This window comes from Corythoichthys intestinalis, chromosome 3 (genome assembly GCF_030265065.1).
Source record: "Corythoichthys intestinalis isolate RoL2023-P3 chromosome 3, ASM3026506v1, whole genome shotgun sequence".
NCBI lineage: Eukaryota > Metazoa > Chordata > Actinopteri > Syngnathiformes > Syngnathidae > Corythoichthys > Corythoichthys intestinalis.
In genome coordinates, this window is record NC_080397.1 from 53589980 (window position 1) to 53878337 (window position 288358).

Below are 288358 nucleotides of genomic sequence, written 5' to 3' on the forward strand. Positions count from 1 at the left end.
TATTGCAAACCCCCAAAAAATCGCAACAATAGTTTTTTTCCAATATCGTTCAGTCCTACGCTGAACTATTTTTAATTTGTCCGTTTTACCCTGGAAACCCCCGTTTGCAGATGTCGCGCAACCGCTTTTGTTTTAAGGTAGGTAATCGCATTTCTTATGCGAAATGTCTCATTTTTAGCTTAGAATCATGAATTGATGTCTAATATTTAGTTTTAAAAAAATACGACTTCAAAAAATTATTCACTCACATATTTTAAACTTTTAAACAAATGACGTCACAATGAAAAAATTGGTGTCTGTAAAAAAGTCGCGGATATCTACCTCATAACTATCGCTTAACTGTATTTTTTTTGTTACTGTCGCATTTTCCCCGATATTTTGGATGATAAATAATCAATCCAAACATAGAAAAATTGAAAAATAACGTTTAAAGGGGTAACTATATGAAAAAGAAAATCTCAACCACTCCTTGATGTCTGCAATTTCTGCATCGCGACCCTTGTTATATTACCATGTTTCACCCATAAAATCCCCCAAAATTCCGGCTGTGGCCATTAACAGCTGTGTCTTGACACTCGGTGATACATGCTACATGAAGTTTTTGGATCAAAAAGAGGCAAGTACGCAATAATATCTTGTTAAAATCGTGGCGTCTTTAATTATGGTCTCTCATGCTCCCACCTCTAGTTAAGGTTTTGCTGTTTAAGATTTTTTTTTTTTTTGTCAAAATGCCCACCTGTTCAAAATGTTTCCTATACTCAGGTGACTTGAAATTCCGCTCTGAGACCCCCAATTTGGCCAAATTTCAAAACTGTCCTATATGCATGTGTGATAGTTAAAATCTCAATATTCTGGGGGATGAAAAATTTTGAACAGGTGGGCATTTAAAAAAATATATATACCCATAAACCCTAACTCAGTGGTCTCCAAACTATTACACATAGGGCTGCAGTGGGTGCTGGATTTCATTCCTACAAAACAAGACAACATCTTTTCACCAATCTGGTGTCTCACAAGTGTAATCAGATGATTGCAGTCAGGTGCTGGTTGTTTTAGCACAAACTTCATTGGTTAAACTGTCTGTGGTCGATTGGTAGATCAAAAACTAGGACCCAAAGTGGCCCTTAAGGACAGGTTTGGACACCATTGCCCTAACTGGAGATGAGAGCATAAGAGAGCATAATTAAAGATGATGCAAAAACTCCACTAGCATGTATCACCGAGTGTCAAGACACAGCTGTGAATGGCCACAGCCGGATTTTTGGGAGGATTTTATGGGTGAAACATGGTAATATAACAAGGGTCGCGATGCAGAAATCGCAGACAAGGAGTGGTCGAGATTTTCTTTTTCATAGATTTACCCTTTTAAAAGTTATTTTGTCAATTTTTCTTGTTTGGATTGATTATTTATCATCTAACATCGAGGACAAGGCGACAGTACCAGAAAAAAATACAATTAAGCGATAGTTATGAGGTAGATACCCGTTACTTATTTTACTTATCAATTTTTTTCATTGTGACATAATTTGTTTTAAAGTTTAAAAATATGCGAGTGAATAATTTTTTTAAGTTGTTTTTTTTTTCACTAAATATTAGACATCAATTAATGTTCTAAGCTAAAAACGACAGACATTTTGAATAATAAATATAATTACTTACCTTCTTTTTATGGCTGGGTTGAAACAAAAGCGGTTGCGCGACGTCTGTATACGGGGGTTTCCAGGGTAAAACGGACAAATTAAAACTATTCGGGGGCTTAATGCGCCATGAATCTGTATGGCAGCATATAGACATATTATTCTATCAAACACAACCGTTCTTTTGGCTTAAAATACAGCAGTTTATTTTAAAGAGGGGTGCAAGAGCAGAAACTGCTTTTTCAGTCTCGTCTGTGTTTTCCGCCATATATATATATATATATATTACTTTTTTTGTTTTGTTTTTTAATAAATGGTTTTCAAGCACTTAAAATGTAATACTTATAAGTTTCAAACATGTTACTGTCCCTCCGAATTATTTTTTAATTAAGAATAAAGAAGAAAAATGTTTGTCTTTATTAAATGCTTCATTGAGTGAGTCCACTCAGATCCGCTCAAGTTGTTTACTTATACACAATGAGTTGTCACAGCAACTGTTTAACAAGTTAAACGATGATTGACGCATGTGGCGCTTTAAAGCTTCGGCTTCCAAGCTTCTGTGGCAAGATCAAACATTAAATGTCTTTCAATCATCGTTAACTTTAATAAGCAACTCCAGTGCACTGCCTGACCAACAAAGAGCAGTAGGAAGGAGACAGTACAGTTTCAAAGTACTTTTACAATCCACCACTGGTTAGGCAACCATGTAACACTCAAAAGTTAATGTTTTTTCTGGGCATAGTATTTACCTCATTACATGCCATTGATGGCAATAGACGTCCATTTCATTTAAACCAGGAAGACAGACTCTGAATGCTCATGTTTCAGTGCCATTACTAGCTTTAGACATTTAATCTATTTTAACTGGTAGGGATGAATTAGGCTCGAGCGTTTACGTCACAGCAACACGGGATCATGCGAGATTTGCGACAACGCAGCCATATTGGAAGCACGTCTGCGTCACGGAACATTTAAATTTAACGGCACATACAATTCAACTACGAGTGCCAAAGATGGAAAAAAGTAAGGAAAACTTGCCAGTTCGATACAGAGACAAACTTGTTCCCATGGCGAAAGACAGATATGTGAGCAAACTTAAGGATGTGAACAATGTTGACCCTTACGAGCAAGCCGAACACAAATGGAATAAAGATGTCGACAAGCTTCCACCACTACGCGAAATGGACATCATGCTGTATTTAGTGTTTGGTGTAAGTTACTACACTCATCAGCAATTCCGAAACTACAAATCGCTACAAAGCTACGAACAGTTTTGCTGCGGATCGGCGCAGGACCTGCACATTATGACCGTAGCAAACGGCAACACCATCGTTCTTGCAAAAGTAGGCAATGTGTGTTTACATTTTCATTGTCATGAACATCTGAATTTGAGCAGTGCTGAGCTATGATAGTTAAGTGACAAATCAATGCTGTGTTTTAGAAAACAGATTTGTTGCAGACAATGTAGCCTGTGTACAAATTCTTTGCCAGTATCTCACGGCAACATGTTACAGCTTTTTCATTTAGAAACGACAGGAATTATGTCTTATGAAGAAAATGCACATGTATGCATGCTAGTTGTTTAGCTGTAGCTATAGCTGACAACAGTCCGACTTAGGGCATAAAGTTACCGAAATTTGCGTAGACAAATGAAATTAACTTACCGGAGTGAAGTGAATAGAGCAAACTATGTGTGTAACTGGAGAATCAAACGTTATGCCCTTCCTTCTGATGGAGGCCACCCATGCCATTCTTCGACGTTTGGCAAGTTCAGATATGAGCTTTCCCTCGCCTTTTCTCCATGTAGGGATCCGGAAGAAACTCAGTGGGGTTCCGTCGAGCAGTATATTCTCCTTTCTATTCGATCGGTTGTTGCAATTCTTTACCGAACAATAATTTCCAATCAGTTTTAAAGAGCGACCTGAGTTGAAATGCCTCACTGTTTATGTTTCCCGGAGTTCTGACACCAAACTTCCTGCTTCCAACATGGCGATAGGGGCGGAAACCTCGCGAGTGCCACGTCATACGCTCGAGCCTAATGAACCAACGTTTATTTGCCCTCCCAGTTCCAAAGAAACCCAAATTGAGAAATAGCTTGTGATTTCAATAAATTACATCTTATCTGAAAAATTTAACAAATCACAAGCTATTTCTCAACTCAGGTTTCTTTCGATCCATTCAGCCTGACAGTTTTTAAACATTTTTTGTTTGAATTTCGTTGCAGGATGTCATAGCCATCAACTTGAGCTCTGTAAGCATACACCCACACACACAAAGGACTTGTTGTGGTGCCCAACGCAGTGTTTATGTGCGTAAAGGAAGCTACGACTCTGTTGATGAGGCCCTCCAGGAGCTGATAAGGTCACAGCTGTGCGACATTTGACCTGGTCACCGAACAAGTATGTCCATTGTTACCTCCTACTCACATCATTTCCCATCTTGAGGCTGCTTTGAACCATTTATGAAGCACATCTTTTTGAGGAAATCTGTCTGCTCATTGTGAAGTCGGACTTCATTCAATTTAAGTGTCAGGCTTTTGTTAACAAGACTGACACATTTTGATCAAATATGACAACAGCGACAAGTGTGTCACTTCTTTGGTCACCTTATTTAATCAGAGCTGTCACACTACCACAAGGGAGCTGACACACTGTGTTGGATCAGTCACATTAAAGAGAATGGACAAGATCTGTCAGGACACATATTGTTGCCACTTGCCAGACACGGTAAAGCTGTATTTGATCAAAAGTGAATGCTCATGCCAAATACTTACACCTCCATGACACAGCTTTACAGTATTTCTCTTTGTCAAGTTTCATTTTTCCTCATTCGGTGCACTGGTGACAAACTTGTTGTAAATCCAAAGTCAGGCAGAGAGATTCGTAAGTTGGGGAAGAAACTGAATCCCAGTCCAGCCTTTCCACTACACCAGGGGTGCCAAAGTCCGGTCATCGAGAGTCCCTATCCAGCTTGAAAGCTATGGAGGTAGATTTGTGTCTTTATTATTCAATCAAAAAAAAAGTTGCTTCAATCAAAATATACATTTTCAATTGAAGAAAAAGTCACTTCAATCAAAAAATATGTGTTTGAATGCAAAAAAAAAAAAGTGAAACTCAAAATGTATTTGAAAACTATTTTTCTTTGATTGATTTTATTTATTTTTTTTTTTTCAAATTTAAGTGTTTTTTTTTTTTTTTTTTGAAACAACTTTTTTGATTGAAGTAATGTAGTTTTGCGTTTGGACCACATTCTGGCTAGGACATTCATTCATTCATTCATTTTCCATGCCGCTTTTGTGTCTTTATTATTCAATCAAAAAATAAGTTGCTTCAAACACACACAAAAAACTATATATTTTCAAAAGAAAAATCACTTCAATCAAAAAAAAAAAAAAAATTTTAAAATGCAATCGTAGAAAAAAAGATTTTGAATGTGAAAAAACTCAGAAATTCACATTTGAACACTTAATTTTTCATTGAAACTGTTTTCTTTGAAGCAATCCTTTTTGTGTCTGAGCCATATTATGGGTAGGACACTTGTATTAAATCATTCAATCCCAATAAAAGTTGCTCCAATAAAAAAAAACTATTTTAATCAAAGAAAAAAATCATTTGCAAAAATATTTTTTTTGAATTTTTTTTTATTTGAAAGATATATTTTTGTTGAAGTGTCACTTTTTCTTGAAAAGCAAAAAGTTTTAAACTTTTTTTTTTTTTTTTTTTTTTAGTGGAAAAAGTTTTGAACACACTTTTTTTTTTTTTTTTTTTAAAGTGGAAAAAGTTTTGAAGGCACTTTTTCTCGATTGAATCATTTTGACACAAAGATCCAACTTAACTGCTACTTCAGACATGTTTTAGTGGCAGGTGACTACACCAGTGGCATAAAAGCATGAAGCAAGAATAATGGCCACCAGGGCTCCATCCAGCCATCGGACTCTGCTCAAGTCCAAGCCGAAAATAGGTGCCACCCCCGTAGCGGTGCCCTATTGCCACATCCCAAAGATGCTCTATTGGATTGAGATCTGGTGACTGTTGAGGCCATTTGAGTACAGTGAACTCATTGTCATGTTGAAGAAACCAGTCTGAGATGATTCCAGCTTTATGACATGGCGCATTATCCTGCTGAAAGTAGCCATCGGAAGTTGGGTACATTGTGGTCATAAAGGGATGGACATAGTCAGCAACAATACTCAGGTAGGCTGCGGCGTTCCAACAATGCTCAATTGGTACCAAGGGGCCCAAAGAGTGCCAAGAAAATATTCTCCACACCATTACACCACCACAACCAGCCTGAACCATTGATACAAGGCAGGATGGATCCATGCTTTCATGTTGTTGACGCCAAATTCTGACCCCACCATCCGAATGTCGTAGCAGAAATCGAGACTCATCAGAACAGGCAACGTTTTTCCAATCTTCTATTGTCCAATTTCGATGAGCTTGTGCAAATTGTAGGCTCAGTTTCCTGTTCTTAGCTGAAAGAAAAGTGGCACCCGGCGTGATCTTCTGCTGCTGTAGCCCATCTCCCTCAAAGTTCGACGTACTGTGCGTTCAGAGATGCTCTTCTGCCTACGTTGGTTGTAACGGGTGGTTGTTTGAGTCACTGTTGCCTTTCTATCGGCTCGAACCAGTCTGGGCATTCTCCTCTGACCACTGGCATCAACAAGGCATTTCTGCCCACAGAACTGCCGCTCACTGGATATTTTTTCTTTTTCGGACCATTCTCTGTAAACCCTGGAGATGGTTGTGCGTGAAAATCCCAGTAGATCAGCTGTTTCTGAAATACTCAGACCAGCCCTTCTGTCACCAACAACCACGCCACGTTCAAAGTCACTCAAATCACCTTTCTTCCCCATACTGATGCCCAGTTTGAACTGCAGGAGATTGTCTTAAACCATGTCTACATGCCTAAACGCACTGAGTTGCCGCCATGTGATTGGCTGATTAGAAATTAAGTGTTAACGAGCAGTTGGACAGGTGTACCTAATAAAGTGGCCGGTGAGTGTATGTATATACATGTATTTGTCTAAAAAAAATATTAAAAGTAAAAAAATATATAAGTACGCCTCTGCATAGCATTGTCCTTGTTCACATAAAAAAGTAATACATATCCACGTACAATAAATTTATTCTTTAACATTTTTGTTTGTAACACCACACACGCTTTGTCATATTTCCTCGTCTTAGCTCTTCTAATTAGCTCCTGCTGTTTGCTGTGTGCTCTTGTTTGGTTCAAAAATACTGCGCACACTCTGAAAATGAGAGCGCCACTGCCATCCACTGAGTTGATGTGCAATTTCACTTTATTCTAGTACGGCAAAAAGTATGTTCCCCGAGGTCACATGCGCCCCCCCGGCATCGCTCAGTGCCCCCCCTGGGGGGGGCCGCCTCACTATTTGAGAAGGACTGGCCTAAACCCACAGCCACCGCTCCACATTATTACCATCCGACCAGAAATTATTTTCTATAAAAAGCACGTGCGTATGACTCGTATCATGTTTAAATGTATGCACACTATTTCTCAACACAGACAGTTGCCAGAGAGGGAAAAAAACACGTTTTACCACAGCTAGACACACTAAACACACTGGAGTTAACTCTCGTAGCTGGTGGGAAACATTCATGACAGGATTTACTAACCTTTAATTTTGTATAAATGCAAAATCATATTGGAGGTATTGCCTCCTATGCAGCCACCCTCCGCAAACATGTTTTACATGTCTGTTGGCCAAACTCCTCTAAGCCGCGGCCGTTTGTAACTTTTCTGTAGCCAAAGTATTCCCATACGATTTCGTTTTCTTCTATTAGGGGGGAAAAAGTTCAGGAGTTTCACCTCCTCCAGTTATTGTGCAGTACAGCTGACTCACTGACACTGAGCAAAAAACGGTGAGGGACGGTTAAGCCTTGCAGCTGCAAGCGAGGGATTTCTCCATGCATTTTTGGGACATAAAAAATAGCTAATACCTTAGGGACGTTATGACAGAAAATTTTTGCGGTTTTGAAACCTTGACGTTTTCATACCACGGTATACAGTAAGACCCATCTGATTTTTAAACAGAGGCAAAAAACTCTGAACTAGTCGCCGTTCAATTAGATATGCAGTATTTCTCTCCATCTTTTTTTAAGTACTGTAATTTTTGGACTATAAGGCGCTTTTTCTTTTTTTTTAACCTCATTTTCTATCCTGCGGCTTATAGTCCAGTGCGGCTTATTTGTTATTTGGGTTAATAGACTTTATTTGACAGCAGCGTCATAAGACTGTCATAAGACAGTCATAATTTTGACATGACACTATCATGGGCATTACTGAATGTTATGACAGATGTCATTAAGTGTCATCTGGCAAATTATGTCACTAACTTCATTTATGTCCATCTTGGATCTTTTACATCTATTCAAAAGTGAGATAATTTGCCAGATAACACTAAATGACATCTGTTATAAGCATTCATTAATGCTCATGACAGTGTCATGTCACAATGATTGTCTAATGACAGTTTTATGGCACCTCTATCAACTTAAGTGTTACCAAATACCCTAACTAGCAATTAATGAAACAACTGGAACAGTAACCGAAGAAATAATTAGAACAGAACATGAACTTTGATTGTTATTTCCATCAGTCGTGCTGCAATGCATGCTTGAGGCGAAAGATCCCGATCGATCGGGGACCGATCACGTCATTTTCAAAGTATCAGAATCGGCAAAAAAATATCGGACATGCCTTTTTTAAAATACATATATATAATTTTTTTTTAAATTAAATTGTTTTCTAATTGTATTTAACGTTACAGACAAAATGTCTTACACTCATCCAGAGTCTTTAATTTTGGCTTAAAGTAGGGCTATTAAATGTATCGCGTTAACGGCGGTAATTAATTTTTTAAAAAATTAATCACGTTAATATATTTAACGCCATTAACGCATGCGCTGCACGACCCACTCACGCATTGTCGCGTTCAATCTATAATGGCACCGGTTTACCTATATATAAGGCAGTGTAAGGCTGTGGCTAAAAGGCAGTGTAAAATGAGTAGAGAGAATTTTGGCAGCCTTTGGAGCCTTTTTTTAAATTGGTAAATGGTGTTATACTTGTATAGCGCTTTTCCACCTTTCAAGGCGCTCAAAGCGCTTTACACTACATCGCCATCCACCTACTGGTGACGCAGCACCAGGAGCAATGTGGGGTTCAGTATCTTGCTCAAGGATACTTGGGCAAGTTCATCAGGGCAGAGAATCGAACCCACAACCTCTGGGTTGGGGGACAACTACTCTACCACTCAGCCACACCACGCCCTTTGGCTTTTGGCTAAAGCCTTACAATCCCTCTCTCAACAATTAGCAATATTGTGGGAAGCAATGTGGGGAAGCAAGGTAGTAGTTGATCTTTTTCTTAACACCCTATGTTATTTCCCAACGCAGAGAAGATATATCAATTGGTGCCACTACGCACAGTCATGGTTGCACTTCCCATCATGCATTTGGGCAGAACATTTAAATGGCTACAGTATCATTTACTAAAAGCTCAACAAATACACTAGATGGAAATATTTAGTCACAATATACAAAGTCACATTTATCCTTTAAGAATTACAAGTCTTTCCATCCATGGATCCCTCTCACAGAAAGAATGTTAGTAAAGTAAATGCCATCTTGAGGATTTATTGTCATAATAAACAAATACAGTACTTATGTACTGTATGTTGAATGTATATATTCGTCCGAGTTTTATTCATTTATTTCTTAATGCATTGCCAAAATGTATATGATCGGGAAAAATTATCGGGAATGATTGGAATTGAATCGGGAGCAAAAAAAAAAAAAAAAACAATCGGATCAGGAAATATCGGGATTGGCAGATACTCAAACGATCAGGAGCAAAAAAACATGATCGGACCAACCCTACTTGAGGCATATTGGGCAACAACAGTGTGGCAGCAGAGGTTGACTGTCTCCCCCAAGGGAGCAGTGATAGCCAAATGAAGCTTCTTGAAGCAATGAAGCTTTGCAGCCAATTAGTTCAAAGCTTCATGGTGGTTCATTTGGTCTTATGACAGTTGTATAATGGCACTGTTAAAAACAGTGTTACCAGTTAATATCTTTTGGTCTGAATATCACCTAATACAGTGAGGATAGCATTTTTATCTGTGTTCGAGTGTTATCATGCATTTTAGCCAAGGCCTTACTCCAACCAAGTACAATAAATGGCATGTCCTGATGTAATAGTCTTACCATTTATTTTGTGTATAATACCAATAATACTCAAAACAAATCAGTTTATGTACTTGCAGCCTTTATTGATTTTGGAGGGAATCATATGTCGTTTCTAGTATGGACACTAGTGTTTAGACATACTTTTTGTGAACCAATCCGAGGTTAGTTCCAACAGAATGAGGAAGGCTTTCCAGCATCACTGAACCCAAACCACAAACATGCTCCACGAAGGCATTGTGTAGACTTTCATGTGGAAGAACATAACTTCCCAAAACACTTTTAAAATGAATTACGAACAGAGACTGTAAACTAGGCCCTCAAATTAACCTTGCATACGTTCTTTTGGGTGTCATGGCCAATCCCAATACTTTAGTCTATAACGTCAAATCAAAACTAGGCTTGCTAGTGCAGTTGCTTCCTTTGAGGTCACATAAATATCCAAAATCCAGATGGAGTTGCTGGCTGGAGCTCAGACGTCACAGAAGTTTATGTTGACCACAGGTCGTACTGTTTATCACTGCTGGACAGCAGGATTCAGCAGTATCTTTGATATTCCAACAAACATGAGCCCGGGGCCTTTCACATCTGGTTAGAATATCAACCTCTTCATAGGAGCTGGAAGAAGACAGAATATTCATCGATTAGATCAACACTAGGGAACTTTTCAGTTTTGGTCGATTTTAGCGACGTCGGTGGACAAAACTGGTAGTGTTTGTGCTAAGGAAGACTGCGTTTCCCATGAGGACCAGCGCACACCCGCACAGTGTCGTAAAATCATCATATTCAAGTCGCCCACAGATGCATTAAATGACATTTCTGTTAGTAATAGTAATAAGGTAATTAATCCAGTTTTGGCTAAACAAAAGCATATGAAGGTTAGCAACCATGTGGCTTAGTGTGGCTAACCTCCCTCCACCTGAACTCGTCAGCACCTGCTCAGTGTCATAATAGGAAATATGTTTTCTCCACTAGATGGGACTCATGCTCTTACGAATAATGCTTCATTGCTGCATTTATTATTTTTTTGTCGTCGAAATACAATGTTGTTTTTAAAAAATAAACTTACTTAAACCAACACGAGGTAACTAAGTTTTGGTAGATTTTAGTGACGCCGGTGGATAAAAGCGGGAGTGTTTTGCCTTAAGGAAGACTGCGTTTCCCATGAGGACCAGCGAACACCCGCACAGTGTTGTAAAATCATCATATCCCGGTCGCCTAAAGATGGACTAAATGACATTTCTGTTTCAATCGGATGTGTGAAGGAAGAATAATAATAAGGTAAAGAATCCAGTTGTGGCAAAACAATAGCATTTGAAGGTTAGCAACTGTGTGGCTTAGTTTGGCTAACCCCCCCCCACCCACCGCTGATGAGTTCGGTTGATGGGTGACGGAGGGTGGGGTCACGCCAGCAATGCTTGTTCTTGAGTATCCTGGTAGCCTTGTTTTTTTCCCCCTCCTCGGACAAAACTTTTTCTCTCATTTGTTGCTCTGCCATCTTTGCCGAATTTGAACGAACGTGTTCGCATCGAACCACCGTCTTTATAATGAATGGGGAAAGAGGGAAGTGACGTATGCCGTAAAGCAGTCAGCAAATTTAGTTTTTTTTTGTGTGGCAGGGTTCCTACCAACCACCTCAAAGTTAATTAGTCCCGGTGAAAGAAATACAGAGCCCTCAAGATATAAAGTAGGTGTCGTTTAACTAGTTTTTAGTCGACATATCATCACAGATGTTCTAAAAATATTTGATAAAGGTTGAAAAATTACCTGGTGTTGCTGTAAATGCAGTGAAATCAAGTCTGATTTCTGTGTGAAAACTGTACACAAACCTAAAACTTGTCATGTACGTTGTACACAACCATAAGGTCCATCTCTGTCTTTCGGTAAATTCTCTTCCTGAAATGTGTGTGAGCTTGGATCATACAGAACAGTCAACCCAGATACTTTCCAAACCACAGAGCAGAGGAGGAGACAGGAAAAGCTTTGAACCTCCTACGATCACTAAAGTAAAACATACCCTCCCACAATCCACTTAAGCAACAGAAATGTGTGTGTTCGCTTCCACTGTACACTATAATGAATCCTGCAGCCAACACCCTTCAGAATTGCTACTTTCAATGAAGCAATTTATATGCCTGGTATAAATAGCTATTGCAAGAAAGTTAGAGGCTATATGTGACCTGGCTGCGGGTAGGATGTAGTGAAATATACTAGAACCGAAACGAATACTCGAGCCACTCGAGTAACTCGAGTTTAAAAACTGATCCGAGTAATTTGATTCACCTCGAGTAATCGTTTATTTTGACAGCTATAAGCATCACGTTTTGCTCGGACGACTTTTAATGCGGGACAACACGCTGATGTCACGTGCGTAGAGGAAGAAGCAAAAAAAAAAAAAAAAAACTTACTGCAGCCGACAGCCGCTACAAAGGACGCCGACGTTGCTAAATACTAGCCCGCACGATGCTACGTTGGTAGCAGGTAGTGTCTGATGTGTCTCATAGAGATAACATGTATGTTGAACTAGATGCGAAATGACAGAGTTAGCGCCATCTTAAAGCAGTAGAGCGCTTAGCGCTAATAAAGAGCGCTAAGGCCTAATAAATAAGATTAACGTTACTGTCACTAGCTCACGTAACGTTAGCCCTGCGGATGGCGATTTCTATTAATTATGACCACTGTCGATGTGTGGCTAACGTGTCTTACATACAGGCTTTAACATAACTTAGCTTTGTGGAGTGATGAGGGTGTAAAATAAAAACTTAATAATGCTAACTATCAATTTTAGCTCAGTAGTCATTGCTGGATAAAACACCAAGTAGCACTGGTCCGTAATGTGCTCCAGTACAGCCTGTATCATACATTTATTTTGAACACTGCAAAAACTCAAAATCCTATCAGGACTTACAGTTTAGACTAACTTAAAACTTAACTAGAACTTAAAAATGGCTTGGCACAAATAGAAATTCAATTGAAACACGTGGGAAAAAAAATCCTAACTTTTAAGTGATGTGTGTTATCAAGCGTAACGGCATTTTTAGATAAGAATATATATATTTTTTTAATAAGATCTAAAAGTTTTTTGAGTGAAAGGAGCGAATTAGTCTTTTTTTTATTCTAGTTACATCTGAGATGCAATTGTTGACGGTTTTCAACAATATACATCGAAAATAAAGACATTGATTGACTGAAAATGGTTCAAGATTTGATGAAATGTCTTGTTTTCTCATGTATATTTATAATTGCTCTTCACCTAAAAATATATTTGTTTTATCCGATTACTCGATTAATCGATAGAATTTTCAGTCGATTACTCGATTACTAAAATATTCGATAGCTGCAGCCCTAAAATATACAGGCATCAAACTCTTGCTGCACTCAATAAAAGTGCTGAATTATTGTTTTCAAATCATGGTGGTTGGGTGATAGCATAGACTTCACTATCAGTTGACGGGGCTGGGGGCTGATCCACAGGGGGCCTATTTTCAAAAACTTAAAATTCAAATATATTCAAAACCAAAGCCGCTAGTGACCTAAAACCAAAACCGGCACCTCCCTTAAGCATATATGAGGCTCCATGAGCATTGACATAAAAAATATTTAAAGTTGCTCCCTCATAAAATCCCGATTATTTTTTTAAATGAGTATAACAAAACTTAAAATGGCAATTAAATTCTCAAATTTTACGCTAGATGCACAAAAATCACCAAATGCAGGGATAATCACCTATATTTTCAGGATCAATAGCAATATTTAACATATCTTATACGTTTTTGGCCAAAATAGCAACTTTTTTTTTTTTTTATTTAGTTTTCAACAGCTAATAAATCACTCAATTTTCACATCAGAAACGTAATACTTGAAGAAGGAATGCAGAATCATTTAATTTTACTTATCAAAATTGGCATTTTTCTACATACAATCACAACTTATTTAGGTTGAATCCCGATGTTACGATTGCCTCAGCACGGAGGCACGTATGGCCGGCAATCTGGCACCTGTCGTTTTTACAATGAAATGTTACACAAATAAAACAAGGTAAAAAGGAAAAAACATATTTTGTATGGATGCAGAAATGTCTAAATTACTACTTTTTCGCCCAAAAACGGGCAGTTGGTCGAAAATTACCTGATTATTTGAATGTAAACCTATAATGTTTATGGATACAATATGGCGGCCATCACAGAACAAAGAGCTTTTCAAGTTGAAAATTCTTGTAAAAAAATGTGTACATCCCAGTATTTATATAGATATGAACATAAAACAGTTTAGATTCTTGGTAAAAAAAAAAAAACAAAAAAAAAAAACTGGCAGTTATCATTCATTTTACGTAAGTATTTCAAGCTAAAATTACGCTATTGTGTAAATCCAACATGGCGGCCATCACAAAACAGAGCTTTTTAAGTTGAAAATTCTTTTAAATAAATGCATACATTCCTGAATTTCTAATGATATGAACATAGAACAGTCTTGATTCTTGGTTAAAAGCAAAAAAACAGGCAGTTATCATTCATTTTACGTAAATAGTTCAAGCTAAAGTTACGCTAATTTTTACGTTTCAAAGTGCATATACAGTGGGGAGAACAAGTATTTGATACACTGCCGATTTTGCTGGTTTTCCCACTTGCAAGCTATGTGGAGGTCTGTAATTTGTATCAAGTTCTCTTCAACTGTGAGGGACGGAATCTAATACAAAAATCCAGAAAATCCCATTGTATAATTTTTAAATAATAAATTTGTATTTAACTGCATGAAATAAGTATTTGATACATTACCAACTAGTAAATATTTCGGCTCTTAGTTCTTTTTTAAGAACCCCTCCTGTTCTCCACTCATTACCGGAAGTAACTGCACCTGTTTGAACTTGTTACCTGTATAAAAGACACCCGTTCACATGCTCAAACAAACAAACTCCAACCTCTCCACAATGGCCAAGACCAAAGAGCTGTGTAAGGACATCAGGGATAAAATAATAGACCTGCACAAGGCTGGGATGGGCTACAGGAAAATAAGCAAGCAGCTTGGTAAGAAGGTAACAACTGTTGGAGCGATTATTAGAAAATGTAACAAGTTCAAGTTGACGGTCAAGCTGCCTCGTTCTGGGGCTCCATGCAAGATCTCACTTCGTGGGGCATCACTGATCATGAGGAAGGTGAGGCATCAGCCCAGAACTACACGGCAGGACCTGGTCAATGACGTGAAGAGAGCTGGAACCACACATTACGCCGTCATGGATTAAAATCCTACAGCTCACGCAAGGTCCCGCTGCTGAAGCCAGTGCATGTCCAGACACATCTGAAGTTTGCAGCTGACAATCTGGATGATCCAGAGGAGCAATGGGAGAAGGTCATGTGGTCAGATGAGACCAAAATTGAACTTTTTGGTCTAAACTCGACTCGTCGTGTTTGGAGGAAAAAGAAGGATGAGTACAACCCCAAGAACACCATCCCAACTGTGAAACATGGAGGAGGAAACATTTTTTGGGGCTGCTTCTCTGCCAAGGGTATAGGACGACTGCACCGTATTGAGGGGTGGATGGATGGGGCTATGTATCGCCAGATCTTGGCTGACAACCTCCTTCCTTCAGTGAGAGCCCTGAAGATGGGTCGTGGCAGGGTCTTCCAGCATGACAACGACCCAAAGCACACAGCCAAGGCAACTAAAGAGTGGCTCCGTAAGAAGCATCTTAAGGTCCTGGAGTGGCCTACCCAGTCACCAGATCTGAACCCGATAGGAAATCTATGGAGGGAGCTGAAAGTCCGTGTTGCCCGGCAGCAGCCCCAAAACTTGAAGGCTCTGGAGAAGATCTGCATGGAGGAGTGGGCCAAAATCCCTGCTGCAGTGTGTGCAAACCTTGTCAAGGACTACAGGAAACGTTTGGTGTCTGTAATAGCAAACAAAGGTTTCTGTACCAAATTTTAAGTTCGATTTTTGTGATGTATCAAATACTTATTTCATGCAATTAAATGCAAATTTATTATTTAAAAATCATACACCGTGAATTTCTGTTTTTTTGCATTAGATTCCGTCCCTCACAGTTGAAGAGAACTTGCTTTGCAAGAGGGAAAACCAACAAAATCGGCAGTGTATCAAATGCTTGTTCTCCCCACTGTATAATAATGACCTTAAATCCTCGATCAAATGGCCTGCTTGTATGCAGTAAAACTTTCATCCTTTTTCCACCTTAATCCGGCATTTGAACATAGCGTGTGTTTTAGTTTATCACAGTGAAAGCCAAATGCTCTGACTGGGTCGGCCCCCAACGGGAAGGCGTGGCGCGATGTTTCTGGGAGCTGTCTTGTCAACTGATGGTGAAGTCTAAGGTTATAGGTAGATGCATCATATACAAATTGGGCTTTTCATTACCTGTTTCCAGGCCTTCCAATTTTCTCTTGTGCCCCACTGTTTCCTTCTCTCGTAGAACCTCAACTGAGCAGTTGGGTCGGGGAAGTTGAGGTCCCGGGGTGGGACCAGGCCGATTGCTGAAGTACTTCATCTTCAGAGCCTGGTATGTATAAACATGAAAGTCACTGTAACAAAAACATTAAAGGGATCCACGGATAGAAAGACTCGTAGTTCTTAAAAGATAAATGTTATTATGAGTTAAAATGATTTGATATTCAAAACCCTCTTGATGTTTTCGTTTTTATACAATTTATTAAATTAATAGGTCGCCATTGTTGATGACGTCGCAGAGCGGTGATGTCACATGAGCCCCTTTCACACACGTATCCCGGTAAATTCCCGTGTAAGGTGACACGGGTTTTACTAGCAGATATTCCGGGAATGACACCTTGTACTCTTGAATTTGTGCGTTCGTTAGCTTGTTTGTTTGCCGCCCATGTTTTGAAATCCCCTACGTTGTGCTGGTATTTGAGTGTATTTGTTATATTGTCTTATCAGCTCTCTGCCTACCGCTTAGGTTAGTATTATTGATCCCTGTCGACCTACTGTCATGGACCCATTGTGTTATTCAGCCTTTTCTGCAATCATGTGTATTTTTGTTTGTATTTAATAAACCCTTGGATGCTTCCCTCTGCTGTTTTCTGATTTGAGGTACAACCTTGTTTCCGCAGTTGCGGACTCTAACATCTGCAACAAAATAAACCACACATTTCCAAAAATGGTCGATGGACTCTCTTCCTCGGCTCTACACTCCAGTAGCAATTTAAATTGGTTTTTTTTTTCAGTTTAATTTAGCTATTTCTAGCTTGCTATGTTGATAATTGCGATGTTTGCTTACCGCTTTTCGTCTTACTGCGAAGAAAGAGGAAATGACGATCGGGCCGCCATGATATTTACGTCATCGGCCATCATGCCATGACCCGTGAATTTAACGCCTGCTATCACACACACCGCTTCCCGGGATAGTCCCGGACATTATATTAAGATGCGACTCGGTAAATGTCCGCATCATCTCGGTGTCAGTCGACCCGGGAAATTGCTTTCACATATAAGCGCTGTGTTCAGATGTATGTGAAAGGGGCTATGGTTAAAATGCCGGGCTTCCAGGGTATGACTCTAGCGACATAAACACGTCATCTGTTCAACCCTTTTAATTTGAACAAGACAGGAAAATTGATGAGCACGACAGCACTGTTGATATTTTACAAAATGAGCAGCAAAAGTAAAATGAACAGGAAAGACGGGATGAGACGAGACGAAAGTAGGACAAAATGTTCTGCTAAACTGGCGAACCGTCCTACAAGAGGTGAAATTGACACCCAAAGTACTACCCTGTGCATTCAGCTTGTTTTGTTTAGATGCATATAGACACAACATACTAAATATGTCTTAAGAAAATACTAAAAAATGTCCCGATCACGTCATTTTCAAAGTATCGGAATTGGCAAAAAAATATCGGACATGCCTTTTTTTAATATATATATATATATATATATATATTAATCAAATCGTTTTCTAATTGTATTTAACGTTACAGGCAAAATGTCTTACACTCATACAGAGTATTTAGTTTTGGCCTAAAGTAGGGCTATCAAATTTGTCGCGTTAACGGCGCTCATAAATTTTTTTTAAATTAGTCACGTTAAAATATTTAACGCAATTAACGCATGCGCTGCACGACCCACTCACACATTGTCGCGTTCAAGCTATAAAGGCGCCGTTTTACCTATATATAGAGCTAAAAGGCAGTGTAAAATGAGTAGAGTGAATTTTGGCAGTCTTTGGAGCCTTTTATTAAATGGCCAAAGCCTTACCACCCCTCTCTCAACAATTAAAAATATCGTGGGATGCAATGTGGGAAAGAAAGGTAGTAGTTGATCTTTTTCTTAACACCCTATTTTATTTCCCAAAGCAGAGAAGATATATCAATTGGTGCCACTACGCACAGTCATGGTTGCACTTCCCGTCATGCATTTGGGCAGAATAGTTAAATGGCTAAGTCTAATTTACTGAAAGCTCAACAAATACACTAGATGGCAATATTTAGTCACAATATACAAAGTCACATTTATCCTTTACGAATGACAAGTCTTTCTATCCGTGGATCCCTCTCACAGAAAGAATGTTAATAATGTAAATGCCATCTTGAGGATTTATTGTCATAATAAACAAATACAGTACTTATGTACTGTATGTTGAATGTATATATTCGTCCGAGTTTTATTCATTTTTTTCTTAATGCATTGCCAAAATGTATATGATCGGGAAAAATTATCGGGAATGATTGGAATTGAATCGGGAGCAAAAAAAAGCAATCAGATCGGGAAATATCGGGATCGGTAGATACTCAAACTAAAACGATCGGGATCGGATCGGGAGCAAAAAAGTATGATCGGAACAACCCTAGAAAATACTTAAATGTAGTAATATGAATTAAACCCGACGTGACTAATGTGATCAACAAATCAACAATCTGCTTTAAAGCTACCACAAACAAACACAATGCTTAAAAGTATGAGTGGGGAAACACACAAAAAGGATGTTGAGGCAATGAAAAGGTAATACAAGACTCAATTAAAACACAAATAGTAAGTAACTACTCGTTGCTTTTAACCAATTTGCGCATGTGTTGGACATCTCACCGCGCAGTAGGAATTGCAGAACACCGGTAGTGTCGTCTAGTGACAGTGACAACCTACGTCATCACCCTGAGCGTCCATTGCTAGCATAAAATATGGCGCCCTCCGTAGGTTAAAACGTACTAGATATTATAGATTTTTAAGTCAATCGGATATATTTTATGTGTTTCTAATAAAATATTTTATTAAAAGAGAACATTATTATAATATTATTAGTAGAGCCTACAAGTCTTTAAGTCCGAGGTTCCCTTTAATGACCACATTTGCTTTGAAAACTAAAGATGTATTCTTTTCTTTTTCCCGGTATAGACACAGAGAATAATTTTCTTAAGTCACCTGTGTGGCTGTGGTCCTGGTTGAAGGATTAAATGTGAAGAGGCCATGTAGCAACTCTAGTAGGTCATCTGAAGCTGCACTAAATATGTGTTCAAGAGGTGTACCAGGAAATATTTTGAATGGCACGTAGTCAGGTAGACTACTGACTCCCTGTTGAGTGAAACAATGTTAAAAAAAAAAAAAAAATATATATATATATATATATATATACATATACATATATTTATATATTAGGGCTGTCAAAATTATCGCGTTAACGCGCAGTAATTAATTTTTTAAATTAATCACGTTCCGCAACCCTCGTGAGGAATAAGCGGCATGGAAAATGAATGAATGAATGAATGAAATTAATCACGTTAAAATATTTAACGCAATTAACGCACATGTCCCACTCAGACAGTATTCTGCCTTTTGGTAAGTTTTACAGCAAGTGCTGCCTAACAGCGAACTCTTGTGGTCGCTTTGCGACATAGTTTATCGTTTTCTTTCCAGTTCAATATGGCTGCACAACGTCTCGGGCTGACGCCTACTTTGTAATGTTGTGCTTATATGATCCTTGGACAAGATTTGTCTGTAAGTATGGTTGTTGTAAAGAATGTACATATTCTGTTAGTAAGCGAAATGTTATATTTTTTGCATGAGACGCTTTTTGTTTATGTTTAGTGAACCTGTATAGCGTGCTAAGCTAACGTTGTTGCTAATGCAATGCTTGTGTACTTTTTTGTAGTTTTACGACAGTCTAAAGAGGACAATGGTTTGAGGCCATTTTATTAATAAATCAGATGAAAAAGGAAGAAGTCTGATTATTAAGGCGTCGTTCACTAGCTGTCTAGCTTTGGAAAAAGTAGACGCTTCGGAGTGAGGACAGCATAGACAGATTTAAATGACAGTAGAGTGAAATGCCCACTACAGTCCTTATGTACCGTATGTTGAATGTATATAACCATCTTGTCTTATCTTTTCATTCCAACAATTTATTTTACAGAATATATATATAATTTACAGAAAAATATGGCATATTTTATAGATGGCTTTAATTGCGATTAATTGCGATTAATTACGATTAATTAATTTTTAAGCTGTAATTAACGCGATTAAAAATTTTAATCGTTTGACAGCCCTAATATATATATATACATATACATATATATATATATATATATATACATATATATATATATATACATATATATACATATATATATACATATACATATACATATATATATATATATACATATATATACATATATATATATACATACACATATATATATATACATATATATATATATACATACACATATATATATATACACATATATATATATATATATACACATATATATATATATATATATATATATATACATACACATATATATATACATATATACATACACATATATATATACACATATATATATATATATATATATATATATATATATATATATATATATATATATATCCTGATATTTTAGAAGAAAAATCAGCAAAAGAAATGCATACAGGCCATGTGTCCTCAGTTGGGGTCCCAAGCGCTTCAAAAATCTTGGTAAGCTGGTCAAGATCAGAGTCTCCACCAAGAAAAGGTATCTATAAAATAAGAATATATAAAAAGCATTGTTAGCTCAGATATGTTGTTTATGTTTTACATGTTTATCAGTAACGTGTGCGGTACCCGAAGGAGCAACTCTGCCAGAATACATCCGACCGCCCACATGTCAACACCAACTCCGTACATTCGGGCACCAAACAGAAGCTCAGGAGAGCGGTACCACCTAGGACAAATATAAGTAGTTTACTAACAATTCGACAACTCTTAAAAACAGAGCATCTACAGCCATTGTATTAGGTAGACCTTGAAAATACAATGCAATCCATCTATTTACATATTTCTTTGTTTTGCTTTTATTCTGCCATAATTGCTAAATCTATTCAGGTAGTTGTTGTTGTTGTTTATTGTCATCATCCCCGGGTTACGAAAAATAGCCGTTCCTATGCTGGCGACGTAAACCGAATTTCTGAGTAAATCGGAATTAAGCCTTTAAGTACCCCAAAATAACTATCCAAAAGTATTGTATTTTGTATTTTGTTTAATGATTTTGTTTAATGCTGCCCTCTGGTGGCAGAGTTGGGTCTGGCTGGATTGTCGCCTTATGACTGAGGAGCAGACTCTCGTCTGACATGGATAAAGGACAGCTGCACTCTGGTTTGCCCATATAAGGATGTAAGTTGTTTCAGCTAATATATGTTTTTGTATGCATTTGTAATTAAGTTTACAGCTACAGTTCGTGGAGTTACGTATGAGCGATTTGCTATGGGAATTGTAAATATGTTAGCATTTGTAGCTTTTAAGGTAGTGGGCATTTTGCTTGGCAAATTACGCTAATCTACTAAATTTACATATTGATCAGACTAGATGTCCGTTTGAACACCAATTGTTTGGTGTCAAGTGTTTTATTGTTAAAATGTGTGTCGTTTTGAATGTAAGTGTACATATGAGTGTTACAGCTTTGCAAATTGTCAAAAGTGAATGAACTAAAAAGCTTCAAAAAGCACAATTGCCTTGTTTGATGTCTATAAAGCTGAACAACTTCATGTTTGGTGAGGACAGATCACGTCATTTTAATAAAGTAAAGTAAAAATAAGATAGTGTGAGGTACAATAAGGTACTGTTTGTGCGACAAAAAAAAAAAAAAAAAAAAAAAACGACTGGAGACAAAATGGTGGACGAGACTCCGGCGTCGTAAAGTCAAAATCGAGTTAGTCAAGTACGTCGTAACCTGGGGACTGCCTGTATACAGTACAGTGATCCCTTGTTTTTCGCGGTTAAGTGGGACCACCCTCCACCTCGCACAAAATTCAAAAATCCGCGAAGTAAAGGCAGAACTTATTTACATTTAAAAGATTTTTTTTTTTTTTTTGGTATGTTAAATGTATTTATTCAAATTTAACAGCATCGGAAAGAGACATTTAAGACATGTCCCTTCCCGCCCCCACAAATTAATTAAAAAAACCTTATATGTATGTATTTGTGCTGCAGCTATCTATTACTTTAGCAGTCGATTAATCGTTGAACTAGTAAGTTCGAATAATCGAGTAATCGGAAATGCACATAAAAAATTAAAATACCTGGGCTGAGTGAGTCTAAAACGGTGTAAAGAAAATGTCCCGAGTGTTTCTTCAAACTATGCAGAACTGCACTTTAATTTAAAAATAAATTTAAAGATCTGAGCTTAGCTCTAATGATATATATATAAAAAATAAATAAATGAGGATCTAAGTACAACAAAAGAACAATTGGCTAACTTATATAGCAAAAGTCCGCTAGCTTAAATGCTATAAAATGCCAACTTTTTTTTTTTTTTTTTTTTACAAGGCTCTTAACAAATGGTTCAAACACATATTCCCATATATGATATAAACTAAATTGATAGATTAAAAAAAAAAAAAAACATTAGCTCAAACAAAAACTTAGCTTAACAGGAAGCAGCTGGATTCAGCCATGTGAAATGAGCGATGTCGTATTCACTGTAGCCACTACAGGGCCGTGTATCCACCTCAAAGTAAACCATTAGAGCGTCACTTTAATCAAATGAATACTCGTAGCAGCAAAATTTAATTTTAACCTTTTTTCTAATCGAATTACGCGGCTTAATCGATTAATCGTTGCAGCACTAGTATGTATATTTTAAATATTAAATGTTTTTAAACACTGCAAATGTAATAATTATGATATAAATTAAATATATATAAAAGAAAATCATTTGTACATGTGTAAATGCATATATCTTACCATTTTAAATGAAATGCTGTATTTTTTTCTTAATCTGATAAAAATCCGCAAGACTGAGGACGTGAAATTTGAAGCACGAAGTAGCGAAGGATCACTGTATAGCAAAAGTTGGGGTGCTGCCAGGCATTTGGTGCACCACGGGGGGAAAAAAATCAACTGTTAACTGAATATACTTCTATTCAGCCCCACCCACCCCCTAAATTATGGATCTTTATAATAGTCACCACTAGAGATCCGATCAGAGGTCCGATCACGTCATTTTCAAAGTATCGGAATCGTCAAAAAAAATATCTGCCATGCCTTTTTTTAATATATACAGGTATATATATTTTTTTAATTAAATCGTTTTCTAATTGTATTTAACGTTACAAACATGTTACACTCATCCAGAGTCTTTAATTTAGGCTTAAGGTAGGGTTATCAAATTTATCCCGATAATGGCGGTAATTAATTTTTTTATAAATGTATCACGTTAAAATATTTAACGCAATTAACGCATGCGCTGCACGACCCATTCACGCATTGTCGTGTTCAATCTGTAATGGCGCCGTTTTACCCATATAGAGAGATAAAAGGCAGTGTAAAATGAGTAGAGTGAATTTTGGCAGCCTTTGGAGCCTTTTTTTAATTGGTTAAAGCCTTACAATCCCTCTCCCTACGATTAGAAATATCATGGGAAGCAATGTGGGGAAGCAAGGTAGCAATTGATCTTTTCCTAAACACCTTATGTTTTGTCCCCAAAGCAGAGAAGATATATCAATTGGTAGCACTACGCAAAGTCATGGTTTCACTTCCCATCATGCATTTGGGCATGGCTACAGTATCATTTACTGAAAACTCAACAAATACACTAGATGGCAATATTTAGTCACAATATACAAAGTCACATATCCTTTAAGAATTACAAGTCTTTCTATCCGTGGATCCCTCTCACAGAAAGAATGTCAATAATGTAAATGACAGCTTGAGGATTTATTGTTATAATAAACAAATACAGTACTTATGTACTGTATGATGAATGTATATAATTGTCTGAGTTATGTTGATTTTTCTCTTAGTGCATTGCCAAAATGTATATGATCGGGAAAAATTATCGGGAATTATTGGAATTGAATCGGGAGCAAAAAAAAAAGCAATCGGATCGGGAAATATCGGGATCGGCAGATACTCAAACTAAAACGATCGGGATCGGATCGGGAGCAAAAAAACATGATCGGAACAACCCTAGTCATCACATTTCTCTCCTTGCCCCAAGTGGTTTGCATGGAACAGCACAGACCTGGTAACAACTTGATGAGTGTAGACCCTGTTAGGACTGCCGAAGGCTTTGGCCAAACCAAAATCGGCCAACTTTAACACTCCGTTTCCATCAAGCAGCAGATTATTGGGCTTCAAATCCTGGAAATTGAATGCAACAAATGTCAAGTACAGTCTGTAGTAGTTTGGAATCATGACTATGTTCATGTTCCTTCCTGAGATACTTTGGCCTTTTCTTGACTAACTGTTAGTGAATGTGATTGTGATGACAACCTGTCTGCATTACATTTGATGATATCTGTGGTTTGCTGCAACATTAGAAACTTCTATTGTACATAAAGTATGTACATGCATGGTGTATTTGTTTTACCCTGTGTAGGACCCAGTGTTGATGCATGTACTCTAAACCCTGTAGAGTCATGAGTATGTAGGCTTTGATATGAGCTGGAGTCAGGACAAGGCTGGTGTCCTTGATGATCACCTTTAAAAAAATAAAATAGCAGGAGTCAATTCCTCCAGATCGTTGGGATGATTTACAATCTGTAATTGAAGATCATGTTTAAGAAGCTGCACAGCTAAATTTCGATACCAGATCTCACTCTTAAGTTACCTATAGGCAATTAATAAAAACCTTATCGTTTAAATGCCAAATAATAAGCTTTTAGCACTGATCTTGAGCACAGCATCATATTTCATACAAGCTACAGTACTAATGGCACCAATTGGCTGATGGAGCCATGAGTGGGAAAGTTATTGATTTTTTTGTGTGTGTGTAATCTTGTTCATGATTTATAAGTGGTGAGTATTCTAAGGGCAGTGTAAGCTAAATGTCTATCTCCAATAGATAATTACAAATAACTTGTAAGATGCTTTTATCGCTGTATTCATTCATTCTCATCAGGCTGTAAATAAAAAAAATATTTTTCATGTATTTTGACATGTTAAAAAACATCTGTAAGCTGAATTTAAAGAGGTGAATAGTGAATCTTTGCATCTGATAAATTATTTAAAACCAACAATATCACAATGCCAGATGATTGGGAATGATGATAAACACAATAGCTGCTAATTATAGACATCAATTTAAATTTGATTGATAGGCTATAGCATGTGGATGTGATGTATTGATCACATTTTTATTGAAGGATGACTAAAATGTTTACCTCCATATCAGTTTCCATGAAGTCAAAAACCAGACTGATGTTTGATTTGTGTCCAAATGCATCCAGCAGCTGAAACGCAAAATTTATCAGAGTAGAATACAATATACCTCAATAAGTCGATTCTTAAAATGTTCAAATTAGGGCTGCAGCTATCGATTATTTTGGTAATCGATGAATCTATTAGTTAGTTCGTTCGAATAATCGAGCAATCGGATTAGGAACATTTCATAAGTTCCCGGGTGTTTCTTCAAACTATGCAGAATTGCATTTGCATTAAAAAAAAAATTAAATACCTGAGCTTAGCCTCAAATTATATAAAAAATAAATAAATGAGGATCTAAGACTCTACAGTGCCTTGCAAAAGTATTCGGCCCCCTTGAATCTTGCAACCTTTCGCCACATTTCAGGCTTCAAACATAAAGATATGAAATTTATTTTTTTTGTCAAGAATCAACAACAAGTGGGACACAATCGTGAAGTGGAACAACATTGATTGGATAATTTAAACTTTTTTAAAAATAAAAAACTGAAAAGTGGGGCGTGCAATATTATTCGGCCCCTCTACTTTCACTGCAGCAAACTTTTGTTTTAAGTTTAAAGTTTAAAGCCGGATTTGGATACAAAAAGATTTCCCATGCTTTAAACATCTCAAGGAGCACTGTTCAAGCCATCATATTGAAATGGAAGGAGAATCAGACCACTGCAAATCTACCAAGACATGGCCGTCCTTCCAAACTTTCTTCTCAAACAAGGAGAAAACTGATCAGAGATGCAGCCAAGAGGCCCATGATCACTCTGGATGAACTGCAGAGATATACAGCTGAGGTGGGAGAGTCTCTCCATAGGACAACAATCAGTCGTACACTGCACAAATCTGGCCTTTATGGAAGAGTGGCAAGAAGAAAGCCATTTCTCAAAGATATCCATAAAAAGTCTCGTTTAAAGTTTGCCACAAGCCACCTGGGAGATACACCAAACATGTGGAAGAAGGTGCTCTGGTCAGATGAAACCAAAATCGAACTTTTTGGCCACAATGCAAAACGATATGTTTGGCGTAAAAGCAACACAGCTCATCACCCTGAACACACCATCCCCACTGTCAAACATGGTAGTGGCAGCATCATGGTTTGGGCCTGCTTTTCTTCAGCAGGGACAGGGAAGATGGTGAAAATTGACGGGAAGATGGATGCTGCCAAATACAGGAACATTCTGGAAGAAAACCTGTTGGTATCTGCACAAGACCTGAGACTTCCAACAGGACAATGATCCAAAACATAAAGCCAAATCTACAATGGAATGGTTCAAAAATAAACGTATCCAGGTGTTAGAATGGCCAAGTCAAAGTCCAGACCTGAATCCAATCGAGAATCTGTGGAAAGAGCTGAAGACTGCTGTTCACAAACACTCTCCATCCAACGTCACTGAGCTCCAGCTGTTTTGCAAGGAAGAATGGGCAAGAATGTCAGTCTCTCGATGTGCAAAACTGATAGAAACATACCCCAAGCGACTTGCAGCTGTAATTGGAGCAAAAGGTGGCGCTACAAAGTATTAACGCAAGGGGGCCGAATAATATTACACGCCCCACTTTTCAGTTTTTTATCAGTTAAAAAAGTTTAAATTATCCAATAAATTTTGTTCCACTTCACGATTGTGTCCCACTTGTTGTTGATTCTTGACAAAAAATTAAAATTTTATATCTTTATGTTTGAAGCCTGAAATGTGGCGAAAGGTTGCAAGGTTCAAGGGGGCCGAATACTTTTGCAAGGCACTGTAAGTACAACAAAAGAACAACTGGCTAACTTGCATAGCAAAAGGCTGCTAGCTTAAATGCTATAAAATGCTAACTTTTTTTTGTTTTACAATGCTTTTAACAAATTGATCAAACACATACTCCCACGAAAATCGGCTAACTATACTTAACTAAATAACAAATGCATAGAAAAACATTAGCTCAAACAAAAACATACTTTTGTTGGTCTTAACAAGGAGCAACTGGATTCAGTCATGTTAGATGAGTTATGGCATGTTAACTGTTGCCACTAGAGGGCAATATATCCACCCAAATCAATAAAACTAAATGCAAACACCATCAAAACAAACCATTAGAACGCTACTGTAATTGAACGAATACTCAAAGCAGCCAATTTTGATTCGAACTTTTTTCTAATCGAATTACTCAACTTAATTAATAGTTGCAGCACTAGTTCGTATATAAGAGTATTTTTAAAAAAATAAGAAATACAAATGTATCCACCCCTATAATATTTGGATGATGAAGTTCCTGCAGTAGTTTAATCTCTCGTAAGGCAGTCCTGTTGATACCTAGAAAGAAAACAAAGCATAGATGACTTTACACATAGATCTTACACATACTGGACAGTCTTCTGGATGAGTCCAAATTACCATCTTTAGCTTCAGTTCTGTGGCCAACTTTAATCTATCAGCAGGTGAAAAAAATTAAAACGCATGCACCAAAAAAGTCAAAAGTTGTTGACAGTTTGGGAACTCAAGTGCTCACCTTTTTAATGGCGACTATGGTGTCTGTTGTTTTGTCTCTTGCTTTGTACACTGTGGCAAACTAGATATGGGAAATGGACATATGAATTAGTTTAACTACATTGAGGTCACATTATCAGACTAATCACAGTATGATTCCTTTAAAGGAAATGCAAAGAAATGCACAAAATATTACTGGTGCACGATAATTATCGGTCCGATAATAAGAATTATGACGTCATCCCAATAAATCCAATGATATTATTAATAGGGCCGATAATATGTACTGTGCTGGCTGGGAAATCAGTTGACCATTTGTGGGTCATTGCTGCCACCTGCCAGTTAGAATAATTCGCTGCATCTATAATTTGGCCCACATACTCATTCACTTTACACTGTGCTGTGTCTAGCGGTAGCATTGACAATCGTGAATGCTTTCTGTTACTTACGTTTCCGCCTCGGAAATATATGTCTGTAAGTATTTATGTTTACTATACCATATGGATGTGCAATATATGTTTACTTCGGTGGTGAAGGGTCATATGTACAGAACCTCATAAGTTGTTGTGTTATAGAAGCCAGCCAATGCTTAAGGCTAGTAGCTGAAGCTAGTGTGCTATGCTATACATACATATAATAGTTGTCGTGTGATTTTAGTCCTGTCAGCATGCTTGGTAGGATTTTATACTATGCAGAGAAGAAACCTCATACTTTATTGAATACAGGTTCACTCACTGCCGTTTATATTGATTATTATAAGGCAAGCAATTAATACTTTTTGTGCTACCATATTCTTGTTGTGAGAAATAAGTGATAAACCTTACTATATAATGTTTGCATTTTACAGTGTTAGTTATAAGTTAGTAAGTTTTTGAGGGGCCTTTTGGTTATTGGTAGGCTTGCTGTCCTAACCTGTCTCCCAGGTTATGAAAGTTGTTTCATGGACCAAGATCACAACAGTCTCCTCTCCTGTAGCACCAAATATTTTTATTTGATGACAAAGCAAAATACCTGTTGGGTTTATGTTTTAGTACAATGCTCATTGTTCAGGAAACACATCTTCAATTATATTGACTAATTGATTGTGATTGACTCAAATTATATTCATTTGAAAAAATAAATATTGGCACTTTATTTGAAGTCAAAACTGTTCTTGTCTTTGTTTTGTTCATTATAATAATGTTCATGTCATTACGAAAATTCTGGTGAGGTCAAAGGCAAATCTATGTTGAATCCACCATTATTATGTTTTTTTAAACCTCCAGGTGTTCAAAAACTCGGGTGAATATACATTTGAAAAAATTACACATTTATCATCGGTTATCGATATCGGTATCGGCTTTGAGGAGCAGGAAGTTATCGATATCGGTATCTGTTTAAAAAAAAATGGATATCGTGCACGCCTACAAAATATATACAAAATCAGTGGATTGTGCACAGCACATTTGAGGTTCAGTGTGGGATATGAAGTATTATAAATAGAGGTCGACCGATATATTGGCCAGCCAATATACCGGGCCAATATATGGATTTTTTCCCCCAACATCGGCCATTTCACAAAAAAATAAGCCGATTAAAAGAAAAAAAAAAAAAAGGATTTTGATCAGGCATCTGTGTGGGTAACTGTGGCTACTGCTGACTCACGGTAGGACCCCGGAAGGACCCTGCAGCAGCTAAAAAGCAGGCAGCTTCAGGCTTTCCTGTTTTGTAAATATTGTAAAAAAAAAAAAAAAAAAAAAAATATATATATATATATATATATATCTCGCGCGAAATTATATGCTGCTGAATATATTGATTTTAAGGTGTTTACTGAGTGGTACTTAAACTCTAAATGTAACACATAGTGTTAGCATTCTCTTAAACTCATTCTCACTTGTTAACATTTCTTCATTGTGAGGTCCTGTTGGGTTTAATTATTTGAAAAAATTGTACAACTCTTACTGAGTGTGTATAATCATAAAAATAAGTGCTGCATTCATTGGTTTCGTAACACTAGCACTCTTTTATACATTTATGTATAAGCGGTATCAAATATCAATCAAAAAAAACATTGAAACAAATTGAAAATGAATACAATTAAAAACTCTGGTTATGGCCCTCAATATCATTCTAAACGTTTTTAACTGTTGCGCCCCCCAGTGCCAGTGACGGCGCTGGACGTCCAATCCGTTTTGACTGGGAGGGTTAGCAGCCTCTCTCTCAAAGTGGATTGGACGTCCAGCGAAGTCAATGGCAGGCAATGTGTACTTTATAAACACGATTTCAAACGGAAAAGAAGGTGAAGACCTTGTGGTTGAAAATAAATTAATATGATCGATCAATCTATCGCAGCGTGCACCGCAGAAGCTTTTGTTGACATTAACAACCGGGTTGCTAGCATGCTACCTCTGACAGTAGACAGACATCTGGAGACCAGAAAAGAAGCTCAAACACACTTGAAAAGGGGAAACGAAACTCTACAAACATAGATACACAACGCTCACCTGGCCTTCTCCGAGGAAGTCCAACTTTTCGTACCTCTTCGCTCTGGACTTGACATCAAACGCCATCGCGGTTTACAGTTCCATCAATGTCAACTTCCGCTTTGTTAAAGGACCATAAGTAGTGTTTCCGGGTAGGGAAAAAAAAAGGTTTATTTGGTGCAGCACTGCCATCTACTGGTGAACCATGTCAACACGTGCAAGGCATCAGAAAGATTATTTCGCCAAGAAAAACAACCAAACACTTTCTTTTCCTGTTGTTTTTGTGGACAGATGTTTTATTCTTTCACAAATGTATGGGATATAGAATCAAGTCAGCTTTTTAAATACAGTTTAATCAACAAATAGTTCCCAAAGGGCTTAACAGACACCCAACTGACATTTAAATATTTAAAATTATAATTAGGGCTGTCAAACGATTACAATTTTTAATCGAGTTAACTACAGCTTAAAAATTAATTAATCGGTAATTAATCGCAATTCAAACCATCTATAAAATATGCCATATTTTTCTGTAAATTATTGTTGGAATGGAAAGATAAGACACAAGACGAATACATACATTGAACATACGGTACATAAGTACTGTATTTGTTTATTATAACAATAAATCAACAAGATGGCATTAACATTATTAACATTCTCTTAAAGCGATCCATGGATAGAAAGACTTGTAGTTCTTAAAAGATAAATGTTAGTACAAGTTATAGAAATTTCATATTAAAACCCGTCTTAATGTTTTCGTTTTATTAAAATTTGTAAAATTTTCAATCAAAAAATAAACTAGTAGCTCGCCATTGTTGATGTCAATAATTACACTATGCTCACTCATGGTACTAACCCATAAAATCAGTTAGACCCAAACGCCAGCAGAGGGCGCCAAACACTAAAAAAACAAGTAACAAGCTGACATTACAGTGTACTGTCATTTTAGTCTGTTTGAGCGGGCCATGTGCATTAATTGTGTCAAATATTTTAACGTGATTAATTTTAAAAATTAATTACCGCCCGTTAACGCGATAATTTTGACAGCCCTAATCATAATACTAGATTCATAAATATGATTATGTTAAATAAAAATTAACTGCAAAAGAGCATTAAAAAAAAAAAAGAAACCTTGAACCACAGGTGCAATAAAAATTATAATTATTAATATTATAAATAAGTAATCATTATTGATGACATTTCCTAGTTTAAAACCTAAAAATAAAGAAAGAAACAAGACAGAAAAGAGAAGGAATCATAATGGGAGAAATCCTCCATTCAGAAATATCTAGATCAGACATGTCCAAAGTCCAGCCCGAGGACCAAATGCGGCCCGTGGTCAGATTTCATCCGGCCCCCAGCCTCTGTCATAAAATCAATAACGTCTGGCCCACACACAGACTTAGTAAATTGGTCAACAGTACTGCTACAAGCATATGAAGTAGCTTACACACTAAACGCTGCTCCTCATTTACCCATTAAAAGGGAGCACCACTCTAAGCAACATTACCACATGTGACCCTTTACTCCCAATTTTCTAAAATGGCGACAATCAACAACAACAACAAAAATTGACTGCAACGGCTGGCGCTTCAAGGATAGGTGGAAACTGGACTATTTCGTCACTAAAATACGCAACGACTCTGTCTGCCTCATTAGCAAAGAGACAGTCGCTGTTTTTAAAGAGTTCAATATGAGGCGATATTACCAAACAAGACACGCTGACATGTACGACAAGATTACAGGGTAGATACGTAGCGAGAAATTGAAGCAACTTGAAGCTAGTTTAATTTCACAGCAGCAGTATTTCGCAAGAGCCCGAGAGTCGAAAGAGAACGCCACAAAGGCTAGTTGCAAAATTGTTGAAATTATTAATTAAAAAAAAAATAAAATAAAATAAAAAAGTAGTGCTGCAACGATTAATCTATTAACTCGAGTATTCGATTAGAAAAAAATATTCGAACTAAATTTTGTTGCTTCAAGTATTCGGTTAATTGAAGTGGCACTGTAATGGTTGATTTTAAAAAGTGTTTTTACTGATTTTACTGATGAGGGTGGATACATTGCCCTCTGGTCTGCCTCTTTTCACATGGCTGAATCCCACTGCTCCCTGGTAAGACCAACATAAGCTACGTTTTTGTTTGAGTGAATGTTTTGTTAATGCATTCTTAATTTAGTTTGTAGGTATATTTAGCCGTTTTTTTGTGGGAATATGTGTCTGAACCACTTGTTAAGAGCATTGTCATTGTCCCTTTTTCTTCTTCTTCGGTTCCTTCCTTCGGGCAAATCATATCACATTTTGTAATTGTCAAATATTGTCAATGATACCGATGATGATGACAATAAATATTTCATTCATTAATTTCATTCTTTGTAAAAGAAAAACTTTAGCATTTTATAGCATTTAAGCTAGCACACTTTTTCTATCCAAGTTAGCCAATTGTTCTTTTGTTGTACACAGATCCTCATTTAAAAAAATATATATATCGTTTGAGGCTCAGCTCAGGTGTTTTAATTTTTCATGTTCCTTATCCGATTACTCTATTATTCGAACAAACTAGTCCATCGATTAATCGACTACTAAAATATTCGATAGCTGCAGCCCTATAATAAAGCAAATGTGACACACAGAACGGCTTGCTAAAATTTGCTTAAATATATTGTTGTACGTAAAGGACGTCAGCCAAGGTCGGCCCCCCACATTTTTACCACACCAAATCTGGCCCCCTCTGCAAAAAGTTTGGACACCCCTGATCTAGATGAATAATTGTACACAAACAACACCTTTTACATATTTCAGAGGTTTGTTATTTTGACTGTATTGGTAGAAGCTTACTCTTGTTTGTTGTCACTATGAATCTTTTGTTGGACAGGTCCACAATCAATATATTACTGCTAAAGTATGATACTACAGTAATTATGTAACATATATATAGTGAGGAAAATAACTATTTGAACACTGCGATTTTGCAAGATCTCCCCCACTTAGAAATGATGGGCGGGTTTCAAATTTTCATGGTAGGTGCTTGGCCACTGTGAGACAATCTAAAGAAAAAAATCCAGACATTACAGTGTATGATTTTTTTGAACTAATGTGCAGGGAGGCCGTGGCACAGTTGGTAGCTCGAGTTGTCCTGGGACCGAAGTGTCAGCTGTTTGATTCCCGGCTACAAGTTTCCCCAGACTGCAACAGGGATTTTGCACCACTGCTCCACACAGATCTTCTGTAGATCAGTCGTGTTTCTGGGCTGTCACTGAGAAACATGGAGTTTGAGCTTCCTCCAAAGACTTTCTAATGGGTTTAGGTCTGGTGAATGGATAGGCCCCTCCAGAACCTTGATATGCTTTTTACGAAGCCACTCCTTGGTTATACTGGCTATCTGCTTCGGGCCATTGTCATGTTGGAAGACCCAGTCACGGCCCATTTTCAATGCCTTAACTGCCTTAAATGCCTTAAGGTTATTCCCCAAAATCTCACAATACCCTGGTCATCCTCTCCTTAATACAGTGCAGTCGTTAGTCCGATATGCAGAAAAACACGCCTAAAGTATGATGCTACCACTCCCATGCTTCACAGTAGGGATGGTGTTCTTCTCTCATCATTTTTCTTCCTCTAAACACGATGAGTGGAATTAAGACTAAAAAGTTTCATTTTGACCTCATATGACCACATGACTTTGTCCGATGACTCCTCTGGATCATCCAAATGGTCGTTGGCAAACTTAAAATGGGCCTGGATATGTGCTGGTTTTTAGCAGGGGAAGCTTCCGTGTGATGCATGATTTTAAAACCATGACGTCTTAGTGTATTACCAACCGTACCCTTAGAAATGGTGGTCCCAGCTCCTTTCAGGTTATTGACCAGCTCCTTCTGTGTAGTTCTTGGCTGATTCCTCACCATTCTTAGGACCATTGCGACCCTATGAGTTAGATCTTGCATGGAGCCCCAGCCTGAGGGAGACTGACAGTCATGTTTAGCTTCTTCCATTTTCTAATAATTGCTCAAACTGTGGATGTTATATCACCAAGCTGCTTGGCAATTCCCCCGTAACCCTGTTCAGTCTTGTAGAAGTCTACAATTCTGTCTCTGGTGTCTTTGGACAGCTCTTTGGTCATGACCATGTTAAGAATTGGAGTCATCCTAATGGCGTACCCCAAGCAATACGTCACTTCCGCTCATTAATATTCATGACATTAGCTACTGTTGCTAAGTAGGGACAAGTAACCGTTTGTCCCTAATAGGAAATGAATGGAAATCGTATACGAAGGAGATGTTTACAGAGCTAAACCTACCAATTTTCTCTGAAAATGATGTGCCTGGTGCCAAATTGACTGGCAAAGATGTGGAAGAACATAAAAATGTTCAGTTAAAGAGATGGCTTTGGTGTCGAAGGCTGAAAAAGACGAAGAAAAAAAAAACGAGCCGACCTGAGCATAGCTTTAGCTTTTTTATTGACGCGACTGACAATGACATTCTCCTGTTTCAACAAGCTATCCTTTACCATCAGCCCTGTCTTTCTTAAATATCCCCTGGTTGTCCTACGTCTCTTACCGTTCTTGGGGGTAATATAGTTAGCTTTGTGTAGCGATCGCAAATGCTACTCAGTGACAGCCAACGAACACTTTTAATTTTTTCATTGATAACACATCTTAATTTTATAATTTATTTACACTTCCCCCTTACTAAAGTTGTTTTTTATATATATAACAGAAACGGTAACAGTGGCAATCAGATACCATTGTAATTCTTTTCAGGTCATTTATTGTCAGACAGAAGCAGTACAGCACAACGTTACGCAAAAAAAAAATAAGTTAAAAATATAAAAATGGCTTACCTCTTTGTCCTCTGAAAGACCATGCCAACCCAACATAATGTTTACTGCATATGAAACGTGAATGGATTCGCCGAGCTGGTGTTAAAGTCCGCGCAAGTTGATTCGGTCTTCACATTTTTTTCTCCCGAGTTTTTGGTTTCCGGAAACGTATGAAGAAAACATCCTTCATGTGTCGTAATGTCGAGAGTCGTTTCTACAAGTTCCAAAACAGCAATGCGTGATCGGCATGTTCGTTTTTGAAAGATTAACGGAGAAAAGTAACACAAATTACGTTGTGTCTATGCAAGGGCGGGTCTATAATGTCCCACTTCGGCTTTATTTCCGCTTTACGATGCGACGTCACGGTCTAAAAATAGCCTGCGTGCGGTACGCCATTGTATGGGGTGGACTGGTGTTTATATGCAGCTAACCGCCTCAAACAGGTCAAAAAGTCAGACTCAAAAAGTCCGCCAGCACTCCACTTATCCGTTGGACTTTTTAAAGGCGACTAATCGGTCTTTGGGGCTCACAATTCTAGCTAATAGACAGGTGGTCAAATACTTATTTGCAGCAGTATAATACAAATACATTGTTAAAAAAATCATACAGTTAAAAAATTTTTTTTTTAAATTTTTATTATTATTATTATTATTTTATTTATTTGTGTGGTTGTTGGATGTCAGTCTCACTTTTCATCTCATTTTGTCTTTTCTTTTTTGAACTGGAAATCCATGCACTAGTATTGTGAAAAGTTGGAAAATAAAGAGATTTTGATTGATAATAATGGGAATCATATTGAAAATGTTTTTCTTAACTTGATAATTGAATGAAATTGTTTTATTTTAAATATGGTGTAGGTCCGCCTTTTGCGCAATTATGATTTCCATTATTATCAATGCATAATTTGATGCTCCTTGCAAAATTCAGGTGAAATAGATTGAATAGGTCTACATTGCCGTCGAATAAATAAAAGAGTATAATTCCTATGTGTCCAAAAAAAAAAAAAAATCATACACTGTGATTTCTGAATTTTTTTGTCTTTACATTGCCTCTCACATTGGACAAGCACCTACCATGAAAATTCAAAAACCGCCCATCATTTCTAAGTGGGAGAACTTTGAAATCGCAGGGTGTTCAAATACTTATGTTCCTCACTGTATATATTTTATAAATTATTATAATTATTTTTTTCTAAATCAGCAGTTCGGTTCTATACAATATCTCTCCATTTGAACAACCCTATACATTTCACATCTCTTCTGCTTTATTACAGTGCCTTGCAAAAGTATTCGGCCTCCTTGAATCTTGCAACCTTTCGCCACATTTCAGGCTTCAAACATAAAGATATGAAATTTAATTTTTTTGTCAAGAATCAACAACAAGTGGGACACAATCGTGAAGTGGAAGAACATTTATTGGATAATTTAAACTTTTTTAACAAATAAAAAACTGAAAAGTGGGGCGTGCAATATTATTCGGCCCCTTTACTTTCAGTGCAGCAAACTCACTCCAGAAGTTCAGTGAGGATCTCTGAATGATCCAATGTTGTCCTAAATGACCGATGATGATAAATAGAATCCACCTGTGTGTAATCAAGTCTCCGTATAAATGCACCTGCTCTGTGATAGTCTCAGGGTTCTGTTTAAAGTGCAGATAGCATTATGAAAACCAAGGAACACACCAGGCAGGTCAGAGATACTGTTGTGGAGAAGTTTAAAGCCGGATTTGGATACAAAAAGATTTCCCAAGCTTTAAACATCTCAAGGAGCACTGTGCAAGCCATCATATTGAAATGGAAGGAGCATCAGACCACTGCAAATCTACCAAGACCCGGCCGTCCTTCCAAACTTTCTTCTCAAACAAGGAGAAAACTGATCAGAGATGCAGCCAAGAGGCCCATGATCACTCTGGATGAACTGCAGAGATCTACAGCTGAGGTGGGAGAGTCTGTTGATTACACACTTGACAACAATCAGTCGTACACTGCACAAATCTGGCCTTTATGGAAGAGTGGCAAGAAGAAAGCCATTTCTCAAAGATATCCATAAAAAGTCTCGTTTAAAGTTTGCCACAAGCCACCTGGGAGACACACCAAACATGTGGAAGAAGGTGCTCTGGTCAGATGAAACCAAAATTGAACTTTTTGGCCACAATGCAAAATGATATGTTTGGCGTAAAAGCAACACAGCTCATCACCCTGAATACACCATCCCCACTGTCAAACATGGTGGTGGCAGCATCATGGTTTGGGCCTGCTTTTCTTCAGCAGGGACAGGGAAGATGGTTAAAATTGACGGGAAGATGGATGCAGCCAAATACAGGAACATTCTGGAAGAAAACCTGTTGGTATCTGCACAAGACCTGAGACTGGGACGGAGATTTATCTTCCAACAGGACAATGATCCAAAACATAAAGCCAAATCTACAATGGAATGGTTCAAAAATAAACGTATCCAGGTGTGAGAATGGCCAAGTCAAAGTCCAGACCTGAATCCAATCGAGAATCTGTGGAAAGAGCTGAAGACTGCTGTTTACAAACACTCTCCATCCAACCTCACTGAGCTCGAGCTGTTTTGCAAGGAAGAATGGGCAAGAATGTCAGTCTCTCGATGTGCAAAACTGATAGAAACATACCCCAAGCGACTTGCAGCTGTAATTGGAGCAAAAGGTGGCGCTACAAAGTATTAACGCAAGGGGGCCGAATAATATTGCACGCCCCACTTTTCAGTTTTTTATTTGTTAAAAAAGTTTAAATTATCCAATAAATTTTGTTCCACTTCACGTTGTGTCCCACTTGTTGTTGATTCTTGACAAAAAATTAAAATTTTATATCTTTATGTTTGAAGCCTGAAATGTGGCGAAAGGTTGCAAGGTTCAAGGGGGCCGAATACTTTTGCAAGGCACTGTATATTCCAAAATATCTCAGCAGCTCTCTGTATGATGCAGTGCAGTTATTCAACTGCAAAGTGAAACCACAATAAAGGTATCTCCGAGAATGTCAATCAAAACTGAACTGAAACGGAAAATTATCTTAGCGGTAGAGTTGAGTGTTTGCAAATATACCGTAGAACGTGAACTATATCACCGACGTGTCTCATTTAAAATGCTACAATTTCCCTCACATTTTGTCACACACACAAAAAAATCTTAAATATATTTTCTTTTAACAGATTGACATCGCTCTCGTGGGAGTATCTTCTGTCAGTGAGGGAGCTTTTGTGATCCATGCACCGCTGAACACATCTCTGCATCCCATCTCCATACACAGTAGATGCCCTCACATCCCACAGGATTAGGCAAGGCTCCTCTCTTATGACCCTCCTGTAACACACACACACATAACGCGCGTACACGCACAGCTTTCATTTTCATGTTACATTTGACAAGAGAAGTGTGAAGGATAAACGGGCCTAATACACCCCTCACTCCCCTCAGATGCATGCACATTCTGTGCGTGTGCTGACAGCTCACAGACGTGACTGACAGCACCGTATGTGCTCATACAACCATTTCTTCCTCAGATTTCTGCAGCAGCCTTTCCTAGTGTCTTATTGTCAACCTCTAGAGACATTTTGGCAAGCCTTATTGTGGATCATAACTGTCCAGTGGTGGACATAACTCAAAAATACTTAGACCACTGACTCTTAAAACAAATGTGACATGTTGATACCCTTGTCTAATTCAGCTATGATTTGAGTGTGTTCTTATGCTCATTCCTCTCATGTCTTTCTCAGTGACTGCTGCGTGTGAGAGGAGAGGCGGCTGAGTTATAGAGGCATAAGTGCTTCTGTTGGCGTTTATATAGTTTGTCACAGTAAATCTCAAGATAGCATAAGTAACGTTATGCACACTAACTCACTCTGGTTATGTGTCACATTAGCAGATGGTGATGCTGTTGAGTTGCTGTGTGTGTACAAGCATACCGAGCAGGGTGGTGAAACCACAAGGCTGTTTATCAAACTCATAGGAAGTGGGTGTTGTTGAACAAGTACTTGCCATCGAACCACCACATCCTGTTTCACGGAGGCTGAGAATGTTCACATGAGGTACTGCTGTCAATATATGTAAAATGCGGCCACAACATAAAACGACATGCACACATAAAAGAGTCGATCTGCATATCCTAATAGCTGTATCTAAAGAAGAGTGTCCGTGCCTTTATTGATGTTTTACATTGGAATAAAATCTTATGACATTCTTGTAAATAATTTAATAACGTTTTAATTATGATGATCTCTTATAGCACATTGTCTGGTAATCACTGATTTAAGAAGTGTAGGCAATTCTCAAAATTCAAATTCAGATCGTTAAATTCTATTTTAGTTTTGCAGTAACAAACCGTACTTGAGCTGTGTCTTTATCGTTTTGGGCATGTTATAAACTTAAAGGGTATTAAAACACTAAGGGGCTGTGAGATATCAATAGACCCTACCCACCGACGTCACAAAACCACGTGCTCGCTGTGTGGTTCCGCCCACTTGTCCGTCATTTTGTCTCTGTATTAGCATTGTTTTCAATTGATCGAGGAATTTAAAATGCATTTCATGGAAGACCCGGTGTTTTCTGATGCCGTAAACTCACTGGATGTGTTGCATAAAAGGCGTTATGTGGAAAAGCTTCGTTCTATACAGTCGCCAGATCCATATTTGATGCCCAAATCGATGTTTTTCGACCCACTGTCTTCGCCCTGTCTGCCTGACATCTGCTACGCTGATATTTACAATTATCTTGTCCACACAAAATCAGCCTATTCCCACGAAAATTTGAAAAACTTCAAGAGCTTGGAGGCTTATAAATACTTCGTTGCTGGTTGGGTGAAACAGGTCCTCGTTCGGCAGGAATCTATCTTGTGCTTGGAAAGGTGAGTTACGAAATTTTCAATTCAAAATCTTTTGTTATTGCTAACATCCACTGTCAAGTCTAATGTATTTCATGTCGTTTGTCAATGGAGTTAAGGCTTTTAATGTTTATATGGTTTAGCGATAGCACTCTCACTACATACATACGTGTATGTTGTCGGCGATTAGCCTAGCATTGATCTTAATTGTGGTTATTTGTCAGCCCCGTAGACGAGGCCAGTTTCTTTCACTTGGTACCAGCTAAATATTATTCAAAAAATAACGATGGTGGAAGAAAGGGAAGTCACAAACATCTTGAATTTGAAACTATGTCGTACTACGTCGTATGTTGTCGGCGATTAGCCTCGCAATGATCTTAATTGTGGTTATTTGTCAGCTCCGTAGACGAGGCCAGTTTCTTTCACTTGGTACCAGCTAAATATTATTCAAAAAATAACGATGGTGGAAGAAAGGGAAGTCACAAACATCTTGAATTTGAAACTATGTCGTACTACGTCGTATGTTGTCGGCGATTAGCCTCGCAATGATCTTAATTGTGGTTATTTGTCAGCCCAAAACCCTCTAAGTATATCTTAAATGCATCTTACCGGATATAAAATGACTACTACATAGTCTGTGGTGATTTTTTGGTGCCCAGTTTTCACGTCGAATTGCAGCCGTCCATTTAGCTCTCCTCTTTGGATCCCTCAGAATACGGTAAAACTTCAAGTCTCTCCTTCCATCTTCTCTGTTAGTGCAACCAACAGCCACACACGCCTTCACCATTTTGATTATTAATGTTAAGGAGCAGAAAAACACGCCGTAAATAGGAGAAATGTACGTAGCCGTAACAGGTTAACACTATGTTTTGACGGACAAGTGGGCGGTACCATTCAGGAGAGCGGAGCTGTGACGTCACGTGGGTAGGGTCTATAGAACCGTTATGTGGCAAGATAACAAATATGAATAAAGTTAACAAAAAAATAAATCGCATTCATGAGCAATTATCGAAAATAGATCGAAAATTACGAACATTTCCTAAAGTATTCCGGAAACAGCCGAATGGGGCGGAGACGTCATAACAAGGAAACGAAAGGTCGAGGCAGGTGCAATCGTTGTTTATCGACGAGAGAGTTGCGTTCGTGTTTTATCAAAAAATCGCTAAAATGGTTCAAACCTGTCATGCTATGTGGTCTACAAATAGCCATTTGTCGCAATGTAGTACCCATGAGTTCCCGAACGCGAGAAAAAGAGTTGGACTACGCAGACAATGAGTAAAGTTCGTCCGTGCTAAGAGGGCTACTTTTGCAGACCCAGCCTCCGGCACGGTTTTGTGTGGTGCGTATTTTACACCTGAAAGCTGTTCGAACTATGCACAAATGAAATCAGGTTTTGCTAAGAAATTGCTGATGAAAGCAGCCACCATATACGCGCAGCCACCTAAATGTCCCGCGATATCAAGAAAGAGGACGACTGGCTCTGATGAGACCACCCCAGGCTAACCAAAGGAGCGGAGCAGCCAAGCTCGAAATGGCCAGAGTGAGTACTCTTTTATAATAAAAACATATCACGCATTGGATATAGGACTGGACATATGTATAAATTATCACTCGTAAAATATATAGAACAAATCCTCGAATCCCATTCATATTTGTGTCTGTTGGCAGAGCGAAAACCTATGATAGTTATTCTATATATTACATTATTTTGCGGTCACGGTGTATCAGCTTCACAAAAAGAAATTCAAAACAAACCATTCGGTGTTTCCCACACGATGTTGCCGGTGTTTCATCAGTGTGATTGCTCTTCTCAATTAGCCTGCATTGGCTTTTGTTTGGGCTCAAATTGATTACCCAAAACACCAAAGAAAGGTTCATAACTCTCCTCGTCACCATGAGAAGAATGTTCGTTACGTCGGATTCGTCGCTGCAACTGGAAATAAAATTGTCCACTATCATCGCCGCCATTCAGTTCTAAGCACTGAGCCGGTTGTTTCCTTGTAGTGACGTCACGCACACAATATGCTAGATTTCCGGGATCTCGTGGGCGGGTCCTTTTAGCTTGACAATCGATCCAAATTTCTATCATTTTCTTGGTGTTGCGATGTGTGTAATTACACGATGTGGCATGATATGAATCCAAAAGGCATGCGTTTATGGATAAATGATGGAATATTAGCATTTCCCCAGGGGTTGTCATACCCTTTAACATGGGACAAACTACAATATTATAAAAAGGGTCAATTGGGGATGTACAACCATAAGCGGATTTTAAGGGGGGGACCGGGGGGGGCAGGCACCCCCCCTGGTGGCCGAAAAAGTGTGATTGCATGTAACTGACTTTCCTACATGTATATAAGTTGTAACAAAACCAATAAAACTGCAACAAAAGTGAATGAAATGAACAACAACAACAACAAAATTATAATGTGTCAAAATTAGTTTTTTGAACAGATCATGTGATTAGCAACTTAGACGGTCATTTGCTTTGCATATAATTAAAAAAAAAAAAAAAAATTAGGGAAGGGCAATTTTATTTTTCAAATGATTTTTTTCTTTACTGAATTTTTTTTTTTTTTGATTGAAGCAACTTTTTGGGGAGATTAAATGATTTAGACACACATGTCGTACTCATAATATGGCCCAAACACAAAAAGAATGGCATCAATCAAAAAAAACTTTTTTGATGAAAAATTAAGTGTTCAAATGCAAATTTTTCAATCTCAAATATTTTTTCGCATTCAAAAACTTTTTACATGATTGAAAAAAATTTTTTTTGATTGAAGTGATTTTTCTTTTTGAAATTATATATATTTTTTAAGCAACTATTTTTTGATTGAATAATAAAGACAAATATGTCCTAGCCAAAATGTGGCCCAAACACAAATCAACATTACTTCAATCAAAAAAAAAAAAAAAAAAAAAAATCTAAGAAAAATAGCTTTCACGTGCATTTTTTTTTTGGTTTTACATTTATTTTTGCATTCATTTTTTTTTTGATTGAAGCAACTTTTTGTTGTTGTTGTTGAAAATATATATTTTGATTAAAGCAACTTTTTTTGATTGAACAATAAAGACACAAATCTACCTCCATATGGCCGAATGATGGGAAACAAAAAACGCTCGTTGTCAACTATATTATAAATATTCTTGCAAGTAAATTTTATTGCTGACACTGCGTTTCGGGGTCATCAACGTGTTGTGCCCCCCTTGCCACAAAAGTCAAACTCCGCCTATGTTTACAACCCCTAGCAAAAAGTATGAAATCACCAGTCTCGGTCGAGCATTCACTCAGACATTTTATCAGGTAGAACAAACTCAGATAAAAGCTTGAAAAAATAATGAATTATTTCAAAAGTGCAGTTTTAACAGTTTTAGCTCTGTGGGACGAGGACTGGGGAAATTTTGATGTTTTCTTCAGTCAGTCATCTTTGTAAATCTCACTGGAACGGCACCAAACAAAAGTTCCATCATCATCACCTTATCAAGAGTCAAGAATCTGAATTGGACAAGTTGTCAAGAGTCAAGAATCTGCATTGGAAAAAAACTGTTAAAGCATTCCTTGGAGAGAGACACGTCCAGTCAATGTCATGGCCTGCAAATAGCCCAGATCTCAACCCTATTGAAATCCTGAGGTGGAAATTGATAAAAATGGTTCACAGCAAAGCTCCGACTGGCAAGGATGATCTGGCAAATGCAATCAAAGAGAATTGGCACCAAATTGATGAAGAATACTCATTAAGTCCATGCCTCAGAGACTGCAAGTTGTCATAAAAGCCAGAGGTGGTGCTACTAAATACTAGAAATGTGTTTTGATTGTTACTTCTTTGTTTGTTTCTCATGATTCCATATTTTTTTCCTCCGAATGGAGTGATTCCATATATATTTCCCTGCATTTGCTCGATAAAAGTAACATTTACTGACCACCACAATGTTTTTTATTAATTTCTTTTAGTGTTTCTGAATGCTAAAGACTTGCACTTTTGAACTAATTCATTATTTTTTTCAAGCTTTTTATCTGAGTTTGTTCTACATGATAAAATGTCTGAGTGAGTGCTCGTCCGAGACTGGTGATTGTATACTTTTCGCTAAGGGTTGTAGTAGACTAATACAACACTACCAGTGTTGTTACAGATTACTTGAAAATGTAATAATTTACTGATTACTGATTCTGCCTCAAAAAAGTAATCTCATAACTTTACTGATTAGTTATCAAAGTAACTAAGTTACTTTAAAAGTAATTTATCAGTTACTTTTTACCAATTTTTCTCCCTTTGCTGCCTTAACATAAGAATGACGACAGAAAAAAATGTCATCGCATGTAACTGACTTTCTGATAATTGAACTTAAAGGGGAAGATCAGAATTTTTCACATAAGGCTTAATCTTCTAGTTAGCGGGAATTTAATAAGTCGATGGAGTTGATTTCAACCACCTTTGACTCGCGCTAGCTTAGCCACTCTGGTGGCCTGAAACTAACAAATAACTGACAAACTGCATGGAATTTGTTGAAATCAAAGTATTAGAACTGTTAGACTAATAAACCCCCGCTAACTGCTAATCGCTAATGTAAAAAATTCTGAACTTCGGGTTAGGGTTTAGGGGTAAACAGCATATCAGTGCCAATGTAAAACAAATTGACTGCACAATAATCAACAACACACAAATAAACAGTGCAATGAACAAAAAGTTGGGGGCAGGCGCGAATACGCGCGCACAACCCGGAAGTACGCCGTACACACGCGGTCATTTTGGCCTAAAATGTAGCTGCAACTATGCACTTTACACTCAATCGGACTTACAACACAAATGCACAATACAAATATGCTAAACGAGCACTTCACCTCACGGCATAAATGTGCAACACGAATATGACGTAAACAATGGCAAAGCTTACCAAACGTCCGCACATGTAGCACCTCCAACCTATGGCAGCAACCTTCCAGAATGAGGGAAAAATACGTTCATTCATGGACGCACACAGATCGACATTCCCTCGCACATCTCAACAGGTGGCTGCACACAGCTCAAATGTGCACCCGCGTTCCTCACACCTTTATCAGTCCCAAAACACTCAGTGCATGTGACTCGATACCAAAATAGAAGGTAACTATGAGCGGTTACCATGGAAACTAACGTGTAGTGGGAACCTTTCCAGCATTTTCCATTCAAAATGCTCTTCGTACATGACTACAATATTCTTCATTCTACATACATTACGAGGCAATTACAAAATAGTAACACCCAGACACTAAAGAAACTAACTTTTTACTGGTTTGGAAAAATTTACATTTTAGATTGCTCGTTACTGAAAGAAAGTAATTAGATTACAATAATGCGTTACTTAGTAACGTGGTAGTGACAACCCTACAAGCTATAACTACAAAACTACAAAACTGGGTTAGGGAGGATACCTAATAATTGAAAGTGAGCATTGATCAAGTACAGTACATGGTACGGTCATAGACTTCATAATATATTGCCGGGACATGGGGCGCAGGACCGATAAATAGGGGGCCTATCTCCATCAAAACTGACCGAGTGAAAACACAGACAAAGAGCTTTTTACATTGAAAATGCTTGTGAATAAATGCTTAACTCCCTGAATTCTTTATAGATATGGACATAAAGCAGTCTCGATTCTTGGTTAAAAGCAAAAAAATCGGGCAGTTAGCATTTATTTTACGTAAATATGTCGAAAGTGCTGCTAGTCTTTATGCCATTGTGGTGCCGCCTTATCACCACAAAGTTTTTTACATTGAAAATTCTTGTGAATAAATGCTTAAATCGCTGAATTCTTTACAGATATAGACGCAAAACAGTCTCAATTCTTGGTTAAAAGCAAAAAAACTGGGCAGTTAGCATTAATTTTACGTAAATATGTAGAATGTTCTGCTAGTCTTTAAGTCACTGACTGTGGCGTCTCCTTATCACCACAAAGAGCTTTTTACGTTGAAAATTCTTGTGAACAAATGCTTAAATCCCTGAATTCTTTACAGATATGGACGCAAAACAGTCTCAATTCTTGATTAAAAGCAAAAAAACGGGCATTTAGAATTTATTTTACGTAAATATTTCGAATGTTGTGCTAGTCTTTAAGCCACTGACTGTGGCGTCTCCTTATCACCACAAAGAGCTTTTTACGTTGAAAATTCTTGTGAACAAATGCTTAAATCCCTGAATTCTTTACAGATATGGACGCAAAACAGTCTCAATTCTTGATTAAAAGCAAAAAAACGGGCATTTAGAATTTATTTTACGTAAATATTTCGAATGTGCTGCTAGTCTTTAAGCCATTGTGGTGCCACCTTATCACCACAAAGAGCTTTTTACGATGAAAATTCTTGTGAATAAATGCTTAAATCCCTGAATTCTTTAGATATGGATGTAAAACATTCTGGATTCTTAGTTAAAGCAAAAAAAAACGAGCAGTTAGCATTTATTTTACGTGAATATTGCGAATTATGACACCAATGCCGTAGCGGTTAATTTCTCCCACTGTTTTTTTCACATTGTTTCAAAATGCATGAATGGTACGACAAATATAATAATTACCTTGAATCCTCGAACAAATCACTCCAGAGACAATTCTTCCTGTTTGTATGTGGTACAGCTTACTTACTTTTTCAACTTAAATCCGGAGTTGGATCGCTGCATGTGTTTGAGAATAACTGCGACCGACTGAAGCGGACTGTGGTACGGCCCCTACTTGAAGGCGTGGCGCAGTGTCTGGGGAATGTGTCCCGTCAATATCATTATGAAGTCTATGGTATGGTACAATACTCCAATCATGCATGGGTGACTGGTGTGTAGAAGTCTCTTCATGTGGTGAATATGCCACATTGAAAGGGAATGATCGGGGTTGCTTTAATTGGCATCGAATGGAATCAGCATGCTCATGCCTACAGCAACGCGAACCGACCTCTTTCGAATGTGCCAGTTTTCGTATCTGCCAAATTTCAAACAGCTGGTTTGAAAAGCTGTCTCAGTTTGTTAAATTTATACACATCCTACAATTTATTATTGTTATAAATGAAAATCTATTAATATAAGGTTATTTCCCGATCATGTTTTTTGCTCCCGATCCGATCCCGATCGTTTTAGTTTAAGTATCTGCCGATCCCGATATTTCCCGATCCGATTGCTTTTTTTTTTGCTTCCAATTCAATTCCAATCATTCCCGATAATTTTTCTCGATCACATACATTTTGGAAATGCATTAAGAAAAAAATGAATAAAACTCGAATATATACTGTACATTCAACATACAGTATATAAGTACTGTATTTGTTTATTATCACAATAATTCCTCAAGATGACATTTACATTATTAACATTCTTTCTGTGAGAGGGATCCACGGATAGAAAGACTTGTGACTTTGTATATTGTGACTAAATATTGCCATCTAGTGCATTTGTTGAGCTTTCAGTAAATGATACTGTAACCATGCCCAAATGCATGATGGGAAGTGGAACCATGACTGTGCGTAGTGCTACCAATTGATATATCTTCTCTGCGTTGGGAAATAACATAAGGTGTTAAGAAAAAGATCAGTTGCTACCTTGCTTCCCCACCTTGCTTCCCATGATATTTCTAATCATAGGGTGAGGGATTGTAAGGCTTTAGCCAATTAAAAAAAGGCTCCAAAGGCTGCCAAAATTCACTCTAGTCATTTTACGCTGCCTTTTATCTCTCTATATAGGTAAAACGGCGCCATTACAGATTGAGCGCGTCAATGCGTGAGTGGGTCGTGCAGCGCATGCATTAATTGCGTTAAATATTTTAACGTGATACAGTTTTTTTAAAAATTAATTACCGCCGTTATCGGGATAAATTTGATAACACTACCTTAAGCCTAAACTAAAGACTCTGGATGAGTGTAACATATTATGTCTGTAACGTTGAATACAATTAGAAAACAATTTAATGAAAAAAAAATATGTATTTTCTTAAAAAAGGCATGGCCGATATTTTTTTGCCGATTCCGATACTTTGAAAATGACATGATCGGACTCGATCCCGATCGATCGGGACATCTCTAATTAATACTCTTTTTGTCTTCTCAGTTAAAACTCTCCGACTCTGTTGTTGGCTCTGCTTAGTTCTGGTGGAGCCAAAGTGAAATCTCACAATCCTCCAAGTGCAGAGACATATTACGTGTAGTAAATAAACCTCACTCTTGAACTACCACACAGTATTTCCTCAATTAGTGGTCAGGGGTGTATGTTTATTGCCTGAACATCATGCACACCAGCTGTCTATGTGAAGAGGATATAGTGTAAATTTCTGGAAGGCTGTATAATTTGGTCAAGTGTGCGACAAAATGTACACTGACTTGTTGAGACACATATCTATCAGACTGGAGAACCACAATAAAAGCCACTAGAAGAGAATGACCACCACATGATATCACACTGCACATACTGAATGCTATTTACGTATACAATTACTATACTACTACTATACTATAGTATACACACTATGGTACATACATACGTACTAGATACCTGGTGTTCAAGTCTTTGAGCATTGTATTGATTATTTGTTAATTAAATTAGTACAATCTGAGTGAAGACAAGCGGTAGAGAAAATTAATGGATTGGTGGATAATTACCAGTAATTTCTTTGTTGAGTTTGTGAGTATCAACCCATACACTTGTGCAGGACTTCACAATGAGCCCATTTGATTGCTCGACTCCTTGCAAGACAAAAAAAATTATGATAATGTTCTCATGAGTGCTGGGGGATGGGATATCAACTCTTCAGATTGACAGAGACAGCATGGAGCCACAGTTAGAAGTATTTAAGGCAGTGTTTTCTGTCGTCTTGGTTACCACCTGCATTGCTTTTATGGCTCTGGTCTGTAGCTCCTGTCAGACATGGTTACCACTCTCATTACTGGGATTTTTCTACCATCAAGCCAGTCACAAAACAAAGCTTAAGAAACATTATAAAATGCAGGATTTACCCATTCTTTTGTTATCCGAAGTATCAGGATTAAAAGAGATGTATGGAAAATTCCAGCTTTACAAAAATATTGCAGTACGTGTTTTTGCCAATGACATTATTGTTGCTTTATTTTGATTCTGCAGATTTACGAATGTATTTGCCAAATATCACGAGATCCAAACTCCCACATGGTACATTAAAACTGTTCAAACCATAAGAACACTCAGATTCCTATTCTCTGTGTCTAAGCAGCTGTAAAGCACAGGTTAAAAAAATCTCTCTCTCTCTCTCTCTCTCTCTCTCTCTCTCTCTCTCTGTAAATACTGTACATAAGTACTGTATTTGTTTATTATAACAATAAATCCACAAGAAGGCATTAACATTATTAAAGTTCTTTCTGTTAAAGGGATCCACGGATAGAAAGACTTGTAGTTCTTAAAAGATAAATGTTAGTACAAGTTTTATTGTTAAATTTTAAATCAAAACCCCTCTTAATGTTTTCGTTTTAATAAAATTTGTAAAATTTTCAATCAAAAAATTAACTTGTAGCTCGACGTCTCATGGGCTCCCTGCCTTTCTTCCACAGTGTCTTTAACAACGTAAGGTAGTGATTGAAATACACCACAAGGTGTCAATGGCGAGTTTTAAATTACTTAGAAATCAAGCCAATGAGAGTGTTTTGTCCCTCGACTGACGCCGTAGTTCCCATCCGTTGTACTTCACGGTCATTTCAGTGCTGGCTTTACAACAAATATTTTAACGTGATTGATTAAAAAAATTAATTACCACCGGTTAACGCGATATATTTGACAGCACTAATATATCCCGAAAGCCACACTCTATCACGTTTGCTTGTAGCGTTAGCCGTTAGCGTTAGCCTACTGGGTTTCTGTTTGTTTGACTTCCTGATAACCACCTGACTCCATACGTAAGCACACTGACTCCTTTCTTAAAGGGGAATGAACGTAGCCAAACAACACAGAGTCAAAGCGGGATGAAAAGACTGTATTTTCTTGTTTTATTAAATTACTTACTTACTTATTACTTACTTACTTAATTACTGATGTTCTCCCCACTGTATATATATATACATATATATATATATATATATATATATATATATATATATATATATATATATATATATATATATATATATATATATATATATATATATATATATATATTGTAAGTGTATCACATACTTGTTCTCCCCACTGTATATACTGTATATATATATATATATATGGGTTTTCCCATTGGCAGTAATTAAGTAAGTAAGTAATAAGTAAGTAAGTAATTTAATAAGACAAGAAAATACAGTATTTTCATCCCGCTTTGACTCTGTGTTGTTTGGCTACGTTCATTCCCCTTTAAGAAAAAAGTCAGTGTGCTTACGTATGGAGTCACGTGGTTATCAGGAAGTCAAACAAACAGAAACCCAGTTGGCTAACGCTAACGGCTAACGCTACAAGCAAACGTGATAGAGTGTGGCTTTCGGGAGGTTCGCCAAATTTTCACCTACATTAAGTAGACTCTTGGCAGCATCCAGAGGGCCTTTCACCCGCTGTCCTCCCTGGTTCTCACGATTTCCGGAGAGGGTGCTTTCAGTGCTTTCTACTGGTAGCCAGGCCACAGGCTAATGCTAGCGGTTAACTCTAGCGGCTAACGCTACAAATGAACGTGATGGAGTCGGATAGCGGCTCTAACCTTGTCGAAACGGCTGAACTTAATGAGTGGATTGGGCACGGACTGCATCTAGCAATTAGTATGTCACGTTATTTTGCATCTCTGTCTGTGTGTGATTTCTCTGATAGCTTTTGTAATGGTAAAGCATTCAGCATAAAGTACAATCCAACAGTGAAACTTATATGACCGTTAAATGGCCACAGCTATTTTTCTGTAATTACTTGCTTAATTCTGTGTCATTACTGCCATCATAAAATCTTAAATGTTTCATTGGCAGAAGATCAATATACAGTGGGGCAAATAAAGTATTTAGTCAACCACTAATTGTGCCAGTTCTCCCACTTGAAAATATTAGAGAGGCCTGTAATTGTCAACATGGGTAAACCTCAACCATGAGAGACAGAATGTGGGGGAAAAAAAACAGAAAATCACATGGCTTGATTTTTAAAGAATTTATTTGCTAATCATGGTGGAAAATAAGTATTTGGTCAATACCAAAAGTTCATCTCAACACTTTGTTAAGTACCCTTTGTTGGCAATAACGGACGCCAAATGTTTTCTGTAACTCTTCACAAGCTTTTCACACACTGTTGCTGGTATTTTGGCCCATTCCTTCATGCAACTCTCCTCTAGAGCAGTGATGTTTTGGGGCTGTCGTTGGGCAACACGGACTTTCAACTCCCTCCTCACCCCGTGGCGTCAAAATGATAACAAGAACGGTGAGCAAAAATCCCAGAACCACACGGGGGGACCTAGTGAATGACCTACAGAAAGCCGGGACCACAGTAACAAAGGCTACTATCAGTAACACAATGCGCCGCCAGGCACTCAAATCTTACACTGCCAGACGTTTCCCCCTGCTGAAGAAAGTATACGTCCAGGCCCTTTTGCGTTCCGCTAGAGAGCATTTGGATGATCCAGAAGAGGACTGGGAGAATGTGTTATGGTCAGATGAAACCGAAATAGAACTTTTTGGTAGAAACACAGGTTCTCCTGTTTGGAGGAGAAGGAATACTGAATTGCACCATTCCCACTGTGAAGCATGGGGGTCGAAACATTATGCTTTGAGGCTGTTTTTCTGCAAAGGGACCCGGACGACTGATCTGTGTAAAGGAAAGAATGAATGGGGCCATGTATCGAAAGATTTTGAGTGAAAATCTCCTTTCATCAGCAAGGGCATTAAGGGTGAGACGTGGCTGGGTTTTTCAGCATGACAATGATCCCAAATACACAGCCAGGGCAACAAAGGAGTGGCTTCGTATGAAGCATTTCAAGGTCCTGGAGTGGCCTAGCCAGTCTCCAGATCTCCACCCCATAGAAAATCTGTGGAGGGAGGTGAAAGTCCGTGTTGCCCAACGACAACCCCAAAACATCCCTGCTCTGGAGGAGATCTGCATGGAGGAAGGGGCCAAAATACCAGCAACAGTGTGTGAAAAGCTTGTGAAGAGTTTTTTTTCCCACATTCTGTCTCTCATGGTTGAGGTTTACCCATGTTGACAATTACAGGCCTCTCTAATATTTTCAAGCGGAAGAACTTGCACAATTAGCGGTTGACTAAATACTTATTTGCCCCACTGTACATACAATGTGTCTGATGTGGTAAAGAGTAACAGTGCATTCTTGTCAATTGTCTTTCGAAGGTCAATTACGTACTGTATGTGGAATGTGGTTTTATAGCAGTTCATGTCAGTGTATCAGGAGTAAGCGAGTGTGCTACCAAGGAGTCATTTACTTCATTAACCCAGCTAGATAGCTAAGGCCTTGCTAATCAACCTTGTCACACGTCCCATTAATTCATCACTCTATCAGCATGTCCCTCGCTCCCTCTGACTCGCATACACATAAACACAAATTGCATTGTTACTCACAAGACGACAACACAAGCGCACGGCATTATCGCACCAGACACGATTTTTTTTTTTCATGCGTCCATCGCCATGCCTCTGTCTGGGCTGACCCCATTAGCTAGGTCGGTCCCATGGGTTTCCCAGCTGTGATGAACCCTCTCCTGCCCTTTCAGATTAGTGGACTCCCTGAGAAAAGCCCTTCATTGATGGGATCCTTTTTCCCACTCACAATGTCATCTCAAGGTTAGCATAATGACTCTCACTGCTCTCTTTCCAGAAACACTCATGCAATTCACTTTTCAGATGAACATCCAGGTGGTGTATTTATTTTCATTAAGAGCTCTCCTGACTGTATTACTCATAAAACCAGCAGTTATGCACACCCACATCACTTTGATTTATCTCTTGAATCTTCTGCCAACGTGTTAATTAATCGTTAAAATGTTTTCCCACCTCCCTCACATCGTCTCCTCTCTTAATACCTCTAAAATCAACAAGAAATCTATTGCCACATTACACTGTGTGATTGGTCCTTAGCGAATAAGAGGGATTTTCACTTATGCATTGCAAATCGGGCGACTGGAATTATTTACTCGGAGTCCCACTTGAGGCAATGAAGATGTTCTGGCAGAATGGCAGGGAGGCAAATGAAGGATCTGGGACAGTGTTTCGCATGAAGTCAGATAAATGAAGAGCGTAAGACACGTTTATCTTTATATGTTCAACTTACAGAGCAAGTGATTTCTTGTAGCTGTGAATAGAGATGAAATGATTATCTTGATCATTCAGGCACAAATGTTGGCCTGTCTCTTTCTACCCCATCATAATTCAATATTTACAGTTTTAAGCTGGAAAACGTCTCCCTCTTGGCTGCCTGTATCTGGTTTCCATGGCAACACATTTGAGAAGGAAGAGTGCCATCTGTATGTGTCCGCGTATCTGTGTGTAGTGTTTTCTGATACACTGCAATTGATTGGTTGTTGGGGAGCAGCTGTTGACCTCTCTTGTCTCGAGGGTCTCTTTGTATTCTTGCACATATCCCAAATCAATACACACACATACACGGGAACACTGGCACACACGTACACACCGACAGACGGGTGACAAATTAATAATTAATGGTTGGAGCAACATTACAAATGCAGATGTGTCTTGGCCAGAGGGATGACGAATGCTTTGGTGAGTCTGATAAATGTAGTGAATTACAACACTCAGCCTAAGTCCAAGCCCAAATACACTCTTCTAGTATTAAGACGATATATTGTATTAAGACAGTTATTCCTACCTTCGTAAGACATTGATTATATGGGGCTACAGTGCCTTGCAAAAGTATTCGGCCCCCTTGAATCTTGCAACCTTTCGCCACATTTCAGGCTTCAAACATAAAGATATGAAATTTAATTTTTTTGTCAAGAATCAACAACAAGTGGGACACAATCGTGAAGTGGAACAACATTTATTGGATAATTTAAACTTTTTTAACACATAAAAAACTGAAAATTGGGGCGTGCAATATTATTCGGCCCCTTTACTTTCAGTGCAGCAAACTCACTCCAGAAGTTCAGTGAGGATGTCTGAATGATCCAATGTTGTCCTAAATGACCGATGATGATAAATAGAATCCACCTGTGTGTCATCAAGTCTCCGTATAAATGCACCTGCTCTGTGATAGTCTCAGGGTTCTGTTTAAAGTGCAGAGAGCATTATGAAAACCAAGGAACACACCAGGCAGGTCTGAGATACTGTTGTGGAGAAGTTTAAAGCCGGATTTGGATACAAAAAGATTTCCCAAGCTTTAAACATCTCAAGGAGCACTGTGCAAGCCATCATATTGAAATGGAAGGAGCATCAGACCACTGCAAATCTACCAAGACCCGGCCGTCCTTCCAAACTTTCTTCTCAAACAAGGAGAAAACTGATCAGAGATGCAGCCAAGAGGCCCATGATCACTCTGGATGAACTGCAGAGATCTACAGCTGAGGTGGGAGAGTCTGTCCATAGGACAACAATCAGTCGTACACGGCACAAATTGTTGTGAACGGCAAGCCGTTGAGGCGGATCCAAATCACAGACCAAGAAACAGAAATAGTGAACGTTTGTATTTAATAAGTACAACAAAAGGAGCACGCCAAAAATGCGGGTTTAACAAACTGAGAGAGCACGCCAATAAACGCGAGTGTAATAATAAAGTACAACAAAGGGAGCACGCGAAAAATGCGGATATAACAAACTGAGAGAGCACGCCAATAAACGCGAGTATAATAATACAGTACAACAAAGGGAGCACGCGAAAAATGCATGAATATAACAGTACAAGAATCTAACTACCAAGCCCAAAAGAGCACTAGTGTAAAGATGACCAAACCAAAATACGACCGTAGAACGTCGGGAAACTCGAAGGCTGACGATGAACACACAGGCGGTAAGCAAGGCAAGTAGTAAGCAAACAAGCAATAGTCCGACACTCGCAGACTGTGGCCGGAGTCCTTAAATAATGAGCGCTCCAAATGCGCCACAGGTGTGTTGCAACGGCCCCGCCCATCCAGCTGAATCAGATGCTGGAATGAAAAAAGAACTGAGAAGGCATACAGATATGACACAAATCTGGCCTTTATGGAAGAGTGGCAAGAAGAAAGCCATTTCTCAAAGATATCCATAAAAAGTCTCGTTTAAAGTTTGCCACAAGCCACCTGGGAGACACACCAAACATTTTGAAGAAGGTGCTCTGGTCAGATGAAACCAAAATTGAACTCTTTGGCCACAATGCAAAACGATATGTTTGGCGTAAAAGCAACACAGCTCATCACCCTGAACACACCATCCCCACTGTCAAACATGGTGGTGGCAGCATCATGGTTTGGGCCTGCTTTTCTTCAGCAGGGACAGGGAAGATGGTTAAAATTGACGGGAAGATGGATGCAGCCAAATACAGGAACATTCTGGAAGAAAACCTGTTGGTATCTGCACAAGACCTGAGACTGGGACGGAGATTTATCTTCCAACAGGACAATGATCCAAAACATAAAGCCAAATCTACAATGGAATGGTTCAAAAATAAACGTATCCAGGTGTTAGAATGGCCAAGTCAAAGTCCAGACCTGAATCCAATCGAGAATCTGTGGAAAGAGCTGAAGATTGCTGTTCACAAACACTCTCCATCCAACCTCACTGAGCTCGAGCTGTTTTGCAAGGAAGAATGGGCAAGAATGTCAGTCTCTCGATGTGCAAAACTGATAGAAACATACCCCAAGCGACTTGCAGCTGTAATTGAAGCAAAAGGTGGCGCTACAAAGTATTAACGCAAGGGGGCCAAATAATATTGCACGCCCCACTTTTCAGTTTTTTATCTGTTAAAAAAGTTTAAATTATCCAATAAATTTTGTTCCACTTCACGATTGTGTCCCACTTGTTGTTGATTCTTGACAAAAAATTAAAATTTTATATCTTTATGTTTGAAGCCTGAAATGTGGCGAAAGGTTGCAAGGTTCAAGGGGGCCGAATACTTTTGCAAGGCACTGTATATAGTAAAATATATAGTAAAATTCCTTTTTCTTTCAAACTGTTTGACCGAATGGCACAATTTGAATATCGAAATGACCGGAATTTTCGACCCAGAAAAATTTCCCGTTCCTCGTAAATGTCATTTTTTTGGAAAATCCTACAATTTTTGTCCATATCACATAATTTCGACATAAAAAATTCCGGGACAGTGAGGGGTATAAAAGTTGTACACAGAATTTTGAAAAATATACAGTTCCCCCAAAATTGGCCAAAAACCGTCCTATTGATTTCTAATGGGATGCCAATGACAGCCATGTAAGTCCAAATTTCCCATTAATTTCCAATGCCATTTACTTTGCATTGACGCCTATGTAAACAGATGCTATTGACGGCAATATATGTTGATGCCAATCTACTTAGATTCCATTGACGCATATGTAAGTTGATGCCATTGACGTCCATGTACGTCCAAATCTCCCATTCATTTTCAATGGCAAAAAACCTGTGCATTCATTCAAGCATTCATTAATGCCCATTATAGTGTCATGAAATAATTATGACAGTGCTATGACGGCGCTGTCAAAGAAAGTGTGACCTATTAACCCAAATGAATCAAGAAATAAGCCACACTGGCTGCAAGCTGCAAGATTCCAAATGAGGGGAAAAAGTAGCGGCTTCTAGTCCGAAAATTACAGTAGTCCTACAATTTTTCACCAAATCGCATAAGTTACACATAAAAAATTTCAGGAAGTTAGGGGGCATAAAAGTTTTATCCAGAATTATCCAAAAATTTTCAGTTCCCTCAAAATTCAGCAAAAACTTGCCCATTCATTTTAAATGGGAATGCCATTGATGGCCATGTACGTAGTTCCATTCATTTCTAACGGCAATCATTTCTTTTTCGATGGCAGGGGAACATAGGTGATTGTGACTTTTGACCGCTTACCATTTCAGAACATTGGCATTCAACTGGTGCCCAAGTAAATCAATGCCATTGACAGCAATGCACATCCATGACATTGACGGCCATGTACGTCCAAATTTCCCATTTATTTTCAATGGCAGAAAAACATGTATGGTTTTGATTTTTGACCATACACTTACCATTGCAGCCTATTGACATTCAACTGGCACACAAGTAAGTTGATGCCAGTGACAGCCATTTACGTCCATGCCATTGACAGCAATGTACGTCCAAATTTCCCATTAATTTTCAATAGCAGAAAAACATGTGGTTTTCATTTTTGACCATACACTTACCATTACAGCCCATTCACATTCAAGTAAGTTGATGCCAGTGACAGCTATGCACATCCATGCCATTGACAGCAATGTATGTCCAAATTTTCCATTCATTTTCAAATGCAGAAAAACATATGGTTTTGATTTTTGCCAATACACTTACCAGGACAGCCCATTGACATTCAACTTGAGCACAAGTAAGTTGGTGCCAGTGACAGCCATGCACATCCTTGCCATTGACAGCAATATACGTCCAAATTTCCCATTCATTTTCAATAGCAGAAAAACGTGTGGTTTTCATTTTTGACCATACACTTACCATTACAGCCCATTCACATTCAAGTAAGTTGATGCCAGTGACAGCTATGCACGTCCATGCCATTGACAGCGATGTTCGTCCAAATTTCCCATTCATTTTCAATGGCAGAAAAATGTGTGGTTTTCATTTTTGCCCACACACATACAAGTACAGCCCACTGACATTCAACTGGCACCCAAGTAAGTCGATGCTATTGACAACCATGCATATTCACGCCATTGACGGGCATGTACGTCAAAATATCAAGAGGAAGTGTCCCCAAAATGTCCCCAAAACAACACAAAATGATGATCTAATAGATCTGTATCTACCATAGCAAAGCCCCATTGTAATTTCTCCAGAAATTTCAGTTTCTAGTTTGAAGTGGTATTTTTCTAACTGTTAAATTTGTGGACATTAGGTACAAATAAACAAATGCCAGAGCTGCTATGGAACCATTTCCCATATTTTCCTTAACAATAATGAAAACCACAATTCCTTGCATTCATACCTATGGTATTGTACTGACAAAACTGCTTTGAGGCATTCTGTTAGTTGCATAATACACAATTTTCAGTACTATATATATAAAAAGAGGCACATAAAAATTAGACTGTGTTATCTTGTAGCGTCCACAAATGGTTGTATTAATAATTGATAACGGGAGAAACATTACAATTGCAGATGTCTCTTCATCCGAGGGATCTCAGAATTGTTGATGAGTATGATAACGGCTGCGAATGATGTGCTGCACCATGGCCATCACGGATATGCCGAATGGAAGGTAGCGAGATCTGACAAATTGCAAGCACCAAAATGGAGATACACCCATATAATAATTTGACCTTTTGACCTCAACTTGCTCGCACACAGGCACGCACACATAATAATGCAGATTCTGAACTTTCAATTTGTGCCTTTATATGCTGCTGAGCACACAATCACAAGCACCACCGTAACTGATGAAATACCCCTTAGACATTATTCTACTAATACACACATCCGCGCAAACACTAAAGGTCAGCTGATATCATTTGCATTATTTGTTCATGTTTAAGGGACGTTTTTCGTACAAGGAAGGTCAAGTTTTGCATTAGAGTACAAACTCGATGTAACTCTTGACAATGATGAAGTGACGGAACCATCGATTATTGCTTGATGTGTTTCCACAGACTGTAGCGGGACATAATAAGGTAAAAACACTAGAATTAGAAGGCCAATAGTATAGTCTCACTAAACACACATGTTCAATTACCTCATGCTTGTCATCATCATCTATACTCATCTTAGCAGTGGTTAATGAGCCAAACATGTCTTGTGGAGACAAAGACAATAAAACATGTTAATTGGTTCACCAGAGGGTTTGCATAGCGTTTCTCATAAAAAATACACAATAAAACAGCATATGATGAGATTTATATGTTTAGTTAGGACCCAAAGCAACTATAGAGAAGAGTGCACATTTAAATGGAAGTCCCCCTTTTTGTGAAAGATAAAACACCTGTCGTATAACTCACATCTGAAGGTATGAATCTCCTCAAGCCAATGAAATTTTATTATTATTTTGAACGTGATATACTATTCATATTGTAAATTCCTTTTTACGTCATCCATCCATTACTACACTGCTGATCCTATTTTCAAATGTATTACTGTATAAATCTAAAATCCACTGCTGAAATCCTGAATCTGATGTGGTGAGTTATACATTGAATCGTTTCCCCCCCCAAGCCGTCGTATCAAAATATAGCTTTAGAATTGTAATTGACATCATTGGATTTTTAGTGTTTGCTAGTCATTCTAAGCTCCACGTTCGTCAATATTTTTCTAATAATTTTATAAATTGTGATTTGTGTTTTGCACATGCATCAGTTGTTTTAAATAAAATAAGAAATGGAATCATGTTATCCAAAGTTTTATTGCGATCAATATTTGCAATAAAAAAATAATGACATACTATTTGTGTTGAAATGTACATGTGCGATGAGCTCATAATACAGTACCAGAACTATAACCTAACTACGTAATTTTTGCACTATAAGGCGCACCTGACTATAAGCCGCCACCCACCAAATGTGACACAAAAACAGCATTTGTTCATAGATAAGCCACACTGGACTATAACCCGCAGCTGTCCTCACTGTATTATGGGATATTTACACTAGGGCTGTTAAACAATTTAAATTTTTAATCGAGTTAATTACAGCTTAAAAATTAATTAATCGTAATTAATCGCAATTAATCGCAATTCAAACCATCTATAAAATATGCCATATTTTTCTGTAAATTATTGTTGGAATGGAAAGATAAGACACAAGATGGATATATACATTCAACATACGATACATAGGACTGTATTTTTTTTTTATTATAACAATAAATCAACAAGATGGCATTAACATTATTAACATTCTGTTAAAGTGATCCATGGATAGAAAGACTTGTAGTTCTTAAAAGAAAAATGTTAGTACAAGTTATAGAAATTTTATATTAAAACCCCTCTTCATGTTTTCGTTTTAATAAAATTTGTAAAATTTTCAATCAAAAAATAAACTAGTAGCCCGCCATTGTTGATGTCAATAATTACTTACACAATGCTCATGGGTGCTGAAGCCTATAAAATCAGTCACACCCAAGCGCCAGCAGAGGGCGGCAAAACTCCATAAAACACAACAAGTGAGCGTTTCACTGTACTGTCATTTAAATCTGTCTGAGCGGGGCATCTGCGTTAATTGCGTCAAATATTTTAATGCGATTAATTAAAAAAATTAATTAACGCCCGTTAACGCGATAATTTTGACAGCCCTAATTTACACCAAAAGATATTAGCCGGTAACACTTCATTAGACAGCGGCATCATATGACGGTCAGAAGACCAAATGAACCACCATGAAGCTTTTAACCAATTGGCTGCAAAGCTTCATTGCTTCATGAAGCTTCATTTGGCCATCACTGCTTCCTTGGGGGTGACAGTCAACCTTTTATGCCACCTGCTGTCAACTTTGTTGTTGTCCATCATGCCTCCTAGCATGCATTGCAGCGTAACAGATTTAAATAACAATCAAAATTCAGGTTCTTTGCTAATTATTTATTCAGTTGCTGTTCCTGTTTGTTGAAATAATTTCTAGTTGCAGTATTTGGTAACACGTTATTCGACAGTGGCGCCATAACACTGTCATTAGACAATTAGACATAATTATGACATGACACTGTCATGAGCATTAACGAATGCTTATAACAGTTATCATTCAGTTTTATTCGGCAAATGATCTCACTTTTGAATGAATGTAAAAGATCCGAGCTGGACATAAATGGAGTTGGTAACATAATTTGCTGGATGACACTTAATGACATTTGTCATAAGCATTCAGTAATGCCCATGATAGTGTCATGTCATAATTATGATGGTCTTATGACGACGCTGTCAAATAAAGAGTTAGCAAATACCATACCAAGCAATTAATGAAACAACTGGAACAGTAAATGAATAAATAATTAGCAAAGAACATGATTTTTGATTGTTACTTACATCTGTAGTGCTGCAATGCATGCTGAATATTGATTGTTACTTACATCTGTTGTGCTGCAATGCATGCTAGGAGGCATGGGTTGCCTATTAACACAAATAAATCAACAAATAAGCCGCACTGGACTATAAGCCGCAGGAATCAAAATGAACGAAAAAGTAGCGGCTTATAGTCCAGAAATTACGGTAGATGAAAATTACCTTATAGCATTTCCTTGTAACAACAAAATCCGCGTCAGCCCTTCTGCATTAGACAACTGTAACATTATTTGTAATTTCGCCTCATTTTGGTCACTCAAGTGGCCGGCATATCAGTCTTAACCTTATGTTAACACAGGCTTCTCAGATTGTTTGAATTTTGTCCACGAACAATCAATAAAGTGATAAGTACAAACATGCAATCTTGTACAGTGCTGGCCAAAAGTATTGGCACCCCTGCAATTCTGTCAGATCATGCTCAATTTTTCCCAGAAAATGATTGCAATTACAAATGCGTTGGTAGTAATATCTTTATTTATTTTGCTTGCAATGAAAAAAAAAACAAAAGACAAAGGAATTAAAAAAAAAAAAAAAATCATTATCATTTTACACAAAACTCCAAAAATGGGCCAGAAAAAAGTATTGGCACCCTTTGAAAAATCATGTGATGCCTCTCTAATTTATGTAATTAACAACACCGGTTATTTACCTGTGTTGCATTACATGTTGCGGCAAAAACTAAATCACACTTGCAGCCAATTAAAATGGATTAAAGTTGAGTCAATCTCTGTCCTGTTTCCTTGTGTGTACCACATTGAGCATGGAGAAAAGAAAAAAGACCAAAGAACTATCTGAGGACTTGAGAAGCAAAATTGTGAGGAAGCATGGGCAATATCAAGGCTACAATTCCATCTCCAAAGACTGATTGTTCTTGTATCTACCGTGCGCAGTGTCACCAATAAGTGTAAAGCCCATGGCACTGAGGCTAACCTCCCTAAATGTGGACGAAAAAGAAAAATTGATGAGAGATTTCAACGAAATATTGTGCGGATGATGAAATACAGAACCTTGACTAACATCCATACAAGTTCAAGCCGTCCTGCAGTCCGAGGGTTCAACGGTGTCAACCCCTACTGTCCGTTGGCATCTGAATGAAAAGGGACTCTATGGTAGGATACCCAGGAAGACCCCACTTCTGACTCAGAGACACAAAAAAGCCAGGCTGGAGTTGGCCAAAACCTGAGAAAGCCAAAAACGTTTCGGAAGAATGTAAGAGCTTTTTGGGGAAAAGGCATCAACATAGAGTTTACAGGGAAAAAAACGAGGCCTTCAAAGAAAAGAACACGGTCCCCACATTCAAACATGGCGGAGGTTCCCTGATGTTTTGGGGTTGCTTCGCTGCCTCTGGCACTAGACTGCTTGACTGTGTGAATGGCGTTTTGAAGTCTGAAGACTACCAACAAATTTTGCAGCATAATGTAGGGCCTAGTGTGAGAAAGTTGAGTCTCCCTCAGAGGTCATGGGTCTTCCAGCTGGACAATGACCCAAAACACACTTCTTGGTGTGAGAGAAAGCAGTGGAGACTTCTAAAGTGGTCAGCAATGAGTCCAGACATAAATCCCATAGAACACTTGCGGAGAGATCTGAAAATGGCAGTTTGGAGAAGGCACCCTTCGAATCTCAGAGACCTGGAGCAGTTGGCCAAAGAAGAATGGTCTAAAATTCCGGCAGAGTATTGTAAGAAACTCATTGATGGAAACCGGAAACAGTTGTTCGTAGTTATTTTGTCTAAACCAAGTATTAGGCTGAGGGTGCCAATACTTTTGTCCGACCCATTTTTGGAGTTTTTGTAAAATGATAATGATTTTTTTAAATTATGTTTTGTTTTTTCATTGCAAGTAAAATAAATGATATGATAGTAAAGATATTACTAACAAAGCATTTGTAATTGCAATCGTTTTCTGAAATGACAAATGAGCATTACCTGACAGAATTGCAGGGGTGCCAATACTTTTGGCCAGTACTGTATGTGGATCCTTCAGCGTTAAAGCACATCCTTAACTTATTGTCTGCTCGATTTAAGGGTTATGGTGAGGTAGATCCCCACTGGCGCCTTGTAGCTGGACGCTGTTCAAAACATTCCACTTTCAAGCATATACCAGTACTATTATATAGGCGCTTCCAGGAGTTCACACAACCAAGCACAGCACAGAAGGTCCCCGAGTCTCATCTACGTTGTGCTGAATCCATTTTTGGAGATTCCGTGGGTTCCTCTGGTTTGATTTGGCAGTTTAAAGCCCCAAAACATCCCTGCTCTAGAGGAGATCTGCATGGAGGAATGGGCCAAAATACCAGCAACAGTGTGTGAAAAGCTTGTGAAGAGTTACAGAAAACGTTTGGCCTCCGTTATTGCCAACAAAGAATACATAACAAAGTATTGAGATGAACTTTTGGTTTTGATCAATTACTTATTTTCCACCATGATTTGCAAATAAATTCTTTAAAAACCAAACAATGTGATTTCCTGTTTTTTCCCCCACATTCTGTCTCTCATGGTTGAGGTTTAACCATGTTGACAATTACAGGCCTCTCTAATATTTTCAAGTGGGAGAACTTGCACAATTAGCGGTTGACTAAATACTTACAGTGTCTTGCAAAAGTATTCGGCCCCCTTCAACCTTGCAACCTTTCGCCACATTTCAGGCTTCAAACATAAAGATATAAAATTTTAATTTTTTGTCAAGAATCAACAACAAGTGGGACACAATCGTGAAGTGGAAATACATTTATTGGATAATTTAAACTTTTTTAACAAATAAAAAACTGAAAAGTGGGGCGTGCAATATTATTCGGCCCCCTTGCGTTAATACTTTGTAGCGCCACCTTTTGCTCCAATTACAGCTGCAAGTCGCTTGGGGTATGTTTCTATCAGTTTTGCACAACGAGAGACTGACATTCTTGCCCATTCTTCCTTGCAAAACAGCTCGAGCTCAGTGAGGTTGGATGGAGAGTGTTTGTGAACAGCAGTCTTCAGCTCTTTCCACAGATTCTCGATTGGATTCAGGTCTGGACTTTGACTTGGCCATTCTAACACCTGGATACGTTTATTTTTGAACCATTCCATTGTAGATTTGGCTTTATGTTTTGGATCATTGTCCTGTTGGAAGATAAATCTCCGTCCCAGTCTCAGGTCTTGTGCAGATACCAACAGGTTTTCTTCCAGAATGTTCCTGTATTTGGCTGCATCCATCTTCCCGTCAATTTTAACCATCTTCCCTGTCCCTGCTGAAGAAAAGCAGGCCCAAACCATGATGCTGCCACCACCATGTTTGACAGTGGGGATGGTGTGTTCAGGGTGATGAGCTGTGTTGCTTTTACGCCAAACATATCGTTTTGCATTGTGGCCAAAAAGTTCAATTTTGGTTTCATCTGACCAGAGCACCTTCTTCCACATGTTTGGTGTGTCTCCCAGGTGGCTTGTGGCAAACTTTAAACGAGACTTTTTATGGATATCTTTGAGAAATGGCTTTCTTCTTGCCACTCTTCCATAAAGGCCAGATTTGTGCAGTGTACGACTGATTGTTGTCCTATGGACAGACTCTCCCACCTCAGCTGTAGATCTCTGCAGTTCATCCAGAGTGATCATGGGCCTCTTGGCTGCATCTCTGATCAGTTTTCTCCTTGTTTGAGAAGAAAGTTTGGAAGGACGGCCGGGTCTTGGTAGATTTGCAGTGGTCTGATGCTCCTTCCATTTCAATATGATGGCTTGCACAGTGCTCCTTGAGATGTTTAAAGCTTGGGAAATCTTTTTGTATCCAAATCCGGGTTTAAACTTCTCCACAACAGTATCTCGGACCTGCCTGGTGTGTACCTTGGTTTTCATAATGCTCTCTGCACTTTAAACAGAACCCTGAGATTATCACAGAGCAGGTGCATTTATACAGAGACTTGATTACACACAGGTGGATTCTATTTATCATCATCGGTCATTTAGGACAACATTGGATCATTCAGGGATCCTCACTGAACTTCTGGAGTGAGTTTGCTGCACTGAAAGTAAAGGGGCCGAATAAAATTGCACGCCCCACTTTTCAGTTTTTTATTTGTTAAAAAAGTTTAAATTATCCAATAAATGTTGTTTCACTTCACGATTGTGTCCCACTTGTTGATTCTTGACAAAAAAAAAAAAAAATTCATATCTTTATGTTTGAAGTCTGAAATGTGGCGAAAGGTTGCAAGATTCAAGGGGGCCGAATACTTTTGCAAGGCACTGTATTTGCCCCACTGTATGTATCATGCTGCTGATGTATCTCCTTCATTCGGTCTTATTTGTGGTTTGTAAGTGTGGTCTGCTTTTATGACTGTATATTCAATAGGGGGCACATTTTGGCATGTGAATTCATCCTTTTTATTAGGTGGTGGTCACTAGTACGTAAAAAAAAAAGTCCCTCAGCTATAGGAGGTGGTTTAGTGAGATTCAGAAGGCGCGCTGGTCGACTTTCCGCCAGGTGGAGGCGATGTCGCGCCTTATGTCGTCCACAATTCTTCTCCTTTGCTCAACCACAACTCCGCTCAGTCGGCTGGCTAAGATCATTACCAGACACCAGGCTTCAGGCTCTGACATTCACCGATCGGGAAAGCAGAGCGAAAGAGCGCAGAGAGTCCCAGCCTTGATCCCGTGCAAGCGGCAGAGGGAAAGCCACCTTGAAAACATACAGACTCCTCCGTGCTAGCTGTTCTGCTTGAAAACGAGTGTTTTTCGCTGAAATTTACCCATTTGGAGCCGGCTTCTTGAAGCTCGAAGACGGATGCGGGCATGTTTTGACTGCGATTGTAGTTTTCGCACCTCTCCTTATCGCGTGGCCACTGGAACGGATTTGTGAGGGATCTTAACTTGCGAAGCTCCGCCATTGGCCGGCGGTCCTACGAGGCGCCCCGGGGACGCTCGCTGTCCGGCCGCCAGGCAAGCCGCAAAGGGCCCCGGAGAGAGCTTCTTTCAGCTCGGAGTTGGACATAAACGTCTCTAATTGGATTCCTCCTCCCTTGGCGGTTTTTTTTCTTCTCATCACAACGACTGCATAACCCAATTCGCTATTTTTTCCCTCTCCAAAGCAACGTTGACGCCATTTTCCTCGGGGTTTTGTGTCAAAAAGCATCCAAGTATTATTTTAGCAGCGTGTGACAGCTCCCCGGGAGGCTGTCAGCTCATCCGTCGCTTGTTTAAAAATGTGTCTAAATGGATTGTAAATGATCTTGATAAATAATTTACACGTCAGAGCGGAGTGTTTGACAACATTAGACATGGGTAAGTGGACTCCTCTTGCACCTGAAAACACGTCTATGTAAAACATTATTACCTGCAATGTGTGGTGATAAAGATGCTGCTTTGATTGTATGTTTACAGTTATAATATATTGCAAATAGGATTTTTTTTTTTTTTTTTACCTGACTTTTGTAGTTTTGGGAATTGTGTTTGTTTCAGGTACGTAGCATTGCACTTGGATGGGCGCATTTTCGTGTTATCTGTACCTTGAGGAATGGAAATTAACTTATGAAGTACTCAGTGGTGATGATGGATTTAAGCTACAAGAAATGCAGTGGAACCTCTAAAGTCAATTAACACTGACGTTAAGTTTTGATAATATCAATATGTTTGAGGGAAAAACTATGACTAAAGTTAGGGTGACTAAACGTCTTCTTTTGCCCGGACAAGTCCTACTTTCACGTAGTGTCCTCGTGGTCCGGGCGGGTTTTATAAATTCATAAAAAATTCCGGTTTTTATGATTTTTCACGGGACCAATTTGAAGAGAATCCCTCCGGCCGCTGGATGGCAGCAGTTGACATGGCTCCAGAGGTTGCGCCAGACATTTTCGTTGTCTGTCATTTTGACTGACAGGGTCATAAAAATCCGGTCATAATCTATTTTTACCTGTCACTTAAATTTTTAAAATGATAATGATGACATATTCAATAGTATTTAGTTTTGATTCATTTTTAATTAATATTGTAACGCTTGCTTGGCGGCGAAAAATTAGACACTGAAGTCATGGTATTTTTCTCCCTCTTTTTAATCTACTTACCGCCAACAACACCAAAACAACAACTCTGCCCCCAAAGAAAAAGAGGCAACTATATAGACCGCAATCACCAACATCACACAATGATCTTAATTGTGGTTGTCAGCCCAAAATCTTCTAAATATATATTAAATGCATCTTAACAGATATAAAATGACTACTACATAGTCTGTGGTGATCGTTTGGTGCCCAGATTTCTTGTCGAATTACAGCAGTCCATCTCGCTCTCCTCTTCGGGTCTCTCAGAATACGGTACAACTTCAAGTCTCTCCGTCTATCTTCTTTATTACTGCAACCAACCGCCACACACGCCTTCACCATTTTGATTATTAATGTTAACGAGCAGAAAAACACGCCGTAATAGGAGGCATGTACGTAGCGGTAATGTGTAAACATGACGAGCTGACACACAATATGGCGGCTCCAGTTAGGGGGGCGGGGTTGTGACGTAATGGGGTCAATCTTGTCCACCAATTGGATGACGCGCTGGCACACCGGGTGCACCAATAAGAACCTCGCGTTGATGTGTCAATCACGGTGCCGCCGCCAGACCCCGGTGACGCTACAATATTCTGACAGAATAGCCAACGACGTCATGCATTAAGAGAGACAATAGCAAATTAATATGCTCACTCGCCACCCTGTGGTCTGGGGTGTGAATTGCAACCTGTCAAAATGACGGACGGACTTCAGTTTTTTCCGTCACCGTTTTAAAAAACCGGTCAACGACGGAAAATATTCGGTTAACGCGACCCCTGCATGGCTCCTACAAGAATGGAGGGAAGTAGTAGTTCGTCTTTTGTTGGCAGTTTACCCCTATCATGAGGCATTACCGCCATCTACTAGGTTGACGATTTGGCCACAATGCCTGTTTTTTTTTTCAATGATAAATACGTATATAATGGCAACTGTTGACTTCTGTCGGAGCTTTGACTGTAAAATCCCGTTTGGTGTCGCATCGGTGCGCTGCCGATGATTGTAAACTTTCATAGCAAAGTTTGATTTTTGCCTCAGCTAGCTATCAGTAAGCTAAACCGCGCTAGGCATTATGGGAGACGTAGTTTTGAACTGCTACGTTTGGAAACATGCTCATTGAATAGTTTGTCAGTTTATTTCGGTTTTTGTTTGTGTGCAATCTAGAACATTGAATGAGAACATCAATTGAATGGGAGTAACAATTTTTTAAGTCATTATTTATTTTTTTTCAAACTGCATTTTTCCATTCAGAGTGAGGGGGCACACTTTAAATATATTGAAGTGATATAGGCATCTTTGAGTGAACTTCGAGTAAAATTCAAGTATCTTGAGGCCGGGCTGAGTGTCCTTTTTTTTTAGAAATCAAAATATGGTCACCCTAACTAAAGTTGCACAAACTTGCCAGGACTGCCATAAATGCTTAATGTGCATACGACAGGATAAAAAAAAGTCTTAAATAGCATTATTATGTGAATTAGAATCATATTTCAAGACGATTAGACTATATACAACAGCTTTGCAAAGCGTAGATGAGGAGAAATTAGTTTTTTAATCTGCCGTTTAGCCACACCTACCATGATCTAGCGTCCTCAACAGGAGGATGATGTCAGCAGGGTCATGGTTTCATCTAATTTAGAATTCAGTCCATTGAGGGCAAAGGTGGAGTTTCACTTTTGGGGCAGGGGGGGCACAACATGTTGATGACCCCGAAACGCAGTGTCAGGAATTAAATTTACAAGAATATTTATGATAATAAGTTGACAATGAGCGTTTTTGTTTCCCATCATTCTTGAGGGGAATTCTGAATCAGGCTGCTTAGGCAATACTTTTCGCCAAGATCGTCAACCATTGAATATGGTACGCTTGCCGGTGTTGTGCCAGTGTAGTTACTCCAGGCAAAAATTGTATCCCCTGGGAGGAGCCATTTGGAGGTAGATTTGTGTCTTTATTATTAAATTTAAAAAAAAGTTGCTTCAATCAAAATATATATTTTCAATCAAAAAAAGTCGCTTTGATTAAAAAAAAAAAAAAAAAAAATGTTTATATGCAAAAATAAATTTGAAACTCAAAAAAATGCATGCCAATGCTATTTAAAAAAAAAAACAAAAAAACATTTTTTATTGGAGTCAAGTTTTTTTTTTTATTTGAAGCAACTTTTTTCATTGAAGTAATGTTGATTTGTGTTTGGGCCGCATTTTGGCTAGGACATTTTTGTCTTTATTATTCAATCAAAAAGTAAGTTGCTTAAAAATATATATTTTCAAAATGAAAAATCACTATAATAATAAAAAAAAAAAAAAAATCAATCATAGAAAACGTTTTGAATGCGAAAAAATATTTGAGATTTGTATTTTAACACTTCATTTTTCATTGAAAAAGTTTTCTTTGATTGAAGCAATCGTTTTTGTGTTTGGGCCATTTATGGGTAGGACATTTGTGTCTAAATCATTCAATCCCCCCAAAAGTTGCTTCAATCAAAAAAAAAAAAAAAAAAAAAAAATTCAATCGAAAAAAAACATTTGAAAAATAAAATTGCCCTCCCCTATTTTTTTGTGTGTGAAAATTATATGCAAAGAAAATGCCCGTCTCAGGTGCTAGTCACATGATCTGTTCGAAAAATAATTTTGACCCATTATAAAAATATGTTTTTTTGTTCATTTTATCTATTTTTGTAAGTTTTATTGCTGTACAACTTTTATATATATATAGGAAAGTCAATTTCATGCAATGACACTTTTCGGCCTCCGGGGGGGACTGACCCCCTTAAAATCCGCTTATGATTGAGGGGGAATTATTCAGAATGAGCAAAATACGACGGGGAGAGCAGCAAAATGTCATTGTTTCAAACTCTCTACTCCAATATTTTTACAGGATATTCTTTTTATCCATATATTTTTTTCCCCAATTGCTAAATAAATGGTTCGGTCATGACAAATAACAGTCTTGTGCTAAGTAGAATATGAAATATTAAAAATGCATTTATTCAGTACGACATGGCAAAATTACTCTATAGTGGTCAAAACTGTCGACTTCACCTTGACTGTCGCACCTCCCGAACGATATTTTATGCCACCGTAGTTAGTCCGGCTTTTGCCATTTCCCTGCCCCAGCTTCGGAGAATGTAAACAAACCTAGAGGCGTGACAGCTAGCGGACATGCTAACCCGAACCGAGTGACGTCTCAAAGTCTTATTTTCGCTTTTGAAAGCAAAAATCACACAAAACTAGCCCAGATCATGTCACACGGTGGCAGGGTTGTCGATTGTCTATTGCCGATCGGCAACTTGCTCGGCGGCGAGCAAGTTTAAGCTTGCCGTTCCCCTGCTGCGGGCAGAGGGCTCGTTTGCGGGGAATCAGCTGGACAATGACCGCCAGAAAAAACGGCCCATGTCGGAGGACCGCGTAGCTACATGGTCAACACGAATATGGCGTAAAATAATGCTTTACTACACGGCGAAGACGTAAACAGTGGGAGAGTCATACGAAAGTGCATTTGTTGTGCAGCTAACATGGCAGGATGTGTCTGAGGGGAACTTTTCTACATGTCGGTCCATGGTCAAATATAAGTAAGTAGTCCTTTATATAAAGCAAGTTTGTAGTGTTTACTTTGTAATCGCTGTGTTTGCTGCCATTTTTAACACAAAGTTGCAATTTCTGATGGGGTCAGTTCGTATGTTACGATATACGACTGGATGGGCCATGTTTTAAAACCTCGTAGATAACTACATCAACAAAGCACGGAAATCAAGCAAATCAGTCTCATTAAGACGTATTAAGAATAACATGAGAAGAACATCCCTTGGAATGACTGCACGCGAGGTACGTAAAAAGACTCACCATTGAAATTGATATATTTACGTTATCATCAGATCTGTTGTCACTTGTTATCAAATTTATGATGGTCGTTTGTGGGTAATAACGTTAAAAACAAAGAAACCTCAGTTCATCTGTGATGCAAATCCACTTAGTATAACACCATTACCACCCAACAAGGAGATTAATTGTTTTAAGTGTTTATATACTTGTATGAGAGTAAGCGTTATACATTTTCTAGATAGTAAAACATCATTCTGTTTTGTTTGTTTGTTTTTTAATGAACGCATGCCAAAAAATTTGCCTAACCATTGGGCATGTGCCGTTTATGATATTCTGACGGTATGATAAGCCAAAATATCATGGTTCACGGTATCACAGTATTGCAATTACAGCTCTAAAATGTGTAACTTTGAGATATTTGGATTTAAAAAAACAAACAAAAAAACTTTTTTCCAGTGAAGAGGATTTTTAATTTTAGCAAATTAGAACATAAGAATAACGTTAAGTTAAATTTAAAAAAATATATATATTCTAATTAAATTTAAATGAATGATTTGTATCTGATTTACCTGTGTTTCTGTCTGTTTTGCTTTTATTCTTTTATTCTTAGTTAAAAAAAAAAAAATGTACATGGTAATGTGCACTTTGAGATTTGTTTTTCAAATTAAATGCAGTCCTTTAGGTGAGCATAAATCCACAGCCACAGCGCAACATTATTACCATCACAACAAAAATAATTGAATTATTTTCCATAAAAAGCACGTCTGTATGACTCATATCATGTTTACATTATACACCCACTCTCTTTCTCAACACAGTTGCCAGAGAGAAAAAAACACCACACGTTTTACCACCGCTAGACACACTAAACACACTGGAGTTAACTGTTGTAGCTGGTGGGAAACATTCATCTCGGTGTTTACTAACCTTTAATTTTGTATAAATGCGAAATCATATTAGAGGTATTGCCTCCTCAGCAGCCACCCTCCGCAAACATGTTTTACATGTCGGTTGGCCCTCACTCCTCTAAGCCATGGCCGTCTGTAACTTTTCTCTAGCTGAAGTATTGCAATAATAGCGATTTCGTTTTTTTGGATGGGGGAAAAGTTCAGGAGTTTCACCTCCTGCAGCCATCGAGTAGCACAGCTGACTCACTGACACTGAGCAACAACCAGTGGGGGAGGGTTGAACGCGAGGGATTTCTCCATGCATTTTTGGGACATTAATAATAGGGACGGTATGACGGAAAATTTTTGCAGTTTTTAAACCTTGATGTTTCTCATACCATGGTATGCCTTGAAACTGGTAATCGGCACATGTCTATTAACAAGCCACATGCTCAATGACTGCATGTTTACTAAGTGCTACACTGCCAAGGTGTTCACTATTGATTGTATGCTAGCTCAGCCATTAATGTTCACCTGCTTCTTCCAAAGTGTTACCACTTGAGTAGCTGTTGAACTACACTTAGCTCTCTCTTAACAGTGGGCGCCCATTCCTATCACTCGAAGTACTTTGCTCATTGCACACTAATGTAACCCTAATTGTTGGATGTCAATGCACTGTATATGAAGTAGGGCTGCAGCCATCTAATATTTTAGTAGTCGATTAATCAATGAACTAGTTATTTCTAATAATTGAGTGATTGGATAAGGAACATAAACAATTAAAATACCCGAGATGAGCCTCAAACGGTATAAAGAAATAAATGAGGCCCTAAGCACAACAAAAACAACATTTGGCCAACTTACATAGCAAAGGTCCGCTAGCTTAAATGTTATAAAATGCTAACTTTTTTTTCAATGCTCTTAACAAATGGTTCAAACACATATCCCCACAAAAGAGGGCTAACTAAACCAATGAGCTAAATCACGAATGCATTAAAAAAAGATGATCTCAAACAAAAACGTAGCTTATGTGGGTCTTAACAGGAAGCAGCTGGATTCAGCCATGTGAAATGAATTATATCATATTAACTGTTGCCACTAGAGGGCAGTGTATCCACCCAAATCAGTAAAACTAAATGTAAACACTTTCAAAACAAACCATTAAAACCCCACTTTACTTAAACGAATACTTGATACAGCAAAATTTAATCGAATTACTGGAGTTAATCGAGTAATCGTTGCAGCACTAAAATGAAGTGCATTTTGTTTTCATTTGTCACATGTCCCGATTACCGGTTTCAAGGTATACTGTGCTATGTAAATGTCACGGTTTCAAAACCGCAAAAATTTTCTGTCATACCGTCCCCTAAGGTATTAGCTGTTTTTAAATCCCTCGCTTGCAGCTGCATAGGCTCTAGCCCCCCCTACCCCCCAAAACCGGTATTTGCTCAGTGTCAGTGTGTCAAAACCACAAAAATTTTCCGTCATACCTTCTCTAAGGTATTTATTTTTTATGTCCCAAAAATGCATGGAGAAATCCTTGCTTGCACCTGCAAGGCTCAACACGCCCCCACCGGTTGTTGCTCAGTGTCAGTGAGTCAGCTGTGCTACACAATGGCTTGAGGAGTTGAAACTCCTAAACTTTTTGCCCCCATCAAAGAAAACGAAATCGCTGGTATGGGAATACTTCGGCTACAGAAAAGTTACCGATGGCCGCAGCATAAAGGAGGAGGGCCAACCGACATGTAGAACATGTTTGCGGAGGGTGGCTGCCGAGGAGGCAATACCTCCAATATGATTTTGCATTTACACAAAATTAAAGGTGATTAAACACTGTCATGAACATCACCAGCTACGAGAGTTATCTCCAGCGTGTTCAGTGTGTCTAGCGGTGGTAAAACATGCTGTTTTTTTCTCTCTGGCAACTGTCTGTGTTGAGAAAGAGGGTGTGTGTATAATGTAAACATAATACGAGTCATACACACATGCTTTTCATGGAAATTAATTAAATTGTTTTTGTTATATGGGTCTTTGAAAAAAGACCCAGATAGCGTTATTCAGTTTTTAAAAAACTGGATTTCTTTGGCGCGCCGCACAGCCCGAATCGTTTGACCGATCGAAGTTCGAATATCGAAACAACCGGAATTTTCACGCGACGCAGGGAATTTTTCGAACGACCCTGAAAAATGTTCCGTTTGCCTGTAAACGCTGATTTCTCAGGGAAAAAAAGAAAATTGTATCTAGTCCTACAATTTTTCACCAAATCACATAATTTGGACATCAAAAATTCCAGGACGATGAGGGGCATAAAATTTGTATACACAATTTGGAAAAAATTTACGGTTCCCCGGAAATTTGCCCAAAACTTTGCCATTCATTTTTAAAGGGATGCAACGTTCAAATTTCCCCATTCACTTTCAATGGAATTTCCAATGAAATTTACTTTGCATTGATGCCATTGACGGCCATGTATGTCGGATCTATTGATGCCGATGTACTCGGATTCCATTGAAGCAGATGTAAGACGATGCCATTGACAGCCATGGACGTCCAATTTTCTCATTCATTTGCAATGGCATTAACTTTGCATTGAGGCCAATTTAGACAGATCCCATTGACGGCCATGTATTTCATTTCTATTGATGCCAATGTACTTGGATTCCATTGACGCACATGGATGTCGATGCCATTGACGGCCATGGACGTCCAAATTTTTTCCCATTCATTTTCAATGGCAAAAAATCCAATGTCCCCAAATCAAAAGGAAATGACCAGATATCAATAGGACATGTCCCCCAAATGTCTCCGATTCCATTGACGCTAATAGAGGGTCATGCCATTGACGGGCATGGACGTCCAAATTTCCCATTTATTTCTAATTGCATTTAATTTAATGCCATTGACGGGCATGTTTGTCCATTCTATTGATAGACCTGGGCGGGGCTTAGATCTGTATCTCCACACAGCAAAGACCCAGAGTAATTTCTCCAGAAATTGCAGTTTCTAGTTCTGATGGTAATAATGTAACACATTTTAGAGCTGTAATTGCAATATCGTGATCAGTTTTGTTAATCTTACTTTAAAAAAGTAATTAATTATAGTTACAAATTACTTCTCCCAAAAAGTAATTGCGTTAGTAACTCAGTTACCTGAATGTAAGAGTAATTAGTTACTTGGCAAAGTAACTGGTGATAATTTTCATTTTTTTTTTTTTCCTCAAAAAAACAAAAAAAAACAAAAAACCTTAGGTCACACTATGTGAAGTGTAAAAGGTTTTTGGGACAATTGGCCCTAGCCGAATTCTTTACCCTAATTTACCCTTTACCCTGAATCAACCGTTAAAAGTTGTTAAAATTGCTCCCATTATTGCATTAATTCCCTTCCGTCTACTTTTGAAATGTGGAAGTTTTAAAACTGTTTCACCATTTAAAGATGGATTCAAGTCAAGATTTTGCCGATTTACGAGTATTTTACATAAAAAGTTACTTAGGTTCGCTAGGAAAGTTCTCAACAACAGAGCCTTCCTAAGAAGTCTACTGCTTTAAGTTGGCGGCTGTTTACTAACGCATCTAGTTCCTATACTGTACATGTTGCTAACGCCCCCTGTGTCTGTCATTTCGCATCTAGTTCTATATATATATATGTGATATCTACCATGTCGACCATATCTACCATATCATGTGGGCGTAGTTTGTAGGCTATCGGCTACAGTAAGGTATTATCAGAGCCACCTAGCATCGCGTTAGCTCGGCGTCACAACTTTTTTGCCTCCTCCCCACTCTGCTCTGCTCTGTCGTCTCGGTGAGTCCGTCTCCCTCAGACTTTTATCGTGTCATCAACCAATATAGCAACGCATTGTAACGCACGCCATTCCATCCTCAGTAACGTTAACGGCGTTGCCAAGATGAGAAAAGTGATTAATTAGATTACTCACTACTGAAAAATAATAATGCCGTTAGTAATGCCGTTATATTCTAACGCCATTATTAAGAACACTGATCGTGATACCGTGAGACTGTGATATTTTGGCTTAAGGTTATCATACCTTCAGAATCTCATACCGGCACATGACTAGTCACTCATTAGGATTGTGGAATGGTCTCATGTGGCCTCCCTGTTATGTTACACAATGTATGCCAGCATTATTTTGACATACAGTGCCTTGCAAAAGTATTCGGCCCCCTTGAACTTTGCAACCTTTCGCCACATTTCAGGCTTCAAACATAAAGATATGAAATTTTAATTTTTTGTCAAGAATCAACAACAAGTGGGACACAATCGTGAAGTGGAACAAAATTGATTGGATAATTTAAACTTTTTTAACAAATAAAAAACTGAAAAGTGGGGCGTGCAATATTATTCGGCCCCCTTGCATTAATACTTTGTAGCGCCACCTTTTGCTCCAGTTACAGCTGCAAATCGCTTGGGGTAGGTTTCTATCAGTTTTGCACATCGAGAGACTGACATTCTTGCCCATTCTTCCTTGCAAAACAGCTGGAGCTCAGTGAGGTTGGATGGAGAGTGTTTGTGAACAGCAGTCTTCAGCTCTTTCCACAGATTCTCGATTGGATTCAGGTCTGGACTTTGACTTGGCCATTCTAACACCTGGATACGTTTATTTTTGAACCATTCCATTGTAGATTTGGCTTTATGTTTTGGATCATTGTCCTGTTGGAAGATAAATCTCCGTCCCAGTCTCAGGTCTTGTGCAGATACCAGCAGGTTTTCTTCCAGAATGTTCCTGTATTTGGCAGCATCCATCTTCCCGTCAATTTTAACCATCTTCCCTGTCCCTGCTGAAGAAAAGCAGGCCCAAACCATGATGCTGCCACCACCATGTTTGACAGTGGGGATGGTGTGTTCAGGGTGATGAGCTGTGTTGCTTTTACGCCAAACATATTGTTTAGCATTGTGGCCAAAAAGTTCAATTTTGGTTTCATCTGACCAGAGCACCTTCTTCCACATGTTTGGTGTGTCTCCCAGGTGGCTTGTGGCAAACTTTAAACGAGACTTTTTATGGATATCTTTGAGAAATGGCTTTCTTCTTGCCACTCTTCCATAAAGGCCAGATTTGTGCAGTGTACGACTGATTGTTGTCCTATGGACAGACTCTCCCACCTCAGCTGTAGATCTCTGCAGTTCATCCAGAGTGATCATGGGCCTCTTGGCTGCATCTCTGATCAGTTTTCTCCTTGTTTGAGAAGAAAGTTTGGAAGGACGGCCGGGTCTTGGTAGATTTGCAGTGGTCTGATGCTCCTTCCATTTCAATATGATGGCTTGCACAGTGCTCCTTGAGATGTTTAAAGTTTGGGAAATCTTTTTGTATCCAAATCCGGCTTTAAACTTCTCCACAACAGTATCTCGGACCTTCCTGGTGTGTTCCTTGGTTTTCATAATGCTCTCTGCACTTTAAACAGAACCCTGAGACTATCACAGAGCAGGTGCATTTATACGGAGACTTGATTACACACAGGTGGATTCTATTTATCATCATCGGTCATTTAGGACAACATTGGATCATTCAGAGATCCTCACTGAACTTCTGGAGTGAGTTTGCTGCACTGAAAGTAAAGGGGCCGAATAATATTGCACGCCCCACTTTTCAGTTTTTTATTTGTTAAAAAAGTTTAAATTATCCAATAAATGTTGTTCCACTTCACGATTGTGTCCCACTTGTTGTTGATTCTTGACAAAAAAAATTAAATTTCATATCTTTATGTTTGAAGCCTGAAATGTGGCGAAAGGTTGCTAGATTCAAGGGGGCCGAATACTTTTGCAAGGCACTGTATGTGTGCAGGTGAGGCCTGAAAGGAAAAGGCAAGTAAGCAGTGGCTGTCAGCAGCCCCCACAAACATCAGCCCTGAAAGATAAATAGACACGCATGAATTATCTGGTGAAAGTGTGGAAAATTGGTGAGGTCTGTCGAAGATGTGTTGAGAACGGTCTAGGAAAATAAGGATGACAAGCATATGAAGAAAGGCGTTTGTAAAGAGGTGGAACTAATGAAATTCAGGTAAAACTATGGCTGAAGCTTACAGTGCTAAAGAATGTTGAAGAACAAATCCCTTATTAGGTAATGGGATGCCCGTGCAATCTTTGAATTAAAGCATGAGGAATCAATAAGGTGCATCCCTAGCTGGGCTGGATACCTCGGGTGGAAAGTGGATCACAGGGAAAAAGGGGAGGGAATATGAACAGCATCCAAGGGCGAATTTAAGTGTTGGCAGGCGCTCTTAGCGGAATATCGGCGCTGGATCACCTTTTGGCAGAGGGCGGGAGGGAGGAGGGAGAAGGGGTGAGGTAGCGCTGAAATGAGGCAAACGAACAAGGTTGGTGGGAGTGAGGTGAGGAGGAGGAAGAGGGAGACTGTTGGGGAGAAGCAGAGGTGTTTTGCTGACAGCCATTTTGTGGCTCCTGCCGCTATTAAATGTTAACATCGATCTGCTTGTGTGGGGTAGGGTGAGAATGGTGCTACCTGGAATACTATGTCAATGCACTTTACAGCATTAACTCATTATATCTCACAAATTCATGATTCTCAATGAAATTGATATTTGACAATGTGCTGATCAAAATAATGCTGGCAAATGCTTCAAGGTGCAATTAACAATAGGCAATTCCCAGAAATCAATTTGTAGATGTATTACAGTACGTTCTCTTTATTCTAAACCCCAGACAGCCAACATTAGGGACTTTTTTTTTTAATCTGTTCATTTTCCCCAACATTTAATCATAGTGATGAACACAGCAAGTGCACATTGAAGCAGTGGGAAATTTTTAAGCACCCAGGGGTGCAATTAGCTGTCTTGATCAAGGGCAAATCAGCTGTGAGTGCCTGGTTGGTAAGGAGGTAGAGAAATGGGGTGCTGATAACTGCCTAATATCTGATCGATAACTGAAAATGGCAAATTTTTAGTCATAGGCTGCATTCTTAACCACTCTCGCAGAAAATGTTCCTTCTAAGCTGCGCAAGTGTTGCCATTGCACAGTTTGCACATACTCTGCGCACAAGAAAAATCTATGCATTGACATAGACTAGACTAGACTAGACTAGCCCTTTATTGTCATTATACAGCTGTACAATGAAATTGTGGAGCATCTCCCTTTTGCATGTAAAATCTTGAAAGTGGCTTGCAAGAATAAAAGTATAAAATCTAAATAAATATAAAGTATGTATGAGGTAGTCCTATGTTCAAGCAGTGCAAATAATTGAAGTGAAGTAGCAGCAGTTGACAGTGAAGGCATTGAATATTGCACATTAATGTTACACGTAAATAAGTATTGCACGTAGTATGTGTGTGAATAAAAGTTAAGTAGGTTTATTATAACAAAAAATCCACAAGATGGCATTGACATTATTAACATTTATGTGTATTTTGATTTGATTGTGAATGCCAGATCTCTTTGCATTGAGCGCTTTTCTTTTTTGTGAACATTATTTTTTTGAGAGATAGGAATATTATTTTTTTTGTGCTTTCACTAAATGATACTGTAGCGACTTAAATGTTCGGCTCAAATGCATGATGGGAAATTGGGCAACCATTACTGTCTGTGGTGGCTGCAAATGGTATACAGTAGAGCTGGGAATCTTTGGGCACCTAACGATTCGATTACGATTACGATTCAGAGGCTCCGATTCGATTATAAAACGATTATTGATGCACCCCCCCTCCTTTTTTTTTTTTTTTAAGTTTTGTACATTAGTTCCAAAATTGTTCAAAAATACTCTCAGGCTAAACCAAACTACTATTTCAGTATCAAGTTAACATATAGCAGTAAACAAATATACACAAATAATATTAAATAAAAAAACTCCAGTCCCCATTCTGTATCAGCAGCTTTAAACTACATTCAATTAATTTAATGTTGTGAATCAACCGTTAAAGTTGTTAAAATTGCTCCCGTTATTCCATAATTTCCCTTTTGTCTACTTTTGACATGTGAAAGTTTTAAAACTATTTTAAAGATAGATTCAAGTCAATATTTTACCGATTTAGGAGTATTTTAGATAAAAAGTTAATTAGGTTTGCTTGGAAGGTTCGCTACAACAGCCTTGCAGGGAAGTTTACTGCTTTAAGATGGCGGCCGTTTACTAACGCCCGCATCTAGCTTTTTGAAGATGTGCTGCTACCGCTACCGAGTCTAAATTGCATCTAGTCCTATATAAATGATATCTACCGTACCATTATGTAGCTGTACTTGTAGCAGCTTTTCGGCAGGAGTCAGGTATGTTGTTGTGTTTTTTTATCTCGTGGCATGAGTTGAGCTAGAGCCGTGAGTTGAGCGTTGGCATTACCCGAGGGGCCGGTTAATGAGAAGCATGATGTTTAGCTACTCCCGCTCCGGTCCGTCCCGAAGACCACGCGGCGTGCTGAGTGTGTTGTACTTCCGCTTTACTTGGCATATTTCAATAATCAGAATTTGGATGTTTGTGAATCGTTCTCGAATCTTCCACGGCCGAATCGCAAATAATCTAAGAATCGAAAATTTTGCACACCTCTAGTATACAGTATGATTTGCGTTGTGTTCAGTTAGGCCTGTTAAGAAAAAGATCGTCTCCTGCTCCGCCCAAATGCATGATGGGAAGTTGGGCAACCATGACTGTTAGTAGTGGCTGCTTAAGCCAATTAAAGGCGCGGCCTTTTTGGTCTCAATGTGTTGAAACGGCGTAATTGTAAACTGTTTGATGCAACGCAAGAACGGGTCATTCCATCCATGCGTAAATTGCCTCCAATATTTTAACGTGATTAATTACAAAAATTTATTACCGCCCGTTAACGCGGTAAATTTGACAGCCCTAGTTTAAATATGTTAAATTGAAATCTGGTAAATAAATCAACGAGAAACAGTTGATTTGTATTTCACGCATTGATTCAGATTTTCAAATTATTTAACAGTCTGCTTGTGCGAATTTATCGTCATTTATCGTTATCGAGGTAAATCTGCTCAATTTACCGTGGTAAGTACTTTAGGCCATATTACCCAGCCCTATACCACGGTATACCATGAAACTGGTAACCAGCACATGCTAAAGCTCTTTTCTGGAGAAACATATTTCCAATCTGAGATACATGCCATCCTTCAATTTTGTGGAGTAAAAGCTAGTGCCATCCATTTTGATTAGTCCTGCAACGATTGGACCTTTCTAGAAACATCGATGAAATGAAAATAGCAGACTTGCACTGTTCGCCATTCCTCTGAAATGTCGAGGCTTTGCTCATCAAGTGGGAAAAAAACCTCACCTTTACCTTATCCAACTATACAGGTGTGTATGTGTACGTGACAGAGAAGGAGGGTGAGAGAGAAAGCTATTTGTGGTTCCACCTCAAGCGCTGGGCTGCTGGGTATGCTGCCTTAAAAGGTTGTGTTTCTTCTGCCATTTCCCTCGCTCCACATCTCTCTCCCGCCCTGTTTTCTCCTGCGCACACACACGTTTTGCCTGTGCATCCGAACCGTTCACCCAGCTTTGCCCATCTGCATTTCATCATCGCCGTTTTATCATAATGCACTCCAGAGCGAGAAAGAGGCAAAATGATGTATCCCATTCACAGCCTTTTACATCCAGCTCACTGAGTGACCTTATGCTATTTGAGAGAGAAGCCGGTGTAGTGCTGGCAGTTTGGAGAACATAATAAAGCTATTTACGCAGCAAGTCTGGCCTCTCACAATCCCTCTGCTGTCTGAGGCGAAGTGCGTATGCATATGTGGATGAGGGTGTTTGTGTGTATGAGAGAGAGGAGACAGCATGGCTTGGACTAGGTAAGGGAGGCCCATGGAAGGGTCAGTCTTACATAAACTCTATGCTTGCTTGCCAGTAACGGAGAACTAACACAGTTTAGAGTCGCTGCACGGAGGAGGAGGGACAGACATGACCCAGCTAAGTAGTTTATGCAGTTATGACCCAGAATGAAGATTCTCATCATTCACCTCAACATTTTGTTGTCATGCTGCAGTAGTAGTAATGGCTCGATTCCTCTTTGATGCCTGTGGATGGATGTCTCTTTGTGGGATGTTGTGGTTGGCAGCTGTCTCTTTTTCCTGTCATTGTGCTCAGTCACATGACAGTTAGGGTGGCTTTCACACATGCCATGAGGGCGAGTCACCAGCGTGACATTAGGGACAGGGGGGCTTCGGAAGAACAAACAGGATCACGTTGTTTTTTTTTTATCCACTATTTCTTGACTTTTGAAGACTTAAAGACCCCATATTATGGTTTTCACCCAATTTACCCTAAATATATGTAATTGTCGACAAAGCGGAACCATTTAGCAACCAAAATAACATGAAGAAAATGATGCAGTAATTTTGTTGTTTGGCCCTTTTTCTAAAAACTGAGGTTAAAACTAGCGGTTTCTTACTCCTGTAGATTTTCTATGTCAGAAAGACTGAGCTTGCACCAACCCTTTGGCCCGAGTCACTTTCTTCTAAATGGTTGAAATTTCTTCTTCGGTCTGTCTTTCTTCTTCTGGGGTCAATGTTAGTCGGCAAACCTACGAAATAGTGAGTTACCGCTAGGGCTGCAGCTATCGAATATTTTAGGAATCGAGTAATCGACTGAAAATTCTATCGATTAATCGAGTAATCGGATAAAACAAATATATTTTTAGGTGAAGAGCAATTATAAATATACATGAGAAAACAAAACATTTAATCTAATCTTGAACCCTTTTCAGTCAATCAATCCCTTTATTTTCGACTTATATTGTTGAAAACAACCGATAATTGTATCTCAGATGTAACTAGAATTAAAAAAAAGACTAATTCACTGCTTTCCCTCAAAAAACCTTTAGATCTTATTAAAAGGAAAAAAAAAAATATATATATATATATATATATATATATGTATATATATATATACTGGTATATATACCTAAAAATGCCGTTACGCTTGACAACACACATCACTTAAAGGTTGGGATTTTTTCCCATGTGTTTCAATTGAATTTCTATTTGTGTCAAGCCATTTTTAAGTTTTAGTTAAATTTTAAGTTAGTCTAAACTGTAAGTCCTGATAGGATTTTGAGTTTCTGCAGTGTTCAAAATAAATGTATGATACAGGCTGTATTGGAGCACATTAGGGACCAGTGCTACTTGGTGTTTTATCCAGCAATGACTACTGAGCTAAAATTGATAGTTAGCATTGTTGAGTTTTTGTTTTATACCCTCATCACTCCACAACGCTATGTTATGTTAAAGCCTGTATATAAGACATGTTAGCCACGCATCGAAAGTGGTCATAATTAATAGAAACGTAGCCCTCCGCAGGACTAACGTTATGTGAGCTAGTGACAGTAACGTTAATCTTATTTATTAGCGCTTAGCGCTCTTTATTAGCGCTTAGCGCTCTACTGCTTTAAGATGGCGGCTGTTTACTAACGCTGCCCAGACACGGCCGAGTCTGTCATTTCGCATCTAGTTCAACATACATGTGATCGCTATAAGACTCATCAGACGCTACCTGCTACCAACGTAGCATCGTGCGGGCTAGTATTTAGCAACGTCGGCGTCGTTTGTGGCGGCTGTCGGCTGCAGTAAGTTTTTTTTTTTCCCTTCCTCCTCTCCATATGTGACAGCGCGTTGTCCCGCATTAAAAGTAGTCCGAGCAAAACGTGATGCTTAGAGCTGTCAAAATAAACGATTACTAGAGGGGAATAAAATTACTCGGATGAGTTTTTAAACTCGAGTTACTCGAGTTGCTCGAGTATTCGTTTCAGCGCTAGTTACTGCTTTCTCCAACTTGTCTAATTAATGAGCATTGAATGAGCACTGCAATGGCCAAGGACACGGTATGCCGAGCCAGTGTTGACTAGGGATGGGAATCGAAATCCGATTCCAATTCCGAACCAGTTCCTAGTGTTTCAAGGCCTCTACATCACAATGAAAAAGCCTTAACGATCCTTTTAACGATTCCTAAAGATGCGTAATGCGTCGTGACGTGACGTGTCTTGTTGTCCAGACGCATCAAACTAGCATGGCGCCAAGAACCACTCGCTCCAAAGTTTGGCTACACTTCACCAGGAAACAGGGTGAAAATGAAAGGTTACGATGGTTTAGCACGAGCATTGCAACCGTAAACATAACAATGACAGCACGTAGGTTCAAACACTCGAAAGTGTCTCTTCACTTGACGAGGAAAAATGACAACAAAGCGACTTGCAGTCATTGCAAGGTGGAGATCATCGGGAGGGAATACGACTGCACTGTCCTCACAGAGACGCTAAGGTTCAGTCCTGGCTATACAGCTAGCTAAACTCCAAAATGATGATGCAGAAGACATTGGTATAATTAGCTAACTTTATTCAACCATCACTTGAAGAGTGAAACTAAAAATAGAAATGAAACAAATCAATTTCGTCCCCAATAGCAAACAGGTTTGCATCAACGTACAGTAAATCAGCGATGATTAGCTGCTAATACAGTAATAACAAACGGTTAGCATGCGTTCGCTAGCATTAGCACATCGTTCAAACCACTACACAACTGGAAGCACATCGTTCAAACCACTACACAACTGGATTTAAGTGTCCGATCGCGAGTGGAAACACACAACAACAACACAAAAGATGATACATACAGGTGTTGCCTCTGTAGATATTTTACAAACATTAACAAAGAACGTAGGCTCGTAACAGTGTTTCCCTCTCTCACTAACTCACTCACTTGCTTGGATGCGGCACTTCTTTGCCTGTAAGCGTGCTCTTCTTCACGTGAGGAAGCGCAAGGGCGCCCCCACTTGAGCGTGAAAGCACAATAAAAACTAAAAGGCATGCATTTCAATATAATGGTAAATAATACACTTTAACCCAGAGGTCCCCAAACTACGGCCCGGGGGCCGAATACGGGCCGCCTCCACATTTGGTCCGGCCGCCTTTTCTGTGAAGAACTCAGAGAGGGTTACTTCGTTATTATCTATTTAATCAATAGTGTTTTTATTATTATTATTATTATCTTATATTATATTATTGTTTTCATTTTATTTACTTTTGTTCCGTGAAGAATCCAGAAAGGGTTATTTGATTGTGGCTTTCTGAAAAACAATAAATTTTTACATTTAGGCACTCCTGCAATCGTCACACTTTTTCTGTTACAAACTGACCCCGGCCCCTCATCAGAGAAGGGAAAAGTTATGTGGCCCTCATAGGAAAAAGTTTGGGGACCCCTGCTTTAACACATATTGCCAACGGCAGAACAACGACCTATATGCCAATATATACCAATATTTTTTATTTCTATTAGAAAAATGTTTCAGTAAAATGTTACACATTCTTGTGTATTTGCCACCCTTTGCCACAGTTAACATTGAGGCTTTGGGCCTCTTTTGACCTCGTTGTGAGTTTGTAAGGTTGTGAATTCTGATTAATCAAACTCGATGCCAATCAAAACGTTTGTTCTTCTTTTCCCCCAAATTAGAATCGATAAGAGAATCGATAAAGAATCGAATCGTTAAGCAATATCGATAACGGAATCGGAAAAATCCTATCAATTCCCATCCCTAGTGTTGACGCTAAACCGTGCGGTGAGCTAAAGCTGTCAAGTGTCCGCTTTAGACATGTGCCGATTCAGACCCGGCTGCAGAAAGAAATTACGGGGGGGCATTACATTTTTTGGGGGGCCACACAACAGTGGCATTATTACCCGTAAATTACTACATCTGAGCACTGAAATATTTTTCCGCCACTGAAGTCACAAGTGGTAGTTCATCATAAAATCTATAAGACAAACAAAAAACAATGGGGCAGTTCTGTGTGCATTTATTTAACTAAAGTACTTCAGCGTAAACATAAAATATACACTGATAAACATGAGCACCCAAAGGTCGGCTACTCGGCCCGCCCCCCTTATCTGTGATTGGCTAGAAATTGCCTTCATTCGCTGCTCAGATTGGTTGAATTGAATGACGACAGATCGAGATAGAATGAATAGAGGAATGGAGTTCGTCCTCTCAGTGTGTGTGTGTGTGTGTGTTTTTGTGGAAGATTAAAAAAAAAAAAAATACACAGTACAGTCTAATCGAGCTAGGGCAGGCACAGCAGTCTCTCAGGGCGGTCCCGGCCCCCTAATGCCCGCCCATGCCGCCGGGTCTGTGCCGATTATTGGTTTCAAGGCATACAGTGGTATACCTTGAAACATGAATTTTGATTGTTACTTACATCAGTAGCGCTGCAATGCATGTTAGGAGGCATGTTGGATGACTACAGTGTTAACAGCAGGTGGCAGCAGAGGTTGACTCTCCCTCAAGTGAGCAGTGATGAAGCTTCTTGAAGCAATAAAGCTTTGCAGCTAATTGGTTCAAAGCTTCATGGTGGTTTATTTGAACTTATGACAGTCTTATGATGCCGCTGTCAAATGTAGTGTTAACAGTTAATATCTTTTGGTGTAAATTTCCTATAATAGTCAGGACAGCTGTGGCTTATAGTCCAGTGCATCTTATCTATGAACAAATGCCATTTTTGTGTCAAATTTGGTGGATTGCCGCTAAGCCTGAACGATATATCGTTTAAACATCGCCATCGCGATGTGCGAATGCGGGATAGTCCCATCGCAAGGAAATGCGATCGATTTTTTTATTTCTTTTTTCAAATCCACAAAGCTTTGTTCTGCTTTATTCACTCGCACAGCCTCCCTCGCCCCCTTTCCCAGCTCTCAGTCACTGCGGCACTTGCTTATTAAAGTTAACGATGGCTTTGATCTGGCCAAAGAAGCCGACTTCACACAGGCAGCAAGTTGTCTATCATCGTTTAACTTGTTAAACAGTTTCTGTAAGGAAGCGCGGGCTGGAATGAATGTGTGTGTCTGTGGGGGGCGGGGGGGATTTGGAGACGTTCGAGACATATAAAATAAACGCCAGAAGTGACCATGAGGAGTTTGTAATTTCTTCATGTCACTCCAATACCCCTTTCCCACTGGCCGAAAAAACCCGTGTCAACCCGCTAACAATCGGCTTTTGGTGGCAGTGGGAAAGGTGCAGCGACCCGTCTCGACCCGTGTCAATCAACCCGCCAAGCGACCCGCGTTAAAATCACCTCGGCTCTGATCGTCATGCAGTGTGAAAGCAAAACCCCGGGTCAACAGTCAACACGCTAATCTACGTGGTGACGTAGGCTAGTACGTGATGTGTCATAACAAAAAACAAAAACCATGTGCTCTAGCCCGGATCCACATACGGCGAACAGTCGGTGTAGCAGCGTTAGCAATAGCCATAACAGATGAAACAAGGCTCTTCTCCTCCTTCTGTGACGTACACAACTCCTTTCAATTTCAAACCAAAATTCACGTCGCCTACGTTGCCTCAGCACAAGCAGAGTGTAGATCCTTTGCTGCATTTCGACCATTTTGAGGGCAGTAAAAAGCCTGAAAACAGAGAACACAAACGGAAAGGAGGCTTCCATGTTGCTTCGCATTGTTTACTTCCTTGAACTGAATGAATTCTGTCGCACTTGTCGAAGCGCATCTTGGCGTGGTGACGTCACGAACCTTACGCACGGCTGAGGAGGGGTGGGGGGTTAGACGGGTGGGAAAAAAAAAAAAGACACGGCTTTTTTTGTCAATGGGAAAGGTGCCAAATGCCAATTGCTAGTGGGTTGCATTGGCTTGGAAAAAACGCGCGTTGACCCACTAGTTTCAGGGGGTAAGGGGCACAAGAGTCACAGCCATGTTAGGTAAACAGAAGCATTTAATAAAGCCAAGCATTTTTCTATTACTAGTACTTTATCCTTGTTTAAAAATGATTCGGTGGAAGGGTTATGCTTAAAAGTGATCATAATTATTACATTTGAAGTGCTTAAAAAGCATTTATTGGAAAAAAAAAGTATATATATATATATATATATATATATATATATATATATATATTAATATATATATTAGGGCTGTCAAAATTATCTCGTTAACGTGCGGTAATTAATTTTTAAAAAATTAATCACGTTAAAATATTTGACGCAATTAACGCACATGTCCCGCTCAGAAAGTATTCTGCCTTTTGGTAAGTTTTACAGCAAGGCTTTTTGTGCTGTCCAACAGCGAACTCTTCTGGTCGCTTTGCGACATGGTTTAATGTTTTCAGTCCAGTTCAATATGGCTGCACGACTTCTCGGGCTGATAATGTGCTTATATGATCCTTGGACAAGATTTGTCCGTAAGTATGGTTGTTGTAAAGAATGTACATATTATGTTAGTAAGCAAAATGTTATATTTTTTGTATGAGACGCTTTTTGTTTATGTTTAGTGAACCTGTATAGTGTGCTAAGCTAACGTTGTTGCTAATGCAATGCTTGTGTACTTTTTTTTTGGTAGTTTTACGACTGTCTAAAGAGGACAATGGTTTGAGGCCATTTTATTATTAAATCAGATGAAAAAGGAAGAAGTATAATTATTAAGGCGTCGTTCACTAGCTGTCTAGCTTTGGAAAAAGTCGACGCTTCGGAGTGAGGACAGCATAGACAGATTTAAATGACAGTAGAGTGAAATGCCCACTACAGTCCTTATGTACCGTAAGTTGAATGTATATATCCATCTTGTGTCTTATCTTTCCATTCCAACAATTTATTTTACAGAATATATGTATAATTTACAGAAAAATATGTCATATTTAATAGATGGTTTGAATTGCGATTAATTGTGATTAATTACGATTAATTAATTTTTAAGCTGTAATTAACTTGGATTAAAAATTTTAATCGTTTGACATATATATATATATATATATATATATATATATATAAGGGCTGTTAAACGATTAAAATTTTTAATCCGAGTTAATCACAGTTTAGAAATTAATCGTAATTAATCGCAATTCAAACCATCTATAAAATATGCCATATTTTTCTGTAAATTATTGTTGGAATGGAAAGATAAGACACAAGACGGATATATACATTCAACATACTGTAAGTACTGTATTTGTTCATTATAACAATAAATCAACAAGATGGCATTAAGATTAACATTCTGTTAAAGCGATCAATGGATAGAAAGACTTGTAGTTCTTAAAAGATAAATGTTAGTACAAGTTATAGACATTTTATATTAAAACCCCTCTTAATGTTTTCGTTTTAATAAAATTTGTAAAATTTTCAATCAAAAAATAAACTAGTAACTCGCTAGTAGACATCATTGTTGATGTCAACCCATAAAATCAATCGCACCAAAGCGCCAGCAGAGGGAGACAAAAAACACAAGTAACAAGTGGACATGACACTGCTGTCATTTTAATCTGTTTGAGCGGTGCATGTGCGTTAATTGCGTCAAATATTTTAACGTGATTCATTAAGAAAATTAATTAACACCCTTTAACGTGATAATTTTGACAGCCCTAATTTATGTATATTTCGTAGCAATAGTTTTTTCTAATATTGTTCAGGCCTAGTTGCCGCTTATAATCAAGTGCGCCTTATAGTCCAAAAATGACTGTAACTTACAAACTGCACGGAATTTGTTGAAATCAACTCCACTATCTAATTAAACTCCCGCTAACTCGATGACTAAGCCTAATGTAAAAATTCTGAGCTTCCGCTTTTATGTCTTTCTTTGCTAGTAAAAACAAGAAGCGTACCTTGTTTGCCATATTTGAAGCGAGCTTTAGTAGTTAGTAGATTAGCACCTAAAATTCCTCTGACAGTTCCTGTGCAACATGGAAAGCAGAATTTTTTTTATTGTAGACCCACTTATTTATGACAAACTCCTCCAGCTCTCCGGCCAGTTGAGCTTATAGCGATTTTACACTGAGGTTGATAGGATGACATCATCAACAAGTAGAGTAGACCAAATTTATCCAAAACAATCCTTGCAATGTGTCAATGTGGCACAATAGTGCTTTCAGTGCCTTCAAAGAGCTCACTCCAAAAGAAGATTGCAAGCATTATATCTTCTACTGTGTACCGATTTTCCACTTCTTGTTGTTGTCATGACCAAGTATCCCAATCACAGAACCCTCATGTTTTAAACTTTGCATTGAAGTTAGTGTATTGGACTGATAACCCTGGTCATGGTAGCGCTATGCATCCAGCCAAGCTCCTCTCTCATGTGGAGGTGGTGTTGACATCTGAGATTACAGATGGCCAAAAAAAGCAGCACAAATCCAACTGCTATGACAAACAAAATATGTGTGGCTGTGACACTGCATCGCACTCTATACCAACAACATCGAGCTACTCGGAAGACAGGAAATCAATCATAAAATGTATTATTCCTCTAAAGTAAATGGATGTCAGTAGTGTTGAAGTTCAGAAGGTTAAACATGCAAAACCGCCGCAAGGGTTCTTTACAGCTTCTTAATACCACACTGGGGTGTTCTCAACCTTTACGAATAATGTTTTATACATCAGAAATCACAATGGCTCAACAGGCTTTTTTCTTGATGCAGTACAAAATATCCACTTAATACTCTGCCGGTGGATTACACACCGTTTTTGTGTGGTCTTGTTGGAGCACTGCTATGGATTATGATTATTCAATCACACTGTAAGCATGTGGTATGAGGCCTGTAGGGTATTACGATGGAGATCAGCTGTTAGTACAGAAGCTTGGACTGGTACAGGGAGAACAGACCAGGAAGGAGCTGGTGATATTTGTGCAGAAGACGGAAGTCTTTGTTTACACCTTTTTCCTCAATTAATTTATCAAGGAATAATCTAGTCCTCTTACCCGATTCCCTATACTACAACCCCCTAGCAAAAAGTCTGGAATCACCAGTCTCAGACGAGCACTCACTCAGAATTTTATCATGTAGAACAAACTCAGATAAAAAGTTTGAAAAAATAATAAATTAGTTCAAAAGTGCAACTCTTTAGCATTCAGAAACAAAACAAAAAAAAAAAAACATTGTGGTGGTCAATAAATGTTACTTTTATAGAGCAAGTGCAGGGAAATACATATGGAATCGCTCCATTCTGAGGGAAAAAATATGGAATCATGAGAAACAAACAAAGAAATAACAATCCAATGCAGATTCTTGACTCTTGACACCTTGTCCAATGCAGATTCTTGACTCTTGACAAGGTGATGATGCTGGAACTTTTGTTTGGTGCCATTCCAGTGAGATTTACAAAGATGAAGAAAGCCTGAAGAAAACATCAAAATTCGCTCAGTCCTTGATGATATGGGGCTGCATGTCAGGCAAAGGCATTGGGGAGATGGCTGTGGTTAAATCTTCAATAAATGCACAAGTTTACATTGAAATTTTAGACCGCTTTCTTATCCCTTCAATTGAAAATATGTTTGGGGATAATGAAATCATTTTCCAAGATGACTATGCGTCATGCCAAAGAGCTAAAACTGTTAAAGCATTCCTTGGGGGAAAATCCAGTCAATGTCATGGTCTGCAAATAGCCCAGATCTCAACCCTATTGAAAACCTGTGGTGGAAATTGGAAAAAAATGGTCCACAGCAAGGCTCCGAGCTGCAAGGATGATCTGGCAACTGCAATCAAAGAGAGTTGGCACCACATTAATGAAGAATACTCATCAAGTCCATGCCTCGGAGACTGCAAGCTGTCATAAAAGCCAGAGATGGTGCTACTAAATACTAGAGATGTATTTTGATTGTTATTTCTTTGTTTGTTTCTCATGATTCCATATTTTTTTCCCTCAGAATGGAGCGATTCCATATATATTTCCCTGCACTTGCTCTATAAAAGTAACCTTTACTGACTACTTGAGCTGAAACGAGTACTTGAGCAACTCGAGTAACTTGAGTTTAAAAACTGATCCGAGTAATTTTATTCACCTCGAGTAATCATTTATTTTGACAGCTCTAAGCATCACGTTTTGCTCGGACTACTTTTAATGCGGGACAACGCGCTGTCACGTGTGGAGAGGAGGAAGGGGAAAAAAAAACTTACTGCAGCCGCCAGCCGCCACAAACGACGCTGACGTTGCTAAATACTAGCCCGCACGATGCTACGTTGGTGACAGTTAGCGTCTGATTCGTCTCATAGAGATCACATGTATGTTGAAATAGATGCGAAATGACAGACTCGGCCGCGTCTGGGCAGCGTTAGTAAACAGCCGCCATCTTAAAGCAGTAGAGCGCTAAGCGCTAATAAAGAGCGCTAAGCGCTAATAAATAAGATTAACGTTACTGTCGCTACTAGCTCATGTAACGTTAGCCCTGCGGAGGGCTAGGTTTCAATTAATTATGACCACTGTCGATGCGTGGCTAACGTGTCTTACATACAGGCTTTAACATAACATAGCATTGTGGAGTGATGAGGGTGTAAAATAAAAACTTAATCATGCTAACTATCAATTTTAGCTCAGTAGTCATTGCTGGATAAAACACCTAGTAGCACTGGTCCCTAATGTGCTCCAATACAGCCTGTATCATACATTTATTTTGAAAAAAATCCTATCAGGACTTACAGTTTAGACTAACTTAAAACTTAACTAGAACTTAAAAATGGCTTGACACAAAGAGAAATTCAATTGAAACACGAGGGAAAAATCCTAACTTTTAAGTGACGTGTGTTATCAAGCGTAACGGCATTTTTAGGTAAGACTATATATATATATTAGGGCTGTCAAAATTATCGCGTTAACGGGCGTTAATTAATTTTTTAAATTAATCACGTTAAAATATTTGACGCAATTAACGCATATTGCCTCAAACATTACAATGAGGCCGTTTATGGACATTAAGAGTGAGGAGAATGCCACCGGCCGCTTGGGGGCAGCGCCGTTCCATACTCATGTTATGTCTTCTAAACGTGTGAGAATTAGTAGTTGTGAGACGTTTATGCTGTATTCACTATGCAATGCAAATTGCTAATTGTGCTCCACACATATTTCGGTAAGTTTTCTTTCTTTTAGTGGCAATTATGTGTCTCTTGTTTTATTTTGGGTAAGATATGTACAGATACAGTGGGGAGCACAAGTATTTGAGACACTGCCAATGGGTTTTGGCAGTGTATCAAACATTACAATGAGGCTGTTTATGGACATTAAGAGTGAAGAGAATGCCACCGGCCGCTTGGGGGCAGCGCCGTTCCATACTCATGTTATGTCTTCTAAACGTGGGAGAATTAGTAGTTGTGAGACGTTTATGCTGTATTCACTATGCAATGCAAATTGCTAATTGTGCTCCACACATATTTCGGTAAGTTTTCTTTCTTTTAGTGGCAATTATGTGTCTCTTGTTTTATTTTGGGTAAGATATGTACAGATACAGTGGGGAGCACAAGTATTTGAGACACTGCCAATGGGTTTTGGCAGTGTATCAAATACTTGTTCTCCCCCCTGTATATGTTATACAGTAAAGGCGAGTGGACACAGGCGCGCCGTTTATTGGCATAAGCTTCTCCTTCACAACAAACATAAGTATCGTTTAGTGAAACCACAACAAAAATAATATTCCCATCTCTCAAAAAAAAAAAAAAAGTTTTCAAAAAGAAAAGCACTTTAGTCTATAGTAATGAGGCCCTATTCTGACACACAGTTAAACAACAATGCTAAATAAACTGGCATTCCATATCAATTTAGCTATGCAAAATACATGTAAAACTTTTCACTCTATTTTTATTATTGTTATTTTTATCCTTATTATTATTATATTAACTCTACTTTTGATTGAAAATTTAACAAATTTTATTAAAACGAAAACATGAAGAAGGGTTTTAATATAAAATTACTATAACTTGTTACTATAACATTTATCGTTTAAGAACTACAAGTCTTTCTATCCGTGGATCACTTTAACAGAAAGAATGTTAATAATGCCATTTGTGGATTTATTGTTAAAATAAACAAATACAGTACTGATGTACAGTATGTTGTATGTATACATCCATCATGTGTCTTATCTTTCCATTCCAACAAAAATTTACATAAAAATATGGCATATTTTAGAGATGGTTTGAATTGCGATTGATTACGATTAATTAATTTTTAAGCTGTAATTAACTCAATTAAAATTTTTAATCGTTTGACAGCCCTAATATTTATATATATATATTTTTAATAAGATCTAAAGGTTTTTTGAGTGAAAGCAGTGAATTAGTCTTTTTTTTTTTTTTTTTAATTCTAGTTACATCTGAGATGCAATTGTTGGCTGTTTTCAACAATATACATCGAAAATAAAGACATTGATTGACTGAAAATGGTTCAAGATTTGATGAAATGTCTTGTTTTCTCATGTATATTTATAATTGCTCTTCACCTAAAAATATATTTGTTTTATCCGATTACTCGATTAATTGATAGAATTTTCAGTCGATTACTCGATTACTAAAATGTTCGATAGCTGCAGCCCTACTGACTACCACAATGATTTTTATTCCTTTTTTTTAGTGTTTCTGAATGCTAAAGAGTTGCACTTTTGAACTAATTCATTATTTTTTCAAGCTTTTTAACCGAGTTTGTTCTACATGATAAAATATCTGCGTGAGTGCTCGTCCGAGACTGGTGATTCCATACTTTTTGCTAGGGGTTGTATGTATCTCACAGAAGCAGTTTTAGCATGTCTGTAACTTTGTAGGATTGGTCCGTATAAAGGGTATGTATTGGTTCACAAAGAGAGTTTAATAAATGAATGGTTGGATGAGTTTGGTATGGAAGAACATGACCTCAATGTAATTGGACATTACAGGTAGTCCCCAAGTTACGACATACTCGACTTACACGATTTTGATTTTACGACGCTTAAATCTCGTGCACCATTCTGTCTCCAGTCGTTTTTTTTTTTTTTTTTTTTTCAATTAAGCCTCATAAACAGTACCTTATTGTACCTTATTTTTTAAATTTACTTTATTAATATGACTAGGGCTGCAGCTATAGATTATTTCAGTAGTCGATTAATCGATGAACTCGTTAGTTTGAATAATCGAGTAATCGAATAAGGCACAAAAAGAATTAAAATACCTGAGCTCAGCCTCAAACTGTATTAAAAAAAATAGATGAATGAGGATCTCTGTACAACAAAACAACAATTGGCTAACTCACAAAGCAAAAATTGCTAGCTTAATTGCTATAAAATGCTAACATTTTTTTTGTACTATGCTCTTAACAAATGGTTCAGACACATATTCCTACAAAAAACTTCTAAACATAGCTACTAAATTAAGAATAAATTAAGAAAAAAAATATCTCAAACAAAAACTTTAACACAAAAATTTAACACAAAAACGGCATTTGTTAAGAGATAAGCTGCACCGGAATATAACCGCAGCTGTCCTCACTGTATTATGGGATATTTACATCAAAAGATATTAACTGGTAACACTTTATTTGACAGTGGCATCACAATACTGTCGTAAAACCAAATGAACCACAATGAAACTTTCAACCAATTGGCTGCAAAGATTCTTTGCTTCAAGAAGCTTCATTCACTGTTCACTTGGGGGAGACGGTCAACCTCTGCTGCCATCTGCTGTCAACACTGTTGTGGTCCAACATGCCTCCTAGCATGCATTGCAGTGCTACCGATGTAAATAACAATCAACATTCATGTTCTGTGCTAATTATTTCTTCAGTTACTGTTCTAGTTGTTTCATTAATTGCTAGTTATGGTATAAAGTAACACTGTATTTGACAGTGGCACCATAAGATTGTCATAAGACCATCATACTTATGAAATGACATGGCAATGAGTATTAACAAATGCTTATGACAGATGTCATTTTGTGCCATCCGGCAAATTATGTCACTTTTGAATGGATGTAAAAGATCCGAGCTGGACAGAAATGGAGTTAGTGACATAATTTACCGGATGACACTTAATGTCATCTGTCATAAGCATCCATTAATGCCCCTGATAGTGTCATGTAATATTTATGACGGTCGTATCAAGGGCGTAGGTTTGGTCTCAATATTGGTAGGATCGATAACCCTAACCCGAACAAAAATAAATAAAAATGGAGCCTTCCTTCAAGTAAAACACTACTTTTTTTGTTCACAAGCACAGCCGCTAAACTCAACAAAAAAATGAAAGCTCCTTTGGGCTGCTTTAAAATAAAAATGAAAACTGGGGAGAAGAGGGTAAACCTTAGTTCACTACATTTCTTACAATTTATTATCATTAAAAGTAGAAAACATACAGGAAGATATTTGTCTCAAAGCATCTTCCACCTAGAGTTCTAGAAATTTGTATAGATTAATGCTATGCTAACTCTGATGCAGGTCGGACTTTCAGTAACAAAATTAGTGGGGTGTTCCCCACCTCCACAACATTGACGTCTTTTTACATTACTTACAGTGGCTGCTGCTGGCAGAAAAAACTTCTGATTGATTTATTTCAAGCAATAACAACAAAAAACAAAAAACAACAAGTATGGAAAAAATAAAATACAATAAAATAAAAATTAAACAGTCATGATGAATGTAACAAAAATTATAACAATACATACACGTGTAGCTCGAAAAGGAGTGGGAAGAAGCCGAGCTTTTTGAGTCCCACCCCCATTTCACTCCAAAAATTCCATAGGAATGCAGTCACTTCCCTACAACAGCTGTACTAATCATAATGATTACATTGATAATAATAATAATAATAGTTGCAGTAATCATAATAACACCAATATATATATACGCATAATATATATATGTGTATATATATATATATATATATATATATATATATATATATAAACACACACATACACACATATACATACACTTACACATCATTAATAATACATAAGTAACTATTACATATGTACAAAATATTATACATAAAACATGTAATATTTCTACATACACCCAAGACTATTAAAGACCTCTTTCTGTATATCGTGACCAGACCTGATGTTTATCCAGCAATTTGAATTTCTGAATACTTTGACATTGCTTATAATGTAATCCCAAACTGTTCCAGAGTTTTACCCCACATACAGACACGCAGAATCATTTAAGAGTAGTACGAAATTTTGGCTGTGAAAAGTTGGCAAATCTTCTCAAATTATGAGATTGCTGCTGCACTGTAAAAAGACATTGTAAATTGAGGGGTAATAACTTATGAAATGCTTTAAATAAAAATATTGATGTTATTGAATATTGAAAAATATTGAACTTCTAATATCCATTGTCTTCGAAGGGGGCGGAGGAGCGGCATGTTGTATTTCTGTTGGGGCTGTGAATGCGTGGGGGTGTGTGGGGGCCGGGGTGGTCAACTCATCAGCCAATCAAACATGTGTTTGAGGGGAAAACATTCAACAAACACAACACAACGCAAGTGAAAAGGGGTCAATGTAAGTCTGAACATAATGAAAGTACTGTACCGTAATTCACTTAATAACGATAGGGTGATTCTATCCTTACAACATATGGGAAGACAATCTAAATGACCGATATACCTGAAGTCATATAATGCAAATAAGGTTGCTTAAAAGTTGGTGGGGACAATTTCAGCATCCTGAAAAGGTTAGTGTTATGTCCCTACCATCCCTATGCAAACCTACATCCTTGGGTTTTATGACAGTCGCTGTCAAAGTGTTACCTATTAACCCAAATAAATCAACAAATAAGGTGCACTGGATTATAAACCGCAGGATTCAAAATGTGGGGAAAAAGTGCTCATTGTTCTGGAAACACATCTTCAATTATATTGACTAATTGATTGTGATTGACTATATTTATTTGAACAGATAAATATTGGCACTTTATTTGAAGTCAAGACTGTTCTTGTCTTTGTTTTGTTCATTCTGATATTGTTCATATCATTATGAAAAATCTGGTTAGATCAAAGGCAAATCTACCGTATTTTTCGGACTATAAGTCGCACCCGAGTATAAGTCGCACCATTCATAAAATGCCCAACGAAGAGGAAAAAAACATATATAAGTTGCACTGGAGTATAAGTCGCATTTTGGGGGGAAAATTACTTGATAAAATCCAACAGATAGAACAGAAATGTCATCTTGAAAGTCAATTTAAAATAAAAATACAATAGAGAACAACATGCTGAATAAGTGTACAGTATAATAATGTTAGATGATGCATGAACAACGAAATGTGAACGTGGCTATGACATAACTATTCACTCATTCACTCCCAGCCATTTTCACCGGTGCAACCGCCTTCGCTCCCGGCCGTTTTACTGGATTTTGACTGATTTTGCAAGGCCCACAGAAAATTATGTTTTATTGCTATATAAACATCGAACCCGCCAAAAGAGAGATTCGACTTTCTTCTTTCAGCAGGAAAAAAAGTTTGTTCATATCTTTTTCCATTCTTTAGAAATCAGCATTAGAAAATAGCTTAGTTTGAGCAATTTTCCCATTTCTGATGAAAAAAACAGAGAAATTGAGCTTTTTGTGAAAGCATACATTTCAAACATAACTTTGACTTTAACACAGCTCTTTTTTGCTTTAGTTACATCCCAAACATCTGAATAATGTTTTCCTTTTACGAAATAACATAAACAACAAGACAGATAGAGCTTTTTATAGCAAAGTAACTATTTATTTACACATAACTAACCGAGAGATGACGCTGTAGTGGCCGCGACAGCCGGGGTAAACTTTTCCCTCATCGCTGCCTGTCTCTGCTCGGCGAGCAGCATGGACTCAACGGCATCGTCCGTGCACCGGTGGTCCCAGTCGTTCTGCTCGGTCGTCCAGCACCTGGCATCCCGGGTGTCCTCCCGGTTGTTCTGCTCAGTCGTCCGCTGCCTGGCATTCTGGACGTCCATTCGGTCGTCTTCCGCCGGCGCCCCGGCTGTGTGAATCGGGTTGCGGGTCGTACGAAATGCGCTACTGCCCTCCAGTGGCCAGTTTTATTGCTTTAAAATGGATTTTCAGCGCTGTGATTTGGAGCTAAGGTGAATCAGAACCCAGAGATGTCTCTTGTGAAAAAAAAAGAAGTAAAAAACGTATAAATACGTCTTTGGGACACTGAAACAATTAAAAATAGAACGTATTTACAGAGGGGAGAACAAGTATTTGATACACTGCGGATTTTGCTGGTTTTCCCACTTGCAAGCCATGTAGAGGTCTATAATTTGTATCATAAGTTCTCTTCAACTGTGAGGGATGGAATCTAATACAAAAATCCAGAAAATCACATTGTATAATTTTTAGATAATAAATTTGTTTTTAACTGCATGAAATAAGTATTTGATACATTACCAACTAGTAACTTAGTTCTTTTTTAAGAACCCCTCCTGTTCTCCACTCATTACCGGAAGTAACTGCACCTGTTTGAACTTGTTACCTGTATAAAAGACACCTGTTCACATGCTCAAACTCCAACCTCTCCACAATGGCCAAGACCAAAGAGCTGTGTAAGGACATCAGGGATAAAATAATAGACCTGCACAAGGCTGGGATGGGCTACAGGAAAATAAGCAAGCAGCTTGGTGAGAAGGTAACAACTGTTGGAGCGATTATTAGAAAATGGAAGAAGTTCAAGTTGACGGTCAATCTGCCTTGTTCTGGGGCTCCATGCAAGATCTCACCTCGTGGGGCATCACTGATCATGAGGAAGGTGAGGGATCAGCCCAGAACTACACGGCAGGACCTGGTCAATGACCTGAAGAGAGCTGGAACCACCGTCTCGAAGAAAACCATCGGAAACACATTACGCCGTCATGGATTAAAATCCTACAGCGCACGCAAGGTCCCGCTGCTGAAGCCAGTGCATGTCCAGACACGTCTGAAATTTGCCACTGACCATCTGGATGATCCAGAGGAGCAATGGGAGAAGGTCATGTGGTCGGATGAGACCAAAATGGAACTTTTTGGTCTAAACTCGGCTCGTCGTGTTTGGAGGAAAAAGAAGTATGAGTACAACCCCAAGAACACCATCCCAACCGAGAAACATGGAGGAGGAAACATCATTTTTTGGGGCTGCTTTTCTGCCAAGGGTACAGGACGACAGCACCGTATTGAGGGGTGGATGGATGGGGCTATGTATTGCCAGATCTTGGCTGACAAACTCCTTCCTTCAATGAGAGCCCTGAAGATGGGTCGTGGCTGGGTTTTCCAGCATGACAACGACCCAAAGCACACAGCCAAGGCAACTAAAGAGTGGCTCCGTAAGAAGCATCTTAAGGTCCTGGATTGGCCTAGACAGTCACCAGATCTGAACCCGATAGAAAATCTATGGAGGGAGCTGAAAGTCCGTGTTGCCCGGCAGCAGCCCCAAAACCTGAAGGCTCTGAAGAAGATCTGCACGGAGGAGTGGGCCAAAATCCCTGCTGCAGTGTGTGCAAACCTTGTCAAGGACTACAGGAAACGTTTGGTATCTGTAATAGCAAACAAAGGTTTCTGTACCAAATATTAAGTTCGATTTTTGTGAAGTATCAAATACTTTTTTCAAGCAATTAAATGCAAATTCATCATTTAAAAATCATACAACGTAATTTTCTGTTTTTTTGTATTAGATTCCGTCCCTCACAGTTGAATAGAACTTATGATACAAATTACAGACCTCTACATGCTTTGCAAGTGGGAAAACCAGCAAAATCGGCAGTGTATCAAATACTTGTTCTCCCCACTGTATACGTTTTTGAGAGCAAATGAGTTAAGAGTTATTCAGATAACTATAGCTTCAAGAACATGCTAACAAGTTTACCAAGCCATCAGTGTCACTCCAAAACAGCAGAATAACATGTGAAATGAGATATTAATATGTTAATAATTTCACACATAAGTCGCTCCAGAGTATAAGTCGCACCCCCAGCCAAACTACTTTTTTTTTTTTTAAACCTCAGGTGTTCAAAAACTTTGGTGAATATACATTTTAATAATTGTATATTTATTATCGGTTATCGATATCGGCTTTGAGGAGCAGGAAGTTATCGGTATCGATCTCAAAAAATGGATATCGTGCACCCCAAGTTGTTTTAGAAGTGTAAGGTGTAGATATGCCACTTCATGCATGTGTAAAAAAAAAAAAAGTTCAGACTGTTATTTCCAGACCAGCTCGTAAAGCACATCTGGGGAATGAATTGAGATTCCTTCCCTTCGACTTTCTGTGTTGCCTTCCCATTCCCCCTGTGTAATTCCCTCCCTCCTTGCCTGCTCTGGTGAAAGGAAGAAAAAAAAACCCAGAAGTCAGCTTCTTTCATTTTTCCTCCTTTGTGTCCTCAGGGTAACTTCAGCCTGGTTTTGGAGCAGAGAAGAGGAATGTCTTATTTTGCACTGATCACTAGTGTCTGCATAGCTTTGCTTCACATATGCGGGAAGGCTCAAATGAGGGCGGGCGCAGGGGAGGGAAGATTAGCAAGAAGTGATGAAAGATGAGAGCAGGGGAGAGGATGTCAAGTGAGGCAAAAAGTTTGTTTTTCCTTTAGAGAAAATGTAAATTAGAGCATCTCAGTATGTCTGTACAAATCTTTGGTGAGTTTATGTTTTTCGAAACACAACGGGCTGCTAAACCTAATATGTGTCTAAGATGGGACATCAGCCTTAGGGAGTTGTCATTCTTTTCCTGATTCTATCTTTCACCTGCTCTCTCCTCAGATTGTCCCTGGCTTCCCAACGTGTCAGTGGGCCAACCAAGCCAACCTCAATAGCTGATTAAAAACAAGCCAGCAGCCCGACAGACTTCCATCCTCTTTATTCCGATTGGCTGGCTGCCACAGCTTCCCCCATCCTGACTGGCTCTGGCGGGAGAGTGGATGGAGCCAAGGGATCTGGTTGGCTCGTCCCGACCCAAAGAGGCGGAGTTACAGGGAGTCGGGGCGGCACGAAATGAAGGAGCAGGAGGTATCGGCTCGGCGCGTAGCGGTGATGTGATCCCTGGTGCTGTCGCTGAAGGGGAGGGGCTTGAAGAACAAGGGGAGGGGCTTCTGGAAGAGCAGGAGTTTTCCATCAAGGAAGCAAGTTTCCAGGAAGGAAGTCTAAAGCTGAAGATCCAGACCACCAAGCGTACCAAGAAGCCCCCCAAGAGCCTTGAGAACTATATTTGCCCACCGGAGATCAGGATGACCATCAGACCTCCGGCTGGAGAAGGCAAAGGAGGGCGCCAGGGGCGAACTGGAGGCGGGCCTGTATCAGGGCGTGGCCAAAAGGATGAAGATAAAGGACCGCCCAGAAAAAGGGTAAGTCTACCGCCGCCGTGATTAGCTTAATGCATTTAAGAGTTGAACGCCGCTCACGTTTTTTGGCTTCCGTGAGCGTATTTGTACTTGAATGAACAATTCTTCGCCTCGCACGCTCCAAGCTCCCAGGTTCCTCTCCCTGCTTAGTTGCGCAGGGTCAAGGTTTGCTGTGTAATTGAAACCAGTCAGGGCTAGCTGAGATCACAGTGACACACACAAACACGGGCACATGCACGCTCACATACACAGGAGCTGAGAATAGGGCTGACATAAGCAAGTGACAGCTGGTGTCTACTCTCTCCATTTGTGGTCATATGCAGACCCCTCATGTCTCCACTACTCTCCCCTCTTTACCCCTACTCCATCACACCCGTTACACATGCACTGGTGTTTAGTGCGTGTGACACTGTGTACGTACAGGTCCTTGGGGGAATCTAGTGTTTGCAGAGTGTGTTGACCTACACTGAGGAGCGTGCGTGTGTGTGTGTCCAAACCTCAGTGGCTCTGAGCTCGACAGGCTCAGCAGGAGCGAAGGTGTCATGTAGTCAACACGATGCTGGACACGGCTCTCTTGTGCTTCCGTTTAGTGGACCCTCAAGTTAAGTTTACTGACATTGTGATTGAGGAGTTTCACGACTCCGCATTTTTACAAGCAGCTCACACTTGCACCGGCAGAAACATTATGAAGATAAACGTCTTGGGACAGGGTTGGTCTAGGCTTCCTGAATCCCAATTTATCTTGCCTATACATCCAACTTTGTGGCAACAATTTCTTTTGTGACTTTTTTGCAGCACACACATTTAGTTTGGGTTAATGAGTTTGGAGGTGAAGAAAATGAAATCTCCAACACAGACCGCATCAAACACATTTGGGGTACATAGTAGGGCTGTCAAACGATTCAAATTTTTAATCGAGATAATCACAGCTTAAAAATTAATTGTAATTAATCGCAATTCAAACCATTTATAAAATATGCCATATTTTTCTGGAAATTATTGTTGGAATGGAAAGATAAGACACAAGCACTCACTGGCCACTTTATTAGGTACACCATGCTAGTAACCGGTTGGACGCCCATGCGAATAACGAGTTGGACCCCTTTTTGCCTTCAGAACTGCCTCAATTCTTCGTGGCATAGATTTAACAAGGTGCTGGAAGCATTCCTCAGAGACTTTGGTCCATATTGACATGATGGCATCACACAGTTGGTGCAAATTTGTCGGCTGCACATCCATGATGTGAATCTCCCGTTCCACCACATCCCAAAGATGCCCTATTGGATTGAGATCTGGTGACTGTGGAGGCCATTTGAGTACAGTGAACTCATTGTCATGTTCAAGAAAACAGTCTGAGATGATTACAGCTTTAAGACATGGCACATTATCCTGCTGAAAGTAGCCATCAGAAGTTGGGTACATTGTGGTCATAAAGGGATGGACATGGTCAGCAACAATACTCAGGTAGGCTGTGGCGTTCCAACGATGCTCAATTGGTACCAAGGGGCCCAAAGAGTGCCGAGAAAATATTCCCCACACTATTACACCACCACCACCAGCCTGAACCGTTGATACAAGGCAGGATGGATCCATGCTTTCATGTTGTTGACGCCAAATTCTGACCCACCCTCCGAATGTCGCAGCAGAAATTGAGACTCAACATACCAGGCAACATTTTTCCAATCTTCTATTGTCCAATTTCGATAAGCTTGTGCAAATTGTATCCGCAGTTTCGTGTTATTAGCTGAAAGGAGTGGCACCCGGCGTGGTCTTCTGCTGCTGTAGCCCATCTGCCTCAAAGTTCGACGTACTGTGCGTTCAGAGATGCTCTTCTGCCTACATTGGTTGTAACGGGTGGTTATTTGAGTCACTGTTGCCTTTCTATCAGCTCGAACCAGTCTTGCCATTCTCCTCTGACCTCTGGCATCAACAAGGCATTTCCACCCACAGAACTGCCGCTCACTGGATATTTTTTCCTTTTCGGACCATTCTTTGTAAACCCTAGAGATAGTTGTGCGTGGAAAATCCCAGTAGATCAGCAGTTTCTGAAATACTCAGACCAGTCCTTCTGGCACCAAAAACCATGCCACGTTCAAAGTCACTCAAATCACCTTTCTTCCCCATACTGATGCTCGGTTTGAACTGCAGGAGATTGTCTTAAACCATGTCTACATGTCTAAATGCACTGAGTTGCCGCAATGTGATTGGCTGATTAGAAATTAAGTGTTAACGAGCAGTTGGACATGTGTACCTAATAAAGTGGCCGGTGAGTGTATATACAGTGGGGCAAATAAGTATTTAGTCAACCACTAATTGTGCAAGTTCTCCCACTTGTAAATATTAGAGAGGCCTGTAATTGTCAACATGGTTAAACCTCAACCATGAGAGACAGAATGTGGAAAAAAACCCAGAAAATCACATTGTTTGATTTTTAAAGAATTTATTTGCAAATCATCGTGCAAAATAAGTTTTTGGTCAATACCTAAAGTTCATCTCAATACTTTGTTATGTACCCTTTGTTGGCAATAATGGAGGACAAACGTTTTCTGTAACTCTTCACATGCTTTTCACACACTGTTGCTGGTAATTTGGCCCATTCGCCCATGCACATCTCCTCTAAAGCAGTGATGTTTTGGGGCTGTCGTTGGGCAACACGGAAAAAGCTCAATCTTGGTCTCACACAAAAATACACACGGTCCCAGGCTTCAACTGGGACCATGTGCTTTGGTCAGATGAGATCGAGATTGAGCTTTTTGGCAACAAACACTCTAAGTGGGTCTGGCGTGCCACGAAAAAGGCGCATGCTGAAAAGCACCTCATACCCACTGTGAAGTATGGGGGTGGGTCAGGGATGCTGTGGGGCTGTTTCGCTTCCAAAGGCCCTGGGAGCCTTGTTAGGGTGCATGGCATCATGAATGCTTTGAAATACCAGGACATTTTAAATCAAAATCTGTTGCCCTCTGCCCGAAAGCTGAAAATGGGTCGTCACTGGGTCTTTCAGCAAGACAATGACCCTAAACATATGGCCAAATCTACACAGAAATGGTTCACCAGACACAAAATCAAGCTCCTCCCATGGCCATCTCAGTCCCCAGACCTTGTTTTTTTGGCAAAAGGGGGTTGTACAAAGTATTAACACCAGGGGTGCTAATAATTGTCACACACGTTATTTGATGTCAAATAATTATTTCTTTATGTGGGATTTTTCCCCACTGAATGAATGCACTTGTATTGAAGGTTGGATTTTTCTCTTTTTTTCCATTAAGGTCCCATATTATTTGAATAAAAAAAAATTATTAGACACTAAAAAACACATCTTTTTCAGGGGCACTGTATATCCCTTCGTTGTTAGTTGGATCATTGCGTTGTTTTTTTTCGTTTATCTGCCTCTCACTGTGGTTTTCCCTCATTTTTTTTTTTTTTGATCCCGACCGCCATCACGAACCCTTTTTGTGTCTAGACACTGTTTGAGGCTACTCAAGTCAGACCCGGAATACATTTTAATGTTTGTTTCAATTTCTGTGTAAATAAATAAACTGTTGGACATGAACCCTGCATCCAGACGTCTGGGTAGCCAAGGCTGATCTGGCACTGCTGGCTCCCATTTGGTATGATTGACAGAGGTTGTCATAGGGACAGGGTGGTGGTGATGGAGGGGGCTTCAAGATGGTCCCCATTGAGGGTTGGAATTGAGAAAGAGGAGGGGCTTATAGGATGTGATGGTGTTGATTCAGATCAGTTTCAAGACTTCATCCCTCGCACTCTGCCCCCTCATCCCACACCCTCTATGACCCCTCCTCCTGCTCCTTGTGCATGCTTTCTCTCCATCCACTCATCACCTGCCAGCCCAAGGGTGTATTACAGGCAGGCTCAGTGGAGAGGAACGGGTTAAGGAGAGATCCCGGGCTGCTCGGTGCCCCCTACCCCCCACGCGCATACACTCACTTCCATCTTGCGTGTGGATGTGTGTGTGTTGAGGTTAAATACTCTCTTTGTGGTGTGTGTGGCTCCGTGTCAGGCGAGATGGGGGGTGTCGAGAAGGGGGAGCAGATGGACAGCCTCTCTGCTTTCTATTGTATCGTCTGCACGTCGATTCTCCCGCTTTCTATCTCTTTATCTGCCCCTTCTTTCTCCACTTCATCTCCCTTCGTTTCCCCACTTCTCTCTCTGTCCTCTTCCCGCTCTCACTCAGTCTTGTCTTGTAGCAGATGGCAGCATGGGGCAGCAACAACAGAGCAGAAGCCAAAGTGTGAGCAAGGGATGGAGAGAGAAGAAGGGGTCTTTGGAAAGAGGAGGAGGGGGTCAGGCATATGGAGAGCCTGGTTAAGGGGCCCCTCTCATAGGGAGTGTGCATGTGCGCGTGGTAGCACGGTGAAAAGAAGAGGGGGAGAGGCTGGATACAATAGATGCACATTAATATAGAGATTTGACTCTAATAGACAGGGAAAGGGAGAGGCAAGAGGATATGCATGTTGAGTGGCGGAAAAAAACCATATGAGCTGTCAGAAATGCAGACAAGTCATTTTTCCACCTCTTCATATTTTGGCTATGTGCATACAGTATGTATTAGAAATAAAACATTTAAAACACTAAATCTTTTCAAGCTCTTGGTGTTTTTTATTTATTATTATTATTATTTTTTATAACAACAACTTGTTTTCAGTGCTGTATTTACTGCCACGCTAAAGCAACAGGTGGACCCTAACCTTTTGAGAAAGGATGCTCCTGTGACTTCTTTTTAACCACAATTTAATATGAAGTTAACAAAGTATATCTAGGCTGTTTCACATTAAAAATAATATTTTGAATATACTAGGGCTGTCAAACATTTTAACGTGATTAATTTAAAAAATTAATTACCGCCCGTTAACGCGATAATTTTGACAGCCCTACTAATAGCCTGACTTTTAATTATTCAATTGTTTTCAGAAAGGCTCACATGAAAGCTAAGACCCTCCCAAATGATGTTGAATGTACAAAAAATATATTTGTTTCACTGAAAAAAGATTTATCATTTAATGAAGACATAAAGGTCAAATTTTGGCAAGACAAAAGTTTTGTCGCCTAGAGAAAGTAGTGTGAAAATTGAACAAAAAATGTACTTCAAATACAAAAATAGGTTACATAACATAAGCGAATTAAGTAGTGGTGCTGTGACATGCAAATTTAATATTTTGTATGACTTCCATGGGCTTGAAGGACTACATCCATGCGGTTCGGCAAGGATTTATACAATTTATTGATGAAGTCATCTGGAACATCAAAGAAAGCAGTCTTGCATGCCTCCCAGAGTTCATCAACATTCTTGGGTTTCGACTGTGTGTTGGATTTTATCAAGTAAATTTCCCCTAAAAATGCGACTTATACTCCGGTGCGACTTATATATGTTTTTTTCCTCTTCGTTAGGCATTTTATGGCTGGTGCGACTTATACTCAGGTGCGACTTGTAGTCGAAAAAATACTGTAATATAAGAATCGGAAAATTTACACGCCCCTACTACCCTCTCTTCCAATCTGCTGAGTAGTATGTTGTGACCAATCGAATGCGACACTGAAATCTAATAGTAGCAGAACAGATGATTTTCCTGCATCAGTATTGTGATGAATATCATTTAGGACTTTAATAAGTACGGTCTGGGTGCTTTGGTGTAGCCACGTGATAAACATGATTTCTGGTTGAAATTCAAAATAAAAGATAACCAATCATTCCAGCAAAGTACTTTCTCCATTTTCTAGTGCAATAAATTCATGGGATGCTTGAAATACAGTGCCATCCATAATTATTTGCACCCCTGAAAAAGATGTTTTTTAGCTTCTAATATTTTTTTTAAATTCAAATAATATGGGACCTTAATGGAAAAAAAGAGAAAAATCCAACCTTCAATACAAGTGCATTCATTCAGTGGAGAAAAAAATCCCACATAAAGAAAAAAATTATTTGACATCAAATAATGTGTGTCACAATTATTAGCACCCCTGGTGTTAATATTAGAGATGTCCGATCACGTCATTTTCAAAGTATCGGAATCGGCAAAAAAATATTGGACATGCCTTTTTTTAATATATATATATTTTAATTAAATCGTTTTCTAATTGTATTTAACGTTACAGACATAATGTGTTACACTCTTCCAGAGTCTTTAGTTTAAGCTTAAGGTAGGGTTATCAAATTTATTGCGTTAATGGCGAGAATTAATAGTTTTCACATTTATCACGTTACAATATTTAACGCAATTAACGCATGCGCAGCACGACCCACTCACGCATTGTCGCGTTCAATCTATAATGGCGCCGTTTTACCCATACAGTATATAGAGCTAAAAGGCAGCGTAAAATGAGTAGAGTGAATTTTGGCAGCCTTTGGAGCCTTTTTTTAAATGGCTAAAGCCTTACAACCCCTCTCCCAACGATTAGAATAATAGTGGGAAGCAATGTGGGGAATAAAAGTGGTAGTTGATCTTTTTCGTAACACCCTATGTTATTTCCCAACGCAGAGAAGATATATCAATTGGTACCACAACACACAGTCATGGTTGCACTTCCCATCATGCATTTGGGCAGAAGTTAAATGGCTACAGTATCATTTACGGAAAGCTCAACAAATACACTAGATGGCAATATTTAGTCACAATATACAAAGTCACATTTATCCTTTAAAAATTACAAGTCATTCTATCCGTGGATCCCTCTCACAGAAAGAATGTTAATAATGTAAATGCCATCTTGAGGATTTATTGTCAGAATAAACAAATACAGTACTTATGTACTGTATTTTGAATGTATATATTAGTCCGAGTTTTATTCATTTTTTTCTTAATGCATTGCCAAAATGTATATGATCGGGAAAAATTATCGGGAATGATTGGAATTGAATCGGGAGCAAAAAAAAAAAAAGCAATCGGATCGGGAAATATCGTGATCGGCAGATACTCAAACTAAAACGATCGGGATCGGATCGGGAGCAAAAAAAAACATGATCGGAACAACCCTAGTTAATATTTTGTACAACCCCCTTTTGCCAACAACAAAACGGTCTGGGGGCTGAGATGGCCATGGGAGGAGCTTGATTTTGTGTCTGGTGAACCATTTCTGTATAGATTTGGCCATACGTTTGGGGTCATTGTCTTGCTGAAAAACCCAGTGATGACCCATCTTCAGCTTTCAGGCAGAGGGCAACAGATTTATTTTAAAATGTCCTGGTATTTCAAAGAATTCATGATGCCATGCACCCTAACAGGGTTCCCAGGGCCTTTGGAAGCGAAACAGCCCCACAGCATCACTGACCCACCCCCATACTTCACAGTGGGTATGACGTGCTTTTCAGCATGCGCATCTTTCGTGGTACGCCAGACCCACTTTGAGTGTTTGTTGCCAAAAAGCTCAATCTTGGTCTCACACAAACACACAAAAATACACACGGTCCCAGTGTGCTTTGGTCAGATGAGACCATGATTGAGCTTTTTGGCAACAAACACTCTGAGTGGGTCCGGCTGTAAGTTCATTAGTATTTGTAAACAGATTTCAATTTAACAGCAGTCTGTTTCTCGACAAATGGTAGCTATAGGAAGTATATGAAAACCAATCCGGACTTCCCGAAAGATACAAGTGAGGGAGGAAGTGCATGATATTTCATGGTAGACATTTATAACGATGTGCAGACGCCTCGTGTCAGGGGACAAACCCACACACACGCATAAATGGGATATGATGCTCTTCCCTTCTCTGTCTCCAGCTGACATCACACACATGCTGGACGTCCTCTCACACACGGCTCTTTGTCTGGGCATGCTGTGTGTGTTTTCAAGATGAATGCGTGCGTTCTAACGGATTGGGTCCTGGGTCAACCACTGCATCAGTCTTCCAGACACACATGCCCGCGCACACATCCGTCGCTCTAGTGCTTACGCAGAGACAAATGCACACTCGCGCACTCATCATGTTGAGGCCAGATTGCAGTTAGAGTGAGTGTTTTCCTGGTTATCTGTCCAGTTCTCGGGACACACCAAATGTGGCTCTTAATCCATTTCACTATCTGGGGATAGAGATAAGCCAGAGCCTTTTTTTTCCAAGAGTGGAGCCCAGTGAGTGTGTTGTTGTTATTGTTGTTGATATACATTCATGTCTGTGTGCACGTGTGTACCCATAGTGTACGTGATGATAGACACACACTTATCTTGTCTTGACAGCCCCATGTGCTAGGTGGTCCTCCTGGCAGTGTATGTGTATGTGTGTATTGCGGCTAGGTGGTCTCTATACTGTTTAGGATTATTATGTGCTAGTCAAGTGCATTCACAAGGAAATGAATGCTGCGCACAGTGGCTGCAACTAGTTTATGTGTGCATGTGTGTGCGCGTGGATGCACAAAATGGTTAGCCTTTTGATGTCAGCTCTTTATCCCTGGCTGAGATGGCGGTTGGTGACCTGAGGGACTTGATGAGCTCATAAAATAGCCTAGTGTGTGTCACTTTTGTGCTTTGCCGTGAATCGGTTGGCTTGCAGAGGGCAACTTCTGTGTGATTTATATACAGTCCCTGACAAAAGTCTTGTCGCTTATCCATTTTGTAGAAAGAATTGCTAAAAACTTGACTTTTAATTAGGGTTGTTCCGATCATGTTTTTTTGCTCCCGATCCGATCCCGATCGTTTTAGTTTGAGTATCGGCCGATCCCGATATTTCCCCATCCGATTGCTATTTTTTTTTTTGCTCCTGATTCAATTCCAATCATTCCCGATAATTTTTCCCGATCATATACATTTTGGCAATGCATTAAGAAAAAAATGAATAAAACTCGAACAAATATATACATTCAACATACAGTACATAAGTACTGTATTTGTTTATTGTGACAATAAATCCTCAAGATAGCATTTACATTATTAACATTCTTTCTGTGAGAGGGATCCACGGATAGAAAGACTTGTAATTCTTCAAGAATAAATGTGACTGTATATTGTGACTAAATATTGCCATCTAGTGTATTGTTGAGCTTTCAGTAAATGATACTGTAGCCGTTTAACTTCTGCCCAAATGCATGATGGGAAGTGCAACCATGACTGTGCGTCGTGGTACCAATTGATATATCTTCTCTGCGTTGGGAAATAACATAGGGTGTTAAGAAAAAGATCAACTATTACCTTTCTTCCCCACATTGCTTCCCACGATTAATCTAATCGTTGGGAGAGGGATTGTAAGGGTTTAGCAATTTAAAAAAAGGCTCCAAAGGCTGCCAAAATTCACACTACTCATTTTACGCTGCCTTTTAGCTCTATATACTGTATGGGTAAAACGCAGCCATTATAGATTGAACGCGACAATGCGTGAGTGGGTCGTGCAGCCCATGTGTTAATTGCGTTAAATATTGCAACGTAATGAATGTAAAAAATATTAATTCTCGCCGTTAACGCGATAAATGTGATAACCCTACCTTAATTTTAAACTAAAGACTCTGGAAGAGTGTAACACATTATGTCTGTAACGTTAAATACAATTAGAAAACGTTTTAATTTAAAAAAAAAAAAAAAAAATTAAAAAAGGCATTTCCGATCATTTTTGCCGATTCTAATACTTTGAAAATGACGTGATTGGGCCCGATCGATCGGGACATCTCTACTTTTAATTATTCAATTGGTTTCAGAAACGGCTCATATGAAAGCTAACAACAACAAAAGTTTTGTCGCCTACAAAAAGTACTGTGAAAATTGAACAAAAAATGTACTTCAAATACGAAAATATGTTACATAACATTACATAAGTGAATTAAGTAGTGGTGCTGTGAGATCCAAATTTGATATTTTGTATGACTAACATTGGCTTCAGCAAGGATTCATACAATTTATTGATGAAGTCATCAGGAACATCAAAGAAAGCTGTCTTGCATGCCTTCCAGAGTTCATCAACATTCTTGGGTTTCGTCTTCCATGCTTCCTCTTTCATCCTGTTCATGACTGGTGACTGGGCTGGCCAGTCCTGGGGGATCTTGATCGTCTTTGTCTTGAGGAACTTTGAGGTAGAGATTGAAGTATGCGATGGAGCACCATCCTGCTGCAGAATTTGTCCCTTTTTATGGTTAGGAATGTAAGAGGCATATAAGATTTGTTGATATTTCAAACAATTTATCTCTCAGGGTGCAGACAATTAAAAAAAATGTGTGCATTTGTCAAGGCCCACAGCCTGTCAAAAGGATGGACGCTGGAAAAGTGGCAAAAGGTGGATTTTTCAGATGAATCTTCCATTGAATTACACCGCAGTCGCCGCAAATATTGCAGGAGACCTACTGGAGCCCGCATTGATCCAAGATTCACTCAGAAAACAATGAAGTTTGGTGGTTACATCATTACCACAATCATGGTCTGGGGTTACATCCAGTATGGGGGTGTGCGAGAGATCTGCAGGGCGGAAGGCAACATAAATAGTCTGAAATATCAACAAATCTTAGCTGCCTCTTACATTCCTAACCATAAAAAGGGACAAATTCTGCAGCAGGATGGTGCTCCATCGCATACTTCAATCTTTACCTCAGAGTTCCTCAAGGCAAAGAAGATCAGATCCTCCAGGACTGGCCAGCCCAGTCACCAAACATGAACAGGATGAAAGAGGAAGCATGGAAGACGAAACCCAAGAATGTTGATGAACTCTGGGAGGCATGCAAGACTGCTTTCTTGGATGTTCCTGATGACTTCATCAATAAATGAAGTGAATCCTTGCCGAAGCCCATGGAAGTTATACTAGGGCTGTCAAAATTATCGCGTTAACGGGCCGTATTTAATTTTTTAAATTAATCACGTTAAAATTTTTGACACATTTAACGCACATGCCCCGCTCAAACAGATTAAAATGACAGCACAGTGTCATGTCCACTTGTTACTTGTGTTTTTTGGTGTTTTGTCGCCCTTTGCTGACGCTTGGGTGCGACTGATTTTTTGGGTTTCAGCACCATGAGCATTGTGTAATTATTGACATCAACAATGGCGAGCTACCAGTTTATTTTTTTGGTTAAAAATTTTAAATTTTATTAAAACAAAAACTTTAAGAAGTGTTTTAATATAAAATTTCTATAACTTTATCTTTCTATAACATTTATCTTTTAAGAACTACAAGTCTTTCTATCCATGGATCGCTTTAACAGAATGTTAATATTAATGCCATCTTGTTGATTTATTGTTATCATAAATATAGTACTTATGTACAGTATGTTGAATGTATATATCCGTCTTGTGTCTTATCTTTCCATTCCAACAATAATTTGCAGAAAAATATGGCATATTTTAAAGATGGTCTGAATTGCGATTAATTACGATTAATTAATTTTTAAGCTGTGATTAACCCGATTAAAAAATTTAATCGTTTGACAGTTATACAAAATATTAAATTTGGATGTCACAGCACCACTACTTAATTCGCTTATGTTATGTAACATATTTTTGTGTTTGAAGTACATTTTTTGTTCAATTTTCACATTACTTTCTGTAGGCGTCAAAACTTTTGTCTTGCCAAAATTTGACCTTTATGTCTTCATTAAATGATAAATCATTTTTTCAGTGAAACAAATATATATTTTTGTACATTCAACATCATTTGGGAACCATTTCTGAAACCAATTGAATAATTAAATGTCAGATTGTTAGCAATTGTTTCTACAAAATGGACAAGACTTTTGTAAGGGACTGTATGTTGATGCTGATGAAATGATGACTTCTAACAAGGCATGAACAAACGCTAATATTTTTAGTGAGTCGTCTCATCAAGGGGAAACTGGACAGCCATTTTATTGTGTTGTCAGTTCGGACTCTTTGAAAAAGCAAGAGCTGGGAATGTTTTAAGGGGCGTTTCCCTATGGTCGAAGGGGGATGGGATGTATGTATCGTGGGTGTGTACGTGTGTGTATGTGTGCGTTAGCTGGGGAGGGGTAAGTGATTTAGAAGCGCTGAAACACCAGCTGTCCATCTGTGCCTGACCCCATACACACCCTGTACACACTTGAAACACACACCGACATCCAAACTGACACACAAACGCGCGTAATCGCGCACACACATCTCATGTCTAACCTCTGATCTGTCTTTGGCCGACTCTAAAACCTGAAGAACAGTCCAGACAAAACACATTCTGTTCACCAGTCTCTCCCACTGAATGCACTTACACAGCTCCTGCTCAGTCCTCATGAAGCTAAGCAAGATTGCACACTAATCAGCTCTGTTGTGGTGTTGCCGCTTCTGCTGCGGGTCTGCGTGAATGACTTTGCAAGGTCACTCCGCACACACATGCACATCGGGAGACACAATGGAATGCTGAGGAAGAGATGAACTGTGACCCTAAAGGACTTTCAAAAGTCGAGGTGGTTGCTGGATTCCACATTTGTGAGTCGGGCTATGCGTGTGTGTGTGTGTCCACCGATTGTTTGTTTGTGCGAGTGGGTCAGGGTTGAGACAACTGGAGTCTGCCCTTTGCTTTCTTTCCCTCAGGGCTGGATTTTCTTTTTGCATACGCGTGTGTTTGTGTGTGTGCTGACCATTTGGTTCGGACTGTAGCTAATTTCTCAATCAGACACACACACAAACCGTTTTCTCTATGTATCCTAGAGGTCAAGCCCCATTCATTCACCATTGTGCCCAGTCCCGGCAGGTCGTTGTTGGTCTTCAGGCAGATGTAGGCGGACCATAATAGGGAGTCTGGCTCAAGAAACATGCTAATGATTATCCCTGGTAGATGCACAATCAAAAAGGCTAACAACTTAGAGGGAACCACGGACAGAAAGACTTGTAGTTCTTAAAAGATAAATGTGAGTATGAGTTATAATTAGGGTTGTTCCAATCATGTTTTTTTTGCTCCCGATCCGATCGTTTTAGTTTGAGTATCTGTCGATCCCGATATTTCCCGATCCGATTGCTTTTTTTTTTCTCCCGATTCAATTCCAATCATTCCCAATAATTTTTCCCGATCATATACATTTTGGCAATGCATTAAGAACAAAAATGAATAAAACTCGGACGCATATATACATTCGACATACAGTACATAAGTACTGTATTTGTTTATTATAACAATAAATCCTCAAGATGGATTTACATTATTAACATTCTTTCTGTGAGAGAGATCCACGGAGAGAAAGACTTGTGACTTTGTATATTGTGACTAAATATTGCCATCTAGTGTATTTGTTGAGCTTTCAGTAAATGATACTGTAGCCATTTAACTGTTCTGCCCAAATGCATGATGGGAAGTGGAACCATGCCTGTGCGTAGAGGTACCAATTGATATATCTTCTCTGCGTTGGGAAATAACATAGGGTGCTAAGAAAGAGATAAATTACTACCTTTCTTCGCCACATTGCTTCCCACGATATTTCTAATCCTAGGGAGAGAGATTGTAAGGCTTTAGCCAATTAAAAAAAGGCTTCAAAGGCTTCCAAAATACACTCTACTCATTTTACGCTGCCTTTATGCTCTATATATAGGTAAAACGGCGCAATTACAGATTGAACGCGACAATGTGTGAGTGGGTCGTGCAGCGCATGCGTTAATTGCGTTAAATATTTTAACGTGATAAATTAAAAAAAAAAAATTTAATTACCGCCGTTAACGGGATAAATTTGATAACCCTACCTTAAGCCTAAACTAAAGACTCTGGATGAGTGTAACATATTATGTCTGTAATGTTAAATACAATTAGAAAACGATTTCATAAAAAAAAAAAAAAAAAAAAAAAATATATATATATATATATATATATATATATATTAAAAAAAGGCATGTCCGATATTTTTTTGCCGATTCCGATACTTTTAAAATGACGCGATCGGACTCGATCGATTGGGATGCCGGTCGATCGGGACATCTCTAGTTATAATAATTTGATATTCACACCCCTCTTAACGTTTGAAAATTTTTTGACAAGTAGGTCGCCGTGGTTGTTGACGATGCAATGCACTCTGGGTGATGATGTCACTGGGCAGCGCTGCCGTACTTCCACAGTGTCACTCGTTAGCTACGTAAACATGTCGTCAGTTCTGCCCTTCTAATTTGAACCCGAGCGGAAAAGGGATGAGCAGGACAGCTCTGTCGATATTTTACAAAACGAGCAGCAAAAGCAATTACGAGGGGTATTCAAAAAGTAATGCACCCAACTTTATTATGTACAACCAAATTATAATAGCAACATGTATTATACATCAAAAGAAAGGTAGAAGTGTGAGGATTACATTTTTACGTCTCCACATAGTCTCCACCTCTCTCAAGAGCTACAGTCCACCTCTGAACGAGGGCATGTATACCAGTGTTGTAGAACTCAGCCGGTTGATCTCTAAGCCAATTCTTGATAGCAGTTTTGACTTCATCGTCATTGCCATATCGGTTCCCCCGGAGTCTTTCTTTCATTGGACCAAAGAGGTGGTAGTCTGACGGTGCCAAATCAGGAGAATATGGCGGATGTGGTATCACAGTCCATCCAAATGAAGTGATGACCTCCATGGTCCTGATGCTTGTCATGCTGGAGGAGCACATTTGCCATGTCCAAGTTGGGCCGAACATGTCGAATTCTTGCTTTGAGCTTCCTAAGAGTCTCAATGTATACCTCAGAGTTAATGGTTTCCCCCTTCGGCAAAAAATCCACAATGATTAGACCTTGAGAATCCCAAAAAACGGTGGCCATAATTTTGACAGCTGACTTTTGGGCCTTGAACTTTTTGGTCCTTGGTGAATTTGGGTGACGCCATTCCACTGATCTCCTTTTAGATTCAGGTTCAAAATGGTATACCCATGTTTCATCTCCAGTAATGATTCTTTCCAGAAAGGTGGGGTCTCCCTGGTGGTGTTCCAGAAGCTGAGTGCAGCAGCGAACTCTTTCAGTCTTCTGGTCCTCCGTCAGCTGTCTGGGTACCCAACGGGCACACACTTTTGAATACCCAAGGGACGCCACAATTGAATGGGCACTGCCTATGCTTACATCAAGCTTGGAATCCAGCTCTTCAACAGTAACGCACCTGTCAGTTCTTATCAACTCATCAGCACAAGTTTTGTTGTCAGGATTGACAGAGGTGGATGGGCGACCACTACTGAGCTTATCGGCTATGAGCTTTACCCACCTCTTCAAGGTCTTCAGTACTGTTTTTAAATCGCTGTACCCTTCTTTTTACAGTACTATAGTCTATGGTATCATCCTTGTAGACATTTTCCAGCAGGTTGTGAATCCTCAGAGGGGTTTCTCCCTCTGCAACAAGGAATTCGATTACAGCTCTTTTTTTCTGACGAGCTTCAAGAGGGGCAGCCATTTTCGAAGCTAGTTTAAGCTTTAAAAATTTGAAAATAAGAAAAACACATATTACAATCGCAAAAAGGTGTGTCCTATCATGTTTGTGTCAAATATAAACAAGATTGGTCTAATCCTGTACGTGCAATGCACTTGAGTGCATTATTTTTTGGAATGCCCCTCGTAAATGAAGGTCACCAGCGGGTTTTGAACCAGCGTTTCCCGTGCGCGTAGACACCAGGACTATACTTCCGTGAGATGTTTGAGTCATGACTTTTCTTATAAAGCAATCGCAACCCCCATGATGGGATCCACTCATGACTAAGTGGAGTTAGACGCACTGAAGTAGTAAAACTGGGTGTCAGGATTAGTGATCAGATAGCATAGAATAGGATGCCAGCATACTCAGACTCACAACGGATTCACGCAAATACTGGGTTCTACACCTCACATGGCTGATTTGTGTCCACTTATCTTTCTGACTCTCCCCCCTCTTCTTTTCTCCTTGGTCATCAGGCCCCCAACATATTGTCAACTTGAAATAGAACTGGCTAACGATAACACCAACATATTCATAATTAGTGTAGGCATTCAATGTGCATTTCTTGTTTTTATTTGTACTTCTTCTCTCTCCTTCTTTTCTCCTGTCCCCCCATAACGCTTTCCTGTTAGCTGTTTTCTATTGATAAACCAGGCATGTTGAATGATCACAATCTTCAGACCAATCAGACACTCAGATTTCCATTCTCCGTGTCAGGCAGCTGAACAGGACAGGTTTAAATAAAGAAAGAAATGATGCAACTAGCAATAAAGGGATATACAAACTGTCAAATGGCAGCAAGTCAATATCTCGGCAAGCCACCTAGGATCGGTTTAGACACTGTTGATGAGCTGGAATTGGATGCAGGTACGACATTGTTAACTCATCCCACATTTCTTTACCAAAACAATCTGACCAGTAGCAGAATGTGACAAAATCTTGCCAGTCGTCATACTAGCTTCGCACAGCTATTCTCCCAGTCCAGTCCAACCGCGTCCTCACACCCAGCGTGCATCACGCCCGTAAAACTTGGGGCCCTCCGTAGGTCAAAACATGTACTAAATATTATAGATTTTTAAATCAATGGCAATAAAATATGTGTTTCCAATAACATATTTTAGTAAAAGAGAACAATTGTGGCTTATTAGAGCCTACATGTCTTTAACTCCGAGGTTCTCTTTAAGTGGAGGCAAGCAATAAGTAGTACAATATTTGGGAGGAATAGTGTTTAATAGTGTAATGTCAGGTATGTTGCTTAGTCAAAGCTTCATGTTATTTTAATGGGAGCCATGTGTGTGTGGATGTGTCCATATAGTGACCGAGTCTATTTAGTGGCTTGGAGAGATGGCCCATCAAGGATTTGGTTGTGGGATAGGGTTGATGAGGAGTCAGGTGCAGTATTGACTTTCACTATGTCTCACTTGAAACGTAAGTGTGTTTGTCAGTGAAATTTGATGGGCCCATCAGCTGCCTGAGACATGCCCAGCAGAAGGTGTGTGTGTGTTTGTGGACTGTGAGGATTTTAAATGCTAAACCATGTGTGGACAGTGGCAATGTGTTGTCCAAAGTAATCTTGGTAACATTATACGATCCATCTGTGGTGAATATATTACAGGGTGCTAAATCAAAAGCCCCCTGCCTAATGTTTTAGATGCCAAATAGGCTTCCTTGTCCTACAGTGGGCTGCTTGTAATTCTAATTATGTAATCATGTAAATTAAATGTAATTATTTCAACTCTAGACAGACAGACAGCTACAGTAGATAGATAGAAAATTGAAAATTTCGGCCTCAAATTTTTGAAAAAACGATCTGTTCGCTTATCTTCTAGCATCTTTCCCACATGCATGCTACAATTGTATCTTTTAGTAGATGTACTGATGAACTGTATTTACTGTAAATAGTTTTCTGACGTGTCCGTGAGCCTTCGTGGTATGGATAGTAGCGCTGCAACGATTAATCGATTAACTTGCTTACCGTATGTTGGTCTTCACAGGGAGCAGCTGGATTCAGCAATGTTAAATGAGTTATGTCATATTCACTGTTGCCACAGTGAGTGACGTCTCAAAGTCTTATTTCCGCTTTTCGAAGCAGAAAAATCACATAAAACTAGCCCGGATCATCTCACACGGCAGCAGGTTTGTCGATTGTATCGCCGATTGGCAACCCACCCGGCTGCGAGCAAGTTACAGGTCTTTCAGGGAGCATGAAAGAGCAGAATTAAAGACGCCATGACTTTAACGAGATATTATCGCCTACTTACCTTGTTTCGATCCAAAAACTCCATGTAGCATGTATCACTGAGTGTCAAGACACAGCTGTGAAGGGCCACAGCTGGATTTTGGGGGATTTTATGGGTGAAACATGGTAATATAACAAGGGTTGCGATGCAGAAATCGCAGACATCAAGGAGTGGTTGAGATTTTCTTTTTCATATTTTCATCCCTTTAAATGTTTTTTAAAAACATTTTCTTTGTTTGGATCGATTATTTATCATCTAACATATCAGAGAAAATGCGACAGTAACAAAAAAAGTACAATTAAGAGATAATTATGAGGTAGATATTCGTGAGTTTTTTTACAAACACAATTTTTTTTTCATTGAGACGTAATTTGTTTAAAAGTTTAAAATATGTGAGTGAAAAGCTTTTTTAAATTTTTCTTTTTTTTTTAACAAAATATTAGACATCTGCTGATGATTCTAAGCTAAAAATGACCGACATTTTGAATAATATATAACCTTCGTTTTATGGCTGGGTTGAAACAAAAACGGTTGCGCGACGTCTGTAAACGGGGGTTTCCAGGGTAAAACGGACAAATTAAAAATAGTTTGGGGGCTTAATGCACCATGAATCTGCTATGGCAGCATATAGACATATTTTTCCATCAAATACAACAGTTGTTTAGGCTTAAAATACAGAAATTTCTTTTAAAGAGGAGTGCAAGAGCAGAAACTGCTTTTTCAGTCTCGTCTGTGTTTTCCGCCATATATTAAGAAATGTTCTAAATAGGGCTGGCAAAATTATTGCGTTAACGGGCGCTAATTAATTTTTTAAATTAATCACGTTAAAATACATTTTACGCAATTAACGCACATGCCCCGCTCAAACAGATTAACCCTTGAGAGTCGAAGGACGCGCCGGCGCGTCCTCAGCGCACGTCGTCTTTGAAGCGCCCTCACGTTTTAATTACGTCACCCTTATGCCTTTGGTTGGTCTCGTATTAAAGTGCGGAAGTTGCGGTTTACTCTCGTTATTATTTGAAGTCAATCGACCAACTAGAACGTGAGATATTGTCATTTAAGTTTTATAGTTTTATTGTCCTCTCAAAAAAACATTAAAACGCTGCATGGATCATTTGTTTATGTCTATATTTCCATCATTTCTTGTCCTTTTTCAAAACGGAAGCTCCATGAAAAAAACACAAATCAAACGAACCCTTTCGAAGTCACAGTGGAAGCACAAAATGCGTTTTTTTTTTTTTTTTTTTTATAAATACAACTGCCGCGCGAGGTTCTACCGAACGAGAGGGGAGGAGTGTTCTGAAGCAGAGGTGGCGCGCGACGGCCGTTTGGTTCGAGCAGCGACTTTGTGTGACTTTGACAATGAACGGAAAACTAAATTTAGCGCAAGAAATTGTGCTTTTTGATCAACTTGAGGAAGAGGATGGTCCAAATTCGTCATCATCTTCTTTTTCGGAAGAGTCCTCGAGTGAAGATAGTGACGGATTTGAACAGGTGGGTGACGCCATCGACGAGCAGAGGTAAGCCAACTCACTCTTTTTTTTTTTTATGATGAAAAAGTTTCTTTTGAAAGTTTCTTTTTATATTGCAAGACAAAGTTAATTTTGATGCAATATAAGTGTGTGTTTGTGAATATAATAATAAAATGTGCATATCAGATCAAAGTCGTACGTGCACTGTGGGTATCCCAGGCAGGAATTTATAATTTGTGGTGTTCTACTTTCTATATGAAGATTAGGGATGTAGCACATATTCAGCTATGGTATTCTTTCTATTGTCATACATATAGATTTCCATTATTATTTATTGCTGTATATATTTTTATTTTATACTTTATTATTTTCATAAATACTGACTTTTTTCATGTACATTTATAGTGACAATGAAAGTAAAGTGAAATGAAAATGGAAGGGTGGAAAGAGGACCAACACCCCATGGAAGTGTGAGCTGTGTGATGTAGCCCTGTGTCTAGTTCCAGGACGAAACTGCTTTTCAGAGTGGCAAGCCTGACAAAAATTTAACTTGTTTATTGTAAATATTTTTGAAAATACTTTTTTTCCAATGTTATATATATATTTTTTTCCCCACAATCAGCATTCTCAATTTGTGTATATAAATGTGTGTTCAAGAAGCTTGATTGTGTGTACATAGTTTTCATCAGGTGATGGGCCGCAATACCTAAACTCATAAAGAGATGGCCTCTAAACACTTTTTGTGTTAGATGGTATATATTTTTTCACTGTTCTTCACTGTTTGGTCTGCTGTATATAACCTGTTTTGACTAGAGCATGTATAAAGGCAAAAAACGCCTATGGCTATACCTGTTGTTTATGTTGAATTGTCAAATATAAGACTATTTATTCTAAATTTTTTTGGTTGAATGTTCATCCTAACATGTTGAATAAATATTACAAAGTTTCAAAACGGTTCGTTACGCATGTTTGGTTGTCAATTGGACATCAATATTAAAAATTTTGACAAAACGATTTTGGAATTTTTGGTCTTTTTGGGCCCAAAATGATGATTTATAATTGGTTAGTGAAGGAAACAACAGTTTGGACATGAAGTTCAAGGTGTCACAAAAAAAGGGACCAAACCAGATCATCGTAAACAATTCTTTCTTTGAAATATAAAGGCAACTTCAAAGGCATGCAAAATCAGACAAAATAGGCCCAGACCTTAAAGGGTTAAAATGACAGCAGTGTAATGTCCGCTTGTTATGTGTTTTTTGGTGTTTGGCGCCTTCTGCTGGCGCTTGGGTCCAAATGATTTTATGGGTTTCAGCACAATGAGTGGGCATGGTGTAATTATTGACATCAATAATGGCGAGCTACTAGTTTATTTTTTGATTGAATTTTTTTACAAATTTTTAATAAAACGAAAACATTAAGAGGGGTTTTAATTAGGGCTGTCAAAATGATCGCGTTAATGGGCGGTAATTGATTTTTAAAAATTAATCACGTTAAAATATTTGACTCAATTAACGCACAAATGCCCCGCTCAAACAGATTAAAATGACAGCACAGTGAAATGTGTACTTGTTGTGTTTTTCGGAGTTTTGTCGCCCTCTGCTGGCGCTTGGGTGCGACTGATTTTATAGGATTCAGCACCCATGAGCATTGTGTAAGTAATTATTGACATCAACAATGGCGGGCGGCTAGTTTTTTTTTTGATTGAAAATTTTACAAATTTTATTAAAACGACACATCAAGAGGGGTTTTAATATAAAATTTCTATAACTTGAACTGACATTTATCTTATAAGAACTACAAGTCTTTCAATCCATGGATCGCTTTAACAGAATGTTAATAATGGTAATGCCATCTTGTTGATTTATTGTTATAATAAATAAATAAAGTACTTTTGTACCGTATGTTGAATGTATATATCCATCTTGTGTCTTGTCTTTCCATTCCAACATTAATTTACAGAAAATTATGGCATATTTTATAGATGGTTTGAATTGCGATTAATTGCGATTAATTACGATTAATTAATTTTTAAGCTGTAATTAACTCGATTAAAAATTTTAATCGTTTGACACTCCTAGTTTTAATATAAAATGTCTATAACTTGTACTAACATTTATCTTTTAAATAGTCTTTCTATCCATGGATCGCTTTAATGTATGTTAATAATGTTAATGCCATCTTGTTGATTTATTGTCTTAATAAACAAATACAGTACAGTACTTATGTACCATATGTTGAATGTATATATCCGTCTTGTGTCTTATCTTTCCATTCCAACAATAATTTACAGAAAAATATGGCATATTTTATAGATGGTTTGAATTGCGATTAATTACGATTAATTAATTTTAAAGCTGTAATTTACTCGATTAAAAATTTTAATCGTTTGGCAGCCCTATATCATACGTGTTCTAATAAACTATGGTAATAAGTAGACATTTGGCACTTGATTAGTGTGTCGTGAGGGCACAATCAGCGAACAGGCTTACAGCTAGGGGTGTGACAAAATATCGATAAGGTGATATATCGTGATACATTGAATCCCAAAAGGTGATCAATATGCTCATGCCAAGAATCGAGATATCGTTTTAAAAAGGTGTCAATGTTTTAAAATAATAATGTACCGACAAGTTGCTAACAAAATCTTCCACCATAATAGTGTCTCAGTTAACTCTATGGCTGCCATTGACGGCGCTCGACGCTAGTGCTGCAACGATTAATCGATTAACTCGAGTAATTCGATTAGAAAAAAAGATTCAAATTAAATTTTGCTGGTTTGAGTATCCGTTTAATTAAAGTGCCATTCTAATTGTTTGTTTTAAAAGTATTTGCATTTTGTTTTACTGATTTGGGCAGATAACACTGCCCTCTATGGGAAATAGTGAATATGACATAACTCATTTCAAATGGCTGAATCCAGCTGCACCCTGTTAAGACTGACATAAGCTTTTTTTTTTTTTTTTTTTAATGCATTCGTTATTTAGCTAATAGGTATATTTAGCCGTTTTTTTCTGGGAATATGTGCTTGTACTAACATTTATCTTTTAAGAACTACAAGTCTTTCTATCCATGGATCGCTTTAAGAGAATGTTAATAATGGTAATACCTTCTTGTTGATTTATTGTCTTAATAAACAAATACAGTTATTATGTACCATATGTTGAATGTATGTATCCGTCTTGTGTCTTATCTTTCCATTCCAACAATAATTTACAGAAAAATATGGCATATTTTATAGATGGTTTGAATTGCGATTAATTACGATTAATTAATTTTTAAGCTGTAATTAACTTGATTAAAAATTTTAATCGTTTGACAGCCCTAGTTCTAAAATTTTTAGAATATTTGTTCACACAGTGGTCAATTTAACAGCTGGGCCATTCCAATATGACCCTATTAGACCCATATAGATGTTTTTTTTTCATTTCTCAACTTTTCCGTTCTTTTTTTTTTTGCCACTGTTTCATCTTTTGTGGAATGTGTTGCAGTTATCAAATTCAAAATTAGTGAACATTAGCCATCAACTACCAAAATAACATTTATCTTGTGATAGCTTGCTAGCAAGAAACTGATAAGGCTAGAGTTTTGTGAAACTCCCGTCAGTAGATTCTGTGTAATCCTGCTAAACAAAAACACAACCCACAGCAAAACCACAAGGTATCTGACTGTGTTTGAACAAACAGAATCGACATTTGTCTGAGTCAATCCCCCAGTTTCCTGCTGCTTTACTACAAGACTTTGTAAAGTAATCCCTCTGTAGTCCAGTGTTTATTTATGCCAGTTGTCTCCAAAGGATGAATTTGGACATGAATAAATGACTGTAATTGTGTCTGTCTCTCTGTCCCTCTGTCTGCGTGTTTGTCCCCCGAGGGGCTGCTCAGACTAAACAAACAGCTGTTTCTATGAGGCAGAGAAGAGCCACTGGAGTCTTCTGTTTAGTGGTCCATTTCAGCACACACACACATTTTCACAAATCCCAAGTGCTCCTCATATTTTACCTGCTTTGCTCTATTGGATATTTTTGGCCCCTTATGTTACTGGCCCTCTCCATCTATTTCTCTGTTTCTCTGGGCTTGCCGCAATACTCTCAGACTGAGAGGAATGTCACTCCATGTGACCTCTCACCTACAACAAGGAGGGGAGCCGTTTTAACGGAGGAAACCATGGGGGCAGCTGTAGTCATGTGCCCAGCAGCCATGGAGGGAAACCCACACGTTGCACACAGGGCAAAGCTGTTGGAAAAGTGCACACCATTAAAATTCTTGTATAAATTCACGCATTTTGCTTGAGATGGAAGTAAAAATGTGCAAAATGATGCTCTGATCTCATGATGCTGTGATTTGTGTGTATGTGAGGAGAAGCAAGTGGAGTGCAGACCCACACAAAGCCGTTTATTGTATGCGTGAGGGGGCCTGAGGGGAGACGGGAAGCGTGATTGGTTAAGACTATTGTGTCTCACTTTGCCCATTCTCCCTGTCACAGAGGATGTCATTACATTGGCTCTCTAACCCGCCGCCATTCCTACTGACAAGCTGGGGATCATCTAAGGACTTTTTAGAGCGGAATTATCCTTGACATAATCAATTATAGCTCTTCTTTATTCAGCACAGCACATCTTGAGCCCTGACAGAGTTACTCAGACCATGTCAGCTTCACATTTAAATGGCTATTTTTAAAAGAAAAGAAAAAAAATCAAGTGTTTTAGTTCCCAAAAAGGGAACTTTTCAGGCAGGAGGATAGTTATTTTTCTGTCCCATTTCAGTTTTTGACCCTAAAAAAATGATTTTAGTAGAGATCGACTGATATGGGTTTTTCAGGACCAATACAGATTATTAGTAGTTAGAGGGGCTGATAACTGATTTTTGGAGCAGATATTCATTTGTAGTGAAAATGTAAAAAAGTGATGTAAAAAAATTAATAATGCGAACCCTGAACTTCATTTAAATGCCTAAAGCATGTTTATTATGGAACCCCAAAAGGGTAAAAATTGAATAAACATTTTGAAATAAATACCCTATGATAAATGACAGGCAAATAGTGTAACATGGCCCTTAAATTGTAAAAGAAATAATACTATGAAAAAGATTTTACAAGATAAAAGTTGTTTTTCACAAAGTATATATATTTATTTTATAATGCCTTTTTCCACAATAGCCTTTTTTTAATGTCGTTTTTCTGTTTAATGAGATTTTCCAAGATAAAATGCGTTTTTCAGAGTCATTTTTTTCATAATGTCTTTTTCCACAGTATATTTTTTATTTCATAATGATGTTTTCCAGCACAATGAAGCGTGTACTGTCTATCAAATGCATAACGCGGAGTCAGTTAAGTGATTGGATGAATAGATCGTAGAGTCTGGCTAGCTGCGCTAGCATTTGGTGTAGCGTCACTTTCAGAGTTAAGGCTGATTTATGCTTCTGCGGTCCGGCATTCGAAGTTCTGCGTCAAGGGAACGCGTCGCTCTGTAATTCACCGCCATGCCACTAGAGGGATGTGGCTTTGTCTTTGTACAGTTTTGAACGACTCTTGTCGAATTCCTTTAGTTTTCCTCCGGTCATTGACAGCAATGGCAACGGAGATGGAACGTGTATTTGCAGCTGCATCGATATTGAACAACAAATTTTGTTAATACAAAAGTTGAAGCGTAGGCAACACAGAAGATGTTTGCGAATGTTTGAAAACGGCGGTGTTGTTTTGCTGAAGCGGAAACAACGCTTTGTGCGGTAGCAATCTAAAAAAAAAAAAAAAAAAAAACGTAGTGAGAGGCAGACAAACGAAAAAAAATAAGGCAATGATGCAACTAGCAATGAAGGGATATACAAACTGTCAAATGGCAGCAAGTCAATATCTCGGCAAGCCGCCTAGGATCGGTTTAAAGACACTGCTGATGAGCTGGAATTGGATGAAGGTACGACGTTGAGAACTCATCCCACATCTCTGAAACAAAATAATCTGACTGTGACAAAATCATGCTAGTCGTCATACTAGCTTCGCTTGCTAGCTAGCACAGCTATTCTCCCAGTCTAGTCCAACCGCATCATCACCCCCACCGTGCATTGCTCACGTAAAACATGGCGCCCTCCGTAGGTCAAAACATGTACTAAACATTATACATTTTTAAATCAATGGCAATTATATATGTGTTTCTAATAACATATCTTAGTGAAAAGAGAACAATTTTGGCTTGTTAGAGCCTACAAGTTGTTACGTCTGAGGTTCCCTTTAAGTGGAGGCAAACAATCAGTAGTACAATATTTTGGAGGAATAATGTTTAATTATGTCATGTCAGAAATGTTGCTTCCTCAACGCTCCATGCAAGTCCGAGGCTCCCTTTAATTCAGATTCTTATTCTTGTCACACCGTGATGAGGTTTGTTTTGTCAGAGTAAGGTGGCTTTCAAACTAACACTGTTAGGTCAGTTGTAAATGGACCAGAGTCCTTTTTATCAGATAGTCCGCTTTATTTTGTAAATGTGAACGTGCATCCGAACTCTAGTTCGCATCAAACAAACGAACTCTGGTCTGCTCAAAAATCGTGGGTCTCGGTCCGCTTTAGGTGCACCCTGCTTTGATTGTGAATGCAACTGGAGGAGAGTCCGCTTTTGCTACTTATGTTGAGCGTCACAGCTTGGAGCTATGATGTTTCAGGCTGTGATGGTACACGCAGGGCATCCTTGGAAGCGGGAAATACATCGTGCATGCTATTCAAAATAAACAATGGCAAGATGACAGATGATTAGCCATGGCCAGATGTTGATGTGCTGTGCTAAGCAGTTGCATTTGATACACAGAGTTGGGTTTTACCGTGGCGGCTGTGTTTTGCATGCCGTTCCTGAACGTACCGTGTGAGAGTGACAGTAGCATTGACAGGTGGAGCCTCTTGTGAGTCTCGCTCTACTGGAAGTGGCAACAATTTGACAGTACAAAAAGTCACAAAAGTGAGAGCGATTGTGCACCTGTGTGACTTGGGGTACCACGCGGTTCCATTTCATGGTTTAATTTTCCCCTATGCGTTTTTTTTTTTTTTATATATATATACTGTAGTTCGCTCGGCATTGAGTAGGGAGGGAGGGACCCCCCTGCTGGCCGAGCAGCGACTTGCTATGCTATGCTATATTACGTGCAGTGTCACAGCATGGTCCTCTTGGTCTAGTGTAATTACTACCACGAGTGCTATCCAGATATGAGAAGAGAACAAAGAAAATGCTACATTGTTTTTTTTGTTGGTGTTTTTTGCAATGATTCTACACAACTAATCTGACACTAATGTATTCAATGAGTTGCTACTCATTCAAACATTTAATGTCAGGGCCTTTTAAAGGTCTTCTAGAATTTAGGTGTCGACACCGATTTCTTTGTTAGAATATTCAAACTTGACTGAAGTCATTGTTCTGGTGTGAAAGTGTCCACCTCCACAAGGTTTGTGGAAAAATATACCTTTGGCTTTTGTTCACACTTCGGCAAAGTTGAAATTTAATACCTCCTTAGGCTTTTGTTTGTGTTTTTGGAGTGTTCCTGATTTTCTTCTGGTTTCTGTTTGGTAAAATGGCATTATAGTGACAGAATACTAGTGCCACCTGTTGATTTGACATGCAATGAACTCCCTATGCGTGTGCTATAGATTAGGGCTGCAGCAAACGATCATTTAAGTAATCGATTAATCCATGGATGAATTAGTTCGATTGATCAAGTAATCAGATAGCAAACATTTAATGCGTTGCAGAATAATTTTAGATGTAAATCAAAGAAACAAGTGTCTATGCTTGCATCAACATTTATGTTGACCTGCACATCCATTTGCGCCAAGATTGCACTTTCAAGAGATAATTAAATGCGAATACAAATAAAAATCCCTGAGTGTTTCTTCAAAGTATGCAGACTTGGACTTTCACTAGAGCAATAAATGCATTTTAAAATGAAATTAATTTAAAAATAAAATACATGACTTAGCATCAAACAGGATAAAAAATATGAGGATCTAAGTAAAACAAAAGAGCAAAAAAATGGAGTTTAAATGCCTGGTAAAATTGATTTGCATTTTAGTAGATCGTAATAAATTTGCATAGTAAACGTCTGCTTGGTTAAATGCTATAAAATGCTAACTTTTTAATTTAATTTTATTTTTTTACAATTGTCTTAACAAAACGTTCAAACACATATTCCCGCAAAAAAAGTCTAAATATGCCTTTACACTGAAGTCCAAATGCACAAACAACCATATTAGCTCAAACAAAAACTGAAAGCCTTATGTTGGCTTGAACAAGGAGCAGCTGGAATCAGCCTAGACAAGTTTTTTTATATTCTTTGTTGCCAACAGACGGCAGTGTATCCTCCCACACCAATGAAAATTATGAATTCATAAAAACATTCGCTCAAACCATGGACTTCATAATGCATTGACGGGGCGCGGAGCCGATAAATAGGGGGCCTGCATTTTTGGCGAGGCCATCAAAGCTGACAGAGTGGAATCACAGACAAAGAGCTTTTTTTGTTGAAAATTCTTGTGAATAAATGCTTAAATCCCTGAATTCCTTATAGATACGGACCTAAAACAGTCTTGATTCTTGGTTAAAAGCCAAAAGAAACGTGCTGTTCGCATTTATTTTTATGTAAATAGGTCGAAGTACAATGCTATTAAATGTAGCTAGCGGCCGCCTTATGTAAACAGAGCTTTTTCCGTTGAAAATTCTTGTGAATAAATGTTTAAAGGGTATGAAAACGCAAAGGGGGTGTGAGACATCAATAGAACCGTTATGTGCCAAGATAACAAATATTGATAAAGTTAACAAAAAAATCAATCACATTAATGAGCAATTATCGAAAATAGATCGAAAATGACGAACATTTCCGAAAGTGTTCCGTAAACAGCCGAATGGGGCGGAGACGTCATAACAAGCAAACAAAAGGTCGAGGCAGGTGCCATCGTTGTTTATCGACGAGAGATTTGTGTTCGTGTTTTATCAAAAAATCGCTAAAATGGTTCAAACCTGTCATGCTATGTGGTTTACAAATAGCCATTTGTCGCAATGTAGTACCCATGAGTTCCCCAACGCGAGAAAAAGAGCTGGACTACGCAGACAATGAGTAAAGTTCGTCAGTGCTAATAGGGCTAATTTTGCAGACCCAGCCTCTGGCACGGTTTTGTGTGATGCGCATTTTACACCTGAAAGCTATACGAACTATGGGCAAATGAAATCAGGTTTTGCTAAGAAATTGCTGCTGAAAGCAGATGCGGTGCCCGGTGAAAGAGGACGATGACTGGCTCCGATGAGACCACCTCACCACCCCAGGCAGAGCAAAGGAGGGAAATGGCCAGAGTGAGTACTCTTTTATAATAAAAAACATATCACGCATTGGATATAGGACTGGACACATGTATAAATCATCGCTCGTAAAATATACAGAACAAATCCTCTAATCCCATTCATATTTGTGTCGGTTGGCAGAGCAAAACTGATGATAGCATATTAAATGATAATTATTCTATACATTACTTTATTTTGCGGTCACGGTGTATCAGCTTCACAAAAAGAAATGCAAAAAAAACCATTCGGTGATTCTGTTGCCGCCGGTGTTTCATCAGTGTGATTGCTCCCCTCAATGATCCTTCCATTAGGCTGCATTGGCTTTCGTTTGGGCTCAAATTGATAACCCAAAACACCAAAGAAAGGTTCATACCTCTCCTCGTCACCATTAGAAGAATGTTCGTTACGTCGGATTCGTCCCTGCAAATAGAAACAAAATTGTCCGCCATCATCGCTGCCATTCAGTACTAAGCACTGAGCCGGTTGTTTCCCTATAGTGACGACACTATCACAATATGCTAGATTTCCGGCATCTCGGGAGCGGGTCCTTTTAGCTTGACAATCGACCTAATTTCTATCATTTTCTTGGTGTTGCGATGTTTGTAATTACACGAAGTGGCATGATATGAATTCAAAAGGCATGCGTTGAGGGATAAATGATGGAATATTAGCATTTCCCCAGGTGTTGTCATACCCTTTAAATCCCTGAATTCCTTATAGATAAGGACGTAAAACATTCTTGATTCTTGGTTAAAAGCCCCCCCAAAAAAAAGAAACGTGCAGTTAGCATTAATTTTACCTAAATATGTCAAAGTACAATGCTAGTCTGTTAGCGAATGTAGCTAGTGGGCGCCTTATGTAAACAGAGCTTTTCCGGTGAAAATTCTTGTGAATAAATGCTTAAATCCCCGAATTATTTATAGATATGGACGTAAAGCAGTCTTGACTCTTGGTTAAAAGCAGAAAAAAACGTGCAGTTAGCATTTATTTTACGTAAATATGTCGAAGTACAATGCTAGTCTGTGAGTGCATGTAGCTAGCAGCCGCCTTATGTAAACAGAGCTTTTTCGGTGAAAATTCTTGTGAATAAATGCTTCAATCCCCGAATTTTTTATAGATATGGGCGTAAACAGTCTCGATTCTTGGTTCAAAGCAAACAAAAAAAACATGCAGTTAGCATTTATTTTACCTAAATATGTCAAAGTACGATGGTAGTATGTTACTGAATGTAGCTAGCGGCCGCCTTATGTAAACAGAGCTTTTCTGGTGAAGATTCTTGTGAATAAATGTATAAATAACCAAATTCTTTTATAGATATGGACGTAAAACAGTCTCGATTCTTGGTTAAAAGCAAAAAAAAACCTGCAGTTAGCATTTATTTTACGTAAATATTGCGAAGTATGATGCCAATGCAGTAGTAGCTAATTTCTCCCATTGATGTTTTTTCCCAACGTTTCAAAATGCATGCATGGTACGAAAAATATAATAATTACCTTGAATCCTCGAACAAATCACTCCTGAGACAATCCTGCCTGTATGTGGTACAGCTTTCGTACTTTTTCAACAGAAACCTGGCGTTAGATCGCTGCGTACGTGTTTGTGAATAGCTCCTCTTGATGTTGGCGGCCCCCTACTTGAAGGTGAGGCACAGTGCATGACTGATCTGACCCGTCAGTAACATTATGAAGTCTATGCTCAAACAAAAACTCACCTTATGTTGGTTTTAACAGGGAGCGGCTGGGTTCAGCCATGTTAAATGAGTTATATCATATTCACTGTTGCCACTATAGGGCAGTGTATCCACCCAAATCGATAAAACTAAATGCAAACACTTTCAAAACAAACTATTACAATGCCACTCTAATTAAACGAATAATCGAAGCAGAAAAATTGAATTAGATTTTTTTTTTTAATCGAATTACTTGGATTAATCGATTAATCGTTGCAGCACTACTATAGATAAACTAAATAAACCATAACTAGTGCAACCACAGCTTAGGTTTTTGTCGTCTAATTCTGCTATTTCGGCAATGCTTGCAGTTCATTAAATGGCAAATCCATTTTAAAAAGTAGTTATAAGCATTTCATGTTAGTAAAATTAGATTTCATACTTGAAATAATGGTTAAACTATTTTCCCCCCTCTAAATGGTCAAATGACACGCTCTGAAGGAGGCATTTTAACAAGACAGTGATGCATTGCATGAGAATAAGTAATCAGTCAGGTCAGTTTTGCCTTCGAGACCCCTGTTTGTCAGAGAGGAAGTGTTTAATCTCGGCACAGCTTCTGTCTTGAATTACCCATCATTCCACACAGGAAGTTATCCCTTAGGATTTAGGGCAGCTCATTGCCTCTTAATTGTTTCCGTTTGCGCAAAAGTCATTTGATTGAGTGTACAGATTTTCACCGCATTGTGTTTGTGAGTGTGAAATTCTTTTACTTCACTTCCTCTAACACATGCATTGATTATGCTTCAACATAGAAGGAGTCCTTGTGTGTGAGTGGCATTGCTTGTCTACTTATCCTCTGGGGTGAACAAGTGCATGAATAATTCTCTGTACTGGATGTCAGCATTGACTATGAAAGGAGTAAATCACTATCTATTGTTGTGCTATTCACAAACCCCGCATGCATTGCCTACACACGTCACATTAAAGATGAAAAAGATAGGATGAGATGTATACTTTTTGTAGCATGTAAATGGGTCTTGTCTTGATCACCACGTAGTAGACCACTTCCAATTCGGTCTTATAGGGCACCCAATTAACCCACTGGTTGCCATTGCCATGTCCCGATCCGAGAACGTGATCGGAAAACGGGCCGATCATGCCATTTTTCAGAGGATCGGAACTTTATTCAAAGGCCTCAGCAACCCTCCACTCTAGAACCGCATGCGGCTCTTTAGCGCTACCTTAGTGGCTCCCTGGAGCTTTTTCAAAATTGTTTGAAAATGGAAAAAAATGGGGCAGGGAAACATGTATTTTTAGTTTAATATGGTTTCTGCAGGAGGACAAACATGACACAAACATTCTTCTAATTCATCAATAACATAATGAAGTATTTAAACTTGAGGCTGCATCGTACAACACTGTAGTCATGTGGTGCATCATTCTCTATAAGATGCACTGCAGGGAATATACAGTGCCCTCCATGATTATTGGCACCCCTGGTTAAGATGTGTTTTCTAGCTTCTAATAATTAAAAAAAAAAAAAAAAGAAATAATATGGGACCTTAATGGGAAAAAAAAAAAAATCCAACCTTCAATACAAGTGCATTTATTCAGTGAGGAAAAAATCCCACATAAAGAAATAATTATTTGACATCAAATAATGTGTGTCACAGTTATTAGCACCCCTGGTGTTAGTACTTTGTACAACCCCCTTTTGCCAACAAAACAAGGTCTGGGGACTGAGATGGTCATGGGAGGAGCTTGATTTTGTGTCTGGTGGCCAAATTTCTATGTAGATTTGGCCATATGTTTAGGGTCATTGTCTTGCTGAAAGACCCAGTGATGACCCATCTTCAGCTTTCGGGCAGAGGGCAACACATTTTGATTTAAAATGTCCTGGTATTTCAAAGCATTCATGATACCATGTACCCTAACAAGGTTCCTAGGGCCTTTGGAAGCGAAACAGGCCACAGCATCACTGACCCACCCCCATACTTCACAGTGGGTATGAGGTGCTTTTCAGCATGCGCATCTTTCGTGGCACGCCAGACCCACTTAGAGTGTTTGGTTCCAAAAAGCTCAATCTTGGTCTCATATGACTAAAGCACACGGTCCCAGTTGAAGCCTGGGACCGTGTGCTTTGGTCAGATGAGACCAAGACTGAGCTTTTTGGCACTGGGAGGGGTGGAGTGTACACAAGTCAGAAAATTTAAGGCTTTCAGGTGCGCCTTTTTGTGCGGAAAAAAAAAAAAAGATAATCATGAAGGCTCCTTATGTATCTGTAGCCAGCTTAGTATTTTTAATAGTAGGCTAATATAGCTAAGATATACATTTTTTTGCTCCAATATTGCTCTTTCAACATTTTGGATTGCCAACCCCTGACCTAAACCATGTTTATTGAATCATAAAAAAAAAATAAAAAAAATAATAATACCTGAATTTCCTAGACTCAGACACCTCTCTTATAAAGTTCAATTAAAGGTTAAATAAATAGCTCTCCGGAAAAAAAGTGTTGTTCAAAACAAGAACAAAAAAGTTTTAAACATGTTACTCTCCAGCCGTAATATCCCTTATAATGCAAAAAACTTTTAAACAAGAATAATCTAGAAAAATACTTGTCTTTATTAAATGCTTCCTTGAGTGAGTCCAGTCAAATCTGCTCACTGATCAGAACCGATAAAAAAACAAAAATAGCTAAATGATGATTGACACATTCGGCGTCTTTGAATGTAGCACTGCCAAGCTTCTCTGACTTGATCAAAGCTTCAAAGCCTGTCAATTGTCGTTAACTTTAGCAAGCAAAACTCGCAGTTGTTGACCAAGAAAAGCAGCAGGACGGAGACTAAGGCTGTACGAGCATAAAGAAGAAAAACCTAAATATTTTTTTGAAAATTCAAAACCCGATCCTTTTAATCCAATTCCGATCCTCTGAAAAATGGCTCGATCCCTGCACCATATGCCTAGTTTCAAATGGACCGTTTCATATTAGCCGATCGGATTAAAAAAAAAAAAAAAAAAAAAAGAGGCCAATACCGATATACGTACGTCAAATTTCCAAATATAAGCCCGATATATCGGCTATCTCTAACATTTATGTTTTTCTGCTTCATGCTCGTACACCGCCACACTGTCCCTCCTGCTAAGCAGTGCTACCGAATTGTCCAGTGTAGCTGATGTTTGGTACTCAACGTTCACGATGATTGACGAGTTTGTCGCTTTAATCTTGGGTTGAGTCTTAGTGGCGACCAAGCCGAGCGAAGTTGCTCCCAGCCGAGCGAACTCGCTCCCAGCCGGATTAAATGGCAACCGGCAGAGGGGGTGTGGAAGTCGCGAAAAAAAGTGACAATATAGGAAGTTTTCATGCTTTACCGTACTAAACCACAGCAAAGGTACATGTATGCATTTAAATACTACTTTAATCAAGCGAACATTATACTAATAAACAACAAAATACCGTAATTACCCGAATATAAGACGCACCCGTGTATAATGCGCACCCCAAATTTACTTGTAAAATCTAGGGAAAAATATTGTACCCGTTTATAACGCGCACCCTAATTTTAGCACCAATAAATAGAAGAATACAAGAAAACAGAGCTCGTGTGCAGATACAGAAATGTCATTTTACTGACTGGTGAAACACAGCACAAGCATAGCATATTGGTAGTTCAAAACATTACCATAAACTGACAATATTTACGGTAATAATACGATTTGACAACTTCTCCAGCTTACCAGAATCTAGGAAAAAACAAAACAGATGTGACTTTTCTTTTAAAGGCTGCTGTATAACTTGCTCGTTTCATCATGATGAATAAATGTTTCTTCCATGGATTGATACGGTAAAATGAAAGTGAGAACGTAAGCGGAAATCCGTGAGAGCTCATCGCTGTGACCACGACAGTAACAATAGGAACTATTGTTATTTGGGATTGAGTTTCCTGAGGGACAGACATAGTTGACGGACACAGGAAGTCTGTGTGCTTACATTGGTTATGGTCAGAGTTGCAGAGCTGCAATAAACGTAGACTCAAATGAGTTCAAGAAACTAAATTCCGTGCTTTATGAAGAGTAAAAAAAGCAGAATTTAACACAGACGAAATCATTCGGCCGATTAGAGTAAAGTATTACCGAAACAAAATGGTGACGTTACGTACCGTAATGGTTGGCAACGGGTCGCCGCATATGTTTCTTCAACACAACGTGGCCGTGTCAAAAAAAAAAATCGTTTTATATATATATGTAATATATATACAGTGGTACCTCTACATACGATCGCTTCGACACACGAACTTTTCGACATCCGACGTAAAATTTGACTCGCCATTTGTTTCTACATCCGACGACATGCTCGAAATACGACGACAATGGCAGCACCGCAGACGAATGCACGGCGGATTTTCTTGTGTGACAAATCAACACAGGTTTCAGAAAAGGTTGGTACAGGTGGTGAAACAAGGAAAAAGTTGACGCTTACCTTCTAAATGAAGATGCAAATGACAGAAAAATATGAGCGTAGGGTGGGCATCCGTGAAATGGCTCAACAATACATCTCCACGGTCCTCCTCCGACCATCGTTCGCCAGTCTTTATAAGTTAAGCTGACAATTCTTATTGTGGTAACATCTCCAGAGAAATCGCCAGCTTCGCCACGTTTTCATAATTTCTTTCACAACTTATTTAACACAAAACGCCTGCTGTCTGCCGCAATTGACGATGTTCTCAAGAAAGCATTGAAAGCGAAAGTAAACTTTCACCCGCTCCCCTCCCTCTTTGTCACGTCAGCGCCGCGGTGCCTTCAGGTACAGAAAAAAACGTCCGCCTTATTAGAACCCGTTTCGTTACACTATTACAGGAATTATTATTATTATTATATTATTAATCCGATTTTTATTTATTATTTATTTGTTTTGCTATATGTAATTGCCATTTGTAATAGTACCAGCAGTATTTTTTAAGGATTTAGTGCAGGTTTTTGGGCTGTGGAACGAATTAATGGAATTATAATGTATTCCTATGGGAAAATCCTGCTCGACATACGACCATTTCGACTTACAAACAAGCTCCTGGAACGGATTAACTTCGTATGTAGAGGTACCACTGTATATATTTCTGTCTCCATCCATGTACCCGTTTATAATGCCATCCATGATTTTACAAGTTGATTTTGGGGAAAAAAGTGCGCGTTATATTCGGGAAATTACGGTACTCAAATGCACTGTACACAGTGTGACGCGGGACATCAATGAAAAGCAACTTCATGAGCATGTAGAAGCGATGAAGCAAATTTATTTTACTTTCCTTCATTTAATAATTTCTATATTTCTTCGATAGCTCAAAATACTTCCAAACCGCGGACATGTTGGTTGTGAGCCAGAAGTGTTAGTTCGTTGTGTTTTGATGACGTCATCACAAGAGGACTAAGGTTCTTTACACTTTTGGGTGGTAAATTTTTGGCGTTTTAATCGAAAACCGAAAATACAATTTTAGCCATTTTCAGCCGAAGGTTTTCGGTGCCGAATTTTACTTTCTCAAATAAAAAGTTTCTTGCTACAACTTATAGATTCAGCATTTTTTTTTTCATAATTCTTACGTTAAACTCCCCCTACTGAAAATATATAAAAATAATGATTATTAATTAATTTAAAAGTATAGTAATATAATTAAAATTGAATCCTGGCATCGACGTATGTAGACATCACATTTTGGCCGGCTTATGTGGACACCAGATCTCTAGGGGGTTAAGTTTTTTTTATTTAATTACTATGAATAGTCACTTGCCCTACAAAGCTTGATGTAATGCTTTAGTTAAGTTAATTGTAGGATTTTCTTCCCCTTGTTGCATTTCAGTGTAAAAAGAAGACTCGGGTGCTTTGTTTCTATCTTTAGGAGCACTTCAATCTGCAGTGTTACTCCTGTAAATGTGGGAGGGAACATTTTATTGCAGACCTACTGCTGTGCATTAAATCTGGCTTCTGCTTTGCAGCAAGCTAAGAGACATTTACAGCAGATTGAATGTTAGAATAAGGAACTCCGTATAGGGGGAGTGTGTGACGCCATACTTACAAAAATAGGAAGGAAACACCAAAACACAAGTATTTTATGCTGCAGCATTAGAAGGTTTGCAATGGGACCTCTAGATCTGAAACGACTACCATAATTTTGGGACTATAAGCCGCTACTTTTTCCCTCCGCTTTGAACTGAACCCTGCAGTTTATAGTCCAGTGTCTTATATGTGGATTTTGCAAGCCGATAAGATGTACTAGTCCTTCTAAAAAAATTAGCATATTGAATGAAGTTCATTATTTTCTGTAACGTACTGATAAACATTAGACTTTCATATATTTTAGATTCATTGCACACAATTGAAGTAGTTCAAGCCTTTTATTGTTTTAATATTGATGATTTTGGCAAAAAAGTCAAGAAAAAACAAAAATCCCTATCTCAAAAAATTTGTATATTTCATCCGACCACTACAAAAAAGTGTTTTTCAATACAAAAAAAGTCAACCTTCAGTTAATTGTATCAGCTATGCACTCAATACTTGGTCGGGAATCCTTTTGCAGAAATGACTGCTTCAATGCGGCGTGGTATGGAGACAATCAGCCTGTGGCACTGCTGAGGTGTTATGGAGGCCCAGGATGCTTCGATAGCGGCCTTAAGCTCATCCACAGTGTTGGGTCTGGTGTCTCTCAACTTCCTCTTCACAATATCCCACAGATTCTCTATGGAGTTCAGGTCAGGAGAGTTTGCAGGCCAATTTAGCACAGTAATGCCATGGTCAGTAAACCATATACCAGTGGTTTTGGCACTGTGAGCAGGTGCCAGGTCATGCTGAAAAATGAAATCTTCATCTCCAAAAAGCTTTTCAGCAGATGGAATCATAAAGTGTTCCAAAATCTCCTGATAGCTAGCTGCATTGACCCCTACCCTTGATAAAACACAGTAGACCAACACCAGCAGCTGACATGGCACCCCAGACCATCAGTGACTGTTGGTACTTGACACTGTGCTTCAGGCATTTTGGCATTTCCTTCTCCCCAGTCTTCCTCCAAACTCTGGCACCTTGATTTCCGAATGACATGCAAAATTTGCTATCATCTGAAAAAAGTACTTTGGACCACTAAGCAACAGTCCAGTGCTGCTTCTCTGTAGCCCAGGTCAGGCGCTTCTGCCGCGGTTTCAGGTTCAAAAGTGGCTTGACCTGGGGAATGCGGCACCTGTAGCCCATTTCCAGGTTTCTGCAGGTCCCCCAAGGTCTGGAATCGGCCCTTCTCCAAAATCTTTCTCAGGGTGCGGTCACCTCTTCTGGTTGTGCAGCGTTTCCTGCCACACTTTTTCCTTCCCACAGATTTCCCACTGAGGTGCCTTGATACAGCACTCTGGGAAAAGCCTATTCGCTCAGAAATGTCTTTCTTTCGTAGCCTTTTGCTTGAGGGTGTCAATGATGCGCTTCTGGACAGCAGTCAGGTCGGCAGTCTTGCCCATGATTGCGGTTTTGAGTAATGAACCAGGGTGGGAGTTTTTAAAAGCCTCAGGAATCTTTCGCAGGGGTTTTGAGTTAATTCGTTGATTCAGATGATTAGGTTAGTAGCTTCTTTAGAGTACCTTTTCATGATATGCTAATTTTTTGAGAGTTTTTCTTGACTTTTTTGCCAAAATCATCAATATTAAAACAATAAAAGGCTTGAACTACTTCAGTTGTGTGTAATGAATCTAAAATATATGTCTAATGTTTATAAGTACATTACAGAAAATAATGAACTTTATCACAATATGCTAATTTTTTGAGAAGGACTAGTATGTCTTTAGTAGGATTATTAAAAGTATTGAATTGTATTAATACTGAAATGTTGTATAGGGATACGATATTTGATTACTCAGTTATCTATTGGTTTTTGGGCTACCACAGGTCAAGAGAATTTTTGTTGTCATGGGGATATCTTTGCATTTTCCTTGTTATTTTATTGGCTGGCGTTGGCCAATCCATTTGATGTGGGAGGGTTGCAAGCGAACAAACATTTATTCGCTGCCACCCTCCAAGTTCAAATGGATTGGACGTCTATTAGTCTCTTTTATAGAGTTCTAATTTTTCATCAGCCACCAGAATGGATGTCTGCCATCGTCCAAGGACACTGAAAGAGTTCCTAAAAAAACATTTTTTAATTTACGTCATGTCCAAAATGGTATTGAGTATTTTTTGAGTATAGATATCAAGTTGAAAATATTATAGTATCGCAGCAACAGTAGTTTTTAGGTGTGACTATTCCTGTGCCTTATCGTCCAGTGCGGCTTATCTAGGAAAAAAAAGCTATTTTCGTGTCAAATTTGTGGGTTGCAGCTTATAGTCAGGTGCGCCTCATAGTCCAAAAATTACAGTACTTGAATAGTTTGAGTAACTTGATTTTAAAAATTGATCGAGGAATTTTCTCCGCCTCGAGGAATCGTTTAATTTTGCCATCTCTAAGCATGACGTTTTGCCCTGACTACTGTAATGAGGCACAACGTGCTGACGTCACGTGCATACAGGAAAAAGACAGAGGCGGCGGATATATTTGATTTCAATTATGCATGAATAATGAGGTAATGACTAAGAAAGTGACGAAAGCGAAGAGAAAGGCACCAAGAAAAAGCAGAAAATATCAAATGTGTGGGAGAGTTTTAAGCTGGACACCAAGGTGAACACTGTTTCATGTTTTCACTGTAAGACACCGCTTGCGTACCACAACAGCAGGTTTTCAATGCGGCAGCTCCACCTTAGGCACCCCGTTAACTCCTAGAGCGGAGGAGCGATACTTGAGACAAGGTAAAATTAAGTTAATGTGCAGCTAATAAATAAGACCTTGCTAATGTAATGTTAGCCCTGCGGAGGGCTACGTTTCTATTACCGTAATTTTCGCACTATAAGGCGCACCAAACTATAAGCCACCACCCATCAAATTTGACACGAAAACAACATTTGTTCATAGATAAGCCGCACTGGACTATAAGCCGAAGCTGTCCTTACTGTATTATGAGATATTGACAACAAACGATATTAACCGGTAACACTTTATTTAACAACGGCGTCATATGACTGTCATAACACCAAATGAACCACCATGAAGCTTTGAACCAATTGGCTGCAAAGCTTCATAGCTTCAAGAAGCTTTATTTGGCTATCACTGCTTCCTTGGGGGAGACAGTCAACCTCTACTGCCACCTGATGTCAACAATGTTGTTGTCCAACATGCCTCCTAGCATGCATTGCAGCACTACAGATGTAAATAACAATCAACATTCATGTTTTGTGATAATTATTTCTTCAGTTACTGTTCCAGTTTTTTCATTAATTGCTAGTTATGGTATTTAGTAACACTTTGACAGTGGCACCATAAGACTGTCATTAGACAATCATAATTATGACATGACACTGTCATGAGCATTAATAAATGCTTATAACAGATTTCATTTGGTGTTATCCAGCAAGTTATTTCACTTTTGAATGGATGTAAAAGATGTGAGCTGGACATAAATGGAGTTGGTGACATAATTTGCCGGATGAAAGTTTATGACATCTGTCATAAGCATTCAGTAATGCCCATGATAATGTCATGTCATATTTATGAAGGTCTTATGAAGCCGCTGTCAAATAAAGTGTTACCTATTAACCCAAATAAATCAACAAATAAGCCGCACTGGACTATGAGCCGCAGGATTCAAAATGGAAAAAGTAGCGGGTTATAGTCCGAAAATGACGGTAATTATGACTACTGTTGATGCGTGGCTAACGTGTCTTACATACAGGCTTTATTTATAATCTGTAAAAACACAGCGCTGTATGAGTGATGAGGTTGTAAAATAAAAACATAATAAATCTAACTGTCAATTTTACGTCGGTAGTGATTGATGGATAAAACACCAAGTAGCGCTGGCACCTCGTTTGCTCCAATACAGCAGGTATCCTACATTTATTTTGAACACAGCAAAAACTCAAAGTCTTATCAGGATTTACGATTTAGAGAACAACTTAAAAATAGCTTGACACAAATGGAAATTCAATTGAAACACCTTTTATGTAATGTGTGTTATCCAGTGTAATGACATTTTTAGGTAAGAAATAAGATTTTTTTAAAAATAAGATCTTATGTTTTTTGAGTGAAGGTGGTGATTTTTTTTTTCCTAGTCACATCTGAGATGCAATTGTTGGCTGTTTTCAACAATGTGCATCTAAAATAAAAACATTGACTGTCTAAAAACAGTTCAATATTAGGTGAAGTTTTCTCATGTATATGGCGGAAAACACTCAGGTGACTTGAAGTTCCGCTCTGAGACCTCCAATTTGGCCAAATTTAAAAATTGTCCTATATGCATGTGTGATACATCATTGGAAAGCTTAAAATCTCATTTTTCTGGGAGAAGAAAACGTTTGACCAGGAGGGCATAAAAATAAAGAAATAAATAAATAAATAAACAGCAAAACCCTAACTGGAGGTGAGAGCACGCGAGAGCAGAATTAAAGACGCCATGATTTTAACGAGATACTATTGCCTACTTCCCTCTTTCCGATCCAAAAACTCCACTAGCATGTATCACCGAGTGTCAAGACACAGCTGTGAATGGCCACAGCCAGATTTTTGGGGGATTTTATGGGTGAAACATGGTAATATAACAAGGGTCACAATGCAGAAATCGCAGACATCAAGGAGTTGTCGAGATTTTCATTTTCATATACATTATTTACCCTTTCAAACGTTTTTTTTTTTCAATGTTTCTTTGTTTGGATCGATTATTTATCATCTAAAATATCGGGGAAAATGTGACAGTAACGGGGGAAAAAAAAAAAAGCGATAGTGATGAGGTAAATGTCCATGACTTTTTTACAGACACTAATTTTTTCATTGCGACGTAATTTGTTTAAAAGTTTAAAATATGCAAGTGAACAAACTAAATATTAGACATAAATTCTAAGGTGATTCTAAGCTAAAAATGACTGACATTTCGAATAATAAATGCCATAGCTTACCTTCTTTTTGTGGCTAGGTTGAAACAAAAGTGGTTGCTCGACGTCTGTAAACGAGGGTTTCCAGGGTAAAACGGACAAATTAAAAATAGTTCGGGGACTTCATGCGCCATGAATCTGCTATGGCACCATATAGACATTAGAGCAGGGCGGTAAACCGAAAATTTACCGTTACTGAAATTCTTCACGATGACCGACGTAATTTTGACCATCTCGGTAAATTCGGTAATTTAAAAAAACAAGAAAATATAGTCTTTTCATCCCGCTTTGACTCTGTGTTGTTCGGCTATGCTCATTCCCCTTTAAGAAAGCAGTCGGTGTGCTTACGTACGGAGTCACGAGGTTATCAGGAAGCCAAACAAACAGAAGCCCAGTAGGCTAACGCTAGCGGCTAACGCTACAAGCAAACGTGATGGAGTGTGGCTTAAGGGAGGTTCGCCAACTTTCACCTGACATTAAGTAGACTCTTGGCGGCATCCAGACGGGCTTTCACCCGCTGTCCTCCCTTGTTCTCACGATTTCTTTCAGTGCTTTCTACTGGTAGCCAGGCCACAGGCTAAAGCTAGCGGATAACGCTTAAAATTAACGTAATGGAGTCGGATAGCGACTCTAACTTTGTTGAAACGGCTGAACTTAATGAGTGGATTGGGCACGGACTGCATCTAGCAATTAGTATGTCGCGGTATTTTGTATCTCTGTCTGTGTGTGATTTCTCTGGTAGCTTTTGTGATGGTAAATGGTAAATGGTGTTACACTTATATGGTAAAACATTCAGCATAAAGTACAATCCAAAAGTGAAACTTAAAATATGACCGTTTAGCCCCAGCTATTTTTCTGCATGTGCTTAATTCTGTGTCACTAGTGCCATCCTAAAATCTTAAATGTTTCATTTGCAGAAGATCAATATAGCTTTAATGTGTGCGTGCATGTACTAAAAAATGAACTGGGGGGAAAAAAAACTGAAACCTTGAAGTAAACACTTGTGTTGAGTAATTATGTCACAGCAGCCATTGATAACAAGTTGTCTTTTTGAAGTGTACTGTTCAAGCTGTAAGTCATTTGTCTTACAATGGCATGTTTGCACAGGCATATTGATTTTGACAATGTACATTGTTCAAGCCATACAAGCTGTTATAAATGTTCATTCTGGAATTCTTATTGTTTACAATAAATTTTTATATACTTAATGTTTAGACTAGGGATGTCCCGATCCAGATTTTTGCACTTCCGATCCGATACCGATATTGTTTTGCACTTCCACTCCGATACCGATACTGGCCGATACCGGCCCATCTGAGCATGTATTAAATTGTAAAGTTATTTAGCCTCCTTACTTAGTTGTCAGACTCATGTTGAAAGAGGTTTTAGTACTCTTGATAACAACTAGCTAGCTGAATTAGGTGAGTTTGAATAACACACAACGGTTGGGAACAAGAAACTCACCTGTTTATTCAGTGACAAACACAAAACATTATAAATAACAAACAGAAATGGCATAGTCAGTCAGCAAAATGTGCAAATAATATTGTAAACTGTCTTAAAAAAGCAAAACACACAAACAACCTCAGTGGAAAATCCCACAAACCCCCCAAGCTATTCGATGCTTTTAATGTTTCATGCATTAGTTACAAAAATTGTATAAAAAGCCTCTCAGGTTTAAATAAACGACTATTACAGTATCAAGTTAACATTTTAAAACAGTAAATAAAATACTCAAGTCCCCATTCTGTATCAGCAGCTTTAAACTACATTCAATTAATTTAATTTTGCGAATCAAACGTTAAAGTTGTTAAAATTGCTCCCGTTAATCCATAATTTAATAATTTAAAGTTTTGAAACTGTTTTGAAGATAGATTAAAGTCAAGATTTTGCTGATTTAGGAGTATTTTAGATAAAAAGTTAATTAGGTTCGCTTGGAAGGTTCACTACAACAGCCTACTAGGGAAGTCTTCTGCTTTAAGATGGCGGCTGTTTACTAACGCATCTAGTTTTCAATACTTCAATGTTGCTAACGCCGTCGAGTCTGTCATCTTGCATCTAGTTCTATATATATATATGATATCTATTATCTACAGTAAAACCATGTTGACGTAGTTTGTAGCGGCTGTCAGCAGCAGTCAGGTATTGTTGTGTTTTTTATCTAGCGGCATGAAATGAGCTAAAGCCTTGAGTTGAGCATTGGCATTACCCGGGTCTATGACAAGCATGATGTTTACTCTCGGGACGCAATGCGGTCCATTTCTCATTGCGTCCCGAAGACCGCGCTGTGTATTAGTTCCGCTTTACTTGACATATTTCAATAATCGGAATTTGGATGTTTGTGAATCGTTCTTGAATCTTCCACGGCCGAATCGCTCAAGGATGTAATGACGGCTGGGCATTTTGTTCCGTGGTTCTAAGTGTTGGATGGTGCGTCTTTACTCACGAGAGATAATGGCTGGTCATCCAGAATAGAATAAATTCTTCAGCAATGACTCTTGTTATTCCCTGGGCTTTGGGACTGTCGAGTGCCAGTTTGTCACGCATAGCAAAAGTTTCTGCCAGTGTTAGTTGCGTAGGACCTTTCTTTTTGTCTTCGGTTTTCTTAACATACTCCTCATATTGTTTTTGGTGGTATTTAACTAAATGCTTGATTAGGTTGGTTGTATTAAAACTTCTTACAGCTTTACTACCACACTTGACTTTATTGTGGCATATGTTGCACTCTGCCTCTTTGTCTTCGTCGTCCTTTAAGGTAAAATGATCCCACACAGCTTACATTATTACCAATAAAGTCTCTCGGTAAATTGGGAGACGGTAATGTAGTGTGTTGAAGTTGTGCCGTAAAATGCGGACCGGGTTTTAGGGAAACCGAAGCAAAAACTGGAATGGTTTATGTAAATCGGTGCGCTGGAAAACCCGGACCGGATTTTAAAAAAACAACTGGATCGGAAGTCTGGATCGGAATTTTTCCGTGTCGGCCGATCTGATACCGATGCACATATTCTTGCCCATATCGGCGTTTGAGCCGATCCAAATATCAAATCGGGACATCTCCAGTTTAGACTGCATGTACAATTGTTAAATATATTAAATCGAAAGCTGGTAAATTAATCAACGAGAAACGGTTAATCTGTATTTCATGCATCGATTCAGATTTTTCAAATTATATAACAGTCCGCTTGGGCGAATTTATCGTCATTCATCGTTATCGAGGTAAATCTGCTCAATTTACCGTGATACGTGGTTAAGGCCATATCGCCCAGCCCTAATAGACATATTGTTCTATCAAACACAACAGTTCTTTTGGCTTAAAATACGGCAGTTTATTTTAAAGAAGGGTGCAAGAGCAGAAACTGCTTTTTCAGCCTTGTCTGTGTTTTCTGCCATATTTATAATTAGAGGTGGGAATATTGATGACACCCCCCACCCCCGCTATTAGCTGCTTTTAATGTTTTGTACATTAGTTACAAAAAAAAAAAAAAAAAAGCCTCGCAGGCTTAAATAAGCGATTATTTCAGTATCAAGTTAACAGTTAAAAACAAGAAATAATATACTCAAATCCCCAGTCTGTATCAGCAGCTTTAAACTCCATTCAATTAATTTAATGTTGTGAATCAACCGTTAAAGTCGTTAAAATTGCTCCCGTTATTCCATAATTTCCCTTTTGTCTACTTTCGACATGTGAAAGTTTTAAAACTATTTTAAAGATAGATTCAAGTCAATATTTTACCGATTTAAGAGTATTTTAGATAAAAAGTTAATTACGTTCGCTTGGAAGGTTCACAACAGCCTACTAGGGAAGTCTACTGCTTTAAGATGGCGGCCGTTTACTAATGCCCGCATCTAGCTTTCTGTACATGTGCTGCTAATGCCACCGAGTCTATTTTGCATCTAGTCCTATATATGATATCTACCGTAATATCTCATATTTCATTTCATATTTCAATAATCGGAATTTCAATTCAAGACAATTCAATTCAATTTTATTTGTATAGCCCTGGATCACAACAACGTTGTCTCAAAGGGCTTTGCAGAGGCAATATGATACACAATCAGAAACAGCAAATGAAGCGACAAAGATGAATAAATAAATTCAAGTCCTGGGTATCCCCCATCCTTAGACCCTCCATGTCGGCAAGGAAAAACTCCAAAAACTCCAGAGTCTTTGGTAGAAAATGAGAAACCTTGGGGAGTACCACAGTCAGGAGAGATCCACTCCCAGGACGGATAGACAGGAAGCCCCAGGACTGCTAATGGGAATTAGCAGGCGAAGTCACAGTTCGTAAAGATGCAGTGGAGTAAAGGAACAAGAGGTCCATCTAGCCAGATGAGACGGGGGTAGCAACGAGGACGTCCATCCAGCCAGGGGTCCGGACAGTCAGGAGGCTGCAGCTGAAAATGATGAAGAGACTAGACAACTAGATATTAACATTGGAAAATAGAAATAAAGTAAGATAGGTGGTAGGTAGAGTGAGAAAAAGGAGATAGAACTCAGTGGCTGTACTTCGCCCAGCTTTATAGCTTCTAGTGCAGCTTAGACTAAACTGTGAGTCTACTCCGACTTCAACTAGCCTGACCATAAGCTTTGTCGAATAGGAACGTTTTTAATCTAATCTTAAATGTGCAGACTGTCTCGGCTTCTTTAATATTAGCTGGAAGCTGATTCCATAAAACGGGCTTGGTTGCTAAAGGCTCTAGCTCCGACAGTACTTTTAGAAACCCTGGGAACTACCAGTAGACCTCCATTCTGAGAGCGGAGTGTTCTCTTGGGGCGGTATGGAACCAGAGCATCGGTGAGATAAGATGGCCCCAACCCATTAATGGTCTTAAATGTAAGAAGGAGGATTTTAAATTTAATTCTAAACTCGACTGGAAGCCAGTGAAGGGCCTGGAGCACAGGGGTGATGTGCTCTCTTCTATTGGTTCCTGGTAAACGTCTTGCTGCTGCGTTTTGGACAAGCTGAAGACCTTTTAGAGAACTTTTAGGACAAGCTGCAAGTAGGGAGTTACAGTAATCCAATCTCAATGTCACGAACGCGTGGATTAATTTTTCTGCATCGCTTTTAGATAAAATATTTCTAATTTTGGCTATGTTGCGCAGATGAAAGAAGGCCGTTCTGCACGTTTGTTTAATGTGAGCTTTAAACGATAAGTCAGGGTCGAATAAAACTCCTAGGTTTTTAACTGTGGTGCTTGAGGCTACACTTACATTGTCCAGAGTGACTATCTGGGCAGCTAAAGAGTTTCTCACACTTTTCGGGCCTATTATAAGGACTTCTGTCTTTTCAGGGTTAAGTAGAAGATAGTTAGTGCTCATCCAGGTATTTATATCTCGGACACAAGTGCTTAGTTTGTCCACTTGCCTGATCTGCTCAGGTTTAATAGATAAATACAGTTGTGTGTCGTCAGCATAACAATGAAAGTTAATGCTATGTTTTCTGATGATATTACCTAGAGGAAGCATATACAGCGTAAACAAGATGGGCCCGAGGACCGATCCTTGCGGCACACCATAACTAACTCTAGAGTACGGTGATGATTGCTGGTTTACATTGACAAACTGGTACCGATTAAATAAATATCATTTAAGCCAACAGAGGGCTGCTCCTCTAATCCCTTTGTCACATTCTAGTCTCTGCAATAAGATATCCAATAATTTGGATGTTTGTGAATCATTCTCGAATCTTCCACGGCCGAATCGCGAATAATCTAAGAATCGGAAATTTTGCACACCTCTATTTATAATTGCTCTTACCTTAAAAAAAAAGTTTCATCTGATTACTCGATTAATCGATGGAATTTTCAGTAGAATGCTCAATATATTCGATAACTGCAGCCCTAGAAACCTCTTTCCCAAACTTTCCCTCCCAACTTTCCCAGAAGATGCTTTGGCTGCCACATGTCACCAGATCAGAGATAGTGACGCTTTGTCTCGGGGCAGAGCGCAAATAGACGTGCGCGCGCACACACAATTTTATGGCACTGCGCCCCGATCTCAGTGATCCACAGTGTCCCACCTTGACACCAGCACCACCCCCCCAACAAACCTCTTTTCCTTCTCCTCCCTCTTTTCTCTCCCCTGCTGTGGATCTCCTCAGGCACATGAATGGAAGTCTTTATTCCCGGGAGAACTGGTGGGAAGAACGAGAGAACGGGAAACAGGGACGAGAAGGGTGGGGGGTGACAGTTGAGGGGAGGGGTTGTGAGAGTGACCACAAGATCAACACGGCGCTACAGCTCCCTCTCTATCACTTTTCCCTCCTTTTCTTTGCATGCCCTCCCCCTCTTCTCACCGGTTTTTAAGTACTGCGGATACAAAGCTGTGTTAGAATTCATGGTGTTTGTTTGCAGAGGGACCCAATGTGTGTGTGCGCGCGCGTGTGTGTGTGGAGCTGTCAGAAACACAGATCACAGGGAAACGGCGCTCTGAATGGAGCTTGAGAGAGGTGGGAGGCTTGGGGGGTGCAGGGGGTAGTTGGAAAGGAGGCGGTGGTAGTTCCCACAGGGGAAGATTGGTCAGGTCCAGAAAGGAGAAAAGTGGGTAAGAAAAGATGGGATGAGAGAAGGCGGGGGGGAGGTTAGGGTGCTCAAGGACACTGGGGTAGTGGGACATAACTATGTGTTTTGTGTGTAAGGGGGGTGGCGGATGGATAATATCATGATAAGGTGTCCGATGGAACAAATTGCAAATGTTCAGGCAACATCACTCCTTGTTTTTCTGCTGGTCCTCTTCCTCCCTCCCTTGCTGCTGCTCTCATTCTTTCACTAACACCCACCCCTCCCCTGTTTTGCCCCTCTCTCTTTTTCTGTACCCCCTCCCTCCTTCTCTCCTCCTCTTTGTGTGTCTGTCTGGACAGCTGCCCAGTTCCATACACAGGGAAAAATGAAACACTCTAACCACCGGGCATGCTGCCAAATAAAGGGCTGCGAAAAACTATTTGAAGGGCAGCATGTTTGTGTGTGTGTGTGGCTTGCTCCTGTGTATGTGTGCGCCTAGTCGTGAGATCTGGGTGTGCCCCTGTGCTAGGGCGTTCTTTCCCAGTGTGCACTAGTGCAGCCGGGATTTCTCCGTGTGAGGGAAAAGTTCCACTTGTGAGTTTATACAAGAGTGGAAAACAAGAGGCTGCGGGAGAGCCAAGCTGCAGGGAGGGCCGCCACATGGCAAAATGGAGGTGAGGGGAGAATGAAGCCCCTTTAGCCCCCCCCCCCCCCCCCCCCCCGTGGCCGAAAAGTGTCATTACATGTAATTGACTTTAGAGAGAATTGACACTTAGAGTGTTTGTTGCCAATCTTGGTCTCATCTGACCAAAGCACACGGTCCCAGACTGTGTATTTTTGTGTGAAAAGCACCTCATACCCACTGTGAAGTGTGGGGGTGGGTCAGTGATGATGTGTGGCTGTTTCGCTTCCAAAGGCCCTGGGAACCTTGTTAGGGTGCATGGCATCATGAATGCTTTGAAATACCAGGACATTTTAAATCAAAATCTGTTGCCCTCTACCCAAAAGCTGAAGATGGGTCGTCAATGGGTCTTTCAGCAAGACAATGACCCTAAACATATGGCCAAATCTACACAAAAATGGTTCGCCAGACACAAAATCAAGCTCCTCCCATGGCCATCTCAGTCCCCAGACCAGTTGTTTTGTTGGCAAAAGGGGGTGTACAAAGTATTAACACCAGGTGTGCTAATAATTGTGACACACATTATTTGATGCCAAATAATTATTTCTTTATGTGGGATTTTTTCCCCACTGAATGAATGCACTTGTATTGAAGGTTGGATTTTTCTCTTTTTTTCCATTAAAGTCCCATATTATTTGAATTTTTAAAAATTATTAGAAGCTAAAAAACACATCTTTTTCAGGGGTGCCAATAATAATGGAGGGCGCTGTATATATAAAAGTTGTAAAGCAATAAAACTGCAACAAAAATGAATGAAATGAACAAGAAAATATATTTTTGTAATGGGTCGAGCACCTTAGACGGTCATTTGCTTTGCATGTAATATTAAAAAATATATATAAAAAATTTTTTTTCTTTGATTGAAAATAATTTTTTTTTTTTACTTTTTTGTAGATTCAATGATTTAGACACAAATGTCCTAATCATAATATGGCCCAAACACAAAAAGGATTGCTTCAATCAAAGAAAACTTTTTCAATGAAAAATGAAGTGTTCAAATGCAAAATTTTCAATCTCAAATATTTTTTCGCATTCAAAAACTTTTCCTATGATTGAAATTTTTCTATTTTTTGATTGAAGTGGTTTTCTTTTTGAAAATCTATATTTTTTCTTTTAAGCAACCTATTTTTAGATTGAATAATAAAGACAAAAATTGTCCTAGCCAAAATGTGGCCTAACCACAAATCAACATTACTTCAATCAACAAAGTTGCTTCAATCAAAAAACAATGCAAAAAAAAAAAAAAAAAAAATTCAAACAAAAATAGCTTTCACATGCTTTGTTTTTTGTTGTTGTTTTTTAAATTTCAAATTTGTTTTTTAATCCAAACACTTTTTTTTTTTTTTTTTTATTGAAGCGACATGTTTTTGGTTGAAAATATATGTTTTAATTGAAGCAACTTTTTTTGGATTGAATAATAAAGACACAATTCTACCTCCATATGGTTCCACCCAGGGGATACAATTTTTGACTGGGGTAACTACATTGGCTCGACACTGGAGGAGTGCCATATTCAATGGATGACAATCTTGGCGAAAAGTATTGCCTAAGCAGCCTGATTTAGAATTCCCCTCAAGAATGATGGGAAACAAAAAACACTCATTGTCAACTTATTATTATAAATATTCTTGAAAGTTAATTTTATTGCTGACACTGCGTTTCGGGGTCATCAACATGCCCCCCCTGCCCAAAAAGTCATACTCCGCCTATGTGTTTACCTGCTGTGTTTCCTCCACACATTTGTCAAGAGACTATATGCTGACTAGAGCGACTCATCGCCTTTCACTCGGGTGATTGCAGCTCTTAGTCACTTATTATCCATGACCTCCTCCACTGCGCTCTGATGGTTACATCACCAGTGGGAGGGAATTTCTACACTTCCATATCTGCATTTACCATTTGGGTGGTGAGCTGCCTTTGTGAGCGCAATGCATGTTATTGCAGTGCTGACCCAGAGGAAGCAGTGTGAGGAAAAAGGCTGTTGACCTAGCTGAGGAGTATGACCCTTAACCCCTCGACACAGGGCCTAAAGCCTCAAGGGAGAGTGCTGTGTAATACAAGATCACATCAAAACTCTTGTTTTAGGTGTGGTCGAACCAGTATAGTAAATATATATTAGGTTAACCTGGCAGAAAATGAGCAAAGTGGAAGTGTTAGAAACCTTCCAGTCATGCCTGTGCTGATATTTGAAGGGCTGCCCCCTGCTGTATGCCAGAGGTGTCACAGCTACTTCATAAGGCACATTTCCAAAACAAGAGCATGCTGAGAGGGCAGAGCTTTGCCAAGGCTTAAATGCGTTAAATAGATGACCATGATTTAGGACCTTAAAAGGATGAAAGGAGGTTGAAGGGGAGTCAAAAGAATAAAAATAAAAATAACCTACAGAAGGAGTGAAGTATAGATGCTATATGTTATACCCAGAGGTGGGTAGAGTAGCCAAAAACCTTACTCAAGTACAGTGCTGCAACGATTAATCGATCAACTCGAGTATTCGATTAGAAATAAAATATTTAAATTAAATTTTGTTGCTTCGAGTATTCGTTGAAATAAAGTGGCGTTGTAATGGTTTATTTTGAACTTGTTTGCATTTAGTTTTATTGATTAGGGTGGATACACTGCCCTCTGGTCTGCCTCATTTCACATGGGTGAATCCAACTGCTCCCTGTTAAGACCAACGTAAACCAAGTTTTTGTTTGAGCTAATGTTTTTTAATGCATTTGTAATCTAGTTGATAGGTATATTTAGCCGTTTTTATGTGGGAATATGTGTCTGAACCATTTGTTAAGAGCATTATTGAAGAAAAAAACTAACATTTTATAGCATTTAAGCTAGCGGACTTTTACTACGTAAGTTAGCCAATTGTTCTTTTGTTGTACATAGATCCTCATTTTTTATTTTTTTTTTAATACCGTTTGAGGCTCAGCTCAGGTATTTTAATTTTTCATGTCCCTTATCCGATTACTCGATTATTCAAACTAACTAGTTCATCCATTAATCGACTACTAAAATAATCGATAACTGCAGCCCTATTTAAGTAAGAGTAGCGTTACTTAAAAATAATATTACTCAAATAAAAGTAAAAGCAGTCATCCAAAAAATGTACTCATGTACAAGTAAAAAAGTATCCAGTGAAAAGAATACTCAAGTAATGAGTAATATTGTGAGTAACTGCTTATTTATTTTTTTAAACAATGGCATTTTTTTTTCTCTCAGCACAAACTTATCTATAGTATATGAACTGTTGTTTTAATGATACTGTACAATAGGCTATTACATAACCACCTTAAGCCAAAGAAATAAAAATAAATAAATAAATAAATCATTGAATTCCAGCGAGAGAGAGAAAAAAAGAAATGAAGCATTATTTGTCCAAAGAGCATGAGTGCCCTGCAGTGGGGAAAATAGTTCTTAGTTTGAATATCTAATATTGAATGGTTTCTTCAGTTACTATAATAAAATTAAAAGGATCATATCTCCGGTTTGCCGTGGTCAATCGGTGCCAAATAAAAACTGAGAGAGAGGTTGGAATCTGCGCTTTGAAGTCATGTTGAGAGCACCGCTCTATCTCAAATACTTCATTTTTTAGGGTGCTTTAAAGACACCACGTGATTGAACAGGCTGGCGTGATCATGCAGTCCCTGACAAAAGTCTTGTCACTTATCCATTTTGTAGAAACAATTGCTAATAACCTGACTTTTAATTATTCAATTGGTTTCAGAAATGGCTCATATGAAAGCTAAGACCCTCCTAAATGATGTTGAATATACAAAAATATATTTGTTTCACTGAAAAAAGATTTATCATTTAATGGAGACATAAAGGTCAAATTTTGGCAAGACAGAAGTTTTGTCGCCTAACGAAAGTAGTGTGAAAATTGAACAAAAAATGTACTTCAAATACAAAAATATGTTACATAACATACGTGTATTAAGTAGTGCTGCTGTGAGATCCAAATTTAATATTTTGTATGACTTCCATGGGCTTCGGCAAGGATTCATACAATTTATTGATGAAGTCATCAGGATCATCAAAGAAAGCATTCTTGCATGCCTCCCAGAGTTCATCAATATTCTTGGGTTTCGTCTTCCATGCTTCCTCTTTCATCCTGTATTTGTGGTGACTGGGCTGGCCAGTCCTGGAGGATCTTGATCTTCTTTGCCTTGAGGAACTTTGAGGTAGAGATTGAAGTATGCGATGGAGCACCATCCTGCTGCAGAATTTGTCCCTTTTTATGGTTAGGAATGTAAGAGGCATATAAGATTTGTTGATATTTCAGACTATTTATGTTGCTTTCCACCCTGCAGATCTCTTGCACACCCCCATACTGGATGTAACCCCAGACCATGATTTTGCCACCACCAAACATCACTGTTTTCTGAGTGAATCTCTGATTGGTGTAATGGAGTCATGTGCTTATTGTTGAGATGTCTTTGGTGAAATTAGTAGAGCTACTCTTGGCATCGCTGGCAAAAAAATAATAAATCTAATATGTGCAGTCCCTGTCTGGTGACTGGGCTGGCCAGTCTTATATACGTTATATATACAGTTCTTATATACGTATTATATCTTCTAGTTGTCTTACGTCTCTGACCGCTCTTGGGGTTAATTTACATGACTATTTTTGTGTAGTGATTGCAAATGCTACTCAGTGACAGCCAACGAACACTTTTAATTTTTTCATTAATAACAAATCTTGATTCTATAATTTATTTACACTTCCCCTTTACCAAAGTTGTTTTTTTACAACAGAAAAGTAACAACAATGGCAGTCAGATACCGTTTAAATTTTTTTCAGGTCATTCATTGTCATACAGAAGCAGGATGGCAAAACGGCACGCTAAAAAATAAGTAAAAATATCAAAATGGCTTACATCTTTGTCCTCTGTAGGACTATGGCCCTCAACAAAATATTTACTGTGTGAATGGCTTCACTTTGCTGCCGTTAAACTGGTCTTTTTTTTGGACGTCCGCGCAAGTTGATCCGTTCTTCACATTTTTCCTCAGAGTTTTTGGCTTCCGGAAACGTATGAAGAAAACATCCTTCATATGTCGTAATGTCTAGAGTCATTTCTACAAGTTACATAGCAGCAGTGTTTACTCGGCATGTTCTTTTTAAAATATTACCGGCAGAAAACAAGCAGTAATAACATGGTTTGTATGCGAGGGCGTGTCCATTTTGACCCACTTTAGGGTTACGATGGCGACGTCATGGTCTAAAAATAGCATTCGTGCGGTACGCTGTTGTTGCATTGTTGCAATTAGCTAACTTGCATTAAAAAAGTCCACTGGCGTCAATGTAGCATTAGGCATTGAGACTAGCGGACTTTTGCTATGCAAGTTAGCCAGTTTTTGTATTGTTGCAATTGTCTAATTTGCATTAAAAAAGTCCGCTAGCTTAAATGCTACATAATGCTAATGTTTACAATAGTTGGCTAATTTGTATAGCAAAAGTCCGCTAGCTTAAATATTATACAATGCTAATGTTTACAACAATTGGCTAACTTGCATAGCAAAAGACTGCTAGCTTAAATGCTATATAATGCTAATGTTTACAACAATGGCGTACCGCAAGCAACACGTCACTTCCGCTCATTAATATTCATGACATTAGCTACTGTTGCTAAGTAGGGACAAGCCACCGTTTGTCCCTAATAAGAAATGAATGGAAATCGTGTACGACGGAGATGTTTGCTAAATCTACCAATTCTCTCCGAAAATGATGTGCCTGGTGCCAAATTGACTGGCAAAGATGTGGAAGAACATAAAAATGTTCAGTTAAAGAGATGGCTTGAGTGTCGAAGGCTGAAAAAGACGAAAAAAAACGAGCCGACCTAAGCATAGCTTTAGCTTTTTTATCGACGCGACTGACAATGACATTCTCCTGTTACAACAAGCTATCCTTTACCATCAGCCCTGTCTTTCTTATATATCCTCTGGTTGTCCTACGTCTCTTACATTCTTGGGGGTAATTTAGTTAGCTTTGTGTAGCGATCGCAAATGCTACTCAGTGACAGCCAACGAACACTTTTAATTTTTTCATTGACAACACATCTTAATTCTATAATTTATCTACACTCCCCCTTACTAAAGGTTTTTTTTATATAACAGAAACGGTAACAGTGGCAGTCAGATACCATTGTAATTCTTTTCAGGTCATTCATTGTCAGACAGAAGCAGTACGGCACAACGTTACGCTAAAAAAATAAGTTATATATAAATATAAAAATGGCTAACCTCTTTGTCCTCTGAAAGACCATGCCAACCCAACATAATGTTTACTGCATATGAAACGTGAATGGATTCACCGAGCTGGTGTTAAAAGTCCGTGCAAGTTGATTCGGTCTTCACATTTTTTCCTCCCGAGTTTTTGGTTGCCGGAAACGTATGAAGAAAACATCCTTCACGTGTCGTAATGTCTAGAGTAGTTTCTACAAGTTCCAAAAAAGCAATGCGTGATCGGCATGTTCGTTTTTGAAAGATTACCGGAGAAAAGTAGCACGAATTACGTTGGGTCTATGCGAGGGCGGGTCTATAATGTCCCACTTCTGCTTTACTTCCGCTTTACGATGCGACGTCACGGTCTAAAAATAGCCTGCGTGCGGTACGCCATTGGCTAACTTGCATAGCAAAACTTCGCTAGCTTAAATGCTATTAATTGCTAATGTTTACAACAATTGGCTAACTTACATAGCAAAAGACCACTGCCTTAAATGCTATATAATGCTAATGTTTACAACAATTGGCTAACTTGCATAGCAAAAGTCCGCTATCTTAAATGCTATATAATGCTAATGTTTACCAGAGAGTTTCTGGTATGCACGAGAAACAATCTGGTGCGCACCACATTGCTTACCGTTATTTTTTAAAATTTCTGTGAATGTCCCCTTATGGGCTCCGTATTACATGCCCCACATTTAAAAAAAAAAAAAAAAAAAAAAAAAAAAAAGTGAATTCTTGAATGCTAATGGAGAATATGTGGGGATCACCACATCTATGGAGAATATAATATGGAATGTTAGATTTGAAGAACATTCTGAACAAATTACAACTGGGGACATTACAACTTGGCCTGCTATACACTGACAAGACACATTTGTAATATTCTCAGTAGAATCGTGGTCAGAGATTTCAATCCAATTCATCATTTCAGATAAATGGTAGTGAATTGCTCACATGGAAATAGCCAATGCAGCCAGACTCACAAGACTATTAGTTATTTGTGTGACTATGAGAGTGTGTTTTCTGTGGGAATAAATCATGGATTGTTTGTGGTTTAGAGGAAAGGGTAGAGGCGAGGAAGCTACGAACAAAAAGCTGAACTGGTGCCAATAAATCAACCTCAACTGGAAAGGGTGTGCAGAGAGCTGTTTTCTTCTTGTATTTCTCTCCTCTCACTGGTAAGAACAAGATCTATGCGTGTTGTCCTTATTATCGGTCTGCGGCCACTTTGTGGTTAGTGGGGAGAATACATTTAGTGAGCATGTTTATGTTTGTGTGTGTGCACGCCAGTATCTTTTCAACCAAGGCCATCTTATAGACTTCCTCCACCTCTTGGCCCGCGTTAACGTGCAGCAGTGAGTAAAATGATAACGTGGGTGTATATCAGATACTGTACTTGACATCTTGTAGTCCATGGATCCCCAGCATCTACGTCCCCATCCGAGAATACCTATATTTTTATACTTTTAGATTTTTGTGTGAGAAGACTGAACATTTTTGGTTTTACATCAAAAGATGACTAAGACCAGAAATGTGCAAACTACAAAGATAATAAGGGGGTTCAGATAAGGGGATGACATCATTATGGTGGTGGTGGGGGGTGGGGGTGTTAACAGTGGGTCTGTGAAGCCCTTTGAAACATTGTAATGATTAAGGACTAAAATTTTTTAAAAATGTGATTTGACTAGATGTACTGTCAATTGCAGTTTTCTGTAATTAATCAAGCTTAATTATGATTAATCGGAGTTAGTTCATTAATAAATAATAGTGAATCACTATTTTGAGAAATAATTCAGACCTAAGATAATGTGTATATTCACTTGAGTAATCATGGATTTAATGTGGAATCAACACAAAGGAATTTAATTTTGTTTAGTTTTGTTTAATTTTGTTTGTTTCGCATCCTCCTCCTTAACTCATTCACTCCCAGCCATTTTCACCGGAGCAAGGCCATTCGCTCCCGGCCGTTTTACTGGATTTTGACTGATTTTACAAGGCCCACAGAAAATTATGTTCTATTGCTATATAAACATGGAACCCACCAATAGAAAGATTAGACTCTCTTCTTTCAGCAGAAAAAAAGTTACTTCATATCTTTTTCCATTCTTTAGAAATCAGCATTAGAAAATAGCTTAGTTTGAGCAATTTTCCAATTTCTGATGAAAAAACGTAGAAATTGAGCTTTTTGTGAAAGCATACATTTCAAACACAACTTTGACTTATACGCAGCTATTTTTTGGTTTAGTTACATCCCAAACATCTGAATAATGTTTTCCTTGTACAAAATAAGATAAACAACAAGACAAATAGAGCTTTGGAAAGCAAAGTAACAATTTATTTACACATAACAAACCGAAAGATGACGCTGTTCTGGCCGGGACAGCCGGTTAAACTTTTCCCTCATTTCCGTCTGTCTCATAAAGATTTTTTTTTAGTCTCTGCGGGCTCTGCTCGCGAGCAGCACGGACTCAAAGGCATTGTCCGCTGCACTAGTGGTCCCGGTCGTTCTGCTCGGTCGTCCAGCGCCTGGCATCCCGGGCGTCCTACCGGTTGTTCTGCTCGGTGGTCCGCCGCCTGGCATCCATTCGGTCGTCTTCTGCCAATGCCCAGCCGTGCGGCTTGGCCGTTCGTTACCGTTGAATCGGGTTGCGGGTAGGCCTGTCGCCATAACAAATTTTAGTGTGCGATAATTTTTCTCATAAATTATTGCGATATGCCATATTATTGTGCCCCCCCAATTTTTTTTGGGGGGGGGGCGCAAAACCAATTTACAATAGCACAGCGAGAATACAGTATATATTAATAGATCAAGTACACCCATTTAAATGCGATAAATATTTACTCTTAAATTCAAAAATACTTTTTAAGAAATCACAACTAAAAACAATACACCATGCCTCTTAAGTAAAAGACAACAATATTAATACCGCACAGAAACACAGAATAAATAAAATGTGTTTTTCAAGGGAAAAAAAAAAATGCACTTAATAACTTAAGCATTTAGGCAAATGAAAACTTTTCCCCTCACAGGTTCTGCAATGGTGTTCCATAGGGATGCAACGATACAGTTAAGACACGGTTGGGTACGATTTTCGATACAGTTCAATACATTTAATGCTCTGAAAAAAAATTAACAATTATATTTTTTGTTTCGGGTTTTTTTTTTTTTTTTTTTTTTTTGCTAATGAGCAAAAATTAAATTGCCATCATATAAACATGCATTTTAGTGCATAATATTTATGTGCTTACTTCTTACTGATCTGAAAAAAAATTGTATAAAAGTGCTGAGAACAATCTTTTCTGTTGCTAAAGTGAGGCGGGGCACACTGTTGATTGCTACAGCTCTCTTCGCAGCTAGGTTTACTACATGAGCAAGACATCCTATTTGTGGTCCGAATCCATCTGTGTCATGTACTGAATTAACAATATTTGCAACATTATCTATAGTCACTGGTATGGATTGATTTGGCCTTCTCAACTTCCATTCAGTCATGACAGTTTAGAATTCATCAATGTAGTATATGGACTACGTCTCCCACAATCACTCTGGGCTCACGTAGCCAATGGCGTGGGACGAAGCACATTTAGTTAGCTATTTCATGATATCTAGTGCGTGCGCGCATTAAAAAAGTTAGCAAACGCCGCTGAAGTCACGTCTGCTCATTACTGCACAACACCAGCATATGACAATCGACTTTCATAAACAGGACGAGTTTGAAGCACAGGGCTCTTAATTTGCCACTCAATGTTCATCATTTCCATTCAGCTGTTCGTTGTCAAAGCGAGGTTGGTCGTAGCAGCCAAATCGAACCATGAACCCTATAGTTCATCTGAATGGTGATTATACACTAATAGTGCTCTCTCGACTCCTGATTCTGCTCAATCTCTCAATTCGCCATCTATAGCTATTTTAATTAAGTGACAGTTCTTTGCTATCCACATAATGACGGAATCAGTTGCCTTTATACTCCCGTCAATATGTGAGGCACCATAGAAGTAACTTCAGCGGAATATTCAGCTCTGAAATTGTTAGAATGGGTATTTGAGCTGGGTCGACACAATGCACCAATTGCCTCAGATTTCTCCACTGAGCTGACCCTTTTTAAAGTGAAATCTACGCTGCCGTTCTATGCCACAAATTTTTCGCTGCTTTTTTGGGACATAAAAAATAACTAATACTGTACTACGGTATGACGGAAAATTTTAGTGGTTTTGAAACAGTGACGTTTTCATACCACGGTAAACCTTGAAATCCGGTAACCGGCACATGCCTAACCTCAAGCAACAGCCATTGAATGGCTAGATCAAGAAAATCATCAGTGGATAAAAGAAACATTGTGAATAAAGCCAAAAATAACAGTAATAAAGAGTGCAGGCTACAGAGCCTACGCCAGAAGAGGAAACCACCTTAGCAAGAAGACTAACAAAGCTTGGCTGAAATTTCCAAAAATTACAGAATTTAGCCTAAAAGCTTCTGAGACAAATTGTGTGAAATGATGAGACAAATACTAATCATCCCAGTGATGGAAAGGCACACATTTGGACAAACAATTTGCTAGGATCAGCTTGTAAGCATTAACATTCAAGCTCTTCTGTCATGATTGGGCTTGCATGTCTCCTGCTGGGACTAGCTCATTGATCTTCGTTGATGATTTAATACATGATGCCAGCAGCAAAAAGGAACCAACAACTTCTGATGTCAAACCCAAATGTGTTCTGTCTTCAGCAAAAATAAAAGAACTGTCCTTACTTTTCCAATACTTGAATCGGGGATGAAATTGAATGAATCGTGATTCTTCTGGGTCAGCATACTCGCACACAGGCGTACAGTGGCACCACAAGTGGCGTGTATGTGCACCCAAACACTCCAGCATTATTAATCATTCATGCTGCTCAGTGTTTGCGTGAGTGTATGTTCTCAATCTTGCATGTTGTGTTAATCAGGTTTCTCATGCTCATGAGAACACGCCATGATAAACAGCCTCTGCAGCAAGCGTGCAAGGCAACCCGAGTGTCAGGGCCTGACTGAGAGAGAGTGAAATAGGATAAAACCAGACATTGGCAAGCTCAAATTTAGAAAATAAGCACTTTCTCTTCCAGTAAGTACTTTGTGATGACTGTATTATATATTCAGAGCTGGCTGTGTGAGCATAACTGTCTGCAAGAAGCTAATTATCTGGCAAGATGCTGAACCATCTTGATTAAAATTGGTGCCCTGGCTGGGCACGTTGACGTGTTTGTAACTGATAGAGTAGAGGAAACAGTAAAAGCTTTGGCAGTGTGCGCATTTATCATGTCTATGCGCTTGCATGCCAATGTGTACATGCTGAGAGGCTCGCCTGTGGTTAGGTTACATCTCCCTGCAGCGCAGCAGAGCCGTGTTTTGTTGCGTCATACTGAGACTGTTAATAACGGGCTAAACCACAAAGGCCATCCACTGCTCCGTTTCTCATCTTCCAACTGACAGTGATTATGCGGCCGTGACACGTTTAGCTGGGCATTGTTGTATAACTCGGCATGTCAAGCGTTTTCACCCACTTTTAAGTGGCTGAAAATATACTTGAAGTGAGTTCAAAGCTGGCTAAAACTTCTGAGGTTGAGCATCCTCTTCCAAGGTCCTTCTTGGCTATTGTGATTTCAGAACCATTTTCCTATTGGAAATTAATCGTAATCACCACCATAAACCAGTACAGCAAACTGTATATGGCGGAAAACACTTAGGTGACTTGAAGTTATGCTCTGAGACCCCCAATTTGTCTAAATTTCAAAATTGTACATGTGATACATCATTGGAAAGCTGAAAATGTCAATTTTCTAGGGGAGGAAAAATTTTGAACAGGAGGGCATTTTAAATATATATTTATATATATACTTTTAAACAGCAAAACCCTAACTGGAGGTGAGAGCACGCGAGAGCAGAATAAAAGACACCATGATTTTAACGAGATATTATCGCGTACTTACCTTGTTTCGATACAAAAACTCCATATAGCATGTATCATCAAGTGTCAAGACACAGATGTGAATGGCCACAGCTTGATTTTTCTGGGATTATATGGGTGGGTGAAACATGGTAATATAACAAGGGTCGCGATGCAGAAATCGCAGACGTCAAGGAGTAATCGAGATTTTCATTTTCATATATTTACTAGGGGTGCAACGGTTCAGTTAGCCCACGGTTCGGTTTGAACCTCGGTTTTGGGATCACGGTTCGGTTTCGGTTTGCGTTTTGCTTTTTTTTTTTTTTTTTTTAATGAAAAACTGCCTTTATTTTGCTTCTAAGAAAGTGAAATAAACACTTAAAATGTAAACATTTTCGCCTGTTAAAATGCCTCTTAGCTCTTTGGCTAGTGTAGTGACTAACTACTCGCAAATACAACCAGGAACTGAAAAATGCTAGACAATCATATTTTTCAGAGATCATTAGTAAAAACACCAACAATACTCGCACACTATTTTCTGTTGTTGACAAACTGACAAACCCACAAGCATCAATACCTCAAGAATTGGCATCTGAGGTGTCCTGTAATAATTTCGCAGCATTCTTTACACACAAAGTACTAAAGATTAGACAGACTGTGTGCAACTCCGGATTAACAAATGTTACACTAAACGCCTCCCAAAATGTCCCCCACGTCAATCTTAGACAGTTTAGCCTCCTAGACTATGCCACTTTAACAGAAATTGTGTCGAAATTAAAGCCCACAACATGCTGCCTTGACATCCTTCCTTCAAACTTTTTCAAAACTGTTTTTCATTGCATAGCCCCAGACATACTTCAGATTATAAATACTTCCCTCCAAACAGGAGAGTTTCCTCAGACTTTAAAAACTGCAGTAATAAAACCTCTCCTAAAAAAACCTAATCTGGATGCCTCAACCATTAGTAATTACAGGCCAATATCAAATCTGACATTCCTGGGGAAAATTATCGAAAGGGTTGTGTTTGAACAGATCCAGACTTTTATGATGCAAAACAATCTTTTTAACTCATTTCAGTCTGGATTTCGGCCACAACACAGCACCGAGACCGTGCTTATCAAAGTCCTAAATGATATTCGTCAGAATACCGATGGAGGCAAATCATCTGTTCTGCTACTATTGGATCTCAGCGCTGCATTTGACACTGTTGATCACAACATACTACTCAGCAGATTGGAACAGTGGGTAGGGCTTACTGACACTATTCTTCAGTGGTTCACATCCTATTTACATGATAGAGATTTCTTTGTGTCAATTGGAAACTATCAGTCAGAATGAACCAAATTCACGTGTGGAGTCCCTCAAGGGTCAATTCTTGGACCACTCTTATTTAATATCTATATGCTTCCGTTAGCTCAGATAATGGAACAGTATGACATCTCCTATCACGCCTATGCAGATGACACACAGCTGTACATTTCTGTGTCCCCACATGATTATAGTCCCTTAGTCTCCCTGAGTAAATGCATTCATCAAATCAATGAATGGATGTGCCAGAATTTTCTCCAGTTAAATGTGGAGAAGACAGAGGTGATCATTTTTGGGCCAAAAAAGGAAAGGTCAAAGATAAGCAGCCAACTTAGCACAATGTCACTTACAGCTACAAATCAAGTCAGAAACCTTGGCGTAATTATTGACTCAGACCTAAAATTTGATAGCCATCTAAAGTCCGTCACTAAATCCGCTTATTACCACCTAAAAAATATAACCAGAATTAAGGGGCTTCTGACTCAACAAGACATGGAAAAACTTATGCATGCATTCATTTTCAGCAGATTGGACTACTGCAACGGTATATTTACAGGTCTTGATAAAAAATCAGTCAGGAAGCTGCAGCTAGTACAGAATGCTGCAGCCAGAGTCCTCACAAATACAAGGAAGCTGGACCACATTACACCGGTTTTGAAATCGCTACACTGGCTTCCAGTGAGTCAAAGGATAGACTATAGACCCTACCCACGTGACGTCACAACTCCGCTCTCCTGACTGGTGCCGCCCACTTGTCCGTCAACACATCGTGTTGACCTGTTACGGCTACGTACATTCCTCCTATTTATGGCGTGTTTTTCTGCTCGTTAACATTAATAATCAAAATGGTGAAGGCGTGTGTGGCGGTCGGTTGCAATAACAGAGAAGATAGACGGAGAGACTTGAAGTTCTACCGGATTCCGAGAGACACGGAGAGGAGAGAGCGAGATGGACTGCTGCAATTCGACGAGAAAACTGGGCTCCAAACGATTACCACAGATTATGTAGTAGTCATTTTATATCTGGTAAGATGCATTTAATATATATTTAGAGGGTTTTGGGCTGACAACCACAATTAAGATCATTGCTAGGCTAATCGCCGACAACATACACGTATGTATGTAGTGAGAGTGCTATCGCTAATCCATATAAACATTAAAAGCCCTAGCTCCATTGACAAATGACATGAAATACATTAGACTTGACAGTGGATGTTAGCAAGAACAAAAGATTTTGAATTGAAAATTTCGTAACTCACCTTCCGAGCACAAGATTCCTGCCGAATTTTCGTGTACGAGGACCTGTTTCACCCAACCAGCAACGTAGCATTTATAAGCCTCCAAGCTCTTAAAGTTTTTCAAACTTTCGTGAGAATAGGCTGATTTTGTGTGGACAAGATAGTTGTAAATATCAGGGTCAGGCAGAGACGGCGAAGGCAGCCGGTCAAAAATCATCGATTTAGGCATCAAATATGGATCTGGCGACTGTATAGAACGAAGCTTTTCCACATAACGCCTTTTATGCAACACATCCAGTGAGTTTACGGCATCAGAAAGCACCGGGTCTTCCATGAAATGCATTTTAAATTCCTCGATCAATTGAAACCAATGCTAATACAGAGACAAAATGACGGACAAGTGGGCGGAACCATACAGCGAGCACATGGTTTTGTGACGTCGGTGGGTAGGGTATATAAAATACTACTGCTCGTCTACAAAACACTTAATGGCCTTGGACCAAAATACATGCTTGACTTGTTAGATTCCTATGAGACATCTAGACCCCTAAGGTCGTCTGGAACGGGTCTTCTGCATGTTCCAAGAACAAGAACCAAGCAGGGTGAGGCAGCATTTAGTTATTATGCTCCTCACCTCTGGAACAAGTTACCCGAACGTCTGAAGTATGCTCAAACTGTTAGCTCCTTTAAATCAGGGCTAAAAACGCTTTTGTTCGGCACTGCATATCCATAACTGTCTACTGTATATATTTCAACCTATCTGCCTTCTATTCCTCTTGTGCTTATCTCCATTGCTGATTTCAATGATTATTAGTAGTAGTAGTTTTTGCTTTATTTTTATTTTTGTTTTATATTTATTTATTTATTTTTATTCTGTGATTAAATGCGATCATTTGTCTTGGTTTTTACGTTGTGTTGATTTAAATGTGATTTTTATGGTCTTCATGTGATGTAAAGCACTTTGAATTGCCTTGTGTTGAATTGTGCTATATAAATAAATTTGCCTTGCCTTGCCTTAAATACACACACAGTAGTAAAAAAGTTACTTGGCAAAGTAACTGGTGTTACCTTTGTTTGTTTTTTTCCAGTTTTTCAAACAAAAAAACAAAAAATGAAAGACGTGAAAATTTTAAAGCTGTTTCATCCTTTAAAGATAGACTCAAGTCAAGATTTTACCGATTTAGGAGTATTTTAGATAAAAAGTTACTTTGGTTCGCTAGGAAGGTTCACTTCAACAGATCCTTTCTGAGAAGTTTACTGCTCTAAAATGGCGGCTGTTTACTAACACTACCGAGTCTGTCATTTCGTATGTAGTTCTATATGCATGAGATATCTAGGCGTAGATTGTAGGCTGTCGGCTACAGTCAGGAAATATTGGAGCCACCTAGCCTAGCATCGCGTTTGCTACAGCGTCACAACACTCTTCCCTCTCCATGTCTCTGACTTTTCTGGCATCATTCAACCAAAGTATTAACGCACATTGTCTCGTTGCCGAAAAGGGTGACAAAATCCGAACGGAGGAAAAAAAAATGTAATGCACGAAAAACGTACACATTTAAAAATCAGTGCTCACTTGTACAAATTACGCCAAGACCGTACAATTTGACAGGTATGAATTATAGTGGACCGTCACAGTTAGGTAGTAGCACTCTGTAGCACGGGACGTCCAACTATCAGTGGTCAGGGCGAAACTATGTGCTATAGCGAAATCATCTTCGATGGCTTTGCGTGCCGTTTCATAAATGTCGGGGATTACGTTGTTGGAGAAATATGTCCGCGAGGGAACAATGTAACGCGGGTCAAGCGTTGCAAATAAATTAACGAAGCCCGCCGTGTGTTTTCACTGGTGTCCTCTTCGGGGTAGTCCTGCTCTGAGAAAGTGATATCTGTGGGTGATGCCGGCCGGCTGAGGTGCCGGAGTCATGTTATAAATGTTGCCATTAGCATAGGGAACAAGCACTGAGCAATGCTTGAAAATTGTTTTTTTTTTCAATATTTTCTCTCCCTCCGCGTTGTAGTCCACGGGGAAACCGAAATGTTGCCATACTGCAGATTTGAAAGCGGCCGGTGCTTCCTCAAAATTCGGTCCCTCCACTCCTCCGCTCGCCATTGCGTTTTGTTTTCTTTCTTGTTTCACTTTCACTTCTCTCGTTTACTTCGCTCGTAAGTGAGAGAGGGCGTTTCTCTGCTTCTATTACACAGCTGCTTAACAGCGATCGGACATTTACTTGCGGGGCGGTAATTTCTCCACAGCTGTGCGTGAAGGCACACAGAGCTCGAACAATTTCGGAATAAATTAATTGCAAAACCGAAAAGGCACGGTTCATAAAGGCGTATTGAACCGTACAGGGCGAACCGTACGGTTCGGCTTTGAACCGCAAACCTATGCACTGCTAATATTTACGCTTTAAATTTTTTTTTCTTTTTTTTCTTTGTTTGGATCAATTATTTATCATCTAAAATATTGGGGAAATTGCGACAGTAACAAAAAAAAAACAATTAAGTGATAGGTATATATAAATATCCGTGACTTTTTTACAGACGCCAATTTTTTCATTGTGACGTAGTTTGTTTAAAACTTTAAAATATGCGAGTAAATAATTTTTTTAAGTTTTTTTTTTTTTTTTTTTTTTTAAACAAAATATTAGACATCAATTAATGATTCTAAGCTAAAAATGACAAACATTTTGAATAATAAATATAATTACTTATCTTCTTTTTATGGCTGGGTTGAAACAAAAGCGGTTGCGCGACGTCTGTAAACGGGGGTTTTCAGGGTAAAACGGACAAATTAAAAATAGGAGACTTAATGCGCCATGAATCTGCTATGACAGCATATAGACATGTTAGCAAAGGATTGCTATCTTAAATGCTATAAAATGTAAACACTTTTTTTTTTAATTCTCTTAACAATATGGCTCAAACACATATTCCCAGAACGGCTAAATATACCTATTAGCTAAATTACGAATGCTTAAAAAAAAACATTAGCTCAAACAAAAGCTCATGTTCGTCTTAACAGGGAGCAGCTGGATTCAGCCATTTGAGATGAGTTATGTGATATTCACCGTTTCCCCTAGAGGGCAGTGTATCTGCCCAAATCAGTAAAACTAAATGCAAATACTTTTAAAACACAATTACAACGCCACTTTAGCTAAATGAATACTTGAACCAGCAAAATTTTATTTCTAATCTTTTTTTCTAATCAAATTACTGGAGTTCATCGATTAATCGTTGCAGCACTAGGGTCGAGTGCCGTCAATGGCAGCCATACAGTTAACTGAGACACTATTATGGTGGAAGGTTTTGTTAGCAACTTGTTGATTAATTTTTATTATTTTAAAACATTGACATCTTTTTAAAACGATATCTCGATTCTTGGCGTGAGCATATTAATAACCTTTTGGGATTCAATGTATCACGATATATCACCATATCAATATTTTGTCACACCCCTAGCTGTAAGCCTGTTCGCTGATTGTGCCCTCACGACACACTAATCAAGTGCCAAATGTCTACTTATTACCATAGTTTGTTACAACATGTATGATACTACTGTTTAGATGTTTCCCATGTCTCCATAATTCATCTACCGTGCCAGTGAGGCTTTGTGAATGCGAGAAGCATCTGTTATCAGCAACAGCTGGTCAACACCAAGCAGCGGTCTTTGGAAGCCTGCAGGCAAGCGGCGGCTTTTGCCGTCAGTAAATGCGTGTGGTCGGCTACATTTCGTTTAAATTTTACTGGGAACTACAGGATTGTAGCTGAATATGCCGCCAAGGGACAGACCTCCACATCAGTAACTGATGTGCATTAAAATAGCTAGAGATTGAGGCTAAACTGTCATGCCTTGAATTGAGTTTTGTTAGGATTTTGCCCTAGTGTTTCTTGTCCATGTGATTACCCATTGATTTCACCTGTTGAAGCCTGCTCCTTGTGTCTTGACCAATCTGCTGCCTCTTGTATCAACCACCTGTTTCTCATTGGCCGGCTACCCCATGTCTGTATTTAAGTTCCCCATGTGCTGTCTGTTGTTGTTCGGTCATTGTCTATCCAAGTATCTATCCGAGAGTCTTGTCCATACCTGCCTCAAAGCCCTTGTTCCCCATCTTCCGCCCAGTAAGTTTTGGATAACCAGTCTTTTATTATTGCCCTGAGTTTTTGTTTGTCACTGTATTTTTACAGTGGCCGAGAGGTGTCAGGCGAAATGCAAAGTCCAAACACTTTGCAAATAGAAAAAAACACGAACCCAAATTGCAAACGCTTTGCAAAAGAAAAAAGCACGAATGCAAACTGCCACAACACGATTCCCAATTCGTAAAGCGCGATTGCAAATTGGCAAAAGCACGAACCCCAATTGCCACAACACAACAGCAAATGGCTTGCAGCACGAATGCAAACTGCCACAACACGATCCCCAATTCCTAAAGCGCGATTGCAAATTGGCAAATGCACGAACCCCAATTGCCTCAACACGACAGCAAATGGCTCGCAGCCCGAATCCAAAAGGTAAAGTTGCCCCCCCTTCCCCCATCAGATGAAAATTTATATGAAAATGATGTAAATCGTTTGTGCTGCAACTGTTTTGTAGATACAGTATTATGCTTTTATCGAGATATTAATCTTGAGTGGCGACGTCACTCGTAGCTTTTCCTTAGCTAAGCTACCGGGCTAATGGAGCGTACCAACTCTTTCAATAACAGAGGTGTGTGCTAACAAATAGCACTAACGTACGCAAAAAAATTCAGGTAAATTTTGCAGTAAATTGGGGGGCTTGAGATATTAATTTCAAGTGATGACATCCCTCTAAGCCCCTTATTTACTGCAAAATGGTTCCGAAGTGGTGCCATTCGTTTGTGCTAGGTTCGTGCTGGTTGTTAGGACACACCTCTGTTATTGAGAGAGTTGGTACGCTCCATTAGCTGCGGGAGCTAAGCTAAGGAAAAGCTACAAGTGAGGTCACCACTCAAGATTTATATCTCAATAAAAGCATAATACTGTATCTACAAAACCGTTGCTGCACAAACGAGCCTTTTGCACCCGTGCTGCGTGCCATATGCTGTCGTGTTGTGGCAATTGGGGTTCGTGCTTTTGCCAATTTGCAATCGCGCTTTAGGAACTGGGGATCGTGTTGTGGCAGTTTGCATTCCTGCTTTGTACTTTTGCATAGCCTTTGCAATTGGGGATCGTGCTTTTTTCTATTTGCAAACTGCTTGGACTTTGCATTTCGCCTGACACCTCTTGGCCACCGTAGTTTTTGAATCTCCACAGCTTTTGTTTGAACTTTGTGTTTTTTTATCGTCATGATAATTAAAGCATTTTGAGTTCAATGGCGTACCGCAAGCAACACGTTACTTTTGCACATTAATATTCATGACGTTAGCAATTGTTGCTAGGCGGGTCAACCTTCCGTCTGTCCCCAATAGTGAATGCATGGAAATAGTGTACGAACGAGATGTTTTCTGAGCTAAACCTACGAATTCTGTCCCAAAATGATGTCTCTGGTGCCAAATTAAGATGCGGAAGAAAATACAAATGATGGCTTAAATGTCGAGGGCTGATAAAGACAGGAAAAAGAGCCGACCTGATCCAGAGGTAGCTTTTTTATCGACACCTTTTTCTTGTGTGCCACAAGAACCTTACGCCACTGACAATGACATTCTCCTGTTTCAACAATCTATCCTTTACCACCATATGCCCTGTCTTTCATATATATTATATCCTCTAGTTGTCTTACGTCTCTGACCGTTCTTGGGGGCAATTTACATTGCTATTTTTGTGTAGCGATCGCAAATGCTACTCAGTGACAGCCAAAGAATCTTAATTCTATAATTTATTTACACTTCCACCTTACTCAAGTTTTTTTACAACAGAAAAAGTAACAGTGGCAGTCAGATACCATTTTAATTTTTTTCACGTCATTCATTGTCAGACAAGCGGCACAGCACAACACCACGCTAAACAATAAGTTTAAATATCAAAATGGCTTACCTCTTCTTCCTCTGTAGGGCCATGGCCGCCAACAAAATGTTTACTGCATAAGAAATGTGAATGTTTCACCTTACTGGCGTTAAACTGGTCTTTTGGACGTCCGCGCAAATTGATCCATTCTTCACATTTTTTCCGAGTTTTTGTTTCGGGAAACGGATGAAGAAATCATCCTTCATATGTCGAAATGTCTAGTCGTTTCTACAAATTCCATAGCAGCAGTGTTTGATCGGCATGTTCTTTGTGTCACACTTGGACGGAACGGAGCGGACTCATGTGCAGAATTCAGTTCAGTCTTTTATTTAACACAAACAATGAGAAGCAGGAACAAACTGAGGGCGCTCCAGAAGGAGGAAATAACGAGCTATGAAATAAAATGATACAAATGAGAACCAAGAGAGCCAGGAAAAATCACTGGAGTTTACAACTACAACAAAGGGCTAGACATGAGGCACAAAATAACAAAGAACTATGACAAAAACACTAAGAACAACTTACAACTTAGAATCTATCTTGGCTATGGTCGGGCTTTGGTGGCAACGAAGGGCGAAGACACTTTGGCACAAGACTAGGGAGTGACAAACAATTTAAGCACATGAGGAATGGGGCACAGGTGGGAACAATAGGTAATCATAATCAGAGACAGGTGAGATGGCAGGAAGGGTGAGTGGTGGAAACAGAAGGGTGAGGCTTCAAAATAAAGCAGGAAGAGAATATACCAAGACATGACAACCCTCACCCAGGTGTGACATTTTGAAAGATTACCGGAGAAAACAAGTAGAAATAACACGGATTGTATGCGAGGGCATGTCTAAAATGATCCACTTTGGTCTAAAAATAGCATTCATGTGGTACGCTATTGGGCCCTCCATCTCCATCATCCATGACCTACGTGACATAAACTGCGTAACTATTGTCACATATTTATCAAATTTTATGAAGAAAATATTAAGGTGACTTGTGAAGCCTCAATTAAGCCTTGGATTAATCTTTATTGTCCCGATAGAAATAAATGTGTGTCAATGAGTGAAAACAAGATATTAATTACTGTAATTTTCGGCTATAAGGCGTGCCTGACTATAGGCTGCCACCCACCAAATTTGACACGAAAACGGCATTTGTTCAGAGATAAGCTGCACCGGAGTATAAATCGGAGCTGTCCTCACTGTATTATGGAATATTTACACCCAAAGGTATTAACCGGTAACACTTTATTTGACAGCGGCATCATAAGACTGTCATAAGATAAAATGAACCACCATGAAGCTTTGAATCAATTGGCTGAAATGGTTCATTGCTTCAAAAGGTTTCACTGGCCATCACTGCTCCTTAGAGGGAGACAGTAAACCTCTGCTGCCACCTGCTGTCAAAACTGTTGTCATCCATCAACCTCTGCTGCCACCTGTTGTCATCCATTATGCCTCCTAGCATGCATTGCAGCTCTACAGATGTAAAAACAATCAAAATTCATGTTCTCTGCTAATTATTTCTTCAGTTACTCATCTAGTTGTTTCATTAATCGCTAGCGTTTGTATTCCGTAACACTTTATTTGACATTGGCGGCATTAAACTGTCATAAGACCATCATAGTTATGACATGACACTGCAATGAGCATTAATGAATGCTTATGACCGATGTCATTTTGTGCCATCCGGCAAATTATCTCACTTTTGAATGGACGTAAAAGATACGCGCTGGAAATAAATGAAGTTATGGACATAATTTACTGGATGACACTTAATGACATGTGTCATAAGCATTCGTTAATGCCCATGATGATGTCATGTCATAATTATGGCGGTCTTATGGCAGTTTTATGACGCCACTGTCAGAGTGTTACCCAAATAAATCAACTAATAAGCCGCACTGGACTATAAGCCGCCGGATTCAAAATGAGGGGGAAAGAAAGAGGCTTGTAGTCCAAAAATTATGGTATGTTCAATGTCAAAAAATAGAGACAATCACAGTCAAATCATGATGATAAATGCCGAGATTTTCCTTGTGTGACATTTGATATGCAGAGCGTATACATACAATCAACAAAATGTGGTCAATTACAGTGGGGAGAACAAGTATTTGATACACTGCCGATTTTGCTGGTTTTCCCACTTGCAAGTCATGTAGAGGTCTGTACTTTATATGATAAGTTCTCTTCAACTGTGAGGGACAGAATCTAATACAAAAATCCAGAAAATCACATTGTATAATTTTTAAATAATAAATTTGTATTTAACTGCATGAAATAAGTATTTGATACATTAACCAACTAGTAAATATTTCGGCTCTCATTTCTTTTTTAAGAACCCCTCCTGTTCTCCACTCATTACCGGAAGTAACTTCACCTGTTTGAACTTGTTACCTCTATAAAAGACACCTGTTCACATGCTCAAACAAACAAACTCCAACCTCTCCACAATGGCCAAGACCATGGGGCTGTGTAAGGACATCAGGGATAAAATAATAGACTTGCACAAGGCTGGGATGGGTACAGGAAAATAAGCAAGCAGCTTGGTGAGAGGGTAACAATTGTTGGAGCGGAAACACATTTCGCCGTCATGGATTAAAATCCTACAGCGCACACAAGGTCCCGCTGCTGAAGCCAGTGCATGTCCAGACACGTCTGAAGTTTGCCACTGACCATCTGGATGATCCAGAGGAGCAATGGGAGAAGGTCATGTGGTCGGATGAGACTGAAATTGAACTTTCTGGTCTAAACTCGGCTCGTCGTGTTTGGAGGAAAAAGAAGGATGAGTACAACCCCAAGAACACCATCCCAACTGTGAAACATGGAGGAGGAAACACCATTTTTTGGGGCTGCTTCTCTGCCAAGGGTACAGGACGACTGCACCGTATTGAGGGGAGGATGGATGGGGCTATGTATCGCCAGATCTTGGCTGACAACCTCCTTCCTTCAGTGAGAGCCCTGAAGATGGGTCGTGGCTGGGTCTTTCAGCATGACAACGACCCAAAGCACACAGCCAAGGCAACTAAAGAGTGGCTCCGTAAGAAGCATCTTAAGTTCTTGGAGTGGCCTACCCAGTCACCAGCTCTGAACCCGATAGAAAATCTATGGAGGGAGCTGAAAGTCCATGTTGCCCGGCAGCAGCCCCGAACCTGAAGGCTCTGGAGAAAATCTGCATGGAGGAGTGGGCCAAAATCCCTGGTGCAGTGTGTGCAAACCTTGTCAAGGACTACAGGAAACTTTTGGTATCTGTAATAGCAAACGAAAGTTTCTGTACCAAATATTAAGTTCCATTTTTGTGATGTATCAAATTCTTATTTCATGCAATTAAATGCAAATTTATTATTTAAAAATCATACACCGTGATTTTCTGTTTTTTTTTTGTATTAGATTCTGTCCCTCACAGTTGAAGAAAATTTATGATACAAATTACACACCTCTACATGCTTTGCAAGTGGGAAAACCAGCAAAATCGGCTGTGTATCAAATACTTGTGGAGCAAAGACCTAATTTTGATCAGTATCATATTGCTCTCCTTCAAAAAATGCCTATTTTGTCATTTGAATTTGTCTGTAATTCACTGAGAAATTAAGCAAGATGAATGTCCTCCCTTAGAATATTACCGGACATGAGTGCTAGCTTTAACAAACAGCGAAGAAAACAGGGCCCCCACAGAGGAGGCAGTAATGATGAGAATAAAATAACAATAGACGTTACGAGTGTGCATACTTGAAGTGAAAGGGCACTCAAGGACACAGCTGAGTTCCACAACTGTGTTTTACACACTGTCTGTTGTCAGACTTCACCAAACTAACCCTCCACCCCCAGCACTCACAGTGTGCAACATCCTTGCCACAGGAATTTAATTGCTCCGTAAACAAACCTTTTGTTTGGTCTGCTCGTGCACACAAGTTGTATTAAAAGTCTCAGTCAGCCCTGCAGTGAAAATCGAATCTCACATCGCAACGTTTCGATTACACAATATTTGCTGACAAAATATGGATGTACAATACGTGAACTAATCGCTCTTATCTTATTGTGAAACCGAATCTTATTAAGACAGGAAATTGTTATTGTTAAACGGTCATTTATTGTTATCATATGCTTTCTTTTCTCCTCTCCTCTCTGCTTTGTGATGTTGTTATGATGAATATCGTAACCACTCATTGTTTCTTTTCTGTCTTCCACAGACATATGAGCGCCAGTTCCGAATTCCTGAGCAGAGAGAAGGAGGCCTGTTGCAACTCCTGGGAGATCCCTCTCCACCCAAACACCAGCCTCGCAACATTCTTCCTGCTGCGTCCACTCTCTCCCCTGTACAACCAGTACAGCACACCCTAACACAACAATTCCAGCACATTCAGCACCAAGTCAATCCGGACTGGATCACATTCAGAGCACCTTCGGTTTCTCCCGCTAATCCATCAGAGTCCGAGTCAGCCGCAGAATTAATGGGAGCCAATCAGGGCGCAAATGCTGTAATGGATTCCAATGCACCTTTCCCAAGGACTGTGACCCAAATCCACTCACCACAGAGATCTTTGACTCCAGACCTTCAATTGCCAGTTGTTACAGATGCCAGTATTCTCAACCTTACCTCTCTCAGCAGGTATTTGCTTAGTACACATTAGTCCAGGGGTCGGAAACCCATAATGTTGAAAAAGCCATATTGGGCCCAAAAAACGAAAAACAAATATGTCTCGGGCTGCAAAAAATTAAAAGCCTTATACAGGGGTACCTCTACTTACGAAATTAATTGGTTCTGGAAATAGTTTTGTAATGTGAAAAATGCCCTACTCCGTTCCAAGCCCCCCAAAATTCAGACAATCTTTTATAATGTGCAAAAATGCATCAAAACATGTAACAAATAGATTAGTGCTCAATAAACATAAAATCTGAATTATGCATACCGTAATTTTCGCACTATAAGGCGCACCTGATTTATAAGCTGGATGAAGAAAACATCCTTGCCGATCGATCGGGTCCGATCACGTCATTTTCAAAGTATCGGAATCGCCCAAAAAATATCGGCCATGCCTTTTTTTAATATATATATATTTTTCAATTAAATCATTTTCTAATTGTATTTAACGTTACAAACATAATATGTTACACTCATCCCGAGTCTTTATTTTAGGCTTAAGGTAGGGTAATCAAATTTATCCCGATAACGGCGGTAATTAATTTTTAAAAAAATGTATCACGTTAATATATTTAACGCAATTAATGCATGCGCTGCACGACCCACCCACGCATTGTCGCACTCAATCTGTAATGGCGCCGTCTTACCTATATAGAGAGATAAAAGGCAGCGTAAAATGAGAAGTGATTTTTGGCAGCCTTTGTAGCCTTTTTTTAATTGGCTAAAGCCTTACAATTCCTCTCCCTATGATTAGAAATATGATGGGAAGCAATGTGGGGAAGCAAGGTAGCAATTGATTTTTTTCTTAACACCTTATGTTGTTTCCCAACGCAGAGAAGATATATCAATTGGTAGCACTACACACAGTCATGGTTCCACTTCCCATCATGCATTTGGACATGGCTACAGTATCATTTACTGAAAGCTCAACAAATACACTAGATGGCAATATTTAGTCACAATATACAAAGTCACAAGTCTTTCTATCCGTGGATCCCTCTCACAGAAAGAATGTTAATAATGTAAATGCCATCTTCAGGATTTATTGTCATAATAAACAAATACAGTACTTATGTACTGTATGTTGAATGTATATATTAAAAAAAAAAAACAATCGGATCGGGAAATATCGGTATCGACAGATACTCAAACTAAAATGATCGGGAGCAAAAAAACATGATCGGAACAACCCTATCGTAATGTCTATAGTCGTTTCTACAAATTCTATAAATCTTAATTCTATAATTTGTTTACACTTCCCCCTTACTTAAGTTGTTTGTTACAACAGAAAAAGTAACATTGGCAGTCAGATACCATTTAAATTTTTTTCAGGTCATTCATTGCCAGCACTGCAAAACGCCACGCTAAAAAAAAAACAAGTAAAACTATCAAAATGGCTTACCTCTTCTTCCTCTGTAGGACCATTGCCCTCAACAAAATGTTTAATGCATATGAAATATGAATGGCTTGACCTTGCTGGCTTTAAACTGGTCTTTTGGACATCCGCGCAAATTGATCCATTCTTCACATTTTTTCCTCCGAGTTTTTGGTTTTGGGAAACGTATGAAGAAAACATCCTTCATATGTCGTAATGTCTATAGTCGTTTCTACAAATTCCATAGCAGCAGTTTTTGATCGGCATGTTCTTTTTTTGAAAGATTACCGGAGAAAACAAGTCGAAATAACATGGATTGTAAGCAAGGGTGTGTCTATAATGACACACTTTCGCGTTACGATGGCGATGTCACGTTCTAAAAATAGCATTGGTGCAGTACGCTATTGGGTCCTCCATGCCACCCCTACGTGACATTAACTGTGTATCTATTGTCACATATTTATCAAATTTTATAAAGAAAATACTAAGGTGACTGGGGAAGCCTCAGTTAAACATTGGATTAATCTTTATAACTCCTATACAAATAAATGTGTGCCAACGACTGAAAACAAGATATTAATTACTGTAATTTTCGGACTATAAGACACCACCCACCAAATTTGACACAAAAACGTCATTTGTTCATAGATAAGCCGCACTGGACTATAAGCTGCAGCTGTCCTCGCTGTATTATGGGATATTTACACCAAAAGATATTAACCAGTAACACATTATTTGACAGCGGCATCATATGACTGTCATAAGACAAAATGAACCACTATCAAGCTTTGAACCAATTGGCTGCAAAGCTTCATTGCTTCAAGAAGCTTCATCACTGCTCCCTTGTGGGAGACAGTCAACCTCTGCTGCCACCTGCTGTCAACACTGTTGTTATCCAACGTGCCTCCTAGCATGCATTGCAGTGCTACAGATGTAAATAGCAATCAAAATTCATGTTCTGTACTAATTATTTCTTCAGTTACTGTTCCAGTTGTTTCATTAATTGCTAGTTACAGTATTTGGTAACACTTTGTTTGACAGTGGCGCCATATGACTGTCATTAGACAATCATAATTATCACGTGACACTGTAATGAGCATTTATGAATGCTTATAACAGATGTCATTTAGTGTTATCTGGTAAATTATCTCTTTTGAATGGATGTAAAAGATCCAAGTTGGACGTAAATGGAGTTAGTGACATAATCTGCCGGATGACAATGACATAAGCATTCAGTAATGCCCATGGTAGTGTCATGTCATAATTATGACGGCCTCATGACAGTGTTAATGATGCCGCTGTCAAATAAAGTATTCGCTATTAAGCCAAATAAATAAACAAATAAGCCGCTCTTATGACTATATAAGTTATATATATACAGTATATACAACTTATAAGTTGCAGAATTCAAAATGAAGGAAAAAAGTAGCTGCTTATAGAAAATTACAGTAGTTTAAAAAACAAACAATAAAGAATAAACGTTAATACACTCATGTAAAGCTGTCGCTACATGAGGGGCGAATAAGGAGGATGCTGGGATACACACATACACATACTGTAAAGGTCCTTCTTAGCCAATTGGATGCCAGGAATGCTAGGCAATAGCCAATAGCAGTAGTTCTGTAAACTCTGGGAGCTGCGAATACCAGCTATAGACCTACTGTATTTTTGCCTTTTGTATTCTGAAATTTCTTTCTTAACAAGAGGTAATATTTTCCCATTGATGCGTGTCTTAACCCGAAAATTCTGTATGTAGAGAAGGGCCACAGCTATCAATTATTTTAGTAGTCGATTATATTGATAAATCGGATAAGGAACATAAAAAATTAAAATACCTAAGCTGAGCCTCAAACGGTATAAAACAATAAATAAATAAGGCTCTAAGTACAACAAAAGAACAACTGACTAACTTACATAGCAAAAGTCCGCTAGCTTAAATGGGATAAAATGCTAACGTTTTTTTTTACAATGTTCCTAACAAATGGTTCAAACACATATTCCCACAAAAAAAAAACATATATATATAAAAAATAAAAAAAACACCTGAATATGCCTATAAGCTAAATTACGAATTCATTAAAAAACATTAGCTCAGTCAAAAACTTAGCTCAATTTTGTCTTAACAGGGAGCAGTTGGATTCAGCCATGTGAAATGAGTTATGTCATATTCACTGTTGCCACTAGAGGGCAGTGTATCCACCCAAATCAATAAAACTAAATGCAAACACTTTCAAAACAAACCATTACGCCACTTTAATTAAACGAATACTTGAAGCCGGAAAATTTAATTCAAATCTTTTTTTCTAATCGAATTACTCGAGTTAATCAATTAATTGTTGCGGCACTAATGTAGAGACATTCATAGGTAGAGGTACCACTATATAAGCCTTTTAATGAAGGCAACACATGCTGTATGTACAGTGGGGCAAATAAGTATTTAGTCAACCACTAATTGTGCAAGTTCTCCCACTTGAAAATATTAGAGAGGCCCGTAATTGTCAACATGGTTAAACCTCAACCATGAGAGACAGAATGTGGAAAAAAAACCTAGAAAATCGCATTGTTTGATTTTTAAATAATTTATTTGCAAATCATGGTGGAAAATAAGTATATGGTCACTACCAAAAGTTCATCTCAATACTTTATCATGTACCCTTTGTTGGCAATAACGGAGGCCAAACGTTTTCTGTAACTCTTCACAAGCTTTTCACACACTGTTGCTGGTATTTTAGCCCATTCCTCCATGCATATCTCCTCTAGAGCAGTGATGTTTTGGGGCTGTCATTGGGCAACACGGACTTTCAACTCCCTCCGCAGATTTTCTATGGGGTTGAGACCTGGAGACTGGCTAGGCCACTCCAGGACCTTGAAATGCTTCTTAAGAAGCCACTCCTTTGTTGCCCTGGCTGTGTGTTTGGGATCATTGTCATGCTGATAAGACCCAGCCACGTCTCATCTTAAATGCCCTTGCTGATGGAAGGAGATTTTCACTCCAAATCTCTCGATACATGGCCCCATTCATTCTTTCCTTTACACGGATCAGTCGTCCTGGTCGCTTTGCAGAAAAACAGCCCCAAAGCATGATGTGTCCACTCCCATGCTTCACAGTGGGTATGGTGCAATTCAGTATTCTTTTTCCTCCAAACAAGAGAACCTGTGTATCTACCAAAAAGTTCTATTTTGGTTTCATCTGACCATAACACATTCTCCCAGTCCTCTTCTGGATCATCCAAATGCTCTCTAGCGAAACGCAGATGTGCCTGGACGTGTACTTTCTTCAGCAGGGGGACACGTCTGGCAGTGCAGGATTTGAGTCCCTGTCGGCGCATTGTGTTACTGACTGTAGCCTTTGTTACTGTGGTCCCAGCTCTCTGTAGGTCATTCACTAGGCCCCCCCGTGTGGTTCTGGGATTTTTGCTCCCCATTCTTGTTATCATTTTGACGCCACGGGGTGAGGAGGGAGTTGAAAGTCTGTGTTGCCCAATGACAGCCCCGAAACATCACTGCTCTAGAGGAGATCTGCATGGAGGAATGGGCCAAAATACCAGCAACAGTGTGTGAAAAGCTTGTGAAGAGTTACAGAAAACGTTGGGCCTCCGTTGTTGCCAACAAAGGGTCCATAACAAAGTATTGAGATGAACTTTTGGTATAGACCAAATACTTATTTTCCACCATGATTTGCAAATAAATTCTTTGAAAATCAAACAATGTGATTTTCTGTTTTTTTTCTCACATTCTGTCTCTCATGGTTGAGGTTTACCCATGTTGACAATTATAGGCCTCTCTAATATTTTCAAGTGGGAGAACTTGCACAATTAGTGGTTCACTAAATACTTACTTGCCCCACTGTATTTATATTAGCTATATTAGCCTACTATCTAAATGACTAAGTTGGCTACTAATGAGCCTTCATAATTAAATGTTTATTTTCCCTGCAGTGCATCCTATAGAGAATAACGCACCACATGACTACTCTGTTGTACAATGCCACCTCAAATTTAATTTAATTATAAATATACAGTTAATGAATTAGAAGAATTTTCATTTCCATTTTCAAACATTTTTGAAAAAACTCCAGGGAGCCACTGGGCAGTGCTAAAGAGCCACAAGTTGCTGACCCGCGCATTGGATATTAATAAAACCCTCTAAAAATGTAAATATCTCACCATGAAAATTTGAGTCTTGAAAGGTCCATTGCCTTTGCGTTTTCTTCACAGTGACACTTCTGAGCGTGGCCAAGTAGAGCTTTGCGCTAAATTTTTGGCGCGTATCGTTCACAAATTACGAGCGCATGATTAATGGATTGTCATTTTGTTGGCATGACTGTGGTTGATGTCTTGATGTCATGGTAATCTCATTTTCTGCAATAATCCAATTCGTTGTACAGTTTTGTGTTATGCGAAATAAGTCTCCTACAGCAAATATTCTCATCTGTACTGCTTTGTGTTCTTTGTTCAGGGGGAAAGGTTTGCAGGAAGTTAATGAGCAGCTCTTTGGGAACATCAAGAGGAAGTATGGCAGGAAGGACTCCCAGAAGATGCTCTCTAATCCTCACAGTGCTGACACGCTGTGGGGGAGACAGTCCGAAAAAGAAACAGGAAGCCCATCGAATTCAGAGGACAGGCAGCGATATCGACAAGAAGAGATGACTGAGCAGTTTCCTGAAGAAAGAGAGGATAGGAGGAAGGATGAAAGAGAGCGAACAATTACTAGTAGAAAAGGTGATGAAGAGGAAAGAGGAATCCCTGTACAACCAGAGGAAGGCAAAGGAAGAAAAAGGCGGAGAAAGCCTTCTGTAGATGAGTCCTTTTCTGTTGAAGAGCAATCGCTTCAACGACAGGACTCAAACACCACAGGGAAATACCAGCATAAGCTTCCGGAACCTAAAGTAGCTCATAAAATGGAGATTCACAAAAATGATTCCAGGCTTACAAGTCAGAGTGATATCGCTGGAGAGAAGATAGAGAAAACTGAAAGAACGGATAAAAGTGACAAAAGAGAAAAGGGAGAGCGGGGAGAAAAAGATGACTCGGTCAGAAGCGGGACCGATCCAGAATCAAATTTTACTATGAACAGAATGAAAAAGAACCCAGTGGGTCGTCCCAAGATCAGCATGGATGCACATAAACAGAGAGATCCTACCCTAAACATTGGCAAACCAAACTTCTCCATGAGTCCCAGACTCCCGAGTCCAAACACCAGCCTTACTCCTAAAGGTAATATGAGTCCAAACCTAAGCCCTATACCGAGGCCCAACTTTAGCCCCAGAACAAGGACCACCCTGAGTCCTAGCCCGAGCCACAGCACTATCTCTACCATAAGCTCCAGATCAAGCAAGGCTAAGGACAGATGGTCATACCTGAAAGCAAAAAGTCACACCAGCATCACCTCACCCCAAAGAGATAACTGCAGCAGTCCATCAATGGTAGTTGACCCACCGTCAGCTTTCCCGATAACTCCTTCTAGTCCGCTTTATACAAATACCGACAGCCTAACTGCCCACATGCCCATTAAAAGAAAACGTGGACGCCCCAAGAAACAACCCCTTCTAACTGTAGAAACTATCCATGAGGGGACATCCACTTCACCTTTAAGCCCTCTCACCCAAGACACCTCTGCAGGGCTAATGCGTAGGAGGAAGACTACTCCACTAAACTCAGCAATCAATACAACATTAGTACAAATGGTATCAACATCAAATAGTGCCAATTCCAGTGGTTTGAAAGTAAAACGTGGCAGAAGTAATTCAAAGCCAGTAAATAAGGTAAAGCTTAGAAAGATGCAAAGCATTCTGAATGAGATCCTGTCAAGCTCCAGTAAGAACAGCTCTCTGAAGTCTCCTTCCGCACCTGTAACCTCTGCTATGAATGCCATGGCATCAACCATTGAGGCTCGACTAGGAAAACAGATAAACGTGAGCAAGAGAGGAACAATCTACATCGGTAAAAAAAGAGGCCGTAAACCCCGAGCTGAAACTCAAGGTTTAAACCTTCCCAAAATAGCAAGGGACAAGCCCTGCACATCCACGTCTAGTCTCTATGAGGGCTCTGCTGTGACCGCCCCCACTTCATCTCCGAGTGCAAATGCTCTGCCAATGAGAGCTAACCACTCTGATGCCACTATGCCTAGTCTGCAGCCCATATCAGCTCTGCCAGCCAAACCAGTGGCTAGAGGTTTCCTCTCTGGGGGATGGAAACTGTCACCACCTCGTCTTCTAGCTAATTCACCCTCCCAGCTTTCAGAGGGTGCGTCAGTTAAGGAGGTCACCTTGTCTCCCATCAGTGAGTCCCACAGTGAGGAGACTATTCCCAGTGATAGCGGTATTGGGACTGACAACAACAGCACTTCAGATCAAACAGAGAAAGGTCCTGCTTCTCGGCGAAGGTAATACTCTTATACGTAGTTAACAAACTCACAGTGGTGCTGTTATTAAATGTTGCGCAATGTTGTTCCAGATATTCTTTTGATCTGTGCGGGTTTGAAGCTGTGGAGGCTGCTGCTTTGGAAGCATCCGCCAGAGGCAACAGAGCTCGGAGTGAACGACAAGCTGCTGTGGACAACTTCCTTTCCCAGCAGGAGAAGAAGCAAAAACATAATCGACGTAAGAGGAAGTGTCTTCAGAGCCGGGATCATCTTCATTTTCTTTCCGAACTTGAAGAGGTTAGCCAAATAATTCTGATTACCTTTGCGTTACAGTGATGTGATTTATTGTCTAATATGTTTTCCTAATTTTGTCCAACTCCCCGCTTACTAGGTTGTATCAAAGCTCCAACAGCTGCGAGTGTCTCACAGAAGATATACCTGTTACCCGCAGAATCCATATCCCTCTATTTTCCGCCTCAACTTCCATCATTATTATCCAGTCACCTATGACACCTACGAATCCAGTCCGTATATTCGTAGGAGTGCTGATCTAAAGGCCAAGAGGAGACGGGGTCGTCCAGCCAAACCCAGTGAGCCAATCACATCAAAAATACCTTTTGTTCAAGGATATGGATATCCAATAGCAGGGGGAAATTACTATGCAGCACCGTATGCCATGCCTTACGCACCCCATCTAAGCCTAGGCTATTTCCCCCCTGCACCTCCGTTCTACCTGCCTCATCACACCCTTGGTCATGTTGGCCCATCACCTTTTATGAGACCTGCTGCACCCCCTCCCAAGGCTTTCCACCCTAGTGGACACTCAAAGCTCCAGCCAGTGGTGAAACATCGCAGCAGCAATGGACAACTTCAGGGGTCCTCAGCAAGAGGGGATGGATTTGCATCCATTGGCAGTACAAGTGCAGGTGGTCTCGGAGGTATTCGCCTCCATAAGAGAAAACACAAGCACAAACATAAGCACAAAGATGAACCTCTTCTTTCCCCTCGAGACCGGCAAGAGTTGGGTGGGCTTTTTAGTGGAGCCAAGATCAGTTCACATCGTAACATCCCAAGTGACTCGTCCACCAGTCCTTTAAAGCATCAGGAGAAAAGGCCCAACAGTAGAGGTTCAAGCTTAGGATCATCGTTAGGGATTTTCGAGTCGGAAAAGCTGAACACTCTTTCTGATAGCTACTTCCACTTTCGTCAGACTGGACAGCCAATGAACAGCTTCATGAGCAGCTACAATAGCCAATCACAGCAACAAGAGTCACCTTCCTTCCTCTTCTTGGGGTCACAAGAAAATGAGTGTGGTTCAAGGAGCAGGAAAATGAGGCCTACTGTGTTTGGAGATCAAGGCCTGATGTCGCTGCAAACTGCCAGGCAGGAGCCAGTACAGATGAACAAGTGCCCCAGTCCCCCGCTCTCTGGTGAGAATCAATCATTGTGCATTAAAATAATTGGAAATTAAGACCTAAATTACGCTACATACTGTGTACATTATCACATCATGATACTTGAAGGGAACCACGGACAGAAAGACTTGTAGTTCTTAAAAGATAAATGTCAGTATGAGTTACAATAATTTGATATTCAAAACCCTCTGAATGTTTTTGTTTTTATAACATTTGAAAGGTCGCCATTGCTGTTGATGATGGAATTCACTCCGGGCGGTGACGTCACTGGACAGCACTACTGTACTTCCACAGTGTCACTCGTTAGCTACATAAATATGTCATTGGTTCTGCCCTTCCAATTTTAAGCCGAGCGTAAAAGTGATGAGCAGGATAGCACTGTCGATATTTCACAAAACGAGCAGCAAAAGCAATTAAATGAAGGTCTCTAGCGGGATTCGAACCTGCATTTCCCGTGCGACAGACGAGTGCATGATGTTGGAGTCATGATTTTCCTTATAAAGTAATCGCAACCCACATGCGTTGTCTGTCTCTGTGCGTTAAAAACTGTAGCGGAAACACAAGTGAAAAGAAAGTGCGGCTGGTTTGACCACGTAATTAGAAAACACGGCTCACTTCACAGCAGTCATTAACTACCAACACAAGGACCATGTTATTGTTTTCTGCATCGATAGTATGTCTATTGTTTATCGATCTATTAGCTGCAATCAATAAGGAAATAAGTAAGTAACCAACAAATCTGTTACGGTCCACAAATACGGAAGCAAGCAGACAACATTGACGTAGGGATTGCCTAAAAGAGTTCATTGAACACACAAAAAAACACGCGATTGCAAAAAGGAGACACAAAAAGGGTCCGTGACTGTAAAGTTAGGATCAAAAAAAAAACCTGAGGCAGACAAACGAAACAAAACAAGGCAAGGCAATAATGCAACTGGCAACGAACGGATATACAAACTGTCAAAAGGCAGCAAGTCAATATCTCGGCAAGCCACCTAGGATCGGTTTAAAGGCACTGCTGATGAGCTGGAATTGATGCAGGGAGGAAGTTGGGAACTCATCCCACAGCTCTGTAACAAAACAATCTGACCAGCAGCAGAATGTGACAAAATCATGCCAGTCGTCATATTAGCTTCGCTTGCTAGCTAGCACAGCTATTCTCCCAGTCCAGCCCAACCGCGTCATCACCCCCAGCGTGCATTGTGCATGTAAAACATGGCGCCAACCGTAGGTCAAAACATGTACTAAATACAGTATTATAGATTTTTAAATCAACGGCAATAATAAATGTATTCTAATAACACTTTCGTAAAAGAGAACAACTGTGGCTTATTAGAGCCTACAAGTCTTTAAGTCCGAAGTTCCTTTTAAGACCAAAATAACACTGCATACTCTGTATGTTACCACGTCCTGATACTTAAAAACCAAATCTGTAGTTTCTCTGTCTCTTAACTTCCAACACGGCTTTCCTGTGTTGAACGGATGTTCAATGTCAAATCTGCGTCTACTCTCTCTCTCTCCAAATATTTGTTGAGTCAGTTTTGGTTGGAAATGACACAATAAAGTGGCAAAATATTTGTTTGAGGTTAAGAATTGTTAAGAGACAATACTGAGTTCTGTCTCTTTTTGATGAAATTCCTGACTTCAAAATTAAGTCACCTTTATTCATACAGGCTTAGCCAGTTTTAATCGCTAGTTGAGTAGAGTGCTATATGGTCCTCAAAATTGCTTGGAAGATGAAATATTTTCAATTTTTTTCCCTGCAAAATACAACAAATACTGTAGACCCTGGGTTACGACGGAGTCGACTTACGCGATTTCGACTTTATGATGCCTGAGTCTCGCTCGCCATGTCTCCAGTCTTTTTTTGTTTTGTTTTTTTTAAGCTGCGTAAACGATGCCTTATTATACCAAACAGTATCTTATTTTTAACTTTGTTAACTCAACGTGTTCTGTTGTTACTAGACGTGAAGTTGTTCAGCTAAACAGACAGTAAATAAGGCAATTGTGGTTTTTGAAGCTTCTTCCTTCTTTCACTTTTGACAATTTCTAAAGCTGTAGCGCACATATGCACACTTATGTTCAAAACGACACACATTTCAACAATAAAACACCTGACACAAAACAATTGGTGTTCAAACGTCTATCTCGTCTGATCAAAATGTAAATTTAGTAGATTAAATTAGCCCAATTTGCCAAGCAAAGGTCCGCTATCTTAAATGCTAGGAATGCTAACGTGTATACAATTTTCAGAGCAAATCGGTCACAAATTGTAGTTCTAAACTTAATTACAAATGCATACTAGAGATGCAGCTATCGATTATTTGAGTAGTCGATTAATTGATGAACTAATTAGTTTAAATAATCAATCGGATAAAGAACATTTAAATTCAAAATACCTGAGCTGAGCCTCAAACGGTATAAAAAAATTAATAAATGAGGATCTACGTAAATACGACAAAAGAACAATTGGCTAACTTACATCGCAAAAGTTCGCTAACTTAAATGCTATAAAATGCTACCTTTTTTTTTTCTTTTTTTACAATGCTGTTAACAAATGGTTCACAAACAAAATACATTACGAATGCATTGAAAAACATTAGCTCAAACAAAAACAAAAACAGGATTCAGCCCTGTAAAATTGGTTATGTCATATTCACAGTTGCCACTAGAAGGCAGTGTATCCACCCAAATCCATAAAACTAAATGCAAACACTTTCAAAACCATTACAACGCTACTTTAAACGAATACTTAAAGCAGCAAAAAAAAATATTTTTTTTTCTAATCAAATTACTCGAGTTAATCGATTATTCGTTGCAGCACTAATGCGTACACAAACATATATTAGCTGAAACAACTTACAGCCTTGTGTGGGCCAAACCAGACTGCAACTGTCCTTTATCCAAGTCAGTCGAGTCTGCTCCTCAGACATACAAGGCGACAGTCCAGCCAGACCCAACGCTACCACCAGAGGGCAGTGTATCCTCCATCATGAACTCAGTCACTCCCAGCCATTTTCACCGGAGCAAGGCCCTTCGCTCCCGGCCGTTTTACTGGAGTTTGACTTATTTTGCAACGCCCACAGAAAATCTATTCTATTGGCATACAAACATGGAACCCACCAAATGAAAGATTAGACTCTCTTCTTTCAGCAGGAATAAAACGTAAGTTCATATCTTTTTCCACTCTTTAGAAATCAGCATTAGAAAATAGCTTAGTTTGAGCAATTTCTGAAAAAAAACAGAGAAATTGAGCTTTTTGTAAAAGCATACATTTCAAACATAACTTTGACTTTAACACAGCTATACTTCGCTTTTGTGACATCCCAAACATCTGAATGTTTTCGTTCTACAACATAACAAACAACAAGACGAATAGAGCTTTTGATGGCAAAGTAACAGTTTATTTACACATAACTAAACTATTTAACTGTTGAACTGTTTGCGCACATAACAACGGGGAAGGCTCTCGGCTGCTCCTGGTTGAATGAGGTGGCTCCCAGTAAACCCGGATCAAGATCGGTCTCACTTTTTTCATCATCTTCATCGTTGGGTTCAACCTCGGACTTAGGAGTAACGCAACGTGAGCTCCGTAGAACGCGTGTGGAACCTGACGCTGTTGTGGCCGTCTCGCAGACGGGGTAAACTTCTCTCTCATCACCATCCGTCTCATCAAGATAGAATTTTTTAAAATCCTTCTTTGACGATGGTTTCGTTTTCTTTTCAAAACACTCCTCCAGTGTTGTTTGCCTTTTTTTCCCGATCGTTCTTGACATTTTTCTTGCGTTTTCACAAGATCCCTCCAACTTCCGTTTCTTAAATATTTTTCTTCACTTCCTTTCTTGGCCCGAGATGAGTTCTAACAAAATGCACTACTGCCCTCCAGTGGCTAGTTTTATTGCTTTGAAATTGGTTTTGAGCTTTGTGCATTGCAGTTTAGGTGCGTTAGAACTAGAGGCCTGCGAAATTTCCGATTCTTTGAGTATTCGTGATTTGGCCGTGGAAGATTCGAGAGCGATTCACAAACTTTCAAATTCCGATTATTGAATTATACCAGGTACAGCGGAAGTAAAACACAGTCAGCGTGGTCTTTGGGACGCAATGAGGAACGGACTGAGAGTAAATATCATGTTCAACTCATGCCGCTAGATAAAAAAACAATCATACCTGACTGCGGCTGACAGCCGCTACAAACAACGCCCAGTTGCTAGTTGCTACAAACATACGGCGACAGTAGATATCATAAATGTAGAACTAGATGAAAAAAGACAGACGACGGCAGTGTTAAAACATGTATTATTGAACAGAGATGCGAAATGACGGACTTGCTGGCGTTAGTAAACAGCCGCCATCTTAAAGCAGTAGACTTCTCTAGAAGGCTCTGTTGTAGCGAATCTAACTAACTTTTTATCTAAAATACTCCTAAATCGGCAAAATCTTGTCTTGAATCGATCTTTAAATGATGAAACAGTTTTAAAACGTTGTCATGTCAAATGGAATAACGGGAGTAATTTTAACAACTGTAACGGTTGATTCACAACAGTAAATTAATTGAATGTAGTTTAAAGCTGCTGATACAGAATGGGGACTAGAGTATTTTGTTTACTGTTATCTTTGTATATTTGTTTACTGTTATATGTTAACTTGACACTGAAATGGTAGTTTGGTTTAGCCTGAGAGGATTTTTGAACAATTTTGGAACTAATGTACAAAACATTTAATTTTTAAAAAAAAAGGAGGAGGAGTGCTTCAATAATTGTTTTATAATCGAATCGGAGCCTCTGAATCGTAATCAAATCGTTAGGTGCCCAAGGATTCCCAGCTCTAGTCAGAACCTAGAGATGCCTCTTGTAAAAAAACAAAAAACAAAAAAAAATGTAAAAGACGTATAAATACGTATAAATAATTTTTTGGGACGCTGCAAAAATTAAAAAAAGAACGTATTTATACGTTTTTGGGAGCAAATGAGTTAAACAAAATAAAATACTTTTGGACTTTTTGGATAGTTATTTTTAGGGTGGGGTTTGGGACTTAGCCAAAGGATGAAATTTCTGTTTAACTGTACCATACATATATCATTGTTTTATTCGGTCTATATTGATAAGTCTTACTGAGTTACATAATATGATGACATTGGTGAGCTTCTTTGTTGGTGAGACTGAATTAGTTTCGGTCAAGCAGAACCTAACCCGAATTACCACAAGCAAACTAATATGGCAATATGCAATTTTTTTTTTTTTTTTTTTTTGCACTCTGAATTCTGTTGCCTTTGAGCACATCTGGTTTGGGATCCAGAGAATGTAATGCATGGATGGAGACAACTATAATTCACCAATCTATCCTACCCCCTCCCTTCCTCTGCTCCTGCCATTGCCTTTGCCAGAGATATATTATTCACACAGTGTGATTTATTTTCTACAGACACGCCGTAAAAAGCCCTTGCCTGTGTTAAAAGAGCTGGCTGGCAGCCAGGGGTTTAATGACTGGGGCCTAGTCCAGTGGCGGGGAGGAGAAGGCAAGGGCTCAGTTAAACTACACCCCCCTACTATCAGCCCCAGGGTATCCAGGACGGATGACTCATATATACAATACTCCCCCCTAACCAGCACATTTCCTTGTCCATGTCTTCCCTTCTAGTTCATGTCCTCTATCCGCTTTTACACATTTTATCCCTTATTTTCCTTCCATGGTTTGAAATACACACATTCTTATGCAGACCTCTCTCTCCACTTCACCCCAATCCCCCCACCCCCAGATCTCCCCTCCCCCTTCCTTCCCCATTACCTTCTCCTTTCCTATTCCCTCTGCCCCTCCTCTAGCATGACTTACTGCTTCGCTTCACAGCTTTAGTCCAATTAAAATACAGGCGCGTGTGCACGTATGTACATGAACACACATGCATGTATGCAGCCATATGCAAGCATATGACCTCACATTAAATACTGCAATGTATAAACCAGGTTAATTTCACAATAGCTATAGAACCATCCCACTATAATTTTTCTTTCATTTCGTCTGCAAGTCTTATTGCTACTGAATATATTCATACATACTTGCACGTATGCTATTCCGCCACCAAATTAATAAGGAGAATTTCTTTTAAGTCACATTCTCGCACTTTTTCATTATGCCAGGTAAGAAACTTATAAAATAAAAGTCGTCAAAGATCAAACCTGCAATGTGAGTGTAGCAGCGGCTTCCTATTGCGCGGAGAAACAGTTCGTCAGTGCTATATGGACCCTCGCACTGCTGAAGGTCACCCGTTTTATGTTCCGTGTATGCAGCTCATAAATTTCATCTACTTTGTGTGTGTGTAGGGAGGTGTGTATGTGTGCGCATTCTATTACATGTGTGAGGCAGAGCTCAGTTGGGTTGATACTGTGCACAGCTCATAAACTCTTGATACTTATTGCTTTCTGCATTAGACTAATTTCATTGTCTGCCCTAAACTCTCAAGTAACAATAGAATCTGATGTTCTTCTGAGTTGTAAATGGAGGGTGGTCAGGCCTCCCTCTATACTGTGGGGCAAATAAGTATTTAGTGTTCTCCCAGTTGAAAATATTAGAGAGGTCTGTAATTGTCAGCATGGGTAAACCTCAATCATGAGAGACAGATTGTGGAAAAAACAAACACAAAATCACATTGCCTGATTTTCAAAGAATTTATTTGCAAATCGTGGTGGAAAATAAGTATTTGGTAAATACCAAAAGTTCATCTCAATACTTTGTTATGTACCCTTTGTTGGCAATAACGGAGGCCAAATGTTTTCTGTAACTCTTCACAAGCTTTTTACACACTGTTGCTGGTATTTTGGCCCATTCCTCCATGTAGATCTCCTCTAGTGCAGTGATGTTTTGGGGCTGTCGTTGGGCAACACGGACTTTCAACTCTTTCCACAGATATTCTATGGGGTTGAGATCTGGAGACTGGCTAGGCCACTCCAGGACCTTGAAATGCTTCTTACGAAGCCACTCCTTTGTTGCCCTGGCTGTGTGTTTGGGATCATTGTCATGCTATAAGACCCAGCCACGTCTCATCTTCAATGCCCTTATTGATGGAAGGAGATTTTCACACAAAATCTCTCGATACATGCCCCCATTCATTCTTTCCTTTACACAGATCAGTCGTCCTGGTCCCTTTGCAGAAAAACAGCCCCAAAGCATGATGTTTCCACCCCCATGCTTCACAGTGGGTATGGTGTTCTTCAGATGCAATTCAGTATTCTTTCTCCCCCAAACACCAGAACCTGTGTTTCTACCAAAAAGTTCTATTTTGGTTTCATCTGACCATAACACATTCTCCCAGTCCTCTTCTGGATCATCCAAATGCTCTCTAGCGACCCGCAGACAGGCCTGGACGTGTACTGGCTTCAGCAGGGGGACACGTCTAGCAGTGCAGGATTTGAGTCCTGGCGGCGCATTGTGTTACTGATAGTAGCCTTTGTTACTGTGGTCCCAGCTCTCTGTAGGTCATTCATTAGGTCCCCCCGTGTGGTTCTGGGATTTTTGCTCACTGTCTTGTTGTCCTTTTGACGCCACGGGGTGAGATCTTGCATGGAGCCCCAGGTCGAGGGAGATTATCAGTGGTCTTGTATGTCTTCCATTTTCTAATAATTGCACCCACAGTTGATTTCTTTACACCAAGCGTTTTACCTATTGCAGATTCAGTCTTCCCAGCCTGGTGCAGATCTACATTTTGTCTCTGGTGTCCTACGACAGCTCTTTGGTCTTGGCCAAAGTGGAATTTGTATTGTGACTGACTAAGGTTGTGGACAGGTGTCTTTTATACAGATAATGGCTCAAAACAGGTGCCATTAACAATTTATTTGTTGAATCCATCTGCAGGCAACCGGGAGATTGACTTTTGATTGATTGATGATTTTACGACACTGTGCGGGTATGCGCTGGTCCTCATGGGAAACGCAGTCTTCCATAAGGCAAAACACTACAGCATTTGTCCAGTGACGTCGCTAATATCAACCAAAACTGAAAAACACCCAAATGTTGCTTTTAAGGGTTGATTCCGACTCACGCGGAAATTTGAGTTACTGTACGTCACGAGCGTAGGAACGGAACTCGTCCGTAACTGGGGACTACCTGTAGTAGTACTTACTTAAAGTAAGTGGAGTAATCTGGCGCATTAATCTGTTAACAAGTCTTTAACACTCAAAACAACATGGAGAAAATTATTTGAATAGATTTAAAGGTAACCTCTGACTTTAAGACTTGTAGGATCTAATAAGCCACAATTGTTCTCTCGTGCCAAAATATGTTATTAGAACCACATATTGATTTAAAAGTTGATAATACAATTTAGTACGTTTTGACCTACGGAGAGCGCCATGTTTTATGCGTGCAATGGACGCTTGGGGTGATGATGTAGTTTCCCACTGTCATGAGATGAACACTACCAGGTTACTGCAATTCCTTCTCCACAGCGAGATGTCCAACACGTGTGCACATCGGTTAGAAGCGGCGAGTACTTACCATTTGTGTTTTTATTGAGTGTTTTATTAGCTTTTCATTGCCTCAAAATACTTTTTTCATGTGTTTCCCTCTCATACTTTTAAGCACTGTGCTTTCTTGTGGTAGCTTTAAAGCAGATTGTTGATCTATTGGCCACATTAGTCACGTTGTGTATATAAACCAACCTTATTTGATATTACTATTAGGGCTGGCAAAATTATCGCGTTAACGGGCGGTAATTAATTTTTTAAATTAATCACGTTAAAATATTTTACACAATTAACGCACATGTCCCGTTCAGATAGATTTAAATGACAGTAGAGTGAAATGCCCACTTTTTAATTGTGTTTTATGGAGTTTTGCTGCCCTCTGCTGGCGCTTGGGTGCGACTGATTTTATAGGCTTCAGCACCCATGAGCATTGTGTAAGTAATTATTGACATCAACAATAGCGGGCTACTAGTTTATTTTTTGATTGAAAATTTTACAAATTTTATTAAAACGAAAAAATTAAGAGGGGTTTTAATATAAAATTTCTATAACTTGTACTAACATTTATCTTTTAAGAACTACAAGTCTTTCTATCCATGGATCGCTTTAACAGAATGTTAATAATGCTAATGCCATCTTGTTGATTTATTGTTATAATAAACAAATACAGTCCTTATGTACCGTATGTTGAATGTATATATCCATCTTGTGTCTTATCTTTCCATTCCAACAATTTATTTTACAGAATATATATATAATTTACAGAAAAATATGGCATATTTTATAGATGGTTTGAATTGCGATTAATTGCGATTAATTACCATTAATTAATTTTTAAGCTGTAATTAACTCGATTAAAAATTTTAATCGTTTAACAGCCCTAATTACTATGTTTAAGTATTTTCTTAAGGCATCTTTAGTATGTTCTGTCCATGCATCTAAACTAAACAAGGTGAAAGCGCACGATAGTACTTTGGGTGTCAAAATCGCCTCTTGTAAGACATTTCGCCAGTGTAACACATTTTGGCAGAACACTGTTTTTGTCATACTCTTGTTTCGTCTCATCCCGTCTTTCCAGTTCATTTTACTTTTGCTGCTCGTTTTGTGAAGTATCGACAGTGCTGTCATGCTCATTAATGTTCCTCTCGGGTTCAAATTGAAAAGGTTGAACAGATGACATGTTTATGTCGCTAGAGTCATATTCTGGAAGCTCAGCAGTGTAACCATGTGACGTCACTGCCCCACGACGTCAACAAAAATAGCGACCTACTAGTTAAACTAATTTTACAAATTGTATAAAAACGAAAACATCAAGAGGGATTTTCATGTCAAATTATTTAAACTCACAATTCTTAAAGGATAAACGTTATTATGAGTCTTTCAATCTGTGGATCCCTTTAAGAAAAATAATCTAAACAAGATGGAGAAATACACTAGACTAGATTTAAGAAAAATAATCTAAGATGTTATAAATTCATTCCGTTTGGGAAACGTCTTCCTTAAGGCAAAACAGTACCTTTTTTATCCAGCGGCGTCGCTAAAATCGACCAAAACTGAAAAGTTACCTAGTGTTGCTTTAAAGTAAGTGGAATAATCTGACACGTTAATCTGTTAACTAGTTTTTAACACTCAAACTAAAATGGAGAAAATTATTTGACTAGATTTAAGAAAAATAATCTAAGACATTATAAATTTGCAGTGTAAAACATTTTTGGTAGGCTTGTTCTGATCATGTTTTTTTGCTCCCGATCCGATCCCGATCGTTTTAGTTTGAGTATCTGCCGATCCCGATATTTCTCAATCCGATTGCTTTTTTTTTTGCTCCCGATTCAATTCCAATCATTCCCGATAATTTTTCCCGATCATATACATTTTGACAATGCATTAAGAAAAAAATGAATAAAACTTGGACGAATATATACATTCGACATACAGTACATAAGTACTGTATTTGTTTATTATGACAATAACTCCTCAAGATGGCATTTACATTGTTAACATTCTTTCTGTGAGAGGGATCCACGGATAGAAAGACTTGTAATTCTTAAAGGATAACTGTGACTTTGTATATTGTGACTAAATATTGCCATCTAGTGTATTTGTTGAGCTTTCAGATAATGACACTGTAGCCATTTAACTGTTCTGCCCAAATGCATGATGGGAAGTGCAACCATGACTGTGCGTAGGGGCACCAATTTATATATCTTCTCTGCGTTGGGAAGTAACATAGTGTGTTAAGGAAAAGATCAATCACTACCGTTCTTCCCCACATTGCTTCCCACGATATTTCTAATTGTTGAGAGAGGGATTGTAAGGCTTTAGCCAATTAAAAAGAGGTTCCAAAGACTGCCAGAATTCTCTCTATTCGTTTTACGTTGCCTTTTAGCTCTATATATAGGTAAAACGGCGCCATTATAGATTGAACGCGACAATGCGTGAGTGGGTCGTGCAGCGCATGCGTTAATTGCATTGAATACTTTAACGTGATTAATTTTTAAAAAATTAATGACCGCCATTGACACGATAAATTTGATAGCCCTACATTAAACCAAAACTAAAGACTCTTGATGAATGTAAGACATTTTGTCTGTAATGTTAAATACAATTAGATAACGATTTAATTAAAAAATATATATGTATTAAAAAAAGGCATGTCCGATATTTTTTTGCCGATTCCAATACTTTGAAAATGACGTGATCGGACATCTTTAATTTTCGGTATACAAAATGATGTTTGTCAATAAAACATGCCGCACTTTGGTAATATGTGTTGAACAATTGGTTTTTAAAAACCCACAAAAATTGTGATACTCTGGCAAAAGAGAAGGAAATGGTCCTTGAAGGAACAGGAGTAAATGGTTCAAAATAAAGAACAGCATGTTGTCTGCACCCTGCTTGGAGACTCGTGGCTGATTGCTCTTTTTCCTTCATGTTGCTGATGCTTCATTTTGAATTCTAGAATCAATGCCCAGGCAGAGGGGTAAGATGGCAAGCCTTAGAGAAAGGAAAACAAAAAGAATGTCAGAGACGGACCAAGCTGAGAAAGGGCTTTCCGAAATCAAGAAGGAAATTAGAAATTGCAGCGTTAATTATACAGTACGTGTGTGTTTAGATGGCTTTGGCAGCCTTTTGCTCCAGATGCACAGTTGCTGTTATTGTGTGGAAACATACGAAATGGTTGAAGGAGACATTTCTGTGGGTTTCCTCCCCTCTGCTCCCAAACAGACAATTACAGGATAGGATATGCTCTCCTGGCTCAGCTGGGCTTTCAAAAGCTCGCATGAATATGTCAAAATTAGCAGGAAGCTCTTCAAGTCAAAGAAAAAAATAGAAGACATTCCCTCCATGAGCTAAATTGGCGTCAAATCTTCCTTGGCTTTGCAGAGGATGTTCATTTGAATTTAAGTGGAACTCTTTATGAACCTTGCATTTTACAGTGAAGAAAATAAGTATTTGAACACCCTGCTATTTTGCAAATTCTCCAACTTAGAAATCATGGAGGAGTCTTTTCTTTGATAGCATGGAGGAGTCTGAGATTTTCATCTTAGGTGCATGTCCACTAGGAGTGGGAACCTCTTGGTACCTCACGATACGATACGATGTGCGATACAAAGCTCACGAGCGATGATCTGACGATACAACGATTATCGATACATTGATCAGGAAATCATTCTAGGATATTCTACAAAAAACAAATTAACAGAAAAACAAGCTTCTAGTGTGAATTGGAATTAGTTTATCACTAGTAGACGTCCAATCCATTTGAACTGGGAGGGTGGCAATGTTTTACTGTTTTACTCTTAGGATGTGCTACAACTGTTATTACTGAAATTCAAGTCCTGTATGGAGTTTCTCCAGTTATATAATTGTCGATGTCCAAAATATAAAACTGTACTTCTCTTTCGGCTTCAATTAATTGTTAAGTCGACATATCTCATAATGAATGTGTGTGTGTGCGCGCTCCCACGGCCAGGGGATACAATTTTTGACGGGGGTAACTACATTGGCAAGTGCCAAGGTGGTGGCTCTGTTGTGCAATTAGCGTCTTTAGTTCGGCAAATTGAACTCTGCTCACCATTTTGGCGATGCTCTCTGGCGTTTTATGGCCCACATTTTCAATCCATAGTTCTTGCTCAGTAATTGTTGTCACTTTTGAAAGCTTAGATTTGAAAAAAAATACGTATATCCATGCCTCGTCGGTCCTTGGGTGGTTTTGGCTAGTCAAAGCAAATGACCGTCTAAGGTGCTAGTCACATGATTTGTTCGAAAAATAATTTTGACCCATTATAAAAATATAATTTTTTGGTCATTTCATTCATTGTTGTTGCTTGTTTTATTGCTTTACAACTTTTATAGACAATATTTTACCGGAAAACTCTTAATTTCAAAATCATATATAGGAAAGTCAATTACATGCAATGACATTTTTCGGCCACCAGGTGGCCTGGCCCCCCGCCCTCAAACAATATACTTTGTTTTCACAGTGTTACAGGTGGAAATCACAACTGCTCTTGACACCGCCACACACACACTCATTACAGCGCGCACTTTCTTCTCTCCCTCTCTCTCCTGCAACAACAGATTTCTGTACTATTTCGCATTTTTGTAGTGTTACCGCTGTACTTAATCATGGTTTTACACGTTCTGCATATGAAATACACGTTAGCGAATTAGCTAATTACCTTAGCGCTTGGTGGTAACTATTAACATCTCAAAAACAACAACACTAAAAGCTAAACAGTACAAGAGGGTTCGTGTACTCACCTCTTATAGACGCACACAGGTCTTAGCAACACACTCAGGACATTTTTTAATTGAAATGCCTTAAAACTACTGCTGGACAGTAGGAAAGACAAGGAGCAATGAACTATCTCTCTTCCCCTCTCGCTCTAAAAAATAACTTGCGCGCAAAAGCGCGACCGCCACTTCTATGGCTGCCTGTCTCATACACAAATTTATTTTCCATTCTTTTAAAAAGTAACTGGGAGCATCCATCATAACGTTGTGCGTGTGTCTGTTAACGGTGTCCGGGCGGCAGGCGTGTCTTGGAATTTCGTTCGGCAACGAGCGGCTGTCATAAAGTTATGAGTGAAATTCATTGTTTTTGAACATTTATGAATCATAATCGAATCGTCACGTGTCGAATCGCGATGCATGTAATACCGTAATTTCCCGAATATAACTCACACTTTTTTTCCCAAAATTTACTCGTAAAATCATGGGTGCGCGTTATTCACGGGTACAGGGACGGAGACAGAAAAAAATTAATCATGATTCATGCTCCATTGTAAGCATGGACCGGCACAATATTACCTAATCCGAACGACAGTGATATAATAATCAATTTTCATGCGTTAAATAATTTTTTTCATGATATTTTTCACATCTAATAAAATTTTTACAAATTTTGTACTATTCGTTTATTATTTACCGGTACATTTTTCTTACTTTTGCGTTGCAACATGCCGGCACACGGCGATGTTGTCTTAAAGAGAATGTATACGGCGATCCGTTTCGTATAAATGTTGACCGTGTGGCGAGCTAGGACAGGAGTCTGAAGAAGAGTGTCGAACCACTAAGCCAAGCCGCGTTGTTTTATTTACATTGAAACTCACAGGTAACAAGTAAGGTAACTCAAGTAACAACGTACGTCTTGCACGCAAATCGCGGGACATTTGTTTACTTCGGCTGTTCCCTTAACTAAACTCTTCCCCCCGGGAACTACACAACTTGCCAACATTAGTTCCGCTGGTGAATTCTGTTAAAACTCAACTCCTTACTTTGTGAAAATCAGTGGCGCCACCGGGGGGTGGCCGGCCACCCCTGTAAATTGGTTGGCCACCCCACTGGCCACCCCGCTTGCCAGTATATCGTTGGATGGTTGTAGCATCAGTTATGCATTTCATCCCAAATGAATGCATTTATTTTGTTTTGTTAAATGTAGGGCTGTCAAATTTATCGCGTTAAAGGGCGGTAATTTTTTTTTTTTTTAATTAATCACATGAAAATATTTATCGCAATTAACGCATTCGTGGTACGACTCATTCACACATTGTCGCAAACAGCCTACAATGGCGCCATTTTGCTTATATACAGAGATAAGAGGCAGAGTCGAGTGGAGTAGATACAAGCATTCATTGGGGCCATGCTTTTAATTGGTAAAAGCTTTTTCATCTCTCCCACGGCAACTGTAAATATTGTGGGAAGCGACGTGGGGAAGAATGACAGGAGTTGATCTTTTTCTTAACACCCTGTAGTGTACCCAACACAGAGAAGATATAGCATTTGCAGCCACCACACACAGTCATAGTTGCACCACTTCCCATCATGCATTTGGGGAGAACAGTTAAGTCGCTACAGTGTCATTTACTGAAAGCTCAACAAATACACTAGAGGGCAATATTTAGTCACAATATACAAACTCACATTTATCCTTTAAGAATTACAAGTCTTTCTATCCGTGGATCCCCTTTCACAGAAAGAATGTTAATAATGTTAATGCCATCTTGTTGATTTATTGTTATAATAAACAAAGACAGTACTTATGTTGCATATGTTGAATGTATATATGCATCTTGTGTCTTATCTTTCCATTCCAACAATAATTTACAGAAAACTATTGCATATTTTAGAGATGGTTTGAATTGCGATTAATTACGATTAATTAATTTTTAAGCTGTGATTAACTCGATTAAAAATTTGAATCGTTTGACAGCCCTAGTTAAATGTACACCTTATGCCTAATATATACATAACACAATAAAACAGAATTGTTGTGGAACTCAAAATGTTGACTGGACAGTTATGGACTATGCACATTAAATCATTAGTAACATCAAATATTACACAATACACCAAAGAATATCAGTAGCCGTGTCCTTAAGTCTTTCTGATAGTTTTCCCTTGACCTTTTTACTGCAATAATATAATTAAAACCTGAAATTATGGCTTTTAGTTTAGGCCACCCCAAGATTTTAAGTGGCCCCATCTGGCCACCCCAATGAAAAATTTCTGGAGGCGCCACTGGTGAAAATTATTATCGTACTATATCTGTGAGCAATTTTACCACAGACAATTAATATTCTATTTTTTTTTTAAATATTTGACAAAAGGATTAAAAAATGCTGCAACCACGTACTTTAAAAAAAGTTCGAGACACGAGACTCATATTTATTGGTGCTAAAATTAGGGTGCGCATTATACACAGGTACAAGATTTTCCCTAGATTTTACAGGTAAAGTTGGGGTGCGCGTTATACACGGGTGCGCCTTATATTTGGGAAATTACGGTAATTGATTTTTTTGGAACTCCTCTAACGTACAGTGTTCAGATACTTATTTTCCTCATTGTATTTGTTCACCATACTTGTTTTCACTTCTGCAGGTGTTCCCGGTAAGCGTCGCTATAAGCGCCGAGAAGTGGAACAGATCCAGAAGGAGGTGAGGAGGATGCATTCTTTGAACTTTGAACATGTGCAGAAGATCCTCCGTGCCAAGCGCCTGCAGCGACAAGCCAAAACGGGAAACAACATTATCAAGAGACGACCCGGGCGGCCACGAAAACAACCCCCGGCCGGGGAATCCGTTCTGGCCAACAAGACCGCGGAGAACCGGGCAGACTGTCACGGGTCGGACATGTCGGTCAGTAAAAGAGCTGATGTACGGACCCAGGGGATGCCTGTTCTGGAGAGGTGTGATGAAACGCCAGGTAGACAGAGCCTTAGGCCCACTTTGACCTCACAGTCTCTGGATTTTTCCAATCACGATTCCATCTCGGCAACCATCGAGAAGGTGGTTCACAAAGCCCGGTGCGTTCCTCCGCCTGGCAAAGGAGGCAAACGCAGGGGCAAGGGCAACGGCAGGGACAATTTATGGGCGCCCTCTAATCAATAGACTTTGTAAATGAATAGGAGCCAGCGATGTTTCAAACTTATCATATCCAGTGCCCTTAATTCGGTGACTGCTTGTTGCACTTTGATTCAGGCAAACAACGCAGGTCAGAACACTTCTGGTGCCAGCCCTCAGTTTGAACATTTGAAGGATTCCTGCATTTAATAAGGCACTACCTGGTTTCATTTGAGACTGAATCTGATGCTATATAATTGCGTGGTACTAATGACATAGAGTAGCATATGTGATTCTTTATGTATTTGATACAGTGATGTGTATGGTACTTCGTCATACTGTACCAGAATGTGGCGTAAGCCATGTATTTACCAGCAAGGGGAGGGAGGGTGGGGGGTTATGATTCATATAAAACTGTGCAGCTCAGCATATTTTCTGCCTTTCTGAAAGAGCCTGTCAAAGAGAATACAGCAGTAATTACCTTACCCTTATAATTCTCCCACTCTTACTCTATGTTTCGTCTGTGTTACCTTACCTTCTTAGTAGGGATTTTTCTGGTCCAGCCGTGCACCTTCTGCCAGTGGTGAGGTTCATCAACAATACAGAATAGGTCCTATCCAGGGCGCTGATTTAAAGGGGACGTTGAGGATTTTTGACATCAGGCTTAATCTAAGTTAAGTTTTAATTATTTGGTGGAGTTGATTTCAACAAATTCCGTGTAGTTTTTTAGTTAATTGTTAGTTTCAGGGTTCAGGAGTGGCTAAGCTAGTGCGAGTCAATGGGGCTGACTTAGCATGCCAATAAAAAAAAACATATGCACTAGAGCTGAAATGAATACTCAAAGAACTCGAGTTTGAAAATTGATCAGAGTAATTTTAATTTTAGTTTTGCCCGCTCTAAGCATCACGTTTTGCCCGGACTGCTTTTAATGCGGGACAACGCGCTGACTTCACGTGCTTAGAAGAAGCAATAATACCTGACTGCAGCCGACAGCCGCTATAAACTATGCCAACGTTGCTACAAACTACTCCCGCATGATGCTACGGTGGTAGCGTCTAATACGTCTCATAAATATCACATGTATATGGAACTAGATGCGAAATGACAGACTCGGCAGCGTTAGCACATTTATATAAAATTAGATGCGAAATGACGGACTCACCGCTGTTAGTAAACAGCCGCCATCTTAAAGCAGTAGACTTCTCAGCGCTAATAAGATTAACATTACTGTACACTGCTAACGTAACGTTAGCCCTGCGGAGGGCTATGTTTCTATTAATTATCAGCACTATCGATGTGTGGCTAATGTGTCTTACATAAAGGCTTTATTTAATCTGTAAAAACTCAGCGCTGTTGAGTGATGAGGGTGTAAAATAAAAACATAATAAAGCTAACTATCAATTTTAGCTCAGTAGTCATTGCTGGATAAAACACCATGTAGCACTGGTGCCTAATTTGCTCCAATACAGCAGGTATCTTACATTTATTTTGAGCACTGCAAAAACTCAAAATCCTATCAGGACTTACAATTTAGACTAACTTAAAACTACCGTATTTTTGGGACTATAAGTCACAGTTTTTTTCATAGTTTGGCTGGGGGTGCGACTTAGAAACACTTTCACATTGTGTTAAATTGTGCTATTCAAATAAATTGGACTTGCCTAAAAGTGCCAAAAATAATAATTAATAAAATAAATACACCATTAAAAATGCAATTACCGTATTTTTCGGACATAAGTCGCAGTTTTTTTTCCATAGTTTAGGTGCGGGTGCGACTTGTACTCTGGAGCGACTTATGTGTAAAATTATTAACACATTATTATATCATTTCACATGTTATTTTGGTGTTTTGGAGTGACACTGTTGGTTTGGTAAACTTGTTAGCATGTTGTTTATGCTATAGTTATCTGAATAACTCTTAATAGCTATGTTACGTTGACATAACGGCCACGTTCGTATTTCGTTGTTCATGCATTATGTAACATTATCATACTGTACACTTATTCAGCATGTTGTTCTCTATTGTATTTTTATTTTAAATTGCCTTTTAAGATGACATATCTGTTCTATGTGTTGGATTTTATCAAGTAAATTTCCCCCAACCCAAAAGTGCGACTTATATATGTTTTTTTCCTCTTCGTTGGGCATTTTATGGCTGGTGCGACTTATACTCGGGTGCGACTTATAGTCCGAAAAATACGGTAGAAGTTATAAATAGCTTGACACAAATGGAAATTCAATTGAAGCACATGGGGAAAACACCTAATTTTTAAGTGATGTGTGTTATCAGGGCAATGACATTTTTAGGTAAGAAATGATATTCTTTTTAATAAGATCTGGAAGTTTTGGGGGTGAAAACTGAATTTTTTTCTTCTAGTCACATCTGAGATGCAATTGTTGGCCGTTTTCAACAATGTACATCGAAAATAAAGTTATCACTCATTTCACGTAAATATTTCAAGCTAAAATTACACTAATACGTTCAGTTTTTTCACGTTTCAAAGTGCACGCATGGTACTATTTTATATAATGATTACCTTGAATCCTCAACCAAATCATTCTTGAGACACTCCTGTCTGCTTGTATGCAGTAAAATCATCCTTTTCCACTTAAATCCAGCGTTTGAGCGCAGCGTGTGTTTGAGTTTATAGCAGTGAAAGCTGCATGATGCTGGCCCGGCCGGGAAAGCGTGGCACGATGTCTGTAGGAGCTGTCTTGTCAACTGATGGTGAAGTCTATGGTCCTGCAGAATAAATTAAATTACGGCAGTTTGGTGTGACATTGTTTTAGCTGCATCAGTGTTTTGGAGCAATAATCTGGATTTTGAATTTATTTTACTATTTTGGATCTGTTCGTGTATCTGTATCCATACCTGTCAACCCGAGGCCGTTGGCAATCTTACAAATAGTGACGTTTTCCCTTACAAATTGGTGACTAATCTTTCAACGTTCTATCTAGCGTGCAATATGAAACAAAAATAAAACTCAATTTTTAAAATAATATGAATTTATTGATAATATTGTAACATATAACCTGGTGCAATCAAAGAACAATCAATAACTTCAGCTACATCATGATTACAAAATTTAACAGTGACTTTTGTTATAATTGTATGTAGCACTTTTGGCAATTTCTATCCTGTCTTGATGGCTGCACTTCATGGCACTTCAGCTCGCAATTTAGTTTGACTTGAAGGTAGTTCGTTCGTGTGTCCAATTATAAATTAAATAGGTCAATTGATAAAATTAACTTACCGATGCAATCTTTGAGTCAGGGAACATTTCTTTTGCTAATTCTGAGAAGTGATCAGCAATAGTTGCTGGCAAATTGTGTTCGGTGACAAATTGGCAGAAGGAATTCTCCACTTTCGTCACTTTTCATTCTGCAGACTTTATCTTTATGACCAGTGTTGTTAATCTTACTTTTAAAAAGTAATTAATTGGTTACAAATTACTTCTCCCAAAAAGTAGGTAGTTAGTAACTAAGTTACCTGAAGGTAAGAGTAATTAGTTACTTGGCAAAGTAACTGGTGTTACCTTTCATGTTTTGTTTTGTTTTTTACAAAAAAAAAAAAAAAAAAAAAACATTAACCTTTGCTATGTTTGGAAATCATTTTATGAATCAAATTAGTTCACTCAACTCAATTTAGTGAATAAACTGTTAAAGTTGTTAAAATGGCTACCGTTTTTGCATTAGTTTTAAAGTTTTAAAACTGGTTCATCATTTAAAGATAGATTCAAGTCAAGATTTTGCCGATTTAGGAGTATTTTAGATAAAAAGTTGCTTAAGTTCGCTTGGAAGGTTCACTACAACAGAGCCTGTCTGAGAAGTCAACTGCTTCAAAATGGCAGCTGTTTATTAACGCCGCCGTCTGTCATAGTAGTTCTATAAGCATTTGATATCTAGGCGTAGATTGTAGGCTGTAGGCTACAGTCAGGAAATATTGGAGCCACCTAGCCTAGCATCGCGTTTCCTAGAGCGTCACAGCACTCTTCTCTCCCAGTGTCTCTGACTTTTCACGCGTCATTCAACCAATATAGTAACGCATTGTAACGCACATTGTCTCGTTGCCGAAACGGTGACAAAATGCAAACGGAGAGAGAAAAAACGTACAGATTTTGAACGTACGGCGTACACATTTAAAAATCAGTGCTCACTTGTACAAATTACGCCGAAACAGTACAACTTGACAGGTATCGTTTTTTTGTTGGCATGCTAGGACCATTGACTGGCGCTAGCTTAGCCACTCCGCAGCCCTGAAACAAACAAATAACTTACAAACTGGGCAGAATTTGTTTATATCAACTCCACCAACTCGAAGATTTAGCCGAATTTCAAAAATTCTGAACTTCCGCTTTAAAGGCAATACAGTGGACGATATTGTATTGTCTTAAACTGTACATAGACACAACTTCCACTCTCGCTTGCCTTGTACAACAGTAAACCAGCTCAAAAACACATACTGAAAACCAGTATATTCATATTAATTGTTGTACTATACACAATGAACGTTGCATATTGTTTCTATAACCAAAAACAGACATGGATGCGACGCAAGACACGTTTGTTTTCAGATAGAAACCACATGTATTCAGTCATAAACGCATACTTGTGTTTATATCTTGGGAGGGGGGTCATTGTATACAGTGGGAATATCAGCCGTGTTTGTGTTTTTTGTTGTTGTAAACCTGAAAAGTTGGTTTAATGCACTATAGAAGAAAAAAAACAAAAAAGGAAAAAAAAGAAGCTGTACACTTGCATCAATCAAATGCAGCACTTAAATGCTTGTTCCAGCCTTATAGTTTTTGGCCTCGGATGGTGTGGATAGCCATTCCAGAGAGCATGCATTACTTTTAATCAATTTGTATATGCAGGCTACGCAGCCAAAAGCGTCAAACCCAATTGAATTGAATAGAGAGGGCTCACTCCAATATGTGTTCTTAAAGGCTTACCCCACTGTTTATACTTCTTTCATTTAAAAAAGCAAATATTTTTGGGACAGAAAATCAAAAATCCAGTATTTTTAAAACCAAAGTCTCAGTATTAATTGCGAGGATGTATTATTTACCAATTAAATCAGCGTCTTTCTCATGTTGATAACCAATGTAAATCACCCCTTTGTGCACTCTAGAATGTAGCCGGGATTGTTTTAATGTCAATGTGTAATTTGTCCTTTTATCAATCTCTTCACTAGTGTTTATTCTGTATATCAAGAAATATTATTCCGTGTTCTATTTCAGGCGATTTTTTTTTTTTTTTTTTTGGACAGGGTGGGATTCTCAGTTGCAGCAGCTCAACTCGTGCCTTATGATTTCTGTTGTTCTCTTATAGAAAAAGACATTTAATCTGCAAACTAAACTCTAACAGCAATTTACATTTTTTTCAACACAACATATGGGAGGATTGTGGAAGAACAGAGAGAATATATAGTATCACGCATGTTTCCTGGCCATATAAACTGCAAGATGACTCAAATTGTGAAATCAAAGTGGGGATGCTAAAGATCGTGTTTCCCATACGTTGTCCCAAATATTGTGTTTTGTATCATTTCTCAGCTTATTTTCGTAGTTCAACTTGGAGTTTAAATTGGTTTATAGGCTATATAGAACCTCTAAAACCTTTTGATTTAAACAGCAAAGAGAGACTGACTACCTGCCAAAATATTCTTTGGTCATTTAAGTCACCCAGAGTCAAATTATAATTTGTATAACCCTGTTGTTAGCAGCTCCACAGAGATGACAAAATCAGACATTTTAAAAAAACAATATCGTAATTTTCAGACTATAAGCCGCTACTTTTTCCCCTCATTTCGAAAACCTGCAGCTTACAGTCCAGTGCATATTATTTATTGATTTATTTGAGTTAATCGGTAACACTTTATTTGACAGTGGTGTCATAATTGTGACATGACACTATCATGGGCATTAATGAATGCTTATGACAGATGTCATTAAGTATCATCAGGCAAATCATGTCTCTAAGTCCATTTATATCCTGCTCGGATCTTCTACATCTACTCAAAAGAGATGAATTGCCGGATGAGACAAAATGACATCTGTCATAAGTAGGGTTGTTCCGATCATGTTTTTTCGCTCCCGATTGTTTTAGTTTGGGTATCCGCCGATCCTGATATTTCCCGATCCGATTGCTTTTTTTTTTGCTCCCGATTCAATTCCAATCATTCCCGATAATTTTTCCCGATCATATACATTTTGGCAATGCATTAAGAAAAAAATGAATAAAATTCGGACAAATATATACATTCAACATACAGTACATAAGTACTGTATTTGTTTTTATGACAATAAATCCTCAAGATGGCATTTACGTTATTAACATTCTTTCTGTGAGAGGGATCCACGGATAGAAAGACTAGAAATGACTTTGTATATTGTGACTAAATATTGCCTTCTAGTGTATTTGTTGGGCTTTCAGTAAATGATACTGTAGTCATGCCCAAATGCATGATGGGAAGTGGAACCATGACTGTGCGTAGTGCTACCAATTGATATATCTTCTCTGCGTTGGCGAATAACATAAGGTGTTAAGATAAAGATCAATTCCTACCTTGCTTCACCACATTGCTTCCCATGATATTTCTAATCGTAGGGAGTGGATTGTAAGGTTTTAGCCAATTAAAAAAAGGCTCCAAAGGCTGCCAAAATTCACTTTACTCATTTTACGTTGCCTTTTATCTCTCTATATAGGTAAAACGGCGCTATTACACATTGAGCGCGACAATGCATGAGTGGGTCGTGCAGCGCATGCATTAATTGCGTTAAATAACGTGATACATGTTTGTTATTAGGATAAATTTGATACCCTACCTTAAGCCTAAACTAAAGACTCTGGAAGAGTGAAACATATTATGTCTGTAACGTTAAATACAATTAGAAAACGATTTAATTAAAAAAAATATATATATATATATTAAAAAAAGGCATGGCTGATATTTTTTTGCCGATTCCGATACTTTGAAAATGACGTGATCGGACATCTCTTGTCATAAGCATTTGTTAATGCTCATGGCATTAACATAATCATGTCATAATCATGATGATCTTGTGATAGTTTTATGGTTCCACTGTCAAATAAACCGTTACCAAATACCAATGCTAGCAATTAATGAAACAACTGGAACAGTAAGTGAAGAAATAATTAGCACAGAACATGAATTTTGATTCTTATTTACATCTGAACCGCTGCAATGCATACTAGGAGGCATGTTGGATGACAAGAGTGTTGACAGCAGATGGCAGCAGAGGTTGACTGTCTCCCCCAAGTGAGCAGTGATGGAAAAAAATGACGCTTCATGAAGTAATGAAGCTTTGCAGCCAATTGGTTCAAAGCTTCATGGTGGTTCATTTAGTCTTAGACAGTCTTATGATGCAGCTGTCAAATAAAGTTTTACCAGTTAACATCTTTTGGTGTAAATATCCAATAATACAGTGAGGAGAGCTGCAGCTTATCTATAAACCCTAACCCTACGATTGTCTTATAACAGTTTTATGACGCTACTGTCAAATAAAGTTTTACAGAATACAAGAGCTAGCGATTAATAAAACAACTGGATGAGAAACTGAAGAAATAATTTGCCCAGAACATGAATTTTGATATTTACATCTGTCGCACTGCAATGCATGATAGGAGGTATGTTGGACGACAACAGTGTTGACAGCAGGTGGCACCAGAGGTTGACTGTCTCCCCCAAGGGTAATAATACCCGACTGCGGCCGAAAGCCGCTACAAACAACACTCAACTGCTACAAACTACGCCCACATAATGCTACGGTAGATATCACATCTATATAGAACTAGATGCGATATGACAGACTCACCAGCGTTAGTAAACAGCCACCATCTTAAAGCAGTAGACTTCTCAGGAAGGCTCTGTTGTAGCGAACCTTTCTAGTGAACCAAATTAACTTTTTATCTAAAATACTCCTAAATCTACAAAATCCTGACTTGAATCTATCTTTAAATGATGAAAGTTTTAAAGCTTTCACATGTCAAAAGTTGACAGATGGGAAATAATGGAACAACGGGAGCAATTTCAACAACTTCAACAGTTGATTCACAACATTAAATTACTTCCAAAGTGTTACCAGTTCATATCTTTTGGTGTAAATATCCAATACAGTGAGAACAGCTGCGGTTTGTAGTCCAGTGCGGCTTATCTATGAACAAATTTGGTGGGTGGCGGCTTATACTCAACTGTGCATTATAGTACGAAATTACGGTAATAAGGTACCGTAATTTCCTCCCATCCATGCCTCCTAGCATGCAATGCATTGCTACAGATGTAAATAACAATCAAAATTTATGTTCTGTGCTTAATATTTCTTCAGTTACTGTTCTAGTTGTTTCATTAATTACAACTTATGGTATTTGCTAACACTTTATTTGACATAAAAATGTCATAAGACCATGATAATTATGAAATGACACTGCTCAGAGCATTAATGAATGCTTATGACAGATGTCATTTTGTGTCATCCGGCAAATTATCTCAGTTTTGAATGGCTGTAAAAGATCTGAGCTGGTCATAAATGGAGTTAGTGACATAATTTGCCGGATGACACTTCATGACATCTGTCGTAAGCATTCATAAATGCCTTTCATAATGTCATAATGATGCCGCTGTTAAATAGTGTTAGCTATTAACCAAAATAAATGAAAAAATGAGCAGCACTGGACAATAAGCTGCAGGATTCAAAATAAGAGGAAAAAAGTAGCGGCATATAGTCTGAAAATTACGGTTAAGTATTTTATACAAAGAGAGTATACAAAGTATCTCTTTGTGTACAATGAGAACCAAGTGTACTAAATAAAATGATGACTAACAGCGTTAATATTTTGTAACAAACACTATAATTTAAAAAAGGTAAAGCTACTGTAATTTACAAGTATGGCCTTGACTCGGCGTGAAACTTCCATATCCTTTTTTCATGAATTTTAAGCAACTTTAGAGTCAAGTTGCTTTAGAAACAATTGATCAACTATTATGAGATACTATTTAAATTCTAACTGATTTTGGTGGAGATGCTACTATACAGGGGTATGAAAAAGTATTTGAGTCCTTTGGAATTTTTCTCATTTCTGCATAAAATCACTATCAAATGTGATCTGATCTTTGTCAAAATCACACAGATGAAAAAACTCTGCTTTGACTAAAACCCCGCAAACATTTATAGGTTTTGATATTTTAATGAGGATAGTATGCAAACAATCACAGAAGGGAAAAATGAGTAAGTGAACCACCGCATTTAATGTTTTGTGGCCCCCGCTTTGTCAGCAATAACGTCAACAAGACGCTTCCTGTAGCTGCTGATCAGTCTGGCACATCGATCAGGACTACTCTTGGCCCATTCTTCTCTACAAAACTGCTGTTGTTCAGTCAGATTCGTGGGATGTCTGGCATGAATCGCTATCTTTAGGTCATGCCACAGCATGTCAATGGGGTTTAAATCTGGACTTTGACTTGGCCACTCAAGAACGTGTATTTTGTTCTTCTGAAGCCATTGTGAAGTTGATTTACTTCTGTGTTTTGGATCATTGTCTTGTTGCAGCATCCATCCTCTTTTTAGCTTAAAGTGTCTGACAGACTGCCTCAGTTTTTCCTGCAAAACATCCTGATAGTTGATCAGGATCTTTTGTTTTGAAGAATCTGCGCTGAACTCTTGGCGAAGAGAAGCAACAGTGCCAAACTCTGTCCATTTGTAGACAACTTCTCTGACTGCCGATTGATGAACATCCAGACTTTTAGAGATGGTCTTGTATCCTTTCCCAGCCTTATACAAATCAACAATCCTTGATCGCAGGTCTTCAGACAGCTCTTTTGACCGAGCCGTAATGTAAATCAGAGAATGCTTCTCATCAAGAAAATTCTTACCAGTTGTGTTTTTTATAGTGGGCAGGGCAGCTTTAAACCACTCATCAGCAGTGTTGGGAGTAACGCCGTTATAAATAACGCTGTTACGTAACGGCGTTATTTTTTCAGTCACGGGGTAATCTAACTAATTACTTTTTCCGCCGTTACAACGCCGTTACCGTTACTGACGGTCAAAAGTGGTGCGTTACTTACTCTGAATAAATTGAAGAAACTACCAGCCGTGTCGAGTCGACTCTCTGCTCGGTTGATTTGTCATCCAAGACTTGGGGTGCGTTCAGGTTCGAGAATAGCACACGTACTTCTGACTCCAAGCTGTTTGTCCCTGCTCATTCAATTAGACAATGCTTTCCAAAGTTTGGTAACGTTTCTGTATTTGCTACACCTGATGCTAGCCTCGTTCCCATCTCCCACTGTCAGCCAGCAATAATTCTGCTTCCATCTTGAGGTCGGCAGACGCTTGTCGGGAAACGAGCCTACCTGAATGCACCCCCTCGAGTGATGCGATGGAAGTGATTCTGATTGGCTGAGGGTTAGAGTCATGTGTCGTGGTAAGCCAATCAGAGCCGGTGATTTCACAAGCAAACCGGAACAGCGCGTGCGGCAAACACACACGCGCAAAACAGATGCACAGGGTCGGGATGGCAGAGCATTCAGAAGAAAAATTGTCCTTTAAGAGGCGGAGATATAGACACAATTTCAAGTTTGTCGAAATTAAAGGAAAGAACCTGCATGTGATGTGTAATTTATGTCCCGGGGCAAAGCTTTTGTCGACATCTGTGGTAAGCAATTCAAATCTGCTGAAGAACCTAACAAGTTAACTACCTGTCTGTTCTTCTGTATTCCACTGACTCGAATACTGCTCAGAAAATTTCAAATTCTTTGACATACAACAAGTTCTTTTTAAAGTAACGGAAATAGTTACTTTCCCTGGTAACTAGTTACTTTTAATATAGAGTAATTCAGTTACTAACTCAGTTACTTTTTGGAAGAAGTAGTGAGTAATGTAACTAATTACTTTTTTAAAGTAACATGCCCAACACTGCTCATCAGTGATTGGGCACCCACCTGACTTAAATTGTTTGGTAAAAAATGGTTTCAGTTGCTCTTTAAGTCTCTTTAGGCAGAGGGTTCACTTACTTATTTTTCCCCCTTCTGTCGTTGTTTGCATGATATCCTCATTAAAATATGAAAACCTAGAAATGTTTGGGTGGTTTTAGTTAAAGCAGACACTGTTTTTACATCTGTGTGATTTTGACAAAGATCAGATTACATTTGATGGTGATTTTAAGCAGAAATGTGAGAAATTCCAAAAGGTTCAGATACTTTTAATAATCCTTATCACAGTGTTGAAGGAAAGATCAAAACGCCACAGTGTTCGACGGTAAATAGGACTTAGCTGCTGAAAAACTATTCGGCCCGTAAGCCAATAGAGCAGTGCAGTAGTACAAAGACATTTGTTTTTGTTTGGGTAGCTCTTGGGCACCGCCCCCACACACAGAACCTCCAAAAATACACTTATCCTAGCCGCTGCGTTTCACCTTGCTCTGCGTGAATTGTGTTATTGTGCACTGTTCAATGGCAGCAATGTATCGCTTGTAGAGTTGAACATCCTCGATGTTGTCCGTCTTGTCTGTTATCTGCTACCAGCCAATGCTCCGGTGCCTTCTAACACTGACAAGTATTGTCCTAAACCTGAGCTTTCACATAGACCGCCCATGGGTTTTGATTATGACTTAGTTTCACAGTATTGAACGTTGAACGGTGGTTCTGATTTTTTGCATTTTTGCGCCCAGTCCTGATTGGACCTGCATTAATTTCCCATTCAATTTTGATCATTCTGTGAGACAGCTACATAGGTAGTCATCCTTGCAGGTGTAAGTCACATTTGTAAGCCGATATTAGAAAAAGAGCAGATGAATCACTGCAAAAACCAATAAATGTACTTCTTTAGAGCACAAAGTGAGGGCATATTTTGTTTGTATACATAGTGAACCTTTTTACTAGAGTGGCTTTCCTTTTTTTCGCATGCTCAACTCGATTGTATGCATAAGTATTTTAGACCAGCCGAAAGTTGAATTTGGAGCAACACTTGTACATTGTTTGATATTTTTTCTTTTTGTAATGGATTTTTTAATTCATGAAGCATTTTTGTACATTGTATGAATATTAAAAAACAAAACCTGCAAATATTTGACATATAGAGTAAATACTAGATGCGCATGCATATGCATATATTCTTCACCGTATGTATGTGTAAATCTACACATATATTTTGTATTTGCATTTGCTAGCATACAGATATATGTCTTTAAGCACATATATACATGCAATATATATGTATATCCATGTCTGCCGGCATGCTTTTGGTCATGTTTATCTTTCATGATCCTGTAGGTATTTTTGTTTTGTTAAACTTTTATCCTGAGAAAGAAAAGTTCGTTCTTTTGCTATTCTTCTGTTGGCTGGCTGCATTGAGCACTTAAGAAGAACAGTTGAAGTTGTTCATGTTATCCATTGTGTGAAATAATAAATGACTTTATTGACAGTTTATCATGGTGTATGTTGTTTTTTATCAGCTTTGTACTGTCAGACCCATGCGGCTAGCTAGGCAAATGCAAGAGGCGTCGATGCGTCCAAAAGCGTGTCAAGAAAAATGTTCAAATAATATTTGATGATAGCCAGTATTCCAAATAATTATACCACCTATAGCAAAAATTTGCTACTCATCTGTTGCTTAATCCTGTCTCATGAGACAAATTTGATCATTTAAAATTTATCTCATTCTCTGCTTACTTTTTTCTGAGTTTGTGCTCCTAAGGGTACCCTTGGGAGCAAGTGATGAGTCAAAATGAGCAAAGACATCATTGAGACAAAGAAGATTGATTTGAGAAAACCAGATTTGAGCAATATTCGAGAAGAGAAATTCTCTTCATTAAAAATTGAGTTATTTTCAGACTATAAGCCGCTACTTTTTTCCCTCATTTTGAATCCTGCGGTTTATAGTCCAGTGTGGCTTATTTGCTGATTTATTTGGGTTAGTAGGTAACACTTTATTTGACAGCGGCATCATAAGGCTGTCATAAGAACATCATAATTATGACATGACACTATCATGGGCATTACTGAATGCTTATGACAGATGTCAATATGTGTCATGTGGCATATTATGTCACTAAATCCATTTATGTCCAGCTCAGATCTTTTACGTCCATTCAAAAGTGAGATAATTTGCTGGATGACACTAACCGCCATCTATTATAAGCATCCATTAATGCTTATGACAGTGTCATGTAATAATTATGACTGTCTTATGACAGTATTATGGCACCACTATCCAAGAAAATGTTACCAAATACCATAACTAGCAATTAATGAAACAACTGGAACAGTAACTGAAGAAATAATTAGCACAAAACATGACTGTTATTTACATCTGTAGCGCCGTCATGCATGCTAGGAGGAATGTTGGAAGACAACAGTGTTGAGAGCAGGTGGCAGCAGAGGTTGATTGTCTACCCCAAGGAAGCAGTGATGGCCAAATGAAGCTTTTAGTGACAATAAGGCTTTACAGCCAATTGGTTCAAACCTTAATGGTGGTTAATTTGGTCTCATGACAGTCTTATGGTGCCATTGTCAAATGAAGTGTTACCAGTTAATATCTTTTGGTGTAAATATCCCATTATACAATGAGGACAACTGCGGCTTATAGTCCAGTGCGGCTTATCTATGAACAAATGCCGTTTTCATGTCAAATTTGGTAGCTGGCAGCTAAAAGTCAGGTGCGCCTTATAGTCCAGAAATTACGGTACACTTGTACAGCACCTTTCAGGCACTCAAAGCACTTTGACACTATATCCTCATCTACCTGCTGGTGACACAACAACGTGGGGTTCAGTGTCTTGCTCAAGGATACTTACAGTGCCTTGCAAAAGTATTCGGCCCCCTTGAATCTTGCAATCTTTCGCCACATTTCAGGCTTCAAACATAAAGATATGAAATTTAATTTTTTTGTCAAGAATCAACAACAAGTAGGACACAATCGTGAAGTGGAACAACATTTATTGGATAATTTAAACTTTTTTAACAAATAAAAAACAAAAGTGGGGCGTGCAATATTATTCGGCCCCTTTACTTTCAGTGCAGCAAACTCACACCAGAAGTTCAGTGAGGATCTCTGAATGATCCAATGTTGTCCTAAATGACCGATGATGATAAATAGAATCCACCTGTGTGTAATCAAGTCTCTGTATAAACGCACCTGCTCTGTGATAGTCTCAGGGTTCTGTTTAAAGTGCAGAGAGCATTATGAAAACCAAGGAGCACACCAGGCAGGTCCGAGATACTGTTGTGGAGAAGTTTAAAGCCGGATTTGGATACAAAAAGATTTCCCAAGCTTTAAACATCTCAAGGAGCACTGTGCAAGCCATCATATTGAAATGGAAGGAGCATCAGTCCACTGCAAATCTACCAAGACCCGGCCGTCCTTCCAAACTTTCTTCTCAAACAAGGAGAAAACTGATCAGAGATGCAGCCAAGAGGCCCATGATCACTCTGGATGAACTGCAGAGATCTACAGCTGAGGTGGGAGAGTCTGTCCATAGGACAACAATCAGTCGTACACTGCACAAATCTGGCCTCTATGGAAGAGTGGCAAGAAGAAAGCCATTTCTCAAAGATATCCATAAAAAGTCTCGTTTAAAGTTTGCCACAAGCCACCTGGGAGACACACCAAACATGTGGAAGAAGGTGCTCTGGTCAGATGAAACCAAAATTGAACTTTTTGGCCACAATGCAAAACGATATGTTTGGCGTAAAAGCAACACAGCTCATCACCCTGAACACACCATCCCCACCGTCAAACATGGTGGTTGCAGCATCATGGTTTGGGCCTGCTTTTCTTCAGCAGGGACAGGGAAGATGGTTAAAATTGACGGGAAGATGGATGCAGCCAAATACAGGAACATTCTGGAAGAAAACCTGTTGGTATCTGCACAAGAACTGAGACTGGGACGGATATGTATCTTCCAACAGGACAATGATCCAAAACATAAAGCCAAATCTACAATGGAATGGTTCAAAAATAAACGTATCCAGGTGTTAGAATGGCCAAGTCAAAGCCCAGACCTGAATCCAATCGAGAATCTGTGGAAAGAGCTGAAGACTGCTGTTCACAAACACTCTCCATCCAACCTCACTGAGCTCGAGCTGTTTTGCAAGGAAGAATGGGCAAGAATGTCAGTTTCTCGATGTGCAAAACTGATAGAAACATACCCCAAGTGACTTGCAGCTGTAATTGGAGCAAAAGGTGGCGCTACAAAGTATTAACGCAAGGGGGCCGAATAATATTGCACGCCCCACTTTACAGTTTTTTATTTCTTAAAAAGGTTTAAATTATCCAATAAATTTTGTTCCACTTCACGATTGTGTCCCACTTGTTGTTGATTCTTGACAAAAAATTAAAATTTTATGTCTTTATGTTTGAAGCCTGAAATGTGGCGAAAGGTTGTAAGGTTCAAGGGGGCCAAATACTTTTGCAAGGCACTGTGAATGCCATCTTGAAGATTTATTGTCATAATAAACAAATACAGTACTTATGTACAGTATGTTGAATGTATATATTGTCCGAGTTTTATTCATTTTTTTCTTAATGCATTGCCAAAATGTATATGATCGGGAAAATTTATCGGGAATGATTGGAATTGAATCGGGAGCACAAAAAAAAAAGCAATCGGATCGGGAAATATCGTGATCGGCAGATACTCAAACTACAACGATCGGGATCGGATCGGGAGCAAAAAAAGCATGATCGGAACAACCCTAGTCATAAGTCTTTAAATCATTTTTATAATGCGCCTTCTGCCCGTTTCACTGTTTCCTGTGATGCAGTAATTTCACCACAGTCTCTAAACTCACTCACTCGCCCACAGACCGGCGAGCTACCTGAAGCTGTTATTTTAAAGCACCTATGACAGCAAAAAAACATGTTTATTTCATATTTCTAGCGGTATTTTATGTCCCTGAATGAAATGGACCGCTTGGATGTGTGTGGAAGCGATTGTTTTATTTATTCAACTTTTTTAATCTGGCGCCATGAAAATGAGTGACTTCTGGCTCCAGTCTCGGGTTGAGGAAGAATGCGAATGTGACGTCACCCGGGTCAGCAACTCACAACACAGCCATTGCTTTAGAGCATGCAGATGGACTGTGGATTCAACTGATTTTGCGGATTAATTTATTTATTTTTCGCATCATGCCAGCTCAATGTGCTGCAGGCTTTTGTTGCTGCACGAGGAGGGTGGTGTGAGGCTTTTTGGGTTTCCAAAAGATTCTTGTTCACCACGATGGGCAAAACAAGTCCGACAATCAAGAGACCATTGGACTCATGACTAAGTGAGTAAGCTTCGTGTTTTATATTATGTCAAATACTGCGATCATGGCAAACGTTTTTATAAGGAGGTGGCTTGTATTTTGTGGGTGATAATAGTACTCCTGTTTTGTTTACATTTTCGGCGTATCCCCTTCCATCCCCGGTGACGAGCATTGCCTGCCCGCTGTCGTGGGCTGGCCGATCGGTGAAGACAATCAATCCCGCCGCCATGTGTGACATGAGTTGGGGAACGTTTGTGTGATTTGTCATTTTCGGCGTTTCCCCTTCTCTCCCCAGCAATGAGCACTCCCTGCCCACCGCCATGGGCTGAACGATCGGCGGAGACAATCAACCCCGCTGCTGTGTGTTACATGAGTTGGGGTACTTTGTGTTATTTGTCATTTTCGGCTTCTCTCCCTGGCGACGAGCACTGCCTGCCCGCCACAGAAAAAATTTGGAAGTGCCGCTTGGTTCAGGTTAGCATGTCAGCTCGCTTTCACGCCTCCTGCTTTGTTTACACTCTTTCCTCTGTCTCTGAAGTCGGGGCAGAGAAATGACAAAAGCCTGACTAACTCCTGTGGCATAAAATACCGTTCAGGAGGTGCAAGAAGTCGACAGTTTTGACCATTATGCAGTAATTTTGCCCTGTCGTACTGAATAAATGCATTTTTAATATTTCATATTCCATTTAGCACAAGACTGTTATTTGTCATGACCATACCATTTATTTAGCAATTGGGGAAACTACTTCGATAAAAAGAATATCCTGTAAAAATATTGAAGTAGAGAGATTGAAACAATGACATTTTGCTGCTCTCTGTCGCAATTTTCCTCGTTCTGAATCGTCCCCCTCAATGAACTGAATTCAAAATCAGCTGAAATTGTGAATCCTGCCGACGTCATCCTCCAGCTGGGTACGCTAGAGCGCTATAATGACAGGTGGGGCTATACGGCAGATTAAAAGACTAATTTCTCGTCAGCTGCGCTTTGTCAAATTGTTGTATATAGTCTGATCGTCTAAAGATATGATTCTAATTCACTTAATAGTGCTATTTAAGATTATTTATTGCTGTCACAGGCACTTTAAGCATCCGCAATTGAGCGACATTATGGTGACAAGGTCATTAAAAGACAAAAGCCCTCCGGGTCGCATTTTAGAGAGGAGAGGAACACAAATGTGAAAAAGACGGAGTTTGTTGTCATGGAAACTTTTTTTTAATTGCATAAACACGTATACTCAGCGCAATTCCAAGCTAGCGGTTATTTACAAAGAGTTTAGATGACATGCTGCTAAAGCTAAATTATACTGTAGTATCATGTATCAGGCTTGTTGTTTTAGAAATATTTGTTCACAGTCAACTGTGGATTAGAGTCAAATTTACTCTCTCTCCCATTTTAGAGAAAGTTGGACAAAGTGTATGGAGGTGTAAAATTGTGGTTTGCTGATTTTCATGTGATATGAAGCACTTTTTCATTGTGTTAAATTGTGCTATTCAAATAATTGCCTAAAAGTGCCAAGGTTAATTAAATAAATACACTATCTAATATGTAAATAATAATTTCATAGTTCTGTGGTATGGAGGGCTAAAAGGATTTAAATTAGGGATGTCAAAATTATCGCGTTAACGGGCGTTAATTATTTTTTAAAATTAATCACGTAAAAATATTTGACGCAATTAACGCAGATGCCCCGCTCAGACAGATTTAAATGACTGTACAGTGAAACGCTCACTTGTTGTGTTTTATAGAGTTTTGCCACCCTCTGCTGGCGCTTGGGTGCGACTGATTTTATAGGCTTCAGTACCCATGAGCATTGTGTAAGTAATTATTGACATCAACAATGGCGGGCTACTAGTTTATTTTTTGATTGAAAATTTTACAAATTTTATTAAAACGAAAACATTAATATAATATGGTTTTAATATGTATAATATGTATAATATGTATACATATAAATATATGTATACATATATATATACATATATATATTATACATAGTATAATATGGGTTTTAATATAAAATTTCTATTACTTATACTAACATTTTTCTTTTTAGAACTACAAGTCTTTCTATCCATGGGTCGCTTTAACAGAATGTTAATAATGTTAATGCCATCTTGTTGATTTATTGTTATGATAAACAAATACAGTACTTATGTACCGTATGTTGAATGTTTATATCTGTCTTGTTTCTTATCAACAATAATTTACAGAAAAATTAGGGCTGTCAAAATTATCGCGTTAACGCGCGGTAATTAATTTTTTTAATTAATCACGTTAAAATATTTAACGCAATTAACGCACATGTCCCACTCAGACAGTATTCTGCCTTTTGGTAAGTTTTACAGCAGGCTTTTTGTGCTGTCTAACAGCGAACTCTTGTGGTCGCTTTGCGACATGGTTTATTTTTTTTCTTGCCAGTTCAATATGGCTGCACGACGTCTCGGGCTGACGCCTACGTTGTAATGTTGTGCTTATATGATCCTTGGACAAGATTTGTCCGTAAGTATGGTTGTTGTAAAGAATGTACATATTATGTTAGTAAGCGAAATGTTCTATTTTTTGTATGAGACGCGTTTTGTTTATGTTTAGTGAACCTGTATAGCGTGCTAAGCTAACGTTGTTGGTTTGAGGCTATTTTATTAATAAATCAGATGAAAAAGGGAGAAGTCTGATTATTAAGGCGTCGTTCACTAGCTGTCTAGCTTTGGAAAAAGTAGACGCTTCGGAGTGAGGACAGCATAGACAGATTTAAATGACAGTAGAGTGAAATGCCCACTACAGTCCTTATGTACCGTATGTTGAATGTACAGTGGGGAGAACAAGTATTTGATACACTGCCAATGGATTTTCCCATTGACAGTGTATCAAATACTTGTTCTCCCCACTTTATATATCCATCTTGTGTCTTATCTTTCCATTCCAACAATTTATTTTACAGAATATATATAATTTACAGAAAAATATGGCATATTTTATAGATGGTTTGAATTGCGATTAATTGCGATTAATTACGATTAATTAATTTTAAAGCTGTAATTAACTCGATTAAAAATTTTAATCGTTTGACAGCCCTAAGAAAAATATAGCATATTTTATAGATGGTTTGAATTGCGATTAATTGCAATTAATTACGATTAATCAATTTTTAAGCTGTAAATAACTCGATTAAAATTTTTAATCGTTTGACAGCCCTAATTTAAATGCAAACATTTGTTATTAATTGTGTCCTTAATTCATTAAAATGGCTATTCCATTCATGTAAAAACATTTAATTTCATTTTTTATGATCATATATTATTTGAATCAGTATTATTGGATGGTCCTGTGTAGTTGCAGTGCTTTATGAATGTATTTTATTTTTCAACCTCGCCCATCAAAGTTAGTGGCGGGATCTGAACACCTGATTGAGCCAGGTAAAGTAGGCTGCTAAAGTTAGGCGTTATTATGGTTATGTCATGCTGGTTTCACAATCAACAGCTATTTGACTAATTTATTGTAACATCCGACTTTCTGCTCTTTATAGTAGCTCTTCTGAAATATTTTCCTTCCACCTTTGTACATCCCGGGCCATCTTTTACAGCCACCTTAAAAGAAGAACAGTGAAGTACAAAGAAGTACAGTGTGAGTGTTTAAATATTTGTGGTTAAAATAGCTATTGTTTTTTGGGGGCACCAGCAAATATGTTGCCTTGGGTAGCAAATTGGTCAGGAACGGCCCTGTGTTTATATCAGTGTTCTATACACTTGACACTAAATGTCAGATGGTTGTAGTGTAGTGAATGGAGCTTTACTATAGAGAGAATCCTCTCATCAGATTATGGCGCAGTCTTTCACTGATGCACACACACACTTACTTATTCTCGTACTCTCTAAATCCTCGCTGCACTAGCCCATCACAGTTACTTCTAAGTGGGCAGGGCTGCACGCTCCTCTCCCATTGGACCCAGCGTAGTGGAAAATGCAGAACCATTGGCTACAGCCCACTAGTAAAATTCTTCTTGTTACCATGGTTGCAGGGTGAGCTGCCCAAATGTGTTTCTGTGGTGCTGATGGAACCGTTGGCATTGCTGGTGAAAAATAAGAGGGACAAAAATCCCCCTTCTAGTCGATACCAGGGTCTACTCTGAAATTCCACATTCCTTGCCCGCACCAGACAGCAATGCAAACATGTGAAAGAATGAACTGTACAGCAGCATCCAATGTTTGGGTTATTTTCCCTCATTTGTTTCAAAACAAGGTGATGTTCACCTCAAACGCTCCTGTGCGCCAACTGCATAATGATGAGATGTTAAACAATATCACCGGGGAAGGTGATTCTGAATTAAGGATCCACAGCTGGACAGACTTGAATTAAGGAAAGACGGACGTTTCACATTCATTTAGCTTAAATTGCAGTCATTTAACTCATTGGTTGCTATTGACCGTCAATGAATTTTGACTATCAAATCGATTAGACGTACAGCGCCATCTGTGGCACTGAAACATGAGCATTCACAGCCAGTTTAAAGTGTATATGACACCAAAGAGCATGTTTATTTCATAATACAGTACATCTGGTATTATGCTCCTGAATGAAAAGGACCGCTTGGACGTGTGTGGAAGCGATCGATATATTTATTCATCTTTTTGAATCCCGCGCCATGAAAATGAGTGACTTCCAGCCAGAGTATTGGATTGAGGAAGAAGGCGAATGTGACATCCATGAATGAGATTATCTCCATTATGCAGCCATACCATTGTATGCAGCAGGACTGTGAATTCAGCTGATTTTGCGAATTAATTTGTTTATTTTTCGTGTAACTCCAGCCCAATGTGGTGCAGGCTTTTGTTGCTACACCAGAGAGAGTGATGTTAGCCTTTTTGGGTTTCCAAAAGATCCTGTTCACAGCGAAGAATGGACACAACAAGTCCGACAATCACCATTGGACACACACTTAAGGACACACTTTAATAAGGACGTGGCTTGCATTTTGTAGCTGACAATGCTCCCTGTCCACCGAGAAGGTAGGAGTGGCTGCATCCCTCGGCCGATGACCGGTGGCTTGTTGCACACCATAATCACCGACTGATGCTTGGGCAGCCACATGCTCTCATCTCCGGTTCTCAATTGTGATGAGAACTTGAAGATCTTGACCCTCTTTGCGTGCCCGCCTAGAGAGCGCTATACTCAGCAGGCAGCCATGCACTTCGATATCGGCCGGTTTGTCCACCGAGAATGCGCTATTTTCAGCGTTCATTCCCCTGCTGCGTCCCTGGCGATGAGCACTCCTGCCAGGGCTGCAGGGGAACGACAGGCCAAAACTTGCTCGACGCCGGGGGCTGCCCGATCGGTGAAGGTAATCACCGTGTGTGACAAGAGTCGGGGTAATTTTGTGTGATTTTTCGTGTTCGAAAGGCGAGGAAGAGACTTGGGAGAGCTGTTCAGTTCGGGTTAGCATGTAGCATGTGTGCTGAATTCAGTTTTGGACATTCCGTGGGTTCCTCTGGTTTGATTTTGCAGTTTTAACTTTGTCAACACACAGCTTACTTCATGTTGTTCTAAGACGGAGGTTCTGAGCAGAAAATGTCAAAGATGGCGCCGCCCAATTTATGCTCAAGAAACTTGTCTTTATATTTGAATAGTCTCAATATATGATTTGAATTCCAATAAGAATGCTATTTAAGATTTCATTTGTCATGTCGTATACACTATGGATATGGATAGTTATCGTTGATAATGGCCGGCAATGAGTTAAATACAGTGAAATTTAAAATAATTGTAACTTCGACATGGTATTAGGGGGGCTCATAACCCAAGTATATTTCAGAATTTATTCATTTTAGTCGATTCATTCAGTTTTTATTAATTGACTGATTTTGAATTTTATCAATTAAAAACATCTTATATATATATATCAAAATTATCGTGTTAACGGGCGGTAATTAATTTTTTAAATTAATCATGTTAAAATATTTGACGCAATTAACGCACATGCCCCGCTCAGACACATTAAAATGACAGTAGAGTGAAATTCCCACTTGTTAATTGTGTTTTATGGAGTTTTGCCGCCCTCTGCTGGCGCTTGGGTGCGACTGATTTTATAGGCTCCACTACCCATGAGCATTGTGTAAGTAATTATTGACGTCAACAATGGCGGGCTACTAGTTTATTTTTTGATTGAAAATTTTACAAATTTTATTAAAACGAAAACATTAATAGGGGTTTTAATATAAAATTTCTATAACTTACTAACATTTATCTTTTAAGAACTACAAGTCTGTCTATCCATAGATCGCTTTAACAGAATGTTAATAATGTTAATGCCATCTTGTTGATTTATTGTTATAATAAACAAATACAGTCCTTATGTACCGTATGTTGAATGTATATATCCATCTTGTGTCTTATCTTTCCATTCCAACAATTTATTTTACAGAATATATATATAATTTACAGAAAAATATGGCATATTTTATAGATGGTTTGAATTGCGATTAATTGCGATTAATTACGATTAATTAATTATTTAAAATTTAAAATTATTAAAATATAATTTATAAAATAATAAATAAATAGAAAATAATAATTTATTAAAATATAATTAAACATTTTAATCGTTTGACAGCCCTAATATATATATATATATATATATATATATATATATATATATATATATATATATATGTATGTATACTTTTTTTTTTTTTTTTTTTTTTAATGGGGTTCTGGTCCGAAAGGTAAGCTTAGGTAAATTTGCTGTAGATGAACTCAGAGCCTTCTTGGAGCCTTCTGGATGAATGATAATAGTAAAAAGTCGTTTGCAGCAGCAACTCCATGACCATTCAACGTAAAATGTCAAGATGTCATGATGTTAATATGAAATAAATTCAAGACTTGGTATTGGCTGTAGGAATAGAGTTAATCTGGAAAGGCAGCCTGACTTTGCCATGGAGAAGATATTCTTATGCACTCAGTTTTTAGGAAGCCATAAATAAATTCCATAATTATTCATTGATCTGTTTTGCATGTCTGAACCAACTACCGAATAAATGTGCAAAATGTTCCCGCAGGATTTAACTTGAAGGCTGCTATTGACGGTGGTGACCGTCCAGTCTATTTGAACTGGGAAGGATGGCAGGGAACATCCTCGTCGATGGACAAAGCCATACGTTTACTTCACATAATGTTGCAGTTCAGGCCAACTAAGCAAGAAGCTGCCGTGTCACTGTGCAGAGGGTGCATTCATCTCTGTTGCTTGTGCTTCAAAAGATGGATAGAGCTTGGCACCACTGCGCGCTCCATCTACCCCTGCCGTCCCTTTTCTCTTCCCTCTGCACACATCGAGCAGCGACTGAAGACACCACCTGGTGGGCAAGTATGTCAATCCATCAATATGTGGCCTGTTTTTAGCTGGATAATAGCGCTGAATGATGGCATTGAACTCATTTCACAATAAGCAGAAGTTTGTGAGATTGTAAACAAGTTGATAAAAGAAATTACAAGATGTTTACTGGCACTCCCAGTTGAACATTAGTTTCAAACTAAAAACATGACAAAGTTGTACGTTGTACATTTAAAAGAACTACGTACATTTGCTTCCTACGGAGACCCTAAAGCGACATCGACAGAAAAAAAAATAAAACAGTAAACCATCTGGTGTGCACCAGATACAGTGGTATGAAAAAGTATCTGAACCTTTTGGAATTTCTCACATTTCTGCATAAAATCACCATCAAATGTGATCTGATCTTTGTCAAAATCACACGGATGAAAAAAACAGTGCCTGCTTTAACTAAAACCACCCCAACATTTATAGGTTTTCATACTTTAATGAGGATAGCATGCACACAATTACAGAAGGGGGAAATATAAGTACCGTAATTTTCGGACTATAAGCCGCTACTTTTTTCCTTCATTTTGATACCTGTGGCTTATAGTCCAGTGCGGCTTATTTTTTGGTTTTTTTAGGTAAAACTTTATTTGACAGCGGTGTCATAAGACTGCCATAAGATCATCAAAATTATGACATGACACTATCATGGACATTACTGAATGCTTATGTCATTAAGTGTCATTTGGCAAATTATGTCACTAACTCAATTTTTGTCCGTCTTGGATCTTTTGCATCCATTCAAAAGTGAGGTCATATGCCGGATAACACTTAATGACATCTGTTAAGCATTCATGAATGCTCAGGACAGAGACATGTCATAATTATGATTGTGTAATGACAGTCTTTTAGCAGCACTGTCAAATAAAGAGTTTGCAAATACCATAACTAGCAGTTGATGAAACAATTGGAATATTTACAGTAGCACAGAACACAATTTTTGATTGTTATTTACATCCGTTGCGCTGCAATGCATGCTAAGAGGCATGTTGGATGACAACAGTCAACAGCAGGTGGCAGCAGAGGTTGACTGTCTCCCCTAAGGGAGCAGTGATGGCCAAATGAAGCTTCTTGAAGCAATAAAGCTTTGCACTAATTGGTTCAAAGTTTAATGATGGTTCATTTGGTCTTATGATAAGGTTGTACCGGTTAATATCTTCTGGTGTAAATATCCCATGATACAGTGAGGACAGCTGCAGCTCATAGTCCAGTGCGGCTTATCTATGAACAAATGCCGTTTTCGTGCCAAAGTTGGTAGGCTGCGGCTTATAGTCAGGTGCGCCTTATAGTGCGAAAATTAGGGTAAGTGATCCCTTTGCCTAGTGAGACTTAAAGAGCAATTGAAACCAATTTTTACCAAACAATTTAAGTCAGGTGGATGCCCAATCATTGATGAATGGTTTAAAGCTGCCCTGCTCACTATAAAACACACACCTGGTAAGAATTGTCTTGATGACAAGCATCATGTGCATCATGGCTCGGTCAAAAGAGCTGTCTGAAGACCTGCGATCAAGGATTGTTGATTTGTATAAAGTTGCGAAAGGATACAAAACCATCTGTAAAAGTCTTGATGTTCATCAATCGACAGTCAGAGAAGTTGTCTACAAATGGAAAGAGTTTGGCACTGTTGCTTCTCTCCCAAGGAGTGGACGTCCACCAAAGATGACGCCCAGAGTTCAACGCAGAATACTCAGAGAGGTAAAAAAGAACCCCAGAGTGTCTGCTAAAGACTTACAGAAATCACTGGCACAGTCCAATATCTCTGTGCACACATCAACTATATGTAAAACGATGGTGTTCATTGGAGGACTCAACGGAGGAAGCCACTGAAATCTAAAATAAAACATTGTTGCCCGTTTAATGTTCGCAGAAAGGCACTTGGACAGAGGTTTTGGCAAAATATTTTGTGTACTGATGAAACCAAAGTTGAATTGTTTTGGAGTAACACAAATAAATGGAACAGCTCACCAACAACAACACCTCATCCGCACTGTAGAGCATGGTGGAGGGAGCAACATGACTTGGGGCTGTTTTGCTACCTCAGGGCCTGGACAACATGCAATCATTAATGGAAGAATGAATTCAAAAGCTTATCAGGATGTTTTGCAGGAAAATCCAAGGCCGTCTGTCAGACAGTTGAAACTAAAAAGAGGATGGTTGATGCAACAAGACAATGATCCAAAACACAGAGGTAAATAAACTTCAGAACGGTTTCAGAAGAACAAAATACACCTTCTGTAGTGGCCAAGTCAAAGTCAAGACTCCAACACCATTGATATGCTGTCGCATGACCTAAAGACAGAGATTAATGTCAGACATCCAGGAATCTGCCTGAACTCCAGCAGTTTTGTTGCCTGGCACAGCCAGACTGTTCTCCCTGTATTTTTCAAACACCGTGAGAATAGTCTGGGACCCAGCTCCTTAATGGCCTCTCGAGCCGAACGAAATCCTCCATCCAATCAGATTAGATTATTTGAGTAACGTCTACTTAACGAGCAACGTCACTCTTGTGCGTGGAAAATCGTCTCCACAACAACACAGATGGCGAACGGGAGAACCGAGAATATTTTCAATCCGCGGTAAAATCAGTTTTAAATAATCAAAAACACATCGAAACAAGTCATTGAGAGTATTCTGTCTCGTGCTAGGCATGCTGAATTAAGGTCTCTATTCTCCACTAGCGCTAGTTTCTTGCCGCTTCACCAACATTACGTCCGCCCGGTGCTGATTGGTCCACTCCGCTGTCTGTTTGCTGTAGCTTGCTCCGCCCTGAAAATTCATTCCACTCAGTGGTTGCCAGACTCTAAAGCTGGAACAGCGGTGAGTCTGGTGTACCAGGCTGGCAGTTTTGTAGAGAAGAAGATTAGTCCTGATTGATGTGCCAGACTGATCTGCAGCTACAGGAAGCATTTGGTTGAAGTTATTGCTGCTAAAGGGGGGGGGCGCTACAAAATATTTAATGTCATGGTTCACTTACCTCACTGGTAGCCGAGGCAAAAATCAAACATTGCTATAACACTTGACAATCATCTGCAGTGTAACGATGCGACACCAAACGGGATTTTACAGATCACACAAGTACAAAGCTCTGACAGAAGTCAACAGTTGCCGAAACGTAAGTTAAGCAAGTGTACATACCGATAGCCTGTGAACTCCTGTTGTCACGACTCACGAATGTTTGTTTGTGAATGAGAATTGACAGTTCACGCCATGATAAAGCCAGTCTGTGACTGCACAAGCATGCGCAAATTTGTATCCGTGGTAGAATGTAGGTACTTTCTTCTTAATGACTCTTTTGGGTTCATGAGCAAAAATAAAAAATGAAAACCGGACATTTTCATGAATTTATAAAACCCTGCCGGACACCCCAGACAATGTGAAAAGCGGACATGTCCGGGCAAAAGACAACATTTGGTCACCCTAATATAATGCTAATGTTCCCCAGATTGTTTCTAGTGCGCAACACATCCCAGATAGCAAAATATAACTGGAGCGGACATGGGCCAGATGTACTGCAAATTTCGGCCCAACTTCGTAAAATGGATCCACCCCAGTGTGCTTTTGAACAATGGCCCAAACTCAGTAAGGAGTCACTTGCATGATCAGCAACCAGTTTTGGGCCAGAACTGGTCTAAAGTAGCAGACATGACATTATTGTATGGCCGGGATATGGCACACATGTTACCCAATCTGGGCCAGATTTGTGTCAAAACCGTTTTCAGTAGTGTTGTTCCGATCATGTTTTTTTTTTTGCTCCCGATCCGATCCCGATCGTTTCAGTTTGAGTATCTGCTGATCCCGATATTTCCCAAGCCGATTGCTTTTTTTTGCTCCCGATTCAATTCCAATCATTCCCGCTAATTTTTCCCGATCATATACATTTTGGCAATGCATTAAGAAAAAAATGAAAAAAATCGGACAAATATATACATTCAACATACAGTACATAAGTACTGTATTTGTTTATTATGACAATAAATCCTCAAACACATTTTTTACATTATTAAAATTCTTTCTGTGAGAGGGATCCACAAATAGAAAGACTTGTGACTTTGTATATTGTGACTAAATATTGCCATCTAGTGTATTTGTTGAGCTTTCAGTAAATGATACTGTGGCCATCCCAAATGCATGATGGGAAGTGGAACCATGACTGTGCGTCGTGCGACCAATTGATATATCTTCTCTGCGTTAGGAAATAACTTCAGGTGTTAAGACAATGATCAATTGCCACCTTGCTTCCCCACATTGCTCCCCATTATATTTCTAATCCTAGGGAGAGGAATTGCAAGGCTTTAGCCAAATCAAAAAAAGGCTCCAAAGGTTGCCAAAATTCACTCTACTCATTTTGCGCTGACTTTTATCCCTCTATATAGGTAAAGTGGCGTCATTACAGATTGAGCGCGTCAATCGTGCAGCGCATACATTAATTGCGTTAAATATTTCAACGTGACACATTTTAAAAAATTAATTGCCACCTCATCGGGATATTTTTGATAACCCTACCTTAAGCCTAAATTAAAGACTCTGTAACATATTATGTCTGTAACGTTAAATACAATTAGAAAACGATTTAATTAAAAAATATATTGTATATATATTAAAAAAAGGCATGGCCGATATTCTTTTGCCGATTCCGATACTTTGAAAATGTGATCGGACCCGATCGATCGGGATGCCGATTGATCGGGACATCTCTAGTTTTCAGTATTAAACTTGGAGTCCATTTTGTTCAATGTATCATACAGTAATGTGTTTATATTGCAAATTAAATGTGTCTATTAAAAGCAATAATGACAACACTTCTTTTTCATGCCATTTATGAATGGTAACATATTAATGCAACAATCGACAACATAACAATATAGCATTGTTTTTTTTTCACAAAATATTTTAATTGGAACAAGCAACTCAACATTAAAGATGACCCGTTATTAGACTGTAACCAACATATTGTATTTGTTAAGGTGCTGGGTTAACAGGGGACCTAATTCATTGACGATGAGAGGGAGTGGTAGATAGTGTCCAAAGAATCTGGGGGCAGTTTGGTGATAGAAAATGTGATCAGGCAGGTAGGCAGGCAGGCAGGCAGGCAGGCATTTTGCCAGACAAGCAGTACAGGATCTATGGGGGAAAGAGAAAAATGAGCTCAGTATCAGGATTACAAAATTCTTTGTTAGCTGAAAGTCACATACCTATAGGTGAGTTGTTGATCTGGCGATGATGTGAGGCCAAGGACCGGTTTAAGTAACCTTGATGTCGATGATCAGCAGCACCTGGTTCTAGGCTTACCCATCTGTGCAATCAAGGTGATAATTAAGACAAAACTGTCATAGTGCTGATCCGGGCCGCATCTGGCGCATTGACATTAAGCGGGAGTTTCAACACGTCGGGTGTGCACGGTTCGCCCCGGAACAGTGCGTTACCTATCATTTGGACTGTCATAGTGCCGATGCGGGCTGCATATGGCGCACTGACATGCTCACCAGATAGTTTCTAGTGCGCGCCATATACTCTGAGAGCAGAGGAGCAATACTCGGAACAAGGTAAGATTAGTTAACGTAGCACTAATAAATAAAATTAACATTACCGTACCTTGCTAAGGTAACGTTAGCCCTGCAGAGGGATAGGTTTCTTTTAATTATGACTACAGTCGATGCGTGGCTAACGTGTCTTTCATACAGGCTTTATTTAATCTGTAAAAACAGCAGTGTAGAGTGATAAGGGTGTAAAATAAAAACATAACAAAGCTAACTGTCAATTTTAGCTCAGTAGTCATTGATAGATAAAACTCCAAGTAGCACTGCTGCCTAATATGCTCCAATACAGCAGGTATCGTACATATTTTTGAACACTGCAAAAACTCAAAATCTTTTCAGGACTTACAATTTAGACTACCTTAAAACTTAACTAGAACTTCAAATTGGCTTGACACAAATGGAAATTCAATTGAAACCTTGGGGAAAACACCAGATTTTTAAGTGACGTGTTATCAAGCGTAATTTTTAGTTATGAAATAAGAATTTTTCTTTTTATAAGAGCTTAGGTTTTTGAGTGAAAGCACTGAATTTGTTGTTTTTTTATCTAGTCACATCTGAGATGTACTGTACATCTAAAATAAAGCTATTGTCTAAAAACTGTTTAATATTAGGTGAAATGTCTTGTTTTCTCATGCATATTTATAATTGCTCTTTACCTAAAAAAATGTTTCATCCGATTACTCAATGGAATTTTCAGTAGAATACTCGATAACTAAACTATTCTACATCTGCAGCCCTAATCTGAAGACACCACTGTAGATAAGACAACATAATACACTATCTCTGTAGAAGCATCAAAACATGAATGAATATGAATTGTTTTGCTTCTTAAAATATCATGTGAAGAGAAGCAGACGTACTGGCCTCTGTTGCCATGGTGACATTGCTACTCTGCAGACATTTGTGAACACTATAAACAGAACACTTATCAAGACTAAAAGTTGTGGAAATACTTTGATGATTTCATCCTATAGGAAAACAATCTTGACCACTACGCTGAGATCGATGAGGAAGCCAACAATCCCGCTGCTGTGTGTTGTCACTGTGTTTTCCCACAGTGGGACTACAAGAACTCACGTTATTCTTTTTGATGAGAAGAAGCCACTATTTTTTTTCTTAAATCTCCATCTTTCACACTTGCACATTCCCCAACCCCCCCTGCAAATCTCCTAATAAGCCGTCTCTCTGTCTCCTGTAATTTGGCAGACAAGTCTATTATATGATACACTCATATATTATTAATGGACCCCTGTAGTGAACACACACCTCTTAGTGAATGAGATGATGTGACACACAGGGAGCCCTCTTGTGTTAAAAATGATTTCAAGTCCCAGGTTAGTTTTCATTGTGTGTCTCCCCCACACGGTTTTAATGGAGCGGGGAACTGCTACACACTTCATTACACCTCCATCAGGACAGTGATTGCATGGTGAAGCAGCTTCGGGAAGAAAACACCAAAATAAAATCTAACATTCCGCTTTTGTCCTTCAGCCTAGATTAAACAAACAAACCAACATAAAAAAAAGTTCATTGTACTGAATTGTAAAATGCTGATTCATATAAAATGTGCTCATGACAATAAAGGTACGGTACGATAGATTTTTGGACCTACGGCCAGTGTTGTTAATAATCTTACTGAAAAAAAGTAATTAATTATAGTTACAAATTACTTCTCCCAAAAAGTAATTGCGTTAAAAACTCAATTACCTGAATGTAAGAGTAATTAGTTACTTGGCAAAGTAATTGGTGATAATTACTTTTTTTTTTTTTTTTCCTCAAAAAAAAAAGAAAAACAAAGAAACAAAAAAAAACATTGGCCACACTATGTGAAGTTTTTTGTGAAGGTGTTTGGTACAATTGGCCCGAGCCCAATTCTTTACCCTAATTTACCCTTTACCCTGAATCAACTGTTAAAAGTTGTTAAAATTGCTCCCATTATTGCATTAGTTCCCTTCTCCCTACTTTCGACATATGAAAGTTTTAAAACTGTTTCATCATTTAAAGATAGATTCCAAGTCAAGATTTTGCCGATTTAAGGCCGAGTTATACTTCCGCGTCAGACCTACGCCGTCAAGGAAGAATCGAGTTACGACCCTACGCCGTAGGCTGACGCGCGCCTCTCGAATTTTCTAACCTTCGCGTCACCTAGACTTGTATGACGTGGTGAAAACAGACTGTGATTGGTCCGCTCAGACTGTTGTTTCCGGTTTCCCGCGAAAACACCGCCATTGTAGAATAGAATCAAACATTATTATCTATGCACCAAGCCGACGGGAGTATCATCGAAGAGCAAGTCTCGTCAAGACATTATTATTGTGATTGCCAAATGGCAAGGTCGGCGATCGGAAAAAAAAAAAAGGAAGAACCACCGAGACGTGGGTGTTCGGAATCGAGTGGCCACACGAAGCGGTGACCCAGTCGGCCAAAAACTGCCAACTTTTTATCACTTTATGTCGTATTTGTGGTTGGTGCACTTCATCATTTACTGTGTACATATGTTTGCTGTGAGTCTGTGACTTGTTTACGTGTCACACTTCAAGTATATGAAGAATAAAGCACAGATTTGGTGTCAAAAGAGTTGTTTTGATCTTTAATTTTCAAAAACAGACAGTTCACACACACAATACATCATCACTGATTGAGAGTTCCTCGGTGCTTTTTATGATAACCTTAAAATCAAGCCTCCCAACGCAGTTTGGGAAGTTCCCTAGACGCCAGAAATCTGCTATGGCTTCCCACTTGCTGGTTGTAGGACACGGCAAACAAATCAGGCTGGAGGGCTTTGCAGACCTTGAACGCAGTGCTCGACGCCAGTTTGAAGCTAGCCGCCACAGCTAGCTCTCTCCACCCGAGTCTAAAACTCTCTGTGCGGCATCAAAAGTCGGCCAGACCGCCTCGAAACCGTCTTCTGCGTCGCCTGCCCGTCAACATTTGTATGTTCAATATTTATTCAGTGTTGATGAGCAGAATATTTACTTTCAACAGTTCCATCTTGCATTGTTTATTTTTTCTCCGACTAGCGGAAGTAAACAAGCATGCCCCAAAACCTTACAAACATAACGCCACATCCCTCTAGTGGCTTGGCGGTGAATTACAGAGCAACGCGTTCCCTCACCGCAGAACTATCGAATGTCGAATGACGCCGTAGTCGCTACGCCGTCACCGCAACGCGGGAGTATAACTCAGGCTTTAGAAGTATTTTAGATAAAAAGTTACTTAGGTTCGCTAGGAAGGTTCTCTACAACAGAGCCGTCCTAAAAAGTCTACTGCTTTAAGATGGCGGCTGTCTACTAACTCATTTAGTGCCATGTCTGTCATTTTGCATCTAGTTATATCTATGTACAGTACATGTGATATCTACCATGTCTACCATATCTACCATAACATGCGGGCGTAGTTTGTAGGCTATCGGCTACAACATGTATTATTGGAGCTACCTAGCATCGCGTTTGCTCGGCGTCACAACTTTCTTGCCTCCTCCCTACTCCTGCTCTGCTCTGTCGTCTCGGTGAGTCCGTCTCCCTCAGACTTTTCGACCAATATAGTAACGCATAGTAACGCATGCCTTTCCGTCCTCAGTAACGGTAACGGCGTTGCCAAGATGAGAAAAGTAATTAATTAGATTACCCACTACTGAAAAAAATAACGCCGTTAGTAACGCCGTTATATTGTAACGCCGTTATTAACAACACTGCCTACGGCAGGGGTTCCCAACCTATTCCACTAAGGCACACTGTGGGTGCAGGATTTCATTCTTACCAAACAAGATGACAACACTTTTTCCCCAATCTGGTGTTTTACAAGTGCAATCAGTTGATTGCAGTCAGGTGTGGCTTGTTTTAGCAGAAGCCTCATTGGTTCAACTGTCTCTGCTGGATCGGCTGGAACAAAAACCAGGACCCACAGTGTGCCTTGAGGACTGGGTTGAAAACCCCTGGCCTACGGCACACCTGACTATTAGTGGTGTCAACAATAATTGATGCGGCGATGCATTCCGATGCGGGGCATGGACGATTCGATTCGATGCGGGCAACAAGCCGAATCGATTTTAGCGCATTTTAAAATATGTAAGTACGTTAAAAAATCTTCCCTGCGCAATTCCGGTGATGCAACGGATTTGGTTTCCCCATTTGTATTATTATTCACTTGTTCCATTTTTTACACACTGCATAACTCTGGTCAAGTTTCCCACCAACCTCGTAGAAGCCAAAATGTCTCCAGATGTCTGCTTTCAATGTCTTAGGTGCATCAATAATCTTTCTCGCTCCCTCTTTCTCCGCTTCAGCCATTGTTATGTTATGTCCTATCTCTTAGAGCAGGGGTCCCCAACCCAGTCCTCAAGGCCCACTGTGGGTCCTGGTTTTTGTTCCAGCCGATCCAGCAGAGATAGTTGAAACAATGAGGCTTCTGCTAAAACAAACCACACCTGACTGCAATCAACTGATTGCACTTGTAAAACACCAGATTGGGGAAAAAGTGTCGTCATCTTGTTTGGTAGGAATGAAAACCTGCACCCACAGTGGGCCATTGTGGGTGCAATACTAATAAATTATTTTTAAAAAATGGGATAAAACCGAGAGCAGGCTCTCTGTATTGTGCATTTGCTTGTGCACACACATGAATGCAGTGGCGGCGCCCGCTTTTTCTTCTTCTCCGCTGTGGCGCTTGCGATTCGTTACGAAAGACACTTTTATTTATGCACACAAAGGCAACACAAATGTGATCCTTTTGAATCGTCTCCTCTGTGTGTCTGCAAAATCGCATGTTTTTAAAAATTTTTTTTTTATATATTAAACTTTCCCAGCGTTATTTCGTTGTGTAAATGCTTTTATAATGATCATTAAAATATGTAGACTATTTAAACATTAAGAAAACTTGCGTTTTTTTCTGCCAACTCAAAGAAATGAAAATAAATTGCTGCTGCGTTTTTTTTTCCCGTCACTCCAAGCCGGGTCGGGCTTCAATACCAGCGGGCCGTGTCAGGTCGGGCTGGATTTTTTTAGGCCCGATCTAACCTCTACTATCTCTCTGCTCTCTTGATTGCAAAAAACTGATATTTCCTCATGATGAAACACATTGTTATGGCTGCTAAAATGTTGCTGCACTTCATTTTAATTCATTATTTACATGTTGATGACCCCAAAACGCAGTGTCAGCAATTAAATTAACTTACAAGAATATTTATAATAACAAGTTGAAAATGTGCGTTTTTTATTTTCCCATCATTCTTGAGGGGAATTGTAAATCGGGCTGCTTAGAACACTTATACTTTTCGCCATGATCGTCATCCATTGAATATGGTACGCCCGCTGGTGTCGTGCCAATGTTGTTACCCCAGTCAAAAATTGTAACCCCCGGGCGGAGCCATATGGAGGTAGATTTGCGTCTTCATTATTCGAGCAAAAAAAATGTGTTTGAATGCAAAAATAAAATTGAAACTCAAAAACTGTATTTGAAAGCTTTTTTTTTTTTTTTGATTGTAGTCGTATTTAAAAAAAATTTTTTTTTTAATTGAAGCAACTTTTTTGATTAAAGTAATGTTGTTTTGCGTTTGGGCCACAATTTGGCTAGGACATTTGTGTGTTTATCATTCAATCAAAAAATAAGTTGCTTCAAACAAAAAAATCTATATTTTCAAACGAAAAATCACTTCAATCAAAAAGTTTTTGAATGCGAAAAAATATTTGAGATATTTGCATTCGAACACAATTTTTAATTTAAAAAGTTTAAAAAATATATTTTCAAACAAAGACAAAAATCATTTGAAAAATAAAATTGCCCTCCCCTATTTTTTTTTTTTTTCTTGTAGTCCGAAATTACGGTGATGAAGTACCATAGTTTCCTCCCATCCATGCCTCCTAGCATGGATTGCATCACTGCAGATGTAAATAACAACCAAAATTCATATTCTGTGCTAATTATTTATTGCTAGTTACGGTATTTGGCAACACTTTATTTGAAAGTGGCCAAGTTGCCCAAGATAGGGTCATGTCATAATTATGACAGTCTTTTGGCTAATAACGCCGCTGTCAAAGAAAGTGTTACCTATTAACCCAAATAAATAAACAAATAGGCCACACTGGGCTATAAACTGCAGGATTCAAAATGAGGGGGAAAAAGTAGCAGCTTATAGTCCAAAAATTACGGTAAATTATAAATAAGCAATTTCTACTGGGAGGCCGGACTAAGTGCTTCACATTGTTATGAATTACAGTTACACAAATACAGTCTTCGATGAACCTAACGCATGTTTTGGGAATGTGGAATGGAGCCACAATACATAGTTTAATGCCACGCAAGCGGATTCAAACTAGCAAGTTAAGAACTAAGTGCTAACAGCGCTCGGTCATCGTGCTGCCATAATTTGTGTTTTATTAACTCATTGGTTGCTGTTGATAGTAATAGTTTCTGGTCTGAAAATAGCATTTACCACACAATAACTTTGGGATATTGCAACCTACAATACTGAAACTAAGGAAAAAGATAAACAACCTTCCGTCTGTTGCAATGGACCTATCGCAACACCACGCCCCTAAATCCGAAAAGTCTGACATCTAGCCATATATTTGCATAGGAATGCTATGAGTCATGACTTAAAACATAATTTTTGTAACTTCAAAATAGCAAAAACCTGATTATTTGATGCTGTGCGTGAGGTACATGTAATTCAGACACCAGGTACACTGAAAGATTGGGGTAGGATTTTTTTGAGTGCCTTTTTCAAAACCAAGAAAAGAAGGCTCACCAAATGCATGCTATGGATAAGGCTCTGTCATCGACCACATAAAGTACTTAACATCAACAGTCACTCACCTATGGCGTGGCTCCTGGGGCGTGGCCTCCTCTCTGCCTATGGTCTCTGCCGGTCGTGGGAGCGCGGAGTGGTTGGGACTCCGATCCCGCGCTGCCATGCAGCGGCTTCTCAACACTCTCCTGCTTCCGCCTTTCCCTTTCTTTTCTGCTTGGGTATCCTCCCTGCGCTCCGGCGCGGGTTGCTGGCTGGGTGCCGGTTGATATCGCTTGCTCTGGGTGGGGATCCTGTCCTGCCCTGAGCTTAGTGGGCTGAGGGGGGTCCCACGGTGTGCCGTTTTGGTTGGGGGGCCGTGGCGGTGGCTCGTGGGCCCATTTGGAGGTGGGCGATGGGGGTGGTGGCGCGTCCCCTCATCCCATCCCTGAGGGCCGGTTGATGGGGGCGCGGATTGTCCAGGGACCACCCTGGATCCCGGGGGGATGACAGTGGCCCCCTTGCTGGTGCTGCCCCCCTCCCCCATTGGCTGGGGAAAGGCCGTGGCCTTGGGGTAGCTCCCGCACGGCATTCACACTCATCTGCAGGACTATTACATGTCTGATGGGATTCATGGATGACCAGGTTCAATTAGACACACTCAAGTAGAAAAACTCGGTGTCAGGATTAGCTACCAGGTAGCATAGAATAGGATGCCTAGTGTTCACTGCTTTCTCCTAATAAACGAGGGGGGGAAAAGATTCACCGAAGGACACCTATGCATGCTTAAAGGTAAGTTAATGATTAATTTGTTAAAAAAAAAATTATAATAATAAGAATAATAAAATTTGATAGCATGTAGTAAAAATGTAGACTTAACTATTAACATTAGTTTGCTAACATTTCACTGCCTACTTGTTTACTAGCCTGTCACTACACAAATCGAATAAAATATATCTAAGCCAGGGGTCATGAATTAAAAATCCTCTGGGTCCGAAATTAAAAAATTACAACAATCTTGGGTCTGGAAATATTTTTAATGCTTTTTTTATTTTCCAAAAAAGACAAACGTATCTTTACGTGGCCATACTGATAATTACAACATTCAAAAATGTAAATAAAATATAAAAGGTGCATAAAACTAAAAAAGTGTTTTCATTGAATCATTAAATAGCAACATAAGAGCATGTTCAAGACTTTTTTTTTTTTTTTAATTGTGGATGCTGACCGGGGGGGACTTGCTTTATTTTTTGACAGACCTCTTCTTTTTGCTTTCCATGAAGCAAAGTTTCAGCAACTGCACTCATACAATCTTTGACCATCGGTGCATCACTGAAAGACTTTTTGTTTTGACCCAATATCCACGCTATTCTGAGGGAGCATTCATTTGCGCGTTGCTGTGCAGTGAATGAATGAACCATGAGCCTTGAGGTGCGATCATATTGAGCCCTTAATTCCGCTATTTTTTGAGAACGGATGGCAGAGTTCATCGGGAAACTTTGCGAAAAAGCTGCGTGCTTCGTCTCATAGTGCCTTTTCAAATTGCTGCTCTTTACAAGCGCTACCGTCTCTGAACAGATAAGCCATAGCGCTCTTGTGCTGCCGCCAGGTAATATGAACAAAAATGTGTTGGTCCACTCCTCCTTAAACACTCTGTTTTCTGCATCAATCTTGCATAGTTTTGAGCACGCCATTTGCCATACCTTTTTCGCCTCGTCCTCCAACTTCATTCGGCTCAGTTTTTGGCTGTCACTCAACGGAGTCTGGAAAGCAAGTGTGAGACATGCTGTTCTGAAAATAACTTTCAAATGCATCACTCCCATTGGCTGGCTTACGCGTGTCACCGCTAAGGTTTTTGTTTGTTGCCCACCCCCGCTCTGTAAACCTGCGGACAAAAATGATTTTTGTTGTTGCAACGTGTCTTAGTCGCGACAGCTTGAGATCCGGTCCAGACGGCTTGGGGGTCCGGAACCGGACCCAGGTCCGCGGTTCCTTGACCTCTGATCTAAGTTGTCAAGACCCCAGCACTGAAAGTCCAAAGTAAACACCACAAACCTTCTACAAAAAAAGGAAGGTGTAATTACATTTGGTCATGGACGCACACAAAGGAAAGTTCTCCTCACGCACACACCAAGCATTTTACTGCGTTCAACTCAAATGTATGCCACTTTCTCAACGTTGAGCATTTATCTGCATCGTATTCATGTTGCCCATGTATGTTTATGATGCAAGTGTTTTATTTAGTACCTCTGGATAATATTGATAATCTGACTGAATGTAAAAGACTCTTAAAGCTTGGGGAGAAAAATCTGACAGAACACATGACATAACATTACTAAGTAGCTAAAGTCATAGCTAGGGTCTGTGGGGTTTCTCGTTTTTAAGGTGCGAATGGTACCATTTTGTTTCAATTGTAATAATAGTCTCCACTCTGTAATGTTTAATACCATGGAGAAACCGCTCCACTGCATACTGCGACCCTGTCTGAGTCTAGATGAAATTCATGAAAAAACAAACAAACAAACAAACAAAACATTTCATTTGAAAAGAAAAAAACAGGTCTATTGCCAGCTGTGGTAGTCAAAATTCAGAAATTTGAATTTGAACTCCTCATTCACTCAATCAATGTCACTGAGAGAATATGACAGAGCCTTGGGTTGACCAGGTTTTACAAGGAGGTGGGGCTGTTGCGATAGGTCCATTGCTTTAATGGTTTTTAATGAACTGAATGAACTCATTGAGGTCCAATCCATTTTGACTGGGACTGGACAATTTGATTGGACATCTATTGTCATCAATGGCACTGAAACATGATTATTCAATGTCAGAAATTGACAGTGAAATAGTTAAATAGCTTATAATTTTATGTACCGGTACTTTATTGCATGTAATAATAACTCATTTGAATTTATAATTCGGTAAATGACAAGTAACCAAATTTGGCTAGCCACAATGGCTCATTTATTGTTTAATAATGTAACTAAGACTAGCATTGATGTGACTGGTCTGAAGTAGAAAACCCGCTGTGATGAAAAACATCATTTACCAAACGGTTTATCCTCATTCAAAACCTCTCAATTCATTAATTCATGATCTTGTTTAAATCTTTATGATGAATGCCTAATATATGAGGCATGATTAATACATTTCTTTCCCATGGGCACGAATAATTAGTCCAAATTGGAGCTGTCTTGTGAAGGTACAAGTCGGAATCAGCATCTGTTTAACAAGAACATTTTGGTTTTGTTACTACTGCATAAAATGGGTCAACATTACTCTGGTTGCTTGGTCAAAAACAGTGTCGTTTTCATCAGCAATGACTATAATGTAAATATTTCGTCAACAAACAAATTTTTCATGACGATGACGAAACGATAACGAGTTAAAAACGTGTAACGAGACGAAAATGCGCAATAGTTTGTTACATGTGACATTTGATGTGTAGTTTGCCTGCATTGTGGCAGTGTCTGGATGTGTCACTCATGTGATGTGCTGCTGCTCTCCACACTCCAGACTTGCACACACGGTAAGATTTGTTTTCTAATCTTGTCCAGAGAGAGAATGCAATGTTACATTAGCCTTTAAAGTTCTATGCTGAGTGATCATTACACACTGAATGTAACTCGTAGCGTTAGCATAGCATTCGCGTTCCCATTAGGCATTAGACCAGTACTTCTCAAATAGTGGGGCAGGCCCCCCCAGGGGGGCACAGAGCGATGCTGGGGGTGGCGCATGAGACTTTGAGGAACATACTTTTTTGCCATGGCAGTGCCGCCTTCATTTTCAACGTGTGCGCAGTATTTTTTTAACCGAACAAGAGCGCACAGCAAAGAGCACAGGAGATATGACAAGCTAAGACAAGGAAATATGACGAAGCATATGTAGCATTTGGCTTTGACTTTTAGTACAGTGGGAGACGAGGAAAGACCAGTCTGTTTACTTTGTCTAAAAATGTTCGCAGAGGACAGCAGTTTTTCTTAACACCTTTTGTTATTTCCCAACGCAGAGAAGATATATCAATTGGTAGCACTACGCACACATGGTTCCATTTCCCATCATGCATTTGGGCATGGCTACAGTATCATTTACTGAAAGCTCAACAAATACACTCGATGGCAATATTTAGTCACAATATACAAAGTCCCAAGTCTTTCTATCCGTGAATCCCTCTCATAGAGAGAATGTTAAAAATGTAAATGCCATCTTGAGGATTTATTGTCACAATAAACAAATACAGTACTTATGTACTGTATGTTGAATGTATATATTCGTCCGAGTTTTATTCATTTTTTTCTTAATGCATTGCCAAAATCTACTATATGATCGGGAAAAATTATCGGGAATGATTGGAATTGAATCGGGAGCAAAAAAAATCAATCGGAACGGGAAATATCGGGATCGGCAGATACTCAAACTAAAATGATCGGGATCGGATCGCAACATGATCAGAACAACCCTAATTACCAGCATTGATCAAATGTCTGCCCCATGTCGATCGGCCACTTCACGGAAATACAAATTTCTCCACTGTCACACATTAGAAAAATAAAATTCTGGATTGTCATATCTGTATGCCTTCTCAGTTCTTTTTTCATTCCAGCATCTGATTCAGCTGGATGGGCGGGGCCGTTGCAACACACCTGTGGCGCATTTGGAGCGCTCATTATTTAAGGACTCCGGCCACAGTCTGCGAGTGTCGGACTATTGCTTGTTTGCTTGCTACTTGCCTTGCTTACCGCCTGTGTGTTCATCGTCAGCCTTCGAGTTTCCCGACGTTCTACGGTCGTATTTTGGTTTGGTCATCTTTACACTAGTGCTCTTTTGGGCTTGGTAGTTAGATTCTTGTACTGTTATATTCATGCATTTTTCGCGTGCTCCCTTTGTTGTACTGTATTATTATACTCGCGTTTATTGGCGTGCTCTCTCAGTTTGTTATATCCGCATTTTTCGCGTGCTCCCTTTGTTGCACTTTATTATTACACTCGCGTTTATTGGCGTGCTCTCTCAGTTTGTTAAACCCGCATTTTTGGCGTGCTCCTTTTGTTGTACTTATTAAATACAAACGTTCTCTATTTCTGTTTCTTGGTCTGTGATTTGGATCCGCCTCAACGGCTTGCCGTTCACAACAGAATAGTCCGACCATATGGATCCCACAGACTCGGAAAGTATTCGACATGTGCTCGCGGAACACGGGCATATGATCAGCAGGAATGATCAGTCATTGCGTGCATTAGTGAATGTGATCGGCTCGCTAACTACAAGAATTGAGAATATGACGTCACCTGTACAGCCCGTTGACGCTGCCGCGGCGCCCGATCTATCCACCCCGTCTCCAGTGGGCTCGCCGGCGGCTTTTCGGGAGCCGTTGTTGCCACACCCCCATCGTTATGAGGGAGAGGCAGGTGCTTGCCAACTATTTTTGCACCAGTGCTCCCTTGTGTTCGACCAACAACCTCAAACGTTTGCGAGTGATAGATCCCGTGTAGCGTATGCAATGAGCCTCCTTGCCGGTAAAGCTGCAACATGGGCCATGGCGGTAAGCAACTCAAGACCCGCGATCCGTCATTCATTTGAAACTTTTAAGACTGAGCTCGTGAGAGTTTTCGATCATCCGGTTAAAGGCAAGGAGGCAGCCAGCCGCCTGCTGGATTTTTCCCAAGGCGATCTGACCGTAGCGGATTACTCTATTCAGTTTCGCATTTTGGCCGCGGAGTGCGGTTTTGAGGAAGCAGCGCTGTGTGGTATTTTTCGGCGCGGGCTGTCTTCGGCGGTTAAAGACGAGTTGGCGGCCCGGGATGACTCATCGAATCTGCAGGAGCTGATTGAGTTGTCCGTAAATTTGGGTCATCGTCTAAAAGAGCGTGAGAGAGAGAGAGCTGCGGAGCATCGGGAACGTCGCGGGTCAACGCCGCATAGCAGCCCGACGGCGGCCGGTCCGGACGGCTTCATCAAACCACCGTTGGTCTCTACGTCGACACGTAGGCCGGTACCGACGGGGAAGGAGCCAATGCAACTCGGCGGCGGACATCTTTCTGCGGCGGAGCAACGAAGACTGATGATGGCAGGCTTGTGTCTGTTTTGTGGCTTGCCGGGGCACCGTGTCGCCGCTTGTGACGCCGCCCCTTCGCATCGACTGGAATCTTCGTTGCCTGGGGCTCCCCTCGCCCGAGGGGGTACTAGTACGAGGTTCGTACAAGACAGCAATCCCTCAAGTGAGTTGCCTTTGGACGAGTTGAAGGAACAAAGAGACTCCCAAGGTGTGGTGAGACTGCAATTGCCGGGAGAAGTGTCGCACGGTGGGGTTCACTTTAGTTTTACTGCTCTAATTGATTCAGGGGCAGATGACTGTTTTATAGACCAGAGTGTTGTTGACGCGCTTAAATGTCCTTTAATAAGACTCGCTAGGCCCAAAAGGGTTTTAGACCTCAATGGGCGCCCTCTGGCGGACGTGAAGTTTATTACGCCCCCGCTCAAATTAAAGTTGTCTGGGAATCATTTTGAGGCCCGTAGCTTCTGGGTTATGCCGTGCAAATCGGCTCCGGTCGTGCTGGGACTCTCCTGGTTGAAAGTGCATAATCCTAATATTGACTGGGCGAAGACTCAAATAGTTGCTTGGAGTACGTTCTGTTATGCGCACTGTTTACGTTCGGCGTGTCTACTTCCCGGTCAAGAAAAAACTGCTACCGAGCCTGCTAATTTGAAAAATGTTCCCGCCGAGTATCATGATCTCCAGCGTGTATTCAGTAAAGAGCAGGCTGGTACCCTGCCCCCGCACCGTCCTTACGACTGTGCCATTGATCTGCTGCCCAATGCACCGTTGCCCAGTTCGCGATTATACAAGGTCTCTAGACCGGAGCAGGAAGCTATGAGGGAATACATCTCCTCTTCCTTGGCTTCGGGCCTTATTCGCCCTTCGTCCTCTCCTTTGGGGGCGGGGTTTTTCTTCATTGGCAAAAAAGATGGGGGACTTAGACCGTGCATCGACTACCGGGGTCTCAACGAGATTACTGTTAAAAATAAATACCCGTTACCGTTGTTGGATTCGGCTTTCGCGCCGCTAAAATCTGCCACCATTTTCACCAAATTAGACTTGCGCAGCGCTTACCACTTGGTCAGGATTCGTGAAGGAGACGAGTGGAAAACCGCATTTAAAACCCCGCTTGGGCATTTTGAATACTTGGTCATGCCTTTCGGTCTGACAAATGCGCCCGCAGTGTTTCAGAGCCTCATTAATGACGTATTGCGGGACATGCTAAATGTGTTCTGTTTTGTTTATTTGGATGACATCTTAATTTTCTCCAGAAGCTTGCAAGAACATCGCCAACATGTCCGGATAGTTCTGCGAAGACTGTTGGAAAACCGGTTGTTTGTTAAGGCCGAGAAGTGTGAGTTTCACCGTGAGTCAATGCAGTTTCTCGGTTTTGTTGTGGAAAAAGGGCAGCTAAGGCCTGATCCAGCAAAAATTCAGGCGGTGGCAGAGTGGCCCACCCCCACCTCACGTAAACAATTACAACGTTTCCTCGGGTTTGCTAACTTTTACAGGCGTTTTATCCGCAATTATAGTATGAGGGCCGAGCCCCTTACCAGGTTGACCTCTAACAAGCGACCATTTGTGTGGTCCTCTGTGGCAGAGGCCGCATTTGTAAGCCTTAAACGAGCGTTCACAAACTCACCTGTCCTTGTTCATGCTGACTCAGATCTCCCTTTTGTGGTCGAGGTTGACGCATCGAGTTCCGGAGTGGGGGCCATCCTTTCCCAGAGGTCTGCAGTCGACCAGAGGCTGCACCCCTGTGCATTCTACTCCCGCCGCCTCAGCCCGGCCGAGGCGAATTATGATGTTGGCAACAGGGAGCTGCTCGCTATAGTCCAGGCATTGCAGGAATGGAGACACTGGTTGGAGGGCACTGAGGTACCGTTCCAGATATACACAGACCATAAGAACTTGGAATACCTTCGTGCAGCCAAGCGCCTCAACTCTCGCCAGGCCCGCTGGGCATTGTTCCTGACCCGTTTCAACTTCCAGATTACCTACCGTCCAGGGTCAAGGAACGGGAAGCCCGATGCGCTGTCAAGGCTCCATGAGGCAGCGGAGGAGGGGTCTTCAGAGGAGTCTATTGTTCCCGAGAATCTGATCGTTGGCGCCCTACGTTGGGAAGTAGAGCGTCTTGTGGAAGAAGCCTTACGAGGGGTTAGGGTACCTGGGGGCTGCCCTGCCGGCAAGTTGTTCGTCCCAGTTGCTCAGCGCGCAGGAGTGCTGAAGTGGGGCCACTCCTCGAAGTTTGCCTGCCACCCGGGTGTGTCCCGCACATTCTTCCTCGTTTCCCAGCGGTTTTGGTGGCCAGGCATGCGCAAGGACGTCACTGACTATGTCTCTGCTTGTTCCGTCTGTGCTCGGGGCAAGCCAGTCCATCGTGCTCCAGCGGGCTTACTCCATCCGTTACCTGTTCCAACTCGCCCCTGGTCACATGTTGCGCTCGATTTCGTCACTGGTCTTCCACGATCCAGGGGTTGTTCGGTCATCTTGACGGTGGTGGACCGGTTTTCCAAGATGGCGCATTTCGTCGCACTTCCCAAGTTGCCTTCAGCCCTGGAGACCGCTGACCTGCTGGTGACACATGTTTTTCGGGCTCATGGCATCCCGTGCGACCTAGTCTCTGATAGAGGGCCCCAGTTTGTCTCACAGGTCTGGGGAGCGTTCTGCAAGGCTTTGGGGGCCACCTCAAGCAAATCTTCGGGTTACCACCCACAATCCAATGGGCAGACGGAACGGGTCAACCAGGAGCTAGAGGCCGCCCTCCGTTGTGTTTGTGAACTGCATCCGGCCTCCTGGTCATCGCACCTCCCATGGGTGGAGTATGCGCGCAACACCCTTGTTTCCTCTGCTACTGGGAGGTCACCTTTCATGACCGCATATGGGTACCAGCCTCCACTGTTTCCTTCCCAAGAAGCCGAAGTCATCGTGCCATCTGTCCAGGTGCACCTGCGGAGGGCCCATAGGGTCTGGAGGGACGCAAGGGCTGCACTAGTCCGCACGGCGGCCCGCAACCGGCAGATAGCTGATCGCCACCGACGGCCCGCTCCAGTCTATCGCCCAGGCCAGATGGTCTGGCTGTCAACGCGGGATTTACACCTGGCTGGGACTTCTAAGAAACTGGGCCCTCGGTTCGTGGGTCCTTTTGCTGTTGATGCTGTGGTGAACCCTGTGACTGTAAGGCTGAAGCTTCCCAGCTCGATGAAGGTTCACCCAGTTTTCCACGTCTCTCTGCTCAAGCCAGTCTCCACCTGTCCCCTGAACCCTCCGCCAGTGCCTCCTCCTGCTCCTCGCGTAATCGACGGTGGGCCGGTGTACACGGTACGTGCCATTCTCGACTCAAGGAGGAGGGGTAGGGGGGTGCAGTACCTGGTCGACTGGGAAGGTTATGGCCCTGAGGAACGCCAATGGGTCCCCCGCTCCTGGATCCTCGATCCGTCGCTGCTGCGGGATTTCCACTCTCGTCATCCCACGAAACCAGGTGGTCCGCCAGGGGGCGTCCGTTGAGGGGGGGGTTCTGTCATATCTGTATGCCTTCTCAGTTCTTTTTTCATTCCAGCATCTGATTCAGCTGGATGGGCGGGGCCGTTGCAACACACCTGTGGCGCATTTGGAGCGCTCATTATTTAAGGACTCCGGCCACAGTCTGCGAGTGTCGGACTATTGCTTGTTTGCTTGCTACTTGCCTTGCTTACCGCCTGTGTGTTCATCGTCAGCCTTCGAGTTTCCCGACGTTCTACGGTCGTATTTTGGTTTGGTCATCTTTACACTAGTGCTCTTTTGGGCTTGGTAGTTAGATTCTTGTACTGTTATATTCATGCATTTTTCGCGTGCTCCCTTTGTTGTACTGTATTATTATACTCGCGTTTATTGGCGTGCTCTCTGTTTGTTATATCCGCATTTTTCGCGTGCTCCCTTTGTTGTACTTTATTATTACACTCGCGTTTATTGGCGTGCTCTCTCAGTTTGTTAAACCCGCATTTTTGGCGTGCTCCTTTTGTTGTACTTATTAAATACAAACGTTCTCTATTTCTGTTTCTTGGTCTGTGATTTGGATCCGCCTCAACGGCTTGCCGTTCACAACATGGATTTTCTCCCAATTTGGTAAAAAACACTTTCTGCTGTGATGCCGATGATAGTCCATTGACTTTATAATGATATTGACGGGACACATTACACCTTGAAGTAGGGGGGCGTCCCACACTCCGCTTCAGTCGGTCGAAGTCGGTCACAGCTATTCTCAAACACGCAGCGATCCATCGCCGGATTTAGGTTGAAAAAGTACGAAAGCTGTAACACATACAAACAGGAAGGATTGTATCAGGAGTGATTTATACGAGGATTAAAGGTAATTATTATGTTTTTCGTACCATGCATGCATTTTGAAGCGTTGGGGGAAAAAAATCAATTGGAGAAATTAACTGCTACGACACTGGCGTCATAATTCGCAATATTTACGCAAATGCTAACTGCCCTTTTTTTTTTTTTTTTGCTTTTAACAAAGAATTAAACATATATATATAACTATTTTATGTTCATATCTATAAAGAAAGAATTCAGGGATTTAAGCATTTATCTATAAGAGTTTTCAACATAAAAAGCTCTTTTTGGTGATAAGGTGGCACCACAGTGGCTCAAACAGTAGCAGCACATTTAACATTTTTACGTAAAACAAATGCTAAATGCCCGGTTCTTTGCTCTTTTGACAAAGAATCGAGACTGTTTTACGTCCATATCGATAACAAAGTCAGGGATTTACGCATTTATTCACAAACATTTCAACGTAAAAAGCTCTTTGTGGTGATAAAGCGCCGCCACAGTGGCTTAAAGACTAGCAGCCCATTTGACATATTCATGTAAAATAAATGCTGACTGCTCGTTTTTTTGCTTTTAACCAAGAATCGAGACTGTTTTACGTTCATATCTATAACGTATTCAGGGATTGACGCATTTATTCACGGGAATTTTTGACGTGAAAAGCTCTTTGTCGTGATAAGGCGGCGCCACAGTGGCTTAAAGAGAAACGGCGCATTCGACATATTTACGTAAAATAAATGCTAACTGCCCGGTTCTTTGCTCTTTTAACAAAGAATCCAGACTGTTTTGCGTCCATATCTATAACGAAATTTAGGGATTTATGCGTTTATTCACAAGAATTTTCAACGTAAAAAGCACTTTATGGTGATAAAGTGGCGCCACAGTGGCTTAAAGACTAGCAGCACGTTTGACATATTTACGTAAAATAAATGCTAACTGCCCGGTTCTTTGCACTTTTAACAAAGAATCGAGACTGTTTTGCGTCCATATCTATAACGAATTCAGGGATTTATGCATTTATTCACAAGAATTTTCGACGCAAAATGTTCTTTTGTCGTGATAAGGCGGCGCCACAGTGGCTTAAAGACGAACAGCACATTCGACATATTTACGCAAAATAAATGCAACAGCTCGGTTTTTTGCTTTTAAAGAATTCAGGGATTTAAACATTTTTTCCAAAAGAATTTTCAACGTAAAAAGCTCTTTGTCTGTGTTTCCACTCGCTCAGCTTTGACGGAGATAGGCCCCATATTAATCGGCCCCTTGCCCCGTCAATATACACTCACCGGCCACTTTATTAGGTACACCGTGCTAGTAACTGGTTGGACCCCCTTTTGCCTTCAGAACTGCCTCAATTCTTCGTGGCATAGATTCAACAAGGTGCTGTAAGCATTCCTCAGAGAGTTTGGTCCATATTGACATGATGGCATCACACAGTTGGTGCAGATTTTTCGGCTGCACATCCATGATGCCAATCTCCCGTTCCACCACATCCCAAAGATGCTCTATTCGATTGAGATCTGGTAACTGTGGAGGCCATTTAATTACAGTGAAGTCATTGTCATGTTCAAGAAACCACTCTGAGAGGATTCCAGCTTGATGACATGGCGCATTATCCTGCTGAAAGTAGCCATCAGAAGTTTGGTACATTGTGGTCATAAAGGGATGGACATGGTCAGCAACAATAGTCAGGTAGGTTGTGGCATTCCAACGATTCTCAATTGGTACCATGGGGCCCAAAGAGTGCCAAGAAAATATTCCCCACACCATTACACCACCACCACCAGCCTGAACCGTTGATACAAGGCAGGATGGATCCATCCTTTCATGTTGTTGACGCCAAATTCTGACCCTACCATCCGAATGTCGCAGCAGACCAGGCGTTTTTCCAATCTTCTATTGTCCAATTTCGATGAGCTTTCTTAGCTGAAAGGAGTGGCACCCGGCGTGGTCTTCTGCTGCTGTAGCCCATCTGCCTCAAAGTTCGACGTACTGTGCGTTCAGAGATGCTCTTCTGCCTACCTTGGTTGTAACGGGTGGTTATTTGAGTCACTGTTGCCTTTCTATCAGCTCAAACCAGTCTGGCCATTCTCCTCTGACCTCTGGCATCAACAAGGCATTTCCGCCCACAGAACTGCCGCTCACTGGATATTTTTTCTTTTTCGGACCATTCTCTGTAAACCCTAGAGATGGTTGTGCATGAAAATCCCAGTAGATTAGCAGTTTCTGAAATACTTGCCCTTCTGGCACCAACAACCATGCCACGTTCAAAGTCACTTAAATCACCTTCCTTCCCCATACTGATGTTCAGTTTGAACTGCAGGAGATTGTCTTAAACCATGTCTACATGCCTAAATGCACTGAGTTGCCGCCATGTGATTGGCTGATTAGAAATTAAGTGTTAACGAGCAGTTGGACAGGTGTACCTAATAAAGTGTCTGGTGAGTGTATTATGAAGTCTGTGGATAGTCTATCCCTTCAACTATCATCATCATTACACAAGTGTATGCTTTTATTGTGAAGTTTGATGCAAAACCAGAAGTGCCTAAAAGTTAAGTAAAATGTGCGTCCGTGTGCACTCATCCCATCATCAACCTTGACTTTCTAAATGTTCTTACAGACGTATGGACAAAAAACAGACATGCACAAAGTGGGAAAATGTCACATTTTCCTCCATTCTCACATCCTGTCAATGTCATGGCCAAGTGTCCTAATACTTTGGAGCAGTGAAATGGTGATTAAGCTGTCAGATGGAGCTACGGATTAGGTGGGCCCCCTACGGAGTTATTGGGCCCCTGGTAGGTGAGCAGACTCCATCCCTCTTCTAGCCAACACAAACACATCTCAGTCCAGCCCTTCTCAGAGCTCAGCCATAACACGAGTGTCTACTAAACCAAAATATGTTGAGCTCAGTCAGATTGGATCAGACGGTCCACCGATGGCAGTCACGGCAAGCAAGCTGTAGGACGCACGTCGAGGTCAACGTTAAATACCTTGACCTGTCGGATCCTTTCTCCTCAGACACACACAGACACCTACATACACACGAACCAAAGCATCTGCTTCCATTTTTAAGTAAATGAGCTCAGATTCAAATTCCACTCGGCACTGACAAGTTGTGTGTTTTTTTAAACGTCTTACCATGCAAACAACTGGCCTTTCCTGTTCAAAATTAATAACACACTCCCTATATAGAAAGGTAGGAACAGTGGATATCTGGTCTGTCTCACAACTAATAAGTTGAGGGTTCAAATGCTTGCTCTGGCTCACCTGTGTGTATTTTCATGATCTCCCTCTGCCTGTATGGCTTTTCTCTCACACCTGAAATGCATTGGTATGAAAAAGTATCTGAACCACTTGGAATTTTTCACATTTCTGCATAAAATCCTGATCAAATGTGATCTGATCTTTGTCAAAATCACACAGATGAAAAAACAGTGTCTGCTTTAACTAAAACCACCCAAACATTTATAGGTTTTCCTATTTCAATGAAGATAGCATGCAAACAATTACAAGAGCGGGAAAAATAAGTAAGTGAACTGTCACATTTAATATTTTGTGGCCCCTCCTTTGGCAGCAATAACTTCAACCAGATGCTTCCTGTAGCTGCTGATCAGTCGGGCACATCGATCAGGACTAATCTTTGCCCATTCTTCTCTACAAAACTGCTATAGACCCCAATCATCAACGTCACACAATCACGTGATCGCTGTATTGTACCGCCATATTGTCCGTCACTGTGTGTTCGTATTGTCAATGGTCGTAGTTTCTAAAGGTGGATTCACTTGCAAATTATGGAAGCCTCGGTGCTTCCCCCGATGTTTCCTCCCGTCCGGTCCCGTCCCGTGCGTCAGAGCTCGTCCTGAGACCACAAAATTTCCAATCATACTCCAGATTATGTCACGATGAGGAGTCGGGTACCCAAAATCGGCACCGGCCCGAATATAAACCGACATTTGGTCAACTGAGCGTCACCGTTGTCACAATTGTAAAATGAAACTTGATCGACAACGGGCCGGTGTGTGCCGAAAAATAGCTGCCCCGCGTGAAATGTCCCCCCTGACGGGAGGGCTTATTTATAATGCTTTATTGACGTGAAAACATCAAATGTTTTCATGGACGCATTACAGTAATGGATTTACGACTGTAAGATCAGTTGTAAATAATTAAATTCCACAACAAATCGTGGACTGGGCCACATAACCATCTTTGAACAGAAATGTATTAGTCTACAGGTTTTCATTACCATATCCCAATGATAATCATACAGGTATGACGTTTATTAGTTCAAGCAGAGTAAAATAATACATATTCACGGTACAAGAAAGTCGTTTCCGTGTGGGCGCTCCCGTCAATAAGACATTTCTCGCAGGGCGGCTATTTTTTGGCACAACACCTATTGTTGCGCTCACCTTCTTGCTGTGCGACCGTGGCGACGACCTTCTTAGTCTCCGTCTGATGATGTCTGCGATCGTGTTGGCATCATATTGATGTTTTCGCCGCTGTCTAACGGCTGTCGACACAAATGCATCATGGATCGAGATAAACAAACCGTGCTGCTTTAGAGATTTGCCCTTTTAACAATGGGCACACAGCAACCACTAAAATGACCGTTTATCTTCTCTGTTACTGCAACCAACCGCCACACATGCCTTTGATTAATCAATGTTAACGATTGTCAGGAAGGTTTTTGGGTTTCTTTACTACCCGGTGATTCTTTCGACAAGCAGAAAAACACGCAATATTTGGAGGAATGTACGTAGCGGTAATATGTAAACACGATGAGCTGACGGACAATATGGCGGCACCAGTCAGGGGGGCGGAGTTGTGACGTCACGTGATTGGGGTCTATAGTTCAGTCAGACTCCTGGGATGTCTGGCATGAATCGCTGTCTTTAGGTCATGTGACAGCATCTCGATGCGGTTCAAGTCTGGACTTTGACTTCGCCACTCGAGAACGTGTATTTTGTTCTTCTGAAACCATTCTGAAGTTGATTTACTTCTGTGTTTTGGATCATTGTCTTATTGCAGCATCCATCATTTATTTAGCTTCAACGTCTGACAGATGGCCATAGGTGCTCCTGCAAAATATCCTGATAAAATTATGAATTCATTCTTCCATTAATGATTGCAAGTTGCCCAGGCCCTGAGGCAGCAAAACGGCCTCAAATCATGATGTTCCCTCCACCATGCTTCACGGTGGGGATGAGGTGTTTTTTTGGTGAGCTGTTCCATTTTTCCTCCACACATGACATTGTGTGTTACACCGAAACAATTCAACTTTGGTTTCATCAGCCCACAAAATATTTTGCCAAAACTTCTGTGGCGTGTCCAAGTGCCCTTTTACGAACAATAAACGAGCAACAATATTTTTTCAGACAGCAGTGGCTTCCTCCATGGAGTCCTCCCATGAACACCACTCTTGGCCATAGTTTTACATATGGTTGATGTGTGCACAGAGATACTGGACTGTGCCAGTGATTTCTGTAAGACTCTAGCGGACACTCTGGGGTTCTTTTTTACCTCTCTGAGTATTCTGCGCTGAACTCTTGGCGGCATCTTTGGTGGATGGCTACTACATGGGAGAAAAGCAACAGTGCCAAACTCTCTCCCTTAGTAGGCAACTTTCTCTGACGTCGATTGATTACAATCCAGACTTTTAGGGAAGTTTGTGTATCGTTTCCCAGCTTTTTACAAATTAACAATCCTTGATCGCAGGTTTTCCGACAGCTCTTTTGACCGAACCATAATGCACCAATGCTTCACATCAAGAAAATTCCTACCAGGTATGTGTTTTTTAGTGGGCAGGGCAGCTTTAAGCCACTCATCAGTGACTGGGCACACTGACTTAAATTGTTTTATAAAAATTGGTTTCAATTGCTCTTCAAGTCTCCTTAGGCAGAGGGTTCACTTACTTGTTTTTCCCTCTTCTGTCATTGTTTGCATACTATCCTCATTAAAATATGAAAACCTGTAAATGGTTGGGTTGTTTTAGTTAAAGAGCATACGACAGGAGGAAAAAAGTCTTAAATAGCATTATTATGTGAATTAGAATCATATTTTGAAACGATTCGACTATATACAACAATTTAGCAAAGCGCAGATGACGAGAGATTGGTCTTTTAATCTGCCGGTTAGCCACGCCTACCATTATAGGGCTTAAGCATCCCCAACAGGTGGATGACGTCAGCGGGAGACTAGGCTCATTGGTTTTACTATACAGCCCGTTGAGGGGGAATTATTCAGAACGAGGAAAACGCGACGAAGAGAACCGCAAAATGTCATCGTTTCAGTCTCTCTACTCCAATATTTTTACAGGTTATTCTTTTTGTCCAAGTATTTTTCCCCAATAGCTAAATAAATGGCTTGAGAAGGACCAGTCAGCCCGTCGGGGGGGGACTATTCACAACGAGGAAAACCCGACGAAGAGATCGGCAAAATGTCATTGTTTTTGTCTCTTGACTTCAATATTTTTACAGGATATTCTTTTTATCCAAGTATTTTCCCCAACTGCTAGATAAATGGCATGGTCATGATAAATAACAGTCTTGTGCTAAATGGAATACGAAATTATAAAAATGCACTTATTCAGGACGACATGGCAAAATTACTCCATAACGGTCAAAACTGTCGACTTCACCTTTACTGTCGCACCTCCCGAACGATATTTTATGACCCCTAAATCGGACGTATGTCATTTCCCTTCCCCGGCTTCGGAGAATGTAAACAAACCAAGTGGCGTGACAGCTAGCCGACATGCTAACCCAAACCGAGTGATGTTTCAAAGTCTTCGAAGCGGAAAATCACACATAACTAGCCCGGATTATTTGACATGACGACTGGGTTGTCGATTGTCTCTGTGGATCGGCAAACCGCCCGGCGGAGAGAAATTTACAGCTCATTCCCCAGAGGAGGGCGGCTGCAGTTGTTGTGCAGCTAACGTGCAGCTAATGTGCATGAGGAGAGCTTTTTACATGCCTATCAATGATCAAACGTAAGTACTCCTTTATTTAAAGAAAGTTTGTAGTCTTTACTTTGTAATCGCTGTATTCGTATTTGACATAATACAAAACAAGATGTTTACTCACTTCCTCGTAAGTCCAATGGTCCCACAGTAAATATCCACGGTGAATGGGAACCTTTTGAAACTCCAAAAAGGCGCATACGCCTCTCCCTCATACAGAATGATTTTTCTGCAGCCGTTTGGCTGGCGTGATGCGAAAAATAATCAGCAAAATCAGCTGAATCCTTCGTCCTCATACACAACAGTACACTGTAGCGTGAAGAGGACGTCTTCTACCGTACACGTCACAGCGCCCGCCTCCTCAATGCAAGATCGAAGCCGGAAGTCACTCATTTTCATGGCACGGGATTAAAAAAACTAAATAAATATAGCGATCGCTTCCACACACATCCAAGCGGTCCATATCATTCAGCAGCATAAAATACCGCGTGTATTATGAAATAAACATGCTTTTTCGTGTCACATGCACTTTAAGCAGACACTGTTTTTTCATCTGTGTGATTTTGACAAAGATCAGCTCACATTTGATGGTGATTCTATGCAAAAATGTGAGAAATTCCAAAAGGTTTAGATACTTAAAACAAGTATAGGACAAATTGGGGGGGGGGAAACACATCACACTACCAAATCCAATGTATAGAACATTGAAATAGTCTTTATATTATCTCAATTTACACACAAATAGACTTACACTATGGAAAATCTGAACTCACTCTGAGTTTTTTAGGACTCAAAAAGCCTTCAGTCATTTACATCATACCTGTGATTGATCTGGGCAAATCTGTTACCGATTGAATCTCTGACTGGTGGGAGTTTGAGGGTCTCTCTCTCTCTCTCGCTCTCTCGCTCTTGCTCTCACACACACATGCACACGCATACAGCGAGTGTTGACACAGTCCAGATGTTGGCAGCTATGTTCCAAATGAAAGAGGCAGTCAGCCAACAACCTGGACCACTCTAGCCATCAAATGATATGTTTACAATAATACTGAGCTTAGGCTCAGGAGATGCACGCACTTGAGCGTACACACACTGTACCTACTTAGAAAAAGCACACGAATAAACTGACAGGAAATGAACCAAAGGAAAGCCAGTGTGCTACGCAGACTGCAAAAACTGGAATGTGTTACAAATCAATTGATCAAAAGAAAAAAAAAACCCTAATGATTCCCGTGGCCATGTTTGAATCCATTTCACCCTGCTTTTTTGGCCAGAAAAGCATGGAGTAGAAAAATTGCATTAGAGTTATGTAATGTGGCTTGTAGCCTAGAAATCGCATTACATAACTCATAATTGATTAATCGGATGAATGTAACTTTTTTTCCCCAATTACCTTAGTGTTGTTTAGGCCTGTTGTAAGTAACAATGAAGACAAAATGGATGACTATTTCCTTCACAAATAATATTCAATTACAGCTTCCTGACTTAACTGTAGTCTACGAGTGTATCGATCAGGGGCGCTAGAAGTCAGTCACTGCAGGGGGTGCTGAGGCTCTTTTTTAGTTTTTCCCATCCATAAACAGCTGTTTTGGTCCAAATTTGTCATGCTTGCACGTTTTCTCCATACAAGGCATGTACAATGGCAGTGCATACGCATGCTGGATAGTTTACGTACTACTACTAGGCTACTATAAAGACAGCGTTCTAGTTCATCTACAGCAGGGGTGTCCAAACGTTTTGCAAAGGGGGCCAGATTTGGTGTAGTAAAAATGAGGGGGGCCGACCTTGGCTGACGTCCTTAACGTAGAACAATATATTTAAGCAAAATTTAGCAAACCATTCAGTGTGTCACATTTGCTTTATCATTTTTTAATGAATAATTTCAACAATCTCGCAACTAGCCTTTGCGGCGTTCTCTTTCGACTCTCGGGCTCTTGCGAAATACTACTGCTGTGAAATTAAACTAGCTTCAAGTTGCTTCAATTTCTCGCTGCGTCATCTTCCCTGTAATCTTGTCGTACATGTCAGCGTGTCTTGTTTGGTAATATCGCCTCACATTGAAACAGCTACTGTCTCTTTGCAAATGAGGCAAGACACAGTTGTTGCGTATTTTAGTGAAGAAATAGTCCAATTTCCACCTATCCTTGAAGTGTCGGCCGTCACAGTCAACTTTTTTTTGTTGATTGTCACCATTTTAGAAAATTGGAAGTAGAGGGTCACACGGAGTAATGTTGCTTAGCCCTTAAATACCTGCAACATGAAGCAATCATCAGAGAATCCCAAAATTTGAAAAATAAGGTCCTAATGAAACCTTTTTTTTTTCAAAACTGTGAAAAGTCAAAATGAATATGTGTAATAAGCAGTGTTGTCAGTAACGCGTTATCTGATTACTTTCTTCAGTAACGAGTAATCTAACGTGTTCATTTTTCCAAGCCAGTTATCCGATTAAAGTTAGTTTCCCTAGTGTCTGTGCGTTACTATTTTGTTTTTGCCTCATAATGTATGTAGAATGAAGAATACTGTAGTCATGTACGAAGAACATTTCTCATCAGGGAGAAAAAAAAAACGGGTCACGTGTGTTACGATGCTGTTTGAGGCTGTCTGCCACGGTGGTCAACAACATAGCATTCTGACGAGGCGGCGAGGCTAACAGTGAAAGGCAGGATATATACAGCAAATGGATGCCTTTGCTCACTGGAAATACAGCCATTACTTCACATTTATCTCCAGTAAAGATGACAAAAATATCTCCGTGCGTTGCAAACTTTGCGCTGGCTGAAAAATACTGTCGGCCGGAAAAAACTCTACATTCAATTCAACAAGGAAGCACTTGGAATTACAGGACAACGCGGAATTACAGGACAACACGACAAAACTCGAAACAAAGTTTGTAACCAGCCTTTATGCACATTTTATTGTCAGTGTTTGTAACCATAGGCTGAGTTTTACTTTTGTGGGGCTGGGGGCAAAGCATGTTGATGAATTGATGAAACAAAAGTCAAAAGTTTGGACACACCTAAACATTTTTACGTTTTGTATATTTTCACTACTATTGTAAATCCTCTCTGAATACATCAAAACTATGAACGAACATGTGGAATGGCCAAAAAAAGTGAAATAACTGAAAACGGGTTTTATATTGTACATTCTTCAAAGTATCCACCTTTGAGGTGTCGCCAAACTTTTGGCCAATACTGTATATATACATATATATAAAACTGTTCAAGCTCAGTTGTTGTTGGTTGCGTTTGAAAGCTTAGGTTTACAGATATTCTAAATACCCATCTTGCCTCCAACAGGTGTAGTTTTGGCTTAGCAAAGCAAAAGCTAGTGTAATAGGTGCTAGTTACATGATCTGCTCGAAAAATGATTCTGATCCATTATGAAATACGTTGTAGGATTCTTGTTCATTTCATTAATTTTGTTGTTTGTTTTATTGCTTTACAACTTTTATAGACAATATTTTAACAGCTAGGTCTTTATTTTAAAGGGGAAGTTCAGAATTTTTGACATTAGGCTTTATCTTGGAGTTAGCAGGGGTTTATTTAGTCGTTGGAGTTGATTTGAACAAATTCCGTGCAGTTTGTCAGTTATTTGTTAGTTTCAGGGCTCTGGGGTGGCTAAGCTAGCGCGAGTCAATGGTGGTTGAAATAAACTCCATCTACTAATTAAACCCCCGCTAACTCATAGATTAAGCCTTATTTGAAAAATTCTATTACATGCGATGACATTTTTTTGTTGTCATTTTTATGTTGAGGCAGCAAAACGAGAAAAATTGGTAAAAAGTAACTGACAAGTTACTTTTAAAGTAACTTAGTTACTTTGATAATAAAATAATCGGTGAAGTAACTAGATTACTTTTTTGCGGTGTAATCCGTAATCAGTAATTAAATTACTTTTTTAAGTAATCTGTGACAACACCGGTAATAAGCAGTGTTGGGCACGTTACTTTAAAAAAGTAATTAGTTACATTACTCACTACTTCTTCCAAAAAGTAACTGAGTTAGTAACTGAATTACTCTATAGTATTCCCGTATACAGTATTCGAGTCAGTGGAATAGAGAAGAACAGACAGGTAGTTGTTTAGTGTTTCAGCAGATTTGAATTGCTTACCACAAATGTCGACAAAAGCTTTGCCCCGGGACATAAATTACACATTACATGCAGGTTCTTTCCTTTAATTTCGACAAACTTGAAATAGTGTCTATATCTCCACCTCTTAAAGGACAATTTTTCTTCTGAATGCTCTGCCATCCCGACCCTGTGCATCTGTTTTGCGTGTGTGTTTGCCGCACGCGCTGTTCCGGTTTGCTTGTGAAATCACCGGCTCTGATTGGCTTACCACGACGTATGACTCTAACCCTCAGCCAATCATAATCCCTTCCATCGGATCTCTCAAGGGGTTGCATTCAGGTAGGCTCGTTTCCCGACACTTCACGTCACCTTCAAAGCGTCTGCCGTCCTCAAGATGGAAGCAGAATTATTGCTGGCTGACAGTGGGAGATGGGAACGAGGCTAGCATCAGGTGTAGCAAACACAGAAACGTTACCAAACTTTGGAAAGCATTGTCTAATTGAATGAGCAGGGACAAACAGCTTGGAGCCAGAAGTATGTGCGCTATTCTCGAACCTGAACGCGCCCCAAGTCTTGCATGACAAATCAACAGAGCAGAGAGTCGACTCGACACGGCTGGTAGTTTCTTCAATTTATTCAGAGTAAGTAACGCACCGCTTTTGACCGTCAGTAACGGTAACGGCGTTGTTACGGCGGAAAAAGTAATTAGTTAGATTACCCCGTTACTGAAAAAATAACGCCGTTACGTAACGGCGTTATTTATAACGGCGTTACTCCCAACACTGGTAATAAGCGCTCTAATATCTATAACCCATGCTAAATCATGTTTTTTTTCTCATGGAACCTGCAGATGCATGTGTTGACTTGCATCCATCATTTTTTTTTTCTCCAAAAAACAAATATCAAAATTCTAAATTAGTCTGAAAATCATGAAATTTTAAGTGTATCAAATGTGATACATTTGGCAATAAAGGGTTAAAGTGCTGCTGCCTTTTAGTGGGTAAATGAGGAGCAGCATTACGTGTGTAAGCTACTTCATTTGCTGGTTGCAGTACTGCTGACCAATTTATTAAGTCTGTGTGCGGGCCAGATGTTATTGATTTTATGACAGAGGCTGGGGGCCAGATGAAATTTGACCACGGGCCGCATTTGGCCCCCGGGCTGGACTTTGGACGTGTCTGATCTACAGTATATCTTGGAGTTTTTGTATTGGCAATTAAGTGCCCGTGTATTATATCGCAAATCAGTGCAGCTTGACGGCGCAATGACACGCGGACGCATTTGAAAACAATAATATGGCCACTGTGCAAGCATGTCTTACCTACAGTGTATCTCAAAACTGAGTACACCCCTTGCATTTCTGCAGATATTTAAGTATATTTTTTAATGGGAAAACACTGACAAAATGACACTTTGACACAATGAAAAGTCGTCTGTGTGCAGCTTATATAATAGAGTTAATTTATTTTCAAAATAACTCAAAATATAGCCATTAATATCCAAACCCCTGGCAACAAAAATGAGTACACCCCTTTGAAAAAACGTACATCCCTAAATGTCCAAATTGAGTACTGCTTGAAAACGATGTAGTATTCATGCCAGGCCCTAGGGGGCAGTGCAGATTTACAGGGCGACAGAGAATGATGCACTTTGACCCCACCAAGCTCCCTCACCCTGGAAAAAAATATGCCCGCCCACTCGAAGCAATGGCATTTTCTTTAGTTCAAAAAGGCACAAAAATTGAAACATTCAACATATTTAATTTAAAATTATTATTAAAACAGTAAATTAAAGCCGACATTCCGCCATATTTGCTGTTTTTAATGTTTAGTAGCACCGCTGCGCACGCCCAATGTGACGTGTATGAGTGCTGACGTTAATGTCGCGGTCTCGCGCCGCGGGAGCCTTCAATATGCATGCCGAGGAAGCCCCCCCTCAATTCCCGCCAATCGGATTCTTCCACTTTGGAGGCAGGATTCAGAATTTTTCGTTTTCGCCTTCCGTCTTTGCCGACACCATATGCACGCGAGGCAAGTCCGCTACTCAGTCATTGCGTCTTTGTGTCGCAGAGTCGCCATGCAAACTGCCCCTGAGACATGCTGTTCTAAAAATAACTTTCAAATGCTTCACTCCCATTGGCTGGCTCATGCGCGTCACCGCTAAGGTTTTTGTTTGTTGTCCACCTCCGCAGTTGTCGATTAATTTGCTAATCAATTAGTTGTCAATTAATCCATTAATATTTACACCTCTAATTGCCTACAATGGACAAACTGCATGGTTATCAAATAAACCAGATCACGGAAACATTTTGACCTTTGTTATAGTTCAGAAAATTGAAGCAGCACCTTTTAATTAGAGTGGTACATTCCTCAAGGACACAACTAGAAACTCCAGGTCTGATAAGGAGTCATCGGGAAAAGGTAAAGATCACTCATTAATTAAGAGAATGACTGACTAGACTTAGTCTAATGATCACAGTCCACTCGTACGATGTTAATTTAGCGTGCCACACTCGGGGGGATTTGGCCAGTCTCCCACTGGGAGCAAAGCACACCAGGAAAAAGGATACAGTCACTTTAAGTGAGTGTCTCAGGGCTTGAATGTCATTACACGTGGGTCTTTCTTTTACGGTGGAAGCGCTCCTCCACTGTACATTGTTTGAGTTGATTTTGACGAGCAGTGATCCAGGGGGCTTAGGAGAAGGAAGAGTAAGCCCTGTGAAGGAGGCTCTCCATTAGATTGAATGGAGCTGGAAGCCTTTGCGGAAGCATGGACTAAAAGACTGTATTGAAATGTCACAGATAATCATTTGCTCACATGTGAAGATGGCGCTCCCAAAGCCTCCATGGGCCATCTGCCTCCCAGCAAAATGGTGCTTGTCTATAGCACGGGGGGGCCCGCGGGGGATTCTTTTGGCGCCACCACCTCGAGCTTCATATGATCCCTGTTTTTGTCTTTACTTTGTCCCTAATAACATTATTCTCTGGTCACGGTCACATGGAAAACAGATGAGCTCAAGTCATAAAAGAGAGGGGGGTAAAAAACAGTTTGGAGTAAGGAATTAAAAATATGGGAGCTGCCAATGTTTTGACTTAGTGGACAAAGCCTCAAGGCGAGAAAGAGGCTTGGAGGGAGCGAGAGCAGGAAGCTGCGAGAATGTCAAACATCAGTCGGCTTTACTGACTCATGACAGGGATTAAGCATCTCCAGCCTTGTTGGAGCTGTTAAGGAATTATCAAACTGCCTGGGAGTGACCTACAGTGGAACTCCTAGTGTTAGAGGCATATCAATTAGTGAGACAAGTTAAACTGACGAAATGCTTTCTAGATTTTCAAGCATATTGTTTCTTATAAATGCAACATCCATGGACGAGTCACAGCAGAGATTTGAATTTAACTTTTTGTTGCAGGCTACTTTGTAGTTATGGTTAACTGTCGGTTGGCCATCATGACTGTGAACCAGTTTTTGTCAACAATCACTATAACGAAAATATTTTGTCGATGAACAATTTTTTCATGACGATACGATAACGAGCTAAAGACATGTCTTGGGAGACTAAAACAACTCTTTTGAAACCAAATCTGTGCTTTTTTCTTCATATACTTGAAGTGTGACACGTAAATAAGTCACAGACTCACAGCAAACATATGTACACAATAAATGAAGAAGTGCACCAACCAAAAATACGACATAAAGTGATAAAAAGTTGGCAGTTTTTCGCCGACTGGGTCACCGCTTTGTGTGGCCACTCGATTCCGAACGCACACGTCTCGGTGGTTTTTCCATTTATTTTTTTTTTTTTTCCAATCGCCGACCTTGCCATTTGGCAATCACAATAATGTCTTGACAAGACTTGCTCTTCGATGATACTCCCGTCGGCTTGGTCCATTTTTGCGTGTAGAAAATAATGTTTGATTCTATTCTACAATGGCGGTGATTTCGCGCTGAACCGGAAACAACAGTCTGAGCGGACCAATCACAGTTCGTTTCTGCCACGTCATACGCGTCTACGCGACGCGAAGGTTAGAAAGTTCGAGAGGAGCGCGCCAGGCTACGGCGCAGGGTCGTAACTCAGGTCTTCCATGACGGCGCAGGTCTGACGCAGAAGTATAACTCTGCCTTAATACAGTGGGGCAAATAAGTATTTAGTCAGCTACCAATTTTGCAAGTACTCCTACTTGAAAAGATTAGAGAGGCCTGTAATTTTCAACATGGATAAACCTCAACCAGGAGATACCGAATGTGAAAAAAGAAAAACAGAAAATCACATTGTTTGATTTTTAAAGAATTTACTTCCAAATTAGAGTGGAAAAAAGTATTTGGTCACTTACAAACAACCAAGATTTATGGCTGTCAAAGAGGTCTAACTTCTTCTAACGAGGTCTAACGAGGCTCCACTTGTTACCTGTAATAACGGCACCTGTTTTAACTCATTATCAGTATAAAAGGCACCTGTCCACAAAGTCAGCCAGTCAGTATCACTCCAAACTCCATTATGGCCAAGACCAAAGAGCTGTCGAAGGACACCAGAGACAAAATTGTAGACCTGCACCAGGCTGGGAAGACTGAATCTGCAATAGAGCCTACCCACGTACCACGTGCTCGCTGTATGGTTCCGCCCACTTGTCCGTCAAAACATAGTGTTAACCTGTTACGGCTACGTACATTTCTCCTATTTACGGCGTGTTTTTCTGCTCCTTAACATTAATAATCAAAATGGTGAAGGCGTGTGTGGCTGTTGGTTGCACTAACAGAGAAGATGGAAGGAGAGACTTGAAGTTTTACCGTATTCCGAGGGATCCAAAGAGGAGAGCGAAATGGACGGCTGCAATTCGACGTGAAAACTGGACACCAAAAAATCACCACAGACTATGTAGTAGTCATTTTATATCCGGTAAGATGCATTTAATATATATTTAGAGGGTTTTGGCCTGACAACCACAATTAAGATCATTGCTAGGCTAATCGCCGACAACATACGACGTAGTACGACATAGTTTCAAATTCAAGATGTTTGTGACTTCCCTTTCTTCCACCATCGTTATTTTTTGAATAATATTTAGCTGGTACCAAGTGAAAGAAACTGGCCTCGTCTACGGGGCTGACAAATAACCACAATTAAGATCATTGCGAGGCTAATTGCCGACAACATACGACGTAGTACGACATAGTTTCAAATTCATGATGTTTGTGACTTCCCTTTCTTCCACCATCGTTATTTTTTGAATAATATTTAGCTGGTACCAAGTGAAAGAAACTGGCCTCGTCTACGGGGCTGACAAATAACCACAATTAAGATCATTGCTAGGCTAATCGCCGACAACATACACGTATGTATGTAGTGAGAGTGCTATCGCTAAACCATATAAACATTAAAAGCCTTAACTCCATTGACAAACGACATGAAATACATTAGACTTGACAGTGGATGTTAGCAATAACAAAAGATTTTGAATTGAAAATTTCGTAACTCACCTTTCCAAGCACAAGATAGATTCCTGCCGAATTTTCGTGGACGAGGACCTGTTTCACCCAACCAGCAACGAAGTATTTATAAGCCTCCAAGCTCTTGAAGTTTTTCATATTTTCGTGAGAATAGGCTGATTTAGTGTGGACAAGATAATTGTAAATATCTGCGTAGCAGATGTCAGGCAGACAGGGCGAAGACAGTGGGTCGAAAAACATCGATTTGGGCATCAAATATGGATCTGGCGACTGTATAGAACGAAGCTTTTCCTCATAACGCCTTTTATGCAACAGATCCAGTGAGTTTGCGGCATCAGAAAGCACCGGGTCTTCCATGAAATGGATTTTAAATTCCGCCATCAATTGAAAACAATGCTAATACAGAGTCAAAATGACGGACAAGTGGGCGGAACCATACAGCGAGCACGTGGTACGTGGGTAGGCTCTATAGGTAAAACGCTTGGTGTAAAGAAATCAACTAGGGGAGCAATTATTAGAAAATGAAAGACACACAAGACCACTGATAATCTCCCTGGATCTGGGGCTCCATGCAAGATCTCACCCCGTGGCGTCATAATGATGACAAGAACGGTGAGCAAAAATTCCAGAACCGCAGGGGGGGACCTAGTGAGTGACCTACAGAGAGCTGGGACCACAGTAACAAAGGCTACTATCAGTATCACAATGCGCTGCCAGGGACTCAAATCCTGCACTGCCAGACGTGTCCCCCTGCTGAAGCCAGTACACGTCCAGGCCCGTCTGCAGTTCGCTAGAAAGCATTTGGATGATCCAGAAGAGGACTGGGAGAATGTGCTATGGTCAGATGAAACCAAAATACATTTTTTTTGGTAGAAACACAGGTTCTCGCGTTTGGAGGAGAAAGAATACTGAATTGCATCCGAAGAACACCATACCCACTGTGAAGCATGAGGGTGGAAACATCATGCTTTGGGGCTGTTTTCTGCAAAGGTACCAGGACGACTGATCTGTGTAAAGGAAAGATTGAATGGGGCCATGTATCGAGAGATTTTGAGTGAAAATCTCCTTCCATCAGCAAGGGCATTGAAAATGAGATGTGGCTGGGTCTTTCAGCATGACAATGATCCCAAAACACAGCAAGGGCAACAAAGGAGTGGCTTTGTAAGGAGTATTTCAAGGTCCTGGAGTGGCCTAGCCAGTCTCCAGATCTCAACCCCATAGAAAATCTGTGGAGGGAGTTAAAAGTCTGTGTTGCCTAACGACAGCCCCAAAACATCCCTGCTCTAGAGGAGATCTGCATGAAGGAATGGGCCAAAATACCATCAACAGTGTGTGAAAAGCTTGTGAAGAGTTACAGAAAACGTTTGGCCTCCGTTATTGCCAACAAAGGGTACATAACAAAGTATTGAGATGAACTTTTGGTATTGACCAAATACTTATTTTCCACCATGATTTGCAAATAAATTATTTAAAAATTAAACAATGTCATTTTCAGGGTTTTTTCTTCCATATTCTGTCTCTCATGGTTGAGGTTTACCCATGTTGACAATTACAGGCCTCTCTAATATTTTCAAATGGGAGAACTTGCACAATTAGTGGTTGACTAAATACTTATTTTCCCCACTGTATCTAAAAACATGAATGTCAGTTTTCGTGTGACAAGACGAGAACGAGACGAAAGCGCACCATAGTTTCTGTCGCATGTTCACGATGTGTGATTTTATGTGTTGTTAGCCTGCATTGTAACAGTGTCTGGTTGTGTCACTTATGTTACGTGCTTCATCATATGTGTTGTCTATTGCTTTAAGTGCGTACGAAAGGATAAAAAAAAGCCTTAAATAACATTATTATGTGAATTAGAATCATATTTTGAGATGATTCTGTTATGTACTTCCTTAATGTAAGTACATCTCCGGCCGAGACTTGAATGGAACGACACTTCTTTATTCAGCATGCTTCTCAGCATATGTGCCACCAACACATCACAGAGATTCCTTTTATACTGTAACACCACACCCACAGGAAGTGCACACTATGGCAACAGCAGTGTGACATAAATATGTTACAGATTCGACTATATACAACAATTTGGCAAAGCGCAGATGATGAGAAATTAGTCTTTTAATCCGCCGTGTAGCCATGCCTACCATTACAGGGACACTGCTGTCTAAAAAAAAAACCATTGCTGCTTGTTTAATCTTTGCAAAAAGGCACTTGGACAGTTGGAAGTTTTGTAGACAGATGAAACCAAAGTTGAATTGTTTGGGAGTAACACACAATGTCATGTGTGGAGAAAAAAATGGAACAGCTCACAAACATCAACACCTCATCCCACCATGAACCATGGTGGGATGAGGTGACCAAATCATGATTCGGGGCTATTTTGCTGCCTCAGGGCCTGGACAACTTGCAGTCATTAATGGAAAAATGAATTCAAAAGTTTATCAGGATTTTTTTGCAGGAAAACCTGAGGCCATCTGTCAGACAGTTGAAGCTAAAAAGAGGATGGATTCTGCAACAAGAAAATGATTGAAAACACAGAAGTAAATCAACTTCAAAATGGTTTCAGAAGAACAAAACTCACCTTCTTGATTGGCCAAGTCAAAGTACAGACCTGAACCTCATTGAGATGCTGTGGCATGACCCAGGGCCGGCCCAGGCCATTTGGGGGCCCTAAGCAAAATAATGCAAAGGGGCCCATATTTTTGGCCCACCATTTTGTCACAGTGTACTGTGAAACCCATGCATGCAATCCAACCCATACGTCTATATTTTGTATATTAATCAGATTTTCTTGCACTGCATACGTCAAACTTCTCAGCCCAAATGATTGTCAGTACTTACAGTAGATAGCGCCAAACCTTTTTCTAAAAGAGGAAATAAAGAAATTAAGGAAGAACTTTTATTTTTTTCTAAGCTTATAATCAAGTATCAAAACTCACAAAAGTCAAATAAAGCAAACTGTGGTAAACAATAGAGGTGTGCGAAATTTCCGATTCTTAGATTATTCGCGATTCGGCCGTGGAAGATTCGAGAACGATTCACAAACATCCAAATTCCGATTATTGAAATATGTCAAGTAAAGCGGAAGTTAAACACACTCAGCGCGCCGCGCGGTCTTCGGGACGCAATGAGGAACGGAGCGAGAGTAGCTAAATGGAGCGAGAGTAGCTAAACATCATGCTTGTCATTACCCGGCCCCTCGGGTGATGCCAAATGCCAAATGCTCAACTCACGGGTCTAGCTCAACTCATGCCGCGACACAAAAATACAATAATACCTGACTGCTGCCGACAGCAAAACTACGTCCATGTTACGGTAGATATCATATTTATATAGGACTAGATGCAGAATAGGCTCAGTGGCGATAGCAGCACATGTAGAGAAAGCAAGATGCGGGCGTTAGTAAACGGCCGCCATCTTAAAGCAGTAGACTTCCCTGCAAGGCTGTTGTAGCGAACCTTCCAAGCGAACCAAATCTCTTTTTATCTAAAATACTCCTAAATCGGTAAAATATTGACTTGAATCTATCTTTAAAATAGTTTTAAAACTTTAACATGTCAAAAGTAGACAAAAGGGAAATTATGGAATAACAGGAGCAATTTTAACAACTTTAACGGTTGATTGACAACATTAAATTAATTTAATGTCGTTTAAAGCTGCTGATACAGAATGGGGATTTGAGTATATTATTTATTGTTTTTAACTGTTAACTTGATACTGAGTCATTTATTTAACCCTGCAAGGCTTTTTTTTTGTTTTGTTGTTGTTGCTAATGTACAACACATTAGCAGCTAATATCGGGGGGGGGGGGGGGGGGGGTGTCATCAATAATCGATTTATAATCGAATCATAGCCTCTGAATCGTAATCGTAAGGTGCCCAAAGATTCCCACCTCTAGTAAACAAAATAGAATCTAAATTAAACAATTGCCAGATTGGGGGACCCCTAGAGGTCCGGGGCCCTAAGCAGCTGCATAGTCTGCGTATAGGCTGGGCTGGCCTTGGCATGACCTAAAGACGGCATTCATGACGGAATCTGACTGAACTACAGCAGTTTTGAAAAAAGAATGGGCCAAGATTAGTCCTGATTGATGTGCCGGACTGATCTGCAGCTATAGGAAGCGTCTGGTTGAAGTTATTGCTGCCAAAGGGGGGCCCATAAAATATTAAATGTGATGGTTCACTTACTTATTTCCCCCCCTTTTGTCATTGTTTACATATTATCCTCATTAAAATATGAAAACCTATAAATGTTTGGGTGGTTTTAGTTAAAGGAGACACCGTTTTTTCATCTGTGTGATTTTGACAAAGATCAGATCACATTTGATGGTGATTTTATGCAGAAATGTGAGAAATTCCAAAAGGTTCAGATAGTTTTTTATACCACTGTATGTGCCCAGCGATTGGCTTGAGACGAGTTCAGGGCTTACTCTGGTAGTCAGCTCTTACGCTTGATCCTGCATGTGACCCAAGAGAACAGTATAACATGATTGGATAGCTCTAAAATACAAGTGGTCCAGTAATCGGTATAAGAAAGATGTAACTATAAACTTATTATTAACTAATCAAATAATTATTTAGAAGAAAATTATGGATTGCATCTAAGGGCAGCAAGTGGTAAATTGTTTAATGGTGGTTGTAAAAATGAATTGCATCATGGTGAATAGTGAACACCATATAACTATAAACCGATATTGTTTCATGTTTACCTCTGTGAGCATTATTATTTTATTTAAGGTGAACCTAAAGTTGTAGACAGAACATCATTAGGAAAACTCCTAATGATTGCATTTTATTATGTCTCCTGTAAGTATAAGTGATCTATTCAGTGATGCGGTAAAGTCTCACTGACACATACAGTATTCCTACCATTTTATCTCCATGTTTTATTTGTTGCCAGTGTTTGTATGCCGTAAAATTTCCAAAACCAGCATTAATCTGTCATGTGCTACGCAGCCTGCAACTCGTCTCAAAGTAATTTACGCCGATTTTGACTATTTAATGTTCACGTCAGCCTGCTAGACGGCTGTGTGGTTATGTTTCACCGTGGGTGAGCAGTTTATTTTCGAGCGGCGCTTAGGAAACCTGCTAATTTACAATCTTCCAAACAGATGTCAGATTCACACAACTGTGCATCGTACGCTGCACCCGGAGAGTTTGCCAATGAGACTCAGGCAGATTTGCAGTTCTGAAAGTTTAAATACTATATATTTATGTGTGCATCTTTAAAAAGATGTTGAACCGTGCAGCAATTTTATTCCAAATATCTTGGTAGGGATGAAAGTGGAACTGAAGCCAATCCAAACTGATATGTTGGACTGCTAGCCAGTGAATCACGAGACTGACACTCTGACACAGACAACCATTCCCTCAACACCACCTCCAGGCAATCGTAAATCCTCATCCAATTATACAGTATATCAAATGGCCACTCAAACTACTTCTACTGTAATCTGGTCCAATGAAGAAAAAAGTAAATTAGCAAGTATTTTGCTGTTAGCAATATAATAATTTACACGTTTGATTGATACAACGCCTAGCAAAAAGAATGGCCAGTTGTGTCACTCATGACGTGCTGCGACCCCCGCCCCACCTCGACTCACCAGTGTGTCGTTTTCAGTCTCCATGCAGGCTTGAACACACGGTAAAATTTGTTTTCTTGTCCAGAGAGAATATGCAATGTTTAGGGGTGTCACGGTACACAAAAATCTCGGTTCGGTACGTACCTCGGTTTTGAGGTCACGGTTCAGTTCATTTTTGGTACAGTAAGAAAACAAAATGCAAAATATAAATGTGGTAGTTGTTTATTACACACCTTTGTGCTTTCAACAATAGGAACATTAGCCGATACAAAGCTAGAATTCTGCTTAAAAAGTAGCGGGTATTTAAAGATAATCCAACAACAATTTGCCTTTCAGACCCCGCGTATTGGTCAGCTTTCTTTCTGAAAGAAAGACGAAAAAAGAAGTGGTGTGCTAAAGAGAAAAGCAATCCCAATGACAAAGATTTTAACATGTATTTTACAAATGAAATGCCTCAACGAATCATTTTTTTTCTTACGAACGGTTTTCAAAAGCTTTATTGGTGGATTTTCTCAAGTTAAAGCGCCAAACAGAAATTAATAGATTTAATTGTGTAAGCAGGATCTGCGTATTATTCTTATTTAAAGGTGTTTTAGCTCATTTCAATTTATTTTATTTAAATTGGCTATTATTTATTTTATTATGTGTTTATATTTTACAAATGTGATGTAGTATTCATTTATATTGTATATTTTATGTTGTATAACTTTAGTTCCTATGTGAATATTAGTTCCTACTTGTATTGTTGTGGTAGGAAGGTTTTGTATTGAACACGGGGCCGTGTTGGTTATTATTATAGCAGAGAACACAGCAGTAAATCAACAAAGACAAGTCAACTGTGCCCCGATCTACCACTCAAGAGATCTGATGGACTCAAAAAGTGGGTTACGATTTCATATTAGTTTGAAAATCGACCGGATCCACCGTATTTTTACACGAGTGACTTCCGGTCTGCCCGATCCTAGCTACAGGTAGGAGTATTGACGCAGGAGGGTCGCGTCTCGCGTCAAATAATAAACTCTGCCGTTCTTTTCGCGTGCGTCGTGTTGAGCCGCTTCTGGGACGCGTCTAACACGCGGCCGCACTGCAACTGGTGTGCATTGGCTGATCGACTTTAACGCCCGCGTTTCACTGCGTTCTCGCGGCGGCTACGTTTTCGCGCCACTGACGTTTCTGGGTTATACTGTCCTACCGTGTTGGTCCTCTTTATGGTAGAGAAGACGGAGTAAATATAATCTACACAAAGAAACTGTAACCCGATCGACTCACAGCCTCAAAAAGTAAGAGTTACTTTACGTCAGAAACTCGTTCGGTACACCTCCGTTCCGAAACGAGCACCACGTACCGAAACAGTTTATTACAAATACATGTACCGTTACACCCTTAGCAATGTTGCTTTTGCCTTTAAAGGTCTGTGCAGAGTGATCATCACACACTAAAAGGTAGTTACAGACATGACATTATAAAATGCTAATATGCATAAATTCATTTACAGAACAAACCCCAAGAATTGCATGTTGTTTATAAAAGATGAAAGAGTCAGTGATTTGTTGATGCACTGAAAAGCTGGACCAACAAATCACACCCGTGACATTTAAAAAAAATAAAAACTTTGGAAATCTGCGGCATCTTGGGAGCAAGCAGCCAAGATCAAGCAGTATTTCAACATGCCAAGAAGACATTTACTGTCTTTTAAAAAAGAAGGAAGATGGTTCAAAACGAGTCAGAAAAGCAACAACCGGTGATGAGGGCAGCTGCAGCAATCATGCTAAGCAGCATGAGGCTAGCGCCGCAGTAGCTAGCGAGGTTCATGGACAGCCAGCTAAGGCAGGAGGCTGCTACCGTGGCAGCAATTGGTCAGGTTCAGCGCCACCCGGAGTGGGGGCCAGCTACAGCAGTTAGCCAGGTGGACCACCAACAGCCGGAGCAACAGGCCAGTACCCTTATGGGAAATTCAGGTTTGGCTGCACAATTTGTAAGGCAGTGAGCCAGCGAAGACGGGTGTGAAAATCACAAAAGAAGGGGTTTGTGTTAATTATTGTAATATGTGATATATATATATTTTTTTTATGTTTTACTAGTTACACTGTACGTTACTGTAAGTCCCACGTATGGTTATGTGGGCAATTGTTCGTGCTGTGCAGAGTATAGCCTTATATTATAAGATATATATATATATATATATATACAGTATATATATACATAAGCAGGGGTGCACATAATTTTTTTGCCCAGGTTCTCAGAGGAGGACCTGGAGATGTGACTTGGTCCTCATTGAGCTTGAGAGCCGACCCGCCTGATGCGATAAAGTTATGACAAGCTTTACTTAGAGCCAATTACCTTTAATTAATTATATAAACAATTAACGCTTGATTAACATCAACTGGCACAACAAAATTGCCATTACTTTGAAGTGAAATGTAAAGAAATAAACATAAAAGCACTAATTCAAAATAAAGGGCATTCATATGCGGCTCTCACATTAACTCCAAGCCTTTGTAAAAGTGGGATGTCCTCCTCATAAGAGCTCATTGAACGTGCATGTTTAGCTTTGTGAAATGCGGGCAAAAACACGTTTGTCAGCGCATGGCGCTGTTCTACAATAATTTTATTCCGCCACTTGTCCATAGGGCGAGTGGGGTCCTGTCTGACATCGATAGTTTGATTAATTGCCACATGCTCTGTTTTTTTCGTGCTTTTCAAAGTTTGGATGGCTAAAATTCTTTGACCCTACATAAAATGCGCTGCTCTTATTAGCGACATTGGGATTCTCACGGCAAATGTTGCACCACATTTCCGTGCGAGCATCATTTGCTTCTAGCTATGGTACCTCCTGCAGCCACTTTTCAGCAAAAGTCCTTTTTTTCGGTAGCTCCGGTGATGTCTCTGTCGTCTGTCTGTCTTTTGACGGGGGTGGGGGAACACGGAAATAATTACTCAGTGGGGCCTGCCTCTTTGACATTTTGAGAAGTGATTTTCTCGTGTCTGCCGCAAATACAGTGGTCAGCTAGGCCTGTCGCGATAACAAATATTAGTGTGCGATAATTATTCTCATAAATTATTGCGATATGCGATATTATTGCGCCCCCCCAATTTTTTAAAACCAATTTACAATAACAACAATAAAAAACAACAATATTGATACCGCACAGCACCACAGAATAAATAAAATGTGTTAAAAAAAAATTAAAAAAGAGAAAAAAAAACTTACTTCTTACTGATCTGAAAAATGTTTGTACAAAAGTGCTGAGAACAATCATTACTGTTTGTAAAGTGAGGCAAGGCACACTGTTGATTGCTACAGCTTTCTTAGCAGCTAGGTTTACTACATGAGCAAGACCTCCTATTTGTGGTCCGAATCCATCTGTGTCACGTACTGAATTAACAATATTTGCAACATTATCTGTAGTCACTAGTATGGAATGATTTGGCCTTCCTAACTTCCATTCAGTCATGACAGTTTAGAATTCATCGATGTAGTATATGGACTACGTAACCCATAATCACTCTGTGCTCACGTAGCCAATGGCGTGGGACGTAGCACATCTAGAGTGCCATTTCATGATATCTAGTGTGTGCGCGCATTAAAAAAGTTAACAAGCGCCGCTGAAGTCACGTCTGCTCATTACTACACAACACCAGCATATGACACAGCGCTCTTAATTTCAGTCAGCTGTTTATTGTCAAAGCAAGGTTGTTCGTAGCAGCCTAGTCGGTAACAATGTTTTGGCGGACTTCGTTGTAAATATCCGGCGTTGTGCCGAAAAACAGCCACCCGCGTGAAATGTCACTCCTGACGGGAGCGCCCACACGTCAACGACACCGGCGCGCTGTAGATGGTCCACAGTCACTCCGAGCACTGATGCGGCCGGTATACATTGAACAACAGGATATAACGGGAACGATTGGCTCCGGCGCTAGTTTTTGCCGGTCTTGGAACGAAGATGCATTTTGCGCAGTTGGTAACGAGGAATCCGAACTTTTAACAGCACGTCTGCCGCACGTGCGCAAGCACGTGCACGCGAGGCGATAAATCGCAGCGGGAAAATTACCGCCTTCATTTTTATATATCGCGCGATAAATGGAATTATTGCATATTGCTACAGGCTTATGGTCAGCCATTGGTACGCAAAAGCGTATGGAAGCCGTTGCGCGCATGCGGACCACTTATGTGCACCCCTGTATATAAGATATATATCTTATATATATATATTGTATGAAAATGAGGCTTGTAAGTCCCACAGCGTAGCAAGTGGTCCTTTGCGTGCTGTTTTCAGCACCATTTTCTACATATGTTCCGGGACCTGTGCCCGTCTCGTCATCGCTGCGCTGTCATATGTACTTTGCGTTCCGGCACCTTATGATTTACAAATTTAGCACTGTTAATCAGTGTTGTTAATCTTACTGAAAAAAAGTAATTAATTATAGTTACAAATTACTTCCCCCAAAAAGTAATTGCGTTAGTAACTCAATTACCTGAATGTAAGAGTAATTAGTTACTTGGCAAAGTAATTGGTGATAATTACTTTTTTTTTTTTTCCCCTCAAAAAAAAAAAAATAAAAAAAAAAAAAAAAAAAAAAAAAAACATTGGCCATACTATGTGAAGTTTTTTGTGAAGGTTTTTGGTACAATTGGCCCGAGCCCAATTCTTTACCCTAATTTACCCTTTACCCTGAATCAACTGTTAAAAGTTGTTAAAATTGCTCCCATTATTGCATTAATTCCCTTCTCTCTACTTTCGACATATGAAAGTTTTTAAACTGTTTCATCATTTAAAGATAGATTCAAGTCAAGATTTTGCCGATTTAGAAGTATTTTATACAAAAAGTTACTTAGGTTCGCTAGGAAGGTTCTCTACAACAGAGCCGTCCTAAAAAGTCTACTGCTTCAAGATGGCGGCTGTCTACTAACGCATTTAGTGCCATGTCTGTCATTTTGCATCTAGTTATATCTATATACAGTACATGTGATATCTACCATGTCTACCATATCTACCATAACTAGTAACTATGAAGGAACTATTCACTATTCAAACTATTTTGTCCACTAGAGGGCATTCATGCTCTTTGGACAAATAATGCTTCATTTCTGGATTTTTTTGCCCCTCTTGCCGGAATTCAAGTTTATTATTATTATTTTTTTTTAAATTTATTTGGCTTAATGTGGTTATGTAGTGGTAAGATGTTAAGATTGTGCTGAGCAAAAAAAAATCCCATTGCATAGACTTCATAATGATATTGACTGGACACATTCCCCATACACTGCGCCACGCCTTCAAGTAGGGGGCCGTTCCGCACTCCACTTCAGTCGGTCGAAGTCTGTCACAGTTATTCTCAAACACATGAAGCAATCCAACGACAGATTTAGGTTGAAAAAGTATGAAAGCTGTACTGTATAGAAAGAGGAAGGATTGTCTCAGGACTGATTTGGTCGAGGATTCAAGGTAATTATATTTTTCGTACCATGCAGCATTTTGAAACGTGAAAAAGTCAATTCGAGAAATTAACCGCTACAGCATTGGCGTTATAATTCGCAATATTTACATAAAATAAATGCTAACTGCCCGTTTTTTTGCTTTTAACCAAGAATCAAGACTGTTTTACGTTCATATCTATAAAGAATTCAGGGATTTAAGCATCTAGTCACAAGAATTTTCAATGTCAAAAGCTCTGTGGTGATAAGGAGGCGCCACAGTTGCTTAAAGACTAGCAGCACATTCGACATATTTACGTAAAATAAATGCACTGCCCGGTTCTTTGCTCTTTTAATAAAGAATGGAGACTGTTTTACGTCCATAGCTATAAAGAATTCAGGGATTTAAGCATTTATTCAAAAGAATTTTCAACGTAAAAAGCTCTATGTGGTGATAAGGCGGCGCCACAGTGGCTTAAAGAGTTGCAGCACATTCGACATATTTACCATATGCGGAGTTTGACTTTTGGGACAGGGGGGCACAACATGTTGATGACCCCGAAACGCAGAGTCAGCAATAAAATGAACTTACAAGAATATTTATAATAATAAGTTGACAATGAGCGTTTGTTGTTTCCCATCATTCTTGAGGGGAATTCTAAATCAGGCTGCTTAGGCAATACTTTTCGCCAAGATCTTCATCCATTTAATATGGTACGCCTGTAGGTGTCATGCCAATATAGTTACCCCAGTCAAAAATTGTATTCCGTGGGCAGAGCCATATGGAGGTAGATTTGTGTCTTTATTATTCAATCATAAAAATATATATTTTCAACCCCCCAAAAAAACTCGCATCAATCCAAAAAAAAAAAAATGTTTGAATGCAAAAATAAATTTGACACTTAAAAAAATGCATGTGAAAGCTATTTTTCTTTTCATTTTTCATTTATTCTTTTCTTTTGATTGAAGCAACTTTTTTGATTGAAGTAATGTCCATTTTTGTTTGGGCCACATTTTGGCTAGGACATTTTTGTCTTTATTATTCAATCAAAAAATAAGTTGCTTCAAAAAAATATATTTTCAAAAAGAAAAATCACTTCAAAAAAAGGAAAAATTTCTATCATGAAAAAAGTTTTTGAATACGAAAAAATATTTGAGATTGAAAAATTTGCATTTGAACACTTCATTTTTCATCGAACAAGTTTTCTTTGAATAAAGCAATCCGTTTTTTGTTTGGGCCATATTATGGGTAAGATATTTGCGTCTAAATCATTTAATCCCCAAAATAGTTGCTTCAATCCAAAAAAAAAAATAATAATAATAATTTGAAAAATAAAATTGCTAATTCCTATTTTTTTTTTTTTTTTTTTTTTTGAAAATTATATGCAAAGCAGATGACTGTCTAAGTTGCTAATCACATGATCTGTTCGAACAATAATTTTGACCCATTATAAAAATTTATGTTCATTTCATTCATTTTTTTGAAGTTTTATTGCTTTACAACTTTAATATATATATGTATATATATATATATATATGTATATATATAGATAGATATAGATATGAAAGTCAATTACATGCAATGACAATTTCGACCACCTTAAAATCCGCTTATGATATTTACTTAAAATAAATGCTAACTTTCCGGTTTTTTGTTTTTTTTTGCTTTTAAACAAGAACCCAGACTTTTTTTTATGTCCATATCTATAAAGAATTCAGGGATTTAAGCATTTATTCACAAGAATTTTCAACGTAAAAAGCTATTTGTCTGTGTTTCCACTCGGTCAGCTTTGACAAAGATAGGCCCCCCATTAATCTGCCCCGTGTCCCGTCAATATATTATGAAGTCTATGACCATTGTTTAAGATGAAAATAAAACAAAAATAAGCATTTACTCACAATGTTACTCACTATTTGAGTATTCTTTTCACTGAATACTTTTTTACTTGTACTTAAGTACATTTTTTTGGATGACTACTTTTACTTTTATTTGACAAAAGGTATTTTGAAGTAACAATTCCCTTAATTGAGTAAAATTTTTGGCCACTCTACCGACCTCTGATCGTAGGGTGCATGCAAACAAACAACAAATCACACTTATAGTCACACCTACATCCGTGAATCTAACAAGCGTGTTTTAGGAGGAAAAGTGAGGACGCAAACTCCACGCTGGCAGAACAAATCCAATAATGAAATTCCGAACCTCTGAACTGTGAGGCAGATGTGCTAACGCTCATCCATCATGCTGCCATAAAGCGAAATGTCATACTTTGAAATTCTCAAGTTGCTTTGTTGAAACGGTGACAATAAGCTGTTTCAATATGAGAAGACTGCTTAAAATATTACCTCCTAATATGAACTAGATTACATTTTGTAAGAAACTTCCCATCAATGTTCTGAACAAGCCAATTGGGTTTTCTCCAGCAAGTTAAAACAAAGAAATGTAATCAATATTTTCTAGTGAGTTAAGTTGTTTGTCGTACTGTAACCAGGCATGTCACTTACAAATTTACATTATCTGATGGTCCTGTACTGACTTGAAACCTATGTGAGTGAGTGTGTGTGTGTACGCACATGAGTTTAGATGTTGCCTTGGAGCAGTGCCATGCAGCTGGAAGCCATCATCCAACCACTTTCTGTCGTCTTCTCTTCCTCCTTCTTATTCTCTTCATCTCTTCTGTCTGCTCTCAATTTCTCTGATTTTCACTCTCCACTTTTCTGTGTACGTTAACTATCAACTTGACCGTCCTAGTCTTTGTTGAGGCTCCGTTCATGTCTTCTTTCTCAGCCATTGCAGTTCTAACATAGATTTTCCACCAGAACTCAATCATCCTGTCTTGTCTTTCATCCAGACTGTTCAAATTAATCAGCGTGCCGTTATAATATATGTTTACTTTGCCTCTGAAGTTCTCATCTTGTTTGACGTCATAAGTGATGGATGGCAAGGGCGTAAACATTGATTACATACTGTGCGCTGAATGAAAATGTCACCAGAAAATGAGAGAAGTGAGATGTTAAACATCAACAAGTGAAAAGTGTAAAGAAGCAAGACTGTGAACAAGCCAGCCTTTGTCCATGTGCACACGCACGTGCACCTAAGCACATGTATACAACACACAAACTGCTACAGAATCTTGCGTTTGAGTATGAAGGAAGTCGGTTTATTGGCGGTTAAAGAGGAGAAACTAAATCCAGCAGGTAATTTAAGGAAAGTGAAATTCTTCATGATTTCCCCCCTGCAGTCTTGCCAAACTTCAGTTTCCTCTGCCAATCCATCAGTTTGCAAGATTAATAGATGAACAGAATGTACAAACATTTATTTAATGAACACCGGAAGAGTTGGCTGGTGAATAAAGGTAAGTTTAATGTGTTTAATTTGTTTTTCTCCCTAGAATTGTTTACAGAAAACCAATCATCATGATAGGAGAAGCCGACCGCTTTTGGGGATCAGGATGAACATGATCAACTGCCAAAGTAAACATTTTAATTTTAAACATCAGTCATTAACATTAAGTGTTTTTTTAAAAATGTTCAAATCAAGTAATATATTTTAAAAACAATTTCCCGCTTGAAAAAAAAAAAAGTTGTTTCAATTCATCCCTTTCGAGAACAGTGGTCACTACAGTGGATAGCTATTCTTACGACCTTTAACCCTTTATAGAGCAAGTGAAGTAATTTTGATCATATAGAAAACCTAAATATTAGCAGTTATTATTAGTATACAGTGTTGGGCACGTTACTTTAAAAAAGTAATTATAGTTACGCACTACTTCTTCCAAAAACTAACTGAGTTACCGTAATTTTCGGACTGTAAGCTGCTACTTTTGTCGTTCATTTTGAATCATGCGGCTTGTAGTCCAGTGCGGCTTATTTGTTGATTTATTTGGGTTAATAGGTAACATTTCATTTGACAGCGGCATCATATGACTGTTATAGGACCGTCATAATTATGACATGACACTATCATGGGATTACTGAATGCTTATGTCACTAGGTGTCATCCAGCAAATTATGTCACTAACCCCATTTATGTCCAGCTTGGATCTTTTACATCCATTCAAAAGTGAAATAATTTGCAGGATAACACTAAACGTCTATTATGAGCATTCTTTAATGCTCATGACAGTTTCATGTCATAATTATGATTATCTAATGACAGTCTTATGGCACCACTGTCAAATAAAGTGTTACCAAATACCATAACTAGCATTTAATGAAACAACCGGAACAGTAACTGAAGAAATAATTACCACAGAACATGAATTTTGATTGTTATTTACATCTGTAGCATTGCAATGCAATCTAGGAGGCATGTTGGACAACGACAGTGTTGACAGAAGGTGGCAGCAGAGGTTGACTGTCTCCGACAAGGGAGCAGTCATTGCAAAATGAAGCTTCTTGAAGCAATAAAGCTTTGCAGCCAATTGGTTCAAAGCTTCATGGTGGTCTTATGACAGTCATATGATGCCACTGTCAAATAGTGTTACCGGTTAATATCTTTTGGTGTAAATATCCAATAATACACTGAGGACAGCTGCGGCTTATAGTCCAGTACGGCTTATCTATGAAAAAATGCAGTTTTCGTGACAAATTTTCTGGTGGCGGCTTATAGTCAGGTGTGTCTTATAGTGCGAAAATTATGGTAGTAACTGAATTACTCCGTAGTAAAAGTAACTAGTTACCAGGGAAAGTAATTATTTCCATTACTTTAAAAAGAAGTTGTTGTATGTCAAAGAATTTGAAATTTTCTGAGCAGTGTTCGAGTTAGTTGAATAGAGAAGAACAGACAGGTAGTTGTGTTATAGAACTTTGTAATATTTATTGCACCTCACCAGCAACAGATTTATCCTACACTTGAAGTGCAACAAAAATAAACAGTGAACAATATAATTAGGGCTGTCAAATGATTAAAATTTTAAATCGAGTTAATGACAGCTTAAAAATTAATTAATCATAATTAATCGCAATTAATCGCAATTCAAACCATCTATAAAATATGCCATATTTTTCTGTAAATTATTGTTGGAATGGAAAGATAAGACACAAGATGGATATATACATTCAACATACGGTACATAAGGACTGTATTTGTTTATTATAACAAGATGGCATTAACATTATTAACATTCTGTTAAAGCGATCCATGGATAGAAAGACTTGTAGTTCTTAAAAGATAAATGTTAGTACAAGTTATAGAAATTTTATATTAAAACCCCTCTTAATGTTTTCGTTTTAATAAAATTTGTAAAATTTTCAATCAAAAAAATAAACTAGAGATTTGTTTTCCAAATGTAAAGTGCGTTATAAATAAAATGCATTATTAGTAGTAGTAGTAGTAGCCCGCCATTGTTGATGTCAATAATTACTTACACAATGCTCATGGGTGCTGAAACCTATAAAATCAGTCGCACCCAAGCACCAGCAGAGGGCGGCAAAACTCCATAAAACACAATTAACAAGTGGGGATTTCACTGTACTGTCATTTAAATCTGTCTGAGCGGGGCATATGCGTTAATTGCGTCAAATATTTTAGCGTGATTAATTTAAAAAATTAATTACCGCCCGTTAACGCGATAATTTTGACAGCCCTAAATATAATAAAATAACAATCAGCAGTAAACAATATAAACTGAGTTTAATCAATTAAATCTCTCACAACCTGAGACAACCGGTCAAGTAGATATATCCTACTGTACTTCAAGTATTTTGACTTGAAATAGTGTTTATATCTCCACCTCGTAAAGGACAAATTTTCCTCTGAACGCTTTGCCATCATATCCCTCTGCATCTGTTTTGCATGTGTGTTTGCCGCACGCGCTGTCCCGGTTTGTGTGTGAAAACACCGGCTCTGATTTGCTTACCATGACACATGACTCTAACCCTCAGCCAATCACAATCACTTCCATCGCATCCATCCAGGTGGTGCATTCAGGTAGCCTCGTCCCCCTACTCCTCCCGTCACCCTCAAAGCATTTCCCGTCCTCAAGATGGAAGCAGTAATCTTGCTGGCTAACAGTGGGGGATGGGAACAAGGCTAGCATTCAGGTGTAACAAAAACAGAAACGTTAGCAAGCTTTGGAAAGCATCTAATTGAATTAGCAGGGACAAACAGCCTGGAGTCATATGAAGTATGTGCTGTAATATTCTGATACAGAACTATCCGAGGCACCCTAAAGTGCACACGGCGTTTGCTAACACAATGCGGGAGTGAGTTAGAGACACGGCTGGCCAAGAGCCGTACGTTTGTGTTAATGTTGAAGTATATGTGCTATTATAGAAACAGAGTGCCAGCACGTCCTGTGTGGTATATCTTTGCTAAGAAAAAGCACAAATCAAAACACGTGCGCTATTCTCAAACCTGAACGCACTCCAAGTCTTGGATGACAAATAAACAGAGCAGAGTAGACTCACTATGGCTGGTAGTTTCTTCAATTTATTCAGAGTAAGTAATGCACCGCTTTTGACTGTTAGTAACGGTGTTGTAACGGCGGAAAAAATAATTAGTTAGATTACCCCATTACTGAAAAAAATAATGCCGTTATGTAACGGCGTTATTTATAACGGCGTTATTCCCAACACTGTTAGTATATGATATATATGCCGGAAAACACACAAAAGGCTGAAAAAGCAGTTTCTACTCTTGTCTCTCATGGTTGAGGTTTACCCATGTTGACAATTACAGGCCTCTCTAATATTTTCAAGTGGGAGAACTTGCACAATTAGTGGTTGACTAAATATTTATTTGCCCCGCTGTACAATATGAGGCAATAACAAAATAGACATTAAGGAACCTAACTTTATTCAGATTACTGGTTTGGAAAAGTGGACACGTCCAACTGCTCATTACTTAACGAAAGTAATCAGATTACAATAACGCAGTACTTAGTGACTCGTTAGTGACAACACTCCTGACCAATTCCAATAATGAGCTCATCTCAATTGAAAGCAGCAACTGACTGACTTGACAACAAAAGTTCAACATTGTGTCAATATTCAAGAAAGAAAAATATCACTGGTAAAATGATAGCTCTGAAAAAGGACCTGTAAACAGCAGATATAGTGCTATATTTCGTTAAAATGATATATAACTGCAGTTTTACAGAGTCATTGTGAAAGGTTGATTTCTATATGTGTCTAGCGATTGGCTGGTGACCATTCCAGGGTATTTTCAAAGTCTGCTGGGATAGACTTCAGCTCACATGCTAACCTTGTGAGGTCTTGTGATATGGAAAATCGGTTGATAGGTAATGAAAATAACAACATTGAAACAGAACATTCAAGGGACCCATGGATGCTCTTCATTTAACAGCTTGCATGTGAAGGGCAAATGAAAATATACAGTGAAGAAAATAAGTATTTGAACACCCTGCTATTTTGCAAGTTCTCCCACTTGGAAATCATGGACGGGTCTGAAATTTTCTTCGTATGTATGATTTTTATTTTTTTAACAATTTGTTTTTGTTATACAACTGCAAATAAGCATTTGAATACCTGAGAAAACGAAAGTTAATATTTGGTAAAGTAGCCTTTGTTTGCAATTATAGAGGTCAAACGTTTCCCGTAGTTTTTCACCAGGTGTGCACACATTGCAGGAGGGATCTTGACCCACCCATCAGGCAGGTTTCAGGGCTGTTGCTGAGAAACACGGAGTTTGAGCTCCCGCCAAAGGTTTTCTATTGGGTTCAGGTCTGGAGACCGGCTAGGCCATGCTAGAACCTTGTTAGGCTTTTATGGAGTGACTCCTTGGTTTTCCTGGCTGTGTGTTTCGGGTCATTGTCACGTTGGAAGACCCAGGCAAGACCCATCTTCAATGCTCTGACTGAAGGAAGGAGGTTGTTCCCCAAAATCTCACAATACAGGGCCCCAGTCATCCTCTCTTTAATACAGTGCACTCGTCCTGTCCCATCCGCAGAAAAACACCTCCAAAGCATGTTGCTACCACACCCATGTTTCACAGTAGGGATGGTGTTCTTGAGATGGTACCCAGATAGCAAAATATAACCGGAGCGGACACGGGCCAGATGTGCCGCAAATTTCGGCCCAACTTTGAAAAACGGATACACCGGAGTGTCTTTTTGAACAATGCCCGAACTCAGTAAGAAGTCACTTCCCGGATCAGCAACCAGTTCTGGGCCAGAACTGGTCCAAAGTAGCAGACACGACATGAATGTATAGCCTGGATATGGCACACATGTTACCCAATCTGAGCCAGATTTGTATCAAAACCGTTTTCAGTAAAGATGTCCCGATCGATCGGCATCGATCGGGTCCGATCACGTCATTTTCAAAGTATCTGAATCGGCAAAAAAATATTGGACATGCCTTTTTTAAGTTTTTTTTTTTTTTTTAATTAAATCGTTTTCTAATTGTATTTAACGTTACAGACAAAATGTCTTACACTCATCCAGAGTCATTAGTTTTGGCTTAAAGTAGGGCTATCATTTTTATCGCGTTAACGGCGGTAATTAAATGTTTTTTAATTAATCACGTTAAAATGTTTGATGCAATTAACGCATGCGCTGCACGATCCACTCACGCATTGTCGCGTTCAATCTGTAATGGCGCCGTTTTACCTTTATATAGTGCTAAAAGGCAGAGTTAAATGAGTAGAGTGAATTTTGGCAGTCTTTGGAGCCTTATATTAAATGGCTAAAGCCTTACAATCCCTCTCTCAACAATTAGAAATATCGTGGGAAGCAATGTGGGGAAGAAAGGTAGTAGTTGATCATTTTCTTAACACACTATGTTATTTCCCAATGCAGAGAAGATATATCAATTGGTGCCACTACGCACAGTCATGGTTGCACTTCCCATCATGCATTTGGGCAGAACAGTTAAATGGCTACAGTATCATTTACTGTAAGCTCAACAAATACACTAGATGGCAATATTTAGTCACAATATACAAAGTCACATTTATCCTTTAAGAATTACAAGTCTTTCTATCTGTGGATCCCTCTCACAGAAAGAATCTTAATAATGTAAATGCCATCTTGAGGATTTATTGTCATAATAAACAAATACAGTATTTATGTACTGTATGTTGAATGTATATATTCGTCCAAGTTTTATTCATTTTTTTTCTTAATGCATTGCCAAAATGTGTATGATCGGGAAAAATTATCGGGAATGATTGGAATTGAATCGGGAGCAAAAAAAAAAAAAAAAGCAATCGGATCGGGAAATATCGGGATCGGCAGATACTCAAACGATTGGGATCGGATCGGGAGCAAAAACACATGATCGGAATAACCCTAGTTTTCAGTATTAATTTTGGAGTCCATTTTGTTCAATGTGTCATACAGTAATGTGTTTATACCTCAAATTAAATTTGTCTATTAAAAGCAATAATGACAACACTTATTTTTCATGCCATTTATTAATGCTAACATATTAATGCAACATACAAAAAAATAACAATATAACATTGTTTTTTCACAAAGTATTTTAATTGGAACTAGCAACTCAAGATTAAAGATGACCCATTTTTAGACTGTGAACAACATATTGTATTTGTTAAGGTGCTGGGGTAACGGGGACCTAATTCATTGACGATGAGAGGGAGTGGTAGATAGTGTCCAAAAAATCCGGTGGGCAGTTTGGTGATAGAACAGATGAACGGGCAGGCAGGCGTTTTGCCAGACAAGCAGTACAGGATCTAGGAGGGCGACAAAAAAATGAGCTCAGCATCAGGATTACAAGATACCTTGTTAGCTGAAAGTCACATACCTGTAGGTGAGTTGTTCATCTGACGATGATGCCAGGCCAAGGACCGATTTAAGTAAGCTGATGATGATGATCAGTGGCACCTGGTCCCAGGCTCACCCATCTGTGCAATCAAGGCGACAACTAAGGCAAAACTGTCATAGTGCTGATCCAGGCCGCATGTGGCGCACTGACGTTAAGCGGGAGTTTGAGCACGTTCGGTGCGCACGGTCCGTCCCGGAACAGTGCGTAACCTATCATTTGGACTGTCATAGTGCTGATCCGGGCCGCATCTGGCGCATTGACGTTAAGCGTGTGTGATTCCTGTGCGGATCTGGCGAGCTAAGGTCTGATCAGCCACGAAGTCGCCTGCTATTGGGGTACTCATTGTTCTTCTTCCCCCAAACACGGTTAGTGGAATTATGACCAAAAAGCTCTATTTTACTTTTATCTGACCTCAAAATTTGCTCCTATGACTCCTCTGCATCATCCAAATGGTCATAGGCAAACTTAAGACAGGCCTTGACATGTGCTGGTTTAAGCAGGGGAACCTTCTGTGCCACGCATGATTTCAAACCATGACGTCTTAGTGTATTACCAACAGTTACCTTGGAAACGGTGGTCCCAGCGCTTTTCAGGTCATTGACCAACTCCTGTTGTGTAGTTCTGGGCTGATTCCTCACCTTCCTTAGGATCATTGAGACTCCACAAGGTGATATCTTACCTGGGCTCCCCTCCGATTGAGATTGACCGTCATGTTTAGCTTCTTCCATTTTCTAATGATTGCTCCAACGGTGGACCTTTTTTCACAAGCTGCTTGGCAAATGCTCCGTAGTCCTTTCGAATCTTTTTGTCTCTGGTGTCTTTGGCCAGCTCTTTGGTCTTGATCATGTTAGAAGATATCATCTCGGGGGGTCTGGATGATCCTAAGATAGGTAAGGAATCAGCCTAGAACTACACGACAGAAGTTGGTCAACGACCTAAAAAGAGCTGGGACCACCGTTTCCTAGGTTACTTATGGTAATGTGCTAGAAGTCATGGTTTGAAATCATGCATGGCACGGAAGGTTCCCCTGCTTAAACCAGGACATGTCAAAGCCCGTCTTAAGTTGCCCATGAACATTTGGATGATGCCGAGGACACATGGGAGCAAGATCTGTGGTCAGATAAGAGTAAAATTGAACTTTTTTGGTCAGAATTCCACTAATCGTGTTTGGAGGAAGAATAATGATGAGTACTATCTCAAGAACACCATCCCTACTGTGAAGCATGGGGTGGTAGCAACATGCTTTGGGGGTGTTTCTCTGCGCATTGGACGGGACAAGTGCACTATTAAAGAGGAGATGACTGGGAGCCTAACATTCGTTTTCTCAGGTGTTTAAATAATTATTTGCAGCTGTATCACACAAATAAATTGCTAAAAAATCATGCATTGTGATCCCTGGATTTTTTTTTTAGATTATTGCTCTAACAGTGGACAGTCACCTATGATAATTTTAGACTCCTCCATGATTTCTAAGTGTGAGAACCTGCAAAGTAGCAGGGTGTTCAAATACTTATCTTCTCCACTGTAAATCCTGAAAAAAATTTTTCGTGTAGACACAGACTTAAGATTTGAATGTGCACACTAAATTTATGCTTTTTATTTCACTGATATGTTGAAATGTTATCAAAATCTCATGCGTTCATTCATTTTCTATCCCAGCTGAAGTGGGATTCAATAAACTGTAGTCGATCGTTAGACTGACACATTGAGACAGACAGAAATTTGCTTGATATTGATTCTTATGAGGGAACAGAACTCTACATTTCTCAGCTAACTGGTCTTTATTTAAAATAAAAAATAAAAAAAAGATTGTAAAAGTCATAAACCCCAAACAGGCCACTATCTTGAAATGTTGTCTGTGTCAGACAGTTATTTCTTGCGGTTCCCGTTAGTAATGAAGCCGAAACATAATGGATGTTCATTGCACGCAAAAATCCGAAGTTGAATGAGGTAATAATGTGTTCCAATCGAGCCACAGCATTGTGTTTTTCTTACCTGAAATTGATTTTGTTCTCTGCTTCCAGGTGGAAGCTGGTCACCAGGCTGCTAAATGGAGCTTTACTGCCCTCTGTAGTTACACTACGGACTTGCACTTGTAAACATCCAACATGCGATTGAAAATAACAATGATAATATTCACAGAAACCATTTTACTAGTAGAACATAAACAGTTATAAAAAAAGTTCGACCTGCATTATAACAGTTGCCCTTGGCAGAGGTCTTAGCTCTATTACATAGTTATAGTATGGTATCACTTTAAATTAGGGGTGTCAAACGATTAAAATTTTTAATCGAGTTAATTACAGCTTAAAAATTAATTAATCGTAATTAATCGCAATTAATCGCAATTCAAACCTTCTATAAAATATGCCATATTTTTCTGTAAATTATTGTTGGAATTGAAAGATAAGACACAAGATGGATATATACATTCAACATACAGTACATAAGTACTGTATTTCTTTATTATAACAATAAATCAACAAGATGGCACTACCATTATTAACATTCTGTTAAAGCGATCCATGGATAGAAAGACTTGTAGTTCTTAAAAGACAAGTTATAGAAGTTTTATATTAAAACCCCTCTTCATGTTTTCGTTTTAATAAAATTTGTAAAATTTTCAATCAAAAAATAAACTAGTAGCCCGCCATCGTTGATGTCAATAATTACTTACACAATGGTCATGGGTGCTGAAGCCTATAAAATCAGTCGCACCCAAGCGCCAGCATATATATATATATATATATATATATATATATATATATATATATATATATATATATATATATATATATATTAGGGCTGTCAAAATTATCGCGTTAACGAGCGATAAAAATTAATTTTTTTTCATAATTCCGTTAAAATATTTGACGCAATTAACGCACAAATGCCCCGCTCAAACAGATTAAAATGAGAGCACAGTGAAAGATGTACTTGTTGTGTTTTTCGGAGTTTTGCCGCCCTCTGCTGGCGCTTGGGTGCGACTGATTTTATAGGCTTCAGCACCCATGACCATTGTGTAAGTAATTATTGACATCAACAATGGCGGGCTACTAGTTTATTTTTTGATTGAAAATTTTACAAATTTTATTATATATATATATATATATATAAATATATATTAAGGCTGTCAAACGATTAAAATTTTTAATCGAGTTAATTACAGCTTAAAAATTAATTAATCGTAATTAATCGCAATTAATCGCAATTCAGACCATCTATAAAATATGCCATATTTTTCTGTAAATTATTGTTGGAATGGAAAGATAAGACAAGATGGATATATACATTCAATATACGGTACATAAGGACTGTATTTGTTTATCATAACAATAAATCAACAAGATGGCATTAACATTATTAACATTCTGTTAAAGTGATCCATGGATAGAAAGACTTGTAGTTCTTAAAAGATGAATATTAGTACAAGTTATAGAAATGTTATATTAAAACGCCTCTTAATGTTTTCGTTTTAATAAAATTTGTAAAATTTTCCATCAAAAAATAAACTAGTAGCCCTATTCTGTCCTCAATGTGTGTGAGTACACAAATTGACAGATAGCGAACATAAGTTCCAAAAAGAAATCAGACGGTGTGGCAAAGTTGCATGGGCTTTACTGAAGTCACCTCTTTTTGACAGGAGCACGTTTCTTGTATTTTTGTAAAGCTGAAAATAACAAGGCAATGTGTCAATAACTTGCATAAATCACAAAATAACATAAAATGTACACACACGTGTCCATTTGAGCAGTAGCACTAGCCAATTAGCTCACAAGCATCTAACAATGTAACTGCATTTCACCATATATGTGAACAAATTCAAATACACATCATCAATAACTATCTAATGCTCATGAATATAAACAAAGGAGGAATATAACTCACAAGCGATGCATGTATTAGACACAAACAGTGTGATGGGGCTATGAGAACTGCCACTGAATACTGGATGCGGACGTTAGCTGGTCTGAATAGCACTTTCTATTAGTGTGAGTTCGCGTCGACATATAATCACGTCAGAAAAGCGTGCCGAAACCCAAATAATCAGCTGCACTGAATCGCCAGCAGAGGGCGACATTACGCCACATAACATATGCAAGTCACACCCAAGCGCCAGCAGAGGGCGGAAAAACTCCGTAAAACACAATTAACAAGTTGGCCTTTCACTGTCTGAGCGGGCCTAGTGCGTTAATTGCGTCAAA

At 39.4% G+C, this 288358-nt stretch overlaps 2 protein-coding genes across 3 annotated transcripts; one reads left to right on the forward strand and one right to left on the reverse strand.

Moving 5' to 3' along the window:
• Positions 1-9912: 9912 nt before the first annotated feature.
• Positions 9913-30546, reverse strand: cdk7 (cyclin-dependent kinase 7). Its single transcript, XM_057832995.1, has 12 exons — positions 30432-30546; positions 27968-28027; positions 27853-27886; positions 27704-27771; positions 25450-25518; positions 24657-24767; positions 24309-24427; positions 20912-21011; positions 20740-20826; positions 19228-19377; positions 16214-16352; positions 9913-10465 (listed from the first exon to the last, which is right to left on the reverse strand). The coding sequence occupies exons 1-12, from the start codon at positions 30495-30497 to the stop codon at positions 10440-10442; spliced, it is 1029 nt and encodes a 342-aa protein (XP_057688978.1). The 5' UTR covers positions 30498-30546; the 3' UTR covers positions 9913-10439.
• Positions 30547-65661: 35115 nt separating this feature from the next.
• setbp1 (SET binding protein 1) lies at positions 65662-201060 on the forward strand. Of its 2 annotated transcripts, none has more exons than XM_057830986.1 (7): positions 65662-66399; positions 101240-101820; positions 174776-175194; positions 181061-182986; positions 183058-183262; positions 183357-184395; positions 200220-201060. In XM_057830986.1, the coding sequence occupies exons 2-7, from the start codon at positions 101398-101400 to the stop codon at positions 200726-200728; spliced, it is 4521 nt and encodes a 1506-aa protein (XP_057686969.1). In that variant the 5' UTR covers positions 65662-66399; positions 101240-101397; the 3' UTR covers positions 200729-201060. The 2 variants fall into 2 exon arrangements, with proteins under 2 accessions (XP_057686969.1, XP_057686970.1); XM_057830987.1 differs by lacking the exon at positions 65662-66399 and adding an exon at positions 92597-92940.
• Positions 201061-288358: the final 87298 nt, after the last annotated feature.

Excerpts from the sequence above, each read along its gene's own strand:
- cdk7 (XM_057832995.1), bottom strand. The coding sequence starts at position 30,497 with ATGGCGTTTGATGTCAAGTCCAGAGCGAAGAGGTACGAAAAGTTGGAC. Across the intron at positions 24,768-25,449 it reads TCATGGAAACTGATATGGAG|GTGATCATCAAGGACACCAG; the intron begins GTAAACATTTTA and ends ATTTTTTTAAAG. Across the intron at positions 24,428-24,656 it reads AACACTGGGTCCTACACAGG|GATTTGAAGCCCAATAATCT; the intron begins GTAAAACAAATA and ends TTCAATTTCCAG.
- setbp1 (XM_057830986.1), top strand. The coding sequence starts at position 101,398 with ATGGAGCCAAGGGATCTGGTTGGCTCGTCCCGACCCAAAGAGGCGGAG. Across the intron at positions 101,821-174,775 it reads AAGGACCGCCCAGAAAAAGG|ACATATGAGCGCCAGTTCCG; the intron begins GTAAGTCTACCG and ends TGTCTTCCACAG. Across the intron at positions 183,263-183,356 it reads TTCTTTCCGAACTTGAAGAG|GTTGTATCAAAGCTCCAACA; the intron begins GTTAGCCAAATA and ends CCCGCTTACTAG.